Source organism: Symsagittifera roscoffensis, chromosome 4 (genome assembly GCF_963678635.1).
Source record: "Symsagittifera roscoffensis chromosome 4, txSymRosc1.1, whole genome shotgun sequence".
In the NCBI taxonomy this organism is placed as follows: domain Eukaryota; kingdom Metazoa; phylum Xenacoelomorpha; order Acoela; family Convolutidae; genus Symsagittifera; species Symsagittifera roscoffensis.
In genome coordinates, this window is record NC_087065.1 from 42,050,886 (window position 1) to 42,339,243 (window position 288,358).

Sequence of the window (288,358 nt, forward strand, 5' to 3'; positions counted from 1 at the left end):
TTAAGCTTTAGCAGAGCCAGTAGCAGATTTAAGGATGGAGGATGAGAGCGTATTTTGAGACAACCAGTTTTGGCGGACTAGTCCTAAAATTTTTCTAGAGGCGCATTGGCGTCAATATATGATAATTTTGAGGGGAGCGCAAGTAGAAAAAACGCATTTTTTTGTCTAAAAACACTTGTTATGCCGGTTTTTTTAAACAATTTGCTTGCGTCGCAGAAATTTTGGTGGAAATAGGCTCTTAATAGAGATTTAGGGGAGCTTAAAAAATCAAAGTGGTCAACCTAAAAAATATATCGACAAAATTTTTGACTTTTTTGAAAATCCCTCCCTAGATTTACCCCTAAGAAGAGCTGCTGTGGTCAGAGCTTTTTGTGATGCTCGAGCTGTTGCCAATCAACCCTGCTTTGTTTTTCGATGTCTGATTTTTTTTCTATTTTGGTTGTTCTTATTTAAAAAGTTTTCCAGGCCATGGCTTTCATCCAAGTGGTGGCACCCAGTTCGACCTCCTTTCTGATAGTGAGCATGGCTCTGGACAGGTATCGTGCAGTGATCAATGCTTCGAGGAGTAACAAGCAGATCTACCTGATGATAGGGGGCTCCTGGTTCTTCGCCCTCCTCCTCGCCCTTCCCCAGGTGCACGGGTGGGGCACATATCCGAGTGAAGATGGCTCAGAGGAGTACTGTGGCGCGAAGGCCGAGTGGCTCGCCAGTCCTGCTTTCAAGGTTCCCTCTTTTATAGTCACAACTAAAATCACATTTAAAATCATATTTGTAATCACATTTATTTTCTTTCATAATCACAAAAAGAAGGAAAAAATAAGCATACACAGTTTTAGCAAAAACTTGCAGAAAAAACTTTTTTGACGAAGTTCAAATTATTTGAATTTACAAGATTAGTTGTATGAAAAAATGTCACAAATAGTCTTAAAAAGAAACTTTTAAGATTTTTCTTTAGAAAATGGCTGCCCGAGAGTCGATTTTAATTGAAGACAAAAATCTCTGTAACAACTTTTTTTCTGTCTGAAAACCCGGGTGGCCGTGATCACTAATTGATTCCTTGAACGGGTCCTCTGAATATCCGTTTGTGACCCCAGTTATACATTCTGCTAAAATTTTGGTCGAGTCAAAGTGATACAGAGCCTTGTGATTAAAATTGTTTCAACTTTTTCTTTTCTTAAAATTCACCAATTCTACAATTCCATTATTTGATGCCCGCTTTTTAGGCTTACATGGTTCTTGTGTTCATTCTCATTCTTATCATTCCGACATTCACGAACTGTTTCTGCTACGGAAAAATCATCAAGCGGCTTTTCTACGATCCCAAAACCGAACCCAACACCACCGACGGCACCGAACTGGTCGAAAACAGACGGGAGACAATGACTACGAATAACCCGACTGAAAAAACGCCGGCGAAGATCACCCCGAGCTCTCACCCGCAGTTCACAGTAACGGAACGCATTCGCGCCGCTCGAATTCGCACGACCAAATTAGCGCTGTTAATTGTCGTGTTTTACACTGTGTGTTGGCTGCCGTATTTTGTGGTTCTTTTTATCATGATTTTCTCCCCATACAATATATCAAACAGGTATTAATTTCCTTTTTTCTTACTCATTTGCCTTTCAAACTTTGAATTTCTTCAGACAATCGTTAAGAAACTAAAAAATCAAAAGCTTAACCATATGCTATGCTAAGCATTTTATGATTTGCCTGCCAGAATTTTCGTTGCAAAACTAAAAAACACGGTCTCACTAATTTATTAATTTTTACGTTGAAAAGTTTCTTTCAAAATCAAAACGGGAAAGGAAGGAGGCTATCAGATAAAATCTCACCATCTGCTAAATAGCTCTCTGGTTTTAATAGTAAGAATTACACCCGAATTCAAAGATCTTTCCCAAATAAAAAGGGAGAAAAAACCGTCTGGAATTTTAGCCTCTTCTTTTCAGGAAGATTTTTACTGGTCTACTTTTACTGGTGTCGTTTTTACATTTCGTTAGTTTCTCATACTTTCTTTTTAGGCTGCTCGCAGATTTTTGAATGCATGCACGGCAATCTAAAATAGCAACTTTTGTCAATGGTATCTTTAACAGACTTTTTGTGTTATTAGGACCCTGGATGTCGTCGAGGGATTGGCCATGGTTAACTCGTGCATCAATCCACTGGTATACGGCAAGTACACGTTCAAACAATCGGACGTTGAACAGGCATTCAAGTGTTTCAAACCGGAGATGGCTCGCAACATCATCAAGTACCTGGGAATAGCCGGAAACTCAAACTCGGAGTCCAGAAACCAGACATACGACCAGCACTTCGCACTCAAGCTTCAAATATACAGACAACAGAGGCAGAACCTGCAAAATGGATACCACAAAGCCACAAGTACTTGAACTGTGAGGTGAAACTTAAGCAAAGCAACTCGACACGACTGTATTTTTATAAAACCGTAGATGTTTTTTGTGTGAAATTTGTAAACCTGTAAATTATCATAAAATATGTTTTTCTTAACTTTTTTTTTCATTAATAAGATTTTTAATTATTACGACGCAATTTTTAGAAAAGCTCTCAATAATGCATGTTTTTGGTTTTAAAAATTTTGGTTTGATTTTTTCAGGAAAACTATTCTCTACTCTTTTTTTGTTCACATTTGTCATTTGATTTAAATTGAGTTAAGAAAAACAGGTAAGATGTGCGGCCAGAAGGCAGACAACCTCTGCTTCACAATGGACAAGGAGCAGATAAGTTAGCAATACTCAAACCTAGCTGGTAGAAAAATAACAAAAGATATTATTTGAAAGAACTATTCAAACTTGGTTTGGAAGTTTTGTTATTGTTCCGACTTTCGAAGAAAGTGACGAAGTAATTGTGCTCGGGGACTATTTGATTTCTCCAGACAAATTTCGACGTTTTTTCCAGAATACCTCTGGAAAAAAGTCGAAATTTGTCTGGAGAAACCAAATAGTCCCCGAGCACAATTACTTCGTCACTTTCTTCGAAAGTCGGAACAAAAACAGAACTTCCAAACCAAGTTTGAATAATTCTTCTGGCATTAAGTTTTTTTCTATCATCGGAAATTCTTGTCTTGATCTCAATTTTTTAAAAAAATCTCACTTTTGATTTTTTTTGTAATGATGTTTTAAAGATTGAAAATATGGCCGATTTGGGAAAAATTAACGCGCGATATCTTTCGCTCAATTAACGCGTAAGCGGAGGTTTAATCCCTCCAACAAATCGTTCCGAATTGGTTGAAGGAAGTTTATTTGACATATTTGCTAAGTTACTAGGAGGTAAATCTATCAAATTACACTTTATATGGCATGTGGGAGGACGATTTATAAAAAAAATCTCAAAATTAAAAAAAAGAACTTTTTTTTGGAAAATTCAGGATTTTTGTTAGAGCGATAACTAAAACAAAAAATAGCTTTTCAAATGGAAAAGGAAAATTGCTTCTGCTTACTGGTCTTATTGTTTGTTGAGTTGCCTAACTACTATGTAATTTACGGTTTGCTAGCTTTAATTCTTAATTTTTCTTTTTGCTTTAAGTTTTCAGGAGCTGTTCCTATATCAAACACATCAAAGAAAAAATAGCCGCTCAAAATTGCTCGTTCAGAACACAATTGTTTCATTCATTCCCTGAAGTTCTTAAAAAAAACTTTTCTTAAAATAATTTTTTCAGGCTAATTTGTGGAAATTAAATGCTTAGCTCATAATTAGTTTGTTGCTTCTCACAAAGCAGTATTAAAAATCAAATTCTGCTCAACTCAACAGCCAATTTTTAAAAAACATCAGTTTGTGGTTCTCAAAATTCCCTTTTTATTTCTAAATCAGAAAGACAATAGAAAGATACAAAACTGCTATTGTTTTAGATCAAAGTCAAAACCTTGAACTTTCCAACGGCCCCTTTGTGGGCATCGAATAGTTTTTGTTAAAAGATCAAGAAAGAAAAACAAACAGCGTTTATTTTGCCTCAATGTTTTGCCTCAATGTTTTGGCCTCAAGATTTGTGCTCGGGTGTTTTTTTTTTCAAAAAAAAATCAATTTTTCAACTGGCAAACTTTGACAGAAATTTTTATAAGATAGAAGTTGTTGCCTTGATCACATATTTACAAAACTACTTCGCCAGTAATCATTTTTTGTTCCTTTTATCGAAGAAGACGGAATATTTTGGCTTGGCGTGTTTTTTTTGTCAATTTCGGAGATAGAAATAGTAATTTTCAACAAAAATGTTTATGCCCATTGAAAGTATCAACTCATTGAAATCAAAATTTAAACGAGCAGTCTTGTTTCAAGTTGAATTCGTCAAAGAAATTAAAAAAAAATAAATCGAGGTAAAATAACTTTATTCATTTGAGTACTGTGAAATGATATCGTTTATGAGGTATCAACACTTTTCGTTAAAAGTTATTGTTATCATCATCGAAATTTGGCTGAACAAAAAGCACACCAAGCAAAAACTATCCGCACTTTATTCAACAGATAAAACAAGGCTGCTAAAATCAAGGCGATACCTGAAATTTTCCAAATTTTTATTCAGATCTAAGCAAAAATTCATCGGTCTAAGAACTTTCATAAACTATTTTTTTTTTAAAATTCTACTAAAAACGCTTAGCAACAAACTCATTTTTAATTTCGTTTTGCCTAAAATCAAATTGGATTGATTTTTGAGCTGCGTCAACTAGCCGCCAGCGCGTCAACAGAACTAAAACACACTCATTGTAAAAACTAGCCATTTTTGAGTAGTTCTTTTTTAATACCATTCAAAAGGTATCGATGTTCTAAGCTCAAGTTTGAAAAATATTTCACCTGTGATCATTTTTCGTAAAAACCACATCGAGCACAATTATTAAACATTTTCTTTAACATTTGAATGAAATTCTTGAAAAATTGTTTGATAATTCCGAAATTTTAAACAACTGCAAATTTTAAATCATTAAGATTTTATGACACACTGGTGAAATTTTGTACGTTATTTTGGTGCGTGCCAACATAAATAATCATCTGTATTTGTATCTACTTGTGAGGTTCCATGGAAACTAGATTGGAAGTACATGTGGAATAAGAAGGCAAAAAAATAGGAAGCATTTGAAAACTTTTCAATAACGAACGAATTAATATTGCACTAATTGAGCTTCTTTTCACTTTTTCCTTTATTTTTGCTCAATTTACTAGCTCAAAATTGGACGGAAAACATAAATTTTAAGTTTTGTTGGATTTTGAATTTTTTTTCACATTTTTAGTACACAAATCTGCAGTTGAGCGGTTGTATGCTGCTAGCATTTGAACTACTAGCACTACAAGCTCTGCTTGCTACTGGGCGCTGAAGGAAGCTGCTAGTTGAAAAAAATTTATTTTGAAATCACATTTTTTGAAATCACTGAAATCTATATATTCAAAAATCACGACGTATTTTACAAATTCAGAAGTAAATGAGGAATCACCAACCATTGGTCCAGACAAAATCATCACGTTTGAAAAAAACCACAACTGTTTATCGAAACGTCACTAAAATCGTTGTAGTCAAAATCTTGACGTATTTTCCATATTCAGAAGTAAGGGCGTAATCATAAATCATTGGTCCAGACAAAATCATCACACTTGATAAAATCACAATTATTTACCGAAAACTCACTGAAATCTATATCATAAAAAGTCACAACGCATTTTACATTTTCAGAGGTATTTGAAGGATCATAAATCATTGGACAGGACAGGACAAAATCATCATATCTGAAACAATGACAACTGAAAAAATCACATCTCACAACAATAGCCATTGGTGTATTTCAAAAGATAATTGAACAGTTCATTTGAAAATCTTTTTTGAGTTTTGAGCAGCAACGACAGTTCATTTTTAAAGTATTCATACTAAAATTTTGTTCCGAAGAAAGTGACGGAAAATGTGTACTTGGGGTGGTTTTTTCTCCTGGAAAAACTTCAATTTTTCAACAAGCAAATTGTGGCAGTTTTTTATTAACAACAAAATTGTTTTCTTGATCGCATATTTACAAAACTAATTCACCAGTGATCATTTTTGTTCCGTTTTTTGAAGAAACGGAATATTTAGGTTTGGTGTGGTTTTTTGTCAATAGAAGTAATAGCTTTTAACAAAAAAATGCCTTATATGCCTTATTGAAGATAGCAATCTACTGAAATCAAACTTAAAATGTTATTTTATCTCTGACCATTTTTTTGCAAAGTTTTGGGAGTTTGAAAATTGTCAATTCGGCCATGCTCTGGAGTAGTGTATGCGCAGTTTGAAGATTTTATCAATAATCCTGAAAACGTAACGCGAAATATTCATGCGCTGCGACTTATCCCGCACAACAAAATTGTTCCAAATTGAACTGAGGCTAGCTAATTGTTCCTATTAATTTCGTACGACTCAAATTTTCACACTTGATGTTTGGTCTTGTCCAAACTTTAGTTTTTCAATATTTTCTTTTCCAAAAAATCTATTCGATATAGATCAAGGGGCAGTCGCAACATTCGGGGCTCTGCCCTGATATATGAGCAGTCTTGCTGGCTAAAGCTCCGAGGGTTTAAAGATAGCCATTTTGGCCAATTTGGGATCATTAACGCGCGATGTATTTCGTGGTAATAACGCGTAAACGGAGAATTAATTTGACCTAGAAATTGTTGTAAATTGATTTGAGGTATGCTATTTACTCTATTTAACGTTTTGCTAGATGCGAAGTATATAACTTAGAAATTTTCATAGCGTGCGAGGGAATGATTTTCAAAAAAATCTGAAAAAAACTTCATTTTTTTTCTCTTTTTATTGGAAAATTCATCCATTTTTTTGAAAAGCGAACACTACTCCATAGACCTCAGACAGCAGTCGGATCAATCAGTGATTTACCGTGATACAAGCAGTCTCGTCGATCTTACAACAATTTTACAATTTCTGCTCTTGTTGTGTTATTGTAACAGAGCATTTTACAAAAATTGGCCAATTATGGCATCAGCATAAAATTGGTGAATATATTTGGCCGGGTAAATGGTACAGACGTAAATCCTATTTTTCATAGCTTGCATTTCAATTGCACTTCAGTAATTTCCACAATTGCGCGATGAAGAACCTCGTGAACGGGAACGGTATGGGATATTTTGAGAACGGTTGTCCTATGCTAATGGTAGTGATTTCACATTCAAGCCTTTCCCTAATGCAGTAAATCACGTTTCGAAACAATTAACATTTTCAAGATAGAGGGGAAAATAGACCCCGTAATTATCAGTATGTATGGAAAGGCTCAGCATTTTCATCAAAGTTAACTGATGTTGAAAAATATAATTAAGAATTTAGATGATTGTTGTAGCTGCGCAGCGAAACAAGGTGTCAATCAGGGTTAAGTTAGAGAAGGTAAAATGGTAGTGTTTCAGCTAAAATAGATCTTTGATATTGTCCAAAAGTGATTGAATTGTACTATTCAATTTGGATTAAGGGGCAGTAGGAACATTCAAAGCTTTGCCCTGATATACGAGCAGTCGTTTGGTTTTCTGAAACTGTTATGATAACTAAAATGATGCTAGCAATGAAAAACGTAACATTTTTAAATTCAATCTCAAAAACGTACGATAACTTTTTAAAAATTAGTATAAGTGGTGGTCAATTTTTAGTACAACTTTCAAATTTAAAGTTTTTTTCTAAATCAATTGCATATTTTAACCAATAATGTTTGAAGAATTTTTGATTATATTTTGATCCTATATTTTAGATTTTATTTTTATCGAAAAGGTGACCAAAATTCATCCAATCATTAATCAGTGACTCAATCAGAAAAAAAACTGCAAAAAACTCGTTCCTCAATTAGAGTATCATCAGCCAAACAAAAATAAAAAACTCGAAACAAAAAAAAATAGTTTTTCAAACAAATTTGTTTGTCCAAATTGAATAGCTTTTCGTTTAATCAAGAGGTAACGCACGCTTGTTATAACTAACTACGTGATAATTATCAATAAATGTCCCTGAAGGACGAACACAAGCCGCTGTTGTCTTATCTTTTACGAGGGAACTTTAAAGTTAGTTTAGCAGAGCAATGAGTAGGTACCAATGCGGAAGAGTTACTTTTACTTTTGAACAAGAGTTACCTTTACTTTTGTGCAAATTGAATAGCTTTTCATTTAATCAAGAGGTAACGCACGCTTAATATAACTAAATACGGTAGAATTATCATTAAAAGCTTCTAAAGGAAGAAAAGAAGCTGATATTGTCTTATCTTTTACGAGGCAACTTTAAAGTTAGTTTAGCAGAATTATGAGTAGGTACCAATTAGAAAAAATTACCTTTACTTTTGAAAAATGAGGAAAAAGTGTTGATTATGTTTGAGCCATTATTATAAGTATATGTCTTTTTATATCAATTTTTGAATTTGATTTTAACCCAATTGTCATTATTATGAGTAGCGTAAGAAAACATTGAGGGCATACTAAAAGTTGGGGATACTAAACATACAACTGGTTTGGATGTGATCCCAATAGTGTATAATGACTTGGTTTTTCAAAAAAATGTTTGACAAACCAAAAACTGTTTAATAAAAAATCAATAACCAGGATCTTAGTAAAACCACATTTTTTTGAATAATTTTGTCCTCGGATTTAGTTTTTTTCTCTTTTTATATCTGCTTCCAATGAAAACCATTGCAACAACCATGTAGTGTGAAATCAGAGCAGTTTTTTTTTCAACGTAAAAGACAACCAGGTTGGCACAATGTCTAAAAGACAAAATAAATAATTAATAGACAATCATTATTTAATATCAAGTCAGTTAAAATTTTCTGCGCCGCTGGCAAATTAAAAAAAAAAACAGACCTAAAGAGCCATATTTGGGCAATTTTGCAAAGTTTTCACAAAAAAATGCGTTTTTTGGCGTGCGCTCCCCCAAATAAATCTTTATTATTGGCGCCCAAGGCGCCTTTAGAAAATTTCTAGTGTCGGTCGGCCAAAAATGGGTTTCTTAAAAAGTACTAAATGGGGGACTTTTTGGGTCGACAGGGGGTCGAATCCCTGAAAGGAAGGCGAATACCTGAGGGTTTTTATTTAGTCGTTTTTGATGGAGCTTTTTTATATAATTCAAAGATATTGCTGACTTGATCTTCAATTCGAAAAGTTATTGGGGTTTAAAAACCAACATTTTGGCCAATTTGAGTCAATTAACGCGATATATTTCGCGCTATTAATTAACGCATAAGCGGAGATTTAATCTGTCTTAGAAATCGTTCCAAATTGGTGGAAAGGAGATTATTTGCCATAACTGATTTGTTACCAGGAGTGAATTCTATCACTTTTTACTTTATATGGCGCGTGTGTGTGTGTGGGGGAGGGGGGTGATTTTCACATAAATTCTCAAAATAAAAAAAAGCATATCTTATTTTGCTCCATGGATAATAATCGATTATAATGGAAAATGTTGTCATTACAATCCATTACTGTTGCAAATTTAGACCACGAAATTGATAATATTGTCAATATAATCGATTCTTTTTGTCAATTATAATGGACTATAATCGGTTTAAAATCCATTATAATGCATTTTAATCCATTTAAAATCCATTATAATGGATTTTAATCCATTTAAAATCCATTATAATTGATTATAATGGATTATAATCAATACATTTTTTACAAAATCATTTCCAAAATTTTTCTTCGTTTTTCACGGCCTACTCGCAATCTAAACATACTCGAGATAACCCCCCCCCCCCCATTTTGCACCATCCGTCCGCATTTGCCCAAACCCCCTCCCCGACTAAACGGGGGATGGGTGTTAAACTAAGATGGGGGTAAATTGAGGAGGGGTAAACTGTATGGGGGGGGGGGGGGGGTGATTAAACTGGGGAGTGGGGGGAGGGTGGTGTCAACTGGTTGCGGAATCTGCAACAAAAGTAAAGTGCCGACGAAATTCACGTTACAATATATTTGTACGCTTAGTCCACGGAAATTTTGTAAGTAGAAAACACTGACATTATTGAAATTGTTAAAATATTTGTCTCTGGGTTTCAATGACTTAAAATATCATAGTGTGCGCCTATTCAGTGCACAATTCTGTCAAGGTTGTAAAGCATCTCAAAGTTAACATTGTGTTTGCTTTCTTCATTTCAAAAATGGTTTGTATCTTTCTCAACCTCTTGTTTACTTTGAAAACATTTTTTCTTTCACTTTCATTTTTGAAACCTGAATGAAGAATGGGAAAAATTTGAGAAACTTTACAATTTGGATTTAATGAGAAAACCAGCCTTCTAAAAGTTCAATAAACGTTTTCTCAGAATGTTTTATAACGGTACGCAAAGATGTATGTCGTGTGACGATCCCATAAAGGGAAACAATGATTAAAGAATTTTAACAGCAGCCAAAAGATAACATCATGCTCTCATATCCTTGACACTAATGACTGGTTTACAGAAAAAAATAAATTATAGAACAAAGGAGACGGCAAAATGCATGGAGAACATGACGATTTTTTGAATTTTTGATTTCATTTTCAAAATGTTTTATGCGGAGCTTATAGCTGCGATTGCACTTTTGTGACCATGCTAGCAAGCAAAATCATTCAAAATTGCAGCAAAAAAAACGGAGAGAATACTTTTCATAGGCTTAACTAATGAGTGAGTAGCGTCAGAGAAATTTTTGCTGAAGAACACAAACTGGAGTTCAAAAATTCTACTAGCTACCAAACTTCCAAAAAAATTAAACAAAACGGTTGACTTGACCAAAAAAAACTTATGATAATTTCGCTTTGAAAACACGTCATATTGACATTTTGAGGACTATCGCGTTGTTGCTCCGAATTTCGATACGAAAGTAACGGAATATTTGTGCTCGGGGTGGGTTTTTTTTTTCTTCAGACAAATTTCGACTTTTTAACTAGCCATTTTTGACGGAATTTTTTATATCATTCGAAAGCTATTGTTGTCCTAAGCTTAAATTTGAAAAGATATTTTACCTGTGATTATTTTTCGTAAAGTTATGAGGGTTTAAAGATTGCCATTTTGACCAATTTGGGACAATTAACACGCGATATAATTCGCGCTATTAACGCGTAAGCGGAGATTTAATCCGTCTCAGAAATCGTTCCAAATTGGTCAAAAGAAGCTTATTCGGCATAATTGGTTTGTTACAAGGAGCAAAATCTATCCTTTTGTACTTTGTATGGCGTGTGGGACGATGATTTTCATAAAAAATTTCAAATTAAAAAAAAAAGAAGTTTTTCATTTTATTTTTTCATTTGTTTAATTTTTTAATGTTATTACTGCTCCATAAACCTTAAAAGGCAGTCGGAACATTCAGGGCTTCGCCCTGATACGAGCAGTCTTGTTTTTACTTTTAAATTAGAGGCTTGCGTAATTCTTGGGAATTAATCAAAAATCAGTCACAAAATTTATGCAGAAATCTCGTACTTACTAACAAAAATGACACGGTCGGTACAATTTCAGTAGTTTTCTATTTTCTAATTTCGTACCCACTAACAAAAAATGACACGGTCGGTACATTTTCAGTAGATTTTTGCATAGATTTTCTGAAATTGACTTATAATCAATTACAAATAGTTATGCACGCCACTGAGGCCAACACAAGGCTCTACGGTTGGATAAGGTGCTTTCACTAAGTTATTTCCCTAGTTTTTTAATGCTTCTAGTTCCCACAACTAATATTTCAGCAACCATTTACTTCACAGCCACACCAATTTTTGTTCCATCCGACTTTCGAAGAATACGAAACATTTGTTCCGACTTTCGAAGAAAGTTCGGAATGTATATGCTTAGGCTGGTTTTTTGTTCAGTCAATTTTTGACTGTTAAGCTGAATATTTTTTGACAAAATTTTCTAACCATCTGATAGATTTTGTTGTCCTGAGTTCAAATTCATACAGATAATTCACTTGTTACAATGATATATGAAAAAAAGCAAATTGAAAATGAAAATGAGAAAAAAAATGGAGTTTCTTAATACTGAAAATGGAACGCGATTTATTTATGCGTCGCTTATTATCTCGCACAAGAAAACCGAGCCAATTTGAATTGCGGCTAGCTAAATGGTCATATTAATTTCGTACGACCCAAGTTTTCACATTTCATTTGATCTTTGATATTGTCCAAAAGTGATTGAATTGTACTATTCAATTTGGATTAAGGGGCAGTAGGAACATTCAAAGCTTTGCCCTGATATACGAGCAGTCGTTTGGTTTTCTGAAACTGTTATAATAACTAAAATGATGCTAGCAATGAAAAACGTAACATTTTTAAATTCAATCTCAAAAACGTACGATAACTTTTTAAAAATTAGTATAAGTGGTGGTCAATTTTTAGTACAACTTTCAAATTTAAAGTTTTTTTCTAAATCAATTGCATATTTTAACCAATAACGTTTGAAGAATTTTTGATTATATTTTGATCCTATATTTTAGATTTTATTTTTATCGAAAAGGTGACCAAAATTCATCCAATCATTAATCAGTGACTCAATCAGAAAAAAAACTGCAAAAAACTCGTTCCTCAATTAGAGTATCATCAGCCAAACAAAAATAAAAAACTCGAAAAAAAAAATAGTTTTTCAAACAAATTTGTTTGTCCAAATTGAATAACTTTTCATTTAATCAAGAGGTAACGCACGCTTGTTATAACTAACTACGTGATAATTATCAATAAATGTCCCTGAAGGACGAACACAAGCCGCTGTTGTCTTATCTTTTACGAGGGAACTTTAAAGTTAGTTTAGCAGAGCAATGAGTAGGTACCAATGCGGAAGAGTTACTTTTACTTTTGAACAAGAGTTACCTTTACTTTTGTGCAAGTTGAATAGCTTTTCATTTAATCAAGAGGTAACGCACGCTTAATATAACTAAATACGGTAGAATTATCATTAAAAGCTTCTAAAGGAAGAAAAGAAGCTGATATTGTCTTATCTTTTACGAGGCAACTTTAAAGTTAGTTTAGCAGAACTATGAGTAGGTACCAATTAGAAAAAATTACCTTTACTTTTGAAAAATGAGGAAAAAGTGTTGATTATGTTTGAGCCATTATTATAAGTATATGTCTTTTTATATCAATTTTTGAATTTGATTTTAACCCAATTGTCATTATTATGAGTAGCGTAAGAAAACATTGAGGGCATACTAAAAGTTGGGCATACTAAACATACAACTGGTTTGGATTTGATCCGAATAGTGTATAATGACTTGGTTTTTCAAAAAAATGTTTGACAAACCAAAAACTGTTTAATAAAAAATCAATAACCAGGATCTTAGTAAAACCACATTTTTTTGAATAATTTTGTCCTCGGATTTAGTTTTTTTCTCTTTTTATATCAGCTTCCAATGAAAACCATTGCAACAACCATGTAGTGTGTGAAATCAGAGCAGTTTTTTTTTTCAACGTAAAAGACAACCAGGTTGGCACAATGTCTAAAAGACAATATAAATAATTAATAGACAATCATTATTTAATATCAAGTCAGTTAAAATTTTCTGCGCCGCTGGCAAATTAAAAAAAAACAGACCAAAAGAGCCATATTTGGACAATTTTGCAAAGTTTTCACAAAAAAATGCGTTTTTTGGCGTGCGCTCCCCCAAATAAATCTTTATTATTGGCGCCCAAGGCGCCTTTAGAAAATTTTTAGTGTCGGTCGGCCAAAAATGGGTTTCTTAAAAAGTACTAAATGGGGGACTTTTTGGGTCGACAGGGGGTCGAATCCCTGAAAGGAAGGCGAATACCTGAGGGTTTTTATTTAGTCGTTTTTGATAGAGCTTTTTCATATAATTCAAAGATATTGCTGACTTGATCTTCAATTCGAAAAGTTATTGGGGCTTAAAAACCAACCTTTTGGCCAATTTGAGTCAATTAACGCGATATATTTCGCGCTATTAATTAACGCATAAGCGGAGATTTAATCTGTCTTAGAAATCGTTCCAAATTGGTGGAAAGGAGATTATTTGCCATAACTGATTTGTTACCAGGAGTGAATTCTATCACTTTTTACTTTATATGGCGCGTGTGTATGTGTGGGGGAGGGGGGTGATTTTCACATAAATTCTCAAAATAAAAAAAAGCATATCTTATTTTGCTCCATGGATAATAATCGATTATAATGGAAAATGTTGTCATTACAATCCATTACTGTTGCAAATTTAGACAACGAAATTGATAATATTGTCAATATAATCGATTCTTTTTGTCAATTATCATGGACTATAATCGGTTTAAAATCCATTATAATGCATTTTAATCCATTTAAAATCCATTATAATGGATTTTAATCCATTTAAAATCCATTATAATTGATTATAATGGATTATAATCAATACATTTTTTACAAAATCATTTCCAAAATTTTTCTTCGTTTTTCACGGCCTACTCGCAATCTAAACATACTCGAGATAACCCCCCCCCCCCATTTTGCACCATCCGTCCGCATTTGCCCAAACCCCCTCCCCGACTAAACGGGGGATGGGTGTTAAACTAAGATGGGGGTAAATTGAGGAGGGGTAAACTGTATGGGGGGGGGGGTGATTAAACTGGGGAGTGGGGGGAGGGTGGTGTCAACTGGTTGCGGAATCTGCAACAAAAGTAAAGTGCCGACGAAATTCACGTTACAATATATTTGTACGCTTAGTCCACGGAAATTTTGTAAGTAGAAAACACTGACATTATTGAAATTGTTAAAATATTTGTCTCTGGGTTTCAATGACTTAAAATATCATAGTGTGCGCCTATTCAGTGCACAATTCTGTCAAGGTTGTAAAGCATCTCAAAGTTAACATTGTGTTTGCTTTCTTCATTTCAAAAATGGTTTGTATCTTTCTCAACCTCTTGTTTACTTTGAAAACATTTTTTCTTTCACTTTCATTTTTGAAACCTGAATGAAGAATGGGAAAAATTTGAGAAACTTTACAATTTGGATTTAATGAGAAAACCAGCCTTCTAAAAGTTCAATAAACGTTTTCTCAGAATGTTTTATAACGGTACGCAAAGATGTATGTCGTGTGACGATCCCATAAAGGGAAACAATGATTAAAGAATTTTAACAGCAGCCAAAAGATAACATCATGCTCTCATATCCTTGACACTAATGACTGGTTTACAGAAAAAAATAAATTATAGAACAAAGGAGACGGCAAAATGCATGGAGAACATGACGATTTTTTGAATTTTTGATTTCATTTTCAAAATGTTTTATGCGGAGCTTATAGCTGCGATTGCACTTTTGTGACCATGCTAGCAAGCAAAATCATTCAAAATTGCAGCAAAAAAAACGGAGAGAATACTTTTCATAGGCTTAACTAATGAGTGAGTAGCGTCAGAGAAATTTTTGCTGAAGAACACAAACTGGAGTTCAAAAATTCTACTAGCTACCAAACTTCCAAAAAAATTAAACAAAACGGTTGACTTGACCAAAAAAAACTTATGATAATTTCGCTTTGAAAACACGTCATATTGACATTTTGAGGACTATCGCGTTGTTGCTCCGAATTTCGATACGAAAGTAACGGAATATTTGTGCTCGGGGTGGGTTTTTTTTTCTTCAGACAAATTTCGACTTTTTAACTAGCCATTTTTGACGGAATTTTTTATATCATTCGAAAGCTATTGTTGTCCTAAGCTTAAATTTGAAAAGATATTTTACCTGTGATTATTTTTCGTAAAGTTATGAGGGTTTAAAGATTGCCATTTTGACCAATTTGGGACAATTAACACGCGATATAATTCGCGCTATTAACGCGTAAGCGGAGATTTAATCCGTCTCAGAAATCGTTCCAAATTGGTCAAAAGAAGCTTATTCGTCATAATTGGTTTGTTACAAGGAGCAAAATCTATCCTTTTGTACTTTGTATGGCGTGTGGGACGATGAGTCGAGCAGTCTTGTTTTTACTTTTAAATTAGAGGCTTGCGTAATTCTTGGGAATTAATCAAAAATCAGTTACAAAATTTATGCAGAAATCTCGTACTTACTAACAAAAATGACACGGTCGGTACAATTTCAGTAGTTTTCTATTTTCTAATTTCGTACCCACTAACAAAAAATGACACGGTCGGTACATTTTCAGTAGATTTTTGCATAGATTTTCTGAAATTGACTTATAATCAATTACAAATAGTTATGCACGCCACTGAGGCCAACACAAGGCTCTACGGTTGGATAAGGTGCTTTCACTAAGTTATTTCCCTAGTTTTTTAATGCTTCTAGTTCCCACAACTAATATTTCAGCAACCATTTACTTCACAGCCACACCAATTATTGTTCCATCCGACTTTCGAAGAATACGAAACATTTGTTCCGACTTTCGAAGAAAGTTCGGAATGTATATGCTTAGGCTGGTTTTTTGTTCAGTCAATTTTTGACTGTTAAGCTGAATATTTTTTGACAAAATTTTACAACCATCTGATAGATTTTGTTGTCCTGAGTTCAAATTCACACAGATAATTCACTTGTTACAATGATATATGAAAAAAAGCAAATTGAAAATGAAAATGAGAAAAAAAATGGAGTTTCATAATACTGAAAATGGAACGCGATTTATTTATGCGTCGCTAATTATCTCGCACAAGAAAACCGAGCCAATTTGAATTGCGGCTAGCTAATCGGTCATATTAATTTCGTACGACCCAAGTTTTCACATTTCATTTGATTTTTGATATTGTCCAAAAGTGATTGAATTGTACTATTCAATTTGGATTAAGGGGCAGTAGGAACATTCAAAGCTTTGCCCTGATATACGAGCAGTCGTTTGGTTTTCTGAAACTGTTATGATAACTAAAATGATGCTAGCAATGAAAAACGTAACATTTTTAAATTCAATCTCAAAAACGTACGATAACTTTTTAAAAATTAGTATAAGTGGTGGTCAATTTTTAGTACAACTTTCAAATTTAAAGTTTTTTTTCTAAATCAATTGCATATTTTAACCAATAATGTTTGAAGAATTTTTGATTATGTTTTGATCCTATATTTTAGATTTTATTTTTATCGAAAAGGTGACCAAAATTCATCCAATCATTAATCAGTGACTCAATCAGAAAAAAAACTGCAAAAAACTCGTTCCTCAATTAGAGTATCATCAGCCAAACAAAAATAAAAAACTCGAAACAAAAAAAATTAGTTTTTCAAGCAAATTTGTTCGTCCAAGTTGAATAGCTTTTCATTTAATCAAGAGGTAACGCACGCTTATTATAACTAACTACGTGATAATTATCAATAAATGTCCCTGAAGGACGAACACAAGCCGCTATTGTCTTATCTTTTACGAGGGAACTTTAAAGTTAGTTTAGCAGAGCAATGAGTAGGTACCAATACGGAAGAGTTACTTTTACTTTTGAACAACAGTTACCTTTACTTTTGTGCAAGTTGAATAGCTTTTCATTTAATCAAGAGGTAACGCACGCTTAATATAACTAAATACGGTAGAATTATCATTAAAAGCTTCTAAAGGAAGAAAAGAAGCTGATATTGTCTTATCTTTTACGAGGCAACTTTAAAGTTAGTTTAGCAGAACTATGAGTAGGTACCAATTAGAAAGAATTACCTTTACTTTTGAAAAATGAGGAAAAAGTGTTGATTATGTTTGAGCCATTATTATAAGTGTATGTCTTTTTATATCGATTTTTGAGTTTGATTTTAACCCAATTGTCATTATTATGAGTAGCGTAAGAAAACATTGAGGGCATACTAAAAGTTGGGGATACTAAACATACAACTGGTTTGGATGTGATCCCAATAGTGTATAATGACTTGGTTTTTCAAAAAAATGTTTGACAAACCAAAAACTGTTTAATAAAAAATCAATAACCAGGATCTTAGTAAAACCACATTTTTTTGAATAATTTTGTCCTCGGATTTAGTTTTTTTCTCTTTTTATATCTGCTTCCAATGAAAGCCATTGCAACAACCATGTAGTGTGAAATCAGAGCAATTTTTTTTTTTCAACGTAAAAGACAACCAGGTTGGCACAATGTCTAAAAGACAATATAAATAATTAATAGACAGTCATTATTTAATATCAAGTCAGTTAAAATCTTTACTCGATTTTTTTTTAGTCAAATACATCTGAAAGCATTTGTACGTGGTGATAACTAATTTTGATTTTTATCTTTTAAGAACAGAGACTCACTCAGAGAGAAAACTATCTTTTGTTCCACAATTGCAGTATTTTCCGTAAATGAAAAATAAGCTAACATTAGTTTTCTGAGCAAAGTGCTTCCTGTAAGTTGAAGAGTTGTCCACTAATTCCAGAGGTAATCTGCGCACAATATAACGCTTCAGTTTCATGAACTGTTTTTAAAGTTCCAGGAGCTATTTTTGATTAAATAGCACAGGCCGCTCTGGTTTTATGAACTGTTGTTAAAGTTTCAAGAACTATTTTTGAATAAATAACACAATTGCAGTATTTTCTGTAAACGAAAAATAAACTAAAGCTAGTTTTTTGAGCAGAGTGCTTTCTGTAAGTTGAATAGTTGTCCACTAATTCAAGAGGTAATCTGCGCACAATATAACGCTCCGGTTTCATGAACTGTTGTTAAAGCTCCAAGAGCCACCTTTGATTAAGTAACACAGGCTGCAGTCGTCTTAGATTTCCCGAGGGAACCGTGAAGTCAATTTAGGAGAATTAAGAGAAGACATCAACGAGAAACAATCACCCTTAAGTTTAGAATAAGGGTTTGCGCAACTCTTAACGACTTATTATATATCTATCTAAAAATCTATGCGGAGAGCATTGAATTTGTATCGACTGGAGCAGTATGGCTCAATGTTGAATGTAAACAAACCATTGTTATGATTGCACAATTTTCTAAATGTATTGCCGAGTTTTAATTAATCTTTTTGTCACTATCAGTAGTGGAAAACTACTCAATAATCGATTTGGTCGGTACAGTCACGGGACCAAGAAGTTCCAATTTTTCATTTCAACATGCTAATTAACGAAACTTTTTAAATGATTTTTTCCGGCTCAACGATTGTCTGCTCAAAAACGTTCGGCGTTGTTATCACTTTTGTTTTTTTATTTCAAATTAACATTTTATTGTCTCACTTGATGTTTTTTGTGACAAAATCAAGATATGAAAATGTCAAAAAATGAAAAATTTGGATTTTGTTTTTTCTCGACATTTAAAATTTTTGACTTAGAGGTGCTCGCGTATTTTTCGGTCCGATTATTGTTTGTCATTTATGTTTGTGTTGTTACGATTCGCCGTTGTGATGTACCCTTTTTTACCCAAAACTGCGTTGTATATGCGAATTATTAAAAGAGTTGGATGAACAACTATTGAAAACCAGAAACCTAAATTGATTGAATCTTGTCTAACGCTTCGGATTCTCAGAAATCCCTCAACAGTTGGTCATTTATTATTTGTAGTACAGGTAGTTGGTAAGTTTAAGCTCCAAAGTGCAACTATTTTTTTGCTTTAAATGTTTGACACTGCTTGATCGTGATAGTCAAAACCGATTCATTTGCTTTTGTAACTGTAAAAACTGTAACTTACCACATTTAGTGTAGTACATAAACTAAAAAGTTTGATTTATTTTGCGGTATCATGACATAAATGTTTCTACCAAGATACTTTTTTCATTGTTTTAAAAAAAGATGTGGCTGATTTGAGGCAATCTGATTTCTAAACTTGGTAAAAATTAATTTGATAATGCGGTTTCTGATATACATCGTGTGGGAGATTAAATAAGGAAAAAGTAAAAAAAAAAGAATAGATTTCCTTCAGTGGCGGATTTAGGGGGGGGGGGAGGGGGGTCGGACGCTTTTTTTAGGGATTCGACCCCCTGCCGACCCAAAGGGTCCCCCTTTGTACAATTTTGAGATATCCATTTTTGGTGACGGACCCAAAAATTTTTCGCCTATATATACAAATTTTGAGGGGGGAGTGCGCACCAAAAAAATGCAATTTTTTTGGTCATAAGTGCTTAAAAACGCCTTTTTTTTGGTCAATTTTTTTTAACAAATTTTTGCCTGCGGCGCAGAAAATTTGGCCAAAACAGGGACTTTTTAGTGCTTTGGGTTCGAAAAACAATTTGGTCAACCTAAAAAAAAAGGTCGACACAATTTTCCGCCCCGCACCCCTCTAGAAAATCCGCCCCGCACCCCTCTAGAAAATAGAAAATCCTAGAATCGCCCCTGATTTCATGATTTCTTCAACAAACATTAAATCAAGTTTTTATTTAGAAGTGTTTACCATAAACATTAAAGAGCGGTTCGCCCCGAGTCGAGGTTTTTCCAGCTTGTGTATAGGGACAAATACCCATGCGGTGTGCCAGACCTGTTCTAAAATATTTATGAAATTGGTCAAATACTTAAGTTATGCAGAAAAAGTGAATGAAGAATTTGTAAGCCTGTGTTGATTATAATTAAACCCGCGCATCTCTTATCATCTATTAACACCCCCACCCTCATTACACCTCCTCGTCCTTTCACCTTACACATCTGCCCATGTTTAGATTTTTCTCAAGCTGTCAGTTTACCCCATGGTAGAAGTGAGAAGGGTGGATATGGCAAGGATAAAATTGGTTTTGGCGTGGAGGCTATTCAAATAGCCAGTAAAAATTAGGCTACTAAAAACTGTAAAAACAACAAACTGTAGAAAGGATTTTACGAAGTTCTGAATCGTTCGACTGCTTTTTAAGGTTTATAGAGCAGTAGAACATAAAAAAATTAATTGTAATAAAATAAATGCATTTTTTTTCTAAAATTGAATTTTTAAAATGAAAATCATCCCCCTCAATCACCCCCCCCCTCCCGCACACACACACACACAAACACAAAAGAATAGATTTTGCTCCTTGTAACAAATCAACCACGGCAAACAAGCTTCTTTCAACCAAATTGGAACGATTTCTAAGACGGATTAAATCTCCACTTAAGCCTTAATAGCGCGAAAAATATCGTGCGTTAATTGTCCCGAATAGGTCATAATGGCGATCTTTAAACCCTCATAATTAAAACGGTTGCAGGTGAAATAATTTTTCAAATTCAAGCTCAGGACAGAAATACTATTTGAATGATATGAAGAAACTTGGTCAAAACTGGCCAGTTAAAAAGTCGAAATTTGTCTGAGGAAAGAAAACCCACCCCAAGCACAAATAATCCGTTACTTTCGTATCGAAAGTCGGAACAATAAAGCCTGCTGTTTCGTTTAATAAATACATTGACATATACAAATATGATATATACAAATGATTTTTTTGTTTGAGGAGATTATCTTTGAAAAAAAATCCAGTTACGAGCCCTGATACGAGCAGTCTTGTATAACTTTGTTCCGACTTGCAAAAAAACGGAATATTTTTCGCTTGATGTGATGTTTTTATTCAGTTAACTTTCGGTCAGCGAAGTTATTTTTTTAACTATTATAACCCATTGAAGATATCGACTCCTTTAATCAAAATGTAGAAAGACTTTTTTTACCTCCAATCATTTTTTGCAAATTTCTGGGATATTCAAAATAACCCATTTGGCCATGCTCTGGACTATTTTATTCGCGCTTTCAAGGTCTTATTCATAATGTTGAAAGCGTAACGCAAATTTTTATGCGTGCCGAAATATTCCGCACAACAAAATTGTTCCAAATTGAATTAAGGCTAGCTCTCAATTGGTTGCATTAATTTTGTACGATAAATATTTTTACACTTAATCTTCGATGTTGTCCAACGTTTATAGTTTTCAAATATTTTCTTTTACCACAAACTATTTGAGACCAGTTAAAGGGCAGTCGAACCCAGTCAGTGCTTTGCCCTGATATATGAGCAGTCTAGTTTATTTCCTAAGTTTGCTTTCTGTTCTCGATTTTGATTGCTTAATATAGCATTTGTCCACTTTTTGTCTACTTTTTTGAAATAAAGATTGTCTTTTTTGTGCGAATTCCGGGCATGGTGATTCAGCTTTCTATAGCCTATGAGTCAAATCGCAGTTCAAATCCGGGCATAAGTCAGCTGTAGTTTTTATGACTATGAAATAAATCCGGCTGCATAGTTTTTTAATTCATAAAAATTTTGCTTTGTATTTAATTGTGGTTTTGCTCATCCGGTTTGAGTACTGTTCACTCAAGCTAGACTGTAATTTATTGAATGATTGAATAGACTAAATTGGGAACTGAGTTGACTGTTAATATAGTTCCAAATGGTTCTAACGGTTTTTGCTTTGTTTGCTTTGTTTGCTTTGCTGATTCTTAAGTCAGTGGTTAAGACTCCGTCTCTTTATCATTTACGATTCATTTCCGGTGGAGTTCAAAAATTCAATATCGCTGATACTTGAAAAAACTTACAGCAAAAAACTCCGTTGTTTGAGGAAGCAACATGGATGGATCATTTCTAGAAAATGAGCGCTAGTTTTAATTTCAATATACACTTCCGTAATTAAGGAGCAAGACACTTAATTTAAGGAAATATAAAAAGAAAGTTATTTCAATAAGAGATCACTTATTCTAATTGACTATTTTCATAAGAGATCATTGTGCAAGATAGTTTTAATTATTTTAAGATGCTTTTTCAAATTATTCTACCCTCGCTCAAGTCATTCAGTGAGATCTAGTTCCAAAAATAGAATAAACCCACCGTTTTTCGGAAGCGAACCCGGTAACGTGTTATACGGAAGCTACAAACGTTTAATTGGAACCAAGTCCATAAAAATGATTTACTGTCAAGTAAGGAAAGTTTAATGGCGCAATGACCCAACTTACAAGGCTATGTGTATGACTAGGATAATGTAATTTTAACAATAAATACTTCAATGCTAAATCGAAAGAGTTTATCCACGGAAACGTCAAACAAGTCGAAACCTCATGAAATAGTCTCTTGGTACCCAATTACTCTGAAACATGCCTGGTTGATATGTAGGGGGCGGCTCTAGGAATTCCTCGAGGGGGGACAGATTTTCAAATTTTTGTCTAATTTTTTTTTAAGTCGAATTGATTTTCTGAACTCTCTCCCAAATCACTATGAAGACTTTATTTTGACCAAATTTTTTTGCCGCAGGTGATTTTTTATTTAAAAAAAAACAAGCAAAAAAGCTTTTCAAGATTTTTTGGAAGGTTTTGTGAAATAATTTTGAGGTACGTCAGCCGAAAACAGATGCTTGAAATAATGCTAACGGTCAGGTGGGATCGAATCCTTACGGAGGTCGAAAGCCTGAAAGGGGTTGGGGAATTCAGTGTGATTCTCCTTCCCCTAAATCCTCTTGCCTAAATTCCTCTGCTGTTGAATTTACTTTGCAGTTTTAGGAGGGGAGTGGAAAACTGACAAAAATGGTCCTGTTTTTTCATACCGACAGATTTACTTATTTTAAGTTGTAAAAGATTTTTATTTTATTTTGGGCTTCCAAAAAAGCCCAAAGTTTATACAACCATATTCACGCTTTTAGTAGAAATCTGCAGAAATTCTCTTGTTGATGGTCGAACGGGAAATTTATGACGCATGTAAAAAATCGAATACTATTACAATTGGTGGTTTATTTAAGTCAAGTTTGTTTCAACGTTTTTTTTGCTTGAACAAAGTAGCTTAAACGTTTATTACTCTGAATTGACTGCGCCGAATAAAAGTGGACATCATCAAATTTTTTATGCAATTTTTATCAAATAACACGTGACGTAAACAGTTGATTGATTAGTTATGACCAATTTTCACTTTATTAGGAATCAGAGTTATTGTTAATTGAAATTTTGTCTCGCTTCTCTAATCTGTGTTCGCCAGTCTCTTATTGTCTCTTATTATTGCTCTGAGGGGTTAAAAAGTAGACAAATCGTCCAGACTGGCGGCTCCTGATACAGTCAAGTCCTCTGTTTCCGCCCCTCCCTCTCCGCCCATCAACTCATTTTCACCCTCCATTTCCTCCGTCAGAAGCAACACTGTATACAAACACACATTCACGGAAACATTAAAGCGGGCTAGACACAGAACAAATCAGGTCACACGCTCTGTTGAACAAGATGTTCTGAAGACGTTCTTGAGTTTTAACATTTCCTATTGATATATTTTCATTTTGAGGGAAATAACAATGCTCGTATCAGCGCAAATCATTGAACTTTCAGGCTGTCCCTCAAGGTGCCTGGAACAATTTGTGGTATGAATTTTTCAAAAAATATATATTGAAAGAAACAAACACTGTTCTTACAAATCCAATGTAGACAAGAAAAGCGGGTTGCTGTGAAAGTAGCACAGAATATTCCGAACGTATTCATGAAAACTACGATTAAAAGTTAATCAAATTAGTGTCGTTTCTTGTACGTGGTGCGATGAGAAAACTATGCACACGCGTTGAAAGTTAGTAAATTAGGCATAATCGACAACAGTTGCTTTCAAAAAAAGAATAACTAAAAAGGTAACAATTTGAAAAAAAATTTCAAGTTCGAAAATTTCTGCTTTTTTGCACATTATTTTAAAAGAATAAAATTCAAATTAATTGCCAGAGAAATGCCAAATAAAGCTTCCAAAACTCGTTTACCCGATGAAAATTTTTTAAAAAGCCTAAATGACCAATTAATCAAGTTATCATCACTTTAATTGTTTGCTTTAACCGCTCTAAATTTGTGTAAAACTCACAAAATTAAAAAAACTAGGTTTTATTGATAACATAATATATTACTTGATCTATTCTGACGATTATTTGTGGTACCTGGTTTTGCGTGAAAAACCAAAAAAGCAGAACCTTAAGCACACCCGAATAAAAAGCTCATCCACTTTTTTCAAATGATGGGAACATCAAGAATGCTTGTATCAGAACGAAGCCCGAAATGTCCGGACGGCACATAAAAGTATGCGAAAAGGTTCTTGATAGATGTGTTTAACAATCTAGAAAATTACTGAAAAAATTAGGAATTGTTAAACTGTTTTTTTTTGGATGTAAGAAACAAACAGTTTAGTGATCTACTCATGAACCAAATAGCTTAGTTCATTTTAACTTGGAATGTGTTCAGACCGTTTTCTGATTAAACAGCTGATTAGCACAAAATATATTGCGCGTTGATTGACCCAAATTTGCAATAGGCAAACCCAAAAAATTTTCGAAGACATCATTTTAAATTTGAGCTCAAAAGATCAATATTTTATTTCATAGAAAAACTTAGTTTCAAAGTTGATTGGTTAAAAACCCTAATTTGTCTGAAAAAATGCACCAAAACAAAAAGTTTTTGTCGCATTCCTTACTAGTCGAAGTAATTAAATTTGATATGTTTCGCATCTACTTACTCTTTATTTGAGTAAAATAACGAGCTCTCAATCAATTTGTGATGATGTTTGAGTCAGATTCATTCGTTGCTTGCAAAATTTAAGCTAAGTAATTATTAATAAGCTCTCGCAAATTTTAGAAAAAATGGTCACAAAAAAAACTTTTTTTTTGAGCTAAGGCAATTTGATCGGACAAACTGAAGACCAAGCTCAAGGAATACTCTTTAGTTGCAAAAAAGTTTTTCGGTCCAGGTGATTATCATTTTGGCTTGTTCGGTAATTAATCTTCGGTTGTAACTCACGCAAGTTTGTTATTAGGGATGCGTTCTGTAAACCAAAGTGTCAGTAAATTACCGGATCAGTTAATCGAATATTACTGATAATCGAATCAGGTAATAATTACTGATACAACAATTTACTGACGACCACCAAATTTTTTTAAGATTGTATTTTAGTATTTGCCATTCGTGCTTAAGGATTTTTTAAACAACTGTAATTGTAAAGACCTTGACTTGAACAAGGATTCATTTTGAAAGTGAACGATCAATTTCTTAAATTTCCTTCTCCTTTTGTACTTGATTTGATTTTTAAACACATGAGTCAAAACCTTCGAGGTGCAAAATTGCAATATGGCAATGATTTTTGAAAGTGTTTCAAGAAAACTTATCAGCTAGTTTTTCAGGGTTTTTTAAGAGTTCTTGCAATCAAACCCGCCTTTAGTTCGCCAAGCCAATAACTTGACTTTTAGCCACGGTAGTATTTGGTTGGTCCTGTATAAAATAGCATATGCATAAACTTTACTGCTAGCTTAATCTAGGAGGTTTTATCGCGTGCTTTTTGTAACCTAATTTGCAATTCTGTTAAAACAATACATATCGTCGTTCTGAAAAAAATGGATGAAAATTTTGGCAAGGCCATTTAGTGGCAGAAGCATGACTATTTATTTATTTTCACTGTTTTTTCAAACAAAAAAACTGAACAAAAAGCTAAATCAATTTTTTTGTTCAACTCATTTACAAGCAGAGTTTTATATAAAACAATGAGATCGATAGCCAGAATGTTTCAGATTATTAGTATCATGAAATGTGATCGGCTATCATGTAATTGAACATTTTTTCGATAAAATTTCAAAATTTTGTGCTATTTTATCTTTTTTCTAAAGTTACGGTCCCCATTTGAGTAGATAAAGGTAACTTTTCTTTAAGATCCACCCTGATTTCTTTATTGAAAAAGCTCTTCAAAGCTAGAAAGCTTTCGTAGAAACTTCTTGCTTCAGCTTATTTCATCATTTTAAAAAGATTACGCAAGGTAATGTGAGCGCTTTAACGATTGTGGCATAGTTTTTGATGCATGAGCTTCTTCTTATTCTGTAGTATGTTCACTTTTCCCACATTTTTGAAGAAACTTGGTCGAAATTTATTTTTCCTTCTGGGATTATCAATTGAATAGAGAAATATCTGGTTACGATTTTTCGCCAATAATTATGCTAGTGATTTGAATGTGTTTTGGCAATACTCTCTTTGCTGTCTTCAAGTTTTCGTCGCCCAATTGTTTCGCCGCCAGAATTTTTGGTACGCCTACGCTCCTCAGAAATTTCAGCCTTCAACACGTGCAGCTGCACTTCTAAATTTCAAACCGAATTAACTTCTATGATAATGTATAATTTATCTAGCTTCCTCAGGTATAAGTGTCTTCAAGGCTTCGATTTAGCGAGAGCATGATTTATTTGTTTTTCAATAGATTGGTTAATGGTCTTGGTCTCAACTAGATTTTTGATCTTTGATCCTTGATGGTCTCCGACTAATATCGGACTCAGTGCTGAATTTACTGTTTTTTTTTATTAAGTGAAACAGTAGTTTCTTCTTTGTAATTCAGTTTTGGATTCTCGACATAATCTTCTGGGCTCTTAGCTTCAATGCATGACCGTCTCCGTTCTTCGGATGGTTCATTCCACGTTCCATTTCTGCTTTTGAAACGCTGGGTTAAGCTTATCGCAAAAATTAGGCTATCATTTAGTCTAAAACTACCTCGTCTTTAAAACTTAAGCTAGGCACTTCGTGTTTTCTGGCGTCTTTGAAACCCAATTAGAGGAATCATTTTTACTTTTATCTTATATGTGTAGATATAATGTGGCAAAACTATAAAAATTGCACAAACAACGTCAGAAAAACAAAGTATACGCCTCTCAAAAGTTTTTAAATGAAGAAGGGAGGAAAATTGGATGTTACCATTAGGAAAAAAGCCGGAACTCGAGTTAAATCTCTTCAAACCTAGTTAAGATTACAACTTCACAGGAGCACCGAAGGCTACTCGCCAGAGTATCAGATTCAACTACTACCAAATTAAATCCTCATTTTTAATTTAATATTTGAAAAACTTGAGGAGACACTCTTATTTCAATTAATATTTCAATGGTCGCATCATTTGAATGAGCTTCAATGGGCTTCAGATTTCCCCTGCAAGTCTACTGAGAGAAAAAAGTATCATATGAAGGCTAGCCAATTCGAGACCGAAATTAAACTCGAGACCGAATTTAAATGAGACCGAAAATTAAACATAGTCAAATAAAAAGAATCAAATTGCCAAACAAACCCATCACAACAAAATCAAAAAAATAAGAAATCAAAAAAGTGTTTTCTATTTTCCATGAAGAAGTTTTCACAAACTTCATGGCAATCACTCTTTTTCTGAAGTTATTGATTATGAAAACTTTCTAGCCTAAAAGAAGGACTTTTGTGGTTCTATCAAAGTACAAAATGATAGATTTCGCTCCTATTATTATACCAATTATGGCATATAAGCTTTCTTGAACCAATTTGGAACGATTTCTAGGGCGGATTAAATCTCCGCTTACGCGTAAATAGCGCGAAATATATCGCGCGTTTATTGTTCCAAATTGGCCAAAATGGCAATCTTTAAACCCCCATAATTTTACGAAAAATGGTCACAGGTGAAATATCTTTTCAAATTTAAGCTCAGGACAACAATATCTTTTGAATGATATAAAAAATTCCGTAAAAATGGCTAGTTAAAAAGTCGAAATTTGTCTGAAGAAAAAAAAAACCCACCCCGAGCACAAAGATTCCGTTACTTTCGAATCGAAAGTCGGAACAACAACCCATTTTATACATTCAATTATCCCGCTCTGCAAATTTGTTCCGAAATGAATTGAGGCAAGCTAAATGATCCGAATAATTTCAAGCACGACTCAAAGTTTAACACTTAGAGTTTAACATTATCAGCCTAAATTTAATATTTTGTCATACGAATTTCATTTAACAAAAATTATTCGAGATCATCTAAGAGGCAGTCAAAACATTCAAAGTTTTGCCCTGATATGAGCAGTCTTGTTTTGAATCAGAGCAATTTCACAGAAAATATTTCTAAATCATGGGGATCACTTCTGGACTCTTTGTATTCCCAAGGCCAGTGTGCTTGCACTTGTCTATATGAGTTGAAAAAAAGTGTGCTCGCACTAGTATTGTTTTTAATATTGACTAGTTTTAAAAAGCTAACTTTTTTTATGTGCGGCGTTCCAAAATAAGTTGAGGCAAAATAAGTTCATAATATAATTTCCGTATACGGCTCAAATTTAGCCTTTGGTATTTGATAGAGTCAGTCCAAAATTTGTTGTTAAAATTTGTTTTATTTGTTAAAAGCTATTCGAGAGCAGTGAAGTTGCAGTCGGAAAACCCAGAGCTTGGCTTTAGTAATTTAGCAAATTTGTTCGTTTTTGTTCCGACTTTCGATACGAAAGTAACGGAATATTTGTGCTCGGGGTGGGTTTTTTTTCTTCAGACCATTTTCGACTTTTTAACTAGCCACTTTTGACGGACTTTTTTTTAATATCATTCGAAAGCTATTGGTGTTTTGAGCTTAAATTTGAAAAGATATTTCACCTGTGATCCTTTTTCGTAAAGTTATGAGGGTTTAAAGATTGCCATTTTGACCAATTTGGGACAATTAACGCGCGATATAATTCGCGCTATTAACGCGTAAGCGGAGATTTAATGCGTCTTAGAAATCGTTCCAAATTGGTTAAAAGAAGCTTATTTGCCATAATTGATTTGTTACAAGGAGCGAAATCTATTGTTTTGAATTTAAATGGCGTGTGGGGGGATGATTTTCAAAAAAAAATTTCAAATTTTAGAAAAAAAATTTTTCATTTTATTTTATTTCATTTAATTTTTTAATGTTGTTTATCTTATTACTGCTCCATAAACGTTAAAAGGCAGTCGGAACTTTCAAGGCTTCGCCCTGATACGAGCAGTCTTGTTCAATTTGATAAATTATATGATCCTTTGGTATTGTGAGTGCAACTGTTTTTGAGCAATTGATTCAATTACGCGGCTTCAAGTACATGTTGGCAGGCCAGGGATGGAGCAAAATGGAAGTAACGACGGATTAAGAGTTCGAACAAAAATCAGAGAAAAATATGGCAAATTGAGTGATCAAGCAAAAAAAAGGAAGGTTTTATTTTAGAAGCAGTATAATTATAATTGTAGGCTTATTTATAAAATATTTGCGAAGAAATTGCGGAAGATTATCGTTTGGGGTGGTTTTTTTCCTTCAGTCAAACTTCGGCATTTTATATAATAAAATTGAAAACAAAATTTTCCAATACATTGAAAATGTCGTCTCCCTGATTTCAAACTTGAAAAGATATGATGTTCTCTCCAATAATCTTTTGTGAAGTTTCGGAAGTTTGAAACTCTTGGTCATGCTCTGAAATAACTTACGTGCATTTTTGTGGTTTCATTTACTTAAATGCTAACAACTTAACAGAATTTTGTTAGGCTCGGTGAATTATTTCGCACTACAAAACTAATCCAACTTGAGTTGAAGCAAGTTACTCTGTCGTAATAATTTTGTACGTTCCAATTTTTGATCTGATTTTAATTTGATTTTCAAAGGAAGGATGGAATATTTGTGCTCTGAGTATTTCTTCATTTCTTCAGATAAATTTCGACTTTTTAACCGGCCACTCAAGTTTTTTATACCATCTAAAAAAATTTATGTTCTGAGCTCAAATTTGAAAATAAAAAAGATTTTTCTCGTTTTTTTTGCCAGAATTTATAGCAGTTTGAATTAGAGACTTAAGCCTAAGAAAAATTCATTTAAAAGTCCATCTAATTTGAAAATTCATCTAAATTAATTTTATTATTATTTTTTGTTTAACTAAAACTTAAATTACCCAAAATCTGAGTTGTTCCTTCGTCTTCGAGGATTTTTCAAAAGCGCTGTTTTAATCAAGTTTTTTTTTCAATTTTCTTTTGTAATTTTGTAACTTTCGCTCTAAAATCGGAAGTAAAAATCTCAAAATTATTTCCTCCGACAGACATCTTATCAGCATAATAGACAGACATCTTATCGGCTTTTTCTTGTTCGATAATGGAATTCTTGTCCACTAATTGGGAACGCTTCTTTTGGGCACTGGTGATAAACAATGAGCAATCGCATTTTTTGCAAAGTAATACTAGTCGTAATTTGCTAAGTCTTATGGATTTGCATCAACGCTTTTTGAATAATATAAAAAAGGGACGTTTAAAAGATTTACGGGTTTCAGTTATTGTTTCAGTAACTTTGAAAAAGTGAAACATGCAAAAAATTTCTGATAACCTGCTGCATATTGCAATAGGCTTACTTCAACTGCATTTCAACCGTGAAATTTCAAACGCCTCTTGGGTATAGAGAAAAGAAACGTATTGAAATTTTTAACTGCTCGGATTGCTCTATTCGTTTTCCTCCGAATAAAGTTCACAAAGTAAAGACTTTTTTGGCCAACTGTTGCTTGCCTGGAAGGCCGAAAACCGAATCGAGAAAAATAAGAAACATAAAAAACAATTGACAAAAATTCCAGCCCGAAGATCTGTGTGTAATTACCACAGTACGTTCATTATTTGCTTCGAAACAAAAGAAATATTTTCTTACGGTCTTCCGCGGAGCCCAGTCCGCTGACTCGGCTGGTTGAACTCTGTCGGCCTCTGTTGACACTCATTTCTGTCCCCTCCTCCCGCCCCGCTGAGTGAAGTGGGAACATATACTTAGAGGACATTAGGTCAAGGTCAACATCCTCGGTCAAGGGCAGTTTGGACCATCTGAAACGATACAATGAGATAATCAACCAAAATATCCACACCAACATTGATTACACCAACATTTCCTCAAGCTACAATCACTAATTTATTTTTACTTTTGATTCGTTTTCACTCAGGAAACCAGACATTTCAAGAAGAAATAAGACGGATACGTGTTAGATATCATACAGAAGGCTCTTTAAGCAGTAATTTTGTCATTCAAACCGCAAAAAAAAACAAATGGAAAATTTTAACAAAAAAATAGGTTTTGGGAAAGTGTTAATTAATCCCCATTCATGCAATAGAGACTGATTATTTTGATTGACTTTTCAGACGACCCTAAAATTAGCTGAATTCATTTTTTTTCCAAAAATCTGGTCCCATGTTCTTGAAGTGTATGTTTCTGAGTGAAATCGATTGCTACCCTGGTAAAAATTCTATAGTCTGCTCTGCATGTAATGGTAGAAAAATCTTTAAACTTTGTCGTATAATAACGAAGAACCGAGGAAAAGAAAGGGCGCAAAAATTTGAGTCACTTTACTTCCTTTGCGGTTTGCTTGCATTAGATGGTAGAGTTAACCAATGCATCTCCATTGACGAAATTAATTTTCTGTCATTTTGAACTTAGGCCACTAAGAACCGTTGAAGAACTGAAATTGAGTTGTAACGTTGCTAAATTTAAATTTGTACCAAATTATGCTAAGGATAATTTGGACTAATTCATGGCAGTGATTCGTTGTTCATCTCTAAACAGCAAATTGACAAATTTGACTGAAAAAAAGTTAAGAGAAACGGCTATCTCGAATCATAGTCACTCGACTCGGATTAAAAAAAACTTTTTGTAGACTTTGGGGACCCGAAGAGTTTTGCGAACCAGAGCCGACAATAGTTGTTTGAATAACGATCGAAGGTCCAAAAAAATTGAAATAAATTTTGTGGTGCAAATAAGGGTGAAATCCAACAGCTAGCTAAAGTTATTTGTTTAGTCTTCTATAGCTTATGCAAAATTAAAAATTGCTTAAAAAACCAACTTATGGTTTCAATTTGAAAAAAAGGTAATCAAGGTAGTCAAGGAACGCTTTGGTGAGTTCAAAAGCGCAAGCACACAAAGCCACTTAGTACTCTTGTAGTACATTAGTCTACAGAAAACTAAAATGAAATGGTTTTAACGCCAACGCATCTAAAAAACTTCAAAAAAAATAAATAATCAAAGATCTCAGTAAAGAAGCGGTACTTCCCGAGAATACGATGCTGAAATCTTAAGGACACCTCATAAATAATGGAGACGACCCGATACCTATCAGAAGTCTTGAAAGTTTTCAATTTGAACAGACAAGAGACAAAAGCTGTCCAGACAAAAGCTGTTCTTTTTCAACTGACCATCATGGTGATTGAAAAAAAACCGAAAAAAGAAACACAATTTGCAGGACCAGAAGCTGACTTTGAAGGAACAAACCAAGAAAATAAATTTAGTCTATTCCAATGTACGCAAACTATAAGACTCCATGTCATAATGATTCAGTACTATCTAATTTGTATAAATAAAACTTGGCTCGTCCCGGAAAAAAAACAGACATTATTTTTTATTCCTGACTACACAATCTTGAGAAATGACCTTCGAGCAACAAAAATTGAAGGAAAAAACATGTGTATTTATCGCTATGAAACACGGCATCTTTTTTGTCAAACTAAACTATGAGCTGTCGGATTGCTGGATAGCTCAAACTCAATTTCCCATTCCATGCAATTTTTGCTGTCTTTCTAGCGCACCAATGCATAGCATTTAATCAAAAAAGTTTTCTCTAATGACGCCTTCCATCGTAGATAACAGCAACAACATCAAATTTGATAAGAAGATTAAACCCAAAAGGAAAGACTAAGAAAAACTACAAAATTAGAAAAAAGAAAAAAGAAATTTAACTCATTCAAGAGAAACTTCAAGCTGAGAAAAAGGAAGCTGGCCAAAAAGAATGAACTTATAGAACTCGAGAAGAACAAGAGTGTTTTGAGGCCATCTTTTCCTAAAAAAAGAGCGCAAATGCAAAGATATCTGGAAAGTACTCGAAAAACGGAGTTGGCTTTGGAACGATAAACTTGACAATAACAGCCGAGGCAGAGCAATTTTTTTTCAGTGAATACTTTCAAATGCGTTCCTCAATATGGATAAAACTACCGGCCTACATCAGCACCATATTGCTTTTCTTAACAAAAGATCGAATTGTTTGGAAGACGATATCAAAAACATTAATGATAAAATTAATAAAGAGTTAAGATGTACCACTGGTAACTATTGTATCTAACTAAGGTTAAAAGAGAATAAACGTATTGTTTGAATTAAAACTGACTGTAGTCTAAAAAGAGCAACTAGTGAGTCGAAGTCCACTGGACTTCGTAGAGTTAACATTGACTGGTACGTAATTAGATAATAGAGGTCAAGGTTATAACATACTAAAAATACTGAATCACAACATTCCCCAGTGCACAAAAATTAATATCTGCCCGCTCAACGATGTGGCCAATATCACACATATACTCCATCTCCCCTCGCTCCACCAGGGCCAAAGAAGAAACAAAACGTAACCGCATTTAGCACCAATGGATTTTACAGAGAGTACAAATTACAATGGAGGTAATTATATGGTAATATATACAGGCTACTTACAGGTTTACACAGATATCAACACTGAATGTACAAAATGATATGTACAATTGGGGTTATGTAGCATTTGTACAATTAAAGCAAACTAACTAACTCACTAACTAAGTAAATAAAAAAAAAATTCTGGGTATCCAATGGATAAAAGTTAAATCAAATACGTAACATGTCGTGTTACCACCGCTTAAAAGTTTTCAGAGTTTGGGACCGTAGAGTTGTATCTAGTATGGAAATTATCTGCCTCTATTCTTACATCGGTATCGATGCCCGAGGATATGTCGCTATCGATGTCATCCTGAGTATTACTGGTCACTTCTACCAATGGTGGCGATACCCATGCGGTCCTTGTCGCCTGAGAGGAAGTTGTTGAGAGATCGTCTTGTGTGGTTTCAGTAACCAAAATCGTGTGACGTGGGATCTCATCAATGGGTGTAAGATAATCCGAGGGGGACGTCGTACAGAATGAAGGATTTTGTTTTGAACTCTTTGCACCGGAAAACGTAATAAGCGGTTCGTCATCGGAGTCTACTGCACTAATTGTCTCCGTACCGAGCGTCACTTGGACGATAAACCGTCTATCGCCATGGAATTTCGGGGGGCCTGGATTTCTTCTTACACGAAGTTTTGCGGGTATCGGGCTCTTTGATGTTTCCACTGACTTCTCCGGAGAACTATCCACTCGAATTGGGTCGTCAACTCTTCCCGTTGGTAAAATGACTGTTGTCTGCGTATTTGTCTGGCTTGTTACGGTACTCCTTGGTTGATCTAAATCACTATGAAGGTTAGCAGTCGGTGTATTATATACAGTTTCCGCTTCCGTACCCAAGTAGTCGTCAATGACTTTATCCCAAAGGTCTTACGCTGACGACGAATCTAGATTATTAAAGTCGAATTTTGAACCTTTCGAGGTCGTGATGAATGTTCTCCTCTTTTTGCTTGAATTTCCACCCGTTGGTGTATTAGTCATCGAAGGGCCTCCTGTATTTGAGTCTCGTCTCTTGGAAGGGGAGTTTCTTTTTCGTTTGCCTGCTCCTTGGCTGAAAGGATTTGACAGTGGGGCTCGCTGAAGATTTCTATCTACTTTGTCAGCAGGGTCGCTCTCATAGCCTCTCTCCTCAATTGTTCTGTCTTCCAGGTAGCCATCTTCAAACGCGTCATCGGCCCCCCAGTCCTGTGCTCTGTCCTTCGTTAAGATTGATTTCCCCTTATCTAAACTAATTGCGTGAGAGACCAAAGATTTCCAGAACGTATTGGGAGATCTATTAAAATGTTTTGAGAAAGGAGAGCATCCAATGGATGATTGTTTCGTCGAGCGTATGTTCCAAATAATTTTATCAATAGCCGTATTTAAAGATGGTTTTGGATCGTTGAACGACATTGCCAGAAGCTTAGCTTTGACCGTGTAAATGAGTCTTTCTACTACTCCGCTGGATCTATGATCGTCAACCGTACATAGAATTAAATTAATGTTGTTCTTCTCACAGAAGTTTCTAAAATCAAACGAAGTAAAACATGACCCATGGTCGGCTCTAATGGACTTTGGAAATCCGTGAAGATGGCAGTAATCTGTCATGAAGGTTAAAATTGAAGAAGTCGAGGTGTTGTTTACTACCTTCGCAGACGGAAACTTTGAAAAGCGATCAATGCATAACAAAAGGTATTTTGCGTTACCCCAACTCCTGTCCAATGGGCCAGCAAAGTCTAAATCTACTTCTTTATTTGGTTCGGTCAGATTCGGTAATTTCTCAGTCTTGTTCGTCCCTAGTAACACTTTTAGGTTCTTACCGGCCATTATACACTGAGTGCAATTCTTTCCATGATGGTATATCTCTCTGTATAGGTGTGGCCACCAAATGCTTTCTGCCAAGGCTTTCATCCCAAACTGCCCTGGATGAGTCTCGTGAAGGAGTGACAAGAAAGGTGATCGTAATGCAGCCGGCACTATCAGTTTGTTATCATTGAATAACAGCCCTTCTTTCACATGTATATCCCTCTGGAAGTTCTTTAAGTAGGCTCCGAATTTGTCCAATGGTTTGCCTTCGTGTACCGCCTTCTTTACTTCCTTGAGGATTTTGTCTTCGTCCGTCATGAGTTTAATCAGCTTTTTCGAACAATGATCTGAGAGTGATAACGGGTTGTCTGGCAATCTGAGATCTCCCTTGTATTTGGCCAACAGTGTCTTGTGTAGGTCTGACATTATGTCGTTATTAAAATTCCAGAAGATTCCTTTCTTTTCTGCCCTGAGGGAAATTTTTAACAAGTTGACCGATGTAATAAATTCTTGTAACTGTTTTTTTCTGATCTGAATTTAATGACTGATTGATTAATAATACTGATTGGGCAAGAAAGAATAAAAAAGTTTTGTCTGATAAGTAAAAATAATTGAAATCAAATTTTGATAAATTTAAAGGAACACAACCGCTTGTGCAAGACTCTGAACGCGAGTGATTGGAATTACAAATTCTGATAGTGTCGTTTACGTAATTCAGAATATTCGAGAAGAACGACCGTTGGATGCTTTGCGATAAATCTTTCTTTCCACCCATTGGATTATTACAATCCAAGTTACTAATCGTATTTACATCCAATGGATTATACACTTCGTTCTTTTTACAATTGTTCTTTTTACAATCGTTATTTACAGAGAGGTTTTCTACAATCTTTTGTTCTGTCGCCACTACAAATTCGCTATCGTAGTGTGATGTAGGGAGTGCTTTACCTGAAGGTAGTCTCGACAATAAATCTGTAAATCCCATTTCTTTTCCCGGAATGTGTTTGATCTTAAAATTAAATGGTAACAGTCGATTTACCCAACGGGTTAATCTGCTATGCATAGTTTTGTTGCTCTGGTTTGCATTTAATGCTGATAATAATGCCTTATGGTCCGTCACAATTTCAAATTCGGCACCATACAAGTAATTTTTAAAATGTTCTGTAGCCCAGACTACCCCCAACAATTCAAGTTCGTTTGTAGAATATTTACTTTCGTGGTTGTTTAAAAATCGGGAGGCGAATGCTATTGTTACCCAATTTTCTCCATTCCATTGTTCTAGGGTAGCTCCTAAGCCGTTATGGGAAGCGTCTGTCTTTAGTCTTGACATCCTTTTTATGTCGAAGTGGTTGTTCTCTGTTATCTTCACTATCTGTTGTTTTAGTTCTTCAAATGCTTTAGTATGTTCGTCATTCCATTGGTAGACTGATTTCTTCACAAGAAGTGGTCGTAGGGGGAACTTAGAGCGGACAAATTCGGGACGAATTTCATATACTGATTGATCGATCCAAAGAAAGACCTAAGTTCAGATATGTTTTTGGGGTTTGGTAGGTTTTTCATCGAATCTGACTTTCCCACCAATGGTTTCACGCCCGATTTTGATATCTTGAAACCTAGCCACTCTATTTCTTTTTGGAAGAATGCACATTTCTCCCATTTTACCGCCATATTCTTGTTGTCCAAAATGTTTAAAATGTTTGTTAGTATCGCTTTGTGTTCATTCAATGAACCTTTTGAAGCTATTAAAATGTCGTCGATATAACAATTGGTAAAAGGAATGTCTTTCAATAAGGAATCCATTACCCTCTGGAATTCGTTTGGCATATCGCCCAATCCGTAAAATCCAGTTAAAAACCTATAGGTTCCAGTGGTTTCGCCCCCCACGATACTAAAATTACACTGTTTGCTAGTGTCTGTGCATAATTGTAGTTGGCTATATGCGTTCTTTAGATCTAGATTACTAAACCAAACTTCCCCTGACTCTTTGCTTGACAGTTGAAGAGCAATATTATCGATCAGTTCATGTATGTTTGGCATCTGGTACTTGTTCTTGAATATCTGATTATTTAATAGTTTCGAATCTAATGCCAACTTGATGCTACCGTCTTTTTTTCTTGTAATCACAATTGGGCTTATAAAACAATCTTCATCGCATTTGTTCAATTTTATGATATGCCCCTCTTTTTCCATTCTATTTAGTTCCGTTTTTACGTTATCGAGTAGATGTAAGGGAACTCTTCTACCTTTGGTTTGGATAGGTTTGAATGGGGAATGGAAATGAGTAACTTTTCTGTCCGATGGTATTTTCCCCACTCTGTTAAATAGCCCTTTGTACCTATGATACAGATTAAGGGTCGTGTCTGAATAATTATTTAACTTACACAACTCTGGGCGTGATATGTTGTTGACAGGTAGTAGAGGCTGTCGTTGGGCTATCTCTATTCCAATTCTCGGGAGATTGTCGTTACCCAGGATGTTCCTCTCATGTCCAGAAGTGATAAAAAATGGGGTTTCGTCCGCGGTCCATCCATTGGATTGTAACCTCACTACCACTTTCCCGATGATGTTGATTGTGTCGTTAGTGAATCCGCAGTATAGTTCCCTCGTTTTCTTCTCAACTGGCTGAATCTTCAACTGTGGATTTCTCAGTTTCAATTCGTGAAGTACATTTTGTTTCAGGAAGCTTACTGGGCTTGCCGAATCCACTGGAATGTTCAAGTTGACTATCGCGTCGTCTCCCAAACCGATGTTGACAAGTTTCTTTGTTTCCAAACCATTGGTATCGTTGATTGTTCTAATGTTGAGAACGGAATAGTCATCGTTATCACTTATCCCCTCTTCGGTCCAAGCGTTAATCACTCCGCAAAAATTTTCTTCGCTTCTCATCTGAAGATCTTCTGGGGAATATGAACAATTCTGACTATTTACAGCTTCATCTACAATATTTACAGCGGGTTTTCTTCCTTTCGACTTACAAAGTCTTCCAAAATGTCCTTTATATTTACAAATATTACACACGATTTCTTTCGCCGGACACACATTCAGATGACCCTTGGTAAACGCATTCCCGCATTTCATACAAGTATTTGATCTTTCTATGTTCAAGCTTGGTTCCTTTTTTACGTTGTTGAAGTTTTCATACCCTCTCCCACTATTTCCTGTCGTATTGAAAGATCTAGTCATACTGGTCAGTTTGAGGTGGTTATAGTAGCCTTTTTCGTCAATTATTGCTTGGTTTAGTGCATCCAATGGATTGAGAGTTTCCGAAAGTAGTCTACGTTGTAAGTCGCAGTTTTTCATGTTAAAAATAATTACGTCTCTGATCCACTCCTGTTCTGCGTTAATTCCAATTTCACATGATCTCGCCAAATCTGATAACGCGCCCCAAAATTGTTCATAGGATTCTCTATCCTTTTGTTTCCTGCTCAATAGTTTGTATCCTTCAAATGTTATGTTGGTTGGTTTGATAAAAGCCAATTCTAGCATTTCGTAAAATTCCTTGAATGAGATTCCTAGGATTTTTACCCTTGGATGTTTCTGGGCGAAAACTCTTTTGCCTTCCGCTCCTAAGGCCAAGTATAGGATTGACCTTACTTTTTTATTGGCCTCATATCTCCTCATTCCTCCGAATTTCCTTTTTTCTTCTGCTAGTCTTTTCTCTTCAGCGTGTTCGTAAACTCGCATTGTTTCTTTATTCCTGGCCTCCCTGGCTTTCCTCTGTTGGTCAGTTTCTGACTCCTGGGCACCTTCTAGGATCGGTAACGTCGTCTCCCCTTCCATTGGTTCTTTGAGGTTATCTAAGTCTAGATTTTCCTTCGCGATAATGGCCAAATGGAATTGGTCTATCCAATTGTTCCATTGGGTGGGGGGTTCTACCGTGTGGTTCGGCCAAAAGGCGGGTATTCCCCTCAGGTTCGAATCAGTTGTTGACTGCGCCATAATAAAGAGTTAAGATGTACCACTGGTAACTATTGTATCTAACTAAGGTTAAAAGAGAATAAACGTATTGTTTGAATTAAAACTGACTGTAGTCTAAAAAGAGCAACTAATGAGTCGAAGTCCACTGGACTTCGTAGAGTTAACATTGACTGGTACGTAATTAGATAATAGAGGTCAAGGTTATAACATACTAAAAATACTGAATCACAACAAAAATGAAGGGGCTCTTTTCCAGTTTCCCCACCCCCTTTCATTTTTTCTGAAATTCATTACATGAAAGTCTTTTTAAAAAAATTTTTAATGTTATAAACTGCATTAAAACGTGTCAGCGTGAACAGCTGAACAAATTTTCACAACATTTCTAACATGAAAATTGCCGTGTGAACAATTTTTGAACATCTCTTTGTATAACTTCACAAAGGGGGGGGGGGGGACCGGAAAAGAGCCAATGAAGGCTAACGAAGATATGGGATCCAACAATCTAGGATATACGGTTTTGATTAGTCTAGGAAACCGTCTCAAAAAATCTTCTTACCTTCTGTTCAACATAATCACAAACAAAAGCACATGGTCAGAAATCTGGAAAAAGGTGGAATATGCCCTATAAACTAGAGCGATGACAAAAATTCAAGGACTAACTATCGACCAACAAATCTAATTGGCTGAGAAGCTGAAAAGATTTATAATTGACCAATTGTCAGCTCAAATGCTCACAAATTTCTATGAAACTTAATTTCGAATTTGACCCAACGTATCTATAATTCAAATGATAAGGTTTCATTACAAGATCTACAAATTAACGCATATTGATAAAACTAATCACTTCTTGGCTGTTTATACGCACTTTGAGAAACTTTATGACAAGGGGAATCTGATTTACCATTCAAGAAGGTATCATCATTTGGTCTTGGCGGAAACGGCGAAAAATTGGTCGAGCGAAATTGGTTCGAGCGGAACGTCGAAAAGATTCGAGCGAAATTGGACGCATCGGGTTAAAAGCTATTAGTGTAGCTCTTCGAGGATCTATTATTATATCTCCGCATAATCAACGTTCAACCAGCTGGCTTGAAGTTCCAAGGTTTTGCTAATGCGGATGATTACCAGCTCCAACAAAAAAACTCATCAGAATTATAAATGGTTACGAGTTTCTTCAGTAATTGATACGAAACAACCCAGATGAGTCTGAACGTTACAAATTATCTAGTTATGGTTGTCAAACTCTCGTTAGATTCACAAAAATCCACCTAAGCCATAGCGCACGTTTGGAACTTGATACTAAAAAAGATCTTGGATTTCCGGCATGTAAAAATTCACTTGAAGTGACAACTTTGAGCAGTGAGTATTATCAGCAATCGAAGCAATCTATTAGTTAAAACTTTTTACATCAAAGTTGGCATCTATCTCACAAACACCAAATACTTATTGTGGCTAAATTTTACCATTGATATCACTTAGATCTTCAATCTGAAAACCAAACAACAAGACTGCTCGTATCGGGGCAAAGCCCTGAAAGTTTCGACTGCATTTTAACGTTTATGGAGCAGTAATAACATAAACAACATAAAAAAATTAAATGAAATAAAATGAAATGAAAAAAAAAATTCTAAAATTTGAAAATTTTTCTATGAAAATCATCCCCCCACACGCCATATAAAAAACAAAACAATAGATTTCGCTCCTTGTAACAAATCAATTGTGGCAAATAAGCTTCTTACAACCAATTTGGAACGATTTCTAGGACGGATTAATTCTCCGCTTACGCGTTAATAGCGCGAATTATATCGCGCGTTAATTGTCCCAAATTGGTCAAAATGGCCAAAACGGCAATCTTTAAACCCTCATAACTTTACGAAAAATGATCACAAGTGAAATATCTTTTCAAATCTAAACTCACGACAACAATAGCTTTCGAATGATATAAAAAGTTTCCGTCAAAAATGGCTAGTTAAAAAGTCGAAATTTGTCTGAAGAAAAAAAAACCCACCCCAAGCACAAATATTCCGTTACTTTCGTATCGAAAGTCGGAACAACAAGACTGCTCGTATCAGGGCGAAGCCCTGAAAGTTCCGACTGCCTTTTAACGTTTATGGAGCAGTAATAACAAAAAAAAATTAAATGTAATAAAACAAAATGAACATTTTTTTTCTCTAAAATTTGAGTTTCTTGAGTTTTTTCTATGAAAATCATCCCCCCAGACGCCATATAAAGTAAAAACCAGTAGATTTCGCTCCTTGTAACAAATCATTTAAGGCAAATAAGCTTCCTTCAACCAATTTGGAACAATTTTTAACGCGTATTAAATCTCCGCTTATGCGTTATTAGTGCGAAATATATCGCGCGTTAATTGTCCCAAATTGGCCAAAATGGAAATCTTTAAGCCCCAATAACTTTACGAAAAATAATCACAGGTAGAATATCTTTTCAAATATAAGCTCAGGACAACAATACTTTTTGAATGATATAAAAAAATTCTGTCAAAAATGGCTAGTTGAAAAGTCGAAATTTGTCTGAAGAAAAAAAACCCACCCCGAGCACAAATATTCCGTCACTTTCGTATCGAAAGTCGGAACAACAAAACAGAGCTCAAAATAGTTGCAAATGGAAAAAAGCAAAAGGATGAAAACTCTATTATTCATCAATCTCTTACAAAGAAAGACTCAAAAAATTTCGATTACTTCCGCTCTTGTTGCTTCACGAGATGCTGTTTTCTTTCAAAGTTTTGCCACTGAAAAGAAAACAATTACAAAACAGTTAATTTTTTTAAATTACAATTGCAACATTTTCAACACTATGACTTCAAGCCCTGATATCTCAGTTATAACTCGACAAAATCATAAGAACCGTTCCTCGTTGCCAAATTAAAACAAAAACAAAAACCAAAACCAGTTTTGATTAAGATTGCTTTTTCTGCTCGAAAAACTCTCAACGTGTCTTGGATTTGACCTGGTACTATTGGAATACAAAAATGTTCAAGAAAAACTCACGGCTATATACTGGAAATTTCACTGAGAACGATTCAAGTACTTGGCGTATCATTTGTGCTTGCAACTGCTGCGCAAACTCACAAGACTAAGTAGAAATGCAAAAACTGAAGCCCCTGGACTTTGTGTAAAATACTTTAATAGCATGATCATCATTACTTTTGTGAATGAGAATGTGTTCTAATGAGAAACTTGATTTTTTCCGCAAACAAACTTTCTTACAAGTCTTGAACTTTCTGGCACTGCCCGCACTGGAGTTTTAAAGGATACAAATCAATTCTATTGGGTTTTCATTGTCAGTATCTATGAAAATCAAAATAAATTACTATAATCGACTTAAATTGATTTTAATCGATTATATTCGATTATAATCCAAATTTTGTGTTTTTTTTTCTAAAAATTTCAAATGCAGTGTTGTATATTCAAAACGCAACAGTTGCCTTAAGCTTAAATCACACGTTACATCAGTTGAAACGAGAATCTCGTTAAGTTTTTAATTTTTCAATTTTTTTGCTTATCTGTAAGTAATGTCCCTAATCCAATTTACATCCCATGCCGACCCTCTATATCACCCTCAATATTTACATAACCTTGTACACTTCCTCGCTGACATCTCACCCGTTTAATCCCCCACCCTAAACTTTTCCCAGGTTTACACGCCCAACTCTTTGTTTTATTCACCCCATTTCATGCTCTTAATTTCCCGCATTCAGTTCCAAGCACTAATAATCGATTAAAAAGTTGAGAAATTATATCAAAAAAGAAAAGTTTGATTTGAATCAAATCATAATTGAATATAATCTTTCTTATTAAAATCAAATTTGTGACAATTATAATAAATTTTAATTGATTAAAGTCGATTATTAATCCAACGATTATAATGGATTATAATTGATTTAAAGAACTTTTGTATGAACTATAGTCAATAGAATTCGATTATATTAGATTATAATTTCTTGGAAAGTATCACGCTTATAATCTATTATAAATCTTTTAAACACCTAATATTGGTAATTATAATCAGTTAAAATTGTCAAAAAATGAGCATAAAAAACCGTTCTAATCGATTACTTACGCCTAAATTTGGATGCGGGTTGCAATAATAATGGATTATAATGACATTTTAGCCTACCATTTTCCATTATAATCAATTTTTATACATTGAGCCCCACTGGATGTGCTTTATTATTGCCTTAACTCTTTCCAGGTTCCTTCCCGGATTATGATAATTATTAATATATTAATATTATGATTATCATAGCGGGTGAACTATGGATATTCTGACTAGCAAAACAGGTTACATTAAAAACTAAGTGAATCAGAATATGTAGATCAATTTGGAGGAACCATTAGGGCGCGGATCATTCGCCGTGCACATATAAGTTACACGTTCGTCTTATAGTTAAAACAATATAAGCACGCACAATTCTGCTCCTCATTGTTCCGACTTTCGATACGAAAGTAACGGAATATTTGTGCTCGGGGTGGGTTTTTTTTTCTTCAAACAAATTTCGACTTTTTAACTAGCCATTTTTGGCTGATTTTTTTTATATCATTCGAAAGCCATTGTTGTCATGAGCTTAAATTTGAAAAATTACTTCACCTGTGATCATTTTTCGTAAACTTATGAGGGTTTAAAGATTGCCTTTTTGGCCATTTTGACCAATTTGGGACAATTAACGCGCGATATAATTCGCGCTATTAACGCGTAAGTGGAGATTTAATCCGTCTTATAAATCGTTCCAAATTGGTTGAACGAAGCTTATTTGCCATAATTGATTTGTTACAAGGAACAAAATCTATCTTTTTGTACTTTATATGGCGTGTGGGGGGATGATTTTCATTAAAAAAATTTCAAATTTAAAAAAAAAAATTTCATTTTATTTTATTTCATTTCATTTTTTATGTTATTACTGCTGCTCCATAAACGTTAAAAGGCAGTCGGAACATTCAGGGCTTCGCCCTGATACGAGCAGTCTTGTTCTTTTTGAATTTGATAATTTTTGAATTCGCGCAGTTTCTTGAGGAAAATAGATTGCAAGAAAAAACTACATTGAATGAAAATATTCCGTTTTTTTCTTAAATATTCTGACAAGGAGGTTTGTTATAAAATGTATCCTCATGCAATCCAGTTTTTAAAAATGAATGATTCTGTCCACCAGCGGATTTAGGAGAAGGGGGGATTGGACGCTTCTCTCTCAGAGATTCGACCCCCTGCCGACCCAAAGGGTCACCCTTTGTACTATTTTGAGATATCCATTTTTGGCTGACCAACCCTAAGTTTTTTCGTAGTTTGTATACTAATTTTGAGGGGGGAGTAATTTTTTGGTCAACGTTTTCCAAAAAAAGCCTAAAAACGCGTTTTTGGCATGTTTTTTCAAAAACTTGCCTGCGGCGCAGAAAATTTGGTCAAAATGGGTCTTCATAGTATTTGGCAGAGCTCAGAAAATCAATTTTGTCGACCTAAAAAGAAAAGGTCGACAAAATTTTTGATTTTTTTTTATAAATCCGAACCCCCCACACTCTTCGAGAAAATCCTAGATCCGCTCTTGGTTCTGTCCAGTGGCGTGCGCAGAAAAAATTCTAGGGTGGCGGTTTTTTGAAAAAAGGCAAATTTTGTCGACATTTTTTCGTTTAGGTCGATCAATTTAATGTTTCGCGCTCTCCGAAAAAACTATAAGGACCCTATTGTGCCGAAAATTTTCTGCGCCGCAGGCAATTTTTAAAAAAAAACAGCGTTTTGAGCACTTTAGAAATTTGGCGCGCGCTCCCCCTCAAACATAGTTGTATCGATTGGTGCCGAAGTCGCCTATAGAACAATTTTGATGTTGGCAAGTCAAAAATGGATCAAGTAGAAATGTATCAACGGGGGGACTTTGGCAATCAGAATTGAAGGGGAAGGGTCGTTCCCCCAACCTACACGCTGCTGGTTTTGTCCTACATAAAAGCTTAATGGACAATTTTCAGGAAAGAGGTCATGTTATTACTAAAAATCAAAGGGGAACGAAATCGAGTTGAATGTTTCATTTTAATAGCGTTACGTTTCCCGCTGGCAAGCAGGAAAACGTTTACTCAAATTTCCTGTCCAGGTCGACTATCCTACTCAATAGTAATTTTTGGGCACAGAATAAGTAGTCAATTCTATGACATTTATTTAAAACACAATTTTAAGTATTCAAAAAGTGAAATAATCATGAAACACCCGCACTGGAATTTCATGGATAATAACCAATTATATTGGATTTTCATTGTCAGTATTAAAAAAAATCAAGTATAATCAATTTTGATCAATTAAAAATGAATAACAATCCCAATTTTTTTCATATCAATATAATTTATTATATTAGATTGTAATGGATTTTTTTCCAAAAATTATTGATGAAATTTGAAAAAAAAAATTTTCAAACAAGAATAAAATAGCCAGAAAACAAACAAGATATGGTGATTTGATTTTGCGTTTTTTGTTTCATGTTATGTAAGATTTAGTTCAAATTTATCTTTGATTCGACATAGTTTTGCAGAAAAAGTGCAGCAAGCTCTGAGTAAACAATTTTTTGCAAAATCAATCAATTATAATGTTTTTTTTTGTGGCTAAAAAAATTGATTTTCAGAGATTTATGTTGATAAAAAAAAATTATTTAAATAAAAGGAGAATTCGAATTTAATGAGTTATGTTATTTCGAAGAAAAAAAAACGGTTATAACCCATTAAAAATGGATTTAAGTTTTAAAAATGGATTTAAGATTTAAAAAGGCATCTATAATCGATTATATTGTTCAGGATTTTTGTCATTTTTGAAAATTGCAGTAGATACAGAGTTCTCTTTGAAAATGTAATTCAAATAATTAGAAGCATACGTTTTGCCTCCTAAATTTTGGGCCAATTTATTTGAGAAAAGTTTTGCCAACGGACTCAAAACTGAGATTTGGATTGGCAACAGCAGCCATTTATTCTGCAACAACAATTCTTCGGAGATAAGAGCCCTCGTTGACAAAAATGCCAGTCATACAATTTCACAAAAGGGATACAAGCATTTCACACGTCTTGTAATTTGCCGGATAAGTCTACGACTAGCATTTTTTTGCTGCATGACCCGCACCGAAGTTTCATGGATACATTTTTATTATAATGAATTTTCATTGAGATAAATGTAGTCTAGATAATCGATTATTGTGACAAATTTAACCCTGTTAATTGAACCAAAAATTGATTATAATTGAGTTTCATAGTCAGAGTCGTGTCCACAAAAATGAAAAAAAAAATCAATTGTAATCAATTAAAAATGAATTATAAGATTGCTATTTATTTGGAGGCAACAAATACCTTTTTAATCCGTTATAATTGAGCTTTTTTTAAACTTTTGTGGACACTGGCAATATAACTCAATTATAATAGATTTTTTTTCACTTTTTTGAGATATAAAATTTGACGCATATAAAGTCTTTTTTTACGTTTTAACCTGAAATCGGTTTCTTGTTGTTCAATTTTTTTCTGTGCAACTTTGATTTTTTGTTAGTTTCTTATGTTGATTAATGACTAAATTTCGTTCTTTTCAATAATTTTCTCAATTTATCAGAAACATGGGGGGAGGGCAAAACATGAGATGGACTAATCCCCTCTTCCAATACATCCCTTAGCGTTTGCCCCCTTAGTACCCTTACTCACGCCATCCCCCACCTGAACCAACCCCCTCCCCCATATGAACCCCAATTGAACCCCAATTGAACCAATCTTCTCCCCCACATGAACCCCAATTGAACCAATCCCCCAGGTGCGGGCGTTTGGGGGGGGTTGTAAGGGGGCAAAGGGGCAGACTTTAGGATGGGGAGTTGTAAGCGCGCAAAGGGGCAAACGTTAGGGGGGGGGGGAGAGGTTATTGGAATCCTTTTGCAATTTGAGTTTAGTTTTAGAAATTGAGTAGGTTGTGCACTAGCAAAATTTCCGCAATACTCATTTGATATATGCAGAAACTTTTGCAAACTTTTGCACGAGGCGAAACAAAAATAAAGTAGAAAAAAAAATTTTTATTGTGATTTTCTACTTATTATATTATCCATTATAATGGATTTCAAATAAATTATAATGCTTTTTGTTTTGCGAGAAAAATGGATTTAAATCCAGTTTTGGTCCAATTTAGTTTTCTGAGCGTAATATGGGAATAGATTATATTGTCAATATTTTAGACCACAAAAACTCATTATAAATGATTTTTGTTCTCACTTTTTTTCAATGCGGGTACAAAGATCGATCATAATACGGTTTAGTTTTCAATATAAGCGAGTATTTTCCGTAAAAATTCCATGACACCTCCACATCAGAACTACCACTTGCCCATCCCCAGTAGCGGATTTGGGGGGGAAAGGGGGGGTATAATGCCTTTTCCCTCAGGGATTCGACCCCTGCCGACCCAAAGGGTCCCCCTTTTGTTCTATTTTGGGATATCCATGTTTGGTTGACTGACCTCAAAATTTTTCTACTGGCGCCTTTGGGGCCAATCTATACTAATTTTGAGGGGGAGCGCGCGCCAAAAAAACGCGATTTTTAGTCGACATTTTCCGATAAGTGCCTAAAAACGCTTTTTTGGCCCTTTTCAAAAATTTGATTCCGGCGCAGAAAAATTGGTCAAATTAGGGTTTTTATATTGGTTTGGGATATCTCAGAAATTCAATTTGGTCGACTTAAAAAAGAGGTTGACAGAATTTTCAATTTTTAAAAAAAAATTACGCCCCCCCCCTGAGAAAATCCTAGATCCGCGCCTGCCCATCCCACAAACCTGATTTTGCCCAGTATATTGTACCTCTTCCCTCATTTACCAACCACCCCCATCATAATGGATAGAGGAAGAGGGTAAGCGTGGGGGAGGGGGAAGCTTAAATTTGTGGCAGTGGATAAAGTTGGGGTTGGAGTGGGAGGCTGGGGTACATTGAAGGACTGGCGAGTAAAACTGAAGCCATTAAATAGCAAATAAAAAACAAAACTTGTCATAAAAACGCGATTGATATTAAGAGGTGAAACTTGAAGAAACAACAAAATAATTAACCTTAACTCAATAAAAAGATTGAAAAGCTTAAGTGATCAGAAATTTAAGACAATGAGGAAATAATCCACAAAATTAGATTAAAAAATGAATTATACTCGTTAAAATGAATTAATAGTGGTTAAACTGGCAATATTACTCAATTATAATAGATTTTTTTTCATTTTTTTGAGATAAAAAATTTTACGCACATAAAGTTTTTTTTTTTTACGTTTTAACCTGAAATCGGTTTCTTGTTGTTCAATTTTTTTCTGTGCAACTTTGATTTTTGTTAGTTTCTTATGTTGATTAATGACTAAATTTCGTTCTTTTCAACAATTTTCTCAATTTATCAGAAACTTGGGGGGAGGGCAAAACATGAGATGGACTAGTCCCATCTTCCAATACATCCCTTAGCGTTTGCCCCCTTAGTACCCTTACTCACGCCATCCCCCACCTGAACCAACCCCCTCTCTCATATGAAACCCAATTGCAGCCCAATTGAACCAATCTTCTCCCTCACATGAACCCCAATTGAACCAATCCCCCAGATGCGGGCGTTTGGGGGGGTTGTAAGGGGGCCAGGGGGCAAACTTTAGGATGGAGAGTTGTAAGGGCGCAAAGGGGCAAACGTTAAGGGGGGAGAGGTTAATGGAATCCTTTTGCAATTTGAGTTTAGTTTTAGAAATTGAGTAGGTTGTGCACTAGCAAAATTTCCGCAAAACTCATTTGATATATGGAGAAACTTTTGCAAAATTTTGCACGAGGCGAAACAAAAATAAAGTAGAGAAAAAAAAATTTTATTGTGATTTTCTACTTAAAATATTATCCATTATAATGGATTTCAAATGAATTATAATGCTTTTTGTTTTGCGAGAAAATTGGATTTAAATCCAACTTTGGTCTAATTTAGTTTTCTGAGCGTAATGTGGGAATAGATTAAATTGTCAATATTTTAGATCACAAAAACTCATTAAAATTGATTTTTGTTTTCACTTTTCTTCAATGCGGGTACAAGGATCGACCATAATACGGTTTAGTTTTCAATATAAGCGAGTATTTTCCGCAAAAAATCTATGACACCTCCACATCAGAACTACCACTTGCCCGTCCCCAGTAGCAGATTTGGGGGGAAAGGGGGGGCTAATGCCTTTTCCCTCAGGGATTCGACCCCTGCCGACCCAAAGGGTCCCCCTTTTGTTCTATTTTGGGATATCCATGTTTGGCTGACTGACCTCAAAATTTTTCTACTGGCGCTTTTGGCGCCAATCTACACTAATTTTGAGGGGGAGCGCGCGCCAAAAAACGCGATTTTTAGTCGACATTTTCCGATAAGTGCCGTAAAACGCTTTTTTGGCCTTTTCAAAAATTTGATTCCGGCGCAGAAAAATTGGTCAAATCAGGGTCTGTATTTGGTTTGGGATATCTCAGAAAATCAATTTGATCGATTTAAAAAAAAGTTGACAGAATTTTCATTTTTTTTTTAAAATACGCCCCCCACTGAGAAATTCCTAAATCCGCGCCTGCCCATCCCACAAACCTAATTTTCCCCAGTATATTGTACCTGTTCTCGCGTTTACCAACCACCCCCATCATTATGAATAGAGGAAGAGGAGAAACTTAGGGGAGGGGGAAACTTAAATTTGTTTCAGTGGGTAAACTTGGGGGTGGAGTGGGAGGCTGGGGTACCTTGAAGGACTGGCGAGTAAAACTGAAGCCATTAAATAGCAAATAAAAAAACAAAACTTGTCATAAAAACGCGATTGATATTTAGAGGTGAAACTTGAAGAAACAACAAAATAATTAACCTTAACTCAATAAAGAGATTGAAAAACTTAATTGATCAAAAATTTAAGACAATGAGGAAATAATCCACAAAATTAGATTAAAAAATAAATTATACTTGTTAAAATGAATTAATACTGAGTAAAATGGAGTATACTTGTTTCAAAAAAATAAAGAAAATAAACTGAAAATCAAACCATTTCAGTCAATTACGAATGAACAACTAATACTAGTTACATTAACATTATTATAAATTTTTATTCAATTGTAGTTGATTTGTTTTCAAATTTTACAGCGACAACTATTAAAAATCAACATTTTTGCTTTTTCTTGACGTTTAATCTCCTTTTATGTATAAAGCATAATTATTTTTGCGTTTTGCTTCATGATTTTGCGTGGAGTCCTGAAACAGAATAATCAAGGTTTTCTGGTTTGAGAAATGCATTGAGAGAATCGTCGTGTAAAATATTGTTTCGAATTCTCCACATAGTTTTATCAAAAAAATGTGTTTATTCCTGTACTGCCGAAAAACAGTTTGGTTCAACAGCTTAAGTGTTGGTAAGTTGCGGGCTGTTTTGTTTAGAGACTTTAAGTTTATCGAACTATTTTGAAAATAGAATTCGGCATCAAGCAAAAAAAATTGATTTTAGTTCTTTTAATTGTGAAAACGCACGATTAGCCTTTTGTGATTTTCTACTTATTATATTATCCATTATAATGGATTTCAAATGAATTATAATACTTCTTGTTTTGCGAGAAAATTGGATTTAAATGCAGTTTTGGTCCAATTTAGTTTTCTGAGCGTAATATGGAAATAGATTAAATTGTCAATATTTTAGATCACAAAAACTCATTAAAATTGATTTTTGTTCTCACTTTTCTTCAATGCGGGTACAAGGATCGACCATAATACGGTTTAGTTTTCAATATAAGCGAGTATTTTCCGCAAAAAATCCATGACACGTCCACATCAGAACTACCACTTGCCCATCCCCAGTAGCGGATTTAGTGGGAATCGGGGGGGGGGGGGGGCTAATGCCTTTTCCCTCAGGGATTCGACCCCTGCCGACCCAAAGGGTCCCCCTTTTGTTCTATTTTGGGATATCCATGTTTGGTTGACTGACCTCAAAATTTTTCTACTGGCGCCTTTGGGGCCAATCTATACTAATTTTGAGGGGGAGCGCGCGCCAAAAAAACGCGATTTTTAGTCGACATTTTCCGATAAGTGCCTAAAAACGCTTTTTTGGCCTTTTTCAAAAATTTGATTCCGGCGCAGAAAAATTGGTCAAATTAGGGTCTTTATATTGGTTTGGGAGATCTCAGGAAATTAATTTGGTCGACTTAAAAAAAGGTTGACAGTGTTTTCAATTTTTTGTTTAAAAATACGCCCCCCCCCCTGAGAAATTCCTAGATCCGCGCCTGCTCATCCCACAAACCTAATTTTCCCCAGTATATTGTACCTGTTCCCGCGTTTACCGACCAACCCAATCATAATGAATAGAGGAAGAGGGTAAGCGTGGGGGAGGGGGAAACTTAAATTTGTGGCAGTGGGTAAACTTGGGGGTGGAGTGGGAGGCTGGGGTAAATTGAAAAATTGAAAGACTGGCGAGTAAAACTGAAGCCATTAAATAGCAAATAAAAAAACAAAACTTGTCATAAAAACGCGATTGATATAAAGAAGTGAAACTTGAAGAAACAAAAAAGTAATTAACCTTAACTCAATAAAAAGATTGAAAAACTTAATTGATCAGAAATTTAAAACAATGAGGAAATAATCCACAAAATTAGATTAAAAAATGAATTATACTCGTTAAAATGAATTAATACTGATTACAATGGAGTATACTTGTTTCAAAAAAATAAAGAAAATAAACTGAAAATCAAACCATTCTAATCAATTACGAATGAATAACTAATAATAGTAACATTATCATTATTATAAATTTTTGTTGAATTGTAGTTGATTGTTTTCAAATTTTAGAGCGACAACTATTAAAAATCAACATTTTTGCATTTTCTTGACGTATAATCTCTTTTTATGTATAAAGAATAATTATTTTTGTGTTTCGCTTCATGATTTTGTGTGGAGTCCTGAAACAGAATAATCAAGGTTTTCTCGTTTGAGAAATGCATTGAGTATTGAGAGAAACGTCGTGTAAACTTTTGTTTCAAATTCTCCACATAATTTTTTTATCAAAAAATTGTAACTATTCGTGTACTGTCGAAAAACAATTTGATTCAACAGCTTAAGTGTTACGAAGTCGCGGCCTGTTTTTTACAGACTTTAAGTTTATCTTACTATTTTGAAAAATATTTCGGCATCAAGCAAAAAAGTTTTGATTTTTAGTTCTTTTGTGTGAAAATGCACGATAAGCATTTTTTCAAAGAACCCATTTCTGAAAGTAGAAGACTAGGTTTTTTGTATAGAACTCGACCCGCGAATGTTTCGGCATAGTTGCTATTTTTGAAAAAATGCTAGCCATCACTTTTCATGAAATTATATGAATAGCATTTTTTTGAATGTCAACCCGTGAATGTTTCTTTTGACACAATATTTTTTCTTTTTTTTGGGATTAAAAGGAGGTTTAGCTGGGTAATGCGGGAAGAGCTTTAGGCTTGATGGCACGGGTACCTATTGTCAAACGTAGACACCCTGCCGCCCCTTTCTTCCCCTGTCTCGCTACTTTCATCAGTGACCGAAAACTTCCCCCGGTCCCCAGAATCGCTTTCATCATCCCTTATTCTCGTCTCTCGCGTGCTATTTGAGCCCATTGTGAACCCGTGTTCTTTTCCTGCCATCAGACGACCTTCCTCTGGGATGTCTCGGAAATGTCCACTCGTTTGATGATATGACTCTAAAATGATATGGAACAATTTTGCATGCCTGGTCAGGAAAAGATAAATCTAAACAAGACTGCTACTAGTTTATCAGGGCGAAACCCTGAATGTTCCGACTGCACTTAAGGCCAATTAAAAAGTTTTTTTTGGTTGAATAAATGACAAAATAAAAAATTGTTTTTTCATTTTTTCTTCATTTTCTCTATTTTAACCCGCGTTTTATAAGTACGCAAAAAATTTGTATTTCAATTATCCCAAGTTGACCAAATTAGCTATTTTCTAACCTCCGTAACTATACAAAAAATAATCGCAGGAGAAAGATCTTTTGAAAATTGAGCTGAAGACAACAATGTCTTTTAGATGGCTTTAAGAAATCCAAAAAAGCTCGTATATCAAGAAGAAGCCCTGAATGCTCCGACTGCACGTAAGGCTTATTAAAAAGTTTTTTTTTCTGACTGAATAATTGAAAAAAAAATAATTGAGAAAAAAGTTTAATTTTTTTCTTCACTTTATCCCCTGCACGCTATGTAAAACACTGAGGGGGTGTTTAGCGTCTCGTATTGTGATAAAAAAAAGGTTAAGTTGCTGTTTTCAATTCAAGTTGAAACGCATTAATTTGCTTCTTCCGCGTGCTATAAACACGCAATATATCGCAATTTACTTATCCCATATTGGCCAAATAAGCAATTTTTTAACGCGCGTAACTTTACAAAAAATGATCACAGGTGAAATATCTTTTCAAATTGGAGCTCATGAGATCAATACCTTTCGAATGATATAAACATTGTTGTCAAAAATGGCTAGTTAAAAAGTCGAAATTTGTCTGAAGAAAAAACAACCAGCCCGAGCACAAATATTCCGTTACTTTCGTATCGAAAGTCGGAACAACAATAATTCACTATCAACACGCGAGCTTTGAAACTAAAATATAGAGCTTAAAAGCTTTTAAATTTTGTTTGCTCTTGGATTAGTCGGAAATGCCATTCAAACCTTTTTTTAACCGCAGAAGTTTGACAGGTAATCTTCATTTTTGAAAGATTTGTCGGAAAACCCATTCAAACATCAATTTGACAAGAGATTGAACGTTAATAAAATTGGCAATGGACTTCGTGTAGTTCGTCTGACTTATTATTTTCAGTATTTGATGTGGAAGCATTTAAGAAAACTTAGGTCGTAAAGTACCTTTCAAAGTGAGCTCTGCACTTTAAATTAAGTACATTTTAAAGCGCGGATTCGTCAAGTATAATTTTAGTTTTTCAAAGTAAGTACATGAGCTTTTCTGAAAAGCTATTTTTGGCAACAATTTTTGCTCCGCAGGCAAATTTTTAAAAACAATCGAATTTTTTTTCGGTCTAAGCTCCTCCTTCAAAATTAGTACATGCTCGCATCCAAGTTGTAATTTGTCAGGCTAAAATTGAATGCTGTAAAAAAGTAACAGAATGAGAACTGAATACTTCTAGATGGCGAGAGTTTCGAGCCGCCGACAGAAAGGAAAAGTCGCTAGTCCCTTAAAACTGCTGCTGTGCATCACATTAGTTAAATTGTCAACCTTGCTACCAGTTGACGTCTTTGTACGACATCCATATTTAGGCTAAGATACTAAAAGTTTTTCCTTGATTAATAAAACCGAACCAAGGGTAGTCAAGTGTTTCCATTGAAAACATTAATTATGTAAACGTAACTGCAGATTATTTTTCTCAATATCAAGAACACTTATACAACGTTTCTACAGTAAAGAGTTTGATCTACCAATTGACGTCAATGGCAAATTTTGGGGCAGATAATTTTGCGTGAAAAAATAGCACAATTCTCATTACTACCACTTTTCGGTTTAGGGCATTGTTTCGATCGACTAAAATAGTCTACATATAATTAGCTTTGTTGTTGTGACTTTCAAAGAAATGCGGACTATAATTTTCCATTTTTAGCCTGGACTGCTAATTAGTCTTAGTTTAGATCCTCGTTGGAGTTCATTTGCGCTAATAGTGTTAGATTTTGCTCAACAGCTTCAGGTCATCGGCAGATGAGATGTGAATTGATTTCACGCCTTACGGTTGATTAAGTTCCTAATTGAGTTTGTAATTACTTTTGGGCTTAAGGCTGTCCATGTTGACATTATGGCAAACTCTTAGGCAAATTTGATCTAATAAGGGGCTTTACTGCTGCTCTTGTATCATTACCACGCCAGGAAGCGAGAAAAGTAAAAATTAGAAAATATCCAAAAAAAATTGCATGCTTCAGTCTTACTAGTCGATTCCATGTGCAGTATTCTATTGTCCAAGTTAGACAATGCTTGTTTAAGCTCGTTTATTTCAAAGTTCGATGCTCCAGACACGTTTGGGTCCTGTCCCCGCGGTACTGAAGTACTGAACTTGTTCCCGCCGCCTTCATCGCCACCCCCAGCCAAAGACTCGCGCATTAATCGGCTGTTCTTTTGGGTCACATCTTCGCATTTCTAAAAAAAACAAAGAAAGGCAGTGAAACTGAAATCCTTCTCTATCGTTTAAAACACCAGCAAAATTAATGCATAAATCAGTTTTCAAGTCGTTCAACAATAATAAAAGATTGCTCTAAAGCTTTAAGCGTTGATTTGGAAGACAGTACCCTAGTCGATAGCTAATGGTTATCTTGTAAGATCTTGCAAGATTCTTGCAAGATTCTTGGCAAGATGTATGTATATTTCGTCAAGACTCTTGCAAGATAACCATTGGCTATCGACAACGGTTTGGACTAATTTCGCGAGCTGTTTTTTTTTCGCGGACAATTCGAAAATCGGACTCTTTTTCATTTTTCCCTCAAATTTTAATTTTTATTTTGAAAACTTATTTAAAGTTGTCATAATGCAAGGCAATTTGGCGTGATTAACATATAAACTGTTTTGAACAAAGCAGTTCTTAATGCTCTTCCTCGTCCCTAGTTGATGATCAAGGGAGGTTATCTTGCAGGATCTTGTTAGAATTTAGCAAGATTCTTTAAAAGAGGATGCATCGCTTGAAACGATATTGCAAGATTTTTGCAAGATCTTGCAAGATAACCTACTTTTAAAATAACAATTTTAAAAAAATATCCTTGAAGATAAGGTTTTTTTGGGGAAAAACACACATGCAACGACAACCCAGTGCTATAAAGAAACAATACCAGTAACAAGTGGTAAAGTTTAAATAATAAAAGAAGTCAACAAAAAAGTTTTGATAACTACATAATAAAATGAAGATAATTACAACATATGAACGAATTACGTAAACGCAACATACAAAGTAACTAACTATATTGATAAAAGATTCAAAATAGTTAACTAAAAATTAAATTTTAACCAGTAGAATCGCAAAACGAGACGAATTGTTCCAATAAAATTTAAAAATGCACAAATTAAAATAAAAACCTAAAATTTTTTAAAGCACGACAATTGAAAAGGCAGCATATATATGGACATTTTAAAATTAAATCAGCCAAAATTTTTCATCGGAATTTAAATTTGTGTGCTCAATTTCCATACTAGGTTATCTTCCAAGATTTTGCAAGAATCGTGCAAGGTTGTTGCAAGATATCCTTACTCTAACAAGATCTTGCAAGTTAACCTCGATCGTGCAAGGTCTTGCGAGATAAACCTAACTTCAGGAATCTTGCACGACCTTGGAGTCTAAAAGAGCCTGGGAGGATGATCTGGGAGTATAAAAGAGCCAATAGTCGAAGAGATTGTTTTTGATGAAGTTTTTCTCAACACAACGTGCGCTGTATCTGCAATTGTTTTCCGCGCGTAGGCAGCAAAACCAAAAAAAAAACAGCCCAATCTTCAAGAAAAAAAATTTTGAATCATGACTTTGACTCTTTTGAATGTCCTAAAAATTTTCTTGGCTGTTTTAAATTATAAACTTAAAACTTATAAAGCTCCAAGACTTAAAAATTACCTACGGTAAAAATAAAGAACGAACTAAAAGATTGTAGGATCATTGTTGAAATCTAAAGCACACATAAAAAGTCTAACATTTAAGCCAAAACGACAAAATGTAAAACTCTATAACTTCACCAAAAATCATCAAAAATAAAAGATTTTTCATCAATTAAATTCGAACAATTTCAGCTGGATTATTAGTTTGATTACCAAAATTGGTTTGAATAAAAAATACCTAGAGCAGTGGTTTAGCAATAAGTATCTGTGCCTACTAGCATGCGCTAATTGTTTTAATTAGGTGTTCATTCATTCAAAAATTTAATAATGGTTGGCCTAATTTTTCATTGGATGTCAAAAAAAACTTGATTTTTTTTGGGGAATTGAATTTTAATCTTGGCAAACCAAATATTTGGCAAAACGCACAATATTTGAACAAAACTGCTCGTATCGAGGCAATGTCTTTAATGTTTCGACTGTCCATAAACTGGTCTTGGATAATTTCGTTATATTTATATGTTTTAAGCTGATTATTAAGGGTCGTGCATGGAATTAATCAGACCAATTATTGCCTCAATTTAATTCGAAACGATTTTTGTGGTGCGGGATAATTAACGTTAAATTTTAAGCATCAAAGTATCAAAGCGTTATTTAAACATTTTAGTCTGTTAGTGATCATTTCTCAGTATTATTTAAACCAGGATAATTTAGTGTTGAGTGCACCCCATCTGAGACCAAAAAGATCCATTGATCGAGCCCCAACAGAACTAATTTTAGAGTTGAGCTAAATACAAAAAACACCCCAAGCATAGATATTCCTTAATGGTCCAACTACTGTTTTTATTCCATTATTACAAATTTCAAAAAGTTGGCAAAACTTTTGCTTTTGTCCCAATATGAGAGAAACAATGATAGCTAAAATAATCTGTCTTCTTTAGGCAATTTGTTGGTGTCTTTTATTTGATAATAAACAAAAAAAAAACATGTCTGGGTTGGGTTACTTGTGGAAATTGTTTCAAAACCAAAAACGTTGTTTATCTTTGGGGTTCCGATTGTTTGTTCCAAGGATAGAACCAATCAGCAATACCAGCAAAACCAGCAATATCAGCAATACCAGCATTATCATCCATACCAGCAATAGAACCAACCAGCAAGTTTTAAGTGTTTGAATCTGGGTCTCATGAATTAAAGCTGCCAAAGAGATCTGTTACGGGGTGAGTTTCAATGTGTACCAACGTTCATTTTCACCAAAATATACAAATGGTCGCGGTTGTATCAAAAGTTTTAAATTTGAACTCTGATTGGCCAAATTTGGAGCCAATAAATGGTTGAAGTAATCGGTCATTGTTCAAACAGCATAAAGTTAAACAGCCTAATCCTCAAAATAAAGAACGCCGCATTCGCAACAACGTGTTGCAAGCATGCCAGCAGAGGATGGGAATCTAAAAGAAGTTAGAGCCGGTTAGATACCGGCGACCTTAAGCCAAGTAAGTGGGATTGGTGGTTTCGCAACAGTTTTTCATTTTGGTACAAACGGGATTAATTTTGTTGGTACTTGGTGAATACCCAACCTGTTAAGGCAACAAAATATATTTTTGAGGCTGTTAAAATGTTATCTGTAAAATAACTTCAAATATGCATAAATTTTAAGTTTATTAATTTTATGCGAGTTTAAATTGCGTTTCAACTCAACAAAAAAAAATGAGTTAAATTGTAGCCTTTGCCTGCTCATTTTTAATAAACACAGTAACGGTTCATGAGTTTTTTTATTTGCAAGGTTTTTGTCAAATTGCTTTCAGGCAAAAACGGTTTAATGATTTTACCAGTTTTAGCTTAAAGTAATTATAATATTGTTTCGAAAAAACAATTTTTGTATCATTGGCTTTTTGTGTTGTTCACATAGAACCTTACAGTTTTTAATGGGTTAACGGCGTTTATTGAGAAAAGCCATTCAATCGTACAATCTTCCAGTAAGTGCCCGTACCGAAAAAGTTCTTTATTTCTGACCTGGAACAATTAATACCTAATCTATTTTTCTGGTCAAAAATTCTTTGTGAAATGCTTAAATAAAGCAGGGATGTTCTTAAAGTTTTTTTATTTCCATCTTATTTCTGATCAGAAATTAGCTAAATCTAGGTTATTCTTAGCTAGAAACAAATCACCGGTTGAGATTAGAACTCTCGCCATACACTGTGCTAACCACTAGGCCACATGACATCATACGGTACGATAGTTTTAGCAACATAATGCAAAGAAACATTTGTTATAAGAAGTGTCAATTTGCATTGAATTGCTACAATTGTTGTGTACACTCGAAGTACGTTTATCTCGTCGCGGTTGAGCAGTGAACTGATTTCTCGTTGTGTCTTTCCAAAAATTGTTTTTTCTTCTAAACTAAGAAAGAAATATATCATTTCTGTACATGAAAAAAAAAGTTTGGCTGGGTAATCTATGTAACATTTCTGTCGAGAAAAGCAGCTTTCGCTGGGTACGGTTGACCTACCGTACATATTTCTCCAGGCACGCATCAGTTTTGAAAATTGGTTACGCATAAACTATTCATTCCAAACTAGTGCCTAGAATATAATGCGTCAAATAAATTTCACCTGGACTAGATACTTAAAACCGGGGTACAAGCAGTGGCGGGTTAAGAGGGTATCGGGGGTCGCCCCCTTGAGGGATTTGGCCATATTGACCCAACATTTCCCTCAGCACTATCATAAAATATCAGTTTTTGGCTCACTATACCTAAACTTTTTCTAAAGGCGCCTTTGACGCCAATATATACTAATTTTAGGAGGAGAACACGCGACGAAATAATCAAAATTTCAAAAAGTTCCTAATCAAAAAGTTCTTAAAAACGCTTTTAAGCCTTTTTGGCCGATTTTATCAAAAGTTTGCCTATGGTGCAGAAAATTTGGTGAAAATACGGTCTTTATAGTGAGGGGGAGAGCTCAGATAATCAATTTGGTCGACCTAAATATTAGGTCGACAAAATGTTCGATTTTTTCGAAATTCCGTTCCCCTTCGAAAAAATTCTAGATTCGTCCCTGGGTGCAAGTATGATAGTTAGGTCCTTTGAAAAATATGAAAGATGGGTCCCACTTTTTTATAAAAAACTCAAGTCGCATGAAAAAACTATTACAGAATTATTGTCAAAGGGTCGCAAGTTCAAGTCACAATTTTTTCACTATTGAAAACGTGTAAGTTTTTTTGACCCAATTATCATACTCTGATTCATAAATCTGTTTCGTGTTCGCTTATTTGAGCAATCTTTCATTATTTTGTTTCGAATAATTTATTTAATTAATTAGATAAAGTTATTTAAGCCTCAATGTTAGTTGCTGATAAACCAGTATTTTATCCCCCTTAAACCAATTTGAGGAGAGGGAGGATTGTACGGTTGATCCTTTTTGCGTTAGATCATTATTTCAGATCAATGGTTGCGAAGGAAAAGTAGAACATAAGCTCTGTTCAAATCTAAACGAAGAACAAATCTTTTGATTGTGACCTAAATATCCTTTTTGTTCCGACTTTCGATACGAATGTAACGGAATATTTGTGATGGGGGTGGGTTTTTTTTTCTTCAGAGAAATTTCGACTTTTTAACTAGCCATTTTTGACGGAATTTTTTCATATCATTCGAAAGTTATTGTTGTCTTGAGCTCAAATTTGAAAAGATATTTTTACCTGTGATCATGTTTCGTAAAGTTACGGGGGTTTAAAGTTTGCAACTTTGGCCAATTTTGGACAATTAACGCGCGATATATTTCGCGCTATTAACGCGTAAGCGGAGAGTTAATCCGTCTTAGAAATTGTTCCAAATTGGTTGAAGGAAGCTTATTTACCATAAATGATTTGTTAATTGAAGCAAAATTTATCACTTTGTACTTTAGATGGCGTGTGGGGGGTTGATTTTCACAAAAAAAATTACATTTAATTTTTTCATGCTATTACTGCTTCATATACCTTAAAAGGCAGTCGGAACATTCAGGGCTTCGCCCTGATACGAGCAGCCTTGTTAGTTTTGTTCTGGCCTTGGAAATATTGCCTCACTCTCAAACAAACTTAACACTGCATAATGTAAAATAGTATTCAAGAGCCCCTCGGACATTAATATTGTCAACTTTTCGGCTGAGGGCATAAATTAGTACCCACGGGGGCTATTAAGTGTTGGAAAAGTAGACTTTGTTGGCTTCTTATTCTCATTTGACACGTTAATATGCGTTAATGATAGTGCAATTTTCGATACGTGCTTTTTATGCACATTTAGAGAGGAGAAAAATTGAATGCCAATCAAATTTTACAAAATTTTTGTATCAGAGGCGAAGAATATTTAATTGCTGATAGTTTGTGTATTATTCGTGTATTCAATGTTACGTCAAAAAAACTTCACTAGAAAACAAACTTCTCGTATCCGCATTGTATTCGTTTGAACGCAAATGATCGCAAATTGTTTGTATGTTTCAGGGTTTTTACAAGGAGCACTTAGCATATTGGTAAGAGGTTAAAAATGAGATGGCCAGATCGTGTGTTCGATCATATACCATGGTAATGATAGTGTGTGAGGACGAGCTCTTACTTGACCATTAGCTTCAAGTTTACTATAGACAGACAAATTTCGGCTGCAATAACATCAATTATTGTTCAGAAAAACAATAATTGATATCAGAAAAAAAGAAAAAAATAGAGCTTTGATCAACAAAATAACTCAATCTGAAATGTATGGAAATAAAAAAAAATAACTATGCTTCGAAAGTCGGAACAATAATTGATGTTTCTGCGATTCGCAGAAGATATATGAAAAGCTATCAAATCTTTCATATATTTTCTGCGAATGACAGTAGCATCAAATATTGTTCGGAGAATTTCGAAGAATATGGAATATTTATGCTTGGGCCTGTGTTTTCTATTCAGTCCATTTTTCGAATTTTCAGCAAAAATTTGTAAGGAATATTTTTACACAAAAAAATGTATTATGCGAGGCTCAATTTTAGAAATCGAGATCTTTTTACCCTTCTCATTGTTTTTTGTAAAATTATGGGGGGCTGAAAATTACAAATTTGGCCAATTTGAGATATTATAGGCGCGACATTTTGCGTTCTTCCAGCGACGGATTAAGGCGCTCCAATTTGACCAAAGTTAATTGTATCGAGAAGATGCTCTGAATGTACCGACTGCATGTTAACATCCTTGGAGTAGTGTTAATTTCTTAAAAACGAAAGAAAATTTCAAACAAGACTGCTCGTATCAAGGCGAAACCCTGAATGTTCCGACTGTCTTTTAAGGTTTATGGAGCAGTAATAACATTAAAAAAATCAATGAAATAAAAAAAAATTAAAAAAAAAATCTTAAATTTGATTTTTTTTAAAAGAAAAATCATCCCCCACACGCTATATAAAGTACGAAAGGATAGATTTCGCTCCTTCTAACAAACCAATAATGGCAAATAGGCTTCTTTTAACCAATTTGGGACAATTTCTAAGATGGATTAACTCTCCGCTTACGCGTTAATAACGCGAAATATACCGCGCGTTAATTGTCCCGAATTGGCCAAAATGGCAATCTTTAAACCCCCGTAACTTTACGAAAAAAGATCACAGGTGAAATATCTTTTAAAATTTGAGCTCAAGTCAACAATACCTTTCGAATGATATAAAAAAATTCCGTCAAAAATGGCTAGTTAAAAAGTCGAAATTTGTCTGAAGAAAAAAAACCCACCCCGAGCTCAAATATTCCGTTACTTTCGTATCGAAAGTCGGAACAAAAAGGGAAAAAATCAAAAGTTTGCATAGATGCTTTATAAAAATTATCTCTTCACACGCTGCTTAACACAAAGTAAATGATTTAGCATATGGCAAAGTACTGATCAGACTAAAAAGAGACTCAATTCAATTTGGAACGATTTCAAAACTCGGGCTTAATGGTTATTAGCACGAACTATATCGCGTGTTCAATGTCCAAATTTGTCAAAAATGGCAAATTTCTACCCCCACAACTCTACGAAAATGATCTTCTGAAGCATCTTTTCAAATTTGAGCTCAATACAGCCTTACCTATCGGATTATAGAAAAATCCTTCAAAAATTGTTAGTTCGAAAGACAAAACTTGTCTGGAGAAAAAGAAGCTCACCGAGCCTATTATTCCGTCAAAAATTCCGAGCCTAAATATTCCGTCAGGACAAGCCTTAAATACATACCTTTGTAGTTCACATTAGCGTGTGTGGGAGAAAATTGAAAAAAAAAGAAAAAAAACTTTTTTGCAATTTATTTGTCAATTTTCAATCGAAAAAAAAAAACATTTTAATTGACTTTAAGATGCAGTCGGAACACTTAAGGTTTCGCCCTGATATACGAGCAGCCTGGTCATTACTGGTATTATAGTACCTGGAATTTGCCTGCAATTTAACACAAAAAAATGGTATTCGATTTTAACACAGTAGTATTTGTTTTGTATGGGGGTTGTAAACATAAACTTGCATCGATTGAATTGTACCTTTGCAGCATGAGGCGGGATGTGATTCACAAATCCCATGTAACACCCAATCAAAAACAAAAACCGTGTGTAAAATTTTCACCCAAGCCCCCCATCTACGCTTCGCTCCAAGCCCTCCTCCCCCTGAGGTGACTAGTATCGAATATCAGCCCCAATATGATGCCAGAAAATGTCACAATATTGGCAGAATAATCATATTTCTATTGCCTTTATCATTATGGGCAGGGGCGGATCCAAGATTTTCTCGAGGGTGGTGGGTGGATTTTCAAAAAATATATATATATTTTTTAGGCTGTTCATAGTGATTTTCCTATCAAATCTCAAGAAAGTCCTTGTTCTTAACAAATTTTTGAAAAAAAAACTGGCCAAAAAGGCGTTTTCAGGCATTCGTTAAAAAATGTTGACCAAGAAGTCCGCCTCAAAATTAGTATATTTTGGCGCCAAAAGGGTCAGTCATCCAAAAACAGTACAAAGGGTCGAATCTTTGATAAAGGGTGGTACAAAGGGTCGCAGAGGGTCGAATCTTTGAAAGGTTAGCCCCCCCCTCTCTATTGATTATAGTGGTGGGTTTGAGTGGTGATTTCAAATTGCCCGGGAGTCAACTGGTTCTTCTCACTTTGTCCACTTGGTGCAGTTTTCTTTGCATGTCCCTCATCTGGTTCGAACTACTCTCGAATGCTGACGTCATTCTCTTGTTCTGACTCTTTATGTCTTCCATGTCCATTCTAAGTGTGGAGATCTCCTCGCGGAACAGTTTCTTGCTGCAGCAAAAGTTCATTTTCAAAAAAGACACGTCAAAAAACACGCGCGATTTTTTTTCTATTGAGTTCCACAATGTTGGAATATATAGCTTTCATTAATGAGGGCAATAAGCTCAATCTAAGATTGCACCAAAATTTGAAGATTCAGGAGAAATTGAGTCTGAAAACAGTTTATTGGCTCTGAGAGCTTTTTTCCACAACCCTCAACCTTTGAATTGTAATTTTGAAACACTAGCTTAACAGTTGTGAACAGTTTCGTTCTTTTGAATAGGGGAGCCACTCTGAGAAGAAAAAGGAATTCAGTAAATCAGTCTATAAGAATATTTTCGTTTTTTTTATAGGTGGAGGAACGAAAACATGATGGACAGTCAAATAACTGTATTTGCGTTGCCAAATATGTTGCCATCAAACGCAATCCAACATTTATGAGCAGTTTTTGGAGGTATGCAAACATTTCCATAGCTCTGCACTTAATGGCATCAAATTGATTGCTCAAAAAACAAAGTACATTTTTTTTGTTTCACAAAAACATGCCGGTGAAATTCATAATTTACAGTTAAAACCGAGATAAAACGCGCTAAAATCTAGTTTTGACATTTTTACCTGTGAGGCAATAGTTCGTAGCATGCGAAAATTCGAAGTGGGCAACAATTGGTGACAATAGGTTGAGCGTCAAACACACTAACTTACACCCACTATTCTTCTTGTGCCGAATGTAAACGGAGCGAAGCGGAGCACGCGTTTGCTACATGCTAATGGTTTATTACGAATTGTCGCTTGTTACGAGTTGTCGCCTGTAAAGAATTGCCGTTTGTTACAAATTGTAGTCTATAACGAATTGTCAACCAACCTTTCGACCGACACTTCCAACTTAGCTTAGTTCTCGTGACAAAAACTAATAGCAGCACTGATAGCGCAGATGATAATGAGCCAACCACCGAAAAAGAAACAAGCTCGAAACTGTATCCATAGAATTTTTGTTCGCTACTTTTCAAAAGATTAAGTTTTTTTGACATTTTTTTTGGAGTGTTATCAACCGTTATAACAAGGGTTCAATAGACGATAGCAACTCAACAACATATGACCCATAATTGTAGTTCTTCATCGAATTCAATCTCGTTTTTTTTGGGCCTAAATTAGTTGCCGTAAATTTTTCTAATCCCCTAGAAAATTATGCAATTTGCGAGAACTTAGCACATCTAAAACTGTTTGCTTCATCTAACAAAATTAATTACCAAAATTGAAAGCCAGCGCTATTTTCAACTCTGAGCTTTATAAGTTTGGTATTTCTTTCGGGAAAAATCAACCGAGGCTTAGATAAACTCTCAACACCTACATGATTTTGTGGGTTTTTAGGAAATTAGTTGACAAGCAAGTCAGACGTCAAAACAAAAATGAAATTATAAAAAAAATTGGACGTATTGCAGCTGCAATTCTGTCTGAATTTTGTCTACCGATTACAATAATATTTTCGATCGAGCTTTTTTAAATGCAAATCAAAATTTCTCATTTTCAACAGTATAATTTATGCATTTCATTTTTTTATGGATCATTTTTTAAAATCATTTATTTTAAATAATTTGATCACGGAGGTAAGAAATTCAATTTGATCAATTTGATCGACCATTAAAAAAAACGATAATTCCTAGAGACTACAATTTGACATGTGTAATTTTAGATAGAGTTTAATTTCGAGTAACCAAAGAAATTTCGAGAAAATATGAAATTTTGCTGTAAAAAACAGTATTAGATCATATTTTTTGTCCTTACCCGTTCAAACAATTTTTTTAAATTGACGATAAAGAATTAGCTTCTAATCTGAGTATCTGGCTAGAAAATTTTTCTAAATAGATTTTTTAATTTTCAGAAAATGTTAAAATAAAGCCGGAAATGTCTTAAATTTTTCTTTTCTCATCTTATTCTGATCAGAAATTAGCTTAATCTAGACTGTTTCTAGCTATATAAAGTCTCCTCAGGGAGCTCGATCCCCCAAACTAAGTTTCAATAGACGGTTATGTTAAACGCTGCGCCACTTCACCTAATACATTAGAATGGTTTCAGCAATCTACTGCAAAGTAACCTTTGTTCTAAAAAGTGTTAATTTGTATTGTCATTTTTTATATGGGATATAGTACGATTGATCCGATTTTCTCGTTGCGCTGAATATGAATATCCTTTCTGGCGGATTAACAAAAATTTTTACCACGCCACTAAGCCGAGCATACAATTTTTTTCTTCAAAAAGATTTTTGTCTTTGTGGGACATCGTTTTTTAAAATAAAAAAGCCATTTTTGAATTTGTTTTAAAAAATGAGGGTTTTTGAATTGTAAGCGGATTGAGCAACAGGCTGAAACCATCTTTTTTTGCAAAATCTGCAACATTGTTTTTTTTTTCGTTGTTGGGGTTCCACAATAATAATCCACGAAGAATTAGCCTAAATACAATGATGCCTAAAATTGCTTCAAATACAGCCAAAATCGCGGAGTCCACCACAAAAATAGCTGAATCTGAAACAGTTTGCGGAACGCACAAATGAAAAATTATCTAATACATTATATTTTAATTTCTAGCGGAATCCACTAACTTAACCGTAAACTGCTTACAGTTTGCGAAAACCACTAAGATCATTACAATTTTGCAAATCTGTTCACTTTTGCGGAATTCGCTTACAATTGCGGGTCACAAATCCGGAATCCGGAACAGCTATCTTTATTTGCTTTGTGTGGAACTCGTGCAAAACTAATGTGCCGGCAAAATTAACATTACAGCTTAGTCAAATTTTGCTAAAGGAGTTTGTGTCCTGACACTTCTTCAGATTTGTACCAAAACGTTTTTGGTTGAAAAGTTTTTAAAATAGTTTGTGGTGACTTCAGATTAAACTTTGAGCAAGGAGCTGACTGAAACACTTTTTTTTGTATCTTTTACGAAAAAATAACTTTAGGCATAATCTTTGTATTTACTAAACCAATATTTCGCATTCGGGCTAAAAATCTTCGAATTGCTAACTAGCTATTTCTGACGTTTTTTTAGATCATCTAAATCTACTGACCTCATTAGCTCAAAAATGAACAGGTCTTTAACCTGCGACCTGAGATTGTTTTTTGCGAAGTTATTGGGGATTGAATATTGCCAATTAGGCAAATTTGGTATTGTTCACAAGCAATACGTTTCGTACTATTGTAAAAGGCAAATTAAATCTTTTAAAGTTTGGAGACAAAGCGGAAAATTTTTTTGTTGGTATGTATTTTTATTCAATCAATATTCGAGTTTTTAAAAAAGCGTTTTTGAAGGGAAAATTTTTATTCCAATTAAAGAGACATTTTTGTCTGGAGCTCAAATAAAATTAATTCAGCTATGATGTTTTTCCCTTCATCATATTGGTTTGATTTAATTTGGACAGTTTTGACCCAGCGAAATATTTTTTTTTCAAATAACACGCATAAGCGGCAAAATATCGCGTTCCAAATTGATTTGAAGCAAGTCATTTGCTCTGATTACTAAAACACGAGAAGCTTACTGCAACTCTTTGTAGTTTACATCTGAAACCCTCTGATATTATTAGCTTAGTATTAAACATTTTTGAGCTACAACCTGTGATCGTTTTTGTGAAGTTGTTGGGGATTGAAAATAGCCAATTAGGCGATTTTGGGATAATTAACGAGCAATATAATTCGTGCTATTAAAAGCGGCAAACTAAATAGTTTAGATTTTGAGGACAAAGCGGAACATTTATTGCCGGGATGGTTAATTTTTATTCAGTCATTGTTTGAGTTTTAAAAAAACGTTTGTGGTGGAAAGCTTTCATACCATCTAAAGAGATATTGTTATCTGGAGCTCAAGTAAAATTAATCTAGCTATGATATTTTTCATAACATTATGTCGGTATGGACATGGCTACTTTGGTCAATCTTGGGTAACCAGCTAAATGTTTCTTTCGTATAACATGCATAAACGGCACTCTTTTGCGTTCCAATTTGATTTGAGGCAAGTCAATTACTCTTATTACTAAAACACGAGACGCTTTATACAATCTTCGTAGTGTACATTAGCGTGTGCGGGGATAAAATAATTAAGAAAACTTCAATTTTTGAACCATTGTATTTTTCTGGTCTAAAGGTGTAGTCGGTATAATCAGGGCTTCGCCTTGATATACTCCTAGTCTTGCTAATGAGTCTTGTCATTGCTAATAGATTTTTGTGGTAAAAATCGAATTTAAGGATTATAATTACACTTTTTGAAATGAATTTTAAATACATCATAATCGAATTTCTTCGAAAATTTAAGTAGAGAGTAATTCGTTTGAAAATCTTTATCATGATTTATAATGCATTATAATCTGTATTCTTTTTTTTCATACTAATTGTAATGTTTGCAATATTTTCTGCAAGTACCTACTTGATTTCTAAACCTACTCATGTTTCTGCTTTTTCGCAAAAAAATTTCCTCCTACCGAGGCCTTCTAATCCCCGCTAATTCATCTCCGAATTTTCAAAACAGTTTTTGACGTTGATTAATCATTCGCAGAAAACAACATATTTACGTTTGGATCGGTTTTTTGATTCAGTTATTTTTCGATTTGTTTAAATAAATTTCAATAAACTTCGATTTGTGTAAACTTGAAAGATAATCTTCTCCAGAGTTCAAACGTAAAAAAATTCACCTGCAATTAGTTGGGGGTTTGCAACTTAATATGCTGGTCAACTTGGTACACTTAATTCGCAATGTATTGCGTTTTTAAAACACGCGCGAAATAAACGCGGGTTAAAGCGTTCCAAATTAATTTGAGGCAACAACTTTGTCCTATTATTAGGAACGACGTTAAATGCATTCCTTTGTAGTTTTTTTTCAAAAATTTTGTCAATTTTTAAATGAAAAAACAATTCAATTGAACTTAAGGTGCAAATAAAACCTTCCCTGATTTACCCTGAAATAAAGATCAGTCTCGGTTTCTCTGGGTGATTTTTTTTCTCCTGGCAAACTCCGCCATTTTACAAGCCAGTTTTGACGAAACATTTGTATCGCTCATAATTTATTTTAGTCCTGAGCTCAAATTTTAAAACTAATTCACCAATGATTGTTTTGATTCCGACTTCGTAACGAAAGTTACGGAAAATTCGTGCTAGGAGTGGTTTTTTTTCTTCAGACAAATTTCGCGATTTTAATTAGCCAATTTTGACGGAATTTTTTATATCATTCAAAAGGTATTGTTGTCTTGAGCTTGAATTTGCAAATTATTTCAACTGTGGTCATTTTTTGTTAAATTATGGCGGATTGAAGTGTGCATTTTTGGCCAATTTGGGACAATTAACTTTTTTTTATTCAGTCATTGTTTGAGTTTTAAAAAAACGTTTGTGGTGGAAAGCTTTCATACCATCTAAAGAGATATTGTTATCTGGAGCTCAAGTAAAATTAATCTAGCTATGATATTTTTCATAACATTATGTCGGTATGGACATGGCTACTTTGGTCAATCTTGGGTAACCAGCTAAATGTTTCTTTCGTATAACATGCATAAACGGCACTCTTTTGCGTTCCAATTTGATTTGAGGCAAGTCAATTACTCTTATTATTAGGAACGACGTTAAATGCATTCCTTTGTAGTTTTTTTTCAAAAATTTTGTCAATTTTTAAATGAAAAAACAATTCAATTGAACTTAAGGTGCAAATAAAACCTTCCCTGATTTACCCTGAAATAAAGATCAGTCTCGGTTTCTCTGGGTGATTTTTTTTCTCCTGGCAAACTCCGCCATTTTACAAGCCAGTTTTGACGAAACATTTGTATCGCTCATAATTTATTTTAGTCCTGAGCTCAAATTTTAAAACTAATTCACCAATGATTGTTTTGATTCCGACTTCGTAACGAAAGTTACGGAAAATTCGTGCTAGGAGTGGTTTTTTTTCTTCAGACAAATTTCGCGATTTTAATTAGCCAATTTTGACGGAATTTTTTATATCATTCAAAAGGTATTGTTGTCTTGAGCTTGAATTTGCAAATTATTTCAACTGTGGTCATTTTTTGTTAAATTATGGCGGATTGAAGTGTGCATTTTTGGCCAATTTGGGACAATTAACGCGCGATATATTTCGCGCTATTAACGCAAAAACGGATATTTAAGCCGTTTTAGAAATCGTCCAATTTGGCTGAAAGAAGCTTATTTGCCATAACTGAATTGTTACAAGGAACGAAATCTAATGTTTTGTATTTTATATGGCGTGTGGGGGGATGATTTTATTTAAAAAATTTCAGATTTTAGAAAACAAATTTTTTGTTTTTTCTTACGTTACTACTGCTCCATAAACCTTAAAAGTTAAAAGGCAGTCGGAACAATCAGGGCCTCGCCCTACTATGGAGCAATCTCGTTTGAAAATTTATGGGGATTTACATATTGCCAATACGGTCAATTTAGGACCACGCACTCGCAACAAATTTCCCGCTATCAACGCGTGAGCGGAAAAGTAATTAGTTTTAGAGAGTGTTCCTGTTTGATTGAAGTAGTTGAATTAGACTATTTGTCATAATTGCTACATTACTACCAAAAACTATCACTGGACTTAATATGGCGTGCGGAGTGATCATTTTAAACTAAGCTTCTCATGTTTTTTCTTCTCTTTTTTGATGTATCTTTTTTTTCCGATTTTGTAACGAAAGCAACAGAATATTTGTGCTCGGGATAGTTTTTTTTCTTCCGACAAATTTCGATTTTTTATCTAGCCATTTTTGACAGAATTTTTTCATATCATTCAAAAACTATTGTTGTCCTCACCTTAAATTTGAAAAGATATTTCATCTGTGACCGTTTTTTAAAAGTTATTGGGGATTAAAATTTCCTTAAAACTTTTTTATAATCTAATTTTTCTGAAAATTAAAAAAAAACATGTCAAAAAATTTGTGAGCAGTCATATTTAGAGGCAAGATTCGCAATATTTGAGAGTACTTTGACAGGAACTTTGGGGGAATTTTGACAGCATTTCAATTTTGTGTTGCTAACTTTTAACTCAGTGGATTTAATCTGGAAAATCGAAAAAAAGCTCTTAAGCATTGCTATAGACGATATAGATTAACGACGCATAGATACGTTATGCCCTTAGCTGTTGCAAAAAGAACGCTTAAGCATGGCAGGATAGGTGTCAAAAGCATTTAAATATAGTATAGGTTTTAATATGTATATTTGAGTCACAATTCCCAATACATTTGAAAAATTTCAACAAATTAACCATATTTAATTACAATTCAGTTTTTGTACTCAGTATTCTGCCTATGGTACTCACTCTGATTCTTTCAATTCCAAGCCTCGAATGATTAGAAGCACAAATCTTTTGACGTCTTGTGAAAGGATACAATTTTTTTAGGAGACGAAATCTTATCAAAAACTCAGTAAAATCAAAAAGTAGTCACGGAAAACTTAATTTTATCTTATTGGAAAATTTCTGCTTCGTTTGTTTTCTTGTTGTTCCGACCTTCGAGGAATACGTAATGTTTATGCTCGTAATCGGTTTTTACTCAGTCTATTTTGGCCGATCGAAATAATAGTTTTCAACAAAGTTTTTGATACCTCATTGAAGATATCGACTTTTGAGTCATTTAAAAGGTTAAAAGGTTATTTTATCTCTGAGGGTTTTTGAAAAATTCTGGGGTATCAAAATTGCCACCTTCGCCATGTTGTGGACTAAATATTGCGCGCTTTGAAGAATTTATTCAAATTTCTGAAAGCGTAACGCGAAATATTTATGCTTGGCGGTTTATCCCGCACAACAAAATTGTACTATATTGAATTGAGGCTAGCTAATTGATCGTTTCAATTCGTACAACTTAAAACCGCCAACAACCTCAGTTTTTTTAAATTTAATTTTTTGTAACATTTAACATTCAATAAACTTCACACTTTGATATTGACTAAATTGTATAAGTTTTCAAATTTTATTCTCCCAAAAAGTATTCAATGTGAATTAGGGGACAGTCGGAACATTCAGGGCTTCGCTCTGATATACGAGCAGTCTTTTTAGCACTTTAACACAGGATGCTTCAGACCAACACAGCAAAACAAATTTTATCAATTTGAAACCTGCAAACACCAATTTAGAAGTAAGTGACTGTCTTTTTTTGAAAACTTCCTGGCTCATAAACAGACCCCGGATTTTAGTTGAGCAACTATTTTTTTAGTTACCTAATTATTTCTAAGAAAAAGGAGGAAATAAACTAATCAGAGAGATGCGCTTTGTTTTGAGTAAATATGTTGATATTCTCCAGAAACCGTCAATATTTAAATATTTTTACGCCAAAAATGACATCTTCGCGAAGGCCCGTGATCACATGGCGAGGAGTTGATTAGATGCCTTTTAGATTATTTTTCCCTGTAAATGTTACCACAAATGAAATACTCTTTCAGACTCGGTACATTTTTAAACAAAAAGTTAGCTGGAATAATTTTTTTTGTGCGGTTACTGTAGAAAATTTGAAAAACACTCAAGTGCTAATTTGATGGTTTTTAAGGAATTATTTAGTTAAATAAAATGGTTTTTAATTGACTAAAATCCGGGCTTGCTCATAAATAACTGTACAAGATATACGAGCTGTGCAACTTTTTGCCCTTATATACGAGCAGTCTTCTTTGTTACTAGGAGCGAAATCTATCATTTTGTATTTTATATGGTGCGTGGGGGCTGATTTCCGCAAAAAGGTCAAAATAAAATTTATATATATATTTTTTTACTTTCAATCTTTCATGATATTACTGCTCCATAGACTTTGAAAGGCAGCCGGAAAAAGCAGGGGGATGATTTTCTTGGAAAAAATTTCAGATTTTAGAAATTAATTTTTTCGTTTTATTTTTTTTTATTTAACTTTTTTTCTGTTGTTTATGTTATTACTACTCGATAAACCTTAAAAGGCAGTCGAAACATTCAGCGATTCGCCTTGATACGAGCAGTCTTGGTGTACTTAATATGACGTGCGGGGATGTTTTTTACGAAAAACCTAAAATTTTCACAAACAATCCCAGTTTTTTTTTTAATTTAATTTTTTGTAACATTTAAATTTTTTTCATGTTATTACTGCTCCATAGACCTTAAGAGCAGTCAGATTTTTCAAGGTTTCACCCTGATACAAGCAGTCTTGTTCTGAACTGTTTGGATCTCCTTGCAGGCAGACTAAAACTATATAATTTTGTACTTTACATAGCTAGTGTATGCGTGTGTGTGTTTGTGGGGGTAAAATAAAGATAAAATGATAATTTTTTTTTCGTATATTTCATCAGTTTTTATTACAAAAAGTGTTTTTTCAACGTTTTAACGGCAATCGGTTCAAACAAAGCTACGCTCTGATAAGAGCACTCTTGTACTTTTTTTCTTACTGTTGAAGGAAAACCCATTGTATTTTCAATCATATGTGCAGGTTTGACATTATTAATAAACCGGTTAATAGATGACTACTTAATATGACACTCTCGTTAGCCTCACAATATAAAAGTAAGCCTCTTCAATATAGCAGATTTCAGCTTTGAGCGAAATTCTCCGTCCGGGGAAATATTAATAGGATGAGAGGCGTGATCGACCAGGAAGCGTGCTAGTTTTAATTGATATAACGAGTGCGAGAAAAAGAGGAAGCCATAAAATCGTTGGATGATAGACAACAGGCGCTAGTTCAAATCCGGTGGCTGTGATTCCCCTTCGTTTTTTAAGTTAAATGGCAGTAGAGGTGTTTAAAACAATGGGAAAAAGGTAAATAAATATGAATTCTTACATGTCTCCGATGTCAGAAACCAAAGAGGAAATGAGGTCTTCGTTTTTCATGCTCTTGCTCTGATGGCTGCTCAATCTGAAACGAAATGAAAAACAATTTTTTTTCAACATTTTTTTAAAAGAAGAAGAAACGGAAATATCAAAAAGTACAAACCTGTGCACTGACCGTCGCATGACGGAAGGGCCCATTTTAATTGACAATTTTTTTAAGTATCAAAAATGGAAATTTGGATATCGATTAGCTTAGTAATTTAGGTAAGTGTAAAATGTTTCCTCATGAATTTTGAGATTTCGGATTTAAACGCTTTTCCCAAAAATCAGACTGCAAAGCTTGGCCATGTTTCGTTTTGACCTTAACAAAACCCCCGATGCACAAAATCTCTTAGATTAAAGATTAAAGGATAACGCCATAGATTGCGTAATCCGTCTAGATAGAACCTTAATAGCAAAGTAATTGTGGGACTACAAAGTGGGAGCATGACTGTGATCAGTATGACGTACTTCTCTTCTAACCTACAGGAAATTTTTGACAGCTAATTTGTGTTCCGCCAAATTTATGTTGATTGACAAACAATTACGTGCTGTTGACTAAAAATAAATCTAATCCGGTTCGAATATTTTTTTGATGAATGATAAGTGCACGGAAAAGGCTTTCAATCAGAAAAATTTGCCGCAAAAAGGGTTTTTGGTTCTCAGAAAGTATGAAACATTAACTCGTAAAGCTGCTTCGATAATCATGTCAGCTTCATAATTATCTCTCAATTTAATGTGAATGAGAGTGAAACTTCAACAAAAACGCACTAAAAGCTGCATGTACCTGCAAAAATCTATCCAAATTATTGATCGTCTATCAAAAGAAGTCAAATCACGACTGCTGGTATCAGGGTGAAGCAGCCGTGAATATTCCGAATGCTCTTTCAAGCTCAGGATATTGTCTTTGGATGCAACAAACATTGATAAAAAATTAGATAAAGTATCATTTTTTTTTTTCGTTTTTTTCCTCAAAGAAAATGACAGAATCTTTGAGCTCATGATGGTTTTTTGTCCGGACAAACTTTGACTTATAAACTAACTGTTTTAGCAGAATTTATAAACAGTCGAATATAGAGTTCGGGCACAAAATCACATAAGACTGCTCGTATCAGGGCGAAGCCCTGAATGTTCCGACTGCCTTTTAAGGTTTATAGAGCAGTAATAACATTTAAAAAATAAATTTATTAAAATGAAATTTTTTTTCTAAAATTTGAAAAGTTTTTGAAAATCATTCCCCCACACGCCATATCAAGTACAAAAGGATAGATTTCGCTCCTTGTAACAAATCAATTATGGCAAATCAGCTTCTTTCAACCAATATGGAACGATATCTATGACGGATTAAATCTCCGCTTACGCATTAATAGAGCGAAATATATCGCGCGTTAATTGTCCCAAATTGGCCAAACTGGCAAAAATGGCAATCTTTAAACCCCCGTAACTTTACGAAAAATGATTGCAGCTGAAATATCTTTTCAATATTAAGCTCAGGACAACAATAGCTTCCGAATGATATAAAAAACCGTCAAAAATGGCTTGTTAAAAATTCGAAAATTGTCTGAAGAAAAAAAACCCCACCCCGAGCACAATTATTCCGTTACTTTCGTATCGAAAGTCGGAACAAAAACATTTCACTTGTGATCGCTTTTCGCAAAGTAAAAATGGTTTGAATTTGAAACCACTTGGACAAATTTTGAATCATAAAAGCGCGCCGCATTTAGCAGTTTTCTACAGAGCAGAAAGTTTGTAAAAAAGACTTTGGGGTTTTATTCCATCAAAACTGCAGCAAAAACAAATAGTCAACTTGCAGTCGGATCATTGAAGGCTGCACCTTGATTTAAGCAGTCTTGTTTTTCATTTTGTCCACCACACAATGGTTTATGTATACAAGACTGCTCGTATCACTGAAAAATCCTGAATGTTTCAACTGCATTTTAAATGGTCTCGAATATTTTTTAGTTAACTAAGTATTGGCAAGCGTCTAAGATTTCAGATGTTACAATTTGAGTCATGTAGGGAATTTTCAAAACCTATTAGTTGCTTCAATTCATTTTGGAATGTTTTTGCAGTGCGGAATAATTCGCCACGCGTGTAAATTTTAAAACGATCTGCTTAGACAAAATCCGGATGAGTTACTATAGTGATGTGCACAACCGGCGAGGCCCATACAGATCACGAGATCTATTCCTCGAAGGACCATAGTTTTGTAAAATTTGTCTAGGCAAGAAACCATCCCGAGCATATATATTCCTCATTTTCTTCGAAAGTCGGAACAGAACTAATATGCGTCAGGTAAGGCACAAATAAGAGCAACTTTCTTGCCTCAGTTCAGTTTGAGTTGATTTATTTCACGCGTAAAAATTTAACCGGACGGAATACAGCTCGCATTAATATATCAATTTGGCTAATTTGGCAACTTTGAAAACCCATGCAGTTGCAATAGTTGAATATGAACTTTAGTTTTAGCTTGGTTATTGACGACAAAAAATTCACACCCAGAAAACATATTCCGTCATTTTATTCGAAAGAGAGAACAAACAACAAACAAATTTTCAATTGCACTTCATCTTAAAAAAAGTCAAAGTTTTTGAAAAGGTATTGGATTTAAACAAAAAATTTAGTCAAACTGGGGTCAGAAATTGCAAGCTTAGCAACCCAACGGCCCTCATGGAAAGATTGGGTTCATTTGTTGTTTTTGATTATTTTGACTTTGATTTGTTGACTTTTATTAGTTTTTCATGAAAAAACTCAAAAATACCGAAATTCCTAAATCCTATTGAAATAAACTGAAATTAGTCTCAATAAATGCCAAAAGACTTTCTGGGGAGTTCAAAAATGGATTTTGGAATTTTGTGCTGTGTTACTAGCACTGTTCTTTGAGATACAAAATATCGTGACAAATACACTTTTAAATAATGTTTCACAGAGCGTCAAATTTCAAAAAAATATACAGAGCTAGAGTGAGGAAAATACTATAAATAATAATCAGGTTTTTTTTTCTTAGATTGTTATACAGTTGGCTTACATGAGTTTTTTTAGCCTATTTGAAATATTATAGACTTAAGAATTTAGATGAGAAAATTTTTGATACTCAGAATTGACCGTATTTTACGCGTTTTGAGTGTTTTTTTTTTTTCAAAAAAAAAACTGGTGACACTTACGAATGGTCAAAAACCTAAGAGAAAATCTGTGGTTTTGAAAAAATTTTACGTCATCCTCATAAACTGTTTCTTATTTGTTGGCAAATTTTCCAATTTGTATGGCGAACGCCGCAAATCTGTTATTAATAAGCCGACTGCGATAATGCAAATGAAATTTCAACAAAAACGAATATGAACTTAAAACTGTAAATTTTTATCTGAGAAAATGTATGCAATGACATCTTATTTAGTGCAATGATCACAGCTAAATGCCTAAAAGCCCAAAAAATCAAAACCAAAGATTAGGTTGAAGATGACCTTAAACTAAGATATGAAAAAACTGTGTTTCAGTTAGAAAATAAGAGCAGGAGTTGGAGAAAGTCAAATGGAGGTGAAAGATAAAATACCAATTACCTGAAAAAGATATCAACTGAATTAGTTTTTCTATCTTGATCAAAATTGAAGCCCAGTAATATTTTTGAGATTCATCGGCAAACGCTTCTGTAGTAAATAGTCAAAAATGTTCTACCGAAAAAACTTTTCGCCAATTTCGAATTTGGTCACTGACAAATTCTAGAATTTCAAAGACTAAAAGTGTAAATATAATTAAACAAGACTGCTCGTATCAGGGCGAAGCCCTGAATGTTCCGACTGCCTTTTAAAGTTTATGGAGCAGTAGTAACAAAAAAAATTAAATGTAATAAAATAAAATGAATTTTTTTTTTTTAAATTTGAAATCTTTTTTATATGAAACCATTCCCCCACACGCCATATAAAACACAAAAGAATAAATTTCGCTCATTTTATCAATTCAGTTATGGCAAATAAGCTTCTTTCAACCGTTTTGGAACGATTTCTAAGACGGATTAAATCTCCGCTAACGCGTTAAAAGCGCGAAATATATCGCGCGTTAATTGTCCCAAACTGCCAATCTTTAAACCCTCATAACTTTACGAAAAAAGATCACAGGTGAAATATCTTTTCAAATTTAAGCTCGGGACAACAATACCTTTTGAATGATTTAAAAAATTTCCATTAAAAATGGCTAGTTAAAAAGTCGAAATTTGTCTGAAAAAAAGCCCACCCCGAGCACAATTATTCCGCACAAATATTCCATAGGTACAAACAAGTTCTCGACAACGATAACTGCTATTTTCTCGGTTATTGATCCTATCTCCAACTTCTTGAACGTCCAGCCATGAATGACAGCACCATCATGCCTTGGACCGTAGTAGTTCTTGAGTTGCTTCCTCGGATGCATCATTCTAAAATCGACGTAGTTGATCCAATTCGAAAAACCCACACTCACTAGTTTGCTTCCCAGCAGAAATACATCGTTAACTCTCGCTTTGAATAACACTTCGCTCGCACCTTGATTGTCTCGATCCATTTTCTTCTTCGTTGTTCGGTCTATTCGTCCAACACTCGTTGTTGCCGAATCCAAAGATCGTTATTCGCTCGATAAAGAAAGCCCACCCAGGAGCGCCAATGTAGATTCTTTTCCGGTGAGTCGTCTCATCTAAGCACGCTTTCACTCTACTCAACTGCCGCAGAGTTTCTCCCCTTTATACCGTGTAATAGCGGGGGACACTAAGACACGATATGATCCACAATCCCGAAAGGGTTATGTTGGTAGTCAGACTAAATCGGCCGATCAAAGGATTACGCAACTTAGGGGTCAACCGGGGTCAAACTTCCATATTCAAGTTTAGAATCCCATGGGGGTCCTACCTACCAAGTTTCATCCATATCCTGTTAATACTTCCAAAGTAATCCCATGTCTAGGGTCCATTATCACTTTTGCCGGGGAAAGGATATTAACACCGGAAGGAGTCACCGGAGGGGTTTCAATCATAGGGGGTCTTTTTCCGGGGGTGAGTTGTAGTATCTGATGCGATGCCAATAAAAAACCGATATGCCCTCGCTCATTATTTTGCGTAAATTGCCTACTTCTGGTCTAAGGGGGTGTTTTTCCAAGTGCTAATAGCTTCCGGACCAACAGCCGGAATTGGTTCAAATTATAACACAAGATGTATCTTGCCACTACCTATCATCCCTCCAATATTCAGCTCCATCATCGGAGGCCGAGAATCGACTTCCGGAAGTTAGGGGTGGGTTTGTTTACATAGGGCATAAAACCGGAATTGGGGGTCTGGGGGGTTTGTGTTTCCAAACTTAAGCTCCCCTTAACTATGCCTACAACAAACTAAATTTTGAGCCCACTACCGCCGCTAGTTTCCGAGTTCTGATAAGGCCAATTACACTTCCGGGAACCGTTATCACTTGGTGCCGGGGATCCGAGGGTTATGGATTTTTGCATGTCCGGGTCAAATCATCTCTAGTATCCATCCTATGAGTTTCATAAACCTAGCCACTGTAGTTCCCATTTGGGGGGGGGGGGGGGGGGTTTGCGGTTTTTACTCCCTCCGCTTTCTCTGCCATAGGAGGGACTATATCTTCTAAGATTGAACTATTTTGAACTTTACCCTCTGTTTGCTGTACTATTTAACTTGATGACGAACCAATCTTACGCTCAGGTTACTATAGCATGTAATACAGTAGAATCACCAATTCTACAGTCTTCCCTTCTAGTTTAGTATTCACCCAAATAATACTAATAACAATGATTAAGTCACCGTTTTTCTATGAAGACAAATAACCAATCTAACACCTCAACCTCGACTCTTTGTCTAATGTCTAATCCCTCTTTTAACACCATTTTTTTCTTTTTTTGCTTAACTAGACTTTCGCTTTTTCTGCTATACTATACCGCCTTGCAGTATTCTCTAATTATATATTCCCTATAGACCCGGTACTTGCACCATTGTATACGTGTTGCGACGCAGCGAACCACGGGCTTCAGTTTCCGTAGGCTCCTACATAATCAATTCATCTATGCTAGCACCAAGGGTTGCTTCCTTGAGTGAAGCAACTAAGAGTTTAAGAAAAATTTTAAACGCGTTGTGAAATATCTCCACCATTCTATCGAAACAATAGTTTATACTACCAAGATTTTCACTGAGTTTTATCCGTCTTACTTGTATTCGGCTTCCCTGATTCTTTCGCATTCTGCATCGATATCTTCTTTTTCATCTCAATCGTTTCCTCGTCCAGCATGATCGTCGATGTCTTCGGTAGTTTCTCAAAAACTACTGGTGTCGGCTCAATTAGATTGCTCTCGTGACACAGCGCTCTTTTTCCGTGGCTCACGAATAGTTTGTGACACTCCGCAAATCCCTGAGCACTCAGGACTACATCCGAATCGAGAACTCGGTTACTGACAACGATCAACATGAAGGTTCCCTCAAAGCTACCGAAACAGACTCTTGTTCTGATGTATTCGAGGGCCTCGACCTTTCTTTATTTTCCATTGAATGTTCCTTTCAACTTTCCATTGAATCTCCGGACAGTGTCTTCGCACCCGAGGGGTTCAAGCAAACCTTCGGATATCAAGTTGCAATCTGTCATATTGTCAATCTCAATGTCCACTATTTCATCACAGACTCTGCCCCAAGCGAAAGTTCGTCGGTTGTCAGCCCATTCAGTTCTGGGTGCACCTAATTCTCGTGCCGAGACTCTCGGACCGGCAGGGTGGGCTATACTCTTCTGCAACCTGCTTTTGTCCAAGGGCCCATCTCTTCCAGCAATGGCATCGAAGTACCGCCTGCATGAATACAGCGCCGCTGATAGTCCACCCTGATTTCTGATTTTCTCTATAGCGTGCTGAGACTGATCAACATAGGTACGAACAAGTTCTCGACAACGATAACTGCTGTTTTCTCGGTTATTGATCTTATCTCCAACTTCCTGAACGTCTAGCCATGAATGACATCACCGTCATGCCTTGGACCGTAGTAGTTTTTATGTTGCTTCCTCGGATGCATCATTCTAAAATCGACGTAGTTGATCCAATTCGAAAAACCCACACTCACTTGTTTGGTTCGCAGCAGAAATGCATCGTCAACTCTCGCTTTGAATAACACTTCGCTTGAATCTTGACTGTCTCGATCCATTTTCTTCTTCGTTGTTTGGTCTATTTGTCCAACACTCGTTGTTGCCAATCCAAAAATCGTTTTTCGCTCGATAAAGAAAGCCCACCCAGGAGCGCCAATGTAGATTCTTTTCCGGGGAGTCGTCTCCTCTAAGCACGCTATCACCCTACTCAACTGCCGCAGAGTTTCTCCCCTTTATACCGTGTAATAGCGGGAGACACTAAGACACGATATGATCCACAATCCCGAAAGGGTTATGTTGGTCGTCAGACTAAATCGGCCGATCAAAGGATTACGCAATTTCCCCCTTAATTTAAGCTCTTTTCGGCTCTCCTCTCGTGCTTCTAACTATCTCAGCAAATCGTGGGCACAAGGATTAAATTCTCAATCGCAAAGGAAATAAATCAATTTACAAAGCCCTGAATGAGCTAAATACTATTTAGCAACTTCTATATTGAAGCCCGCGTCCCGTTCCGTTCAATCGCTTGTCAGTTTTCGGTTGACTCGATTCCAACTCGCCTACTCTAGCAGAGCAGCGCCACAACTAGTTCAACCCGGTACTAAACTCGGGTTCCAGCGCAACTCGCTCGCACAACTGTCTCAACTGGGTACTAAACACGGCTTCCAGCGCAAGACGCTCACTAGCGATAATTGTTCTCTTCTCTGACGAGAACCAACTACCCTTAGTAGTAGCTGACACTAATCTGACTCTTAAAGTATCTCCGGTACCCTCCAATTCCTTATCTTTCTTTACACATAGTTTTACTTAAGTCACGCGATTCCCTATCAGTCCTGACATCCGCCTAAATCACCCCTCCGCACATGTTTTAAGACTATATCCCTCCTCCTGTCAACTCTGCCACGTGCCAACTTCGGTTTCTTTCTATCAATCTTTTCACACTTATTGGATATCCAGTATGCGGTAGCTGTCACAATTTGACCATGCAAACAAATGTCATACGATTCTAATCAACCAATTCCCGAACTCTGTTTACTTCAGCTCTCGAGTTCAACTAACCTCTAAACCATGCTATGTTTACCCAGTGATCCTCCCAAGGTCTTTTTTAATTATCCCAATAACGTTCCGACCTCCCAAGGGTAGGGGGAGGCCCTTTTCATGGGTAGCTAACGAATTTCAGGCATCTAAATTTTCTATCTTAACTCTATTCCAATCCCAACCTTCTAGCTATCAGGGTAAGGTATTTCGTCTATTAGGTGTTAAATTAAACCAAAAAGTCACCTCCGGAGAGCCAAGTAAATTTCCCGTCCATTTAGGAAATTTAACTCTCATACCGCGGTCTCGTTACAATCAATTTCCTCTGGGACTACTTTTCTTTTACCCTGATTGATATTCTATTAATAGCGCATTCGCCAAGCTAATTTGAACCCAATGCTTGCCAAGTTCACTCTAAATTAAATCCTCTATTCCGAGGTTGCAATGTAAAAACTATATCTCTATCAGCTTCTGCTGTAGTTCCCAATATATAAGTTTGCCTCCCAATTTTTAGCAAGGTGACCCATTCTCATTTCCAGGGGTTGGGCTGGGAAATGCGCCACTTTGCGGTGTTATTATTGGGGCTTTCCAGGCAAGTTTGGGGTCAAAACGCCCAAAGGTCAACTTAAGGTCAGCCAGGGGTCAACCGGGGTCAAACTTCCATATTCAGGTTTAGAATCCCACAGGGGTCCTACCTACCAAGTTTCATCCATATCCCGTTAATACTTCCAAAGTTATCCCATTTCTAGGGTCCATTATCACTTTTCCCGGGGAAAAGCTATTAACACCGGAAGGAGTCACCGGAGGGGTTTCAATCACAAGCGGTCTTTTTCCGGGGGTGAGTTGTAGTATCTGATGCCACCATGAAATCGATATGCCCTCGCCCATTATTTTGCGTAAATTGCCTACTTCCGATCTAAGGGGGTGTTTTTCTAAGTGCTAATAGCTTCCACACCAACCGCCGGAATTGATTCAAATTATAATACACGATGTATCTTGCCACTACCTATCATCCCTCCAAGATTCAGCTCCCTGCAATCATTAGAGGCCGAGAATCGACTTCCGGAAGTTAGGGGTGGGTTTGTTTACATAGGGCATAAAACCGGAAGTGGGGGTCTGGGGGTCTGGGTTTCCAAACTTAAACTCCCCTTAACTAGGCCTACAACATACTTAAATTTGAGCCCACTACCGCCGCTAGTTTCCGAGTTCTGATAGAGCCATTTACACTTCCAGGAACCGTTATCACTTGGGGCCGGGGGATCCGAGGGTTGTTGATTTTTGCATGTCCGAATCAAATCATCTCTAGTATCCGTCTTATGAGTTTCATAAACCTAGCCACTGTAGTTCCCATTTGGGGGGTGTTGCAATTTTTACTCCCTCCGCATTTTCTGCCATAGGAGGGACTATATCTCCGAAGATTGAACTATTTTGAAGTTTACCCTCTGTTTGCTGTACTATTTAACTTGATGACGAACCAATCTTACGCTCAGGTTACTATAGCATGTAAAACAGTAGAATCACCAATTCTACAAACTCAGTAAAATCTTAGTGTCAAAGTAGGGTAGGAGAAATTTAGTGTCAAAGTAGGATAGGAGCTACAAAAATGTTTTGACTCATTAGAAATAGCAATCAGTTTGGCATATACTGTTAGGGTTAAACAATAGTTTTACCTCGAACTTTAACTTTTAGCAATAGGTCTGTTTGACTTTTAGCACTAGATAATGCATGATATTTCCCTAAAAAAACAGAATTTTGATTAAAAATTAGTCAAATAGAAATCAAGCATTTTCAAATAAGTTTTGAGTTTTTCTAGCTACTTGAATGGAGTGCTCCTCAGCTTGATTGATTGCCGGCGTGTATTCTCTTTCTCGGACTGTCTTTGATTGCGTAAGTCTCTGCTGAAACCTTCTCAGAAAGTCTTATCGGCTCCCCGTAAACTTCCGTCAGTTTGGTGGCTCTTTAGGATGACTTGATCAATTTTTTCGACTTATGTGACCATGTGTTGACGTCTACTTTATGGCTTTTGTTCAGCATAGACGTTTCTCCTGATGTCGCTCTACATGGTCCCGCTCTTGGCGGAGATGAATACGAAAATACGACTTCCGGAGGTGGTGGCGATAGAAAAATAGTTAATGCTTTGTTTGAACTGATACCAACAACTTTAACCTGTTGCGAGGCGCCGATACTTTTGTTGGGAGGCCACTGATTTCAATCGTCATCCTCTGACAGTTTCTGAGATGTTCTCTCCCTTCAATGCCTTTTCAACTGTGGTTTTCTGCTCGCATTAGGGTAGCATTTCTTGAGGTAGATAATTTGAGGAAATCTTGGTTTTTCTGTTCCAGCTGTTTTTTTTTTAAATTGGCCCAATCTCTAGTAGTCGCCAGCCTCTCCAAAACTTTGTACGGCACTGATGCAGCTTATAACTTGTCAATATTTGCAGCTCTCGCGTACTTGAGGCTACAGTCTCTGAGACAACTGAAACTTTGTGAGAAAACCAAACACTGAGTTTTGTTGCTTCTGGCGAAGTGATTGGGGAGCTCAAGTTCAGAGAAACTCAAAAAGTCTCTGCTAACACCAGAGAACATGCGATACATTTGCTGCAGCAGACACAACGAAATGGTAAGACCATATGATAATGTGTCTGGTCTCGGCATTTTGACGTTGCGTCTGCTGTAGCAAATACATACCATGTCCTCTGGTGTCAGTCAAGACCTTTTGAATTTTTCTGAACTTGAATGTGCAATTAGTTTGTCAGAAGCTAAAAAAACTCAGTGATAAGTTTTCTCACTAATTTTGGGTTTTCTATCAAATCTCACAAATTACTAAAGACTGTTTAGAAATAGTTTGTGTTCTCAACTGAATGTCGGTGAAGATAATCCATAGTGTAATGTTTGTTTCAAAATTCAAAAATTGAGTCTAGCATAATTTTTTTTCGAATTTTTTATGCTTGTTTTGATCTTTTGACCAATTAAGTGGCTTTGTGATCTTCCATCTATGGAAAAATCTAGAATATTCTATGTTCCCTAAAAACTTATCTCACAAAAGCTAACTTTAAAGCTGCCTCTTGATCAGTTTTCTTATCCTTGATCAATTTTGTTATCTGGTAACTTATGAAAACGAATTTTCAACATAATCGTGGCAGTTGCAGATTTAGTGATCATCACCGATGGGTACTTAGAAATCCAATCGTTAGCCACTAAACAGCCACTATCTTCTAATAAAAGGCCAAAAAAACGAGTTAAACTTCTTCATTCGGTTTCGACTGATAAATGAACAGTTTTGAAGTTCAATTTTGAATTCAGACGGCATCGCTTCTTGCCATCTGTGACTCCTATTAAATCTTGCTGTCCCAACTTTTCCCAATATTCGTAATATGACTAGCTTCTGTTTGACCACCACCTATCTCTCGATTAGTGATGCGACCTCTAGAACAGTGCCGAAGAAGGTATCATTTTCGAGAATGCATTCCAATCCTTTAGCACGATTGAGGTGCACGCATTTTTCTGACTTATTTTTGCGAATAAGTCAACGTCAAATTAGGTTAGTAGTTCTGTTATAAACCATTGTCACCAGAGGCTTTGGTCAGTTTGAGCAAACGTTTGACGTTTCAGCTGTCACCAAAGTTTTCCTGTTTTTTTTTGAAAAGGTCTTTTCGAGTCTCCGATTTACCCAGTAGTGTTCTTCTGTCATCTTTCGCAGTCTTTACTAGCATTTTTTCTCTAGCAACGCTTATGGCGAATTTTTTTCCAACCTTTTGTTTTCCTGATTTGCCTTGATCTTCTTAATGTTTTTGTGACTGTGATGTCTCTTTTTGTTTTAGTTGTTCATTTTCAAATAACAGAAAAAGTTTTTTGATAAATTAGATACAATTTTCTAGTTGCGACTGTCTTTAGCATCCGGGTTTCCAACTGAAAATAGATAGATTATTTCAACGCAAGCTCATTCATTTCAAACTTGCTTTTGGTTTGCTCAGATTGTCATTGCATCTAGTAGCGCTCTTTGTATTCACTTGTTTCAACATCAATTTATAAAAAATATATTTAAAAAAATATAATCAAACTTGACCAGAAATAGTTGATCGTTCAATGAAGGTTCTCGGGCTTCAAAAACTGAATGAGGAGATAAGTAATCAACTATTTCTAATATCAACCCTGGAACAAGTAAAGCGTGTTTTAATCATATTGTATCTCTTTGTCTGCTCAGCGATTACTCCAGATTAAAAATTTTTTTTCGTTTAGTTTCTTGTTCAGCGCTGAAAAATTGCTTTATGATAAGATAGATTATCACATCTGATCCCAAATAAAGGATTTCTATAATTTCCAACAAAATTTTTTTTTGTAGTTCAAGTTCGTTAGTGCTATATTTGGATCATTGACACTTCAAAAATTGCAATGCCAATGCAATTGGTACCCATAATCTTTCCCTTTGTAGTTTTTCTAAGCAAGATTTTGAGCTTTGTGATTAGCGTTGCGTTTTTTATTAGTTTTTCTTGAGACATTTTTCGATAAAATTTTGATAAGATTTTGACAAACATTAACGTATCAGCGAAGGTATTTTCGATATTAATTTTAAATCCTTGAGTTCCTACGCTTTTGTTGTGTTGTTGAGCCTTATGATGAAATAAAATGTCGTCGAAATAGCAGATGACTTTGATCAATTTGTCTAGCGTAGAGTTCATTGCTTTTTGAACTTTTAAAGGCATTTCTGTCAATCAAAACCAGATTTGAATCTGTACGTCCTAATTTGCTTTCGGCATATAGAAACAATGATCTAGTGGTTAACTATTCCGACTTTCGATACGAAAGTAACGGAATATTTGTGCTCGAGGTGGGTTTTTTTTTCTTCAGACAAATTTCGACTTTTTAACTAGCCATTTTTGACGGAATTTTTTTATATCATTCAAAAAGTATCGTTGTTCTGAGCTCAAATTTGAAAGGATATTTCACCTGTGATCACTTTTCGTAAAGTTATGGGGGTTTAAATATTGCCATTTTGGCCAATTTGGTACAATTAACGCGCGATATGTTTCGCGCTATTAATGTGTAAGCAGAGATTTAATCCGTCTCAGAAATTGTTCCGAATTGGTTGAAAGAAGCTTATTTGCTTTATTTGATTTGTTACAAGGAGCAAAATCTATCCTTTTATTCTTTAGTTGGCGTGCGGAGGGATGATTTTCCAAAAAAAAATCAAATTTCAGAAGAAAAAAAAATCATTTTATTTTATTACATTCAATTTTTTAAGGTTATTACTGCTCCATAAACCTTAAAAGGCAGTCGGAACATTCAGGGCTTCGCCTCGATACGAGCAGTCTTGTTGTCCTTTCTGGCAGTTCGTATAGGCTTAAAGCGTTTTTAGATCTAAAAGTGACAAGACTGCTCGTATCAGGACGAAGCCCTGAATGATCCGACTGATTTTGAAGGTTTATGGAGCAGCAGTTATAACATTAAAACATTATATGAAATAAAATAAAATGAAAAAATTTTTTCCTAAAATTTGAAATTTTTTATGAAAATTATCCCCCCACACGCCATATAAAGTACACAAGGATAGATTTCGTTCCTTGTAACGAATCACTTACGGCCAATAAGCTTCTTCCAACCAATTAAAAACTTGAGGAAGACTTTATCAGATGATTCTATCGCTCAATTATATCAGTTGTCTATCGCTCAATTATATCGCGCGTTAATTGTCCCAAAATGGCCAAAATGGCAATATTTAAACTCTCATAATGTTACAAAAAATGATCACAGGTGAAATATCTTTTCAAATTTAGGCTCAGGACAACAATACCTTTTGAATGATATTAAAAAACTCTGTCAAAAATGGCTAATTAAAAAGTCGAAATTTGTCTGAAGAAAAAAACCCACCCCGAGCACAAATATTCCGTTACTTTCGTATCGAAAGCCGGAACAATAACCAAATTTCTTTACATAATTCGAAAGCTATTGTTGTCCTAAGCTTAAACTTGAAAAGATATTTCACCTGTATTCTTTTTTCGTAAAGTTACGGGGGTTTAAAGATTGCCATTTTGGCCAATTTGGGACAATTAATTTGGGACAATTATTATAATAACTTTACAAGACTGCTCGTATCAGGGCGAAGCCCTGTAAGTTCCGACTGCCTTTTAATGTTTATGGAGCAGTAAAAACCAATAAAAAAACTAAATGTAATAAAATAAAATGAAAAAATTTTTTCCTAAAATTTGAAATTTTTAATAAAAATCATCTCCCTACACGCCATACAAAGTACAAAAAGATAGATTTTGCATCTTGTAACAAATTACTTATGGCCAAAAAGCTTCTTCCAACCAATTTGGAACGATTTCTAAGACGGATTAAATCTCCGCTTACGCGTTAATAGCGCGAAATATATCGCGCGTTAATTGTCCCAAATTGGCCAAAATGGCAATCTTTAAACCCCATAACTTTACGAAAAATGATCACAAATCACTGTTGAAATATCTTTTCAAATTTAAGCTCAAGACAACAAATATTTTTGAATGATGTAAAAAAAATTCCGTCAAAAATGGCTAGTTAAAAAGTCGAGATTTGTCTGAAGAAAAAAAAACCCACCACGAGCACAAATATTCCTTTACTTTCGTATCGAAAGTCGGAACAACAAGATTGATCGTATGAGGGCTAAACCCTGAATGTTCCAACTGCGTTTTAAAGTTTTTTTGGAGCCGTAATAACATTAAAAAAATAAATGTAATGAAACAAAATGGAATTTTTCGTCTAAAATTTGAATTTTTTAAATAAAATCATCCCCCACGCGCCATATAAAGTACAAAAAGATAGATTTCGCTCCTTCTGACAAATCAATTATGGCAAAAACGCTTCTTTCAAACAATTTGGAACGATTTCTAAGACGGATTAAATCTCCGCTTACGCGTTAATAGCGCGAAATATATCGCGCGTTAATTGTCCCATATTGGCCAAAATGGCAATCATTAAACCCCCTTAACTTCACGATAATCACAGGTAAATTATCTTTTCAAACTTGAGCTCAGGACAACAATACCTTTCGAATGATAAAAAAACTCTGTCAAAATGGCTGGTTAAAAAGTCGAGATTTGTCTGAAGAAAAAAAAACCCACCCTGAGCACAAATATTCCGTTACTTTCGTATCGAAAGTCGGAAAAATAACCAAATTTCTTTACATAATTCGAAAGCTATTGTTGTCCTAAGCTTAAACTTGAAAAGATATTTCACCTGTATTCTTTTTTCGTAAAGTTACGGGGGTTTAAAGATTGCCATTTTGGCCAATTTGGGACAATTAATTTGGGACAATTATTATAATAACTTTACAAGACTGCTCGTATCAGGGCGAAGCCCTGAAAGTTCCGACTGCCTTTTAATGTTTATGGAGCAGTAAAAACCAATAAAAAAACTAAATGTAATAAAATAAAATGAAAAAATTTTTTCCTAAAATTTGAAATTTTTAATAAAAATCATCTCCCTACACGCCATACAAAGTACAAAAAGATAGATTTTGCATCTTGTAACAAATCACTTATGGCCAAAAAGCTTCTTCCAACCAATTTGGAACGATTTCTACGACGGATTAAATCTCCGCTTAAGCGTTAATAGCGCGAAATATATCGCGCGTTAATTGTCCCAAATTGGCCAAAATGGCAATCTTTAAACCCCATAACTTTACGAAAAATGATCACAAATCACTGTTGAAATATCTTTTCAAATTTAAGCTCAAGACAACAAATATTTTTGAATGATGTAAAAAAAATTCCGTCAAAAATGGCTAGTTAAAAAGTCGAGATTTGTCTGAAGAAAAAAAAACCCACCACGAGCACAAATATTCCTTTACTTTCGTATCGAAAGTCGGAACAACAAGATTGCTCGTATGAGGGCTAAACCCTGAATGTTCCAACTGCGTTTTAAAGTTTTTTTGGAGCCGTAATAACATTAAGAAAATAAATGTAATGAAACAAAATGGAATTTTTCGTCTAAAATTTGAATTTTTTAAATAAAATCATCCCCCACGCGCCATATAAAGTACAAAAAGATAGATTTCGCTCCTTCTGACAAATCAATTATGGCAAAAACGCTTCTTTCAAACAATTTGGAACGATTTCTAAGACGGATTAAATCTCCGCTTACGCGTTAATAGCGCGAAATATATCGCGCGTTAATTGTCCCATATTGGCCAAAATGGCAATCATTAAACCCCCTTAACTTCACGATAATCACAGGTAAATTATCTTTTCAAACTTGAGCTCAGGACAACAATACCTTTCGAATGATAAAAAAACTCTGTCAAAATGGCTGGTTAAAAAGTCGAGATTTGTCTGAAGAAAAAAAAACCCACCCTGAGCACAAATATTCCGTTACTTTCGTATCGAAAGTCGGAACAACAAGACTGCTCGTATCAGGGCGAAGCTCTAAATGTTCCATCTGCGTTTTATGGTTTATGGAGCCGCAATAACGTTGAAAAATTAAATGTAATGAATTAAAATGAATTTTTTTTCTAAATTTTGAATTTTTTAAATAAAAATCATCCCCCACGCGCCATATAAAGTACAGAAAGACGGATTTCGCTCCTTGTAAGAAATCAATTGTTGCAAAAAGCTTCTTTCACCCAACTTGGAACGATTTCTACGACGGATTAACTCTCCGCTTACGTGTTAATAGCGCGAAATATATCGCGCGTTAATTGTCTTAATCTGGTCAAAATGGCAATCATTAAACCCCCTTAACTTCACGATAATCACAGGTGAATTATCTTTTCAAGTTTGAGCTCATGACATTAATACCTTTCGAATGATATAAAAAAATTCCGTCAAAAATGGCTGATTAAAAAGTCGAAATTTGTTTGAAGAAAAAAAACCCACCCCGAGCACAAATATTCCGCTATTTTCGTATCAAAAGTCGGAACAAAAAGTACTTTTATGATATTTGAAAAAATTTAGTACGAACAAAAACAAGTTGGAGTTTCACTGAAATTAATTTTTTTTTTAAATTTCCGCGTAAAAAAAGTTCCGTTAAACCACTCTGCAAAAAGCAAAAAAAATTCTTCCTTGGCTTTAGGCTCCTTAAGTTTAATGATTCCAAAACTCAGCTTGATACTTCAACAAAAAACGCCTTCCTCAAAAGTTTTTTTCAAGCTCTTTTTGTATCATCAACTTGTTCTATCTGAAATTCACTTCAGTTTGCTGAAAAAAAACATGTAGCGCCAAAAAAACAATGAGAAGGTTGTATAAAAGTTCAAATAAAAATTAATTGGAAGTTTTTGATTAAGAGCGCAGTCGCATGAACGACGGTGGCATGATTTTTTGATTTCTTTCAAAATTCTTAAGAGTTCACTTCACAAAAATCATATTTTACCGCAGTTATAACTTTGACAAAAAAAGCCGAAATGCCGTTTTTGGATACATGCATGTACCGATTTTACAGGCGATTGTGATAATCGCTAAGCCACATGACCTGATACTTTAGGATAGTTTTAGCAATCTAATCCAAAGCAACACTTGTTATAAGAAGTGTCAATTTGCATTGACTTGCTACGGCTATTGTGAGCAATGAACTTGCGGTTGAGCAGTGAACTGAATTGATGTCTGGTAATTTCTTTCCAGAAATTGTTTATTTCCAAACTAAGAAAGAAGTAGATCGTTTCTGTATAAAAAATACAACAAATTTGGCTAAGCAATCTATATAACATTTATATCTAGAAAAACAGCTTAGGCTGGGTACGGGTGTAAAAAGTTTTGACCAAAATTTGCGTTTTTCGGCGTGCGCTCCCCCTCAAAATTGAAAATAAGTTTTGCCGAATCAGTTGAACTACATCTTTCCCTCTCACAATGACTAATTCAGCTATCTCCTCCCAAGCATAAACATCAAATGACCTTATCAAATCTGAGCAGATAATTGATGCGTAAATAGCACGCAATCAATTGACCGACTTAAGTGTATCGAGAAAAAGACAAAACAGGAACTAATAGAAAAAAAATGTTTTTTTTTTCCAAATTTTATTTGGGCGATCATTGATCCGGGGAAAGCAAGGTACCAAGTTTGGTGCTCTCGCATTGTATCCAAGTTTTCACTGCAGCACCTTATTAACGACGTACGTAATAGCACGTTTTGCTTCGTTCAGAGCAGAAAAAATGTCCGCCTTCATATGTAACTGTTTTGGCGTTTTTCTTAATTCTGAAACTAGTTTCGAGTTTTTGGTAAGTATTGGTGTTCCAAATTCGTTTTGAGAATCTGGCGCATGACTTCACATAAATCAAACTATTTCAAGTGGTTTAACAGACGTGCCTGAAGTATTTTTGGGTTAGAAGTCTACTTTTTGAGGTCTTCGGGACGCTACTGACGAGTGGCTAGCTCTCACAAGTATAAATTGAGATGCCTTCAGGCTCGTGATGATGAATAAAACTTTTGTTCTGATTTCATTGAAATTTCATTTCTTTTTAAAATGAGTGTTACACATTCACTTTTGTAAGATGAGAAAATGCTTTTTTGTTGAAAGTAAGAAACATTTTGTTAACAGGATAAAAACCTTATACCGAATTGTAGGATAGAACTCGTTAAAAAAGGTAAATAAAGGGCTAGTTTGTCATGCTCGGTTTCAACCGGTCTAGTCTATTTTTTTAATCATCCAATTACTGAACGAGACGGAACTCGCTCAATCGAAAAACTATGCGCATATCGATTGCTGTTCTTTGATGTTAAAAAAGTTCTTTGATGTTAGAACATTGAAAGTATGCTTTGCTGTTTTTTTTTTCAAGGGCTATGTTAACTTTCAAGAACGTTTTCCCTTTTAAGATTATTATTGACAGAATTTTTGTCTAAGCTAAAAGAAGCCGGAAAAAGATGCGAGTAACTTGAAAGGGTAAATTTGTCTCTGTTATTTCCTTACAAAATTCAATTAAAAAAGATCAGCTCGAATTTAATGAAAAGAGTGTGGTTATGACGTAGGTTTTAGTTAATATGCTAGCCATGAAGCGGTCAATCACTGCCGCTTTTCTATATTTTCATGTATTTTCTAGATCTAATAAATCATAAGTCTGTCTGTCACAATCAATTTACATGTGGCCATCGCCAAATTGGCGGCCATTTTGGTGAACTTTAAACCCCTAACCATGAATTTAGAGAATTTTCGAGAAATTCTTTTGAGAATTTTCGAGCAATTATGTGTGCTCAAACTCGTCAAACTTTGCATGCTTTTCTGAATTTTTGTGGTACAAAAGAGACAAAGAAAAAATGTTGCCTCTAAACCTAACTTGTTTCAACCCGCGTCCAGACAATTCGGCCAAAGACAATTCAGCCGATTTGAAATTCAGACAATTCAGCCAAAAGTATGCAGACAATTTAGCCAAAGACAATTCAGCCAATAATAGTGACCGCCGCAGTCGCGCCAACGTGTTGCGAGCTTGCCAACAGAGGGTAGGACTCTATACGAAATTTAGAGCCGGTTATCTCCGGCGACCTTAAACCGAGAAAAAAGTCCAATTCCGATATTTTTTCTTTCGAATCTAGCGTTATGTAAAACTGGCTGAATTGTCTCATGCTGAATTGTCTGTATACTTTTGGCTGAATTGTCTGAATTTTAAATTGGCTAAATTGTCTTTGGCCGAATTGTCTGTGCGCTGTTTCAACCATTGGATTCACTTTTTTTTGAATGCCAAAAAAAATCAATTACTCTTATCAATTTCCATTTTCCGGATTTCACTAGGCTCTGTAAATTTCTGTTGCGTGACCAAAGTCAAAATTGAAGTCTCAATAAATACAGGGTAAAATCGTGTCTCGTCAAGTCTCGGCTTCGCTTCTACCTTGCCTCGCCAACGTTTAACTGAAAGTTTCGAAAGATAAAGCAAGTAATATTAGCCTTTTTTCAGCCTTTTTAAACAAAGCAAGTAAAATTGTTCTCCTGGTAGTCTTGAGTTCAATGAGGTGCTTGCTAGGCGATGGGTTTTCCTCTTTGCTTCCCGCCTTTGTTTTTCTGCAGATTCTCAATACCTCTGCTCTAACTTTCATCTAATTGTTGTTCGGACTTTCGATACGAATGTAACAAAATGTTTGTGCTCGGGGTGGGTTTTTTCTTCAGACAAGTTTCGATTTTTTAACTAGCCGTTTTTGACGGACTTTTTTAATATCATTCAAAAGGTATTGTAATCATGAGCTTAAATTTGAAAAATATCTAACCTTTGCTCATTTATCTTAAAGTAATGGGGGTTAAAAGATTGCCATTTTGGCCAATTAATTAAAATTTTGGGACAATTAACGCGCCATATATTTCGCGCTATTAGCGCGCAAGCGGAGAGTTAATCCGTCTTAGAAATCGTTCCAAATTGGTTGAAAGAAGCTTTTTTGCCATAATTGATTTGTTACAAGGAGCGAAATCTATCTTTTTGTTCTTTATATGGCGCGTGGGGGTGATGATTTTTATTTAAAAAACTCAAATTTTAGAGAAAAAAAAATTCATTTTGTTTTATTACATTTAATTTTTTAATGTTTTTACTGCTCCATAAACCTTAAAAGGCAGTCGGAACATTCAGGGCTTCGCCCTGATACGAGCAGTCTTGTCTGGATTTAGAGTTACAAAGAAATTTAATTCGTAAGGATTTAGGGCAAACATCCGATATATCAAACATTGAACTTATATAAAGATTATGTAAGAATCTGTCGTTAAAAATTCAAAAACAAGCCAGCTCAACTATCCGATTCCCAATCTAGCCGACGTTTGGTTCAAGCAGGTCTCCGTTGGCTTTTATTTTATGCAGAGTCTGACCCTCTATTGGCAAGCTCGCAACACAAAGGAGCGACTGCTGCGGTCTTTATTAATTGGATCAAAACAGCATTTTTTAAGCGAACGTTAAAAAATCGGATCTTCGCCCTAAATTTTGGAAGCAGTTGGAAAAAAGCTGTTTTTCGGATGTTTGCTACATCTTTTGGTTTTTCGGATGTTTGACACATCTTTACACGATACCCAATTTGTACAACCAGTTTTACCAAATCAAATCAATTGAAATTAACGTGAAAACTTGGACCTATAATCAACGTGCAAAAATGGATTTTTTCGAACATTTGATCATTTATAAAATCAAATTGCGCAAATTCAGCTCATATGTTTTTTGTATTATATGCATCGACAAAAATTTTTACTCCCTCTTACCGTTTTTAACAAGAGTTTTTTCATGAGAAGGAGCAATTGAGTTTTTTTTTCAATTGCAGAAAAAAACTGCTTTTCATTGCATAAAACAGTGTGGCTAGGTGCTTATTTTTCAATTGTTTTTTAAAAAACCATTTCCATACTTTTAAGCCCAAACCAAAATGTTGCAGGTGATGATAAATTCAAATCAAATGATTAAGGCTTGTTTTATTTTATACTAGTAAAATTTCCATCGGGGAGCAATTAACGCTGCAATGAAACTCTTTTTTTTCGATGTTGTCTTTCTGTACGGATTATTGTTGCAACTTTTGAAAAAAACTGCTAAAATTTGCACGCTGTGGATTTGTTTTCCAGGCAATTTCTAAAATTAATGAAATATAACAAAAATTGTTGATTGATCTAAAACATATTGATGTTTTGAGCCGCAAATAAAGCAAAACAAGACTGCTCGTATCAGGGCGAAGCCCTGAATGTTCCGACTGCCTTTTAAGGTTTTATGGAGCAGTAATAACATTGAAAAATTAAACGTAATAAAATAAAATGAATTTTTTTTTCTAAAATTTGAAATTTTTTAATGAAATTTTTAATACGCCATTTAAAGTACAAAAAGATAGAATTAGCTCCTTCTACAATCAATTATGGCAAATAAGCTTCTTTTAAGATGGATTAACTCTCTCCGCTTACGCGTTAATATCGCGAAATATATCGCGTTAATTGTCCCAAATTGGCCAAAATGGCACTCTTTAAACCCCCATAATTTTACAAAAAATAGTCACAGGTGAAATATCTTTTCAAATTTGAGCTCAAGACAACAATACCTTTGGAATGATAAAAAAGAAAAATGGCTAGTTAAAAAGTCGAAATTTGTCTGAAGAAAAAAAACCCACCCGAGCAGAAATATTCCATTACTTTTCAAATTTGAGCTCAAGACAACAATACCTTTGGAATGAAAAAAAAAGAAAAATGGCTAGTTAAAAAGTCGAAATTTGTCTGAAGAAAAAAAACCCACCCGAGCAGAAATATTCCATTACTTTCGTGTCGAAAGTCGGAACAATAACATTATAATATTAAATGTAATAAGATAAAATGAAAAAAAAAATTCTAAAATTTGAATTTTTTTAAATGAAATCATCTCCCCACACGCCATATAAAGTACAAAAAAATAGATTTCGCTCCTTGTAACAAATCAATTCAGGCAAATAAGCTTTTTTTAACCAATTTGGAACGGTTTTTAAGATGGATTAAATCTCCGCCTATGTGTTAATAGCGCGAAATATACCGCGCGTTAATTGTCCCAAATTGGCCAAAATGGCAATATTTAAACCCCCAAAACTTTACAAAAAATGATCACAGGTGAAATATCTTTTCAAATTTAAGCTCAGAACAACAACACTCTTTGAATGATGTGAAAAATTTCCGTCAAAAAGGGCTAGTTAAAAAGTCGAAATTTGTCTGTAGAAAAAAAAACGCACCCCGAGCGCAAATATTCCGTTACTTTCGTATCGAAAGTCGGAACAATAGTTGTTTTTGACAAACACTTTTTGCTGACTTTTCTTATTTGAGCTCAAGACAACAATACCTTTGGAATGATAAAAAAGAAAAATGGCTAGTTAAAAAGTCGATATTTGTCTGAGGAAAAAAAAACCCACCCGAGCAGAAATATTCCATTACTTTCGTGTCGAAAGTCGGAACAATAACATTATAATATTAAATGTAATAAAATAAAATGAAAAAATATTTTTCTAAAATTTGAATTTTTTTTTTATGAAATCATCCCCCCACACGCCATATAAAGTACAAAAAAATAGATTTCGCTCATTGTAACAAATCACTTATGGCAAATGAGCTTCTTTTAACCACCGACTTGAAACGGTTTTTAAGATGGATTAAATCTCTGCCTATGCGTTAATAGCGCGAAATATATCGCGCGCTAATTGTCCCAAATTGGCCAAAATGGCAATCTTTTAACCCCCAAACCTTTACGAAAAATGATCACAGGTGAAATATCTTTTCAAATTTAAGCTCAGAACAACAACACTCTTTGAATGATGTGAAAAAATTCCGTCAAAAAGGGCTAGTTAAAAAGTCGAAATTTGTCTGAAGAAAAAAAAACCCACCCCGAAAACAAATATTCCGTTACTTTCGTATCGAAAGTCGGAACAATAGTTTTTTTCGACGAACACTTTTTGCTGACTTTTCTTATTTGCAGTTTTCAATTTGAAATTTATAAGGGGCACAAAGTTTCCATTGCTCAATTTGAGCAAATTGTAGTTGGAAAACAATTTTGGCTGCAAAATTACTTCAATTTCATTGAGGCCCAACTTCATGATTTAAAGATTGTGTCAAATTAAGGAATTTGCCTATGTGGTCCGTCTGCTGCTCAGTTTGTCTTCTCTACTTAACTTGATTTCTAGCATTTGCGATGTGAGTCAATTTATTGTTCCGGCTTTCGATACGAAAGTAACGGAAAATTTGTGCTCGAGGCGGTTTTTTTTTCTTCAGACAAATTTCGACTTTTTAACTAGCCAATTTTGACGGATTTTTATAATATCATTCGTAAGGTATTGTTGTCCTGAATTCAAATTTGAAAAAATGTTTCACCTGTGATCATTTTTCGCAAAGTTACGGGGGCTTAAAGATTTCCATTTTGGCAAATTTGAAACAATTAACGCGCGATATATTCCGCGCTATTAAGGCGTAAGCGGAGAGTTAATCCGTCATAGAAATTGGAGAAATTGTTCCAAATTGGTTGAAAGAAGCTTATTTGCCATAGTTGATTTGTTACAAGGAGCGAAATCTATCCTTTTGTACTTTATATGGCGTGTGGGGGATTAACGCGTAAGCGGAGAGTTAATCCGTCTTAGAAATCGTTCCAAATTGGTTGAACGAACCTTTTTGCCATAATTGATTTGTTAAAAGGAACAAAATCTCTCATTTTGTACTTTATATGGCGTGTGGGGGGATGATTTTCGTTAAGAAAATTCAAATTTTAGAATTTTTTTTTCATTTTGTTCTATTTCATTTAATTTTTGAATGCTATTACTGCTCCAGAAACCTGAAAAGACAGCGGAACATTCAGGTCTTCACCCTGATACGAGCAGTCTTGTTTCTTTGCAGGTTCCTTGAGCGATCTATCCAATTCCGAAATTTTTTTGTCTTTTGGTTTCATACACTTTGAAGCCTTTTTTTAGCTTCAAGCTTTAAAAAAGGAATAATTAGACTGTCTTTTCTTCCTGTCGCTGTTGCTCGGTTAGCCGTAACTGTTCGGAAAACTTGCTCTAGCTAATTGATAAAGCTATAATTTACTCAGCTGATGTTTTTAGATGTAAATCAATGTACTATAATGCTCCGAGAGTTTACGATCAGGAGGTTGCCGAATGAACAAGAGAAAGTTTGTGGTTTAGAGTTTTTGGTTAACTTATTTTCTAATTTTCCAATTTTTTTCACCAAACTTGAAAAAAGGTTGTACCAGGACAAAACTATAAAAATCGGAAAAACTTCCCTATCAGAATTTGCTTGCCATAAATTTTGTTTATGAAGCCTTTCTAAAACTGCTGCTCAAACCATTCATGCGACCACCATTTTTTCAAAAAATTTGATTTCCTCTACAACAACAAGCGATTTTCAGTTTAAACATGAGGTGTTTTTAACGAGTTGTACTAATTTCAAAAATAAGTTAGAAACAGCAGCAAAGTTGATTGTACTTTTTGCATGAGAAATGCTGGTTATTCAATTCATACTGAAAAAAATAACTCCAAATTTTGTTGAAATTTTTTTCGTCGCAAAAAATAATTTCTTTGCAAAATCAATTATTTACCCAACAAAAATTTTGCTTCCAGAATTGTGATTACTTGCTGTAAGGTGTTCCATTCAGTCTTTATGTACGAAAAAAATAAATGCCGGACTTTTTTATGTGGTTAAATAAGGTAATCGTATGTTGATTTTAGATACACCTGAAGTTGGTTAGATACTCTTAAAATCAGTCCACAAAAAGACCAGACTTACACGCACTCAATTTTTTTGAAAAAGAAGTTTTTTAGTCGTTCGCGAAAAAAATTTATGTAAAATTTTTGATATAACTACAGATGAAATTCCAGAAAATAATTTGGCGAAACGCCCATAGCAGTTTATCTGTGTGGAGTTCTTGTCACCTAACCAGTTGGTTTTCTCATCAGAGAAAATGTGTCTTAGGAGTAAACACAAAACATAAAGTCAAGCACAACCAGTCAATAAATTTTACTAAGGGAGAAGATACAGGTCTCGTTAGTTTCATTTTAAGAAAATGCTAGTTGTGCACTTCCATGGGTAATACATCCTTTAATTTTCGTGCGAAATTGTCTCAAAGTTCTTGTCTCAAGTGGGTTGTTCTCAGCCCGTTAGTAAACGCTAGTTCCGTCGCGCACCCAGTGCCCATGGATTCTAATCGGTTATAATGGATTCTCGAGACAAAAATCAATCCATTATAATCTATAACAGATGTAAAATTCAGACCACGAAATCGATTATATTGCATTATAATCGATTGTTTTTGAAAAAAAAATCCATTATCATCCATTAAAATTGATTAAAATCTAAAAATTTTTTGGCACTGAAATCGATTATGTTTGCCAAGACACTCCATTAAAATCGATTATTTTTGAAATGCAAATCCAATATAATCCATTATGATCGATTCGATTTTCAGCACTAAATTCGATTATTTTTGCAGAAATTTTTAATATTTTGCAGAAAGTTTGCAAAATGTACGCTAAGCCTTTTAGTAAACGCCATGTCTCAACATCACCTCTCAGGTTTTTTTACATCCCCCTAACTCAAGAGGGGGCGGTAAACTGGGGGTGTAAATCAGTAACCCACTCCCCAAAATCAACAAATAAATAACCCACACTGTGTTCAACTATAAGGGGGATGGGGTGGGCAAATGGCAGTTGTGATAAACTGGCAGGGGGGGGGGGGTTGGGTAAACGGGGGAGGGGATTTAGTAAACTGGGAGAGAGGGTTAAACTAAACTACGGGGGAGGGTGAGGTAAATATAGGGGGGTTCAATCAGAATAGATAAGACAAAAAAACATACAAATTTTAATGTGAAATGTAACATTTTATGAATTTTATGAAACGTACGTAGCAACTGCACTAAACAGGAGATGAGATAAGTTTGAAAAAAGTTGTAAATTTTATCAATAACGTCTCGAAAAAATCCATTATAATTAATTATAATCGATTATAATGGATTATATTGGCACAAAAATATAAAGATTATAATCCATCTTTAATGGGTTGTAATTGATTTTAATGGATTATATTGACACAAAAAATTTTATGATTATAATCCATTTTTAATGGATTATAATCGATTAGTTTGTAAATTTATAGATACTGACCATATTATGACAATATAATCGATTATGATCCATTAGCGCTCGGTGCGGGGTAATATTTCACAGGAAGTTAATTTTTACTGTTTTTTGAGGTATATCTCAAGGAAAATAGTATAGCTAAATATTGAACATCTCAGCATTTTTTCATGGATCATTTAGAAGAAATCAGAGCTAAATTTCAAGTCTATCTCAGAATTTATTCTAAGACTTTCAGCAGCGTTGTTTTTTTTAGCCTCATCCGAATGAGAGAGTTAGCTTAAGTACTTTCTAAAATTTGGATAGTTAAGATTTGACAGAAGCGCCCAGACTGAGAGGTAACAGACACGCATAGACTCCTCTAGGTCGACCGCAACTTCCGGACAGATTCCTTTATTTTTGCTAAATTTGAAAGGTCGAATTTTTTTCAGGACGTCCAATTTGATAAACTTTGAAGCCATTTTTAGCTGGAATCTTTACCAGTGCTAATGTTTTGCGGGATCATCCGGGTTTTTTACCACTCAGTTCATGGTAAATTATGATTCGTCCCATTCAGGTTAAGTTATCAATACTTAACCAAAAAGAAAAAAAGGCGCTTTTACACCTTAGACAAATAAATTTATCCTCACCGTTTCATTTAATTATTCAAACTACCAGAAAAACACTTGAAAACTAGAAATTAATCAGAAAATTGAGACCAAATTATTGGAATGGGTTAATTTTGCTCTCATGATTGAAGAAGTTTACTAAAAATTAACATATTATTTGAAATAGGTCTTTGAAACTTGTTAATGCTTTCTGAGTTAGGACCGAGTTGGTTAACTCATAGAGTAATTTCGGATAGGGTACACCGTCTGCTCGTCACGCTATCTTATTTTCGGCCGGATAGATTCGTGCAACTTCTTAGTCTAATACCGATCCTAATCTTACTCTTATACTATCTAGTCTCAGGTTGTTTAACTAGTCTCTGCTAGGCTCAATAGATCTAGGGTATACTGGTTTATTGCGGCTGCTGAAGTGCTCGGGAGAGTCCAACTAATTTCTAAGTTAAATTCAAATCTCTCTGGTGCTGAAATTACAAGTAACTTCAGCACTTACAAATAAGTGGGTTGTTAGTTAGATGGATCATGATTGGTTAATATTAAATACTTTACATTGGTAAAATATCTAATTTATCCAATCATAAAATGTAGTTTAGATCAGGTTCCACCCATCCGGGTTTTACAGAGTTTTTTAGAATGGTTCTTCTGCAATTCGAAGGATGGATGATGGACGTTGGTGTTTGGCGAACATCATATTTCTTCTGTTTCCTTTTTGTTAAAGAAGTTCCAGGAAGCTGGAGTTAGAGACATAAGACGTTGTGTCTTCTAGTGACAACGACTAAGTCTTCGCAACAAACTCAAATCTGATTTCAGAATGGTTTGCTATGTCAGGTTTTTCTGTTCTGCGTGGAGAACTTCTTTTGTGTCTGATCTAGTTTGGGAATGGCGTGGAGATTGTGCGTGGAGGGGATGCCTGGTTACTCGGATCTGTACGTATACTTGAACATCGAGGTGGTCATTGGTCTAGTTCAATGAAGTCCTTTTCTGCGAAGTCAAGTCGTACTATAAATCCTTTGAGTTGTGATTGTGAGTGGCATATCGATTGTGGTTGGCCATTCTCTCTCGAGTGTAGTGGGGTCGTTTTGTCTTTAGATGTTCGTCCTTGGTGTTGTGTTCTGATCTATGTATTGCATAATGTAATTTACATTTTATAAAACATTTATTAGTTTAATATTTTTTTAATTATGATTTTAGTTAGTTGTTTTCACAAAAGCTTTTTGTTTTAGTTCGGTTATTTTGAGGAGTTACTCACACTTGAGTAGCTCTTATTAAAAATAGAGGTGTGGTCACAAAGCGTGGATGTAGCGCGGTGGGTTAGGCCGGCTATAGAGCATGCTCAGGACGTCCTTCCTGGTGGGTTAGGCCAGGAGTGGGAGTATGATTTCATGCGGTTTTTGTGAGGGGTCCTGTTATGTGACAACGTTTTATGTTGGGTTTGTTGTGGTTTTTCTTATGTCTTGTTGGTTATGTCCTTTTTCCAAAAAGCAAATTGTTCGTGGTATGGGTTTGTCTTTCGACTTTTTTGTGTTTTATTATTTCTTTCTTAGACTTTATAATAGTCTTCAAAAGAATAAATTATCCAGTTTTAAACTGGGTTAATCCGGTTTGGGTACCGTTGGTTTCCTTTTCTTAGTCATGCTGTTATTCTATGATTTGTGGTATTTAGTAAGCTGCGTTGGTTAGTTTTGTTTAGTATATGATTCCTTTCCAACCGGGTTAAAGGAAAGTTTGAAACATGTTATTATATGTTAGAGTTGTTGAGTGTGAAAACTTGAAACTGAGATTCATTATTTTAAACAATTCTTCGTGGGCGAGCTGTGCGAGTGTGGATAGAATTTCTGTGCGAATAAATGAGAATATCAAAAGGTTAGTACTGCATTTGCATTTTATTAATTTACTGCATAGAATTTGGAAATTTACTGCTAGTTATGGGGGAATTTTAAGTTACAAATTTTCATCATAATTAGATTTACTGCTTGTGGGGAAAATTTTTAGAAATGAATTTACTGCAATGGTATTAAATTTATAAATTTATAAGTGTAAGAGATTAATAGAATTGTTGAAATCTGTTTGATGAAATTTGCGGTCTTTATTTGTTTTTTGTGGTTTTTGTAGGTGATCGTCGGATGAAGGCTAAAAATCTAAAGAAAACATGGATAAAGTATGGTGAGTTTTTTAATATTTTAATTAGTTAGTAATATTCATTTAATACTTACCTGTTAGTCGTCGGGGAAAAAACCGTGGGGGAAGATGTCGTGAATTAGTTCTGAAGTTGTTAGTAGTTTAGCTAAGATGCGGATGATATTTTTAGTCTGAAGCAGTGGCCAAAGCAATTGAAGTGCCTTAATAGTGGTTAGTTCTTCAGTGCCAACTGCAAACTCATAAGGTGTGTTTTGGATTAGATTATATAATTTGTGATTGAATTTAGTGTTGTGGATGAATTCTAAAATTGGGATTTCTATAGGTTGTACAAACTCGTGCGGGATAAGGAAGGGTCGGGATTCTTCGGCGTTGAAGGTCTTGGTGATGGGACAGAAGATGTACATTTGGGTTATGGGATCATAATTGCGAAGAATACCATGAAGGTTAGTGTCTTTAATACAATATGTGAAATTTAGGAAAAATGGTGAAGTGTATTTGGAATTAATGAATTGAAAACGATGGTGTGGTTGTCTAGAGGGTGTGTGTAGGTCAAAGTGATTTTGGATGAAGCGATAATAACTATATGTGTGGGTTTGTTTAGTGCGCAACATAATATCGTGTGAGCAGTGTAAATCTCGTTCGTGTGGTGCAAGGAAATGAAAGGTTAGTGAAAATATTTGGAAGCGTTCTTTAAAACTTTCGTATGCTTGTGTGTCTGTTAGTGCTTCTGAAATAATGTGATCAAACTTTCGGTCGAAGATGTTTAGTGTAAATATATATGGTGTCTTGATGAAAAATTTCTCGGTAATTTGTGGATTAGCGAAGCGATCGTCGTCTAAGAATTGATCTTGGTTAGCTCTGATGATGTTGTGATCATAGTATTCGAGTGTATATTCGTTAGCTCTAGGTGCAGTGTGTGTTTTTAGTGATTTTTTATATCCAACGTAAGTAATTTGTCTAGCGGTTAGTGGTGTAGTGGGTCGATATAGCATGTCCGTATTTCGCTCTATATCGATGTGAGTGTTAGATAAAGGTAAGCAAAGAGGGTTAGTAAAATGATAATATGAGGTCCAAGAGAGAGTGGGCATTAAAACGTATTCATCTACAAAGTTGCGTGTTTCGTTAGTGTCGTGGGGGGTGTTTAAGGTGTATTGTGGGAATGAGGGTAAGGTGATAGCTAAAAATTCTTTTGTGTTAGTATGCTTGGGGTGGTTGATGTATTCACGGGCTGTTCCTGGTTTTGCTGGGAAAGGATGGTTGGGGAACTTTCTTTTAAAAGTGCGGTAAGCTCTATTAGTATTGTGTGAAGATTCAGTTGATGTGGATGATGGTGCTAATGATTCAGTATAATTTGAAGAGGGTGTAGGGGTAGGGGGGTTGGATGAATTGATTGTGGAGGAGATTTGGTTTATTGTTGGGGTATGGAGGTGGTAGGGTTGTTGTTGAAGGGTAATAAAATTATCTAGCTCTGGGGAGATTCGGGGGGTGTCTGGAGAATGAGATGATTGGTCAGAATGGTATGAGGAGTAGGTTGGGGTAACTTGGGAAGCATAAGAGGGTGTGGGAGTGATTGGGTCAGGGTTATTGGGTAATATGGGTTGAAAAGGGGGTTGAGAAAATTTAGAAGAGTTATGAAAATTATTGGATGGGGATGGTTCTGAGTCGGCAAATTCATCGGGGGTTTCAATATTCGGGTTATTGAGTTGTGAGATGGAATATAAAACTGAGATGTGTGAATTAGTGTCGGAATTCATGCCTGATGTTACATTACTAGATGGAAAATCGGGTGGCGGAAAAGCAAAAAGTGGTATTATTGGGATTGGAGAGGTAAGATTGGTTGGGTGGGAATGTGATCGGTGTAGTGATCCAAGTTGGCGGCTCATCGTGGGCTAAAAAAATGATTATTTTGAGACTGAAAAGCGGTGGTATGGGGTTGTTCAATAATTTGTTCATAAGTATTATCATCTTGTGACTGGTGTGTCATTATATGTTGGATGGGACTTTGTGATGTGGTGAGTCGAAAATTTGGATTATGTGTGATGGCTAAATTTCGAAAATTTCGTGGGACTAGGGATAGTGGATGGTTATTTGGTAGGGGTGGTAATTGTGGTGCCGTTGGCGTTATGTCTACATTGTTATGTTCTTCGTCGTATGTATTTTGTCGTGTTGCTATTTTTGTGTTATATTCTTTTATTTGTGCGTCTAAAAGAATTTTGTTTATAGATGTAGAAAAGATTCCAAAAAATCCTGCAAAGAGTATGCGTGCTACGCTTGCTTGTCTGTTTACTTGTGTGTGTATAGCACATGTGTTGTAGATTCCTTTTAAAAGTGAGAAAAGAAATCCAATAAAGTTAAACATTGCGTATAAAATAGTCAATTTTTCTAAGATGTAGTAGGGCCATCCTAGAAAATCGAGGATCTCATTTTTGAGTGTAACAAAGCTAAAAATGTTAATTGGTGATATATCTTGGGGACGGTATTTTTCACCGTTTAGATATATATAATCTTTAATGTCTTTAAAATATCCGCTATAGTCTTGCGTGTAGATATCGGCAAATCCTGCGGTTTCTGCAAGTTTGCGTAAATTTTGGTCTATTGATTGTCTTTGTATAGTGTCCATTTGTGTTAATAATTCTTGGAATTGTTGTGTTCTAATGTGATGTTGAATATCTGATTTTGAATAGATTCCTATTGATTGTAAGTCTATATTTGGGTTTCGAGCAATAGCGCGAATGCTTTCTGGTGAAAATTTTTTGAGTGATTGCATTAATGTGGGATATGGAGTGAGAAGATAATATTTATTTTCATCAGGGTTTAGTTGTACTACATTGTGGCTGTTTTCTGATCCACATGGGACTGCGGTATCCCAGAAATAGGTTCTTCGTGAAAGTGTATCCACGAAATGTACTTTATTCTTATAAAAGATAGGGATTCTTTTATAACATCGTTTATCTTCAAAAACGTATAGTGGTGATACTTTTTTAGTACAAGTATAAAACCATAAGATGTTTCCTTCATAGTCTAAAAAATTTGATCTATTTCCAGATAATAAGTATCCTGCATAGGGTATTTTTAATACTGCTAGTGCAAGTGATTGTAATATTTGTGTTCGTTCTAATTCGCATAGTTGGTGTAGTGTTTCTAATTCGGAGAGTGACATTTCTTGAAAAATTCGGCTAATTGTATAATCTAGTTTCATATCTAAGTGAATATCATAGTGGATATTACCGAAATATGTAGTATTCATTAGTGATAATTCTTGTAAGCGTGTGCTTCTGGTGTCATGGGGTTTTAGATGTCCACCAGGTTGTCCGTTGCTTTTTTCAAAATTAACTGGTATATAGGATGTTCCTTCGTTTGGAGGATGACCTGTGGCATATGGGTCGATTTTTACTTTTCCAGTGGTCATGTCGAATCCTTTTTCGTATTCAACTAATATTTCAGAGTATTGTGTTCTGTGAAGTGGATTCCTGTATTTACATGCAAGTTCTGTTTCTTGATATATTTGAAAACGTGTCAATTTATTTTCTATATTGTCTATGTTTCTAAAATTAGAACTTAGTTTTCGTGATGGATGGACTTGTTCATATGGAATTGATTGTATAAAATATTTTTCGTGAAATTTTATCATACGAGCGTGTATTTTTGCTACTTGAAATGTTGTACATGTATCTTCGGGGAACCAAACAATTGTTGCTTGTGTTCTCGTTGTAGGGTCGCAATAACCTTGATCATTTTTACAAGGTAATCGGATTCCTTGATAGATCATTGTATTATCTGATAAATCTCGTGTTAGTTGTATTTTTTCGAGTTGTATTTTCCAATCGAAAAACATTATTTCTTGGTATCCTTTATTTTTTGTGTCTGCTTTGCAGTTGGATGGGTCATTTATACCAATGTGTGGTATCCAATGTTTATCGTGTAGGTCATAGGTTAATCGTCCGTGTGCGCCGTTATACGGGTATTTTTCGTCTAGTTTTATATGTCCTTGGTGTCTTTCAAGTTGTGATTGATGTACAGAGTCTGAAAAAACTTGAAAATTAACTAACTTTCTTGCGGAGTTTTTATTTTGTGTGATGTTTAGTCTAAGTAATTCATTTTTACAATAGTCGGGATTGAGATGTAAAAGACGTTCTATATTACTTTGATAGAATGATTCATGGTCAAGTCGGTTTTTGTTTCCGTTCGAGACTTGTGAACAATGTACTTTCTTTTCGGAAAATGTTGCTGTGAATTTATAACCTGTAACTGTTGTTGCTCGGGCTTTTGAATAGAGTGTTGCTATTACATCTGTGGTTTCTATAGCTTGTGGTTCTGTTTCACATTGTGATACTTGATTTATTGCATATTTATGTAGTGTTTTTTGTTCATTTTCTTCACAATCGTAATGTGTTACTAATAAATCTTGTGGTCCTGTACGAGGGGAAGGGTTTATGTTTTGATTTGAGATTACTAGAAAAAGGAGTTGGAGAAAAATTAATAATTTTAGAATATACATGTGTATGATAATCCTGAGTATGGATTATAAAATGTAATGTAGCCAATTGTGTTTTTGGTATATCTGTCGTATTTGTATATTACTTCAGTAGTTATAAACGGTGGTGGTAGTGATTGAGCTGTTATGTTAGGTGGATTTAATGGGTAGGGATGTTGGGTAATATTATTTAACTTAACTGTGATTTCAAACTTTAATTGTAAACTGTTTTGTTGGAGTATTTGAATATTGTGATCACGGATATCGTTGTGAATATCTTGGCGATATTGTAATCTATTAAGTGCCCAGTTATGAAGGCGGTTACTTTCTTGATGTTGTCCAAATAATGGTGGAGGTGCTGTAAATGTATTCCAATCTAGTCTTAAAGGAATATTTATTGATGATTGTTCTCGATATCTGGCGTCGAGATTATTTGGAAAATTTAAGTTAAAAGGTGGTGGTGAAATCTGGCTTATTGATGGTGTTGATGGTAGTGATAATGTTTCTGGTAGTGATGAGGATGTTGTTGTATCCGTAGAAATATCTATTGGATTATTGACTAAATTTAATTCACCTTGTGTAAATGAATGTGTTGTCCAATATGGTAGTCGTGATGCCTGGTTTGGGGGGTTAAAGGGATTTTCACGTATTTGTTCAGATGTTGGTGTTGAACCTAAGTAATCTGATGGTAGGCTTGAGGTGCTACGTTGTGAAAGAAGCGTAGGGGTTTCTGGTAATATACCAATGGGGTTTTCTGGAGTGTTTTGTGATGGGGATTGAGGTATATCAAAATGAACTCGGGGAGTTTGAAAATTTCTGTTTCGTCGAGGATGTATAATTTGTCTATTTATTTCGACTGTATTTTGGTTTTGACTAGGATTTCTTATTCTACTTAGTTCTTGTGGTAGTGTTGGGTATAGGTTATATGTTGGTTCGCTTAGAGGTGCTTGTCGTTGAACTGGTTCTAGTGGTTCTGATAAACGAGCATGTCGTTCTTCAAAAGTGTATGGATTGTCTTGAAAAGAAATTCGTGTAGATGTTTGAGGATTTTGAGTAATTGAAGGTGGTGTTTGGTTATCTTGGGATGATGTCGGTGAAGACTGACTTTGTGACTGTTGGGTAGCAATTTTTGATGGATTTTTGAATTGTTACTTTAGTGGGAAGGTTTATGTGTTTTATAATATTCTTCCAAAAAAAGAATTAGAAGGATTGTTGCTAGGGCAAATGTGAAGATTGCTTTCTTTATACATTTACATATTGTCAAAATGAGGGATGATAAGAATGCTATGAAAATTACAAACAATAAAAAAATATCAGTTCTACTGAAAATTTTTTGTATCATTTAGACAAGTTATATGAATCGTACCTGTGGATGTAATCAAGGGTTTTGGAAAGTTGGAGGAATAGTTCGAGTATAGTGTAGAAAATTAAAAAAATGTTACAAAAAATGATTAGGATTATTAGAAAAGATTCAAGTATATCAAAAAGAAATATTATAAAGGTTTCAAGTATTGTAAAAAAATGTTTAAAATTTATGAGTATTTGAGTAACTGATTGAGAGAAGAGCATTTAAGAAATGATCTCTTGGTCGAATATTTTTTGCTGTTCGAGGCGATTTTCTAGTGTGGTCGGATTATTTATTAGTTTTTTGACAAGTGGGTTGAGTTTTGTAAAAAATTGTTGGGGGCAATTTGCATGGTGATTGGGAGGTCGTCTTTTTCTTTATTTTTGTTTGTCAAATGATCCGGGGTATGGTGAGATTTTTATGCTTTAGGCTAATTAAAATGTTCATTTTGTTACTTTAGGCTAAGTTAACAAATTTGTTTTGGGGGTATTCGTGGTCTGAGTTGGGGAAATATTGTTGATCTTTGGGTTATTAGATAAGGGAGGGGTACGGTATTATGGTGGTATTTATTTTAGTTGTCAAGTTGGAGTGGTTTGCTTATTTTTGACCTGGAGGTCGTAAAGTTATAGTTATAGATGTGCCTGGAGTTCTATATGATTCGTCTAATTGGTCTTAGTTTGAGTTAGAGAAAGTGACGGATTGGATGAATCCTATTGGTTTATTTTGAACTAGAATTATTACGTACTTGTCAGCATGTTATTTTGAAAAATGTAAATGAAAAATGTTTCGAAGGTTTCAAGATAGTGAAGTATAATGTTAAAATTACTTTTGAAATTCCACTTTCTTTAAAATTTTAGATTGGGGGATGAATATTTTATAGTTTTTACGTGGTTGATTTCGGAGTCTTGTTGTTTTTCTATTTTCTGATTTGTCGATTTGTTCTTGGGGTATTATTTGTTCGGTCATTTTTCTATTTTTTCTTTGTTTTGGGGATTCTTTATGGTTTTGTGTATTGTTTTTGGTGGCGTTATCATTTTGTTCTGTGTTTTTCAGATGTGGTTCATTTTGAATGATTTTTAATCCTGTGAAAGAATATAATTGAGTTAATTCGCGGAGTGCGTATTCTTTTGGGTAATAAGGTAATAGGTTGTTTCGATGTTGAACGATTTCTTTTTTGTTTGAGTCGGTAATTTTATATGTGACATCAGTGGGTCTTGCAATTATTTGGTATGGTCCTTTTCGAAGGGGTTGTAATTTTTTAGAAATTCCTTTTTGAGTATTAAAATTAGGTATTAAAACAAATGTTCCAATTTTTAATTCGGAGGCTGGTGTAAAACGTGAATTGATTTGTTCATTAATGTTTTGTCTTTGTAATAACTTTTTTGTTATTTTTTGATAAATTTCATTGTGTTTTTTATCTCTATTTAGAATCCATTCGGTGTGTGTACCGGAGGCTAGTTTAAGAATTTGTGGGTGATGAAAATGATCTTCATCGTGTGTATGTAAAGGTAGGTTATAACAAATTGAATCTTTATTTGGTTGACAATAACCTTGTGCGTTTTTATGAGAATTTGCTGTAAACATTATTGGTTTGCGTGGCTTTTGGTTAAAAACCATTTCGTATGGTGACATTCCTAAAGTTGTCGTAATTTGTGAATTATATGCTAAGGGAAATAATTTTACATCTGCTGACCATTCGGTATATTTTGTATCATTTCCGTTGATGATACATCTGAGATATTCTTGTAATGAACGGTTCATACCTTCGACTAAGCCGTTTGTCCAAGGTGCATGAGATGTACGTGGTTTGTGTTTAATGTTATATAAATGACATATTGTGATAATTTCATTATTTATGAATTCTGTACCGTTGTCTGTAACTAAAATTTCTGGTAGTCCGAATTTTGCTATCCAGTGTTCATAGAGTGTTGTGTAAGCGTAATAAGCGTTACAATGTGGTACTGGGTTAAGTGCTACATAATGTGTAAATGCGTCAACAATTACCATAATGTAGGAGTTTCCTTCGGATGAGGGTGAAATTGGTCCTTTGGTATCAAATGAGATACGATGGTTAAAGTACAAGCTTTGTCCTTTAAAATCTTGTTTTTGTGCTATTTGTTTTTGATTTGGGTAAGGTTCATTTAGTTGACATACTATACAATCGTTGCATAGTACTTTTATCCAAATTGGTGCATTTGGGAAGTAAAAATTTTGTATAAAATTTGAATATGTTTTTTCTGATCCAGAGTGTCCTTTAATATTTTGTGTATGTGAAATATTAAAAGCTATAAGAATCATACTTAAAGGGAGACATGGAACTGTAGATTCATTCAGGTTATACTCTAAAAGGTCTGTATTTTCGTTAATTGTTGTGTTGTTAAATTTGCGAAAGTATCGGAGGAGTGTTTTGTTTCCTAGAATGGTTGAATCTGCTTTGATAGGTTTAGTTTTATATTTGTGCCATGATTTCAGTTGTCGAATTACTGGGTCAAGGTTTTGATATTGTTTCAGTGTTGAAATTGTAATTGTTTCTGTTGGAGGGAGAAAAATGTTTTCAATTTCGAATTTAGATAAGGGTATTGTATCAAGTGGGTCGTGAAGGTCAAAAACTTGATTTATTGTGTATTTTGAATCATTTGTTTGTGGTCCTGATAAATTTATTTTATCAGTTAAATCTTCTTTTTCAATTAGTGGAAAATGGTCTTTTTTAGGTGGGTGTTGTTTTGTTCGTTTTTGTTGGGTGTTATTTTTTATCCATTGAGAATATGGGATTGGTTTGAAAGTTGATGTTCCAAGTAGATCAACTTCATAATGATTATTTTGACAATCTAAATAAAGTGGGAAATGTTGTAAATTATTTATTTGTGATTGTTCAATATCAGTTTTTACTGCATATTTGCATTCCAATCGGGGTGATGTTTCGTTTTCTGCAAGGTAGAATTTTATGTTTTTGGGTATTTCAACTGTGGTTTTTCGTGTAAGTAATTCAGGTGGTGTATTTCGACTTAAGGTGTCTGGTAATGCAAGATTTTTTCCTGCAGTCCAAACTATATGTAAGTTTGGAAATTTCATTAGAATTAGTTGAAATCTGTAAACTCGGTGGTTTGGGTTAGATTTTTGTGTAAAGAGAAAGATGATTGGTTTATGGTCTGTGAATAGAACTGTGGGATGTTTTGATCCAAGTATCAGAAATTCATATTCTGTCAGTGTATATATTATGGCTGTACATTCTCTCATTAGAGTTGAGAGTCGTAGCTCTGCTTGAGTGAATAATCGAGAATTTGCTGATATGAGGTTCATTTTATTTGTACCATTATGTGATTGTAATAGTGCTGCGCCGATGCCAAAGTTCGAAGCATCGCACATTGCATAAAATGGTTGATTTGAATCTGGAATTGTGTTTGAAATTTGTTCAGTTAAAAGTTTCTTTATTTCTTCAAATCGTGTTTGATGTTCTGTGTTCCATTCAAAATTATTTTGTTGTCTAAGGATGTTATAAAATGGTCGTAGATATAATTGCATTTTATAAACATATTTACTTAAAAAGTTTAACATTCCAAGAAATTCTTGGATTTTCTTTTTATTTGTTGGTGGTTGAAGTTTTTGAATTGCGTCAATGCGTGATTTCAATGGAGTGATTGTTTTTCTTTCTATATTATGTCCTAAGAATTTAACTCTTGTCAAAAAGAAGTGTGATTTATCGGGGGCGGCCTTCAGATTTTCGTTCTGAAGTATTTGGTGATATTTTTCTAAAACATTGAACATCTCGTCTTTTGTTTGTGATTGCATAAAAACATCGTCTAAATAGGTGATTGCGTTTTTGTTGAGTATTAGTGGTCTAAAAATTTTGCTCATAAAAGCTGAAAATGCTGCTGGTCCTATGGATATTCCATAGAATAAGCGGTTGAATTCATATTGTTGGTTTCCGATAACAAATTGTGTTAAACGTCGTGATTGTTCATCTAGTGGCATTTGATTGTATGCACTATTCATATCGGCGGTTGTAAAGTATTTGCCGTTTATTTTTGTTAAAATAACTTGTATTGGTTCAATGGGCCAATTACATTTTGATTTATCTATAAGTGAATTGAGGTATCTAGCATCGAGATCGATTTTTAATGATTCTCCTTTAGCTAGAATGATAACGGGGTTGATAAATGTGTTGCCTTTTGGTTGTTCTTCTTTGTTTACTGGTGATATAATGTTGTATTGTTCTAAAATGTCGAGTAATCTGTTCACTTTATCATGTAAGTGAATTGGTACTTTACTTGCTCTCTGTTTTTTGAAAACTGCGTCTGGTTTTAACGGGAGATGTAGTGATGAACTGATTTTTCCAACATCGAATTTTGATGTTGCATAGACTGATGAATATTTAATTAGCTGTTTGGCTAATTTTTCGAATTCGTCTTGTGTTATTTGTGAATGTTGGAAATTAAACATTGTTAAAAATTTTTGTTGGTCCTCTGTGTAGTTACTTATGTTGAATGTAGGTTTGAAATATGGAGTTTTTGTGAAATAATCCGTATTTCTGTTTTCGTTACTTATTATATTATTTATAGATAATTCTTCATTAAGAATTGTAGATTGGCAAATATCTAGTAATTGGAGTATATTATTTACGCGATAGGCTTTTTCGTGTATTGGTGATATTGTAGCGTTGGTTTCACAATATCCTAAAAGTCCTAAAGGTAATGTTACTTGGTAAGGTGTGTTGTTATAGACATGTAAGGAAATGATATCGGAATTCGAATTTTTCAAATATTTTATGGATGAGATTGTGATTTTGAAAAATTTGTGAATAGGTTTGAATTCAAATTCTGACATATAAAATTTTTGTTTGTTTTGTTCTTTATCATATTGGTGAACTTGTTTGATTGAAAAATTATAGATATTTCCTGATAGTGGTTTTAGGTGTTTTCTTTGTTGGTTAAATATCGGGTAGAATTTTGAAAAGAATGGTGGTTGTTTATTTAATCTTTGAAAAAATGTTAAGGATGTTTCTTTTGTTTTTGTATATTTATCTTTGATTAATATTTTACTATTTAGTATGTTAATTGTTGGTATATACTTCGAAATAAATGGTATTCCAATGATATTATATTTAATGTCAGTGATATGGAATATTTGTTTAAATGGCTTATTTAAAATTTTGCTTTGTTCCATTGTTCTGGTGGGGAGGAGAAATAATTGGATTTTTCCGTAGTTTATCAATGTTGATCCTTGTGCTGTTGCTAACTTACTGGAGGTTTCAAGAGGTGTTAGCTTTGGGTGTAAAGTTTTTATTTCATTCCATGTGGGGATGTTTATTATGTTTGATTCTGCTCCTGAATCAATTAAAAAATCTATTTCAAGGTCTGGTGGTTGAAATTCTTTATTTCTTGGGCTTTCTAAGAGAAATGGTATTGTCCAAATTTTTTCTTTGGGTTGTTCTTTTTGTATATTTTGATAAATGTGGTTTGTATTCAAGCATTTTGTTTTGGTATTTTTATTGGTTTGATTTGTAGTGTTAATCTCATTTGTTTCTTGCGTCGTTGGTGTGGAATTTATGGGTGTAGTGTAATAATTTTGAAGAAATTCTGATTGATTTTCATATATGTGTGATGAAAAGGGTTGTTCATATATGACAGATTCATAGTCATTTTCGACTTTTATCATATTGATAGAAAGAGTGTTTTCAGTATCACTTTCTGAATCTGATGATGTACAGTTTATTTGATTGAGTTGTAACGTATCAGTTACTGTGTCATCAATACCTGGAGGGTCTGATGTTGTTTCTGGATTAGATTGTACTTGATTGATTTGTCTTTGATGTTTAGGTGTACTACTTCTGTGGCGATTATTAGAATTATTATAGTTATTATTATTCCGGTGTGGTGATTGGGAATAATTTCTATAACGGTTATTATAACTTGAGTGTCGATTTTGTGAATTATTTCGCGATCTGTTTTGGTAATTATTGTTTGGTCTGTTATAGTTCGATCTATTATATGAGTTATTCCTTGATTGATTGTTCGGGTAATTCTGGTTTCGGTTGTTTGAATAACTTCTATTTCGATTATAGGAGTAGTTTCTATTCCTATTGTATGATGAATTTCGTGATTGGTTGTTTGGATAGTAGTTATTTCTTGATTGGGAATTAGATCTAGAAACAAATCGTTGTGTAATTGAATTTGATCTGGAGTAGTTATTTCGACTATTTGGTCTATTGTAGTGATTTTGTGATGAATTATTCGTGTTTCTTCGTTCTGGTGATCTTCCTCTATAACTTGAGTTATATGGTGATTGATTTCTTGTATAATTTGTATTGTTCGGGAGTGGTTTTCCTGAACTGTTGTTGCTGTAGACTGTTTTGTTCGGTAGATTTTGATCTTTTTTCATGTATTGATAGAATGATTTATTTGGTTCTTTATATTTTTGAGGTTTATTTTGATTGTCTTGCTGTTTTTGTCTACATTCGGAAATACTATGTCCGTATCGTCGGCAATAATTACACCATTTTTTGAAAGATGGTTTGCCTTTAAAGTTTGGGTTCTTTTCGTAAATATTGAGTATTTCAGTGATTTTTTCAACGAGGTCTGTCTCTGATTCCTGTATATTATTAATATTAGTGGGAGTCGTTTCAATTCTGTTAACGTATTGTAATTTCAGATTTTCCGTTTCTTCTAGTTTCATCGTGATTTCTGCTTGTTCTAATTTGTCTACTAGTTTTCGAAAATCTAAATCGGGTTCTCGAATTGAAGAAGGATGGGATGCTCTCTTTTTTATTGCTATTTTCCTTAATTGTGGTGTTAAGGTCATCATTAAGATTTCTGTCATCTTTGTGTTTTTATAGTCGTGTGTATTTAATGAATATGCTTTTCGAACTAGTGTTTCGATTCGTACTGCTATTTGCTTGATGGTTTCGTTTGGTAATCTGCGAATTTCATTACATAAAACTCTTTGTTGTTGTTTGTTTCTTTCGGAGTCAAACATTTTTGAAAAATCCTGTGTAAACCTTTTCCAGTTTGATTTTATTTCTAGAGGTAGTACCGAAAACCATTTTTGGGCTGCGCCATCTAAGGTTGTTTGTATTAACGCTGTGCGTCGATGTATCCAATTTTGATGTAGTGGCGTATTAATTGGTTCAGGTCCAATATTTAAAATCAGGTTTGCTGTTACTGCATTTAAATAATCTTCTACAGAGTATTCAGGGTCTGTTCCTGTGAAAACCATTAAAGGTTTGTTTGATGTTATTGATGATCCACCCATAAGGTATGGATTCATTGTCATTTGTAATGATTCTGCTGCATTTGGCATTTGAGAAAAATTTGAAAGTTGGTTTCTTGTTATTTCATGTTGTTGGAGATAATATGGGAGTGGTATTTCATTTTGCATTTGTGATGCTTGATACGAGTGTGCAGTCATTTGATTTTGTTGTTGAATTGGTTGAAAAGATTGTGTATTAATTAGATTTTGTTGTTGAATTGGTTGTTGATGTTGTGCATCTATTGGTTGTGGAGAAAAATTTCTATGATTTGTACGTGTTCTCTGTATTCCTTGTCTACGATATTCTTGAGTATTTGGTGCAAATATATCTGGTTGTAAGAAATCATCATCTGAGGATAAATAATCCATTTGATAAGATGTCTGTTTTTTATTTTTATTTTGTTGAAAAAATGGGTAATTTTCACTGTGATCCTGTGGAGGATTTGTTTGGAAATTTATTGAATTAGGTTGGGTCATTGGGTTATCCCAATTTCGAGATCTTGTATATTGGTTAAAATTTCTTTGTGGTTGGTTATATGTTTTTGATGGATGTGTATAATTATAATTATGGTCTGCAAAGTTGTTTCTAGTGAATGTTTTGCGTGTTTTTGATGGTATTGTCATGGGTCTGTATGTTTGGTAATCCATATGTGAATATTTAGGAGCAACCGAAGGTTTAACGGTTGATTGTAAGGTTACCTGTGTTTGTGAAGGATTTGTATTTCTTGGTGTTGTTAAATTTGGGCGTATTGGTGAAATACTTTGTTGTGTAGTTGTTGTGTGTACAATTTCTTCATTTATGAAGTGTGATGGTGTCTGGATATCTTGTTGAGTAAGATTCCTAGTTCCATTGAGGTTTTCATTGTGTATGACTGTAGAGTTTAAACTATTATTTTGTAAAATCGGGCAAAAATGTATTATAGTTTAATGGTGTTGCATCAATGGTTAATGGTATTACTTTTACATAATCTCTTATGTAAGATATCGTACTTATTGCTTGACTTGAGATTGATTGTGGGAAGCTTATAAATGCGGGATGAGACCATTCGGGGTCCCAAACATAATCTGATTGTTCTGTGATAGCGGTATCATCGTTCGAGTTTTGGGGTCTAAAATTTTTTCTTGCTTGTGCAATTAAATCAATATTGTGTGTGAAATAATCTATTATGAACCATGCCAAAATTTTTTGTAGATCGTGTTTTGTATGTTGTGAAACGTCGTCTTTCGTGAAATTTTCTTTAATGATGTTTAAATAACTAGAGAGTAGTGTGATTTCATGTCGTACTCTTAAATGTTTAGATGTTTCTGTCGGTGAGACATTTGTTATTGGGATTTCGTTTTCTAATATCGAAATATAACTATATATTATTGCGAAAACTTCATTGGTGAATATGGAGTTTGCTCTTTGTGAGTTATGATATTGGATGCTTTTTATATATTCTGAAAAAACTTTTGAAAATTCTAAATCAAGATCGTCTGTTTGGATTGTATATTTTCTATTATTATGGTTTGGTGAGGTGAATTCTATGGAGTAGATTCCATACTGTTGTGTTATGTTGCATATATCTTTTAAGTAGTGGTCTATGATTTGTCTTTTGATTTTTACATCTGGGAACTCTGTTTTACATGGACTGATTCCGGGTTCAAATAAATTTAATAGTAAATTTTTGCAAAATATATGCTGTCCTCTATCAGTGGGTGCATCTACTATAAAGGGGAAAATATCATCATCATCTGGACTTTCTTCACCTGGGGTGTGCGTTGAGCTCATTTTTTCGTTCGATGACTGTTAATATGTAATTATTAATGTGTCGAATTGGTTGATTCCAATTGTATAAATGTACTGGTTTGTGTTTATACTGCTTTTTTATTCTTCTTTTTCCTCTTTTTGATGAATTTGAAGTTGTTTCTGAGTCAGAAAAATATAATTGATCGTAAAGTGGGCAATTTTTATCTATTGATTCTTTAAGTTTGTAAAGTTCGTCTAAACTGTTGGTTTCTGATTCTGAAAATGCGTTTCGATTTTTTGAAAATCTTTTTCGTGTTATTTGTCTTTGTTTCGTTATTATTTTTCTTTTTAGTGTTTGTCGTTTTGTTCGAATGTATCCAACTGTTTGTGTATGAGGTGTGATTACAAGGTCGTATTTTTTGTTATCTATTTCACAATTGTGTAAAACGATTGTTTGTTTATTTCCTAGGTTTTTAAATGACATAAGGTTTAGGATGACGGATGCAAAAGGTTGTTAAATGATTTCTATTTTCTTAAACTGTTAGTTCTTACGATTTTTTGGTTAGCTTAACCTGGGTCTATTTGTTCAGGGTTGGAGAGAAAAGTATATCGATTCCGAAGAATGATTTTTTACTTTCTCGTGGCTAGTATAAGTTAAGGTGTTAACTTACTTAATCTTACTTAGGGGTAGTGATTGTGTTCAAGGGTTGGAGAATAGTAAATCGATCCACAAGGTTCAGGTATAATTAGAACGCGAGTAGTTCGTTAGATACTATTTTAAACTTACTAAGTCTAAGATTTATCCTGGTTCTGGTAAGAGGGGGGGTCAAGTGAAGGATGAATAACCGAAGTTCTTCACTGTTTATCCTAATTTGAATGATTAGTTTTGTTTAAAAATTTCTATTAGTCTTAGGTCTTTAGAAAGGGTTGGGTAGTGAATCGACGTTTGAGGTCGTTAGACACTAATTAAGTGGGTGGGGGAGAACAAAGTTGTTCTGTTTGATCCAAGGATAAGCCTTGATGATCAAATTTGAAATTTAATTAAGTAGAAAATGATTTAAGATCCAAGGATAAGCCTTGATGATCTGATTTTAAAATTAAGTGAATTTAAGTTTAAAATGATTTAAATTTGTGTAAAGAAAAGATTTATTATTTTTATGATATTAGTGAGCTTATGAATGCTGTTATGTTTAGGCGATGAAGCTGGAACAACAGGATGATTTATAATTACTAATCATTTATTGTCATGCTACTAATTTTTATTTTTATTTTTCAATAAATATTTTTCAAACATGTTTTGTATATTACTGCAGAATTTTAGGAAAACGATCTTAGATCTTTTTATCAATCGTTATTGTATATTAATAATTTTGTTTAGCGCCTGAAATGATTTTGAAGATTGACTTCAAAATTTTATGTTTGCAAATGAAAATCTAAATTCATTGCTAGTAGTATTCTAAATATAAAAGTTTGTTCTGGTTTTTGCCTAACTATCATATAGCTATATGGCAAGTTTCTACTTTGTCGTATGTCGTCTCTGGTTCGAGGTCTTCTTCCAATTCCGGGTAGTTCTGTTATGGTTCGGAATATTGGCTCTGATCTATTGAGTCGTAGAGACATTTCGATTAAATTATTGTCGTATAACATTTTTTAAATGTTTTTGTCTAATTTCTAGTCTATTTTGGTTAATTCTAAGCTATTAAGGTCTTGTTCGAGACTTATGGTCGCACCAGATGAGTTAGGACCGAGTTGGTTAACTCATAGAGTAATTTCGGATAGGGTACACCGTCTGCTCGTCACGCTATCTTATTTTCGGCCGGATAGATTCGTGCAACTTCTTAGTCTAATACCGATCCTAATCTTACTCTTATACTATCTAGTCTCAGGTTGTTTAACTAGTCTCTGCTAGGCTCAATAGATCTAGGGTATACTGGTTTATTGCGGCTGCTGAAGTGCTCGGGAGAGTCCAACTAATTTCTAAGTTAAATTCAAATCTCTCTGGTGCTGAAATTACAAGTAACTTCAGCACTTACAAATAAGTGGGTTGTTAGTTAGATGGATCATGATTGGTTAATATTAAATACTTTACATTGGTAAAATATCTAATTTATCCAATCATAAAATGTAGTTTAGATCAGGTTCCATTTCGTAAAACAATGATGAAAAATCATGTGCAGGATGATTTTAATGCTATTCATTTGCCTTTTTCACGGAACCATTTTATATATTAAGACAGTTTTTGAAAAAAAAATCGAAATCCAGGATTTGGTACATTTAGAGCAAATCGACCAGTGGACAAAGTTCTGGATTAGCTTGCCAATAATTAATGTCGTCGAAAAAGTGCCTATGAGATACTGTGTACAGGGTTATGCGTGTAAGGGTCAAAATCCTGGGAAAGGGGTAGATCATCCAAAATTATGAATGACCAAAATCATTCATGGCTAACCCGTTAATTTGCTGTTGCATTTTGGCAAACTGCTCCATGAACTCATTTTTAAACATGTCGAGCTGTCTGTTAGCCATTTGGGCGGCAGCTCCTTCCGAGCTGTTCTGCCGTCCTGCTCCTGTAGATGAGAACTCCATTTGGTCACGGATTGAGCGCATGTCTTCACGCATGTCTTTCAGAGCTGACTCTTGAGTTAATTTTTCACGCTCTAGGGATCTTATCGTGTCGTATAAATTGTCCATTTTCTAAAAAGATTAAATTAGGTTGTCCATTTTATTTCTCAGAACTTTAAAGAAACCTTAATGACTGTTTTTGCGTTTTTGAGAATTTTTTGTAGGTTTAAATTAGCGAATTGCATTTTTCTAGTCGCCTGAACACCCCCTTTAAAAAATTCTACATTGGCGTGAAAAGATGCTTTTCCAAGGTTAAGACTTGACTAAAAAAGGATAGATTGATCCTAAATGGAATTGATCATTTCAAACTTCAAATGGATATCGTAAAATAGTACAAAACGGTAAAATAGAACCCTTTGAAAAACTTAACCCCCTCGTCCCTGGCTAGCTACTTCTAAAGTCTTATCCAAAAAATAATTAAGAAAACTGCACATTAAATTTTCCAATCATTTAAAATCAATGCTAACTCTTTGTTGTGAGTCCACCTTCTGTTTGAGCATGGTGCTCTGTCCAAAGTTCTCTCTGTCTTCGTACCTACAAAACAAACAATACTGCTCGTATCAGGGCGAAGCCCTGAATGTTCCGACTGCTTTTGAAGGTTTATGGAGCAATGTAAATTAAATGTAAGAAAAAAAACTAAACTATTTTTTTCTAAAATTTGAAATTTTTTAAATGAAAATCATCCCCCCACACGCCATACAAAGTGCAAAAGGATAGATTTTGCTCCTTGTAACAAACCAATTATGGCGAAAAAGCTGTTTTTAGCCAATTTGGAACGATTTCTAAGACGGATTACCTCTCAGCTTACGCGTGAATAGCGCAAAATATATCTTTAATGGCAATCTTTAAACCCCCATAACTAAACAAAAAATGATCACAGGTGAAATATCTTTTCAAATTTGAGCTCAGGACAACAATACTTTTCGAATGGTTTTGAAAATTCCGTCAAAAATGGCTAGTTAAAAACTCGAAACTTGTCTGAAGAAATAAAAACCCACCCCGAGCACAAATATTCCTTTACTTTTGTATCGTAAAACGGAACAAAAACAAGCTGTTTTTTTGTTAGAGTTCCAATTGTATGAACTGCTGAAAATATTGTCTGAATTTCTCAGATGCAAAAGCCAATAACAAATTTTGAACGAGCTTATAAGTGATAACAAGACTGCTCGTATCAGGGCGAAGCCCCGAATGTTCCGACTGCCTTTTGAGGTTTATGGAGCAATAAAAGTATAAAAAATTAAATGTAATAAATTAAAAAGAAACTTTTTTTTCTAAAATTTTTTATGGAAATCATCTCCCCACACGCCATACAAAGTACAAAAGGATAGATTTTGCTCCTTGTAACAAACCAATTATGGCGAATAAGCTTCTTTTAACCAATTTGGAACGATTTTTAAGACGGATTAACTCTCCGCTTACGCGTTAATAGCGCGAAAGATATCGCGCGTTAATTGTCCCAAATTGGCCAAAATGGCAATCTTTAAACCCCCGAAACTTTACGAAAAATGATCACAGGTGATATATCTTTTCAAATTTGAGCTCAAGACAACAATACCTTTCGAATGATATAAAAAAAATCCGTCAAAAAATGGCTAGTTAAAAAATCGAAATTTGTCTGAAGAAACAAAAACCCCACCCCGAGCACAAATATTCCGTTATTTTCGTATCGAAAGTCGGAACAATAAAGTAAACAAAATTTTAGAATTACGCAGTGTGTCAGTTTTTGTTCAGCTAAAAAAAATGTTAATCATTGTTCTAAATTAAAATCCTGTTTTTCTTGAGAATGTAAGCCAGACTGCTCGTATAACAGGGCAAAGCCCTGAATGTTCCAACTTTTCCTTAATTCATATCGAATAGTTTTTGGGAAAAGAAAATATTGAAAATCAATACATTTTGTACAATATCAAAGTGCAAAATTTTGAGTCGTATGAAATTAATACGACCACCAATTAGTTCGCCTCAACTCACCTTGAAACGAGTTTGTTGTGTGGGATAATTATCCGCGCATAAACAATTCGCGTTACGCTCTTGACATTATGAATAAATTCTTCAAAGCGCGCATAATTTAGTCCATAACATGGCAAATTTGGCATTTTTCAAACCCCCAGAACTTTACAAAAAAATAATCAGAGATGAATTATCTTTTTTTATTTGAACTCAGGAAGTCAATATCTTTATTGGGGCATAAAAAGTTTTTTGTTGAAATTCATTATTTCGATCGGTGAAAATTGACTGAATAAAAAAAAACACACCGAGCATAAAAATTCCGTTTTCTTCGAAAGTCGGATCAAAAATTCTGGATATCAGCAAGTTAAAATTTTCAATCATAATTTTTAGAATGCTTAAGAGCTTTTATGGACAATTTCCAATATTTAAGTTTAATTAATTTAAATTTTCTACTTTGTTCTGGCAAAGAGTCCTTTGCTTGTTTTCAGGCTAAAATCCATTTAAAGTTTCAGTTTCAGATTAGTTTCAAGATCTAACATTGAAAATTTTGTTTCTCACCCAGAATTTAAGAATAAAACTAAACTGCCGCTCTGAGACACCTGTGAACGGACCTGTAGGTCCAATGGTGCTCTCCCGCGCAGTATAATTGTTGAAGCGGTTAGTATTTTTTTGTTTAAAATAACTACCCAAAATTTAACTGTCTGAAAACAGTTTAGCCATTGCTTAATCAACCTTCGATTATTGTCCTACTGTTAATATGCATCTGGCTAGTCAGCTCAGAAAACTACGAGCAAAATTTTTGGGCGCTGAAGCAAATAGTTTGAGCCCAGTTTTTAATAAATCGCAAATTTTGTAATAGAAAATAGTTTGCTACCTACTAAAGCGTTATGTAATTATCTTAGCCTTACTCGTCAATGTTGGGCACATCGAAGGGCCGTTGACTGGGAGCTAAGCTCCTCTGCTCTGTAGCTGGTCTCTGTGACGTCACGCGCGTGAGATCGAGTCCCGTACCTGTCGAATATTTTGTGATATTCTTGTTCACTTCAGTCTCGTTGGCTTTTGTGCTTGGATGTATCGACGTGTTGGCAGTTCGTCCAGGTTCGGAGATGATAGTTCGGACTAGTTGTTGTGAGTTGGGGTTGTGAATTGGAGTCGTGTAGCGCATAGTCGTCTCTCGTGAGTCGTGCACCAGCCGAGGAGCTCCTAGTTCCATCTCGTGATCTTCGTATCCCAAAACTAGGAAAAACTTCTTGTTATAATTTTTGATTTGAAATGGATAGTCAAACTTTTTTAGGTTTGATGATTGAGGGCATAAATATCACAAACAACATCAACAAAGATGCGCAAAAATTTTCAGTTATCGTAAATATGGTTAACAGCGCCTACAACTGAAGCTCATATGAAGGTTCTTTTTCATGCAGACAAAATATTAGATGAACATTGATTTTAGGAGCACTTAAGATTACTGCTCTCTTCCGTAATAAGCGTTTAAAACTAAACGCTCAGCGTGTAAGAAACATTGTTTCATAGAAAGTGAGTAAATCAAAATGATTCGCAAAAACAAATAGAGTTGCAGTTTGAGGGCGCGAGTATTCGTTTCTCTGAGGTTTCCCTTGTGGGACCTTTAAACGAAACCTTTTTTGTTCAACCACCATTTTACCTAAATTTGTTGGGGGCAGCGCGCGTCAAAAAGAAGGTTTTTAGTCAAAATATTCACAAAACCCCCTCAAAATGGCTGTTTTTTTTTCACATATTTTCTTACGTAATTTAATTAAGCTCAGAAAATCAGTTTGGTTGATCGGGAAGTCACCTAGAATAAAAAAAACGACAATTTATCTGAGAAAAATTTACCATGCTTTAGCTGTTTATCGCGCTCCTTTAAGTTTTCTCGCTCCTGCCAGATTCGGTACAGCACATCCCTTCCACTTCTGTAGTAATCATCGGCTCCAAACAGATCCTTGTGCGAGTGGGTTGTCCTCCTCGCCTCCGCCCTCTCTCGCTCGTCGCTCATTCGTTTCGCTCCCAGTTCAACTATTCTCCTCTCGTTCGGACTCGGGTTCGCTTCGGCTTTGGAGTCGTATCGTCGGAAGTTAGTCCAGTATGTCTCGGGCGCCTCGTTCATTATCCTGCTCTTAGATTTCTTGTCCTTTAAATATACCTTAACTTAATCATATTGCAAAAATGCCACAGCTAGATTTATTGATTTCAGAATTTGAGTAATTTGGGTAATTTTTGTCACAAACAATTATCATTTTTGCATGTTGCGGCAAAATTATTTTGTCTATTGGCTATTAGTTATTAAATTTGGAAAATTTTTGGAAAAAGTACTTTTTGTTAAAATGGAAGAAGGAAAGCACTTATTTTGGATCTACTTAACAATCTCCACTTTTAAGAAAAGGGGGAGATTATTAAGTAGATTAAAACTGTCGAATTTTCGACCAATCAGAATGCAGCAAAACTAGAAGTCGCTATAGAAACTTCTGTGCTAATTTACTGTATTAATTTATAGGGGGGAATTGATAAGTAAATCACTATAGGGGAGGGGGGGGCGGGGGAGATTGTTAAGTAGATCCTTATTTTTTAAGGACAAATTTGTTTGGTCGTATCTCTTTGCAGTTTAAATTTAAAAAAGCTTTAAAACACCTGTTGTTTTTCATAGTATGTTTTCCGTTTCAATTTATCAGCTGCCGATGTAGCCCTTCCCCAATTGATTACGTCATCGTCGTCGCCACTCTCATCGTCCAATGAAACTCGAGCTCCCTTGAAAAACAATCAGGGTTTACAAATGTCGAAGGATTTTAAAGTGCGGTTGCAGTTTATATTCACAATCTTAAGATAACTCTGTATATTCACCAGGGGCGGATCTATGATTTTCAAAAATGTTTTGAAAACTTTGTCGACCTTTTTTGGGTACTTTTTGGACAATTTTGACAAAAATTGCGTTTTTTTTTCGGTGCGCGCTCCCCTTCAAAACTTTTATATAGTGGAGCCAAAGGATCCTTTATAAAAATTATAAGTTTGGTTCGCCTAAAAGAGATGTCAAAAAATAATACCAAAGGGAGGACCCTTTGGTTGGAGAAAGGGGCGATAACTGGGAAAAAAAAGCCATCCGCCCCTCCCGTCCCCCTAAATCCACCCCTTTATTCACCACTGGTTCGCGATTAAGCGCCTCTCATTGAATAAATATCCGATTTTTGAAGGAATATTTTTGCTTGGGATGGTATTTGTTTTCAGTCATTTTCGACTTTTAACAAAGTATATTTGTCAAAAAAAATTTTTACACCAGCAGAAAAATATCGTCATCCTGAGCTCTAATTTGATAATATTGCTCTTATATCAGGGCAAAACTCTGAATGTTCCGTTTGAAATCTATAACGCCAATTTAAAAAAAAAAACATTTGTTTTAATAAATGAGAAATAATTGGAGAAAAAAAAATGGTTATATATTTTCGCGTCGCGATTTGTTTTTAAAAGACTAAAATTCATTTTGAAACGCTCTAATCCTCTTGTGCGTATTTTAAAAAGTGACTGAATAAGAAAAGCCACACCAAGCGAAAAAATTCCGCACTTTCTTCGAGTTGAAACAAAAAGATTGTGATTGTGCTTTCTCACCTGTGGCTGTTAAGATATGGGGTATCGAAAATAGCAAATTTGGCCAATTACGGATCATTGACGGGCGATATATTGCGTGTTTATTACACGACGCGGCAAATCAAATCATTCCCATTTGAGTAGAGGCCAGCGATTTGGTCTTAATTACACGGCGGTACAATACAATAAAGTACAATGAAAATATATACTTTTTCTTTTTTTTAATCGTTTTAACAATTTTTCAACATCTTTTTCATCGGCTTTTTTCATGGGACCTTCAGGGCTGTCTCTGATAAATGAGCATCATTGTCAAATCAAAATTATACTCGAATTGTATCTTATGGGTTAATTTTTAGAAAAGAGATCTCTTGAACACTTTGGTTCATCTGATTACCAAGTGTTACCACGAAACAAAAGTTTCATAGAGATCCTTTCATATTAGTGAAAAGGTTTCCACGATAGATGTAAAATAAATCTTCCGAGTCAATCATGAAACTAAATCAATTTGCTGATGTTTGGTGATTAAAAATCTTAAAATATTTATCACAAAAAACTCTAATGGGGAAGAAATGAAAAAAAAAACCTTAAAAATCTGAATTGATTGGAAAACTTTAAAAACATTTTTCTCATTTTTCATAAGAATCAACGTCTACAAAAAGCATAAAAAATAAGCAGTTGTGTTGCAATTTTGAAGACAAAATAGACAAAAAAAAGGTTTATAATCAATTATAATCGATTTAAGGGATTTTTGTGCAAAATTAATTGAATAGAAATTTGAATAGAACTGATTATAATTGTATCGAAAGATAGACGAACAAATAATCAATTATAATTGATTATTATGGATTAAGATTAATTGTAATTTGATTTTAAAAAGAGAGATTATAATCGATTATTAATTGATTAAGCTCGAATGTTTCTCCATTTTAGTAAAACTGGTACTAAAATCGCAGTAAAATCTATTATTACCGCTTGAACCTAGATGCCGGCTGTTTTTTTCCTTAAAGAAGCAGCGGAAGCATTTATCCTGGTCGTAGTTTAAGTTATGATACTTTCTAAGTTGAAGGTTCTAACGTGAGGCAAAGCGATATAAAGGAAACTGCTCCTATCAGGGCAGAGCCATAAACTTTCCGAATGTCCTTGATTGTCGATAAAAAACGTTTTTTTTTTAATCAAGCAAATCTGTAAAAATGTGCCAAAATAAGGAATTTTACCATATAACGTATTAATAAGTGGAAAATGTTGTTCTCGATTCAATTTAGAATGATTAAGTTTGCCACTAACCTTTTATTAGGGCAAAAGATTTTGCGCGTAATTTTTCCTTTTTTGATTAAAATTGGAGTTTAGACATGAACATCTTTCAGATGACCGAATTTTGCTTTTTAGGCAATGAAATAGCTCAGTCAAATCAAAACTAGTCGTATCAGAGCGATGTATCGAATGATCCAAGTGGCCTTGAATACCTGTAATTATTGCTTTTTTATATGAAAAAAAAAGATGCAGGTTGATTTTTTCCTTCGCCCCTGCAAGGAAGAGCAAGTAAAAAGCAGTATAATTAGTCTTTCAAATCTAACTATCTCTAAAAAATTGCGATAAGAATGACTCAGTGCAATTTAGAGGGAGAATGGTGGCAACCACAGTGCGAATTGACTGGAAAAAATTCAGACTCGATCGTGTGAACACAGTTTCTAATGTAAAAAGCACAATACCAGGTTTAAACACCCTTGCTTTTCGCAACGGCGAAAAAAAGTTTTCGCTGGTTTTTGTCAAAAAAATAAGACGATTAACCTTCAGAGTCTTCCTCCTTCGTTTTCTCAGATGTGATATGTATGAGTTGAACCAGTCCGTATCCTTCCGGAAGTCAGTTTCCATGTCTGGATCTGAGAAGTATCCAGGGTGCGTTTTTGTATTGGGCACAGTGGCCATGTAATGAGTGCTTGACGCTCCTGGTTTTGATAAGACCCCTGAAAATAGAGAAAATTTTCTATTAAGCGAAAAAAATATCTAGGCCTTAAACTAAGAAAAGCCATTTAAGGTTAATTTGAGATGCTGGAAAAAAAACGTTTTTTTTTTAAATCAAAGATGCAATAAAAAAATTGCCGTAGAACAATTTAAAATAATTAATAAATTTTTCTTCAAAAAATCTGATGAACCTTGTGTTAATTCCATCCTTCAAATTTGCCAGAAAAAAATAACTAGAAAAAGGTTGGCATCAAAACACAGTGTGCAAATTTGCTTCTAAAAGCACCTGTTAGAAGGAAAAGAATTCGGATTTATTTTAAATTGTCAAAAAATATTCTTTGAACATCTTGGAAAATCCTAGTTTCCTCAAGTTCACTTGGCTTAAATGATTTGAGTTAGGACCAGCAAAATAGGCGAGAATGTTGCAAAAGATAAGCGGAAATCTATTTGGCTAAAATTTAAATTTTTGAGGAGTTGCGGTGAAGTGGTTGCGTCTCCGCTACTCCATCGAAAAGTCATTCGAGGGATATTCGAGGCCTAGCATGATCTGTGCTCGTTGCTGGAAGGTGAGGCAATATTTACAACCAAGAAAAATAACCAAAAAATTTCCTATACATCTTAAACAGAGGAGCAACAGCGGTTTCCCATGAACAGCTGAACAACGCGTATGTTGCTTCCTTTACCTTGTGCATAATTTTTTTTCAGTGGGTAATCTTTCGTTTTAATTATATAAAATTAAGCCGTGCTCAAGGCCAGCTGACGAAAATACATTGCAAACCAAACACAAAACGTCAGTTCATACTGTGCATAAGCCATTGAAAATATTAAAGCGAAAGCAACAAAAGTTTACTTAAGAAAAAAACAAATGAGTTATACTTCAAAAGGCTCAATTTTAAACCTATCTGACCTTGCAATCACCAACGTATCTTGATTATGACAGAATTAGTGGCCAGCTAAAAATCAATCCCGAAATTTTTCAAGTCAGAAACTTGTAAACTTGAGCATTTATTAACCAATGAAATCTTTTCACTCTGCCCGTTCGCACGCAAAAAATGGAATTAAAAAACATTTGGGCGCTGCAGAACCTCTAAAAGCTGTGTGCTTTATGACGTTCCGAAATATTTTATCTTTTAAATTTAGCTGTTAGTACTTCATATTTCATCTCAATAGTTTGCTTACAGTTTACAGAATTTCCGATTTTGACCTCGAAGCAATCTGGTAAATTTTACTGGATACATCCGGCAACAAATTGCGAATACGTACTTTTTTGCAATTATAAAAGAACACATAAATCCGTATTTTTGATTTAAGACTTTACAGTTGCAGATGATTTTATCGATTCCGGTACAGCTTCAAAAATTACCTTTTTTCTATTTCGAGAGCTTAGCCGTAACTGTACCATGTTGTGCTGATCACACTTTTCTAAATTTTTATACGATCTTGCTGCTTTCATTAGACACAAAGCTGTGCTTCCCAAAAACTCGCGAAAAAAAACAACTGATCCTTATAAAAGAAGCCAATTAATGTAGAAAAAAAAACATTTTTTGATTTTAGAGTTAAGAATAAATTGCATAATCTTGAAGCTCTTCTGAAATCCAATTCTTCACAGACAAAAGTACTCAATCTCATTCATTCAACAGACTAATAGCTTTTTTTACAGGGCTTAGGATCTTTGGAAAATGTCACAAATAATTTCATTACTTAAAGCGAAAATTCACTCCGCAAATAATAGCTACAGAAATGGTAAAATTGAGCTCAAAAACTCAATAAAATCAGCAAATAAATCTTTAAAGAAATTGTTTCTTGGAAAGACAAAACAATTAAAGCGGAAAGATTTATACCGAAAATCTGCATATGAAGAGTCTAAGCGAGTCTAACCTCAAATATAAGCAGCTTTAATTGCGTTTCTTTCAGTCGGGTATATCTAAATCCTATTCAAAATTGCTAGAAAAAAAACAGAAACTTAACAATATGTCAAAATTTAAGACGGAAAATAGCAGGAAAACGAGTTACACAGGCAGTCTTTTCCAAAATAGGCGCCTTCCTTGGAGAGAAAACAGCCTAAAAGGGGCGTGATAAGGTTGAAAAGGTGCAAAACAAAATATCATGATATTATTTGCATTTTTTGTTCCGACTTTTGAAGAAAGTTCGGAACATTTATGCTTGGTGTGGTTTTTTCCACTTGTTAACTAAGCATTTTTGATGGATTTTTTTACACCATCTGAGAACTATTGTTATCCTAAGCTCAAATATAGAAAGATATTTTACCTGCGATCATTTCTTGTAAAAATACGGGCGTTTGAAAATAGCTAATTCTGCTAATTTGAGATAATTAAAGTGCGATATATTGCGTACTTATAACAAGCGTAAGAACCAAATTAAGGCAATCCAAATTAAATTGAGGGCAGCAATTTAATCTTTTTATACAATAAGAGACGCTAAACACACCCCTAATATTTTACATAGCCTGTTGGGGTCAAAATGAAGAAAAGTTGAAGGAAAAATTCTTCTATTTTCTCAATTATTTTGACAATTACTAAACCAAAAAAAAATTCAATTGGCCTTAAGTGCAGACGGAACAATCAGGGCTTTGCCTTGTTATACAGACAGTTTTGTTTATACAAGGCCTATTTAAATTATCCAGTCGAAAAATGAGCAAAGTTTGCATTTTAAAAGGCATTTTTGTCATGTTGAGTTGTTGAGAACCAAAGTCGCTTAGGTTTTTACAATAATTATTATGATGCAATCTATTTTGCGGTTTTTGAGACCAAATTTTTGCCCCAACAATGGGTCAAACAGGGCTTCTTTTGGTCAATCAAAAATTGCGCTAAATCCAGTGAATCAATATACAAAATGAGCCTCTCATACAGCCCAACCACGTTTCACATTGATGAAACTTCCATAAAAATGCGCAAAACGTATAAAAATTGTTTTCAAACAAAAATTGAAGTTTTTTATTGAAGATGACATTTTCGGCTATCAAACAAAAATTATATTCATTTATGCATATTTTCGGAGGTTACATTTTTCTAAGACTTTGTTGGGTTATATGAGAGGCTCACTTTGATTTATCACTTAGTTTTTGATTGACTAAAAGAAGCCAGAAGCACACATTTTTGTTGAAACATTTTGGCCCAGATTTTCGCAAAAAATATAGCATCATAATATTTCTGAAAAATTCTAAGCATGTTTAGTTTTCAACCTTTTTGTCTAATCTCAACCCAATTTGTGAGAGACGCGTTTGAATTTTCAAGTGTTGTTCATTTTGTCTGAGACAAGCGCTGTATCTAGCTTACATTTTTTTTCAATATCTATGTAATAAACTAAACTAAATAACAAAAACAGAACATTTTGAATTATCCGGAAAAATAAGAAAAAATGAAGTTTAAAACAAGTGTTTTGAGGGGAGGGTCCAGATTGGGAAAAAAATGACAGAACAAAAATTTTTCTTAAAATTCCACCAAAAATATTATGATATAATTCATTTTGCGAAATTCGGAACTAAAATGTTGCCCCAAAAAATGGTCATTTGGCTTTTTTCTTAGTTCTCAGCGCAATTAGGAAACTAAAATTAACACCAAAAATGGGTAATTTGGTCTCCTATTTTGTTGAAAGCTTTTGAAAATGGGTAATTTGGTTTCTTATTTTGTTGAAAGTTTTTGTAAAGAACTATGGTTTTTCTTTAATTTTCAGCGTAATCAAGAGTTATGCTGAAACTTCCATAATAATTGACAAAAAAGTTATATCAAAAGGAGTTTTTACACAGCGAGCGCAAAAAAAAATCTCTAAAAGTCTGTAAAACAAAATATTATTTTGCTTGATAGCCAAAAAATGTTATTTTCAATATACAAAACTCAACGTTTTTGCTTAAAAGAGTCTGTGAACGTTTCGCGCATGCTCTTATAGGGTTAATGTCTTGTTACTTTATGCCACGCTGTGTAAGAACCTCCTATTGAAATATTTTTCCAATCCAATAGTTTTGTAGTTTCAGCGCATTCTTGATTAACTAAGAATCAAAATGACCCACTTTTAAGGTAAAATTATAGTTCTGTTTGCAATAAAAAATGAATTATATTAAGTCTTCTAAAAATCGGAGCACTTTTTCTTTACAATTGCTGTCAAACCTTGCGACCCAAGTTGAGAAAACTTGTTTCATTTTTCAGCGTAACTGCTATATTCGGATTAACTGCTACGCTCGGAGCACTGCACACATAACTTTTAAACACAAATCACAAAGTCTGGTTTTTGGTTTGAAAACCTATATGACTTATGATTGTAGTCATCCAGAATAGGCAAAATAGTTTCTAAAATTTGAAGACTAAGAGTATTTATCATGAATTTAATTTTTCATAAAAGTTCATAAGTTTTTATTCATATCAAAACTGTAGACTATGGGGATAAATTATTCAAAACTAAAAACTTTTTTCCAAGAAAAACTTGTCAAAAGTTTTATATAAATGTTGATAAACATTCTCCATTGCGTGGCCTCTGATTAATTCGCAAGTTTGGGTGAATTATCGTTTATTCGCAAGATGAACACAATATCTCTAGAAAATTAGCCCCAAAACATCACTTTTTTCGAAACTTTGGCGTTGGAGTGATATAACTGCAAAGTCAAGCAAATTTAGTGGTCCATCCTCTTACAATTTGGTTCTGAAAAATAATTCAACGATGATTCAAACAAAAAATCACACTTCCTGAAAATTTTGTGTTTTTTTAGAGAACTTTGGCACTTTTTTTTGCAAAATTTACTGTTTATGTCTGAAGTTAGGGATTTTGTGGCCTTGTTTTAGTGCTCTTAGCCGTTTTTTGACCAGAACTGATAAAAAATTGATAGCTAATGAATGTAAAACAGGTTCAGTTTTTCGAAGCTCTTGAATTGTTGCAAACAAATTTGTTTTGCAATCAAAATAAAAAAATTTCTCACCTTCCGGTAATTAACTTTTTTTGGTCCGAAAATTGTCAAAGATTTGTCTTTTTTTCGTACATATGGTTAATGTGCAAGGAGTCTGTCAAAACCGTTAAGTTTGACTAAGGAAATAAGTTTCACAATTTCATTTAAGTTTCAAGAATTTTAACGATTAATTTATATAGATATTATGGAGAGAGAGAGAGAGAGAGAGATGTAGAAAGTAAGTCGTTAAAATTCTTGAAACATAGTTGGAACTTTGAAAATTATTTCCTTTAAAGAAATATATAATAGCTTCAGCACGGCGTTAGAACTGGAATTTAATCCCAACTTTATTCACGGTAGAAGAGTTTCAGTGCTGATTTAATCCAAACTTTACACTAGAAAAGTCATGTTTTGGCCTTTTTTTGTTCAATCAAGAGACTTAAAAAACTAAACTAAATTCAGAATTTTTTCGTAGCTCAGCACAACTTAAAGAGAAGTGCATTTTCCAAAAAATTAACAGAAAGTTACAAAAATATATATCAATAAATTTGATGTTTTTATTATTGAAAACCACAGTCGCTGACCATCAAATCAAAATATATTCAATCATAATAAATTTTTTCCTCTCTTGAAAGTGGTTGTACTAGAGTTGAATCCTACCTCAAAATCATTTGCTCATTCAGGCACCTGGTACGTTGGCGTAAAATTCGGTTGAATAAAAAGAACCAAATTTGAAGTCAAGAAAAAAAAGGCTGATATCTTGGGTCCAAATTTTATGAAATAAACATTACCTAATTGGAGTTTTCATCACGTTTTTTACTTGATATCAACTCTTTTCGATAAACATGCGTTTAAAACGCCATTTTCGTTCGTTTTTGTTTCCGGCTAAAATAAATTAGCACTATTTTGCCTCATCCGGTTCTCGCAGAAAATGAAAGAAAGTTTACTGAAATATTACGGAAACTTTACTTTCTTACAACACTCTAAGCGGCAATCTAAATCTATAACCTTTGTGTCATTCATCAAAATTTCCATTGAAGGTCTGATTATCCATAATGTTGTTTTTTATGAACTCATGCTGAAGAAAATTATCAATGTAAACGTTTTTAATGTTCTTCATTGTAATTATTAGGTTTTTATCGATGTCTTTCAATTATACATACTTATTACAGATTATTTTATGATTTTTGTCAGCGTTGACTTTGCTTTTGTATTGTTTTACGTTCTAAAACTGTATTTTTTATGGTCGTTTGAGACTAATAGGTGTCCAAGATTAATATGTTTTCCTAAACTCAGCATTTCGTAATTTTTGGAAGCCTCTTCACTACTTTTTATATGCTCGTGATAGATTTTGGCATCTTCTTAAACATTTTGTTCACTCAATTATTGAATTAGTAGATCGTTAATATGGAAAAAAAAACAAATAAGGGACCAAGAGCTGATGGTTGTGGTACTCCCCACGTTAATCCTTGGGCCGTTGATTTACTTTCACCTAGGCACGCGTACTTAACTCTATAACTTAAAGAAGAATCGAGTAAGAGATGAGTTGGACCTTTGATGATGATGTAATAAAAATCGGTTTATATTTAGAAACGAAAATATCCTGCTATTGACTTTTTAATTTTTTTTGTCAAATTCGCAGAAGAGGTATTGCAAAGGAGCTAATTTTGCAATTTTGAAACTATGATGAAATTAATTTAAATTTCTACATCTGTTTACTAAAAGGGATAAAGTTTCACAAATTGATGGGTCTTCATGATCGTTTGAAACTTTCGCTGGCAATTGGTTGATTGTTTTGTATATTTCAAGCTATTCGTTTCTTCTAAAACCATAGTTTGTTCAATTTGAAAATTGTAAGCAAAATGGTGGGCCTTGTATTTTTTCGGGCACCTATATTGACAAACGCTTCTTTGTTTACTTCAAAGGGCGTCGGTTTTTTTGTTTTGGCCTTTTATGTTGCTTATTAATTTCTTAGATGACTTCAATTTTTCAACCGATTGTTTATGGTTTTTGTTTTCAAAGAATTTTTTTTTGCTGAAACACAATTTTTTAAACCGTTTTCTTAGCTCATGACAGTTTTCGTTGTCTTCTTTTGTGCCAGTTCTTTTGTACTTAGAAAACGCTGTTTTTTGAGCTCAGACAAAAATATAATTAAGTGTTTTTTGTGCGTCTAAAATTCGATCTATTGTGTCGTTTCCATTTTTTTTTTTCGTTTTTATTGATACCACTTAGACCAAAATTAAAGGTGATCCCGTGATAATTACTGTTGAGTAAGAAAAAATATTTCGGAAAATGATTTTTTTTCAAGGATCTAGAAGAATAAAATCCAACCATGTTAACTTGAACATCTGCGTATATAATCATAAATTTTTTATTTTTTACTTTGAACTTCGCCCAGTTTATGAAGTGTTTAAGTCTTGTTTTTTGTCATACTGGATAAATATAGAAATTGCAGCTATTTCAATGTACAAAATAGGCGTGCGTCGGTGGTGAAGCTTTATGAGGAATAGTCGTCAGCTCCGCTTTCAAAGCCTAATTAAATGTAACCACGTGGGACAATCGTTGAAAGTTCACTCAGATTTCATCATCATTATCAATCATTTGAACACTAAAAATGTCGCTTTCTCCTGCGCTTTTATATCCCATTTAGGAATAGGAAGAGTTCAATTTAAAATCGAAAATCGAATTGATCTTCAAAATGAACTCTAACGGTTAAAAAAATTTTCATCACAATCATGCTTGAGATGTAGTGCTGATTTAAATGAGCAGGACACAATGAACAACATTGAAAAGTTCAAATGCGTTTTTTCAATTTAAGTTCAAATTATATCAAAAACGAAGATAACAAATTAGCGTGGTGCAATTTTTTTTCCGAAATTTTTAACCAGATTTCACTTCAAAAATTGGTATTTTTGACATTTTTATTAATCAAAAATTACGCTGAAACTACCGACCTAATTCATGAGAAAGTAATATCAGTAGAAGCCGACTTATACAGCCGACTTATCAGTAGAAGCCGACTTACACAGCTCAACAAAATCTACAAGGGTCAAATCTCCAAAAATTTGTATAAGATAGTATAAAAAACTGTCATTTTTGCACGGTCCCTAGATAGACTATGTTAAGATCTTCCACCCCAGCCTTTAATTCGCATTAAATTTGCTAAGTGATGCATGCAAAATGCTCGGTTCTGATTGACCAAAAAAACTTAAAACCAAATCAACAACCCCCCTCTACGGCTTTCGGAGGAGCATGATAACTTGGCCCATTTTTACATTATAAAAGCAAAAAACCTTTGCTTGAAAACAAATTTCAAACGTTTTGCACAATCTTTGATAAATTTTCCTTCTCGATTTTTGTTGAATAAAATTTGATTGCAAACTCCGGAAAACAATGCACCATAATAAATCTGGTGGAATTATAAGCAAATTTTGCTCTCATCGCATTTTGTATAAGCTCAACTCTATTTTAGAGAAACGAGTTTAAAGTTTCAAATTTTGTTTGTTCATAACAACAGGATCTTACAGGAAATGAAACAGGATCTTACAGGTAAATCAACAGGTAATGAAAAACCAAAAGTTGTAAATGTGTCAATGAACTCAAGAAAACCGGAAAAACGACCAATTTTATTTTTGACGCATATAGCCGTAAAAGTTTTCGAACTTTTGCATCTCTTCGACACGATACGAAATCGTCGCATGATTGACATTTTTGATATAACTTACCAAATTCGAAAACCATTTGATCAAAATAGATAAAGATTTTATTCACCAGATTTTGTGTCCTGGATTAAGATTAAGATTTTATTTACTTCGTTCAGCTCCACTGGGAAACTTTCCTAGCTCGAATCGATCAACCAATACTTTTTCGAAATTTAGGTATTTGCTGTTTTCAGAAATATTTTTATTTATTTGATAGCGGATGTCCGAGGGGAAAAATACTTATAATAGTTTAAACGATGGAATCACTTGATTGGCCCCTTAGACTATGAAAACCCCTAGCAGACCTTAAAGATTAAGCACTTAAATGGTCTGTGAACTTTCTTAAGCAAATGGGCCGCAGCATTTGAGGACCCTAATGACTCAACTAGTATCAATTTCCTTTGCAACTGTTACATTGAGTTCGCACAATTCTCTCTTGCAAGGGCTGGAAGTTAAAACTGCTTTTCATAATTCAGTATTCGAAAATCTTTCGGACAGGCAAAAGGACGCTGATTGATTGAAATTTATCGGGCATTCGTTTATTTTATCATGTGACAACCCTGATTGAAATATAAAAAACTAAATTTGACTTACCATTAGTTATTGTCTTCGCCATGCTTGTACAGCTGAATTTTACCGCCAGTAATTTAAAAGCTTCATATATTTTATTCGCAGATAATGGCTGGCTTTATGTTTCTTCGGTACTCATACGCGAACTCTTTTATAAAAACACGTATAATGCATCGTGCTATTTTGCATCACTTGATAACTTTTCTTTGTTCACTACAAATTAAGCTGTTTTGGTTAATGAAGATAAAAAGAGCAGACCATATAGACTTGTCAATTATTTTTTTTTCTACTATGCATTAAAATATAAACCAGGTTAAGTTCTAAGTCTAGTTCAGTTCAATTTATTCAAAGTTCCTTTGCGGTTTTTGTGTTATGGCATCCCAAGTATAGTGACTTCACAATGTCACTATCAGATGATGTCATCATATACTACTGGGATGACCTCACACACCTCAGTAGTGGTCCTCGAGGTGGTAGTGGTCTGTGACGTATCGCTTCTCTGGTTCGAACATCCACTTGTAGTCTTGGTAGAGATCAGGGTTCTCTTTCTTCCACTGTTCAAAGTATGAGTCATACTCTTTCATTTTCCCCTTGGCCCACTCGCGCTGTTCCTGTCATTAAAATAACCATAGAAAGTTCAAAAAATTTACGTGTTATCATACATTGAGATTCGAGCTTCGCGCCAGCCCCACCTTAATGAAAATATGCAACTCTAACAGTCAGTTCTAAATCATATTTTGAAAGCAAAGAAAAACCCAGGGCGCTGCCATTTCCTCGCCATCCATAATCACTTGGAAAAAATGCTGTTCATTTCGTTTAGCTGTTATGAAACTTGGATCCAGGGTTATTAATCTTGTCGTTGTTGTAAGCTCAGATCTTGTGATTATTTGGCCCACTTAGACCAGTGTTGTTTGCTAGTTTTATTGTACTGTGTGCGTTGCTACTTGGTTGGTATCATTTTATGTATCATGTTTATTTTCGGCACTCTGACTCAGCAAAAGAACGAAAACAAGGAGACGCCCACATTTGATCTTCACACAACACTGCAACCCCATGATTCACCATCGAAATTCCTTCAGCGCATGGAGGGGCATTAAAAAGACGCATTTCAAAAAAATATGCCAGCAAACGGAAATCGTTTGTCAAATGACGATCTCTCAGGCTGGGCTCTTTTGAAATAAATGATTAATTATATAAGTAAGAGTGCTTTGGTATGAGAACATTTTTTTATCATTCCAGGGTAATCGATTATGTGTTATTTGTATTTTCTCCAGTCTTACAATGAGTCTCTGCTGGCGTTTGGCAAAGTAGTCAGGGAACTGAGCCTTCTCCATGTCACTCCACCCCTCCAAGTGTTCCTCCCTGGGGTAGTGGTCGTACCTGTCCCAACACACTCCTCCGGGCGAGTCGGGGAACTTGTACACAAAGTCCACGTGCAGACGTTTCAGCTCCTACAACCCACATCAAGTCACTCCATGATCAATATTTCTTTGAAATTTTTGTTTACAAATTCCAGCAATACAAAAAATCGAGACAAACGCATGATAGAAAGATGAGGAAACATAGATGATTTCATATAGAACAATGCTCAGACTTCGAAATTTTGAACATCCGATTGGATCGAACATTTCTCTTGTATTTGCTACTTCATACTTAGGCATGACACTGAGCTACTTTTTCATGTCTATTTACGGTGTCAGGACAAAAGATACCATACCAAAAGCTCCCTATTTACATATACTTAACAGAACTTTTGGCACAACTAACCAGTGTTCTTTAAGGACTCAATTTTATTGGTAGTACAAGCAATGACCTGGCCTTTTTATTTTTTGCACAATTTTTCTCAAACGCATCAAAACACATTTAAAAAATTGAATGCGTTGCTCAAACTATGAATGGCGGACGCATCCCATTTCAACCATCAGCTTCGAACATTTTCATTTTACATTTCATATAGAGATTTACGAGTACGCACAGAAAAACTAGAAGACCCAAAACCACGCACAAAATCATCTGCGATTGCAATTGCATTAATGAATAAAAGCGCTCAGAAAATTGAACATCTATTTTGATGCTTTGAGAATTCAGCGTTTTTTAAAAGAAGCGTTTACTCATAAACAATACCTTCTGAGGTATTAATTACTCATTAAAAAACTAGCTAAATAGCCATTTATGGCCCCGTGCTTAAACTCGTAAATCAATTTCACTTAACTTTACTAAAAAAAGATTTTGAGCCTTGAGAGAACACGACTGCTCGTATCAGAGCAAACCCCTGAATATTTCGACTGCCTTTTAAGCTCTATGGAGCTGTGCTTGCTTTAAAAAGCTTGATTAAATTTTCAAACAAAAAAACCTACTCTGAGCACAAATACTCCGTCACTGTCGGCGAAAGTCGGAACAAAAAGTACAAATTTAACTACTCTTGCATAGTATTAGTTTTTGATTGGAGGGTGATCTGAAAAATCGGAATATGTCGCGTTGCACCGTGACTGATTTTCCGCTAAGCGATGACGAAAAATGGGATACTCAAAAAGTGAAGAATACATGTACCAGTTATACAAGTAAAAGATGGCTGGAGTAAGATGTTACACAATCGAAAATGATTAATTGTTCATGAAAAAAGGTCTTAACATTAACCTCAATTTATATGTTCCAGAAACTTTCAGTAACATCGATTATGGGGAGACTTAACTGAAAATGAACCAAATTATTCAAAAAATGCACGTGCTCCATTCTAACATAATAGAAATGAGCTGCAAAATGAAAAAATTGAAGTAGCGTACATCCATTTTCCACCCCTTTTTTGCCATTTCTAAAAAAATTTGAACGAACTTTTAAAAACCAAATGGCCCGTATTCAAGTGCACGTGTAAGTGTAATTTACGGTTTTGCGACTACAATTTCAAGCAGACAACCATATACACAACTCTATGGAATCGGAAACGTTTTCAAGGAAAAGCCAGGGTTAAAAACATGAACTGATTCGAGAACGAGAATTTATGGTCTGAGAACTGATATCAACAATTCACGATAATGACATTAAGTCAAACGCCTTCTCAGGCGGGAGAAATTCGTTGTATACAGTTGTCACTGTTATATGACAAGCATATATAAACGGAGCTGAGAAGATCCATAATCTTGCTCAGCTAAAATTAGCGCTATTTAAAAGGAAAACAGGGAAATCAGGGACAATCATAAAAAACTTCGAACCTTCCAAAATCAGTTAGTGACCACTACATAATAAAAGAAGCTAACTTTAATTATTTTGTAAACCGAATTGAACCTCTATAAAAGTAACAAAATAAATACTTCAAAACGTATTAAATTTCAGAAGTAATTTCAATATTGAAACTGCTTACTTCCGACTTAGTCGATGAACTTTGATGCCTGAGTCATACAACACAACCATTTTGCTTCTGTTAGATGCATAGAATTGCCGACAAAATCACCTACGCCGATTCATTACAAACCTATTGATCTGCTCCAATTTTGGAATATTGATTTGCTAAATAACTATGAATTGGTTTTCAGCAATTCTAAATGAATCGCATGGCATTGGGACAACAGATCTAATGGTTTCACCCTTCCCACGCACCTGTTCGGCAAACTCCACCAATCGGCTAACTTCTCTTTCGTCTTTGATGTCCTTATTGACATCGAACTGATGCCTGAGGAGAGTCCTCCAAATAAGGAAGTTGGGTCTGGTGGTAAGACTCTGCTGTGCTTCCTTCATTCTATACAGGCGCTTATATAGTCTGCAGATTCTCTCCCTGTGGCTCACTGCCTGTACTGGATAGGAGGGAGCGTGTGCTATCGTTGGCACTGCAAACTTCTTCGCATAGTGACTCAGTGCCATCACAACATGCTAATATAAAATAACACATAATTAAAGAAGAGAATTAAAAAACTAAATCGATTTCAAGAAAAAAAAATGCACATCAATTAAATATTTTACACAGAGGCAACCACTTGCGAGCCAATACAAGAAAGCCCCCTCGTCTAAAAATAATCGAAAAGGTAAAAAAAAACTAGATCTATCAAAATGAATTACTCTAATTATGAAAAAAAAACATGCCAAGAAAATAGAATGTGAAATCAACATCTGATGAAAATGACCAGCGGTAACAAAGCTGAAAACAAACACCAGAGTAGAAGCCTTTTAAGCCGAAATAATTCAAAAAGACCTAAAAAATTATGAAACGTTTTTCAGTCCCTCTCATCTCAAAACACACACGGGACGCACACTCAACTTTTTTCGCTAATCAAACGACCCAATATGAGGCCACTAAAAAGATATAAGTAAACAATATCGGAAAATTGTAGTAACAAGATAAATGTTAAATAAGCCGACGGAATTAAAGGCGGCAGCCAATACTGAAACTCAACCGAAAAACTTCGGCCAAACAAAATTGATAAAAAACCATGTACTGCCCATATAGTATCCACGATTGTCAAATATGAACTGTCAAAGTGGTTTATACATTTCGGAAACTAAACCGAGAGGTTAATCGACAACAATAAACTCGAAAAACTATCAGCCAAAAAATACACATATCGAAGTTCTATAATTATACATGCAACTAGATCTCTCAAAATGTCAAAGATAGATGAAAAAAAAGCCCGAACAAAAGAATGCAAAATTAGCATCGAAAAAAACTTACCAAGCAGTAACAATGTCGAAAATATTGTTGAATTCATTTTTATACTGTTCTCTTTCGTTTGCTTAATCGTCATGACCAGTTTGTGCAATGTATATTGTTTGGTTTATATTTCAGACAGTGTTGTGCCTTTTGTATGTTGAGTCAGATATACAATTAATTTTTACATGGTAGCAGAATGTCTAAAACGATCTTTCCTCCTCCTGAATTTTCTGGTAAAAGTTATGAAGCTTGGTGTCGTGAACTCAAGCTTTGGCGAATTTTGACTGATCTGGACAAGAAAAAACAGGCGCCAGCTATCGCATTGTCCCTGAAAGGGAAGTATCGCGAAGTGGCGATGTCCTTGACAGATGATGAAATGACTGCAGAATCGGGGTTCGACAATTTATTGTCAAAACTTGACCAGAAATTCAAAAAAGACAAGGTTGATCTGGCGTATGAAGCCTACAACAACTTTGAACGCTACCGTAGATCTCAGAGTACAAGTATTGTGGAATTCGTCAACGAGTTCGAATCAAGGTACGATGAAATGGCGAAGTATGATATGAAGTACCCCGAAAAGGTTAAGGGGTGTAAGCTTTTAGATATGGCATCACTTGAACTGCGCGAAAAGCAGATGGTGCTCACCGCTGCCAGAGATCTTACTTTTGAAGAAATTGAAAAAGCTCTTCGACGTATTTTTGGCTCCAATCAGAGTATAAGTGATTCAAATTTTGACGAACTTGTCCCTTCGCAACCTTCGAGCTCTACTGAAGCTTTCATGAGTAATCGCTACTCCAAGTTCCAGAAGCGCAAAACAACCGATTCAAAACCATATAAAAAGAATCCAATTGACCGAAGTGGTAATATAACGAAGTGTCGTAATTGTGAATCTGTTTATCATTATGTAGCAGATTGTCCGGTACCCTTTGAGAACAAGCGCCAGAAGGCAACTGAGTCGCACTTTGTTTCGAGTGAAAAAAGTGGACCTAAAAGTTGTGAAGATTCTGATGTCCAGGAATCACTAATTTCTATTGCATTAATAGCAGGAGGGGTATTGCTGCAACAATCTCGGAATTGCGCTATTCTGGACACCGCGTGCACGGGAACAGTTTGTGGGCAACTCTGGTGGGAAGTGTTTTACGACAGCATTCCCGAAAATCTCAAAAAAATGGTTAAGTATGAGACAAAAATTATGTTCGGCAATATGGAGAGTCAAAAAGCAATTATGCAAATTACTTTCCCAGCCCGAATTGGGTCTAAACTTTGTACCATCACATCTGACGTAGTTTTGAGCGAATTGCCATTATTACTGAGTAAACAGGCCATGAAAAAAGCTGGAATGAAGTTGAATTTATCCGAGGATAAAGTTATTGTGTTCGGTGAAACAATACCACTCTCCTGCACATCATCCGGTCATTATTTACTGCAGCTGTCAGATAATAAAGTCAATGAAGTTTTCTTGGCAAGACCGAATGGTGATCTCGATAAGAAGTCTTTGTGGAAGCTTCATATTCAGTTTGGACACTGTTCGAAGTTGAACTTGGAAAAGCTGCTGAAAAATGGAAATTACAAATTCGCTAAAGAAAATTAGATGAGATCTACACTCACTGTGAAACTTGCATTACGAACTCCAAACCTGTTATCAAGCCGATAACTTGTGTACCTATTTCTTGTTCTCCGAATGAAGTTGTTGCAATTGATCTTCATCAACTCGGTCCCAAAAGCTGGTATGTTCATCTCATCTGCACATTCAGTCGGTTTAGCGTTGCTTCTAAAGTTTCGTCAAAAAAACCACAAGAAATTATCGGCGTTGTCATGAAAAAGTGGTTTTCTGTTTTTGGAGCACCATCGCGTGGATTTATAACTGACAACGGAGGCGAGTTTTTCAACTCACACTTCAGCAGTCTCGCTGAAAAATTAGGCATCGAGTTGATAACAACTCCCGCATATTCACCCCAGAGTAACGGAATCGTTGAGCGACACAATCGCACACTCACTGAGATGTTCTGTAAGTTTTGTCACTCATTCCCCGATCTTGACCAAGAAACCATGTTAGCTTTTGCTTGCCATGCTAAAAACAATCTATACAGTAACAATGGTTTCACGCCGTCTCAGATAATGATTGGTCGAACAACCATTTCTCCGTCAGTGCTGGACTGCAAACCACCGTTCCTAAATGAAGAGGTTATGTCCGATTTTGTCGCGAGAAACTTACTCTCGTTAGCAGCGATTCGGAAATCTTTCATAGAATCAGAGAACTCCGAACGTATTCGACGAGCATTAAGGCACAACATTAGAGAGAGGAATACCTTTGAAGTGGGAGAGTCAGTTTACTATTTGAGACGCGGAAAACTTGGTTGGCATGGGCCGGCAAAAATTATTGGGCGAGATGGTAAACTAGTCGTTCTACGCAATGGTTCTTATGTTAATCGCGTTCATGAAACCGATTTAAAGTTATCACCGTTGGATGACTGGTTGAAATGTGGTTGCATCGATGAAACGACAGAAAGTGCAGTTTGTAACGAAAAAGTTGATTCCGGGGTCGAAAACAGTGAAACTTTGCCCGCTGAAGAAGTTGATGACGTTTCATGGGCTTTGCGAGAAGTTGAAAGCGCGGTAGATGACGCCGTTACCAGTGAAAATTGCGCTAACGAAGTAATCAGCTCACATGAAGTGATCAAACCAATTCACGAGCAAGTTCACTCCAAAAAAGCGTTATTACCAAAAGTTGGTCAGACAATACGCTTGAGCAACTCTCATGCTGATATTTGCGATAAAACCTTCATTGGCGAAGTTTTATCTAGAGCTGGTAAAGCCAACGGGAAAAATAAAGGTTTTTTCAATGTTAAATGGAGTTATCCGGATGATGTTGCTGGTCAGTCAGGATGCATAGATTTGTTATCGGAAGAAAATGATTGGAATATTGTCTCAGAACCCGAAGTGTCTGCTTTTCTGAGTAGTACTGACGATTTTGTGGTTGCTAAATTGAATGAGTTGCAGTCATGGAAGGATAACAATGTCTTCGAAGTTGTTTCCGCGAGTGGCCAGGATGTGATGGGCACAAGATGGGTCCTCACGATGAAAAAAGATGCCTCTGGAAAACAAGTTCCGAAAACCAGGCTTGTAGTCAAAGGTTTTTGTGAAACTCTAGATACTTTCGAAAAAGACTCACCTGTAGTTTCTAGAGAGGCTATGAAAATGTGCCTGGCGCTAGCCGCAATGTTGGGTTGGCCAGTCCTTGCCATGGATGTCAAGACAGCTTTTTTGCAGGGAAAGCATCTTACGAGAGAGATATGCGTTAAACCTCCTTCTGAAAGTGGTACCCCTAATGGTACTGTTTGGCGCTTAAAAAAACTAGTTTATGGGTTGCAGGACGCATCTAGACACTGGTATTTGAGAGTTTCTGAGGAATTAGTTTCCCTTGGTGCTACCAAGTGCAAACTGGAACCCTCTATTTTTATTTGGAACACTAACGAGATGCGTGGTCTGGTATGCGTTTATGTTGATGATTTTCTCTACTCAGGTACTGATGGCTTTGTTGAATTCATCACCTGTGCTTTGAAGTCCAAATTCATTATTGGTTCAGAGAACAAAATGCCGATGACTTTCACTGGTATTGAGCTGAAAGATAGCGGAAATTCTCTTGAGATGAGTCAAACAGATTACGCACATAGCATAAATGAATTACCCATGGAAGGTGCCTCAGATGCCTGCTTGAACGCACATGATGCGACTCTTTTTCGTGGAGCTATGAGGAAACTCCAATGGCTAGCAGGTCAGACGAGACCTGATCTAGCGTTTTCTGCAAATTCTATATCTATATCTTCCGTGTCGCCCACTTACCATGATGTTCATATAGCGAACAAAGCGATAAGACAGGCTAAAAGTTGCTCGAATCACTCGCTTAAGTTCCCTAAAAATGCTGTTTATGATAAAATTCTGGTTTATTCTGATGCCAGTTTCCAAAATCTACCCAACGGCGGCTGACAAGGAGGCTACGTTATCTTGCTTTTCGATTCTGCGAGTAAGAAGGCAGTTTGTTTGTACTGGTCGTCGCGCAAAGTTCGTCGTGTTGCCCGGAGTACCCTTGGAGCAGAAACACTGGCTTTACAAGATGGTCTCGACTGTGCAGTATTCTTCCAAAAGCTCGGGAAGCAAATTACAGACCAGTATTTGAAGATTATTGCTATAACGAACAATTATTCCCTCTACTCTGCCTTACTTTCGGGAAAATCTAAAGAAGAAAAGCGACTCAGAATTGAAATAAGCGCTATCAAAGAACTATGCGATTCAGGGGATTTGGAGAAAATATTTTGGGTTTCGACAAATGAGCAAATTGCTGACTGCCTGACGAAAAAAACTGGAAATTCGGAGTCCCTTTGGAGAGTTTTGCGATCGAATTATGTTGATTTATCAAAAAAATCCATGAAAAATGGTGAATTCGCGAATGTGTGAATAACTGCTTTGATCTTAACAGTTCTACTTAAATAACTTTCAATCAATGTGTTACGTTTTGATGTGCACACTTAATGTAAACACTCATCTGTCAATCAGTTATTCAGCCACGTGCATTTCGTTACATGACGCTTTTTAGTACATTGCCTCAACTTGCGCTTGTTTGCTCAAGCAGCGTTTGCATAACACGCCCACTCAGCTTTACGCATAAACGCGTACTCGCTATCATCAATCCTCCAACAAAGAATTCATGGGAGATTGTTGAATTCATTTTTATACTGTTCTCTTTCGTTTGCTTAATCGTCATGACCAGTTTGTGCAATGTATATTGTTTGGTTTATGTTTCAGACAGTGTTGTGCCTTTTGTATGTTGAGTCAGATATACAATTAATTTTTACAAATATCTGAGCAGAAACCCTTCAAGCTGAAAAAAAAAGTTTCCAGAAAGTTCGAAACTAATAAAAAATTTTAAGTTCCCCTCTCCCTCAAAACCCACGCACGCACACAGAAAACTTTTTGCTCATCAAACAGCGCAAAAAGAGGTCACTACGGCGATTAAAAACTAGGCCGAAACCTACTAAGCCGAAAAAGAAAAACTGAAATCCAAAAAATTTGAAAGTGATTAAAAATTTCAAGTTCACCTCTCTCTCAAAACACACACACACATAGAAAACTTCAAACGGCGCAATATGAGTCCACTTAAGCAATATAAAGTACGTCCAAAAACAAAGCCGAAAAAAGGACGAAAACAAAAATCCAAAAAAAAATTCAAAACAAAAATAAGCCAGTTTGAAACAAATAAAAAATTTTGTTTAGCATTCCCTAAAAACACACACACGCACGCAAAAAACATTTTACTAATTAAACGACTCAATAAAGATCACTTAGCCTATATATCATAGACCGAAACTTATTAAGCGGGAAAAAAGGACAAAAAATACAAAAAGCAAATTTCGTTTCGAAAAGCTGAGATATTTAAAACACTAAGAAACTCAACATGCTTATTATTCGGAACACATAGTAAGAGGATTTGATTTGCAATGAGGACAAAGAGGTGAAGGATTCCAAGAGTGAGTCGTACGCCTTAAGTTATGTATTTACGGGAAAAGTCCAGTACACGATTACATTACCCTTGCTTATCGCAAGGGTAAAAAAAAAACCGAAAATACCAAGTCGCTGCCTTTCGTGTCTTCATTATTGTTGTTGTTTTTGTTCAAGGCTATGGTCTTTGTATCTCTTCAACCGTTTCTCTGAAGAACAGGATGACGAAAAACTAAAATATCCAACAGACAGTTGAAAGAGTAAGCGAATTATAGAAAACCGAAAAAAAAGGACTTTTTGTACAAATACAACAGGACTAAAAAAAACTACTCACCCACTTAAACTTAACTCAGACACTTGCGAAAACCGGATCAATGAGTATTTTTATACTGAGCTGGGAAATCGTTTTTTTCGGGGAAGTCAAAAACTAAGCGCAACCCCGAATTATCGTTCTGTCCGATTAATCGATTATAATTGAAGAAATTCGCAATCAATGTAAAGCACCAAAATAAAAATTTATTTGAATTGAAGTTTAAATTTCATTTGATTGGCACAAGTTAAAATAAAGCAACAACCATTTTTACTGCAAAACTCAATCAGAAAATATCAAAGCTTTGGGATTTGCAAGGTGTTCCATGCACATCTTAGAGTGCTCGTCGAATCTGGGATAGTCTTGCGTGAACAGTTTTTTCAAAACTGGAAAAGATTCATACAATTGTTCTAGCGCCTCAATGTGACTTGCAAACACAGCGTCCACTTCTGTTATTTTAGACCCGAATAGAAATCCGACTCCATTTTTCTCGTTTTGCTCCAATTTAGATGAAACGGCTATACACAGGGTAGTCAATTCGCTCAAAATTCGTTCTTTGCCCAAATCATTAGCAGGATAGCCCAGTACTTTCAGATTACTTTTTATTTCCCATCTTTTCATAAAGGGAAGCACAAAACTAAGAGGTTTCCAGTGGAATGAAAAATGTCCTGGTTTCGTTCGGGATTCGAACTCATTTTCTAAGCACCAGCAGAAGAATTTTTCGGCGGAGTGAAAAGTCGAATCGATATACACTAAGAATGTAATAATTTCAGCCTGTTCAAGCTGGGCTAATTTTGAACTAGGCAAATAGCCCATTAACCTCACGTACTGCAGAATTGTTTCAAACCCAGTAGCCATTTTGTCTCCGCTTCTAACAACTGGCCACAGTTTATCCGGTCCTAAAAATTCTGCATTTATAGCTCTCTCTATTTTGAAGTTCAAATTGCACAGCTTGAATATTGAAATCACTGATAGACTTCTGGCTAGGTAATCGGCAGTTAATTGGCTGTTTGTCGGTAAGTAGAGAACTATATCGTCTGGCCATGGCAGTGGATCTTCTGGACTCGAATCTCCATCAACACTTTTAGTTCTGGAGGTCAGAGCTGCAATTCTAGCTAACTGGAACGAACTGCACAGCGTCATTACCAACTGGAAAATGATAGCATAATCAACTTGAGGTTTCGAACACAGAGGCGAAGCTGCACTTCGCAAACCTAAGCGGGAAAACGGCAAAGACATTGACGTCCGCGCATCCGAGCCATAGTCGCTTGAAAACAAGCAAACACAAGTCACCACTAATGCCGATAGAACAGAGGCTTGGAGCAGCCTCACTTCGTGTAGAAGGACGGTTTTTTTGTCCGGGAGTCAGGGTGAGCCAAGGCACTTTTATTTGCGAAATTTGTTGGGAAAAGTGAAATGTTATATAACACTAGGCTCATTTGTGTTTAAACTACTAATTATCAATTTCTCAATACTTAATTCAGTAAATTGAGGCGTTTTTGAAACAATCGCTATGTCCAGTTTTGAAAATTAGAGTGCTGAGTGTAAAAATTAGTCTGCTTTTGTTTACAAAGTTGTAGAACGGGCCGAACTGTAGCAAGCTTTTGCGAAAAATTTTGCCATTCGAACAAAGAAAAAGTAAGTTTCAGAACAATCTAATAGGCTACATAAGCAATCTTTTTACCACAAAAACGCCCCGCTGTGTCTACCACAGCCAAAATTTGTTCATATAAGGCAAATATTTGATGCTAGTTTTGACGCTAACAATTTAGTTGAACGAAACCATAACACAATTGCGTTCGGTAAAACTACTTCAATAAACAATACTAGCGTGCAACGCACCTCCGGTGCTTCGAATTTTTGAGAACTCATAAAAAAGCCGTATGTATTGAAAAAATATCTGCAGCCTTTGATTGTACTCTGACAGCACCGAATCAGAGGGTTCGTAATTTCACATATTGCTAAGGTTTTTTAATTCAAATTTTGAAAAAACCAATTAATTTGGTGAAGTTTTTTATAACTAAGTTTTTTAAAAAAACTTCAAAGTGACATAAGAAAACGTCATATCTCGAAAAATAAAAAGATTTGATGAGTCATAATTAGAGGCGAGATTCTCAACCCCCGAGTGTCTGCTGATAGCTTCCAAGTTAAGGGTTGGGAATTTCAAAATTTGAAGAAAAAAAATTGAGATTACGTTTTCTGAAATTTAAAAAAAAATCACAAAAAACGTCATATCTTGTAAACTAGAATGATTTGAACAGTCATAATTGGATTCGCAACGCCCGATAGCATTCTGACAGCCCCAAATAGAATGTTGGGAATTTCGAAATTTGAAAAAAAAATGTACTTTCTGTAAATTTTTTGAAAAATCACAAAAACATCATATTTCGAGAACTAAGAGCATTTTAGAAGTCGCACTTCGTAGTAACCAATTTAACAATTTATTCATAATGCTGAGAGCGTAACGCAAATTATTTATGCGTGGCGAGTTATCCGCACAAGAAAATCGTTCCAAATTTAATTGAGGCTAGCTCATCGGTCGTATTAATTTCGTACGACTCAAATTTTCACACTTTGTTATTGTCCAAAATTTATAGGTTCTCAATAACTTATTTTGGAACATTCAATAACAGTCGGAACATTCAGGGATTTGCCCTGATATACGAGCAGTCTTGTTAGCACTTTAACACAGGATGCTTCAGACCCATACAGCCAATAAATTTTATTAATTTGAAACCTGCAAACACCCAAAATAGGAGTAAGTGACTGTCCCCTTTTGAAATCCTCCTGGCTCATAAACACGCCCTGGATTTTAATTAATTAACTATTTTTCTTAGTTAACAAACTATTTCTACGAAAATGGAGGAAATAAACTAATCAGAGAGATGCGCTTTATTTTGAGTAAATATGTTGATAGTCTCCAGAAACCGACAATAATTTAAAAATTTTACGCCAACATTGACATCTTCGCCATGGCCCGTGATCACATGGCGAGGAGTTGATTAGATGCTGTAAATTACAAAAGTAAAAACGTAAAATTTTCCCGGTAAATGTTACCACAAATGAAATACTCGGGTTTTCTTTCAGACTCGGTACATTTTTAAACAAAAAATTCGCTGAAAGGAATATTTTTTTGCGGTTACAGCAGCGAATTTGTGTAAACACACGTGTTCTAATTTGATGGTTTTTAAGGAATTATTTAGTTAAATAAAACGTTTTTTTATTTGACTAAAATCCGGGGCTTGCATATAAATAACTGTAAATATTTATTAATTATGGGAAGAATTGAGCACACCGTAAGTTATACAACAGCGAACCTGTAATTTGCAGACAGGAGAAATACAGCAAATAGCTGTACAAAGCAAGAAAACACAAAAATAAATCTATAATAAGAATTAGCTTTCCAAAACTAAGCTTTTATAAATTTATCTACGATATTAAACCGGATTGGGCTAACACGACGTTTACCAGGACATATAAAAAATGTTTCATGTGAAATGAAACTTAAACGAGCCTGAAATATTTTGTTTTCTTTTGCAATATAGCCGGCATGCAGTTCAAAAAATGTCACTGAACACTAAAACAAACAGAAAGTGAGTTTTTTGAAATTACTTTTCTCCTTCCAGATTCCGTAAAAACATCAAATTGAAACTCTTTGAATCTGAAGCTCTTTTTGTGATTGACACCCTTTAAAATAAATCTAGTCCAATTAGATAACACTGAGTCAATAGGTAATTTATCATTCCGCTGAAAATTAAAATCCAATTTCGAAACAAATGTCATTCAATTTTTGCACTATTTCCAATCTTTGTTCTAAAAGACCATAACTACAAATAAATTTGAGCTGACCTAAAAAATAAATTTAAAGCCAAACAAAGCCTGACAAACTAACAGACATAAACTGCGACGAGAGCCTCTAAGTTAAAAAAAGTTTTAGATGTCAAGAAAACCTAGATCAAGAAAAAATATTTGTCTCAATTTATCTTGAAAAGGAAAACTGATAGTTAAATTTGTATCGAAACAAAACTTAAGAAGCGCTAACAAAGCAGACAATTTTGAGCAGACACCCGTTTTGAGCCCAGGCCATTTTCAGTGGACACCCACGCCAGAAGAAAAATTTCAACGCGCAGGCGAAGCTAGCTTTGCGATACAAAAATGAATGACTGTGATTAAAATCAGATGAAAAGAAAAATCAAGAACTGAAAATGCTTCAAAAATTCTTTAACCACAAAAAGTTTTAAAATTGCAAAAAAGCCAAAAAGATACCGAACAAAACTATCTGCACCATTAAAAACTCTGAATGGAGCTTTCGGAAAACTAAAAAGAAGCAGTACTTTCAAAAAAGCCCGTTCTGCATAAGCTGGCAAAAATAAGCTGACAGATAAAAAATCTTAAATAACGGAAAACTTTTAGTTTGCAAAAAAAAACGGATCCCGACTGGAATCGAACTCTCGGGCTTTGTCGTCGAGCATGGGTGTTAGAGCATCTTAGAAGAAAGCTGAACCTTCAAAAAAAATCGGGCTAGAATTGAGCCGATAAAAATAAGCAGACGGCTGATAGTCCGAGAAAGAACAAGAGAAGCAAAAAATTTGCAAAAATGGATCCCGGTCGGATTCGAACCAGAAGCCTTTGCCGTCTCAAGCACGTGCATAACCTCTACGCCAGATGCAACAGGCGCTTGAGTGAATATGATTTTATACACAGAAGCGAAGCTTTGCTTCGCAAACACTAGCGAGTACACGACAAAAATCAGGTATATAAATTGCAATAAGAGAAATTAGAAATAAGCCTCGAATAAGTCAGATTTCATCTTCCTCTGAGATTCAAGCCTCCGACCTAGAATTTATGAGTCTCACCCACTAACCACTCAGATATGGACGCTTAATAGATACCAAACACTATCCACAAATAAAGCGGAGAACAGATGCTGCGCAATTTCCAATGCTACAGTGAAAATTCCAAATAAGTGAACACTTTCAATAAACACTTTTTTTGTTACGAGTTAGGTTAGAAGAAAATAAGGTTCGTTAAAATACACAACGCTGATGGCTAGTGTAAAATAAGGAAGTATTTGAGTGAGTCCAGGAGGTGAGTCTTGGGCACAAGGTTATTTACGGGAAAAAGTCAAGTACCTGAAAGCAATACCCTCGCTTATCGCAATATGGGGCAACTAAGCCGATCAGGTATAAGTTGAAAAACTTTTGAAGTCAAACAAAAAAAACAGAACAACGGAAATAATTCCGAGCTGAAGTTGATAAATTAAAAATTCAAACCAAAAAAAAAGAAAAAAATTGAATAGAACGGGTAACTGAGAAGCAGACATGTCTGTTGGTTGAAGAAAAAGCAGATTTAAAAAAATGATTCAGTGATTTTGTTGGACAATTTAATTGCAAGAAAAAGTATGTTCCGAATTGATGATGCTTGCTAATAGCGAGCATAAAAAGGCATGCATAGAAATTCCGTGCAAATTAATCGATAAAATTAAAAAGACTGGAAAAACTTACCATTTCATTTTATGCTTTTTCTTTCAATTCTTGTTTTTAATTTTTCTAGTTTCATTGCTTTTTTATCTCAAGTAAAATGATATATACCTTTGTGTATTAATACTTAAAAATCTATTTTACCAACTTGTCAACTAGTCTTAGCAACGTGTCGAGGTATTATGCTTAAGGTAAAAATGCATGAAGACTTTAAAAAATCGAAAATCAAAAATTTACAAAAAAGGAAGACTCGCAAAAAGCATTTCATTTGAAAAATTCTGCATAAACTTGAAGTAATCGAAAAATCTTGTAGATTAATTACCTCCATCAATGGGCTATCAGTATTACCTCGATCAATGTTCATAGATATGGCATTCAGTATAAAAAACGAAAGCTAAACCATCAAAAAGAATCGAGCTATAGGATCCACGCCAGATGCGCAAGGTGCTTGATTGAATTTATAATAAAAGAAGTATGTTAACAAGTCCAGATCCAGGAGGTGAGTCTTTTTTTGCGGGTTAAGTTATTTAAGTTAATTACGGGAAAAACAGTCCAGTACCCGATAGCAAAACACTTAGTTATCGCAACGATGAAAAAACAATAAAGCACGCATAAGAAATTTGTTTTGCTCATCCAACGGTGCAATATGAGGCCACTAAGCAGAAAACCTTTATAGCCATTACATTACAAAACAGAAAGGAAATTACTCCGAGCCGATCTGCTAAATTAAAAATTGAAACCATCGAAAAAAAAATTGATTAAAACGGGTATCTGATAATATAGTCAAAATATGTCTGTTGGTTGACGAAAAAGCAGATTTCAAAAAATGATTCGGTAATTGTGTTGGACAACTTCTTTTAAAAAAATTTTGCGATAAAATTAAAACTTAAACTCCTCGAAAAATCCTGTAAACCAATTACCTCCATCAATGGATTAAAGAAACGGCATTCAAAAAGTTAGACAAAAGCTGAACCTTCAAAAAAAATTGGGCTATGGGATTTAAGCCGACAAAATTCACCAAAGACGATAGTCCGAAAAAGCCTTCAATATCTTGTTAGCAAAAAAAAACAGTTCGCGGCCGGATTCAAACCCTAAGCCTTTTTCGTCTCAAGCAGGTGTGTTACCTTTACGTCAGATGCACTGGATGGTTCATTGAATTTCTTATGAAGCAACATTAAACAAGTGTAACATTAACATTTTCACGTGCAAAATATTGCCAACGAAGTTGTTAACGGGAAAAGAAGTCTAGTACTCGGCTGCAACACCCAAAGGTGAAAACGGAAAGAAGTTATACGAACCTGAAGGTAGCAAAATTCCAAACTGCAAAATCAATTTTAAAATTATCGATTGGAAAAAGCAAACTTCGAAGATTTGTCACTATTTGAAACTGTGCACTAACTGATAGTTGCAAAAAATCTGTTCTATTATTAATAAGTAATTTGTTGTCTTTTTTTGGTAATTACAGTGTCTCTGAACAGAGCCTATAATTAAAGTGTTTTAGTAACTCGAAGCCCAGCTAAAGCTGAAGGTACCTGTTTGATAATTTTCGATTTTATTGTACTGATGCGGGATGAAAAAGGTAATTTCAAAAACTTAGAAATTGGGCTTCATCCAAAACCTTAGTTGTTGCTCTATTAAAATATGAAAGAAAATTTGTGATTTTGGAACTTTCTCAATGACATATTTTTGTTCAAATTTTAAGGCGTAGCATCTTTTGAACGAAGGCTTCCCACAATATGTTGCCTCGATTAAGACCTTGATATCAGATTGAGTTGTTTTCGAGAACAGTCTCAAAGTTTCAAAACGGTCAAAAATCTCATAATTTGCTTTTTTCTGAGAGCGTAACTTTTTCAGTTAAAAAGTTTGTGTGTAGCCGCTGAAGCAAAGGAACTTGCCACAACCCGATCTTTCCAGTGAACCCAAAATCTCTCAAAGATTTTGGAGAGTAGTTTGCGAGAAAACTGTCACGAACACTTGGCTTTTTTGAGGGCCATAACTAAAGTGTGTAAAACAATTTTGGCTTATCTGATTATGCACGGGAGCTTACCACAACCCGTTCTTCCTATTGAAACCAAAATCTCAGATTTTGGGAGCTTAGTTTTCGAGAAAAACCAAAAAGATTTTAAAAAAAGGTCAAACAAAAGAAAATTTGACTTTTGCCACGGTCAAAAATTTTAGCGTGGAAAAAACTTAGGAACCATTCATAAAATTGAGCTACCCGTAACCCGTGCTAACCATTGAACCAAAATGTCAGATTTGGGTAGGTAGTTTCTGAGAAAATGTGAAAAATCCAAATTTATGGGTCATAAATTCCCCACACACTTTTTCGAAAGCTGTAGAAAAAGGGGGAACGGTAAAAACAGACTAGGGAAACAGACTAATCTGTGGTTTAAACGGTTTTCCTGAATAACTCGATGCTAACAATTTGTGAATTCAATTCTAGTGTGTACTAAAGTTACTACGATAGAAAAAGTTAATTTGAAACATATACAGCACCAAGCTTTGATTAATAAACCAAAAGGATTCTTTCTATATCACCACTATGCTATTAAGCAATTCCTAATTGCGTGGTTTTTACATTAAGAAAATCGAAATCATAAAAGCGCTAATTCGTATTACATACGAAGGTTCGTTTGAAGCATACTTTTATGCTACAATAAAAACTCTAGCTGATTTTCAAATCTAATTTAGAATAACTTCTACTTTTAATGCCATATGAGGTTATTTCTGAGTTATATTTAGGCTAAAACTAATTGCGAGTCTTCGTTTGTGATCGCTATTCGCTTTTTCTTATCTGGAAGCCAAGAAGTGACTTCTATGCTGAATGAGTTATTCATTGCACATGCGTACAACATTAGACTTGAATTGCTGCCCGTGAATCCATCAAGCCATTCGACCTCTCCCGCTATGAACCTCGTGTAAGTTCGATCAAGTTTTCTCAGATTTGTGACTGACAGCGAATAGACGAGCATTCCCGATTCCGATCTTACCACATGAAGCCCAAACAGATCAACCATCAAGCCAAATACGGAACCCCAACCAAGCAGGTCTGAAGCAGAAACAAACGAATCTAACTTTTTATCAAATTAGATACGAGAAAAAAAAATTTGAAGCCGGCGCACTGAAACTTCAGCGAAGTACCTAGAACAGCATAATCAACTCGAAACTAAACGATCTGTTTACCTGGGATTAGCAAGTGTTCGCACGAGACCGTATGAGCCAGATCAAAAGTTTGCTTGCACCAGAGATGCACTTTTAGCCTCGTATTTAGTACCAGATATCTGCCATTGATGACCATTCCATTCTTGTATGTGTGCCCATCGATTGAACGAAGAGTTTTCAAAACAACCAGATTGTCAAACGGTTCTTCAAGACGCCCAACTTGGCACACATTTCGATCTTTAGAGAAAAGAACAAATGTACCTGAAGAAAACAAAATACCAATTTAGAAAGCCAGTTAAACTTTGATGACATGAGTGTGGAGAAGCAGACAGGTATACTTACCTTGAGATGCATATGCTCGATTGGTTTCAACAACTTCTTCTAGCTTCAATTCAACCACAGCTGCGGAATGGCTCGAAAAAACTTTGATGAGCTCCCCGTGTGCAAAACGCCACGTGATCAATTTCCAATCTGCTCCTCCACTGACCAGCAGATTTTTCCGCTCGGAAATATCGAAGCAGTTGACTGCTCCTGTATGGGCTCGGAAGACTAAATTTGCTCGGTTATCCCCAAACGCATGAAATCTGAGATCACCTGTCATAAAAACCTAATCAGTCATCAATCCGGTAGTCTGATAAAATTCTTGAAATTGACAAAATTTAATAGTCATACCATTAAACTGGGCAGAAATAAGGCCACTATCAATCGTTTTAATAGACGCACTTGGAGCGCATTCAATCAGCCGTTCGAACGATCCTCCACTTTTCAAGTTAGCAATGCGAGCTGTCCCGTCATAGCTGCATGAGCTAAGCATTCCATTTGCGTAATGAAGGGCACAAACTCTGTCCGCATGACCTTCGATACTTCTTTTCGAGATCCCGCAGCTACTTGCTAGACTAAAATGGGCTTCTATTACATCTTCGTATGCTGCTTTGACTGTTTGTAAATTGCGTGAATATTGCGACCATATCAAATTTGCACCTAAACCTTTCATTAAAACTATGTGCGCTGAAGGACTTTCGTGAACAGTTGAATTCCATGTTCTGCTGACTAGCTTGCATTTGTAGATAGATTTTGCGTCTAGGAAATCAAAAACTGTCTCACGCACCTCAAAAGGCAGCAGTGTAATGAAATCTACTCGAATTAGAGTTTGCAGAAGCCCATGAAGATAACTCAACTCTGGAAGCCCACAGTTCAATATTAAATTATCTAGAAACTCGCATCGAGTCCTGTAGTTTGAGTTAGAAAACTGACTCAACGCCGCCTCCATTTCCCTAACTAAAATTTCATGATATACAACTAACAAAAACAGTGCAACAACAGTCTGCAGCAGCAAAAATGAATGGTCGATGGGACTATTGATTTATAAAGAATGCCATTTTTCTCAAAAAACGATGTGCGGATTTAGCAGTGCTTAATGAAGAGTAAAACTAATTTAGGGTCAGTTTCGAAGTAAGATTATTTATTGGTTCACTCCTGACTAGAAGCTAATAAAAATAATCATGGTCACTTCGCCCTTCATCATTTCACCGATTCAAAAAACCTTGGGTTTTCAAAAATTAAGGAAGTATTAAAAAAAATTATGTGACTTTAAGTAAAGAAATTCGAAACAGCTGGGAATCAAGTCAACTAGATTAAGAAGATAGAATTTGGTCTGTATTTAGACAACCGCGTATTCATACTCGTCAGTCAGCAGGCAAATGCTATATTAACCAATCAGAATCGAGGTGAGAAAGCAAACTTCTGATTGATTAATATAGTATTTATCTGACTAGTAGGAATACGCGGTTGTCTAAATACTCCTGCATTACACATAAACGTGATTACCAGTAAACGCGCAGTGATCTCTTTCGGCCACACAAACAGCAATACGCGTACCAATTGTGACAGTATGTTAACTCTGTTGTTGTATTTCAGTGATATGTGTCCGGTGGGGTTTTAATTAAAGTTCTACAAACCAGTGTTTTACATGGTAGCAGGAGGTAGACGATGGCAAATACGAGTTATAAAACCCCGCCGCAATGGAAAGATGAAATGTCTTTTGAAGCATGGAAGACAGAAGTGGATGTTTGGAATGCTATCACAGATTTAGCTGACGGGAAGAAAGGCCCTTGTGTGGCTTTATCACTTGGTAGTTCGAAACGTGAGATTGCCATGTCTATTCCACTTGATGAACTGAAAGCTATTGATGGGCTCACTAAGGTTCTTGCGCAGTTGAAGTTATCATTTGGGAAGGATACTGCAGACCAGTTATTTTCGGATTATGAGAAGTTTGAGACTATTCAACGGAACAGTATGCCTATAAATGACTACATCACCGCTTTCGAGAGTGCGAATCAACGATTAGTGAAACATGGGTTGGAATTACCTGATGGTATCTTAGCTTGCAAGCTATTACATTGTGCTGGTTTGGATGATCGCGATAAAAAGTTGGTTTTGTCGGCGACAGGAGACATCCAGTTTGTTAACATGAAAAAGAGTTTGAAGCGTATTTTTTCCACTGAAGTTTCTCAGAGGAACTCGTGTGCTCCGGTTGTGAAAGATGAGCCGGTTTTTGCTGCAACAGGTGGTTTTCAACCAGGAGGATGGCAAAACCGTGGGGGACCACGGAGAGGAAGAGGAGTTCGTGGTTCTTTCAGGGGTGGAAGTTCTGGACGTCGAAATACAGCTGGGTCAAATCCCGTGGATAGAAGTACTGGAAAAATCAGTGTTTGTACCAACTGTGGTTCACGGTTCCACTGGGTTCGTGAGTGCCCTGATAAAGAGAAACAAGTTTTTGCTTCACAGGCAGAAACAGAAGAAGACGAAAAGGTAGATGAGACAGTTTTCTTGAATTTTGCGATGCTCACTGCTGCTCTTCTGAACGAAGCGTTTGGCAAGGCGGTTCTAGATTCAGCGTGTACTGCAACTGTGTCTGGACAAGTATGGATGGAAAACTATATTTCCCAGTTGCCGGATTATTTACAAGCTTTAGTTGAGCGTGAAAAAGTCGATACCCATGTTGTGTTCGGTGGTGGTGAGCGGATCAAAGTTGAACATAAGTGTTTCATACCTGTTAAAATCGGCAATGTTACTTGTTTTCTCGGAGTATTGGTTATTCCCGGTCAGTTGCCGTTATTGATTAGTGTTGCGTCGATGACTAAAGCAAGATTTAGTATTGATTTTCACACCAGTATGTTGAGTACATCAGATGGAGGAAAAATCCAGTTACAATGTTCGAAAACTGGACATTTGTTGCTGGATATCAGTTTTGGAAATGAAGAGTTCTGTTGCCTGAGTTCTGGTAATTTGAACTCTCAGCAAGTTATGAAGTTACATCGTCAGTTTGCTCATTGTGGTTCGACCAGACTAGAGAAGCTAATAGCTAAATCTGGTGCTAAAGTAGTGAATTGCACCGTTGCTGAAGTCGTACGTGACTGTGAAGTTTGCCAGAGGTTCGGACGAGCTACTCCGAAGCCAAGTGTGTCTTATCCTATCAGTATGGAATGGAATAATACTGTGGCTATGGATTTGCACGAGATGGCCCAGTCGGGACACACTTTGTGGTATTTACACGTGATTGACTTGTTTAGTCGTGTTAGTGCAGCTGTGTTCATTACAAACAAAAGACCGAGTACAATTATTGAAGGTTTTCTTCGTTGTTGGTGCTTGGTTTACGGATATCCGAAAGCTGTTTTAACTGATAATGGTGGTGAGTTTGACAATGCTGATTTTCAATCATTTGCTCAAAATAATGATATTATCGTGAAGACTACGGCAGCTTTTTCACCCTGGTCCAACGGCGTTGTTGAGCGGCACAACGCAGTTCTTACAGACATGCTGGAGAAATTACTGGCCGATGAATCAGTTTCTTTGAGTAAAGATATTGTTTTACAGCATGCCGTTTTTGCTAAAAATAGCTTGGCTAACAACGATGGCTTCTCACCGTTTCAAGTCGCGTTTGGTTTTGGACCGCATGTCCCATCTGTTCTTACCAATAAACTGCCAGCTTTGGAATGCGAGACCACTTGCGAAGTTGTAGCGCAAAACTTGAATGCGTTGCATAAGTCTAGAAAATTATTTATCGAAGCTGATTGCAGTAATCGCATCAGACGGGCTCTCAAAGCCAAAGTAGTGACTGACAAAGGGCCATTTGTTACTGGGAATAGCGTGTTTTATAAAAGGGACGGAGAACTGAAATGGCGAGGTCCTGCAAAAGTTATCGGTCAAGAAAGTAGTGTTGTTTTTGTGCGACATGGTGGCCGTGTTGTAAAAGTACACACTTCGCGATTGAAACGATGTGCAGATCAGTTTCAACAGATGTCAGAAGCAGAAGCTGGATTCGAGGAGAAAAAGGAAGTTTTTGGCGACAGTGGTTCAACAGACGCTGATCGCCAGGTTGTTGTTGATGAAATTGATGATGAAGGCGAAAATACAGCTACAATTGAACCTGGTATCGAAAAAGGACTCCGTATTGATGTACCAGGCGATACAGCAGTTAATTGTGTTCCAAACGACGTTGCTGAGACTATTTCTGAGGATTTATCACGAGAGTGCTTGAAACCTGCCGCTGGTCGACGGATTCGTTTTGTTTCACGCCAATCTGGGTTTGAAGGAGAAGAAATTGAAGCGATTGTCAAAAGCAGAGGAGGAAAGTCGACAGGTGTTCATAAAGACTGGTGGAATATTGTTTATGAATCTCCCAAAGAAATTAAAGGGAATTTGGATTGCGTTGACGTGTCAAAACTGGAGGATGTAGAAGTCAGTGCTCTGAACGCGACTGCAGATGTCTATTTTGAAGCGAAAATGGATGAAATGAAGAGTTGGAAGAAAAACGAAGTATTTGAGGAAGTTATCGACGAAGGGCAAGAATATCTGTCCTGCAAGTGGGTGCTCACTCAGAAGCCAGATAGAAAGAAAGCACGACTCGTAGTTAGGGGTTTTGAAGATCCAGATCTTCATAACGTCATAAAGGATTCTCCGACTTGCTCCAAAGATACTTTCAGGATAGTAGTATCACTCTGTGCCTCCAAGGCGTGGAAATGTAATTCGATGGATATAAGAACGGCGTTTTTACAAGGAAAACCTCTTACCCGTGATGTATATGTTATGCCACCGCCGGAAGTTGGATTATCGGGGAAACTCTGGAAATTACGAAAATGCGTTTACGGGCTTGTTGACGCGGCTCGACACTGGTATGATAAAGTTAAAGACGAAGTATTGGCCACAGGATGCTGTGTTTCAGAGTTTGATCCGTGTTTGTTTTACAAGAAAAATCAAGCGGGTGAAATAGTTGGACTGTTAACTACCCATGTTGACGATTTTTTGTGGGCTGGCACCGAACAGTTTGAATATTCTGTGATGAAGTCGCTTGACGTGGTTTTCGACATCAGATCGACAGAGACAGCTCCATTTCGTTATCTTGGGTTTGACTTATCGCAAACGGAAAGAGGAATTAAACTGGACTTATCCTCGTATGTAGAAGAATTGCGGGAGATTATTGTGCCAAAACATGATTTTGTGGTCAACAAGTTTGCTAGGCGTGATATGCGTGCTATTCTGGGGAAGTTACAATGGGTCGCATCACAGGTTCGTCCTGATGTGTCTTTTCAAGTATGTCAATTGCTTGGTTCGTCCAAAGATTGGCAGCGCTCACATTTCTTAGCTGTCAATAAAATTGTGAGAAAATTGAGGTATTCTGCATCTGATTCATATTTGATGTTCGAGAATCTTGGAAGTGCAGATGAGTGGAAACTGAACGTTTTTACCGATTCTTTTCTTGGAAATTTGCCTTGTGGTGGCACCCAGTCCGGTTATTTGGTCTTTTTACAGGCGTCTGACAAAAGACCTGCTCTTTTGAGCTGGAAGTCTCAGAAACTGAGACGTGTTGTCAGGAGCACTTTATGCGGAGAAACAATTTCTTGTGTAAATGCAGTTGATGCTGCATTTCTTTGTCAAAAGATTATTTCTGAGTTAACGGGGGAAAATGTCAATATTCGAACATATACGGATAATCTTTCTTTAGTGCAAAACGTTTTCTCAACGAAAGTTCAGAAAGACAAGAGACTGAGAGTGGATATAGCGTATTTGCGTTCTTTGATCAATGATGGAATTCTACACCAGTTAAAATGGGTTCCTACAGACGAGGAATTGGCAGATTGCCTAACAAAGTTATCTCCAAAGTCGTCGGAAAGTTTGCAACAATTTATGTTGGGCCAGAAAAGTATTTAGTTATATCGAGTGACTGCTCATGATAATATTTTTCTTGCCACCAGAAAGTCTCCGTATAGCACTTGTTATTCCTTTCTTGAGTTATTTTCATTACTCTCTTTTTGTTCACAGCTGGATAATTCGTTACTGGACAACTATTCCAATATTCAGTAATCCATTCGCCGATCATTGATGATCCATGCGAACTCAATAAGAAAGTCTGGGGAATATGTGACAGTATGTTAACTCTGTTGTTGTATTTCAGTGATATGTGTCCGGTGGGGTTTTAATTAAAGTTCTACAAACCAGTGTTTTACACCAATATCACTCTGGATTCCAGTATTCTTAAGACCGTGAATCAACAACCGGACCTCGGCTTGCTCGTCAGTTCCTCCATGAAATGGGACTCCCACATCGCACACAAAATGCCTGAACGCCTCCGCGAAGTGTAACATTCGCCCGGAAGTACATATCGACGGAAAATAAAGCTAGGTTCTAAAACGACTGGCTAGCGTCTAAACACAGCTCTACATGCTTTTCACCGTTGTTGTTGTCATTGCTCCGTGGACTACTCTGAAAATATCTCCGAGTTCTTCTACGACTAGTAGGGGATTTTTCCACAAATCTTCGATGGTAGCAGATATTGGGTTGGCCGGGCAGTTGAACAGATGATTGCAGTCTTCGATGATTTTCGCCGTCTCTGCCAAAGCCAGTTCTTTTGGTGGTTTTCCTAACATCGGGTCGACAAAACGTTACTGCTTTCCGGCTTCGACCAGAACGCTCAAATTAAGTTAATTAAATGCAAAAATAGTGACCTCATGGCTGGGTCTCAGTATCCCCAGACCACGAGCTCACTCCTAAAAACAGGGCTACTACTATTTATTAAATTACTATTTTGAGAATGCGTTAAAATTGTAAATTCAAACAAACGTTTCCGCACATTTTTGTGCATCTTCAGCTTTTAAAAATTCTTAACTATCTGTACAAAATGATCAAAGATCATAAAAAGTGTCATACACATCATTATTTCAAAATTTAAAAATTCTGCCAATCAAAACTTTACAAATATTACTGAAATTATGAAACAACTATTATGTAACAATTTTAAACTTTTTGTCATAAACTTCTGAGAGTTATCACCTTTTTTGTTTTTACAATTTCGTTTTGTCGCTAATTTTCATGTTTTACTATTGTTTCTGTTCAGTCGATAAAAATAATCATCTCCATCGAAGATGGATCAACCCTTTCCCTCACTCCTAGCTTCTCATTCTCTGAAAATGAATCGGGATGTTAATTAAATTCAACTCAGGACATGACCAGGAAGCTAAAAATTTATATATAACAGTTTGAGTTTTGGGCCCGAGACCCCTCCGGAATCTGGAATCCAGGGAAAAAGAACTCCTATTTCTTTTCGGAAGGCTGGACACGCCGTCCCAACACCCTTCCCTTTTCTCGGGTTCTACGTTGTAACGATTGTAGCAGCACAATCGTCACAGCTCGGAATGGTTCCTGACAATCTCCAATTACAATTTCAATCTTTTGTCGTTTTCTCGTAGTTGTTTCCACTGCGACTATTGTTGCTGTTTTTCGCCGTTTCAGTGTGGGCGAAATATAAAAAGGTTACCTGTTGTTCACGTCCAAATCGAAATTTTAAAAATTAGCATGTCAGTTAAAACTAACTTTTCCCGATTTGTCCAATCGTTCAAATAACGTCGCTAATCCATTAAAATCATCAATCTTAAAAATTCGATTGCAAAACTGCATTTTCGTACAATCTGGTCGAATGTCATATACTCCCCGGACAGCCCGGTTAATGTCCTCCTTGAGTTTTGTAGTCTTCATCGCAATGGCACAGTGCCATCGAACAGAATTTACAAAACGCATAAAGTCATTTTTATCCGCGTCATATCGACTCACTGCAGAATATAAATGGCATCATACTACACTACAAAAGTCTTCCAAGTTTTTTTTACCAATCTGCACTTTCGAGGATATACTTAAGATAAAACATTTTTTCAGACTTCTAATGTCTATGTCGCGATTTAAAACTTTTTCTCTTAGGTTTAAAAAGTGTTGGGACGCAGGACAGTCTTGCTAACCCACAAACTAAAATTATCCTACTATGCTTCTTCCCTTCGGAAATTTAGTTGTACCTGGCCCTGAATATTAAAATTAAGGAACTCGATGGTTAGAAGGAACAATGAAATAATCTCCTGCTTCAAGAGGTTACCCAGGCCTTTCATGTCACCACCACAAAGTGATCAGTCGTCCTATTTGATTAGAAATAATCATGCAGGCTGGAATTTTTAATTTATTCTCCACTCAAGCCTCTCTAAATAAAATGTAAGTGTTTCTAAAGCCTCTAACTAAAATCATAATGCAAATTTATAAATCACTAATTTCTCTTATGCTCAAAACTCAACTAAAAAGTTTTCTTTCAGTTTTCAATTACAACCTGGTTGCTTAGTTTCTCACTTGAGTTTTTTTCACACACATAAAACAATTCCGAGTTTAAACTTCTTTTCTTTCGTCACTTCTTTGTTTCCTCTTTTTTTTTCGTCGTTTAGAAGTTCTAAAACTTCTAAATTCGCCTAATTTTTTTTCTTTTCGCATCTTGTTTTTCGACCATTTGTCAATGCTCCATCTCCGCCTCCTGCGACATTGACTCCGCACTTTCAGTCTCTGTGTCTTGCAACACGTCGGTAGCTATTTTGACGCTGTTGGAAGCAATCCTCCAACACTTCTGCTCTTCTACTCTTTGTTCACAACAAGGTAGAGGATCAACGTTAGATTCTTTGTTTCGGCAGAAGCTGTTATGGAGGCACAACGTCACGTTTCTCTCCAAGTCTTCCTTCAACATTTCTTTTTTTTCCCTTCGGTCACATTCACTTGTTCTAGAAGTTCTCTTCACGGTGATGGTCACTGCATTCCGATGAATTACAAAAGCTCGCTTAAAAGCTCCTGCTGTTATGTCCAGCTGATGCACACTGTACACTCTGCTGTGCTTCGACATATGCTTTTTGGCAGACTCGTACAACCATGCAGTCATGTTGGCTCTAAACCATGGCATCATTCGTCTTCTGGCCCATATCTTTTTCACTTCCATCGCAATATTCAAGATTTTGCACATTGTCTCAAAAAGATATAAATCTTTTAGACAATCCAATTCCTGTAACTGTTCTTTCGTCGGCGCCTCCTGTCTAATGTTTTCTTTTACATGAGCTTCCAGCCATTGTTTCGCCATCATAATTCCTACTATCACAATCGTTATGGGCTGTGATGAATCTGGTAAACCCATGGAGAGCAGCTCTCCACATCCCAGATCAACACCAGATTACTACGCCCTGGGTACCACCATGTTTATAGCAAGCAATGGCAGGGGAACTCATCATGTGTTGACATGATGTTCCTCCAATTACGTTTTCCCGAAGCTTCCAGTAGTGGTTCTACTTCCATCATCACTCGGTGGACTTCATCATTCTCATCTACTGCATCGTAATCCGTGACTGTTGATCCCTTTCTGCTTTTGTCTTTCAAAGTCACTGAAGTTCCCACTGGCGTATCCCATGAACTTCTTTCCCAGTATCAATTCTAATTCCTCTTTGGTTCTCTCCGGAACTGCTGAGAACATTTTGCACAGTAACTCGTAAGATTTTTCTGACATTCTTGCTAGTCTTACGCATTTTGGCACTGAAAAGGCTTGATCCACGATCGTTCTCGTACTTTTCCCATCCACCGCTACGAAATGCACTGGGTATCTGCTCTTGCACATTGGAGCTAGAGTTGATCCCACTAAATATTTCGCTCCCGTTGGTCTACGATAAGTTTCACTATGTCGGCTGTTCATTTCCGCCTCAATCGCTTCTCTCCACTTTCCAATATACTTCTGCTCGGTTTGTAACACTCTCGGAAACACTTCTACACTGATGGTCGTAACCATCTCATATTTTTGTTCTAGATTCATTAGTGACTCCAAAGAAACAAACATGCTGTAGAATCCTAGTTCAGTCACTAGATTCACCTCGGTTTCTCCATGGCAATCTGCAATCAATTCCGTTTCCGTTTTCGCCTTCATCACAATGTTTCCAAACAATATCGTCAATTGCTTGTGTTGTTTCTCCAGGGCCTTTACGCAATCCAGACCTCCACAGATGTGACCTTCCAGTCCACAGACTTCTGCCAGACAGCTACCAGGTTTGACCCAGTCCTCTGGTCCCCAGCCAGGCAACTCTACTTTGTCTTCTCCGTTGCTCTTAGAGGCTGTCGTCATCAAAATATAGATGATGTTCAGGTCACGCAAGTTACAGTCTGAGTTCAGTTCCCTCTGCACGTCTTGTATCGCAGGCAGTACCAAATTGCCCTTAGGACTCGGACACCATGATGGTTTCATTAGTTCCCACACTACCATCAAACTCGTTCTCAGCAATTCGTCCGAGAACCCCAATTCAAACTCCACTCGGTTGTCAGATTTTGGCACTGAAGGTGCAGTCACCTTTTCCTCCAAGACTAGTCCCAGCTTGTTCTGCTGAATAGCAGCGCTTCTTATCGTTGCAATTCTTGACGTCCAGAATCTTAGCAACACTGCTTGCTCGTAATCAAAGAAGCAATCGCGTATGTCTTCATTTAGGAAAGGGTTGTACGCCATCCATATGATTCCGAATACGTAACTGTATGATTTCTTCCTGAACGGTCCACAGTATTCACTGGATCTCGGCAGTGCTCCCGTAGATTTTTTCGAGAGCCTCATCTCCTTGTTAGAGAATCTCCTTATGTCGTCAATCGTTTTCGTAGATTCCAGCTCCACGGGCTCCTCATGTTTACTCGCATCGGCTTGCTCTGATGGATTTCCAAAACTGCTAGCAAGAGCAAGGCTTTCGCTCGTTCATCGCCTTCTCTTAGCATCTTGATGCAAGTGTTCAATGCTGGCACTGAAACTTGTTCTATCATAAATCGAATGAAACAGAGAGCGTATCTCCGCTTCGCGCACGCTACTGCTGCTCCTTCTTGGGTCATCAGATCTCTCACACTTGTCATTAAGAACAACTTTTCTCCCTTCGATCTTTTTCTTTCTTCCGAATCATTTTCCCCGCGTGTCATTCCAATCATGCACCAAGCGAACCTCAGTTGTAACTCTGTTCTCACATAGGGTATTGCTATCAGAGCGTGTATCTTCGGCGTGGTTCTCATCTCTTCTTCGAAGAATCGTAACACTACTGCTCTCCATGGAAGACTCACCAAGTGCTCAATCGTTTCCGCGTGCATTTCAGACAATACCAGAGTCCCGTATGCTTTCAGTCAAGGTGGTGCCTTGCGCCATCGTCTCCAAATAACCTTCCTTGGCACTTTTGTCTTCCAGAGCAATTAAGTGTCCTCTGGCCGAATTTCTGTACTCTAATATCTCAATGTAACCTCGGCGGGCTCATCAATCGATACAGTTTCCGATACTGTCAGTCGGTTATATTCCACTGGGACTAGCTGTTCTACGACGCTTCCCTTTCCGTGATTCATGGGAGACGGTTTGAAGTCTTTAAGGGTACTCTTCACATTGGCTGAGTATCTTCATTTCTAACGTCACTCAGTTAGAGTGCGGTCACTCTTCTTGGTTTTGTAACTGGCTGATTTTATTCCTGCCATGAGAATGGGTTGCACCATCACTATGTCAGTCAACATCCTGTCTCTGCCAGGCAATCAATCATCACCCTGCCCTAAGTCCATAGCTTCTTCGACGCGTTTTCTTTTAGCTGAAATTTTAGCTTTCATCGAGATTTCGGAATCCACCTTTGTCTTTCCCGCTTTCCTCAATGTCACTCTGCTGCCCAGTTTCATCTTCATTTCGTTGATCCTGTCAATCGCCACTTTTGATCGCATCGTTCCCTTTTGGGCTCTTGACAGGTATACCACTTCTCCTTTGTCTTCTTGCGGCGTCATCTTGATAGGAGAGTTTGCCTCACTTTCGTCAGTGGCCGAGTCGATCAACATCTCGCTCAATCTCCCTTCACACTCGTCGAGTTTGTCAAGGACTTCCCGCATTAGTGGTCGGTTGAGACCCAGTTTCAAAATAGACTGGATTCCGTAGCTCTGAACTACTCTCCAGACCTCTTCCATGAAGGCCACTATGTCCATTCTGCATCCCGTCCTATTTTCACGGTCTCTATGATGCACCTCACACTCTTCTTCGGGCAACGTTCCCGAAAAAAGTACTCTGGCAGTCGCTGTATTGCTTATTCGTCTCCTCGTTGCTTCATCCGTGTAAGCAAACTGCGTATACTGCAGCACTGCGGCATTTCTGCCCACAAAACACGGGTCCCTCGTCTCAGAGAACTTCGCTACCCTCCTTTCATTGGTCTCAAAGGCTCTCAATCTAGGGGTTTGTACTACGGAGTCTGCTCCGAGCAACAACCTTCTAATCAAAGGGAATTCCGGGTTCTCTTCTGGCAGTTTCTTGTAGTCATCCCAGCCCTTCGTTTCTTCTCTCAATTTATGGTACGCTGCAGTCAGTCGAGGAATTCTTGTGACTTCGCCGTTTGTTTTGTCGTGGGTCTTAGATTCCAGAGCTTAGGGAAAACTTCAATGTGCCCTCTGTCCACTTCCCGCATCCTGTCTCGAAAATGATCATCAAAGTTTATGACGGTCATCTCCGGCTCTGATATCTTCGCGAATAACAAGTCCTCACTCATCAATTCTCGTAGCCCGTTTTGTTCACACCTTCTCGCCTTCCTCCCTCTGAATAGTTTCATCCTCTCCTGTTCCAAAGCGATTCTGCTGCAAGAGGCACTGGACGAGAGTAGGTCGCAAATCTCTTATCTTGTTCCAGGAATCCGTGGATCGCTTCATGCCGAATTTCCTCACGTTCTCCCTCATCTGCTCCGGATAGCGTGTCAAATTCATCAACCCTCCAAAATTTCCATGCGTTATCGCGATCAACGTTAGAAGTCCATCTAGTCGCAAACTCTGCACTCCTTCGGTGAGCAGTATCGCTGGTCCTCTCACGAAGTTCTCCGCTCCAAACGTCACGAACAGGGCTAGTAATTCAACGATAGATACTTCTACGACTGCTTGGAGAAAATCTTTTATCAGATATCGAGAAAGCGAGGGGTAAATTTTCGCCAAGAAGGACGCGGTCCATCCGGCTCCTAAACCTTCCAGCATGCTGTCAGTCCGGTCAAAGCCTTCTTCTCCCTTTACATTCTGTGTCCAGAAAGCTTCCAGGGTAACTTAGCACACTCTGTTCACGAACTCGGCTGAGTTCTCTTCAGCATTTTTGGCCAGGTTCACCTCTTTCACTAGTTAGGCATAGATTTTCCTGATCATCACTGGGCCTCGCTCGAAAGCATCCGCAACCAATGCTGCAACTCGAGGGGTCAAGTGCAGCCACTGGTTAGCCTCTGGTTTCGTTCTCAAAACCATCGCTTCCAAGTGAGCTCTCGACTCCATGGAATTCTTTCTTCTCTCTCCTTCCTCCTTTACTTCCATCCCTCGAAACCATAAATCATTTGACATCGCTACGATTAATCGATGGTCATCGTCAAGTCTGGCTTCAGTTTGAGTTGTCGGCTGAAGTTGGACAGTTCCAACCCCAGTACTTCGTCTAACACTAACAAGATGCATCGCATTCAAGATGTCAGGCCACACCGCAGGCATTTCCTCCCTAAGTGGTCTTAGGTTCTCCATCTCTGTTCCACGAATTGCGGCAGATATGATTACATCATATTTCCCTTCCGAGAGCAACGCCACCATCGCGTATGCAAACTTCAGTCCATCCGGGAGGTGTGCATATTCCGGAGACAGTGCAAACACGGCTCTCGGTGTTATCCTTTATAGCTGGCCATACAGCGTCTTCGGCTGTCGTAGGCTCACTGAGTCTGCTCAGGAAACCCCTACTGTGCAGATGGTCGTTCATGCCAGCAAATACGATTGTGATTGGGTTCATTTCTGTCTGTCGTTGTACCCATTCATTGACACCGACTGCATTAGATCCAGGTCGACCGCTGCCAACATTATAACATCAGGCCAAAACAGAGACTTGGAGGTATATACGAAGTCTGAGCTCGCGACTATCATAATCTTTGCCTTCCTCATTTCTGCTTTGTCATACGCAGCAAAGATGGTCTCGTCTTTCCTAATCGCCCCCAATCCACCGTATCTCTGAACATCACCTTCTTGATTCACTTGTTTCGGGCATGCTCTTTCTTTTAAGTAACTTGGGGGTGCTTTTATCTGTCTGAATATTTTTACATGTTGTCCTATTGGTGCCCTCGTCGTCAAGAATCTTCCGGGTCTTTCTTCTCGATTTCCTTCATCGTGATTCAGTTTCACATCTTGCAATGGTCTTGCATCTACTGGAACCATTGTATTGTTTGAGGGCACTCCCTCTAAGTCGGCAAACCTCAAGGCGGTCGTGGAGCTGAAGTTAATGCCAGCTGCTATCAACCAGTCCACGCCTGTTATTGAATACAGTCCGTTGACAGACAATCTCGCTTCATTTAACATGCTCATGGCATCTGCTGCAAATCTCACTGTCTGAAGAACCAAATTCATCAGGTCCTATTTGTACACGTGCCAGGGAGAAGGTATGGGCCTCGACCACATCAAAGAGCTCCTGTCTGGACGTCGCTCCTCTCAGCTGGTACCCATTGTCTGTGATCTTGTCTCTGATCTCGAGGTGCTGGTCGTCTCCACGGTCGGATTGACAGGTCCTAATCTTCGTCTTGGATGGACGGTTCTTCTCATTGGCGCTTCTCCCAATCGATCTTGTACATCTCTCCTTTGCCCTGGCTCGCTAGAGCTTTGCGGCCTGTAGGTCACGGCTGGGACCGTTCCCAAACGTGTTTCTAAGTTAGGGGGCACATCGGTTGAAATTTCCGGCTCATTCGTGGTTTCTTCCTTCTTCAGCACTCCCGTGTCAAAGAGCTCGACTTCCATTTCATCCAGTCGCTCCTAGAAGACTCGGTTCAACCAGGCTTGTCTTCACCTTCAATGCTATCAAAATGGATCCCATCGGTGGTTAGTCTGGCCTGATCCATAGCTCTCGGCTCGTGTTTAATGTCCATAACGATCATCCGTACAGCATTCCGACTCGCCAGGTTACTCATTACATTGTTCCACCTGATGACTCCTTCATTATGTCTTCTTCCTGTCGCTGTCAAAGTTTTCGTGCTCATGCGTACGGTGCAGACGATCAGTATCGCGCACTTGAATTTTTGCCAGAAAGTAGTAAATAGGCACACCATCATTGACTCCCATTTTGCCTCTTCCTCATCTGAGCCTCTTGATACATTGTTTGTTCCTTTTAGGATCATTATGTTAGGGATCCTCCCTGGGTTTATCAGCTCCACCATCCGAAATAGCTGGGCTATCGTTGCACCTCCAAAGGCCATCACCGTAGTGATCCAGAAGGTCCTTAAATTCTGGAATACTCTCACCAAGCTGTCACCCAGTATCTGATGTGATTTCCCAACTGGCCGTTGCTGCAGGTTTACTGCTGGGCTCCAAGTGGATCGATTGAAGCAGACTCGCAAATCCGTGTCCAAAACTCCTGTGAAGCTATACTTCAACTGGTTGTTCTTCTGCACGTCAATCACTCGGGACACTTTCTTCATCGGCATTTCTCGTATGTTCCTGTCTAGAACCTTAGAGCTCTTTGTTGGTATTGTTATATCAGTAACTCCCGTTCTCGTCATCGTCTCTTGGGAGAGTTGTACTCTGCCCGTGTCATCAATTGTTCCATAGGGTGCAGTCACCCCAGAACCTGGCGTATTCCTATTGGCAACCAATCGTCCAGCTGTTTCTATCAGCTTTCTCACCGTTTGCTCCACGACTGGTTCACCTAAGGTATCACTCGGGTCCGGGATTGTCACTCGACCAGTTGTAGCCGGGAGTCGCGTATCTGTCGTCTGACTCAACTCGCGAGGCCTCAAAAGTTCCATCGGGGACTGCCCACGAGGAATACTCCTATAGGTACCACTCTTTCTACGGCTGTCGCCTCAAGCGCTCTATTTCTTTACCCTGTTTCTTGTTACAGTCTTCAAAAAGTCTCTTCCAGATGTCTCTGTCTTCTTCCGTACTGAGCATGGTTTTGGTCATTTCGTCCAGCTCCCGTCTGGTCATCTCCATTTCTTCTATCGTTCCGTTAAGATCTTGCATGGTTTTGTTCGTCTGAACCTCTTCTTCTACTCTCGCCCTCTTTGGTGGCACAGCTGCTCTCAGTTGTGAACTAGACGAGGCAGCCTATTTGTTCATCTCCTGATGCATCCTTCTCAGACCAGGCCTAGGCCTGATGCATCTGTTCATCTCCTGATGCATCCTTCTCTGGTAAGTCCATTACTGAGAGAGCCCCGTTTCTCCACCTCATTACCCTCATTTTCGGGCGGTCTAGTACTCCTCTTTCACCATATGCTGCCATCAATAAGACTTCCGGTCCCACGGTTATCATGCCCCAAGATGTTTATTAAGGCGCCCAGCAACATGACTACCTCTGGGTCCTCCAGAGCGAAGTCTCAATCCATCAGCCGACGATATATCGCATCTATCATCGGTCCTACGTACGCCTCTGCCAGGTCCATGTACTCGTTCAAATCAAAATTGTCCATCTTCTTCTAGATTCGATTCTTATTATCAGTTTGATAAATAGAAATCAGGTAAATAATTAAACGATCAATCAGGATCTAGAAAAGAGGTCACGAATATCACATTTGTCAGCTTTACTCCAATTTTATAATAATTTTATTTAAAACAGTCGGATAAAAAGATTTTGATCCTAAAATTTATAAAAATCAGTTTGTGGCTAAAATTTTGGAGTTCGACCTAAGAATGGACAGTCCAAACTTTGGATCTATTCCTAGGATCGTCATTCGGTTATTCATGGTCACTAATTCCTTCTTACTCAGAGTCTTAATAACATAACACATAACATAACATAACACACATAACACACGTTTAGTATGACGCCTTCCTGCATTCAACCTAACCTCAGCCTATACTTAAATAAAATTTCTTATGTAAGTATACTTGTATATTACTATCAGAGAAGATTACGTGTATCAGTGCATACAGCTCCCATGGATGCAGATCTCCTCTGTTTGGATCGTACACTGGAAGAGAAAGTTCCTTTACCTTCCTTTCCACAAGGAAGTCTCTCAATCTCGTCAAGAACAAGACTAGGTTTTCCGGGTCCACGTCCACTTCGCCCTCATCACCAAAAAGCATAAGTACTTTTCTCATATCTGTGACGCCGCGAGAAGCAAAGCTGCTACGCCTCCTATTCCTGGTCTTTGCTTCCAAAAGAATTTTATGTTTTTATATTCTCTCTTAAGATCTGCTGCTAACGCTGTCTTGAAACTCATGTCTGCCGTGATCGCTATCGCACATGTTCTATTTGTGAGTATAAAATCGCTATCTGTCAATATTATGCTACTTGAGTATTCATTTGGCAAGTTAAAATATGACTCAACTACTCTCCCTATATCCGTTTTTTTACGGTCCTTGCCTGTTTCTGCTTCTAATTCAACTGTATCTCTTGCTATTTGTATTTTTTCTATTAATTATGTTTCAGTGTGGGTAAGTCGTACCCCCACTCCCCGGACAAAAATATCCATCAACGTTCCTGTCGATCATCTACTGGATATTAAATCGAGGTTGAAAGCAGGAATGAGTAACTGCCCTTCCTGGGCAGCCCAGGAAGGATCATCCTTTTCGATTTTTATGTATTTCATGCTTTCACGATCCACATCTTGAATCTTGACACTGGTCTCCATTGGGTCCGACGTCATTTCTTTCAGCCATTCCAAGACAAACAGATTCTTCAAGTCTTTTTCATAGGATTGCTGTTGCTCGTCGTCGAATTCTACCTCGGGCTTGGACCGGTCATCGACCCATTCCTCGTCGTGATCGTCGACTATGTCGATGTCCTGTGACACAGTTAATTCTTCTAGACCCACTACTTCTTCCACTTCAGATCTATCCTGTCCACTATGAAGTCATCTTCGTAAGGTTTATATTTCTTCGTGAGTCTTATCCTGTCACTCTGTCGAGTCTGTATCGTAAACGGAAGGTCTGGTTCCAAATTCTTGGGGACCTCCATTTGTTCGGGGTGCTGCCAGTCCTCCTCCGCGTATGGTAAGGTTTCTTCATCTGCTTCAAACACCTCGTTGTGATCTTGTTCCAGTGATGGACTTTATCCTTCTTCTACGACCGTATTTCTATCGTTCGTTCCCCTGGTGCCTTTCTCATTGACCTCACAGGCAGGGTCCATCATCAGATAAATCCCCTCTTCTATGTCTGCAGGTGTACACCAGTCTTCTGTCGATGGGTTGTGTGGCCTAATGTTCTCGTAGTGAGCGGCTCGGCTGGTACTTAGTCTATAAAAACGTACCTCCTGATGCACCTCCGTTGTCATGAACGGTCCCCGCCTCTTCTTTATGAGTTTCTTTGTTCCTTTCGGTGGTATAACGTTCTGAAAAACGTACTGAGTAAGCTTTTGCACAAGCTGCCTTCTTATCAAACCTTTTCCTCTGCCCCGCCTGGGCTTGTTGCGTATTGCGTCTACACAAGTCGTTCAGCTCTTGCTGACGTCTTATCACGTCCAATACGCAAACTGGTGGCGATGTTTTCTCTCCTTCATACTCCGGATAAAAGAAAGTCAAAAGCAAAACTTTTCATGTCCAGTCAACATCACGTGCGGACTTATTCCTGTGGTGGAATGTTGCGTGCTGTTATAAGCTCCCATCCTAACGTGGAGTGAGCTTGAGCTTCCTGTGAACGTCTCATGAGCTCTTTTGTAAATTCTCCCACGAAAGCTGTTCCGTTATCTGATTGAAGCGTCATCGGATAACCATGTCTCGCTATTCACGTTTTGATTGTAACCACAGTCTGTCATACATATCTTTTGGTGATCAATCTGCACAAGCTGGTTGATTTCAGATGACTCGATCGACTGCGAGGGAACCGCAATTTCCTTGGATCCTTGACCTGTTGGTATGACAGACATGCTTTTACCCACTTCCTGCCTTTTTCATTCCAGGCCACTCAAAGCGTTTCAGGATCCTCTAGTATACTTTGTCGATTCCCTGATGGCCTATCTAATCATGTGACCTGAATAAAAGTTCTGTCTGATAGAGTTGCGGCAACACTATCTCGTTATGTTTGTACAGGACCTTGTCTTCTTCTCTTCTCTTACAAGCGACAATTCCGTCCTTGTTCAGATATAACCTTCCCTCTTTCTGCTCAAAGAACTGTCTCAGAATGCGGTAACTGTCTTCCTCCAGGTCACCTTTGTCCGGAGCTCCATTTTCGATCCAGTTTTCAGGTTGCCGTCATGTGGTCATTTCTCTGCGCTCTTAGTAGGTCCGAGAGTCTGTATCTCGACTTCAAGTTCGTCTTCATGACCCTTATCTGACTTTTCAGTTTATCTGGCTGAGCGTGTCATCTTCCATCTTAACGCACCAAATCTTTGCAAACAGTTGTGTTTCTTGTTGGAACGGTTGAAGATCCCAATATTGTTTCCAGATCATCTGCTGCGTTGTCAAAGACTCTTTCACCTGGTATGAGGTAGCGATCACTGTCAGGGTCTTGATATACCTCCCTGTCCAGATCCCTTGCTCGAGTCTCCACTAGTAGTGTGTGGATCGCTAGCTCTGACAGTTCCGATCCTGAGCTCGAGTTCCTGTCTGAGTAGGTGTCGATTCCTGAATTCCGGGAATTGTCATCAATTGAAGGGTCTGCGATGGAGCACGTTCCCTCCTCCGGATCAGTTATATGCGTTCTGTTCATCCATCTGAACTCCCCGGACAAAATTTTATCCTCCAGGTCCTGTTCCTCATCAGGAAATTTTTCTTCCATATCAGACTCCCCGGACAAACGTTTTTGTCCCGGGTCTTGATCCTGAACTCGCCTGCTCTCTTCACCGTTCGTCTCCCCGGACCAATTTTCTAGCCCTAGGTTCTGTTCAACGTCTTCGCCCATTTGATCCTGATCCTCAAAGCTGACGACGGTTTTCTTTTGTGTCGCATTCCCCTGTTCTTTCCGTTTGTATGAAGTACTTGTTATAACAATTTGGGGTATCGAGGACACCTACAATCCCTTTCATTTTCTTTGTGCTGTCGTCTTGATGCCATGGCTGCTGCCCACTCGGGGTCATCTCTGGTCACTTCTCTTTCCAACAATCCACCCAGCATCCAAATCACTTGTGGTGTGACCTGCACCGTTTTATCCAATAATGAGAGGCTGTTTATGTTCATGCGAGAGAGTTCCTGCTGGACCAGGTTCGAGCGCAGCAACAGATCCAAGGGCACCGGGTCCTTGTTGGATAGGATCCTTATCTCGGCAGCTTTCTCTACAGGTAGCTCAGGATGTCCTGGAAATGGATGTCCAGACTTGTCTAACCATCTCGTCAAGGGAAGCGCTTCATAAATTTCTTTGTCGAGAAACGAGAACCCCTCCTTAATTTCTGCTTGATTGGCTTGCTTCTGTTCCAATCTTTCATAGAACTCGGTCTTCTTGCTGAGGCTGTCACCATTCTGGTGTTTATTACGCATCCTGTGCTCGATTATCACGTGGTAGCCATCTAATCTTACTATCCATCTACCAATATAACTCTAATCCATCGAGTGTGTCTTCAACCAGGATAACGCTCTGTTGTCCGCGCGTAACTTAAAGGGAGCGCAACCCAAGTATGCGCGGTACTTTTCCACGAATGTGACTTCTGCAAATTTTTCTGCTTTTGGTGCACCATATTTCATCTCAGTTTCATCTCACTTAACACCTTGCTGCCATATGCAATGGAACGGAGAACTGTTCTTCCCTTCCATTCCTGCTCCTGATGCAGATTTCCTGAGATGGCTACTACTGATGCGTCTGTGTCAAGAACATACATGCCCTTCTCTGTAGGCATGCCTAGCACTGGCGCTTCGCACAGTTCCCGCTTTATGTTCTCGAAGGCAGCTTGTGCTTCTTCGTTCCATTCGAACTTCTTTCCTTTGTTGCGCATCAGCTTGTGCATGGGACACACCTTGTCTGCATATCCTTTTATGAGCGCACGGTAATAATTGGCAAACCCTAGGAAGCTCATGAGTTGTGTTTCCGTTCTGGGAGCCTTCCATGTCAACACAGCCTCTACTGCTTCCGGGTCCGGCCTCACGCCATGCCTGTCCACCATTCTTCCTAGATACTTGTTGAATCCCTGAGGATCTCACATTTCGATATTTTGCATTTCAAGTCAGGTGTATTTCAAGAAACGCTGTCAGGTTCCCATGCGTGAAGAGTACCAATGTCAAGTATCCGTCGATCCTGAGGGTCTCCACACTTCTGCCTAACATGTATGCCGGACCCATGTTGAATAATTACCTGGGGTATACCAGATACAAGGCTAGTAGGAGGTTGATGGGCATGCTCAAGAGGTCCTGCACCAATGCCCCGAAGATGTTATTCCCCGCGTAAAACACTTTATCCATGTATTCTTGAACTCAAGTATGCATGAACTCAAGAATCTCAAGATTTCGTATGTCTTCCTGGTTGGCTGATTTCGTATTGGCTGACATGACAAATCTCCCCACTGTCATTTCTCACTCTGCGATCTCAAGCTGCTCCTCCAGAAACTCCCAGATCTGCTTAACCAGAGGCGGTGCGTTCTCTCTCATCTTTTCCGTCACATTATCCAATCTCGTTGTTAGGAACGGCCACCTTCCTCTTTCAAATGGGTTATCACGGGATGATCATCCCCTACCTAGGGGTTTAATTTCAACTGCCGGGAAAGATCCGACTTCTCAAGACAAAGGACCTCGTTCAACACAATCAAGATGTGCGCGAGCTCAAAAAAGCCCCTCAGACTTGGGACACATCCACCCATGCTGCTGCCACTTGTGACTTCAGAAGCCTCTAAATTACCGGCTCTAACTCACAATTCGGGCGGGGTTGCCATTAGCATTCGCCATCGGTTGTCTTCTGCTATCAGGATCAATATTGCATACACGAAGTGCAGAGCTGTTGGCATGCCTGCGTAGCCTGCTGGTGATGATGCAAACACCACCTTCGTTTTTAATCCCAATCAGGAAGCTACCAACACCAGCTTTTCGTTCATTGCTGCAAACAGCGTCTGGATCGCCTCCCAGATCTTCTTTGGCGTCGGCTCCCCACTCCTCAAGTGCTCAAGTAGTCCCGCTGCGTGTGAGTGGTCGTTCATCCCCGCAAATAACAACAGCTCTGGCTCACATGGCGTCTCCGATTTTATTGGCTCACCCGGCTTCTCCCGTCCCGCCATAATGATGGCTCTCGCCGCTCCAGGATCTGATCAATCATAAACTGCCAACGTCTTGGCCAGCTGCGAGGCTCCATAGGATCTCCCGTACCTTGGGTCTTCGGCCAGCTTCGGACCCGTATATGCAGTGTCAGGAAGCCCCATACTTTTCCGCTCAAGAAGCTTCGCCACTGCCCTCAGCTGCGCGGGAATCGCCACTCTGATTCTGGCTATGCTGGTCCGATGCTTCGGAGGCTCTACTATGAGGCCTGGGCTCCCCGGCTCCTTGAGGGGCCTGTAGTTGACTGGCCCCATTATAGACTTCTTGGGAATCCCCGTTCAGTCGGCAGTCTCCAGTATCTTGGCTCGAGAAAAGTGCGCCTCGTGTACCTTCAGCCAATCCACACAATAATGATTGCTCAAGTCCTCATGTGACAGACTCTTGAGTCCCAGGACCTCCACTAGTTCTTGTCTACAGGTCAGATCCTCGAGATCCAGATCTTTCACTCGCTCCAGGTACCGGGCTCTGCTCCCTTCTCCAGGACCTTCTGCCTTCTTCTTGTTGTCAACCACCACTACCGAGCTCTGGGGCGTAGAAGACTCCGCCGCGTCTCTCTCCATGGGTGTTGAACCCAGTTGTCTACTTCTGCTGCTCCTTGAGCTTCCTCTAGAATCGACCCTTCCTCCCAAGCGATCACCCACGGGCCTAGCCGGGAAGAAGGAAGGTCGGGGGTGGACCAAATGTGAACTGACCAGTTTCCACCAGATCCGACTCAAGAATGTTTATGTTCTTCTGGAAGAAACCGTTCAGCCACTTCGGGCCCCTGGGCTTGTCGAAGTGAGCGCCGTCCGAGGATGTGTTTTCCGGAAGGGAATCCTCCATCATTCTTGCTACGTCAAGCAATCTCACGGGCAGTACACTTCTCTGTTGATTTTTTCCGAATGATTTCGTTGATATGGCGTACTCTTTCATTCATGTTACTAGTGTTCTGGTCGTACATCATAATGTATGGGACGGTGCAAATAGTGAGTATTGCTAGGTCCAGATAGATTCTCAGCTCCTCAAGAATGCAACTCACTTTGTCCTGCAGCCTCATCATCTTCCTTGATTCAGCTCTGGAAACATCGTTGGTCCCCACCATTAAGGTGACCGTGTACATTTTCCACATCTCAAGCATCTCTAGCGACGCTAACATCTGGGGCATTGCTGCACCAGAGAAACTCAAGATCCCCACTTGCCAATGCGCCTGGATTCTTGTCAGGACTGCACCTTCCGGTATTCTAGGCTGCGTGAAGTACTTAGCTCAAGCTGCATCGTGGTAGGCATCTCTTCTCTCACGTTGCGCCGCCGTCCAATCCTCTCGGTTCTCGGTTGTGCCTGTGATAAGCGGCGTCGGTGTTCTTGCTATAATTTGCTATGATGACACTCCTCACTGGATATTACCTCCTGTCGGCCGGCTGCTCCTCACGCGCTGGACTCTCGAGAGCTCTTGACTGCAACCACTCCTGCAACTCCTTGAGGCGTGATGTCCCCGTTCCAGTTTGACTGCCACTGGTCGAACTGGGCGTCAATCCTGGCATCGCAATGTCCATTAATGGTCTGATTCGACCTGCCTCCAGATTTCTAACAGAAGGGACGGGTTCGGATAGTGTCCATGTTTCCAGGCCTTCATTCATATGCTCCTGGGCCAGGCAACCCAGATGGAAGCGACCGCTCGACCTGGGGGCTTCATCCATTTCCATCCTCGACTCTGGTCTCGATCTTGTCGCCACGGGTTCAGTCATCGTCTTCTTCGTTCTCTCATTGCTGTTTACGAACTCTTGCTGTCTCCTTTGTGGTCGTTCAATTTCTGATTTTATCTGCTCGCAATTCGCCGCACTTTCTTGCAATTTCTGGGCTTGGTCCCCTTTAGCCCTCACTAAATTCAGATTGAGAACCGCTTGTTTTTGCTCGAGAATTGCTTGGTCCCGCTCGAGGTTCGCCTGATCTCGCTCAAGATTCGCTTCGTCCCTGTCCAGGTTGGCTTTGTCCCGTTCCCTCTGGGCCCTCTCGAGCACCCTTTTCAGGTTGCTGAGATCCCGAATCGCCTCCTCCGTTTGTTGGGACCGTGTCATCGATAATGGCTTGCTGGTAGACTGGGTCCATATCCCTGCTAGTGGTCTGGTCGGAAGAGGAAATTCTCCCGCGCCATACTTCGTCATGTTACCCAAGCCGGGGTTCCTAGCAAGCTCAAATCCCCTCACGCATCCGTCAACAATCCAGGATAGCCATCTGATTTGCTCTTGATTCGAGATCCCATCCGAAGTGTAACCCACCATTAACACAGCTTCGGTCGCTGATTCCCAGCACTCTCCTTGCGACTCCAGTCGCAGGATGGCATTAAGCATTATCGCGAGCCTCTCATCCACTTGCGGGTAGTCAAGGTCCCTCAAACGATTGTAGAGCTTGTCCAGTGTGGGTTTATTGAATGCCGCTGGCACAGACTTCCAGAAAAGATCTGCCATTACCGTTTTTTTTCTTGCTCAAAAAATAATAAACTTCTGAACCTTGCTCAAGAAATACCTCATCAATTAAACTCGAGAAATACCCTTCCCAGATTAACACTCAAGAGATACCTTTCTTCAGTAAGATTGTGAAGATCTGCTTGAAGTTTCTTTTCTGTCGTTACTCGTGCAATTCCAATCCAGATCTCGTTTTAGTTTTTTGATGATTCAAATCAATCTGAAAATGAAATTTATTTTATAACAAAATCTTTCTCGCTCGTATGTAACCTAAACCTCCCCCCTTACTACCTCTAAATCATTTTCCTAACTAATTCAAAATAAAATGATTCAATTAAATATTAAAAACATGCAGTTTTATCTTATGTTTTAGCACCATAACATTTGAATTTAAAACTCTGATATAACTGTCATGCAATCATACTAAAACCTATTTTCCTGACGCGTGCCTCCCTTAATACCGAGCTCAAGACCCTCGCGCCCCCTAACTCGAGAGCCTCGTGTCCTCCCGAAGCTCAGGCGATGCTCGAGTATTATTTCTTGTGTAGATATACCATTATTTCCGTTTCTGCAAAGATCACGTGCGATATCACGTGATTATAGACCGGCATACTTGCCAGGAACTTGAGACACTGAGGATAGAAACGCAGCCATTCTCTCCAATTCTGATCTCTGTCTGAAAAGAAACTCCACATTCTGGTATTCTTTCTTGAAATCAGCTTCTATTTTAGTGTTGAAGCTAATGTCGCTGTTATGCAGACCGCGCTGGTCCTATCTGACAAGATGAAGTCGGTGATCAGGATGATTTACGAATACTCATTTGGTATCTCGAATTTGGTCTTGAAATTTCTTCCAATGGCAGGCTCGGCTTCCTCCTGATCTAGTTCCAGTCGATTACTCTCTCTCACTTTCCTGAGCTTCTTTATCATTAAACTTTCGATGTGGGTAAGTCCTACCCCCACTCCCCGGACAAAATTATTTATCGACGTCCCCGTCATGATATCAAGTGGTATATCCAGTGGCTAGTCAGTCGTCGTCCAACCAAACAACGGGTTCCCCGCCTTTACATGCTTCGCTGCAGACATTTCGACCTGTTGGATACTTCGCGCCTCCTTCTCATCAGCTTCCAGATTGTGTATCCAGATTTGTGTTCACCCTTATTTCTATATCGCTCTGTTCTGTGTCCATTTTTTTCTCTAGCCTGTTGTAATCCTCCTGCAAGTAGTGCTCACTGTCGTCGATGATCTGCAACTCCTCATCGGCTGTCTTCAAGCCGTATCTTGTCCATCAAGAAGTCATCGCCATACCTGTTGTACCTCATGCCTGTCCTCTTGCGCCCGCCTTTTCTCGTTTCCGTCGTCATGGTCATATCTGGTTCTGTCCACTTCGGCACCTCATCTTGCTCTGGATCATTCCAATCCTCTTGTGCGAAAGACCCTCCGTCCGAGTCTGCTTCTATCTTTTCGTTGTCCTCATGTTCTCGTTGCCATCATTCTTCTCTCTGGTGCCGTTCTCATTTACCTCGCATGCTGGCTCCACCAGCAGGTACTCGAGTCCTTCCATGTTCTGTGGTACGCACCAGTCTTCCGGTGATGGGACGTGAGGTTTCAGATTTTCGTAGTGCGCCGCACGCCTTGTCCTCAAGCGATAGATCCGACCCTGCTGGTGCACTTCCGTTATCATGAACGGTCCTCTCCATTTCTTTAGTCGCTTTTTTGTCTCTTTTGGAAGTGTGACATTCTGGAACACCCAGACATATTGTCCCACGGCATATGATTTCGCCCGAAGTATTTTTCCATCATACTTCCTGCGCTGTCTCATCTGTGCTTGTGCTGTATTCTTTCTGCACAGCTCGTTCAATTCCTGTTGTCTTCTGACTGCTTCCTTCACATAGGCGTGAGGCGATGTCTTTTGCCCTTCATATTCCGGATAGAAGAAAGTCAGGGGCATCGCTCTCTTCCTGCCTGTTAACATCATGAAGGGACTGATCCCAGTTGTTGAATGTTGCGTGCTATTATACGCCCCTACCACTTGTGGCAGATATTTGTTCCAGTCTGTCAAATACCTCGAGCAATTTACCCTGAGCATATTCACTAGCATTTTGTTCTGCTCTTCCACTAGTCTATTCGTTTGTAGATGGTAGGTCGTCGAATGTGCCAGTGCAATGTGGGATCTTCTCATGAGTTCTTTCGTCAGGTCTCCCACAAAGGCTTTCCCATTATCCGATTGAAAGGTCATCGGACAGCCATACCGTGATATTCAGTGCGTTATCAAGTGATCACAAGTTTCTTCCGCCGAAATTGTCTGTCATGGTACCGCTTCTGCCAGCTTCGTAAAATGATAAATAATTACCAGTATCTGGTTATTCCCCGAGTCCGTCATGCAGATCTTTCCACAGATTTGAGAGGGAATTTCATTTTCCTGGGATCTTTCTACTACAAACACGACAGACAAGCGTTCACCCATCTTTCACAAGCCTTCCTCACCCTGGCCAGTCAAACCTGTGTAGTATTTTTGTTGCACCTGATCTATTCCCTGATGTCCCATCTGGTCGTGCGATCTGAACACACTTCCGTTTGATGTAGCTGTGGTAGTATGATGAGGTTATGCTTGTGTATTATCTTCTCTTCGTCCTTTCTCCTACTGGCTACCATGCCATCAGCTGTGTGGTAGACTAAGTCCCTCCTTTCTTTGTAGAACTGGCTCAAGATTTTGTAGCTATCCCCCTCCAGCTCTCCCTTCTCTTTCTCGCCCATCCGTATCAATTTGGAGAGATTACTCGTCATTTTGTCGTTCTTCTGGACTCCTATCAGATCCGATAGCCGGTACATCGCCTTGACATGCTCCTTCAGTACCATCATTTGTCCATGCAGTTTCCCTGGATTTGAATGGCGTTCTTAAGCTTAACGCATACTATCCTTCTCAAGACCTCACTGTCGCTCTCTGGTTCCAGGTTTGTCCGCATGTTTGAATTGCATGATAGTTCCCTAAAAGGTTTCCTTGACAATGCTATCATCTCCAGCTCCTCCCCTCTATTCACGTCATGATACTCAAAGTTGTATGTCCCTGACAAAGGATCAAATTGCAATTCCCTGTCGTGATACCTCCTTTTTTCTTCAGCTAGTATCTTGCAGAGACTATCTTGTTTATCCTCACTCTTATCTGAACCTTCGTCCCATTCTTTTGACTCCCCGGACAAATTTTCCTCTTCACCATCCCTCTCTGGTGTTGGCCATCCCCCGGACTCTTGATGTAGTCCGAGATGTTCAACTTCCTCATTAAAGGACACTCTCTTCCTTCGAAGCGTTTTTCGCCTGAGTATGTCTTCCGAGATTCTCTCAACTAGTGACCGCACCACTTCCATGTTCTCTGGTTCCCTGGTTTTCATCGAGTCCCCACCATGTGTTACTTCCTCTTTTCGAGACTACGGGTTTGTCGTCAGCTAGTTCCTCATGCAGACCCCTTACATCCTCTCCTACCGCCACCTTTCCTGTTTCCACTTCGTCGAGGTCGTAGCTTTTGCCTTCATTGTTTCGCCTTCAGCAAAAAGCTCAAAAAATGTTCCTTACTCAATCTTTCTCAGATTCCTCAACAAGTGATGAGTGGGGAAAAAATTTCGAAGAATGCAGATCGTAGAAAAATATCACTCGTAAAATTGTATCACTTCGCCTTTTGCTTTCAGCTTACTATCTTTGACTTGAGCATTATTTCCATCGGCATCCCTGAATTTCTTTTGAGAATTTCTTTTCCTTCATTCTCAGTGGGTAATTCGGGATGGTCCTCTATCGATTTTCGTGATTTGTCGAGCCATCTCGTGAACGGTAGGCTATCATACGTTTCCTTGTCCATGAACGAAAAGCCATTTGATCGCTGGTCTATCAGTCTCCCTCTGCTCCTGTCCCTCGTGAAACTCCCTCTTCTTGCTCAAGCTGTCGGCATTCTGATGCTTGTCTCTTGTTCTATGTTCAATGATCATGTTGAAAGCAACCAACCGAACTATCCATCTCCCGATCTTGCTCTGATTCATTGCCCTGTTGTCGACCCGTAGATTGAAGGGTTCGCTAGCCAGATACATTCTGTATTTTTTAACAAATGTGGCAACCGCGATTATTTCCGCTTTGGGTGCCCCGTACTTCATCTCCGTGTCACTCAAGACTTTACTCCCGTAGGATTTTGGTCATAAGACTGTGCTCCCGCTCCACTACTGTTCTTGATGGAGTATGCCCGATATCACTACCATCTATGCATCCGTGTCCAGTACGTTCATTCCTTTCTCTGTTGGCATGCCTAGCACAGGTGCTCCACACAGTTCTTTCTTTATTCTTTGAAATGACTCCTCTGCCGCATTATTCCACGTGATTTTCTTGCCCTTGTGCCTCATGAGTTGTTGCATTTGATATACTTTATCAGCATAGCCCTTGATAAACTCCCTGTAGTAATTTGCAAAACCCAAAAAAACTCATCAACTGGTGCTCCGTTTTTGGCGATTTCCAAGTCAGTACTGTTTCTCATGCAAACATGCATGCAAACAGCTCATCTGGTCGTTCGATGTGGTCCTCCAGGGTAGTTGTTGCAATAACCACGTCATCTACGTAGCACATTACCAAATTGCCATATTTCTTCGTCACTTGTCCACTTGTGCCATTTGTCCCTGTCTTGTTTCCTTAGTGGTACCTGCCAAAAAGCTGACCCTAGATCAAGAGTTGTAAAAAATTTTGCATCTTCTAATTTTGAAAGACTCTCATCTATCCTAGGTATGGGATAGGCATCCTTCACCGTGATGGAGTTCAGATATTGAAAGTCACAACAAAACCTAAGTTGGTCTCCTTTCTTTTTAGCCATCACCACTCCACACGCCCACTTGATTTGGATGGTTCTATCATATCATACTCTGGTAGGGTCTCTATCTCTTTTCTACATGCATCAGAGCTGTTTGGGGTCATACGCCTCGCCCCCTCACTATGCGGTAACGCCGGCTCCTCTAGCTCTTTTTCATGTTCAACGAAATTACAGCACTCGATGTCTGCCTTATGTCTCGAAAAAACATCCTGATTCCTATCTAGAACGTCCTTGATGGCTTCGAGCTGTTGGTCTGTTGCCTTTCCCCTTAAGTGTTCAGTTTCTGGTAATACTTGTTTATCTAATTCCAACTCCTCTGGTGTGCGTCTTTCTAGAAAATTCGAACAGCTCGAAAGTCCATCGTCAATTCCATCGGATTCGGTACTATACAAATTTTTTAATTTTCACTTAGTTCATTATAATTCTTTGTCCTCAAATTTACTACTGCAGCCTCGTTCGCTTTCAACCTTACTCTTCCCTTCAGGAACACTGGAACCTTATTTCCATTCGCCATTATCAAATTTACCGGTTTAATACGTACTTCCTTTCCGGGTTTCGAATCCTGAACATCGCATTGTTAAGTTTAATTGTTACATCGAAAATCTTGATGAAATCTCTGCCTAAAATGAATTGGTCAGTTTCATCTAAATTCTCCACCAACAGTAAGCTCATTCACAAACTGCGCTCGCCCAGATTTAGGGCTATTATTGGTGTTCTGCCTAGAACCCGCAGCGCCCCTTGTTTACTGCTGACAGCCGTATTCTGGAATCTATCAAGTCATCTTTGTCAAATCCCATCTTTCTCCATGTTTCAATTGGTATTACACTCAAGACGGCCCCTGTGTCCAATAACCCTCGCAGTTGGGTCTTCTTCCCGCTTGTGTCCAGTACATGTGCAGATAAGTCCGCTTCCGTTCCCAGGTGCATAGCATCTTCTTCCAGCATGGCGCAGTGCCCAATTGATCTCACATTGAGTTCTTCTCGACCATCATAGATTTTACCGGCTAGATCTTCGTCGCATGTTATCATCGTCTTTGTGTAGATGTTAATTCCATCTATGTTCAACATGACCTCATGTGGACATAGGCTTCCGTGTATCTGCTGTCTATCCTGATTGATTTACCACCACCTCTCGGGAGTAATGCCCTGAGTGCTCTAGAAGGGGTTTGCGGGCTTATTGTACTTAAGTAATCCGCATACATGTCAATGTGCATTAATATTTGGTCGCTCGGTTCACTCAGGTTCCTCGTTACTTCATGACCGCCCACAGTGATTATTGACATAATTCTCGCTCTAATCTTCGTGATACCAAAAGGTTTCCCGGTCACCATCTTCATGGTGTTGCAATTACTCCTGCACGCCAGGTTCTCTCCGGTCTCTGGTTCTGGCCTCATTATCTAGAGTGTCTCGTTCGTCGTTTGTCTTTCCATTTCCTGTTTTAACCGTTTCTCAATTTCTTTGGTTGCTAAGTCTTGCTTTACTCTGTTGATAGCCTCAGCAGCTGCTTTCTCATAGTTTATTCCTACTTTTTTTGTCTCGGTCCCCGCTGCATCTCGGACTTGTGTCACGGCCTTTACAGGTCTTTGTTGATAATTCACCACTAGCTGCTTCTTTGTTCTGCAAGTCGATATCCTGATGTTTTGCACCGCAGCTAGTGCCAACTTGTGTTTTGAGTGACTCTGATTTTTCACTGCTTCCCAAAACAGGAGACAGACCATCCTGAAGTGGCACTCTTGAGCGCAGTAAAAACACCTCGCGCCTTATTTGATGATTAATCCACTGTAATACTCTTTTTCTTCAGTTTGACTCATGTCTTCTTCGTCAGGCGCATACCCCAAGCTTTTCATGCCCTGCTTGTATGTTGTGCAATCCGCTACATGGTGATCCGCCGATCCACATTTCGCACATGACCTTTGTTTATCCATGTCATCTCTGGGCTTATACACTTTTTACCTTTGTTGTTAGCCTCCTCTTGCATGTTTCTGCTTTCCGAAAACGAGTACTTCGTTGGCTTCATTAACACATACTCTCTTGACTTCTGTCTCATCTCCTCTGGGGTTGGCGCATTATCTTTCGATATTGTATGATATGTTGCCAACATCGTTCTCAAGCCGTCACTTTTCACCTCGTCGGTAAAGTTTGAAGCGATGCTAAAATTTCTCGTGTTAGTCGATTCCTCTGGATCGCTTCTTCTCCTCAAACTCTCAAGATCATCCAGAAATCGGTCAATCGATTCGTCATCTCTTTGTCTGCTTTTTTCAAAACTGATCCTTGCCTTGTGACCCTTCATGTTTGATCCAAATCGATTCAACAGTATTTCAAAGACTTTATCTGCAGTATCACGTTCTTCTTCCTTCTTGGCTACCACGCACTTTAGTGATGTGCCCTCTAGATTGCTTAAAATTGCTGTGCAGGCTTGCCTCTCATCATTCAGGTTGTCTTGTTCTAGATGTAGTCTCATTACCTCAACCCAGGTGTCAATACAACCATCTGAATCGTCTTTGAATTCCTTCGCTTTCTTGAAGGTTTTTCTGGATTTACCATTTCCTCTGTCACTTGAGTCTGTCTGTGTTTCTTGTGGCGAATGCTTCAAGTGTCCTGTTCATCATTTCACAGGTCCTCGCCTATTTCATGGCATCTGGTGTTACACCCGTGCGTGCACTTGAATCCCCAGGTGTCCTCGTGGAGTTTGAGTCTCCCCCTTTCATAGCAGTCCTGGTCACTCCTGACCCTATGCTGTCGTAAACCCGTGGTAATGGTGTAGACTCCCGTTTCTTGCGTTGCGGTTCTACATAGTCGACTCTAGTTACAGGTTGCTTGTCTGTCACTGACTTATCTTGGGCTATAGAGTTTCTCAAGAGTGCATAAAATTTGGTTTGTATGGCACAAGAACTTTCTGCTGGGTCCTTGCTCATTGTATTCATTCTGGTCTCTAGATAGCACAACTTTTAATTCACAGTATCATCTCGCTTATCATTTCCTCCATGTCTCTTTTGACATTTTTTCTCGTTCCCTGTCGGTCCTCTCCACTTTGTCCGCCATCTCTGTTGTAGCTTTTCTTCAGTGGCCCTTGCCATGACATAGTAGTTATCTAGGTTCTCATTCATATTGAGAGTTCCTTTTCCAACTCCTGGTATTCCTCATCGCTGCACTTTCGCTTTTGTCTATCTGTTCCAACTTTGTTATCAAGTCTCCCAGCTCAACCGAAGGTGCTCTTGACTCTGTCGCCCGTTTCTCTTGGTTACCCGCTGTTTTCTGTGTGACTTACTCCTTATCATGGTTAGTTTCCTTCATTATCGTGGAAACCGTACCAAAAGTTTAGCCTTTTTCAGTCGCTGCTACCACTTCTTCTTTTTCTCTCGGTTTCATTCCGACCATCGCCGTGAACCTCTCTGTGAACTACTTTCTCTTAGTTTGTGAATTGTCCTTTGTCGTTTCCGGTGTGTTGTTAGTGATCTCATCTTCATTTCCTATAGTTGAGAACTCAATCATCTTCGTTTCTTGTTCTTCTAAATTCGGCAGAGGTGTTGATTCCGTCATCTTTTCTCCGCTCCATCTATGCTTTGATCTGGCGTCTTGAGATCTTTTTCCTTGACCGGTACATCTGGTTCTTCCGGCAGTTTCTCTTTGGTCTTCTGTTCCTTGGTGCTTCTTGTGTTGACCATATTCACTGAAATATTTTCCTCATCACTCTCTGGTTTTTTGGTGTTAGCTTCCGCTGCGTTGAGGATTGGTTTTGCTTAAGTCCTATTCCTTTTCTTCTCCATTAGCGATACTCTAATTTTCTTCATGATTTATATACATTTTTTTTACTTACAATTCTATAATGTACAAGTCGCTATGGTAAAATGTTATCTAAATATAATAAAACAACCTTAAAATGTTCTTGAAAACTGGTCAAAACTGTCGCGCTAGGAATTTGGAAACTTTAAGTCAATTGTTGGGACTCTTCGCTTTAGTGTTGGGGTACTTTACTAAAGTGTTGTGGCCCTTCAGTAAAGTCTTGGGACCCTTCGAGAAAGTCTTCGGATCTTCGAGAAAGTTTTGCGACCCTTCGAGAAAGTCTTGGCACCCTTCGCTCAAGTGTTCGGACCCTTCGCTCAAGTGTTAGGACCCTTCGCGCAAGTATTGGGAACCTTCGCTCTAGTGTGGGGACGGGACCCTCCGGTGAAGTCTGGGACCCTTCGAGAAAGTCTTGGGAGCCTTTGCTCAAGTGTTGGTACCCTTGGCGAAAGTGTTGGGATCCTTCGCTCGAGTGTTGGGACCCTTCGCTCAAGGGTTGGGACCCTTCGGTGAAGTCTTGGGAACCTTCGAAAAAGTCATGTGACCCTCGAGAAAGTCTTGGGATCCTTCGCTCAAGTGTTGGGTCCTTCGCTCAAGTGTTGGGACCCTTAATCACTATCTCACGACTGAAGTGATGAAACCCTTAGATCACTATCCCAGGGCTGCCACAAAGACTCTTGTACAGTTTCCACTGCTGCAGGTCAAGTGTTTGGTCACTTAGTTCACTCTCCCGGTACCACTTCCGGAGCTTCGTGTGAAGAACTTCCCCGCCCCTTAGCTCGAGTGTTGGGATGTCCAATCCACTATCCCAGTACCACCTCTAGTACTCTTGTGAAAATGTCCCAAATCCCAATCCTGTTAACCAAATTTTTCTGAATCCCTTTAAAATTACCATTGCTTCCTAGATCCAATGCAAGTCGAAATACGACTTGTTTTCAACCTTGTTTTATGATTGCTGTTTCACTAAAATTCAGTAATAGTCAAATTAGAAAAGTAATGAAAACATGAAAAATGAGTATAACTAAAATGCAATGGCGAAAATGGTCGTCATTCGTTAAAAAATGTCTGCTACCTGACTGTCTCGGGAACCTTCGAAAAAGTCATGGGACCCTTCGAGAAAGTCTTGGGACCGTTCGCTCAAGGGTTGGGATCCTTCGCTCAAGGGTTGGGATCCTTCGCTCAAGTGTTGGGACCCTTCGCTCAAGTGTTGGGACCCTTCGTTGAAGTCTTGGGACCCTTCGCTCAAGTGTTGGGACCCTTCTCTCAAGTTTTGAGACCCTTCGCTCAGGTGTTGGGACCCTTCGGTGAAGTCTTGGGACCCTTCGAGAAAGTCTTGAGACCCTTCGAAAAAGTGTTGGGACCCTTTGGTGAAGTCTTGGGACCCTTCGAGAAAGTCTTTGGACCCTTCGGTGAAGTCTTGAGACCCTTCACTCAAATGTTGGGACCCTGCGCTCATGTGTTGGGACCCCTCGGTGAAGTCTTGCGACCCTTCCAGAAAGTCTTGGGACCATTCGAGGAAGTCTTGGGACCATTCGAGGAAGTCTTGGGACCCTTCGATAAAGGATTGGGACCCTTCGGTGAAGTCTTCGGAACCTTCGAGAAAGTCTTGGGACCCTTCGGTGAAGTCTTGGGACCCTTCGAGAAAGTCTTGGGACCCTTCGGTGAAGTCTTGGGACCCTTCGCTCAAGTGTTGGGACCCTTCTCTCAAGTTTTGAGACCCTTCGCTCAGGTGTTGGGACCCTTCGGTGAAGTCTTGGGACCCTTCGAGAAAGTCTTGGGACCATTCGAGGAAGTCTTGGGACCCTTCGATAAAGGATTGGGACCCTTCGGTGAAGTCTTCGGAACCTTCGAGAAAGTCTTGGGACCCTTCGGTGAAGTCCTGGGACCCTTCGAGAAAGTCTTGGGACCCTTCGAGAAAGTCGTGGGACTATTCGAGGAAGTCTTGGGACCCTTCGATAAAGTGTTGGGACTCTTCGCTCAAGTGTTGGAACCCTTAGATCACTATCCCAGGACTGAAGTGTTGGGACCATTAGATCACTATCCCAGGACTGCCACAAAGAGTCTTGTACCGTTTCCACTGCTGTAGCTCAAGTGTTTGGTCACTTCGTTCTGTCTCCCGGTACCACTTCCGGAGCTTCGTGTGAAGAACTTCTCGGCCCCTTAGCTCGAGTGTTGGGATTTCCAATCCACTATCCCAGTACCACCTCTAGTATTTCTAAAAATAATGTCTGCTACCTGACTGTCACCAGTTTTTCCTCCCCCTTTTTAGGGGTTTTGTGGGGCTTACATCTTTTCGGTTCAAAAAACTGTCTAATTCCGATCCCCTCACCCAATCCGGCCAGGTTACCTACCGTAATTCGAGTTTGCTATCGAGTATCTTTGCGTTCCTACTCTGGTTGCGAATTTGTAACTAGGTTGTTCTAATTTAACTAAATCGACAATATCGAATGTTTAGTTGCTGTAGGAAAGCCCCCATTTTTTACAATTTTCAACCACCAATCTCTATCTTAACCAGCCCCCCTGCTAACCTCCCCCTATCTAGCCCCCTCCCCAGTTAAGCCGAAAATAACCCTATGCGCGATGGGTGCTAAACCTCTCGAGTGAAAGTCCATAGAACATGTATCCAGGCTCTGCTCAAGCAAAAACCTTTGCTAAAAACGTCGGGGACCATTTATTCACATTTACGCTTTTCTCCTAAAGTATAAAATGGATTTTAACGATACCCGTTTGAACACTCTTTTAATCCTTTCTCACTGCTGTGCTGCTTTGATCACGCTACTGGTGGCCCGTTCCTAGTCGCGTGTCCTCTTTCTCTCAGGTCTCAGTCCTGAGAACCACTTTCTCCCCTGCCTGGTCACCTGTTCCAGTCAAGTCTCTCAGTGGTTTGCTGAGTTTGCAAGGCTATCTGAAGACCCATTCGACGCCCCAAACCCGGCACCTGTTCAAACACCCTTGCTGATTTGATCGAGACGATTGGTCTTATTTGAAAACATTATGGGTATACTATTTTAGGTGATATGAAGCTTTGATCGACCTAATCAGGAAATCAAAGCCACTGTCCTTTTTTTTAAATATTTTTACCGTTTTTTGATCCTATTTCTAATCTTTTTCGTTTTTGTTTCACTTTTTGTCTTTTACCCGTTTTTGTCCCCCTAGTGTCCCCCCTACTCGGTTAGCTAGGCTTTGTTTCGGAAAGCGCACTGGGAAATTTTCTCGAGTTTTCTTATAAAGCTATCACGGTACAACCAGAGGGTGGACACATTCCATTCATTTCGGTGTATTTAAACTTACCAGGAGAGCTGCTCTCCGGCAGGTCACGGCTTGGATTTATAAAGGCTGAGGTAGGGTTCCACTCAAGAAACTTAAATTGGGCACTTACATACCGACAGGACCTCTAGAATTGGGTAACTAAATTGTTGAGGAATTCTAGAATTGATTTAGGGTAATTAAGAATAACTCAAGAAATTTGAAAGGAATAAGGTTTAATTCAAGCAATAAGTTTTCTGTCTGGACCATTTGGCAGCTTCAGCTGTCCACCTATCCACTCAAGGTTTGCTCTGGTCCACTCGAAGGCTCCTTTTATCTGTTTTCCGTCACTCCTGATTCTCTGCCAGGAACAAGATAGCTCTACTCTCGTTTGATTTTTAGAAAAACTGCGAATAGCAAATTTTCTCTACTAATTTTCAGCTACTTTTCCGCAATTTTTACTCAATTCTTCTGTTTGATTTCTTTTTGAGTTTTTAGGTGTCGCGAGAAACTTGAGCATGACAAGTTCAACTCAAATTTATGAAAATTATTTTTTGCCCCAAAATCAAAATCAATATTACACGTTCAGCTCAAGATCAAACTTCCAAATATGACCGACTGGCACAATAGGCGACAAGGCGTACGACGAATCCCTGCGCGAGGTGATCCTGCTACCAGTATCATTATATCTATAACTGGTTGACCTTCTTTTCCTCTCTAACATCTTCGACGGCCGTACGATATTGATGTGACACGTTTCCTTCAGATGAGCGTAAACGCATGGCATACACGTGCTTCCGAAAGTCCGAGCTTTCAGCTCGACAGCCCAGGAAGAAGCTTTTAGAGCGTAACTTTTGGTTTAGGGAACCCTCCCTGGCGAACCGCCTTCATCAGCGCATACACTTCTTCAAGCCTGTTGGACTCAAGTCTCGGCTGCTTAAGTACTTCTGGTCCCACTTCCAATCCGACTACCTATGGATGGACTCAACTACCTGGAGACTATAGGAGGAAACTCTTTTACGTTTTATAACGTAAATTTTTTTAATAATCATAATAAGAAGAACCGAGTAAACTAAACCCTGCAAAGAAAAAACTTTTCAAACTAAACTCAAAAAGATGGACTTAAAATGAGGCTAAGAGTCTATCAGATTTTTGAAGAAAGCTACGAATACAGCAATTTTGAGAAAGCAGTTTTAATGTAAGAGAAAGCAGAATTTGCACCCAGTATTGCAAGGGAGTCTCAATATTTAGAAAACTGCCTGCTCTGGGTTCCTTTATTTTGTGTGCTCATATTCTTATTGAGTATACTTAGAAAAATCTGTGCTAAGCATGCCGCACCGCGGGCTTCAAGGCTAGTTTTTCAAAAAATAAAATTATCGCAAGGAAATACTCAGTTCATCACTTCAATTAGTTTGGCTTAGGTCAATGCTAAAAAAGGTAAATGGTAAATTAAACATCCGATACAAAAGGACAAAGGTTGTGTATTATAAAGCAGAAAGCGTTCCACCGTACAGGCAGTAGTTCATAGTCAATGGAAGTGACTGACAACGGTTACCCAGCCTTGTCGTGAGTGGTCTTCTGCTTCCACCAGCGGTTACCCGATGACTTAGTCAAATCGTGAGCGGTTAATGCCAAATATGTCGGTTTTATTTTAAAAAATAATCGGTTCGGATCGAAATTTCCAAATTTTCGTTATGGCTCTTTGGTGCTCATTTTTCTCGCATTAACTGAAAACCAGATGTCAAAAAGCTGCTTGAAACATTAACAACCTTGTCATATTACTAATGGTCCAAACTGATTACTTGCTTGAGAAGAGTCTTCTTTGTTCTGCACAGAGGTTATCGGAAATACATACAGACGGAAATTAAAGCTAGGTTATGAAACGCCTGGCTAGCGTCTAAACACAGCTTCACATGCTTTCAACCGTCTCTACCGAAGCCACTTCTATGTGTGGTCCATTAAAATCGGGTCGCCAAAGTCATTACTACTCAAAAGTTTGGCCAGATCACGCAAATTACCTTAGTTATATGCAAAAATAGTAAGCTCATGGCTGGGTCTCAGTATCCTCAGACCACGAGGTCACTCCCAAAACAGGGCTTCTACCTAATTATCATATTACTTTTGTTTTTGCTCAGTAGAAAAAAATCATCATATCAATCGAAGATGGATCAACCCTTTCCCTCAATTGCTAGCTTCTCATACTCTGAAAATTAATTCGGTGTTCATTAAATTCAACTCAGGACATGCCAAGAAGCTAAAATTAGTTAAAAAAATAGTTTCAGTCCCTTCCCAAGAACCTTCCGGATTCTTGAATCCGGACGAAGAGCAGACTTATCGTCACTCGGGAAGGAGAGTAAAATCCTTCCGATGCCCCTCCGAATTCTCGGGAATTGCTCCGTAACGATTGTAGCTGCACAATCGTTACAATTCGAAATTTTCCTCCAACAAAATAAAATTGGTCGTGTTTCCAATTCGTGTCGTAGATCGGTTTTCTAATAGCAAAAATTGTTGTTTTGATGATTTTCACGCTTTTGCTGTATTCGCAAGTAAAAATGGTTTCGTAACTTCACAATCGAATTTTTAAAATTTCACATGTTAGTTAAAATTGACCTCTCCAAATTTGATCCATTTATCAAATAAGACCGTTAAACACTGAAACAGCCAATCCTCCCACTAAACTACTCCAATATAATTTCGATTTCGACTTGCATTTTGACCGCCATTCTGTTTGAATTTCACATACTCCTCGAACAGCCCGGTCAATGTCCTCAATGTGTCTCGTGAAAGTCATTACAATGGTACAGTACCGTCAAACAGAATTTACAAAATGCATGAACTTTTATCCACATCATATCGACTCATTGCAAACTACCAATGGCATCAAACTACCTCGCCATTGCCCTCTAAAACTTTTCATTTATCTGCACTTTGAGGATTTTACTGAAGGTAAAAAGTCTTTTCTGACTTCAAGTGCCATTGTTTCAAATTAAAACGTTTTCTCCTAGGTTTAAAAGGCGTTGGGACAAAGCGCCCTACTAAAAACAACCATGCAGGCTGGAATATTTATTATACTCTTCACTCAAGCCTCTCTAAATAAATAGTAAGTGTCTCTAAAAACACTATTTAAAAATACAATGCAAACTTACAAGTGCATTAAATATAGAAACATAAAACTCAACTTAAAGTTTTCTTTCATTCAGCTCCAATTCAAAATTTAGCTGCTTGGTTTCTCATTTGAGTTTTTCTCACACAAAATTAATTCTTTCTTTTAATTATCTTCTTCTTGGTAACTCCTTCGTTCTTTTTTTTCTTTGATTTTCATCGTTTAGATGTTCTAAAAATTCTAAATTCTTCTAATCTTTCTATTTTTTGCATCGTTTGGCTCGGCTTTTTATCACTGCTCCATCTCCTCCTTCTGTGACATCAACCCCGCACTCTCGGTTTCAGTGTTTTGCAACACATCGGTGGCGATTTTGAGGCTGTTGGAGGCAGTTCTCCATTACGTCTGCTCTTTTACCATTTGTTTGCAACAAGGTAGAGGGTCTATACTAGTTTCCCTATTCCTGCAGAAGCTGATGTGGAGGCACAACGTCACATTTATCTCCAGGTCTGCCTTCAACATTTCTTCTCTTTCTCTCCCGTCACAACCATTCGTTCTCGACGATCTCTTCACTGCGGTTGTTACTGCATTCCGATGCCTTACAAAAGCTTGTTTGAAAACTCTCGATCGTATTTCCATCAGATACGAATTGTACATTATGCTGTGCTTCGACATATGCTTCTTGGCATACTCTTACAACCATGCAGTCAAGTTGGCTCTGAACCAGGGCATCAGTTGTCTAAATATTTAAAGATCTAAATATTTTATACAAGCAAGTTCCTCCAACTGTTCTTTGGTCGGTGCTTCTTGTCGATTGTTTTCCTCATCATGAGCTTCCAGCCATCAAATTGCCATAGTAACTCCAAATATTACTATCGTTATGGACTGTGATGAGTCTGGTAAACCCATGGAGAGCAGCTCTCAAGAGTCCCAGATCAACACCAGATTACTTCGCCTGGGATACCACCATGTTTGTAGCAAACAAGGGCACGGGAATTCATCATAAATCAACATCATGCTTCTCCAGTTTCGTTTCCCCGACGCTTCCAGTAGTGGCTCCAATTCCATCATCAATCGGTGGATTTCATCATTGTCGTCTACTACATTATAATCCGTCGCTGTTGATCCTCTCTGTTTGTGTCTTTCAAAATCACTGAAGTTTCCACTAGCATATCTCATGAATTTCTTTCCCAGTATCAGTTCTAACTCATCCTTGGTTCTTCCTGACACTACGGTAAGCATCTTACATAGCAACTCGTAAAATTTCTCCGACATCCTCGCAAGTCTTACACATTTTGGCACTGAGAAGGCTTGATCCACGATCGTCCTTGTACTCATTACATCCACTGCTACAATGTTTACTGGATATCGACCTTTGCACATTGACGCCAAAGTCAATCCTTCTAGGTATCGCGCTCCACATGGTCTGCGGTAAGTTTCACTCTGCCTGATGTTCGTTTCCACTTTTAAGGCTTCTCTCCATTTTCCAAAATGCTTCTGTTCTGTTTGTAACACTCTCAGAAAACTTCTACATTGATGGCTGTGACCATCTCATGCTTTTGTTCTAGTTTCAATAGCGACTCTAAAGAACCAAACATGATGTAGAAACCTAGTGCAGTCACTAGATTCACTTCAGTTCCTCCATGGCAATCAGCAATTAGCTCAGTTTCCGTTTTCGCTTTCATCACTTAGTTTTTGAACACTATCTTCAATTGCTTGTGCTGTTTCACAAGTGTCTTTACGCAGCCAAGACCTCGACACATTTGACCTTCGAGTCCACAAATTTTCGCCAGACAGTTATCAGGTTCAACACAATCTTCTGGTCCCCAGCCAGGCAACTCCAAATTGTTCTCTTGGTTGCTCCTAGAGGCTGTTGGCATCAAATTGTAGATAATGTTGAGGTCAGCAAATTACAATCTGTATTTAATTCCCTTGTATATCCTGCGTCGCTCGTAGTTTCGAATAAGCATTTGGTCTCGGGCACCATGATGGTTTATTTAATTCCCACACCACCATCAGGTTCGTTCTCAGAAACGCGTCTGAGAAACCCAATTCAAATTTATCGAAATACGGTTATCAGATTTCGGTATGGAAGATGCAGTCACTTTTTCTTCCAATACAAGTCCCAATTTAACTTATTGACTGGCAATGCTTCTTATCGTTGAAGTTCTTGACGACCAAAATCTCAACAACACCTCTTAATGGTAATCGAAGTAACAACCATGTATGTCCTCATTGATGAAAGGATTATATACCATTCCAACAATTCCCAACCCATAACGGTGTGAATTATTTCCGATCGGTCCACATTATTCACTGGACTTCAGCAGTGTCCCTATCGAGTCTTTCGTGAGCCTAAGCTCCTTTTTCGAGAATCTTCGGATTTCATCGATCTTCTGCAATAGTTCTAGTTCTACGGTTTTTTTTCATGTTCACCCTGAAATGATTAATGTCCATTAGCACTTGTGAGAGCAAGGTATTTACTAGCTCACTGCCCTCTCTCAGCGTTTTTGCACAAGTAATCAGCGCTGGTACCGATAATTGTTCCAATATGAACCGAACGAAACAGAGAGCATCTCTCCGTTTTGCACACGCTACTGCCGCTCCTTCATTGATCATAAGGTCTCTCAGACTCGTCATTAAGAGCACCATCTCTTCTTTCGATCTCCTCCTCTCTTCCGAGTCATACTCTCCCATCGTAAATCCCGTTATACACCAAGCAAATCTGAGTTGCAGATCAGTATCTTCGGAGTAATTTGCATTTGATCCACTGTTTCCGCGTGCTGTAGGGAAAAGATTAACGTTCCATACGCCTTTTGCTCCGTCGCTGTGCCCCCTGAAATTTTTTCCAAGCAACACTCCATGGCACTTTTATTTTCTGGAGCGATCAGGTGTCCTCTAGCTGAATTCCTGTACCCCATCATTTCCATGTATCCATCGGCGGGTTCGTCGATCGAGACGGTATTCGATACTGTCAATCGGTTCTTTTCTACTGGGGTCAGCTGTCCTATGAGAGCTCCCTTTCCGTGATTCATGCAAGATGGTCTAAAATCTCGTAGGGTACCTTGTCCACATTAGCTAAGTATTTCCATCTCTAATGTCGCTCCAGTCAGAGTGCTGTCCCTCCTCTTGGTTTTGTAACTGGCTGAGCTTAATCCTGCCATGAGGATGGGTCGCACAATCGTTACATCGATCAGTGTTCTATCTTTACCAGGCAATCGGTCGTCACCTTGCACCATATCCGCGACTTCCTCGACACGCTTTCGTTTGGCTGAGTTCATAGCTTTTACTGAGATCTCAGAATCTACCTTTGTTTTTACAGTTTTCCTTATTGTCACTTTGTTGCCCAGTTTCATCTTCATGCATTGATTTTGTCAATCATCATTTTGGTTCGCATCGTTCCTTTTCGAGTTCTGGACATATATACGGATTCATTGCTGCCTTCTTGCTGCGTTGCCTTGATTGGAGAGTTAACTTCACTTTCATCAGTGGCTAAATCAATCAGCAATTTGCTCAATCTCCCTTCGCACCCATCCAATTTATCGAGGATCTCTCGCATCAGCGGTCTGTTGAGACCAGTTTTCAACATCGATTGGGTCCCGTAGCGCTGCACTAGTGTCCAGACCTCCTCCATGAAAACAACTCTGTCCATGTTACAGCCTGTTTTGTTTTCATGATCCCTGTGGTAGACTTCCCACTCTTCTTCTGGCAAGGTTCCCAGGAACTGTACTCGAGCTGCGCCTTCTATTCTTCTTCTACGCGGAGACCGCATTAAATATTTCATTTCGGTGTATTTAAACTTACCAGGAGAGCTGCTCTCCGGCAGGTCACGGCTTGGATTTATAAAGGCTGAGGTAGGGTTCCACTCAAGAAACTTAAATTGGGCACTTACATACCGACAGGACCTCTAGAATTGGGTAACTAAATTGTTGAGGAATTCTAGAATTGATTTAGGGTAATTAAGAATAACTCAAGAAATTTGAAAGGAATAAGGTTTAATTCAAGCAATAAGTTTTCTGTCTGGACCATTTGGCAGCTTCAGCTGTCCACCTATCCACTCAAGGTTTGCTCTGGTTCACTCGAAGGCTCCTTTTATCTGTTTTTCGTCACTCCTGATTCTCTGCCAGGAACAAGACAGCTCTACTCTCGTTTGATTTTTAGAAAAACTGCGAATAGCAATTTTTCTCTACTAATTTTCAGCTACTTTCCCGCAATTTTTACTCGATTCTTCTGTTTGATTTCTTTTTGAACTTTTAGGCGTCGCGAGAAACTTGAAAATTTCAAATCTGAAACTTAAAGTTCAAAATCAAAATCAATATTTCACGTTCAGCTCAAGATCAAACTTCCAAATATGACCGACTGGCACAATAGGCGACAAGGCGTACGACGAATCCCTGCGCGAGGTGATCCTGCTACCAGTATCATTATATCTATAACTGGTTGACCTTCTTTTCCTCTCTAACATCTTCGACGGCCGTACGATATTGATGTGACACGTTTCCTTCAGATTAGCGTAAACGCACGGCATACACGTGCTACCGACAGTCCGAGCTTTCAGCTCGACATATCCAGGAAGAAGCTTTTAGAGCGTAACTGTTGGTTTAGGGCACCCTCCCTGGCGAACGGCCTTCATCGGCGCATACACTTCTTCAAGCCTGTTGGACTCAAGTCTCGGCTGCTTAAGTACTTCTGGTCCCACTTCCAATCCGACTACCTATGGATGGACTCAACTACCTGGAGACTATAGGAGGAAACTCCTTTACGTTTTATAACGTAAGAATTTTTAATAATCATAATAAGAAGAACCGAGTAAACTAAACCCTGCAAAGAAAAAACAGTTCAAACTAAACTCAAAAAGATGAATTTAAAATGAGGCTAAGGGTCTATCAGATTTTTGAGGGAAGCTACGAATACAGCAATTTTGAGAAAGCAGAATTTGGACCCAGTATTGCAAGGGAGTCTCAATATTTAGAAAGCTGCCTGCTCTGGGTTCCTTTATTTTTTGTGCTCATATTCGTATTGAGTTTACTTAGAAAAATCTGTGCTAAGCATGCCGCACCGTGGGCTTCAAGGCTAGTTTTTCAAAACTAAGGAAATACTCAGTTAAGGAAATACTCAGTTCATCACTTCAATTAGTTTGGCTTAGGTCAATGCTAAATAAGGTAAATGGTAAATTAAACATCCAATACAAAAGGACAAAGGTTATGTATTATAAAGCAGAAAGCGTTCCACCGTACAGGCAGTAGTTCATAGTCATTGGAAGTGACTGACAACGGTTACCCAGCCTTGTCGTGAGTGGTCTTCTGCTTCCACCAGCGGTTACCCAATGACTTAGTCAAATCGTGAGCGGTTAATGCCAAATATGTCGGTTTTATTTTAAAAAATAATCGGTTCGGATTGAAATTTCCAACTTTTCGATATGGCTCTTTGGTGCTCATTTTTCTCGCAGTAACTGAAAACCAGATGTCAAAAAGCTGCTTGAAACATTAACAACCTTGTCATATTGCTGATGGTCCAAACTGATAACTTGCTTCAGAAGAGTCTTCTTTGTTCTGCACAGAGGTTATCGGAAATACATACAGACGGAAATTAAAGCTAGGGTATGAAACGCCTGGCTAGCGTCTAAATACATCCTCACATGCTTTTAACCGTCTCTACCGAAGCCAGTTCTATGTGTGGTCCATTAAAATCGGGTCGACAAAGTCATTACTACTCAAAATTTTGGCGAGATCACGCAAATTACCTTAGTTATATGCAAAAATAATGAGCTCATGGCTGGGTCTCAGTATCCTCAGACCACGAGGTCACTCCCAAAACAGGGTTTCTACCTAATTATAATGCTCTTTTGTTTTTTACTCAGTAGAAAAAAATCATCATATCAATCGAAGATGGATCAACCCTTTCCCTCAATTCCTAGCTTCTCATACTCTGAAAATTAATTCGGTGTTAATCAAATTCAACTCAGGACATGCCAGGAAGCTAAAATTAGTTTAAAAAACAGTTTCAGTCCCTTCCCAAGAACCTTCCGGATTCTTGAATCCGGACGAAGAGCAGACTTATCGTCACTCGGGAAGGAGAGTAAAATCCTCCCTATGCCCCTCCGAATTCTTGGGAATTGCTCCGTAACGATTGTAGCTGCACAATCATTACAATTCGAAATTTTCCTCCACGAAATGTTGCTGTATTCGCGAGTAAAAATGGTTACGTAACTTTACAATTGAATTTTTAAAATTTCACATGTTAGTTAAAATTGACCTCTCCAAATTTGATCCGTTTATCAAATAAGACCGTTAATCCACTGAAACAGCCAATCGTCCCACTAAACTACTCCAATAGAATTTCGATTTCGACATGCATTTTGACCGCCATTCTGTTTGAATTTCACGTACTCCTCGAACAGCCCGGTCAATGCCCTCAATGTGTCTCGTGAAAGTCATTAAAATGGTACAGTGCCGTCAAACAGAACTTACAAAATGCATGAACTTTTATCCACATCATATCGACTCATTGCAAACTACCAATGGCATCAAACTACCTCGCCATTGCCCTCTAAAATTTTTCTTTTATCTGCACTTTGAGCTTTTGACTGAAGATAAAAAGTCTTTTCTGACTTCAAGTGCCATTGTTTCAAATTAAAACGTTTTCTCCTAGGTTTAAAAGGCGTTGGGACAAAGCGCCCTACTAAAAACCACCATGCAGGCTGGAATATTTATTATACTCTTCACTCAAGCCTCTCTAAATAAATAGTAAGTGTCTCTAAAAACACTATTTAAAATTACAATGCAAACTTACAAGTGCATTAAATATAGAAACATAAAACTCAACTAAAAGTTTTCTTTCATTCAGCTCCAATTCAAAACTTAGCTGCTTGGTTTCTCATATGAGTTTTTCTCACAGAAAAATTAATTCTTTCTTTTAATTATCTTCTTCTTGGTAACTCCTTCATTCTTTTTTTTCTTTGATTTTCATCGTTTAGATGTTCTAAAAATTCTAAATTCTTCTAATCTTTCTCTTTTTTGCATCTTTTCGCTCGGCTTTTTGTCACTGCTCCATCTCCTCCTACTGTGACATCGACCCCGCACTCTCGGTTTCAGTGTTTTGCAACACATCGGTTGCCATTTTGAGGCTGTTGGAGGCAGTTCTCCATTACGTCTGCTCTTTTACCAATTGTTTGCAACAAGGTAGAGGGTCTAGTTTTCCTATTCCTGCAGAAGCTGTTGTGGAGGCACAACGTCACATTTATCTCCAGGTCTGCCTTCAACATTTCTTCTCTTTCTCTCCCGTCACAACCATTCGTTCTCGACGATCTCTTCACTGCGGTTGTTACTGCATTCCGATGCCTTACAAAAGCTTGTTTGAAAACTCTCGATCCTATTTCCATCAGATACGAATTGTACATTATGCTGTGCTTCGACATATGCTTCTTGGCATACTCTTACAACCATGCAGTCAAGTTGGCTCTGAACCAGGACATCAGTTGTCTTCTGGCCCCGATTTTTTTCACTTCCATCGGAATATTCAAGATTTTGCACATTGTCTCAAAAAGATCTAAATATTTTATACAAGCAAGTTCCTCCAACTGTTCTTTGGTCGGTGCTTCTTGTCGATTGTTTTCCTCATCATGAGCTTCCAGCCATCAAATTGCCATCGTAACTCCAAATATTACTATCGTTATGGACTGTGATGAGTCTGGTAAACCCATGGAGAGCAGCTCTCAAGAGTCCCAGATCAACACCAGATTACTTCGCCTGGGATACCACCATGTTTGTAGCAAACAATGGCACGGGAATTCATCAGCTATCAACATCATGCTTCTCCAGTTTCGTTTCCCCGACGCTTCCAGTAGTGGCTCCACTTCCATCATCAATCGGTGGATTTCATCATTGTCGTCTACTACATTATAATCCGTCGCTGTTGATCCTCTCTCTTTGTGTCTTTCAAAATCACTGAACTTCCACTAGCATATCTCATGAATTTCTTTCCCAGTATCAGTTTTAACTCATCGTTGGTTCTTCCTGACACTGCGGTAAACATCTTACATAGCAACTCGTAAAATTTCTCCGACATCCTCGCAAGTCTTACACATTTTGGCACTGAGAAGGCTTGATCCACGATCGTCCTTGTACTCATTACATCCACTGCTAGAATGTTTACTGGATATCGACCTTTGCACATTGACGCCAAAGGCAATCCTACTAGGCATCGCGCTCCACATGGTCTGCGGTAAGTTTCACTCTGTCTGATGGTCGTTTCCACTTTTAAGGCTTCTCTTCATTTTCCAAAAAGCTTCTGTTGGGTTTGTAACACTCTCGGAAACACTTCTACAATGATGGCTGTGACCATCTCATGCTTTTGTTCTAGTTTCATTAGTGACTCTAAAGAACCAAACATGATGTAGAAACCTAGTGCAGTCACTAGATTTACTTCAGTTCCTCCATGGCAATCAGCAATTAGCCCCAGTTTCTGTTTTCGCTTTCATCACTTAGTTTTTGAACACTATCTTCAATTGCTTGTGATGTTTCAAAAGTGTCTTCACGCAGCCAAGACCTCCACACATATGACCTTCGAGGCCACAAATTTTCGCCAGACAGTTATCAGGTTCAACACAGTCTTCTGGTCCCCAGCCAGGCAACTCCACAATGTTCTCTTGGTTGCTCCTAAAGGCTGTTGTCATCAAATTGTAGATAATGTTGAGGTCACGCAAATAAAAATCTCTATTTAATTCCCTTGTATATCCTGCGTCGCTCGTAGTTTCGAATAAGCATTTGGTCTCGGGCACCATGATGGTTTCTTTAATTCCCACACCACCATCAGGTTCGTTCTCAGAAACGCGTCTGAGAAACCCAATTCAAATTTATCGAAATACGGTTATCAGATTTCGGTATGGAAGGTGCAGTCACCTTTTCTTCCAATACAAGTCCCAATTTAACTTATTGACTGGCAATGCTTCTTATCGTTGAAGTTCTTGACGACGAAAATCTCAACAACACCTCTTAATGGTAATCGAAGTAACAACCACGTATGTCCTCATTGATGAAAGGATTATATACCATTCCAACAATTCCCGACACATAACGGTATGACTTCTTTCCGATCGGTCCACATTATTCACTGGACTTCAGCAGTGTCCCTATCGAGTCTTTGTGAGCCTAAGCTCCTTGCTCGAGAATCTTCGGATTTCATTGATCTTCTGCAATAGTTCTAGTTCTACGGTTTTTTTTTCATGTTCACCCGCATTGGCCTGCCTTGATTAATGTCCATTAGCACTTGTGAGAGCAAGGTATTTACTAGCTCACTGCCCTCTCTCAGCGTTTTTGCACAAGTAATCAGCGCTGGTTCCGATAATTGTTCCAATATGAACCGAACGAAACAGAGAGCATCTCTCCGTTTTGCACACGCTACTGCCGCTCCTTCATTGATCACAAGGTCTCTCAGACTCGTCATTAAGAGCACCATCTGTTCTTTCGATCTCCTCCTCTCTGCCGAGTCTTACTCTCCCATCGTAAATCCCGTCATACACCAAGCAAATCTGAGTTGCAGATCAGTATCTTCGGAGTAATTTGCATTTGATCCACTGTTTCCGCGTGCTGTAGGGAAGAGATTAACGTTGCATACGCCTTTTGCTCCGTCGTTGTGCCCCCTAAAATTTCTTCCAGGTATCACTCAATGGCACCTTTATTTTCTAGAGCGATCAGGTGTCCTCTAGCTGAATTCCTGTACTCCATCATTTCCATGTATCCATCGGCGAGTTCGTCGATCGAGACGGTATTCGATACTGTCAACCGGTTTTATTCTACTGGGGTCAACTGTCCTATGAGAGGTCCCTTTCCGTGATTCATGCAAGATGGTCTTAAATCTCGTAGGGCACCTTGTCCACATTAGCTACGTTTTTCCATCTCTAATGTCGCTCCAGTCAGAGTGCGGTCACTCCTCTTGGTTTTGTAACTGGCTGATCTTAGTCCTGCCATGAGGATGGGTCGCACCATCGTTACATCGATCAGTGTTCTATCTTTACCAGGCAATCGGTCATTACCTTACACCATATCCGCGACTTCCTCGACACGCTTTCGTTTGGCTGAGTTCATAGCTTTTACTGAGATCTCAGAATCTTCCTTTGTTTTCACAGTTTTTCTTATTGTCACTTTGTTGCCCAGTTTCATCTTCATGTCATTGGTTTTGTCTATCACCATTTTGGTTCGCATCGTTCCTTTTCGAGTTCTGGACATATATACGGGTTCATTGCTGTCTTCTTACTGCGTTGCCTTGATTGGAGAGTTAACTTCACGTTCATCAGTGGCTAAATCAATCAGCAATTTGCTCAATCTCCCTTCGCACCCATCCAATTTATCGAGGATCTCTCGCATCAGCGGTCTGTTGAGACCAGTTTTCAACATCAATTGGGTCCCGTAGCGCTGCACTACTGTCCAGACCTCCTCCATGAAAACAACTCTGTCCATGTTACAGCCTGTTCTGTTTTCATGATCCCTGTGGTAAACTTCCCACTCTTCTTCTGGTAAGGTTCCCGGGAACTGTGCTCGAGCTGCGCCTTCTATTCTTCTTCTACGCGGAGACCGCATTAAATGTTTCATTTCGGTGGTTTTAAACTTACCAGGAGAGCTGCTCTCCGGCAGGTCACGGCTTGGATTTATAAAGGCTGAGGTAGGGTTCCATCGTGGTAGTTCCTTCCTCCGCTGGTTCAGTTGTCCCTTCCAATGTTGCTGTTTCAACTTCGTAACTGTCCAAGAAATTAAAGTCCAGGCTTGACACAGAAAGTTCTTGCTCGTCATTTGTTGTTTCGTCTGGAAACCTGGGCCAGACTACCTTACCAGACCAGCTGGTTGTCTTCGTTTTCTCCGTGTTTTTTCTCTACAGCCGAAGGGCGCAAGAGCAGTCATAGTCATTAGTTTCCCACCTATCGCTAATTCTGGTTTCACACTCATCGCGATTAATGCGGCTTCTTGCAACTCCGCCGTGCCTCTCATGAAAGTTGGCGCCAGGTTCAACTTGTCCTACTCTTCCTCAAATATTCTAGGTTTTGGAGTGGCCGCATTGCTCACCCTTCTCCTCGTCGACTAATCCGCATATGCAATCTGCGTGTATTGCAGCGCGGCAGCATTTCGGCCCACAAAACACGAGTCCATCAATTCAGAGAACTTTGCCATTCTTCTTTCATTTGTTTCGAAGGCTCTCAACCTAGGAGTGTGCACTACGGAGTCTGCTCCGAGCAATATCCTGCGCATTAAAGGAAAATCAGGTTTTTCTTCTGGTAGCCTTTTATAGTCACTCCAATCTTCAGTTTCTTTTCTCACTTTTTGGTATGGAACTATTAGAGGAGGAATTCTAGTTGTTCCGCCATTCGTTTTGTCATAGGGTCTCTAATTGTAGACTTTTGGGAATACTTCGATATGTCCTCTATCGGCTTCTCACATTCGGTCACGGAAGTGATCATTGAAGTTGACTGCTGTCATACCTGGCTCTGCTATTTTCGCAAACATTAAGTCTTCACTCATCAACTCGCGGAGCACGTTTTACTCACACCAAGTGAGTATGCTCCCGTCCACAGCTTAAATGAGGTTCATGTGCCACACCGACATTCTATAGGCTTCTAATTTTACATCAGGGAACGCGAACGTCACTACTAGACCGTATATCGTCGTCACAAACTCGCTAACTCCCCTGACCTCTTTTTTTAAATCAACTTCTTCTCCTGTTCCGAAGCGATTCTGTTGTAGGAGCTATTGGATCAGAGTGCGTCTTAGATCTCGTATTTTAGTCCAAGAGTTCGTGGACCGTTTCTTGTCGAACTTATTCACATTCTCTCTCATCTGCTCGAGGTAGCGGGTTAGACTTATCAATCCTCCCGACTTTCCATGCTTGATCGCAATTAATGTCAGGAGTCCATCCAGTCGGAGATTCTGTATTCTTTCAGTGAGCAGCACTGCTGGTCTTTTCACAAAATTTTCTGCCCAAAGGTCACAAACAGTCCTAGGATCACGACGATAGATAACTCCGTGACTGCCTTGTGGAATTTCTTTATTAGATAGCGAGAGAGTCCCGGGTAGACTTTCGCCAGGAAGGACGCGGTCCATCCTGCTCGCAACCTTTCTAGCATGCTATCCGTCCTCTCGAAACGTTCTTCTGGTCGATTCCTGGATTCCTGACAGTGGTAAGGGATCTGTCCTCATAGCTACATAACATCGCACGTCTTCTTTTTTTCTATCAATTTATTCTCCTGTTCCGAAGCGATTCTGTTGTAGGAGCTATTGGATCAGAGTGCGTCTTAGATCTCGTATTTTAGTCCAAGAGTTCGTGGACCGTTTCTTGTCGAAGTTATTCACATTCTCTCTCATCTGCTCGAGGTAGCGGGTTAGACTTATCAATCCTCCCGACTTTCCATGCTTGATCGCAATTAATGTCAGGAGTCCATCCAGTCGGAGATTCTGTATTCTTTCAGTGAGCAGCACTGCTGGTCTTTTCACAAAATTTTCTGCCCAAAGGTCACAAACAGTCCTAGGATCACGACGATAGATAACTCCGTGACTGCCTTGTGGAATTTCTTTATTAGATAGCGAGAGAGTCCCGGGTAGACTTTCGCCAGGAAGGACGCGGTCCATCCTGCTCGCAACCTTTCTAGCATGCTATCCGTCCTCTCGAAATGTTCTTCTGGTCGATTCCTGGATTCCTGACAGTGGTAAGGGATCTGTCCTCATAGCTACATAACATCGCACGTCTTCTTTTCTTCTATCAACTTATTCTCCTGTTCCGAAGCGATTCTGTTGTAGGAGCTATTGGATCAGAGTGCATCTTAGATCTCGTATTTTAGTCCAAGAGTTCGTGGACCGTTTCATGTCTAACTTCTTCACATTCTCTCTCATCTGCTCGAGGTAGCGGGTTAGACTTATCAATCCTCCCGACTTTCCATGCTTGATCGCAACTAATGTCAGGAGCCGGAGATTCTGTATTCTTTCAGTGAGCAGCACCGCTGGTCCTTTCACAAAATTTTCTGCCCAACGGTCACAGACAGTCCTAGGATCACGACGATAGATAATTCCGTGACTGCCTTGTGGAATTTCTTTATTAGATAGCGAGAGAGTCCCGGGTAGACTTTCGCCAGGAAGGACGCGGTCCATCCTGCTCGCAACCCTTCTAGCATGCTAACCGTCCTCTCGAAACGTTCTTTTCGTCGATTCCTGGATTCCTGACAGTGGTAAGGGATCTGTCCTCATAGCTACATAACATCGCACGTCTTCTTTTTTTCTATCAATTTATTCTCCTGTTCCGAAGCGATTCTGTTGTAGGAGCTATTGGATCAGAGTGCGTCTTAGATCTCGTATTTTAGTCCAAGAGTTCGTGGACCGTTTCTTGTCGAACTTCTTCACATTCTCTCTCATCTGCTCGAGGTAGCGGGTTAGACTTATCAATCCTCCCGACTTTCCATGCTTCATCGCATTTAATGTCAGGAGTCCATTCAGTCGGAGATTTTGTATTCTTTCAGTGAGCAGCACCGCTGGTCCTTTCACAAAATTTTCTTCCCAAAGTCACAGGCAGTCCTAGGATCACGACGATAGATATTTCCGTGACTGCCTTGTGGAATTTCTTTATTAGATAGCGAGAGAGTCCCGGGTAGACTTTCGCCAGGAAGGACGCGGTCCATCCTGCTCGCAACCCTTCTAGCATGCTAACCGTCCTCTCAAAACGTTCTTATCCTCTCACGCTCTGTGTCCAGAATGCTTCAAGTGATATCTGGCAAATCCTGTCTATGAATTTTGCCGACTTTTCTTCTCCATTCTCCGCTAAATTCAATTCTTTCACTAGGTAGTCATGAATTTTGTGATCATCGCTAGGCCTCGCTCGAAAGCGCCCATGACCAATGCTGCTGTTCGAGGAGTCAAGTGCAGCCACTTGTTAGCTACTGGCTTTGTTCTCAAAGCCATAGCTTCCAAGTGAGCTTTCGTTTTCTTCGGCGTTCTGCCTTTTTTCTCCTTCATCCTTGATCTCCATTCCTCCAAACCACAGATCATTAGACATTCCCACTTTTACTCGGTGATCATCATCGATTCCTGGCTTCATTTTGAGCTACCTGCTGAAATTGGAGAGCTCCAATCCCAACACTTCATCCAACACCAGCATGTGTAGCGAATGATCCTTGAATCCTCTCATAGCATTTGAGATATCCGACCATACTTCAGGCAATTCTGACCGAAGTGGCCTCAGATTCCTCGCCTCCAATTCGCAATTCGGGGCAGGTATGATCACATCATATTTCTCTTGTGAGAGTAGTGCTATCATTGCAGTTACAAAATTTAGTCCATCCAGAAGGTGTGCTTTTCCACGTGGCAACACGAAAACTGGTTTTGGCGATATCTTCTGGAATCCGCCTTCCTTTAACACGTCCATGAATTCTCCCATGGACTCCAAAATATCTTTTATTACTGGCCACAATGCATCTTCCGCCGTTGTAGGCTCTCTGAGTCTGTTCAGGAGGCCTCTACTATGCCGGTGATCATTAATGCCAGCAATTACGATTGTGATCGGACTCATCTCGGTTTTTCGTTGAACCCCGATTGCCATTGATAGGGATTTCATTCAATCTAGGTCGGCTCCAGCCCACATTATTACGTCGGGCCAAAACAGATACTTAGAGGTATGCACGAAGTCCGAGCTCGCAATCACCAATATCTTTGTTCTCCCCATTTCCGCTTTGTCATACGCTGCAAAGATGGTATCGTCTATTCGAAATTTGAATTCACCGTATCTTTCAGCATCACCTCCTTGGGTTACTGTCTTCGGATAGGCTCTTTCTTTCACATGAGCCGGATGTGCTCGCACTTGCTTAAACATCTTCTGATGTTGCCCCGTCGGTGCTCTGGTGGTCAAAAATCTGCCTGGTCTCACTTCACTGATCACCTCACTATGGTTTTTTTCTCATATATTGCAAAAGGACCCATGATGTTATTTGACGGCAGTTCCTCAAGGTCAGAAAACCGTTATGCTGTCGTAGAGCTGAAGTTAATTTTGGCTGCTGTCAACCAGTCCACTCCGACGATCGAGTACAGTCGATTTACTGATAGCTTCGCTCCATTCAGCTTTCTCATCGAACGGCTGCAAATCTTACTGTCTGAAGGTTCAGGTTCATCAGATTTTGTTTGTACACATGTCAAGGGGACGGTACCGGTCTTGACCACATCAAGAAACTTCTATCAGGACGTTGCTCCTCCCTGCTTGTACTCGACGTCGTCTCTGATCTGGAGGCGCATGAGGTCGTTTCCACCGCTTGATTAACTGGTCCCAACCTTCGTCGGGGTCGAAGGACCCTCCTCACTGGTGCCTCGCCTATTCGATCCAATACATCTGACCTCTGTTCTCGCTCGCTCGAGCTCTGCAGCACTTGAAATTAGGAGGCACAAATGTCGAAAATGCCGGTACGTTCGTCGCTTCCTCTGTTCTGAGTACTCCCGTGTCGAAAAGTTCAACTTCCAACTAGTCTGATCGATCCCGGAAGACACGGTTCATTCAGCCTTGTCCTTCTATACTGTCAAAGTGTATACCATCATTAGTACGTCTGGCCTGGTCCAGAGCCCACAGTTCATGTTCCAAATCCATCAGGATCATTCATCCAGCATTGCGACTTGCCATATTTCGCACGATGTTGTTCCGTCTAACGACTCTTTCATTGTGTCTTCTTCCTGTGAACGAGTGTGTTCTTGTGCTCATCGGCATGGTGCAAACGGTCAGTAAAGCGCACCGAAAATTTTGCCACTCTGTGGTAAAAAGGCACACCAGCATTGACTCCCATTGAGCTTCTTCTGCATCCGAGCTCATGAATCATAATGTCCACGATTTTTCCCGGGTTCATCAGTTCTACCATCGACACAATTGGGCTACTGTGGCGCCTCCAAACGCCATCACCGTAAGGATCCACGAGGTCCTCAGGTTTAGCAAAACTGTCACTAGACTATCGCCCAACATCAAATGCGACGTTCCAAGAGGCAATTGTTGCATGTTTTTTGCTGGACTCCACGTCGATCGGTTGAAACAGGCTCGCATACCCGTCGCCTGGACTCCTGTGAAGCTATTTCTACTATGATTGTTTTTCTGTATATCAAATACACGCGACACTTTCTTCAAGAGCATTTCTCTTATCTTTCTGTCGGAGGTTCTTGAGGTTTTCACCGATTTCTACGACTGGATCACCCAGGGTGTCACTTGGATCCGGGATCGTCACTCTACCGGAAGCTGCTGGGTTTTGCACTACTATTGTTGGAGTTCGCGAGGCGTCAGAAGCTTCATCGGGGATTGTCCACAAGGAACACTCCCTTCGGTTAATGATCGTTCTACTGCGGTCGCTAATTCCAGTCATTCCGATCGCTACTTATATTTCTGCCTCAAACGTTCTATCTCCTCTCCCTGTTTTGTGTTGAAAGCCTCGAACAGTCTCCTCCACAGGTCCCCATCTTCTTTCTCATCCGATCCAGCTCGTCTTTCGTCTCATTCAGATCTTTCATTGTTTCATCCGTTAAGACTTCTTCTTCTACTCTCGCCCGTTTTTGAGGCACCGCTGCTCTCAGTTGTGAGCGTGACGAGTATGCCTCGGTAGTCATTTCTTGATGCATTCTCCGCAACCCAGGCCTACGCTTGGTCGGAAGAGGCGTTTCACCTGGTTGGTAGGTCCTTGAACTTCCCAATCCAGGCTCGTTCGCCAAGTCACTCCCTGAGAGTGCCCCGCTTATCCTCCTCATTACCCTCATATTTGGGCGGTCTATCACTCCTTGTTGTCCATAAACGGCCATCAATAAGACTTCCGTGGGCGGTTCCCACGGTTGTCATGCCCCAAGATATTCGTTAAGGCGACCAGAGCGAAGTCTCGTTCCATCAAACGACGATAGATGGCATCTACCACCGTTCCTACATAGGCCTCTGTACGGTCCATTAATTCATTCAGATCGAAGTTATCCATTTCTTATGATTCGATTTTGATTGTCTGTATGCGCAATCGAATTTTGATGAGTAATTAAACGATCAATAAGGATCTGGAAAAAAGGTCATGACTATCACAACTGTCAACATTATTCCAAGTTTATATTAAAATTTAAAGTTTATATTAAAAAACAGTCAGATAAAAAGATTTTGATCTTAAAATGAACTAAAAATCAATTTAGTTTTAAAATCTTGGAAGTTGATCTAAGATTGGACAGTCCACACTTTCGACCTATTCCTAAAAATATTATTTAAGCATTTGTCGTCACTATCCCTTCCAAACCCGAGATCCTAATAACCTAACAACATAATACATTACACTTAACACATAACACACTCGACCTACACTCAGCTTATACTCAAATAGTATTTCTTATGTAGATACACTTCTATGTTGGTATCAGAAAAGATCACATGTATCAGCGCATACAGCTCCCGAGGATCCAGTCGTCCTCGGTTAGGGTCATACACTGGAAGAGATAGCTTTTCATCTCCCTCTCCACTAAGAAGTCTCTCAGTCTCGTTGGGGACAGAAAGAAATCTTCAGGGACCACATGCTGCTTTTCCGTCGCCCTCATCACCAAGAAACATAAGTACTTTCCTGGTATTTCCGAAGCCGCCGGAAGCAAAGCTGCTACACCTTCTATTCCTGGTCTTTGCTTCCACAAAAATTCTATGTTTTTGTATTTTCTCTTAAAGTCTGCTGCTAGCGCTGTTCTAAAACTCATGTTCGCGGTGATCACTATCGCACATTTCCTTTTTGTAAGTGTCAAATCGCTATCTGTTTGTATAATGCAGCTTGAGTACACATTTGGCAAGTTAAAATAGGACTCTACTACTCTACCTATGTCTGGTTTCCTAGGGCCTTCATTTGTTTCTGCCCTTAGGTCACTTGTTTCTCTCGCTATTTTTGATTTTTTATATTAATAATTTTTCAGTGTTGGTAATTCCTACCACCACTCCCCGGACGAAAATATCCATCGACGTCCCCGTCGATCGCACAACGGATATTACGTTAAGATTGGACGCAGAAATGAGCAATTGCCCTTGCTGGGCTGCCCAGGAAGGATCCTCTTTGTCATTCTTTACGTATTTCTTCCTCTCGCGGTCTACGTCCTGAATCGTGATACTGGTTTCTTTTGGGGTCTGATGTCATTTCGTTCAAACAATCTAAGACTCGCAGGTTCATTAGTTCTTGTTCGATTGACTGCTGCTGCTCGTCGTCAAATTCCACTTCAGGTTTAGACCGATCGTCGATCTACTCCTTGTCTTGATCATCAGCGATGTCTATGTCTTGTGAGGCTGGTATCTCTTCTAGACCCAACAATTTCTCCACTATCTTTTTTTAGGTCTATCCTGTCCACTACGAAGTCGTCTCCGTAGGTTTATATTTTTTTGCAAGTTTGTCTGGTCACTTTGTCTTGTTTGCATTGTGAAGTATAGATCCGATCCCATGTTCTTGAGTACCTCTATCTGCTCGGGATTTTCCAGTCCTCTTCTGCGTTTGGTAAAGTTTCCTCATCTGTGTCAATTATTTTGTTGGAATTCAGGTCCAGCGGTGGACTTGTTACTTCTTCTAGAGCCTCATTCCCATCGTTCTTTTCCCTGGTACTTTTCTCATTGACCTCGCAAGCAGGGTCCATCGTCAGATCATCGCCCTCCTCTATGTCTTCAAGTATACACCAGTCGTCTGTGGATGGGTTGTGTGGCCTAATGTTCTCAAAGTACTTAGTCTGTAAAAACGTCCCTCCTGATGCAAGTCCGTTGTCATGAATGGTCCCCTCCTCTTCTTTAAGAGTTTCTTCGTTGCTTTCGGTGGTATAACGTTCTGAAAAACCCACACGTAGTCGCCTAATGAGTAAGCATTTGCACAAGCTGCCTTCTTATCAAACCCTTTCCTCTGCCTAGCCTGGGTTTGTTGCGTATTGCGTCTACACAAGTCGTTCAGCTCTTGCTGACGTCTGATCACGTCCCATACACAGACTTGTGGCAATGTTTTCTCTCCTTCATACTCCGGATGAAAGAAAGTCAAAGGCAAAGACTATTCATGTCCAGCCAACATCTTGTGCGGACTTATTCATGTGGTGGAAAGTTGCGTGCTGTTATAAGCTCCCATCACTTGTGGAAGATATCTACCCCAATCAGACATGCATCGGGAACAGTACACCCTCAACATACAAACCGGAGTCTGATTTTGTCTTTCTACCAAGCCGTTCGTTTGTGGATGACACGTCGTAGAATGAGCCTGTGCAACTTGAGAACTTCTCATGAGCTGCTTGATAAGTTCTCCTACAAAAGCTGTACCATTGTCCGATTGGAATGTCATTGGACATCCATGACTTGCTATCCACGTATTGAACAGATGCTCGCATGTCTCTTTGGCTGAGGCATTTATGCAGGGCAAGGCCTCTGCATACTTTGTGAAGCAATCGATCATCACCAGGACCTGATTGTAGCCACTGTATATCATGCATATCTTCTGATGATCGATCTGTATACCACTTCATTGAGATGTGTTCTTTGAGATCTCATAACAAAGATCTGTTTACCACTTCTGTATACCACTCGGATGACTCTATTGATTGCAATGGAAATAGCAATTTCCTGAGATCCTTCACCTGTTGGTATGACAAACAAGCTGTTGGAAGTGTTAAGTGCCTTCTTTATTCGCCTGCCCCATTGGAAGCGTTACAAGATCCTCTGTTATACTTTATCGATTCCTTGGTGGCCCATCTGATCATGCGACTTGAATAAAAGTCATGTCTGATAAAGTTGCGGCAAGACTATCGCGTTGTATTTATACAGGACCTTGTCCTCCTGTCTCTTTTTGCAAGCCACGATCCCACTTTTGTTCAGATATAACCTCCCCTCTTTCTGCATATAGTTTTGTCTCAAGATTCGGTTACTATCCTCATCCATATCTCCTTAGTCTGGTGACCCATTTTCTATCCACCTTTTCAAGTTACTTGTCATGCGGTCATTTCTCTGCGCTCTTAATAAGTTCGAGAGTCTGTATCTTGCTTTCAAGTGACAGTTTAGCTCATTGGACTGATACCTTTCACCTCCCATCTTGACGCACAAAATTTTTGCCAATGGCTCCGTCTCTTGTTTAAACTGTTTCCTTCTGTGGTAATAGGTTCATCGAACGTCTCGATACCGCTATCATTTCCAGCTCATCTGCTGCGCTATCTAAGACTTTTTCGCTCGAGATCAGGTAGCGATCACTATCAGGGTCTTGGTACACTTCCTTGTCCGAGTCTCTTGCTCGAGTCTCCCCCAGCAATGTGTGGATCGCTAACTCTGATAGGTCTGATCCTGTGCTCGAGTTCCTGTCTGAGTAGGTATTCATTTCTGATATCTTCGAGGGGTTATAATCAGATGAGTCTGACGTGCAACACGTTTCCAGGGAATATTCTAATGTGCACGATCTACACGTCCATCTAAACTCTCCGGACTAAACCTTGTCCCTCTGGTCTTGTTCATTTACATGACCAATTTCTTCGACATCCGACTCCCCGGACAAATTCTCTTGTTCCGGGTTTTTCGTTTCAATTTCTATTCATTCTTGATCGGGCTCCTTGAAGGTGACAGTCTTACGTTGAGTTCCGATTTCTTGTCCTTTTTCTTTGTATAATGTTCTCATCTAAACGCTTTGAGGAATCGAGGACACTAGTTGCTGAACTGCCGTCCTACAATCCCTTTCGTTTTCTTGGTGTTGGCGTCTTGGTAAATTTATCCGTATCTTCTCACTGATCGTCAGGGATGACATGGCTGCTGCCCATTCGGAGTCATCTTCAGTGACTTCTCTCTCCAACAATCCACCCAGCATTCGCATCGCTTGTGATGTGACCTGCCGCGTTTTATCTAGCAATGAGAGGCTGTTTTGTTCATATGAGAGAGTTCCTTTTGGAGCAGGTTCGAACGTAGCAACAAATCCAAGGGCACCGGGTCCCTTTTGGATAAGATCTTTTTTTTTCTGCTGCGGGTGTCCCGGAATTGAATGTCTTGACTTGTCTAACCATCTCGTCAAGGGAAGTGCGTCATAAGTCTCTTTGTTCAGAAACGAGAATCCTTCCTCGATTTACGCCTGATTGGCCTGGTTTTGCTCCAGTTTCTCATAAAACTCAGGCTTCTCACTGAGGCTGTCAGCATTTTCGTGCTTTTCACGCATCCTGTGCTCGATTATCATGTGGTAACCATCCAACCTGACTTTCCAACGACCAATATAACTCTGGTTCATCGAGTACGTCTTCAACCAGGATAGGGCTCTGTTATCCACACGCAACTTAAATGGCGCGCTCCCCAAGTATGTGACTACCGCAAACATTTCTGCTTTATATGCACCATACAATTTTCATTTCAGTGTCACTCAACACTTCACTGCCATATGCAAGGGGACGGAGAACTGTTGTCCCATTCCATTCTTGCTCTTGATGCAGTATTCCTGAAGTGGCTACCTCTGAAGCATCAAAGTCGAGAACGTACATGCCTTTCTCCGTGGGCATGCCTAGCACTGGCGCTTTGCACAGTTCCCGCTTTATATTTGTAACATTCACCCGGAAGTACATATCGACGGAAATAAAATCTAGGTTCTAAGACGACTGGCCAACGTCTAAACAGAGCTCTACATGCTTTTCACCGTCTCTACCAAAGCCAGTTCTTTTGGTGGTCTTTCTAACATCGGGTCGACAAAAACGTTACTGTTCTCCGGCTTCGACCAGAACGCTCCAGTTAACTTACTTACATGCAAATTTATTGAGCTCATGGCTGGGTCTCAGTATCCCCAGACCACGAGGAAACTCCTAAAAACAGGGCTGCTACTATTTATTATATTACGATTGTTTTTCTTCAGTAGATAAAAATCATCATCTCCATCGAAGATGGATCAACTCTTTCTCCCAACTCCTTGCTTCTCATCTTCGTAAAATGAATTCAGATATTAAATAAATTCAATTCAGGACATAATAGGGAAGCTAAAAGTTTATATAAAACAATTTTAGTTCAAATCCCGAGACCCCTCCGGATTCCTGAATCCGGGGAAATAACAACCTTATCTTCCTTCCGGAAGGCAGTTTTTCTACCTTCACCGTTGTTGTGAACAACCTTGCAACGGTTGTAACGACACAATCGTTGCAACTCGGAACTCTCTCTGCTAAATCTGCTATTCTTCGAGTCTGATCTTCAATTTTTTTGTAGTTATCTTCGTCGCAACTATTGTTGTTCTGATTTTCTTCTGGTTTTCTTCCAAAATGGCGGTTTTTGCCGTTTCTCAGAAGTGCGACTTCTCAGTTCGATTTTGTTAAATTTCAACATACCAGAACATCTTGACCTTCACCGTTTGACTAATCGTCCCAATAACGTCACTAATCTCTCAAAACTGTCAATTCGGAAGGTTAGCTGCTAACTATTCGAAATCGTCAAATCTGCATTTTGTCCATTCTGGTCGAATGTCACAATTCTCGAAAGCTTCCTGAGCTCTTTCATTCCATTCGAACTTCTACCCTTTGTTGCGCATTAATCGCTGCATTGGGTACACCTTGTTTGCGCATCCATTTATGAACTCGCGTTAATAATTGGCAAATCCCAGGAAACTCTTGAGCTGTGTGGCAATTCTGGGGCCTTCCATATTAACACGGCCTCCACCGCATCCGGATCCGGCCTCACGTCATGCCTGTCTACCATTCTTCCCAGGTACTTGATTAAGTCCCTAAAATGTCAAAATACCAGAATATCTTGACCTTCATTGTTTGACTAATCGTCCCAATAACGTCACTAATCTCTCAAAACTGTCAACTCGGAAGGTTTGCTGCTAACTATTCGAAATCGTCAAATCTGCATTTTGTTCACTCTGGTCGAATGTCACATACTCCCCGGACAGCCCGGTCAATGTCCCCATTGAATCTCGTAATGTTCGTAAAATTGGTACAGTGTCATCGAACAGAATTTACAAAATTCACGAAATTACTTTTATCCGCGACATATCGACTCACTGCAGAATATAAATGGAGTAAGAATATAAATTTTTTCATTAATCTGCACTTTCGAGGATATGACTTAAGATAAAACTTTTTTTCTGACTTCCGATGCCAACGCCCCGATTTAAAAATTTTTTCCTAGGTTTTAAAAGGTGTTAGTTTGCAGGTCAGTCCTGCCAACCAACAAGCTAAAATTATCCTACTATGCTCCTTCTCTTCGGAAGTTTTAGTTGTTATTGGTCCTTAATATTAAAACTAAGGAACTCTGTGGTTAGAAAAAACAATGAAACAATCTTCCTCTTCAAGAGATTACCCAAGCCTCTCATGTCACCACAAAGTGATCAGTTGTCCTAGTTGATTAAAAACCATCATGCAGGCTAGAATTTTTAAATATACTCTTTGCTCAAGCCTTTCTAAATAAAAAGTAAGTGTCCCTAAAGCCACTAACTAAATCAAAATACAAAGTTATAAATGCAACAAATTCTTTAATGCTCAAAACTCAAGTAAAATGTTTTCTTTTAGGTTTCAATTACAACTTGGTTGCTTAGTTTCTCACACACATAAAACAATTCTGAGTTTTAACTTCTTCTCTTTCGTCAATTCTTTGTTTCTTTTTTATTTTCGCCGTTTAGAAGTTCTAAGACTTCTAAATTCTTCTAATTTTCTTTCTTTTTGCATCTTGTTTTTCGGCCATTTGTCAATTCTCCATCTCCTCCTCCTGCGACATTGACTATGCATTTTCAGTTTCTGTGCCTTGCAACACATCGTTAGCTATTCTGACGCTGTTGGAAGCAGTCCTCCAACACTTCTGCTCTTTTACCCTCTGTTTACAACAAGGTAGGGGATCCACGTTAGATTCTCTGTTCCTGCAGAAGCTGTTGTGGAGACACAACGTCACATTTCTCTCCAAATCTTCCTTCAACATCTCTTCCTTCTCTCTACCATTGCGTTCACTTGTCCTTGAAATTCTCTTTACAGTGGTGGTCACTGCATTGCGATGAGTCACGAAAGCTTGCTTGAAAGCTCCTGCCCCAATGTCCAGCTGATATACACTGTACACTCTGCCGTGCTTCGACATATGCTTTTTGGCTTATTCGTACAACCATGCAGTCATGTTAGCTCTGAACCATGGCATCAATCGTCTTCTCGCCCATATATTTTTCACTTCCATCGGAATGTTTAGAATTTTGCACATTGTCTCAAAAAGATCTAAATCTTTTAGACAATCCAATTTCTGCAACTGTTCTCCCGTCGGTGCCTCCTGTCTATTGTTTTCTCTCACATGAGCCTCCAGCCATCGTATCGCCATCATAAGTGCCACTATCACTATCGTTATGGCCCGTGATGAGTCTGGTAAACCCATGGAGAGTAGCTCTCCAGAGTCCCAGATCAACACCAGATTACTACGCCCGGGATACCACCATGTTTGCAGCAAGCAATGGCAGGGAAACTCATCATGCGTTAACATGATGCTCCTCCAGTTACGCTTTCCCGAAGTTTCCAGTAGTGGTTCCACTTCCATCATCAGTCGGTGGGCTTCATCATTCTCATCTACTGTATTGTAATTCGTAACGGTTGATCCTCTCTGTTTTTGTCTCTCAAAGTCACTGAGTTTCCCACTGACGTATCCCATGAACTTCTTTCCCAGTATCAATTCTAACTCCTCCTTAGTTCTCTCTGGAACTGCTGAGAAGATTTTGCACAGTAGCTCATAAGACTTTTCCGACATTCTTGCTAGTCTTACACACTTTCGCACTGAGAAGGCTTGATCCACGATCGTTCTCGTACTTTTACATCCATAGCGACGAAATGCACTGGGTATCTGCTCTTGCACATTGGAGCTAATGTCGATCCCACCATTTATCGCGCTCCCGATGGTCTGCGATAAGTTTCACTGTGTCTGATGTTCATTTCAGTCTCGATCGCTTCCCTCCGTTTTCCTATGTGTTTTTGCTCAGTCTGCAAAACTCCTGGGAACACTTCTACACTGATGGCCGTGACCATCTCATGTTTCTGTTCTAGATTCAATAGTGACTCTATAATTATAATCCGTCGCTGTTGATCCTCTCTGTTTGTGTCTCAGCATGTCTCATGAATTTTTTCCCAGTAACAGTTCTAAATCCTTGGTTCTTCCTGACACTGCGGTAAACATCTTACACAGCAACTCGTTAAATTTCTCCGACATCCTCGCAAGTCTTACACATTTTTGCACTGAGAAGGCTCGATCCAGGATTGTCCTTGTACTCATTGCATCCACTGCTACAATGTTTACTGGATATCGACCTTTGCACATTGACACCAACGTCAATCCTACTAGGTATCGCGCTCCACATGGTCTGCGGTAAGTTTCACTCTGCCTGATGTTCGTTTCCTGTTTTAAGGCTTCTCTCCATTTTCCAATATGCTTCTGTTCGGTTTGTAACACTCTCGGAAACACTTCTACATTGATGGCTGTGACCATCTCATGCTTTTATGCTAGTTTCAATAGTGACTCTAAAGAACCAAACATACTGTAGAATCCTAGTGCAGTCACTAGATTCACCTCGGTTTCTCCATGACAATCTGCGATCAATTCCGTTTCACACTGTTTCACACTGTTCAAAATCAGGGAGGCCTCAGGTAATTCGGCTCTGCCCCTCATCCTCATAGGTGGAAGGCTTAATTCCGTCCATTCCATGTTAAACGCTCCAGGCTTCGGAGTCGCGGCATTGCCTATGCGCCTCCTCGTGGCTTGATCCGTATAAGCAAATCGCGTGTACTGTAACATATATAAAGTGTATAAACATAAACATAAATCGCGTGTATAAGCAAATTGCGTATTCCTGCCCACAAAACACGGATCCATCGTTTCCGAGAATTTCGCTGCCCGACTTTCATTGATTTCGAACACTCCCAGCCTGGGAGTTTGCACAACGGAGACTGCTCCGAGCAACATTCTTCTTCTGGCAGCTTCTCGTAATCACCCCAGTCTTTGGTCTCTTCTCTCATCTTGTGGTATGCTGTAGTGAGACGAGGAACTCCTGTTATCTCACCATTAGTTTTGTCATAAGGCCTTAGATTCCAGAGCTTCGGAAATACTTCAATGTGTCCTCTCTCTACTTCTCCCATACGATCGCGGAAGTGATCGTCAAAGTTGATGACCATCCTTTCTGGCTCAGCTATCTTCCCAAACAACAGATCTTCGCTCATGAGTTCCCGCAATACGTGCTGCTCACACCAGTTCAGCACACTCCCGTCCACTGCTGATATGAGGTTCAGGTGCAGCACCGACCTCCTGTACGTTTCCACCTTAACATCAGGGAACACAAACGTGACTGCTGGTCCATAGATCACTGTCACAAACTCCGTGGCTCCTCTGATCAACGCTAAGGGATCGGTCCTCATAGCTAAGCTTAGATCAGTTAGCAGGGGCTTGCCCCCGACATGTCGTCTCACGTCTTCCTCCCTCTCAATCGTCTCATCCTCTCCTGTTCCAAAGCGATTCTGATGCAGGAGGTACTGACCAAGAGTATGTCTCAGATCTCTTATATTATTCCACGAATCCGTGGCTTTCTTTACATCGAATCTCCTCACATTCTCTCTCATCTGCTCTGGGTAGCGTGTCAGGTTCATCAGTCCTCCCAAGTTTCCATGCGTTATTTCAATCAATGTTGGAAGTCCATCTAACCGAAAGTTCTGAACTCTTTCGGTGAGCAGTACTACCGGTCCTTTCACGAAGTTCTCTGCTCCAATTGTCACGAACAAGGCTAGTAGTTCAACGATTGATACTTCCACTACTGATTGGATGAATTATTTTATCAAGTATCGAGAGAGTTTTGAATAGACTTTTGCCAAGAAGGACGCGGTCCATCCGGCTCTCAGCCCTTCCAGCATGCTGTCAGTCATTCCAAAGTTCTTCTCCCTTCACCTTCTTAGTCCAGAAAGTTTCCAGGGTAACTTGTCACACTCTGTTTACAAACTCGGCTGCCTTCTCTTCGGCATTTTCGGCCAGGTTCACCTCCTTTACAAGGTAGGCATGGGTTTTCCTGATCATCACTGCTCCTTGCTCAAAAGCATCCGCACCCAATGCCGCTACTCGAGGAGTTAGGTGTAGCCACTGGTTAGCTTCTTGCTTGGTTCTCAAAACCATCGCCTCCAAGTGAGCTCTGGTATCCTTGGAGTTTGTCGTGAGGCGACCTTCGGTACCTCGTCAGTTATTTGTTTTTTTTTTGCAAAGTGATGCTAAATATGGTAACCAATGTCATTGTTGTAACCTCTATTCAGTACCACGGTGAGCGTGTTCATTCTTTATCTGTTATCACTATTTTTTGCTAGCAAATCTGATTCTACTTAATCTAATGATCTTTCGGGACAAACTTCATAAGCCAAAATTATATTCGAAACTAAGCATCAAAATAATACAAACTAACAAAGTATCTAACACTAAAACAATTTACTTATTGTTCAGCAACGAAGTTTTCATTCTAAAACCTCGGCCAATCTCATGGCGCAGCCAGCAGTTCCTGTGAACGAAGACAGGACTGACCTGTTAGGCATTCCCCCCTTTTGGGCGAAAGCCTATATTGACCCACCATTCCTGTGGTAATCTTGGATCGGTCGATTTTTTTGGCCGCTGGTCTGAAGGATAATATCAATCCTCATGATCTGTTAGTTGAACCCACTGAGGTCATCGATGAACCTCCTTCAAGACCGGAGTTAATTGCTGAGGGCGAAGACGCTGGAGCAGCTAATGCCCGCAGACAGAAAGAACAAGCGGCGATCCGGAGGATTACCGAACTAAACGTGGAGAGAAGGAGAAAAGGCCCTCGGATCAGTCAGAATTGGTTCTATCATGAAGCCGAAGCTCGTATGAAATCTCGCTTGTTCTTTGCTCTGGGAAATGAAGGGATGAGACGATTCGCTGACTCATTTCCTCATACGGACATTAGTAATATTCCTTTTCGAGAATTTCACACTGGGTGTGAAACGGTATTCAAGGTTGAGAGAAAGTTTACGGTGGAGCGTATCAAATTGTATAACACGGTTTTCATGCTTGAAAATGACACTTTCTCGTCATTTACGCTCGCTTGAGCGCCCAACTGGCTTTGTGTAATTGGCCTAATGATCAGAAAAAGGAGACTTTGAAAGACCTCTTTATTGGGCGGATTCGAGACGTTGATGTTCAACAACAACTCATCAAGGCAAAAGCTGATCTAGATGGCACTTTTAAGCTCGCGCTCGAGTGCGAGAAGGGAGCAAGTACGTCGGCTCAGTATCAAAAACTACTCCCTCATAATCAACATTCAACCTGTATTAAGGTTAAACAAGAATCTACTTGCTCTATTCAGTCGTCGAGAGGGAAACGGAAGTATCCTCAAAATCAAAATAATCGACAGACGTCACAAAACGATCAAACAAATAAATCATGTTACTTCTGTGGTAATCCTTGAAGCTCGGAGCACCGAAAATCTTGTCCAGCTCGTGACGTAACCTGTAATCTCTGTCGGAAACGAGGTCACTTTGCGTGTCAATCTGGTGCAGGAAAATGAAGACGTGGCAGGTCCCTCTGTGGATTGCAATTTCATAGATGTAGACCAGGATAGTGAGCCCGAATATGGGGTGTTACAGCTGGAATCCGCTATCATGATCAATAGCGTAGAAACCCTTAAGTCAAGTTGAGGACAACCTCGGAGCCTCAGTATCCAGTTGCGTTCTGGTTACAGTTTTTTCTATTCGACAGTAGACACAGGAAGCCCAGTTTCGTTCCTGAATAAACGCACCTGTGAATTACTCTTGCAAAGAAGTCCATCAATTGAGTTTCGCGATATCACACGTTACCCTATCAATACCTTGTATGTTGACTATAACAAGAAGCCCATTCGCCTCCTGAGGTCAATTCAAATTCCGATTTACTCTAGTGGCTGGAGGGTGGCAAACGCTCAGTTCCTCATCTCGGAGAATAGAACTCGTAATCTTCTCGGTTTGGACTTGCAGGAGAAACTGGGTATTTTAACTACACAATTGAAGGCCGAAACAATCCAGTCGGTGGAATATAGCTCCTCGGATCCGATTTCAGAATACTGGTGTTCTTTTTTCGCAAAGAAGTAAGCCCATGTGTTCAATCGTTTGAGTCGTTCAAAAAGTCATAAAGTATACACCAAATTCAGGTTCCCATTGGTGCCACGTCAAATCAAAGGAAGAAAAGTTCCTATTCATATTCAGGATAGGGTCGCGAGTGAGATAAAACTTTTGGTGGAGCAAGGACATATTGAAAACTTAGATAAGTGTACGACTGATTTCTTTATAGCACCGATTGTGCTAACTGCAAAAAAGGATGGATCAATCAAACTGGCCCTCAATGCTAAACCGATGAATGCTCAGATCTGGAAAAATAAGTACAAGATGCCGAATATTCATGAGCTTATTGATTCCGCGGCACACATCATAACTCGAAATGTTCCTGGTAAGGTTTGGTTCTCGTCCTTGGATCTAAAGTATGCGTTTAGTCAGTTACCACAGTCATCACTCACTAGCAGCCACTTACAAGGGCTGGAAGGAGTTATCTGTTACCTCGACGACATTTTGAATATCACTAAAGGAGATATCCAAGAGCATAACGATTTGGTCGAGAGAGTTTTGCAAAGGCTTGATGCGGAAGGATGGGCCCTCAAACTGAGTAAGTGCGAATTCTCTGTTAACCAATTAACTTGGCTAGGGTTTGACATTAATGAGAATGGGTACTCTCCAAAATTTTCAAAGATCGAGGCAATTCAATCGCTTAAACCACCTCGAACTCTAAAACAACTTCGGTCATTCATGTGAACGCTAAACCATTTACAAAGGTTTATCCCTAATTTGCATACCCAAACTGTCCATTTCCGGGCCTCATTGAAGGCTTGTAATAAACAATCGTTCCTGTGGGGTGAGGATCAAATTAAAGCCTTTCACGATATAATCAAGATGATTGCGAAAATTCCGAGCTTGTATCACTTCGATTTATCGAAGGGATCGAGAGTAAAATGCGACGCGAGCCATAATGGCTTAGGTGCTTGCCTCGAACAGGATGTTGAACCGGGAATTTGGGCCCCAACTGCTTTTGCTTCGCGTTTCCTTACTAATGCGGAGGTTAAGTATAGCACTAACGAACTGGAGTTATTGGCTATTGTCTGAGCTTGCGAACAGTTTCGTACTTAATTATTAGGTACGCGCTTTCAAGTGTTAACCGATCATACGGCTATCATATCGGCATTAAGCAAAAATTATAATAATAAGTCATATCAGTCTCGCCTTGCTCGTTGGGCTGATCGTCTGCTACCTTTCGATTTTGAGGTTATTCACGTCCCAGGGGTCACGCTGGGGATTGTCGATTACTTATCACGTTATTCTACATTTCCAGCTCCTGAACCCTCTAAATACGACGAACTTTTTGTCGTTAAGTCAATTGAGGCCTTCCATCAGACCCTCTCGTTTATTAATTCTTATAATTCCTCTCTGGGAAATCAAAATTGTGTAACGCCGCAAGAGGGCGTCCAATTTGTGTCTCAATTTAATAACGCTTGTTATTTACGTTACTCGCCGGTTGAGGGCGATGTTAATGTCCCTCATTGTTTTAACCAATCATATTGCGGTATGCAAATGGATTGCTTGCGTTCTTTGTCACAAGAGGGCGTCGATTTATGCGATCACGAATTCAACCAATCAGGGACCGGTATGCTATTTGATTGTTGCAAACCAGATGACGTTTCAAAAAATCACTGTCTCCGACCTGAATCTTTAGCAAACATTCAATTTATTCCAACTATTTTCTTAAACAATCCGATCAACTTGACAACACCGCAAAACAAAAACCAAACTCCTACTGACTCGAACACTACCATCACTCAACCGGACCCTATGACCATACTACAATCAACTGCTGAGCAGGCAGAGTTACAAACGTTTGTGGAAACTTTTCCAGTCAGTTCTCCCAACTTTCGTCGACCTAGTCCAAGGCCGCAAATACGATCTCGTCAACTCAACCGCATGTCCCGACTGGATCAGATTCGCCAACGAAACAGACAGAACACGGGAACGGGCCGCTAAAGCCCGCTTTGTCGCCACAAGAACTACTACTAGAAAGGACGGTCACACGCAACTGTTAGAGGCAATTAGACGATGTCGCCTGTCAAAGCCAGGAAAAGTCAACATGGCCGCGAAGATTGGGGTCTTAGCGGTGAATGGGGGTAAACCTCTCCTCTCCTCATCCAAAAAAGAAATTGTGGGCTTGCCTGGGCTCTTTGATGCAGACCTGTTGGCGGATTTGACGGCGGAGGATCGTTTTCTTGGCCCCATGAAGCGAGCCACCATAAACCAGGACATCACCTCCTTCAACAAGCTTGGTGCGTATATGGCCCAGTTTTGGCCTAAATCAGCGGTGGTTAATAACTGTGTAGTTATTGACAATAAATTAGCTATTCCTGAACCTCTCCGACAAGCCATGCTCACTCGTCTTCGCAGATCTCACCCGGGACAAGAGGCCATGATGACAGCCTCCGAATACCTCTGGTAGCCGTTTATGAACCGTCAAATTATCGAGACGTGTGAGAAGTGTCGTGAATGCACCCTGTTTGGTAAGAATCTTAAGCCCGCGTCAACTTTTAATACTGCGAAATCTCTGCCTGTACTATCTGGACCTAATCAGGAGCTACAATTAGATTTTGCTGGCCCGATACTTGAAGAAAAGGGGTCTAAGATCTTTCTTTTGGTAGCGATTGATCGGTTCTCTAAGTTTCCTTAGTTCTGATTTCTAAAACCACTGGGGCTAAGAAGGTTACTAAATTCCTTGATTCCTATATTCTTATTCACGGTTTTCCTCATTCTATCAGAACGGATCACGGCTCAGGTTTTAAGAATAATTTGGTGCAAAAGTTCTGCTCTAATAGAGGTATTAAACATATCCTCTCACTGGTCGGAGATCATCGCGGCAGTGGGTTGGTCGAACGATCGATTCAAACAAGCAAGAGAAAATTGGGTGTGGCGAAACTCGATCCTAATTTAAAAAATCTTAAGGATACGATCCATCAAATACTTGAAGATATTCGCTAGAGTAACCATTCGGTGCTTAAGAAATCCCCTTTTGAATTTTATTTTGGTCGTAAAGCTAATACTGTATGGTCTCAGGCACGTAATATTTTTGTTCAATCTGATACTTCAGCCAAAGGATTGGAGCGAAACCTCCATACACCAGACCAGATTGCCAGCAACGATTATAGTAGGGACAGGGCAAAAGTTGTTCCTCGCGGCAGTTCCAGTCCAACACTTCCTACCCGCTTCAAACCCTTGTTTTCGTTGGACGGAAATGTTGCAGACACTGAACCTTACAAGGCGCTGGCGGATCCCGCTCGGGCGGCGAATAAATAGCCGCAGTTCAAGCGTAATCTTCCCCCAGATGGAGGGAAATTGGTCCTCAAGGAGCTCGCAACCCGGCATTCGGACCTCGCCCATTCTCTCAAGTCCGGTCTAAACACCAATAATCTTCGCTTCTCGGCAATTGCCTCACCTCCGGGGGCGCAAGTCAGCTCCAGGCGTGCACCAGTTGTGCAACCTCGTCGTCTCTCGAGAACAATTGCTCCAAACACTATAGGTGATCGCATCCAAGCTTCGAATTCAACTTCTAAAGGAGCGGTTAAACTACTTATCACGCGGTCGCAGCCTGTGTTACTGGAACAACGGCCAAACAATTCCGCTCTCTCTACTCCGATGGTGGATCTCACTGTTGACTCTTCCAGTGAAAGTTCAATTGGATCAAACAACGGTCGTCAGGTGGCTCGAGATTCAATAACTACCGGAAAACGCCAGAGGTTTCAGTGTGACTCACCTCCGGTTCGATTTGCTTATCAGTTTGCCTCGACGTCGACGCCCCATACCTCCACTCGTGCTACTTACTCGCGCAATATCGATTCTACTCAACAACCGGATGGGTCGTTTGCTTTGCCTCAACCGAGGTCCTCACATCACGCTGTTTCTTCCTCGACTACTCATCCTGCGGGGCCTCCTGAAGTTAGTACCTCTCGTCCTCAAATTATGGTCTCGTCGCCGGAAAAGGAGGTATCAAAAGATATGAATCTCCCCTCTCATTCAGCGTCCTCAGAGCTGCCTTCCTCCTACCCTTCACTTTCACTACCTGCACAACCGGTGGTTGACGATGCCGAGTCAGTCAGGACGTCTCACCGTAGCAAAAAGCCAACTCATTTTTTTTGGCAATCCGTTGCGTCATTCGGTGAAATCAGTAGAGGAGGATCAAAATTTGCCCTCTGAAACGACATTAGCTTCACCTCTTATACCAGTCACGGAGGAACAAAATATGCCCTCAGATGCGCCGGTTGTGTCCACATCATCACCACGGAAACAACTTATTCGCAATCGTTTTCCGCTTCAACCTTCAACTCCGACGTCGTCTTCTCTCGCTCAAAGGAAGGAAACCACTGGCACAGATTGACCATATCGCCAGGAAAAACTATTAAGAACTTGTTAAAACTATTCAAACTTTAGCTAAAACTTTTTCACGATATCATTTTGTTTTACTGTATGCAATTGTGTGGGATAGGGGGCTATCAATCATTTGCTCGTCCGGGTGCAGTTTATTTCTCTCTAATTTTGAAGTTTCTCAAAAATTTCCCCCCGCGGGGAAGGTCGTAAGGCGACCTTCGGTACCTCGTCAGTTACTTGTTCTTTTGCAGTCATACTGCAAAGTGATGCTAATTATATTAACTAAGGTCATTGTTCTAATCTCTATTCAATACCATGCTGAGCGTGTTCAATCTTTATCTATTATCACTATTGTTTGCTAGCAAATCTGATTCTACTTAATCTAATGATCTTTCGGGACAAACTTCCTACACCAAGATTATATTCGAAACTAAGCATCAAAGTAATACAAACTAACAAAGTATCTAACTCTAAAACAATTTACTTATTGTTCAGCAACGAAGTTTTCATTCTAAAACCTCGGCAAGTCTCAGAGTTATCTTTTCTCTCTCCTTCCTCTTTTATGTCCATTCCTTGGAACCATAAGTCATTCGACATCGCCACAATTACTCGATGGTCGTCATCTATTCCTGGCTTCAATTTGAGCTGTCGACTGAAGTTGGTCACTTCCAACCCCAGCACCTCGTCCAACACTAGCATGTGTAGTGAGTGGTCCTTGAATCCTCTCATTGCGTTCGAGATATCCGACGACACCGCCGGTAGTTCAGCCCTGAGTGGTTTCAGATTCTCCATCTCTATCTCGCGATTTGGGGCCGATATGATTACATCATATTTCCCTTCCGAGAGCAAAGCCACTATCGCATACACGAACTTTAGTCCCTCCGGGAGACGTGCATTTCGGTGTCATCTTGCTGAAGGAACCTTCTTTCAGGGTTTCCTTTACTTCACCCATCGACTCGAGTATATCTTTTATCGCTGGCCATACAGCGGCTTCGGCTGTCGTAGGCTCTCTGAGTCTGCTCACGAAACCCCTACTGTGTAAATGGTCATTGATGCCAGCAAACCCAATTGTGATTGGGTCCATTTCTGTCTGTCTTTGTACCCCGATCGCCATTGACACGGATTGCATTAGGTCCAGATCGACCGCTGCCAACATTATAACATCCGGCCAAAACAGAGACTTGGAAGTGTGTACGAAGTCTGAATTCGCTACTATCATAATCTTGGCCTTCCTCACTTCCGCCTTGTCATACGGGGAAAAGATGGTCTCATCTTTCTTTATCGCTTTCAACCCGTCGTATCTTTGGACATCTCCTCCCTGACTCACTTGTTTCGGGTATACTCTTTCTTTCACATGACCTGGGGGTGTTTTCAGCTGCCTGAACATCTTCACATGTTAACCAATCGGTGCCCTCGTTATCAGAAATCTTCCAGGTCTCTCTTCTCGATTTCCTTCATCGTGATTCAGTCTTACGTCTTGTAACGGTCTTGCATTCACTGGGCCCATTGTGTTGTTAGAGGGCAGTCCCTCTAGAACAGCAAACCTCAAGGCCGTCGTGGAGTTGAAGTTTATGCACGCAGCTATCAACCAATCCATGCCTGTTATCTAGTACAGTCCATTGACCGATAACCTTGCTTCGTTCAGCATCCTCATTGCATCCGCTGCGAAGCTCACCATCTGAAGGATCAGTTTCATCAGGTCATCCTTGTATATGTATATGTGCCAGGGAGAAGGTATTGGCCTCGACCACATTAGAGAGCTCCTGCTTGGACGTCGCTCCTCTCGACTGGTGCTCGTCGTTTCAGATCTCGTATCCGATCTGGAGGTGCTGGTCGTTTCCGCTATCGAGTTGACAGGCCCTAGTCTTTGTCTAGGATTGATCGTTCTTCTCAAAGGCGCTTCCCCCAATCGATCTCGTACATCCGTTCTGTGCCCGGGTTCGCTGGAGCTTTGCGGCTTATAGATGGTCAACGCTGGGACCGCTCCCAAGCGTGTTTCCAGGTTAGGAGGCACAAAGGTGGTAATTGTCGATTCGTTTGATGCTTCCTCTTCCTTCAGCACTCCCGTGTCAAAGAGTTATACTTCCAATTCATCCAATCGCTCTTGGAAGACTGTGTTTAACCAAGCCTGTCCTTCTATGCTATCAAAGTGGATGCCGTCAGTAGTCATTCTCGCCTGATCCATAGCTCTCAGCTCATGTTCGATATCCATAAGGATCATCTTTCCGGCATTCCGACTTGCAAGATTCCTTAGGATGTTATTCCACCTGATTACTCCTTCGTTGTGCCTTCTCCTTGCTGCAGTCAATGTCCTCGTGTTCATTGGCACAGTGCAAACGGTCAGTACCGCGCAGTTGAACTTCTGCCAGAGGGTAGTAAACATGCACACCATCATTGATTCCCATAGTGCTTTCTCCTCATCTGAGCTTCTCGAGATATTATTTGTCCCAACTACGATCATTACATTAGGGATTCTCCCTGGGTTTATCAACTCCACCATCCGAAATAACTGGGCTGGCGTCGCGCCTCCGAAAGCCATCACCGTGGTGATCCAGGAGGTCCTCAAATTTGAGAGCACTCTGACCAAGCTGTCTCCCAGTATCAGATGTGATGTCCCCAGTGGTGGTTGCTGCAGGTTTACTGCCGGGTTCCAGGTCGCTCAATTGAAGCAAGCTATCGGATCCGCCTCCGGAACTCCTGTGAATTTATACTTCAACTGATTATTCTTTTGTACATCCATTACCGGTGACACTTTTTTCGCCGTCATCTTTCGTATCTTCCTGTCTGGGACTTTTGGGCTTCCCATTGGTAGCGTTGCATCTTTAACTCCCCCTTTTGTCATTATGTCTTGTTCCATATTCGTCGATTGTTCCATAGGGTGCAGTCACCCCGGAACCTGGCGCATTCCTATTGGCGACTAGTCGTCCAGCTGTCTCTATCAGCTTCCTCACCGTTTGCTCCACGACTGGGTCACCCAAGGTATCACTCGGGTTCGGGGTTGTCACTCAAACTGTTGTAGCTGGGAGTTGCGTCTCCGTCGTTTGACTCATTTCTCGAGGCGTTAAGAGCTCCATCGGGGACTGCCCACGAGGAATACTCCTTGTAGGTATCCATTTTCCCACGGCTGTTGTCAATGCCACCCGCTCCGATCGCTCCTTATAGTCCCGCCTCAAGCGTTCAATTTCTTCACCCTGCTTCTTGTTGCAGTCTTCAAACAATCTCTTCCACATGTCTCTAACGTCCTCCGTAATGAACATGGTCTTAGTCTCTTCATCCAGCTCCTTTCTGGTCCTCTCCAGCTCATCTTTCATCCCATCTAGACCTTGCATGGTTTGGTTCGTTTGAACCCCCTGTTCTACTCTCGCCCTCTTTAGTGGCACAGCTATTCTCAGTGGTGAACTAGACAAGGCAGCCTCGCTGTTCATCTCTTGATGCATTCTCCTCAGCCCAGGCTTGGGCTTGGAGGGCAAAGGCATCTCACCTGGTTGATAAGTCCTAGAACTTCCCAATCCAGGCTCGTTCGCCAAGTCACTCCCTGAGAGAGCCCCATTTCTCCACCTAGTCACTCTCATGTTCGGGCGGTCTTGTACTCCCATCTCTCCGTATGCTTCCATCAATAGGACTTCCGTGGGGCGGTCCCCACGGTTGTCGTGCCCCAAGATGTTTATCAGGGCAGTCAGCAACATGACTACCTCTCAGTCCTCCAGAGCGAAGTCTCGATCCATTAGCCGACGATAGATCGCATCTACCATCGGTCCTACATATGCCTCTGCCAGGTCCATCAATTCATCCAAGTTGAAGTTATCCATTCTCTTTTCAGGTTCGATTCGATATGATTTGATGATTTGACTCAAGTGAGTAATTAAACGATCAATCAGGATCTAGAAAAGAGGTCACGAATATCGCACTTGTCCGTTTCACCTCAACTTCTCTTTAAATTTTATTTGAAACAGTCAGATAAAAAGATTTTGACCCTAAAATTTAATAAAATCAATCGGTCTCTAAAATTTTGGAATTCGTCCTAAGATTGGACAGTCCAAACTTTGGATCTATTCCTAAGATCGTTATTCAGTTATTCGTGGTCGCTAACTCTTTCTTACACTTATGTCTTAATAACATAACACAAAATATAACATAACACACATAACATAACATAACACATATTTCACACACTACACATACTTTAGTCTGACACCCTCTTGCACGTTACCTTAACTCAGCCTATACTAAAGTAATATTTCTTATGTAAGCATGCTTGTATATTAGTATCAGAGAAGATTACGTGTATGAGCGCGTACAGTTCCCGATGATGCAGTCGTCCTCTGTTCGGATCGTACACTGGAAGCGAAAGTTCCTTCACTTCCCTTTCCACGAGGAAGTCTCTCAATCTCGTCAAGGACAAGACTAGGTTTTCTGGGTCCACGTGCCGCTTCTCCGTCGCCCGTGTCACTAAGAAGCATAGGTATTTTCCCGGTATCTGTGACGCCCCCGGAGGCAAGGCTGTTACGCCCCCTATTCCTGGTCTTTGCTTCCAAAGGAATTCTATGTTTTTATATTCTCTCTTAAAATCCGCTGCTAATGCTGTCCTAAAACTCATGTCTGCTGTGATTGCTATCGCACATGTTCTATTTGTGAGTATGAAATCGCTGTTTGTTAGTAGTATGCTACTTGAATATTCATTTGATAAGTTAAAATATGACTCAACTACCCTCTCTATGTCCGGTTTCTTAGGGTCTTCGCCTGTTTCTGCTTCTAAACCTCCTGTTTCTCTTGCTATTCTCAATTTTTTTTTATAATAAATTTTCAGTGTGGGTAAGTCCTACCCCCACTCCCCGGACAAAAATATCCATCGACGTCCCCGTCGATCGCATACCGGATATCAAGTCGAGGTTGGAAGCCGGAATGAGTAGTCGCCCTTCTTGGGCAGCCCAGGAAGGATCCTCTCGTTCGGTTTTCATGTATTGCATGCTTCCACGATCTACATCTTGAATCGTGACACTGGTCTCTTTTGGATCCGACGTCATTTCGTTCAGCCATTCCAAGACACGTAAATTCGTCAAGTCTTTTTCGTATGACTGCTGTTGCTCGTCGTCGAATTCTACCTCGGGCTTGGACCGGTCATCGACCCACTCCTCGTCGTGATCATCGATTATGTCAATTTCCTGTGACACATTTATTTCTTCTAGACCCACTACTTCTTCCCCTATCTTCTTTAGGTCTATCCTGCCCACTACCAAATCGTCACCGTAAGGGTTATATCTTTTTCCCGGTCTTGTTCTGTCATTCTGTCGAGTCTGTATCGTGAACGGAAGATCCGGTTCCAAGTTCTTGTGAACCTCCCTTTGTTCAGAGTCTTGCCAGTCCTCTTCTGCATAGGGTAAAGTTTCATCGTCTGCTTCAATCACCTCATTTGGATCCAGGTCAAGTGGTGTACTTGTTCCTTCCTCTATGACTTCATTTCCATCGTTTTTTTCCCTGGTGCCCTTCTCGTTGACCTCACAGGCAGGGTCCATCATCAAGTAATCCCCCTCTTCCATGTCTGCAGGTATACACCAATCTTCTGTCGATGGGTTGTGTGGGTTAAGGTTTTCGTAATGAGCGGCTCGGCCAGTACTCAGTCTATAGAAGCGTCCCTCCTGGTGCACCTCCGTAATCATGAAGGGTCCCCTCCACTTTTTTTGTTCCTTTCGGTGGTATGACGTTCTGAATTACCCATACGTAGTCCCCTACCGAATAAGCTTTTGCACCAGCTGCTTTCTTGTCAAATCTTTTCCTCTACCTCGCCTGTGCCTGCTGAGTATTTCGTCTACATAAGTCGTTTAACTCCTGCTGACGTCTTATTACATCCCTTACATAGACCTGTGGTGACGTCTTCTTACCCTCATACTCTGGGTAGAAGAAAATCAAGGGCAAAGACTTCTCGTGCCCGGTTAGCATCATATGTGGACTAACTCCGGTGGTGGAATGTTGCGTGCTATTGTGAGCTCCCATCACCTGTGGAAGATATCTGTTCCAATCAGTCATGTACCTGGAACAATATACCCTCAGCATCGACACTAACGTTCTATTTTGCCTTTCCACTAAGCCATTCGTCTGAGGATGGTATGTCGTGGAGTGAGCCTGAGCCACCTGCGAACGTTGCATTTCCATGGCTGTTGTCAATGCCACCCGCTCCAATTGCTCCTTATAGTCCCGCCTCAAGCGTTCAATTTCTTCACCCTGCTTCTTGTTGCAGTCTTCAAACAATCTCTTCCACATGTCTCTAACGTCCTCCGTAATGAACATGGTCTTAGTCTCTTCATCCAGCTCCTTTCTGGTCCTCTCCAGCTCATCTTTCATCCCATCTAGACCTTGCATGGTTTGGTTCGTTTGAACCCCCTGTTCTACTCTCGCCCTCTTTAGTGGCACAGCTATTCTCAGTGGTGAACTAGACAAGGCAGCCTCGCTGTTCATCTCTTGATGCATTCTCCTCAGCCCAGGCTTGGGCTTGGAGGGCAAAGGCATCTCACCTGGTTGATAAGTCCTAGAACTTCCCAATCCAGGCTCGTTCGCCAAGTCACTCCCTGAGAGAGCCCCATTTCTCCACCTAGTCACTCTCATGTTCGGGCGGTCTTGTACTCCCATCTCTCCGTATGCTTCCATCAATAGGACTTCCGTGGGGCGGTCCCCACGGTTGTCGTGCCCCAAGATGTTTATCAGGGCAGTCAGCAACATGACTACCTCTCAGTCCTCCAGAGCGAAGTCTCGATCCATTAGCCGACGATAGATCGCATCTACCATCGGTCCTACATATGCCTCTGCCAGGTCCATCAATTCATCCAAGTTGAAGTTATCCATTCTCTTTTCAGGTTCGACTCGATATGATTTGATGATTTGACTCAAGTGAGTAATTAAACGATCAATCAGGATCTAGAAAAGAATTCACGAATATCGCACTTGTCCGTTTCACCTCAACTTCTCTTTAAATTTTATTTGAAACAGTCAGATAAAAAGATTTTGACCCTAAAATTTAATAAAATCAATCGGTCTCTAAAATTTTGGAATTCGTCCTAAGATTGGACAGTCCAAACTTTGGATCTATTCCTAAGATCGTTATTCAGTTATTCGTGGTCGCTAACTCTTTCTTACACTTATGTCTTAATAACATAACACAAAATATAACATAACACACATAACATAACATAACACATATTTCACACACTACACATACTTTAGTCTGACACCCTCTTGCACGTTACCTTAACTCAGCCTATACTAAAGTAATATTTCTTATGTAAGCATACTTGTATATTAGTATCAGAGAAGATTACGTGTATGAGCGCGTACAGTTCCCGAGGATGCAGTCGTCCTCTGTTCGGATCGTACACTGGAAGCGAAAGTTCCTTCACTTCCCTTTCCACGAGGAAGTCTCTCAATCTCGTCAAGGACAAGACTAGGTTTTCTGGGTCCACGTGCCGCTTCTCCGTCGCCCGTGTCACTAAGAAGCATAGGTATTTTCCCGGTATCTGTGACGCCGCCGGAGGCAAGGCTGTTACGCCCCCTATTCCTGGTCTTTGCTTCCAAAGGAATTCTATGTTTTTATATTCTCTCTTAAAATCCGCTGCTAATGCTGTCCTAAAACTCATGTCTGCTGTGATTGCTATCGCACATGTTCTATTTGTGAGTATGAAATCGCTGTTTGTTAGTAGTATGCTACTTGAATATTCATTTGATAAGTTAAAATTTGACTCAACTACCCTCTCTATGTCCGGTTTCTTAGGGTCTTCGCCTGTTTCTGCTTCTAAACCTCCTGTTTCTCTTGCTATTCTCATTTTTTTTTATAATAAATTTTCAGTGTGGGTAAGTCCTACCCCCACTCCCCGGACAAAAATATCCATCGACGTCCCCGTCGATCGCATACCGGATATCAAGTCGAGGTTGGAAGCCGGAATGAGTAGTCGCCCTTCTTGGGCAGCCCAGGAAGGATCCTCTCGTTCGGTTTTCATGTATTGCATGCTTCCACGATCTACATCTTGAATCGTGACACTGGTCTCTTTTGGATCCGACGTCATTTCGTTCAGCCATTCCAAGACACGTAAATTCGTCAAGTCTTTTTCGTATGACTGCTGTTGCTCGTCGTCGAATTCTACCTCGGGCTTGGACCGGTCATCGACCCACTCCTCGTCGTGATCATCGATTATGTCAATTTCCTGTGACACATTTATTTCTTCTAGACCCACTACTTCTTCCCCTATCTTCTTTAGGTCTATCCTGCCCACTACCAAATCGTCACCGTAAGGGTTATATCTTTTTCCCGGTCTTGTTCTGTCATTCTGTCGAGTCTGTATCGTGAACGTTGCATTAGCTCTTTTGTAAGTTCTCCCACAAAAGCTCTTCCGTTGTCCGATTGAAACGTCATCGGACAACCATGTCTCGCTATCCACGTATTGATCAGTTGGTCGCACGTCTCTTCCGCTGAGACAGTTATGCAGGGCACGGCCTCTGCATACTTCGTGAAGTGATCTATCATGACCAAGACTTGATTATAACCACTGTCTGTCATGCATTTCCTTTGGTGATCTATCTGCACCACCTCGTTGAAGTCAGACGACTCGATCGATTGTAAAGGAAGTCGCAATTTCCTTAGATCCGTGACCTGTTGGCACGATAGACACGCAGTTACCCACTTCTCACATGCCTTTTTCATTCCAGGCCACTCAAAGCGCTTCAAGGTCCTCTGATATAATTTGTCGATCCCCTGATGGTCCATCTGATCATGCGACCTGAATAAGAGTTCTGTCTGATAGAGTTGCAGCAACACTATTGCGTTGTACTTGTATAGGACTTTGTCTTCATCTCTTCTCTTGCAAGCCACAATCCCGTCCTTTTTCAAGTACAACCTTCCCTCTTTCTGCATAAAATACTGTGGCAGAATGCGGTAACTATCTTCCTAGATGTCTCCTTTGTCCGGGGAACCCTTTTCGATCCACCTTTTCAGGTTGCTTGTCATGCGGTCATTTCTCTGCGCTCTTAGTAGATCCGAGAGTCTGTATCTTGCCTTCAATTACGTCTTTATGACCCTCATCTGACTATTCAGCTCATTGGGCTGATGGGTATCTTCTCTATCTTAACGCACCAAATCTTTGCTAATGGCTGTGTTTCCTGTTCGAATGGCTGAAGATCAGTCCTGACTACCTCTTTTTGTGGCAGCAGACTCATCGAATGTTTCGATACCGCTATTGTTTCCAGATCATCCGCTGCGTTATCAAAGACTCTTTCACCTGGTATGAGGTAGCGATCACTGTCAGGGTCCTGGTATATCTCTCTATTCAGATCCCTTGCTCGAGTCTCCACTAGTAGTGTGTGGATCGCTAGTCCTGGCAGTTCCGATCCGGAGCTCGAGTTCCTGTCTGAGTAGGTGTCAATTCCTGAGTTTTGGGAATTGTCATCTGTTGAAGAGTCTGTGATGGAGTCTGCACCATCTCCTGGGTCAGTTCTGTGCTTTCTTCGCATCCATCTGAACTCCCCGGACAAAACCTTGTTCTCCAGGTCCTGCTTCTCATCAGGAACTTTTTCATCTTCATCAAACTCCCCGGACAGACTTCCTTGTCCCGGGTGTTGATCTTGAACTCTCCGGCTCTTCTCACCTTTCGTCTCCCCGGACAAACAATCTTGCACCAGGTTTCGTTCAGCCTTCTCACTTTCTTTATCTTGGTCCACAAAGGTGACGGTTTTCTTCTTTAGTGTATCGTTCCCCCGTTCTTTCCGACCGTATGAAGTACTGGTTAAAACCTCGTGTGGTATTGAGGATACTAGTTGCTGAACTATTGTCCTACAATCCCTCTCGTTTTCTTTGTGTTGTCGTCTGGACGGCATGATCTTCACCTTCTCACTGACTGTCAGTGATGCCACTGCTGCTGCCCATTCGAGGTCATCTCTGGTCACTTCTCTCTCTAACAATCCACCCAGCATCCGCATCACTTGCGATGTGACCTGCACCGTTTTATCCAATAATGAGAGGCTGTTAAGGTTCATGCGAGAGAGTTCCTGCTGGACCAGGTTCGAGCGCAGCAACAGATCCAAGGGCACCGGGTCCTTGTTGGATAGGATCCTTATCTCGGCAGCTTTCTCTACAGGTAGCTCAGGATGTCCTGGAATTGGATGTCCAGACTTGTCCAACCATCTCGTTAAGGAAAGCGCTTCATAAGTTTCTCTGTCCAGAAACGAGAATCTTTTCTTTTATTTCTGCCTGATTTTCTTGCTTCTATTCCAATCTTTCATAGAACTCGGTTTTCTTGCTGAGGCTGTCAGCATTCTGGTGTTTGTCACGCATCCTGTGCTCGATTATCATGTGATATCCATCTAATCTCACTAACCATCTTCCTATATAACTCTGATCCATCGAGTATGTCTTCAACCAGGATAACGCCCTGTTGACCACGCGTAACTTAAAGGGAGCGCTTCCCAAGTATGCGCGGAACTTTTCCACAAATGTGATCACTGCAAACATTTTTTGCTTTTGGTGCACCATATTTCATCTCAGTGTCACTTAACACCTTACTGCCATATGCAATTGGACGGAGAACGGTTCTTCCATTCCATTCCTGCTCCTGATGCAGTATTCCCGAGATGGCTACTACTGATGCTTCTGTGTCAAGAACATACATGCCCTTTTCAGTAGGCATGCCTAGCACTGGCGGCTCGCACAGTTCCCGCTTTATGTTCTCAAAGGCCGTTTGAGCTTCATCGCTCCATTCGAACTTCTTCCCTTTGTTGCGCATCAGCTTCTGCATTGGATACACCTTATCTGCATATCCTTTTATGAACTCACGGTAATAATTGGCAAACCCTAGGAAGCTCATGAGCTGTGTGTCCGTTCTGGGAGCCTTCCATGTCAACACAGCTTCTACTGCTTCCGGGTCCGGCCTCACACCATGCCTGTCCACCATTCTTCCTAGGTACTTGATTGAATCACTACGGATTTCACATTTCGATGGTTTGCATTTCAAGCCTGCTTTTTTCATGGATCCAAAGACCTCATCGAGCCGATCAATGTGGTCTTCCAGGGTCGGTGTTGCTATGACTACGTCATCCACGTAACACATCACAAGATTCCCGTAATTCTTTGTCACTCTGGTCAAAGCCTGAGCCATCAGTCTTTGAAAAGTGGCCGTTGCGTTTCACAAGCCGAAGGGCATCCTCTTCCACTGGTACAACCCCATTTCACACGCGAATCCAGTCTTTTCTCTATCCTTCTTACGCAAAGGGACCTGCCAGAAGGCAGAACCCAAGTCCAATGAGGGGCGTTAAGCTCGATAAGCCGTCGTCCGTGTCGGACTTCATTGAAAACAATTTATGAATAGATTTTAATTCATTAATCTTTTTTAAAATTTTATCGTTATTGCCATGATAAGGACAGTATTTCACACTATGTTTCTTCAAGTTTTGTGTCTCCTCATAGTCGGTCCTCATCGGCAAAGCGTAACCAAGTTTCTTTCCACGCTGGATTGAAACCGTGGTGTCCAGTGTGTTCAATAACACACTGACACACAGTCCGTTTCGAGTTACCGAGAAGCTCCGGCCTAAAATTACTGAACTTCGACTATGTGGATTCAGTACCAAACAAACCTGTTTACTATCACTTAACGAATTTAAATTTCTCATTCTAAAATTTGCCACCACTGCTTGTCCCAGCTGTAGTTTTACTTTTCTGTCTAAAAAAATTGGTACCTTGTTTTCGTCTGTTATTATTCTATTAATTGGTTTCTTAACATACTTCCGATCCGGCTTCCTAATCCTTATTAGACCGTTGTTCAAGTCAATCATCGTGTCAAATTTCCTGACAAAATCTCTGCCCAAGATGAATTGGTCGGCGTCGTCCAAATTCTCTACGACCAGGAAGTTCATCCAAAGATCCCGTCCTCCCATGTGGAGGACCGTTATTGGTGTTCTTCCGGCTACGTAAATCGCTCTTCGATTGGCTGCCGTTAGTTGGAGATTCGTCGGATTTAGATCTTGCCTCGTGAAGCCCATTCTTTCCCAAGTCTTTATCGGCACCACACTCACTACCGCTCCCGTGTCCAGAAGCCCTGTGACTCCGATTTTCTTTCCGTTGGTGTCGAGCAGATGTGCAGTCACATCTACTTCGTATCCAATGTGTACTGCGTCTTGCTCCATCATGGCGTCATGGCCTATCCTGCGGACTTTGAGTTCCTCCTCACCCAAATGGATCTGTCCTATCTGGTCACTGTCTGTTGTTACATATGTCCTAGTGTAGATACTGATTCCATCTACGTTCAGCATCACTCGATACGGTCCATATACTTCCACGTAGCGCCCGTGAAGCTTCTTTATGCGAGGGCCACCTGTTGTTAGTAGTGCTCGCATCGCTCTCGACTCAGTGCGTGGCTCCACCTGCCTCAGTTAATCTGCTGATGTATCCAAATGCATCAAAGTGAACTCTGATGGTTCACTCAGATTTCTGATTACCTGGTGTCCCGCTACCGAGATTATTGACTGTATTTTGCTTCCTTGGGGCACCATACCGAACCTCTGCCCGGAGATCATATAAGTTTCATGCTCAAACTACTTGGTGCCTTTGTTTCTTCGACTTCTGTTGCCTCGAAGGTATTCAGCTTCTCTTTTAGTTTCTCATTTTCCACTCCTTTAGTTTCTCATTTTCCAATTCGAGTTTCAGTTTTTGCTCGATCTCTTTCGTTACCAGTTCCTGCTGCACTCTATTTAGAGCAACTCTCGTGGCTGCCTTATAATCAATCTTGAAGTCGTCCGCCGCAGTCACCGGTTCCGGTTCACATGTCTCTTCTGTTACCGCTCGCATTTTCTTCGTTGCCAGCTCTTGCGGTTTTTCTTTTCTGCGCGCCTCCGCCTCATTCAATAGGCGAGCCTTGCTGGCTTTCACACCCGATAAAGTTTCCTCATGCCTGGGATGCTTGATGTCTGCCACAGCATCCCAGAATTGCAGGCATTACGATTTAAAATGACCTTCCAAGTTACAAAAGAAAAACCTCGGGCCGAATTTTGCAATTACTCCTCTCATGAAATCTTCATGATCGACTTCTGACGCATCTTCGTCCTCGAGGCTAAAGCCTATAGCTTTCATGCCCGGTTTGTAAGTTGGGCATGCTGACACATGATGGTCCGTCGAACTGCAATTTGCACAAGAGCGCCTGTTGTCCATATCATCCCTTGGTTTGTACCAGTTGTTCCCTTGGTTTGCTGGTCCGTTGTTAAAATTGTCGTAATTGTTCTTGTAATATTCAGATCTCGATGGAGGTTTTAGTAAAACATACTCTTTTGACTTGAGCCTCAACTCCTCTGGTGTTGGCGCATTGGTTGATAGTGGTATGTAATGTGTTGCTAAAATTGTACGAAGTTCATCATTCTTCACACCATCGACGAATTGTGAGGCTACCGACAGGTTCATCCTCCTGTTCGACTCGTCCGGTTGGCTACGCCTTCTAAGCATCACCAAATCGTCTAGAAACTTGTCTATCGTCTCATCTTCTCGTTGCCTCTTTTTCTCGAAGCGCATCTTTGCTTGGTGTCCCTGCACCCCTGAGCCAAACGATTTAACAAGATTTCAAAGATTTTCTCAGCAGTATCCCGCTGATATTGCTTTTTGGCCATCACACAGTTTAGGGCTCTCCCTTCCAAGTTACTGGTGAGCGCACTGCACTCTTGCCTTTCTGACAGGTCTTCTTCCTCAAAATGCAGTTTCATCACCGCTATCTGGGTGTCAATGCAGCCATCAGGTTCGTCCTTGTAGCATCTTGGTTTCTTAAAGACTCTTCTGGGCTTTTCACTGCGTTCATTGGTTCTGGATAACCTCGTCAGGATTGTCTCCAAAGACCTGTTTAGGGGTTCAAAGGCTGTGAACATTGCTGTAGCATCTCTTGAATGCCCAGCCTGAGTATCTTCGCCCCCTGATAAGGGTTCTGTATTTGGTATATCCCTTCTATCCGAATCGCCGGGATTGTTTCTTCCTTGGCTCGCATGACTCATCCCTGGGCTTGCATGACTCCTGTTCCTGGAATCGACTCTGCCAGTCGCATGTGTGCCTTGCGTCGGTCGCTCGTTTGAAGTCTGTCTATTGCCAGTTGAACTTCCTCTGAAGTGTGGGCCCCATGTTCTATTATCCCCTGTGGCATAGCCTGCTGAACTGCCCCTACCTCTATTGGATCCATATGAACTTCTCCTATTCTGTTGGTCATTGAAAATCACCCTCGGCTCCCTGCTGGGACCTCCCGAGTTCGGTTCCCCTTCTCTTGGTCCGCTCTTGCTGCCTAGTAGCCGTCCAACCGAACCATGATAGCCTGAGTTCGCCTCTCCATCATCGCATCTATCTTTGTGTCAGGTGTCCCATGAGTCTGCTCTTGTTGAGTTCTCAACTTCTCCATGTCGTCTTTTAAGCGTCACTATCTCTGCTCCACAAGTTCTTCGCTATGTGTTAATCTGTTCTTTCCTTGAAGCGTTTCTCGCTTTTACCAACTTCTTGATATTGAGGTTTATTTCTTCCCGCAGACTTTCTCTTTCACCGTGGACTGCTCTTTCTAGTTCACTCATTCTTATGGACATCTGTTCATTTTGTTCTCCTATACTGCCCACTATGTTGTTCAAGGCTTCTTCAAATGATGCTCTACTAGTGGCGTAACAAGTGGCGGTGTCACCCTGTCGATCCCAGGTAGCTTGGTACTGTTCGAGATTCGGGCTTTGATTCTCTGCCTCGACGTCATTTCCTTATCCACCTCTGGATCCGACGATGCGTTGCTTAGCCCTATGTTTATATTCTCCCCAGTTCGCGTTTACAAATTTGTCATACTCACAAAGTCTCTTGACTGGCCTGATGTGTTTGTGTTTTTGCTAATCGTCCTCACCACACCAAATTTGTTCATGGTTCCAGTCTCTCTGTCGGTGTATGCCTCATTCTCCTGGGTTGAACTATTGAGGCTGACTCGAGATCCAAAGTCAACTTGCTCATCATCGTCCTCTTCTTCCTCCTGCGATTCACCTTTATTTCCTGTACCCACTCCCATGGTGAATGGAAAGATGTTTCCAAAATGTTCTTCACTCTTTCTGAAAACGATGAGGACGTCGCTTGTTTCTCCGTCACGCCTGTCATCATAGTGTTGTCTGTGGGAGATCTTCTAGTTGCCACAATTTCAGTAGAGATGTCGGACAGTTCCGACATCTCCTCTCGGTCCAGTGTCTCGGTGGAAGTGGCAAAGTCTTGGTCTTGTTCTACCAGAGTAGATTCACTCACCAGCCTTCCGTTTCCTCTCCCCTCCGGTCCATGTGTTTTCCGGTTCTCATTCATGGCCTGGTCCGGATGAACTTCCACTTCTAGCGTAGTTTTTCGCTCATCTGAGGACTTTTGACTCCTGGTTTCAACCATTCTGCCTAAAACCGTCTCCCCTTTGTCGGTCCGGGCTCGTGTGATCCGTTCCACAAAAGGGTCGGTCATTGCTTTTCTTTGCTTTTCAGGTATTAAATTCCTGGATATATCACCTAGTTTAGGTATCCTTGACTTGTCTAGACTCATTTTCAATTTATCACTTCTTTCTGCCTATGCACTCAATTCGATTGCTAGTGTCCTTCTAGTTTGACTATTGATAATAATAACACAACACAATAAATTTCAAAAATTTTTACCAATTAGTGACCACGAATTCTTGTGTGTTATCAGTGTACAGCGTGTATACAATTTATTTACAATAATCGATTATTTGTTGTAAGATTTGAGAACTAGCACAGTATGATGATATCAGTCAATTAAAAATATAGTGTATTCACTACCCAATCAAGCCTAAATTGCTGATTTAAAACCAGAAATAACAAATAAGGAAAATTTCTATCAAAAACGCATGTGTATTGTACTCTTAGTCGGTCGCAGTACAATAGTTGAACTTGTATTTTAAAGAAAGAGCTTTCCCTGCTTGGTGCTGCACCAAACAGACAAAACTTGAAGGCAGTAATTTTCTCAAGTAGGCGTCTATTGCACCCACCGAGTCTCCTGTTACCTATCTGCCTTCGGACTGCCCGAGCTGGACCTACTAAATTCCTCAGCGCAGTCACTTTTCTCAAAAAGTTTTGGGTTTCAATCCACACCAATGAGTTATACACTCTTTTCTAATTTAGACTTAGTGTCGCGAATCTCCCAGTTTGGACCTGTTTTGGTCTGGTCTTTTTTTTGAAAAGCAAGTCATCAGTGCAGTCACTGGTTCCTAGACTGTCTCTTAAAAACCTAACACCCCTCACTATCATCTTTTCTTCTGTTTACCTAAGCCCTTTAACAAAAATAATACCCATCCGGGTTGACAAAAAACAGTACCCCCAGGATTGGCAAAAATAGTACCCCTCCGGATTGGCAAAATTGAGACCCCTCCGGATTAGGACCCCTCCGGTTTTGTAAAAACAGGATCCCTCCGGATTGGGACCCCTCCGAATTAGGAAAAATTTGGACCCCTCCGGATTGGGACCCCTCCGGTTTTGTAAAAATAGCTTTTCGGAGACTTCCTTGATTTTCAACCTATACCCCTCCGGATACGTTCTCCAATGCTATTATGCTGTTTGTATCAACTAGAAAGGGTATGTGGTCCTTCCCGTGGCCCTTCCGGATTGAAGTTAATCCTCTTATTTGACAATTCACGCCAACGGTGAAGGGTCTTATCGCCAGCCTAATTTCGGCTCGATCAAGGTTTTTCTGGTGCCTTTAGCCTTTCCTATTCTTCTAGAACAGCATAAAAATGCCGTATTTAACCGTTTCTACCCTTTGGTAGGGGTGTAAGAGCTTTCCAAAAATTTTTTTATAAAACGTGAAGGGTCTACATTCCCGTATTGGTGAAGTTGCTGAAAACAATCTCAAAAAATTTTCACGCTTATTTTTTCGAATAATGTTTGTTCCTATTAGTAAGCTTAGCTAATTTCTGATCTAATGGTACCAAGATCAACTCGATTTGTCCAACCGTTACAAAATTATTAACCAAAACGTCTTTTATCTAAATTCAAAATTTTCTCACTTATAGGTTCCGCCTAACTTTTTCCGCAATTCTGTTCTTTTCGACCTAAAAATTATTGATCCGAGCTCAGAAGGCCTATACTCTTCTAGTTCAAGGCAAAAGACCCGATCTGAAACGCTTTAATTGAAAAAATTTGCGAAAAACTATGCTATTTAGACCGCTCCGGATTGATGAATCCACTGAATCAAACACGTTAAGTTCGATTTCTCTGTAATCCGGAAGGCTTTCGGGAAACGGGTTTTAAAACCTGTCGATTCACTAATGGAAGTTGTCCGAACAACAATTTTTACTGTCATAATTGAAAAATTTTCTTATTTTATAGCGTTTCGTTTTTCAAAAATCACGAAAATTCGGTTTTTGGTACCAAAATATTTCCAAAAATATCGATATCTCAAAATCGCGATTTGTGGGGGGTATCGCAATTTGTGGGGGTTCAAAATATCGATATTTTGATCCTAAAAACCGGTCCGCCTACTGTGTTTTTCACTGAAAAACAATATAGGACTATTATTATAGGCTATATAAGTAATAATATTAAAAATACGATACCCCTCCGGGTTTCTTCAATATCCGAATTAAGGTGCTTAACTCGGATTTTCGCAGTTCGGTGAAGGGTCACTACAGTGCAGCACTGTCGAGCCCCCCACAGATTACTATCTTAATTTTTGTACCAAAAGGGATACAAAATTCGTAAACGATACCCAACAGTCGATTTTTTTGTCGTTGAGCCCCTTCTTGTTGCTCATTGTACTGCTTGTCGGATCAGTCTTCTCCCAAGACCCCTCCAGATTGAGCGCAAATCGGCAGACCCCTCCGGATTGAGCGCAAATTAGCATTAACGTGTTTAAATACTCAAACAACCTTACAGTACTAGCCGCACAAACGGGCTACAAAAATGATCGTAACGATCCTGATTGATATAAAGGCCTGTATAACAGTATATCTATCAACAACAAACGGCGGGGGGGTCGGATCACATCTTGTCTGGGGGGATAATTTCTACTGATTTTTTACTTTTTTTTTTTAACTGTTTTTGGTTTTTTTGGTTATTTTTTATATTTTTTGTTTTTCTTGGGTACTATACTACTTTTTGTTTGGTTTTATATATATCTTTAAGTGTTTATGGTCAAAAACCTCTCAGGGAACGAGGGGACGGCCGATCCCCCAGCCTTCCTGGAACGTGAATTTTTGGTCTTAACTAGGTTAAAAAGCTATTCACGGTAATCCTGAAGGCTTCCGCGTTCCGAACTAACCTTCCGCCTCGGCGGTTAGGGCCTATTAAGGGCGTTATTATGAGCATCCGCTCAGCGCAGAGTGCTCAATAACAGTTCTGCCGGTCATGATGTTAAAAAGAATAACACCCAGGAGCGCCATAAAACATCTATGTAACATTCGCCCGGAAGTACAGATCAACGGAAAATAAAGCTAAGCTATAAAACGACTGGCCAGCGTCTAAATTAAGCTCTACATGCTTTTCACTGTCTCTACCAAAGCCAGTGCTTTTGGTGGTCTTTCTAACACCGGGTCGACAAAAACGTTTTTGTTCTCCGGCTTCGACCAGAACGCTCAAATTAACTTACTTACATGCAAAATTAGTGAGCTCATGGCTGGGTCTCAGTATCCCCAGACCACGAGGAAACTCCTAAAAACAGGGCTACTACTATTTTTTATATTATTATTGTTTTTCTTCAGTAGATAAAAATCATCATCTCCATCGAAGATGGATCAACTCTTTCCCCCAACTCCTTGCTTCTCATCTTCGTAAAATGAATTCAGATATTAAATAAATTCAATTCAGGACATAATGGGGAAGCTAAAATTTTATATAAAGTTCAAATCCCGAGACCCCTCGGGAATCCTGAATCCGGGGAAATAAAAACCTTTCTTACTTCCGGAAGGCTGTTTTTCTACCCTTCACCGTTGTTGTGAACGGCCTTGCAACGATTGTAGCGACACAATCGTTGCAAATCGGAACGATCTCTGCTAACTCTGCTATTCTTTGATTCTGATCTTCGATTTTTTTTAGTTATCTTCGTCGCAACTATTGTTGTTCTGATTTTCTTCTGGTTTTCTTCCAAAATGGCGGTTTTTGCCGTTTCTCAGAAGTGCGACTTCTCAGTTCGATTTTTTTAAATTTCAACATACCAGAACATCTTGACCTTCACCGTTTGACTAATCGTCCCAATAACGTCACTAATCTCTCAAAACTGTCAATTCGGAAGGTTAGCTGCTAAATATTCGAAATCGTCAAATCTGCATTTTGTCCATTCTGGTCGAATGTCACAATTCTCGAAAGCTTCCTGAGCTCTTTCATTCCATTCGAACTTCTACCCTTTGTTGCGCATTAATCGCTGCATTGGGTACACCTTGTTTGCGCATCCATTTATGAACTCGCGTTAATAATTGGCAAATCCCAGGAAACTCATTAACACGGCCTCCACCGCATCCGGATCCGGCCTCACGTCATGCCTGTCTACCATTCTTCCCAGGTACTTGATTGAGTCCCTAAGGATCTCAATTTCGGCGGTTTGCATTTCAAGCCGGCTCTCTTCATGCAATGGAAGACCTCATCGAGTCTGTCGATGTGATCTGCCAAGGTGGGTGTCGCTATGACCACGTCATCCACGTAGCACATCACGAGATTACCGTACTTCTTCGTTATCTTGGTCAAGGCCTGAGCCATCAGTCTTTGAAAGGGCGCCGTTGCATTGCACAAGCCGAAAGGCATCCTCTTCCACTGGTAAAAGCCCAATTCATATGCAAGTCCAGTCTTTTCTCTGTCCTTCTTTCGCAGTGGAACCTGCCGGAAGGCTGAACCCAGATCCAGTGTAGTGAAAAAATTGGCATCGCCAAGCTTCGAGAGGCTCTCGTCTATGCGTGGTATTGGGTAAGCGTCCTTTATGGTCACCGCGTTCAGGTAGCAAAAGTCGCAACAGAATCTTAGCTACCCCTTTCTTTTTAGCCATGACAACTCCACAAGCCCAAGGTGACTTTGAGGGTTTTATCATGTCGTATTCGAGCAATTTTTCTATTTACGCCCGGCATGCGTCCGATTTATGAGGTATCATCCGCCTTGCGCCCTCCCTGTGGGGAACGGCGCTTTCTTTTAGTTCGATTTTGTGCTCGAAGAAATTACAACAATCAATATCCACCTTATGTTTTGAAAAAACGTCCTTGTTCCGATTTAATTATCACATCTCAAATGCTCTATCTCAGGCAAAAATGGTTTGTCAGACTCTAATTCTCATGACGAGGGGTCTTCTGGAAAATTCAAGCAACTCGACAAGCCGTCATCCGTTTCGGATCTCATTAAAACATTTTATTTAAAGATTTCAAAGCATTAATCCTTTTTAAGACCAATTCTCTATCCGCATGAAAAGGACAGTCCTTTACATGATGCTTCTGCAAGTTTGGTGTTTCTTCATAGGCCGTTCTCATCGCCAAAGTGTGAACAAGTTTCCTTCCACGCTGGATTGAAATCGTTGTGTCCAGTGTATTCAACAATACACTCACACACAGCCCGTTTCGTGTTACAGAAAAGCTCCGGCCCTAAACCACTGAACTTTTACTTTTTGGGTTGGGTACCAGGCAAAACTGCTTACTATCACTCAATGAGTTTAAATTTCTCATCCTAAAAACTGCTACTACTGCTTGCCCGGGCTGTATTTTTCCTTTTCTGTCTACAAAAATGGTATCCTGTTTTCATCAGTTTTTATTCTGTTTACTGGTCTCTTAACATACTTCCTGTCTGGGTTCCTAATCTTTAGCAGTTTAGTATTAAGGTCAATCATCACGTCAAAACTCCTGGCAAAGTCGCGCCTCAACTTGAACTGATTCGAATCGTCCATGTTCTCCACCACGAGGATACTCATTCAGAGGTTCTGTCGCCCCATGTGGAGGACTGCTATTGCTGTTTTCCCGGCGGCCACGTAGATCGATCCGCGGTAAGCGGCTGCCAATCTTAAATTCGTTGGTATTAGGTCCTCAATTTTGCAGCCCATTCTTTCCCATGTCTTCATCGGCATTACACTAACCACTGCTCCCGTTTCTAGAAGTCCTGTTACTTCGATCTTTTTTCCATCGGTGTCTAGCAGATGTGCAGTCACATCTGCTTCGTACCCAGTGTGTACCGCATCTTGTTCCATCATGGCGCCATGGCCAACCCTACAAACCTTCAGTTCTTCCTGACCCAAATATGTCTGTCCTATTTGGACACTGTCTGTTGTGACGTAAGTCTTGGTATAAATACTAATCCCTTCCACGCTTAATTTCACTTGATATGGTCCGTAGACTTCCACATAGCGCCCGTGAAGTTTCTTTATTTGAGTGCCACCCGTTGTTAACAACGCCCGCACAGCTCTCAATTCAGTGCGTGGCTCTGCTTGTCTCAGATAATCCGCATGTATATCCAAATGCATCAAGGTGAACTCCGAAGGTTCACTTAGGTTTCTTATTATCTGATGTCCCGTCACTGAGATTATTGACAATATCTTGCTTCCTTGCAGCACCATCCCAAATGTCTTTCCTGAGATCGAATTCAGCTTCATGCTCAAATTACTCGGTGCTTTCGTTTCTTCCACCTCATACGCTTCAAAGGCATTGAGCTGTTCTTGAGATCTCTCATGCTCGAGTTCGAGCTTGGCTTTCTGTTCTATCTTTCTTGTCGCCAACTCCTGTGTGACTCTATTTAGGGCATCTCTTGCCGCTGTTTTATAGTCAATCTTAAAGTCGTTTGCTGCGGTTCTAGCTTCTGGTTCACTCGTTTCTTCTAGCACGGCTTGCAATTTCTTCGTTGCCAGCTCTTGCGGTTTCTCTTTCCTCCGCGCTTCCGCCTCCTTCATCAAGCGTGCCTTAATGGCTGTGATAAAGCTTCTTCATGCCTTGTGTTGCTTGATGTATGCCGCAGCATCCCTAAATTGTGCACAATTTGATTTTAAATGGCCCTCCAAGTTGCAAGAGAAACACCTGGGTCCGAATTTTGCAATTCCTCCTCACATGAAATCTCCAGGATTGATTTCAGATGAATTTTCATCCTCGAGACCAAAACCGATCGCCTTCATGCCTTGGTAGTAAGTTGGGCACGCTGATACATGATGGTCTGTCCAACTGCAATTTGCCCCAGAGCGTCTCTTGTCCATGTCGCCCTAGGTTTGTACCAGTTGTTACCCTGGTTAGCAAGTCCTTGTTAAAATTGCCATAATTAATTTTGTAATAAACTGATCTCATACGAGGCTTAGGCAAAAGATAGTCCTTGGATTTCACTCGCAGTTCCTCAGTCGCAGTTCCTTCTTAGTTTGTGGCGTTTCGTTTTTCAAAAATCACCAAATTTCGGATTTCGTCTCCCAATTAGTTTAAATCACGCCCGAACTATAATTAACCGGTTTTACAAGTTATATTAGTGCAGTTACGATGTAACTGCACTATAACAGCTCTTTTTTTTCGTTTCAAAAATATCGATATCTCATAAATCGCGATTTGTGGGGGGATTAAAATGTCACTATTTTGGCCCTAAAAACCAGTCAGTTTACGGTCTGTTTCACTGATAAACGATATGAGAGTATTAATACAAGCAGTATAAATAGTAATGCTAGTAATGTTATACCCCTCCGGGTCCGTTCAATATCCGAATTAAGGTGCTTAAATCGGAAATTCGCAACTGGGTGGAGGGTCACTTCAGTGCAGTCAATGTCGAGCCCCCCACAGGTTGATATCTTAATTTCTGTACCAAAAGGGATACAATACTTGTTAACGATACCCAACAGTCGATTGTTGTTGTCCTTGAGACCCTTTCCGCTGCTCCTTGCACTGCTTACTGGATCAGTCTCCCGCTCTCTTCACAAGACCCTTCCCGATTGAGCACAAATTAGCCTTAACGTGCTTTATTGCTCAAACAGCCCTACAGTACAGGCCCCAGAAACGGGCGACAAATTTGATCGTAACGATCCTATTTGATATAAATGCCCGAAACAACAATATATCTAACAACAACAAACGGAAGGATCGGATCACATCTCGTCTGGGGTGATGATTTCTACTGAGTTTATCTTTTCTTAACTGTTCTTGGTTTCTTGTATGTTTTTGGTCATATACCACTCAGGGGACAACGGGAGCGCGAAAACCCCCACCCTCCACGATACTTGAATTTTCGGTCTTAATTAGGTTAAAAAACTAAAACCGGGAAACCGGAAGGCTTCCGCGTTCCGAATCACCCTTCCGGCCTGTGTTAAAGGCCTAATTTAGAGCATCCGCTCGGCGTGGAGTGCTTTATAATGGATCTGCCGGTCATGATTTTCAAAGAATAACACCCAGGATCGCCATAAAAACATAAATGTAACACTCGCCCTGAAAATAAAGCAAGGTTCTGAAACGACTGGCTAGCGTCTAAACACAGCTTCACATGCTTTTAACTTTCTCTACCAAAACCAGTTCAATGTGTGGTTCCTTATCATTGGGTCGACAAATTCATAACTATTTTGGGCTATCGGCCAGATCGAGTAAATTAACTTAGTCATATGCAAAAATAGTGAGCTCATGGCTGGGTCTCAGTATCCCCAGACCACAAAGTCACTCCTAAAAACAGGGCTACTACTGAATTATCATAAACCTATTGTTTTTGTTCAGAAGATAAAAATCATCATAACCATCGGAGATGGATCAACCCTTTCCCTCAACTCCTAGCTTCTCATACTCTGAAAAAGAATTCGGTGTTATTTAAATTCAACTCAGGACATGCCAGGAAGCTAAAAATTGAGATAAGTTCAGTTTCAGTTTCTTCCCAAGACCTTTTCGGCTTCTTGAATCCGGAAAAAAGAGCAGTCTTTTCGTCACTCGGGAAGGGTAGTAAAATCCTCCAGAACTCTCGAGAATTGCTGCGTAACGATTGTAGCTGCACAATCGTTACAATTCGGAAGGATTTTCCAACAATAATAATGATCGTGATCCAATTCGTGTCGTAGGATTGTTTTCTATTTGCAAAAACTGTTTCACGCTTTTTTCACGCGTGAAAAAATTTTCACGCTTTTTTCTGTATTCGCGAAAACAAAAATGGTCTTTACAATCGAATTTTTAAAATTTCACTTGTCAGTTAAAACCGACCTCTCCCAATTCGATCAGTTCATTAAAAAAGACCGTTAATCATCTGAAACAGCCAATCCTCAATTAAACTATTCCAATAAACTTTCGATTTCGTCTTCCGTTTTTACCGCCGTTCTGGTCGAATGTCACACGTGGGTACGCCGATCAAAAGAAAAGAGCTTGAAGACTTTTTCCAATCAAATGACCTGACGGTCCAAAATCTTCTTGATTATTGCGAAAACTCTTTGAGTGTAATACAACTCCTTGAAAGTTCGATTACGTTAAAAATTTAATTAGAACAAATGTTTTGGCACATTTTTATTGCACCTTCAGGTTTAACAATCTGAGTAACTTTACAGAATTGTGCCAGTGGACCAGAATGCCGCCAAAAAGCGTTCAACGAAACGAATTTTATTTGAAGAATTTTGATCGTACCAAATTGCGATTCAGACGATTAATGTTCTTTATTAAAGAAGTGGACAATCTAGGAAGGGTGTTTAGACTGACATGATTATTTTCAAAAATTCGTTCAAAATGAAAGGCACGTGACAATATTGTTTTTGTCGACCACTGAATAAGAGCGCTACAAGCGAAACAAGAGCGCTCTGGAGTGGGTTTTTCAGCACGTGATCAGACTGGGTTGAGATCTTCTCAAAAAAACAAGCATCTCTTTCTTGGAGAATGGTCATCATCGTTTTGAAATCCTCCGAGATACCCAAATGCACAGCTTTTCTCTGAACACTGTCCAACTTCTTCAGTTGTGCTTGACTGATGCCACCCCAAACGCTCCAGCAATAAGTCCAAACAGACAGAACCAGAGACTTGTAAAGTATTTTGAGTTCTTTTTGCTCAATACCTAGACATTAATGCTTATACAACAGATAAAGGTTCTGTGAGGCGCGGTTTCGAACTGACTCAATGTGACTAGCAAAGTTGAAATGAAGATCAATCTTCACTCCTGAGATTTTCAAGCTAGATTCCATCTGTTTTCCAATATCGATATCATCTGGTCTCCCATGGTAAATCATCATAAACTTAGTTTTATTTACGTTCAGGAAAAAATTGTTTCTGTCACACCAATCGTTTATGTGTTGTACTATCTCTTCGATTAATTTTTTTTACATGTTCAACTACAGGTATGAGAGCATTTCCGTCGTCGGCATATTTTGACAGGCTTCCGTTAATAGTTCTAGGTAGCTGCAAAGCATTGTAGACAATGTTGAAGAGCATCGGTCACAAAACAGTTCCATGTGCCACTCCGCAGTTGGTACTCATAATTCTCGATCTGAGGCGCCGATGTTCTACAAAATATTAGTGATTATAAAGAAAGCTGGCTCCAAAGTTGAGAATATACGCGTCGTAGCCCAAACCATGCCTTGCCTTGACTATTCGATCTTGAGGCACTCTGTCTAAAGCTTTACTAAGGTCCCTTGACGTTAGCACAGTCGATTTTGATTTCATCCCGTCGTTGTCTCTCTAGAAGTATTGAGCATTTGATTGAGAGCGCACTCTGTCGTCGAGTTTTCTCGAAAACCGAAATGATTTATTCCAAGTTGGTAGTTATACTTTCTTGATATGAACGAATCATAAACGAGACTCTCAAAAACTCTACTGAGAACAGATGAGAACAACATATCAAAAACTCGAGACGACGAACATAGCGAAAACGATCGCCATCGGGTTCACGATGTTTCAGGAAGAGTTGCTTCGAATTGTAACGATTGGTGCAGTTATAGTCGTTCTCGAGAAAATCGATCGAACCATGAAGGCTGACGGGAGAAGTTGTTTCCCTTCCCGATCGTAGAGAAGACGCTTCTTCACGCGGATTAGAGGAGCCGGAAGGGTCTCGTAGAGTGATTGTGAACGTTAGTTTTAAATAATGTTTAGCTTCCTGGAATGTCTTGATTTGATTTTCTTAACATCATAAAAATTTACAAACAATTCCAGCTAGGAAATCCAGCAAGGAAATGTGGGAAAAATTTGATCCATCTCCAATAACTTTTCTAGCAGATGACTTTCTCGGCTAGATAATTTTCTCTATGGAACAAAAACAACAGTATTAAACAATTTCAAAAGTAATCGTGTAGCAGCCTTGATTTTAGGAGTGAATTCGTGGTCTGGGGACACAGCCGTGAGCTCACTAAGTTTGCATATAAATATAGTTAATTTGCGATGTTCGGTCAAAAATTAAGTAGCAATGATTTTGTCGACCCGACGATACGAAAACCACAATGAACTGGCTATCGGAGAGACGGTTAAGAGTACGTAAGGCTCTATTTAGATGCTAGCCAGTCGTTTTAAGATCTGGCTTCACTGTACGTCGGTATGTACTTCCGAGCGAATGTTACACTTGTGCTTTTATGGAGCTCCTGGGTGTTATTCTTTTAACATCATGATCGGCAGACCCATTAACGAAGAACTCTGCTCCGAGCAAATGCTCTAATCCAGCTTTTTAAATAGTAAAGACCGAAAATTTAAATTCACTTTGTGAAGGGTGGAGGGATCGGCCGTCCTGTCGTTTCCTGAGCAGTGTATGACCAAAAACACTTCATGATATACAAGAAACCAAACAAAAATTAGTATAGTACCTAAGAAAAAACAAAACCAAAAAAATAACCAAAAAAAACCGAAAGAAAACCTTAGTAGGAAACATCCCCCAGATTAGATGCCATCCGACTTTCTCGTTTGTTGTTGCTATATATATATATATTATTATTAGAGACATTTGCATCAAACCCGATCATTACGATCAAACCTGTAGTTTTTCCCTTGTGCCTGTAGTGTAGGGTTATTTGATTTTTTTACGCAGGTTAATGCCAATCCGGAAGGGTCAAGTGATTGAAGTAGATGAAGAATCCAGCAGTGCAGGAAGCAGCAGAAAAAACCACAAAGACAAAAACAAAAACTGTTTGATATATTTAAATAAGTTTATATCCTTTTTGGTACAAAAGGTGCGATATCAACCTTTGGGGTGCACGACCGTAACTGCACTGTTGTGACCCTCCACCGAGTTGCGAATTTCCGCGTTAAGCTTCATATTTCGTCTATTGAAAGGACCCGGAGGGGTACAGAGTTGTCGATACAACTAATATTTTTTCCCTCATTAAAATTCCCACTCAGTTTTTCAATCAATGACCGAAAGCAGACCAGTTTTTGAGGTCAAAATATTGATTTTATGATCCTACGACAAACTTCAATTTTTGAGATATCGATGATGTTCGAAACGGATAAAAGCGTAATTCATTGTATTTCCTTTAATGCAGCTAGAAGAATCGGTTTAACGCAGTCCGGACATAGTTTAAAAAATTAAGGGTCGAGATCCAATTTTTTGCTAATTTTGAAAGACAAAAAAATGCCGCAAAATAAGAAAAAACTTTGAGTTGGTGCAAAAACAAATTGTTGTTCGGATAACACGTGCTAGTGGTTTGACAGGTTTTAGAATCCGTTTACCGGTAAATTCTCTGGCCCAGTGAAATCGGACTTAACGAGGTTGATTTATTGGATTCACCAATCTGGAGGGGTCCAATTTGCATTCTTTTGTGTAAACCTTTACACCTCAATTGTTTTTTATCGTTTTGTTTTGCGTTGAACTCAGAAATTGTTAGCTTTTTGTGTTCGGATCCATAATTTTTAGGTCAAAAGGACAAGAATTGCGAAAAAGTTAGGCGGAATCTATACACTTGAAATTTTTTTGAGTTTGGACGAAAGACTATCCGTTTTTTAAACTAAAAACACTAAAGGGACTCAGTTTATTTTGTTACCCTGAAATCAGAAAAAAGAGTTGATTAGTTTTTGGAAGAATTAACCATAGAAAACTTTGCAAACAGTTTTTAGTAAAAGGAACGGTTTTGACGGTAGACCCTACCCGGTTCGTCAAGCAACGGTTAGATCAGGAAATCCTACGTTGTTTTTCGACGAAATGGAAAAGTTAAGCAACCTTGAAATCAGCATGCAAGTCGAAAATGAGCTTGATAACAGGCCCCTCCCAGTTAAGTGAAATTGTAGAAAAAGTAGCTTAGCTTCATACCGGATGGGTATAAATTCAAATAGAACCCGTCCCATTTGTTTTGTTTTCAATGACAGAGCTCTAAGTTTCTATCTGGAAAAGTCTGATTTTTGTCAATCCGGAAGGGTCCCATTTATGCCAATGTGGAAGGGTCCTACTTTTGCCAACTCGGAAGGATCCCAATTTGGCCAATCCGAAAAGGTGATATTTCTAAGTTCAAAGAATCCTAACTAAGCCAATCCGGAAACGTCCCTGAACGTAAATCCTGAAGGGTCTGATTTTTATGAACGTGACCACAGGAATTCTAATACGCCACCTATATGAAGACATGACATTTAATGAAAATTAGCTGGATATATTTTAGGAAAATGGGACAAATAGGCAACCGAGGAAGGCAAGAACCAAAAATTGCCTGTAAATAAAAACAAAAAAACAAGACTAAAACAAAACCAAACCCGTACTATTGCGATTCTAGATCACATCGATATTAGAAGTACATTAATGAATTACTTCTGATAGGAATCCGAAAACTGATTTGATTTGGAGGAGTGGTCGCCTAGCGAGTTTTGGTAGGTCTAGCTTGGGCATTCCGAAGGCAGATAGGTAATATGAAACTCGAAGGGTGCAATAGATGCGCAATTCAGAGAAAGATAACTGTCTTTAAGCTTTGTCAGTTAAGTGTTGAACTAGTTAGGGAAAACTTTTTCTTTAAAAACCAGTTCCACTACCGGTTGCAATACTTATATTTTTTCTTCTTTTTTCATATTGAAGAGTTTTTTCTATCAACTGGATAGTGAGTACACTATCTTTTAGAGAAATTGTTATCATCCGACTGTGCAAATTTTTTTCTGAGAATTCCTAATTACTTGCTGTGCATAAATTGAGGATAAGTTGTACTGTAACTAACCAATCAGACCCGTGGTGACTTCTTAGTTTAAGCCTTAGAACATTACTGTGTTGTGTTATTATAACTTGTTGGTAGACAACAAAACTGTTGCAAGCGAATCAAGTGAGTGAGAAAGGAGAAGTAATAGGTTAAGAGAGTCTAAACAGGTCCAGGATACCTAAACAGATTGATGGTTCTAGAAAACTTAAACTGAAAAAAAAAGACGAAAATGATCAACGAAACTTTCGTGGCGAGAAGCTTAGAGGCATGCAAGAAGAGGGGGAAGAAAATTTCAGGAGAAATGATCAAAGCGAGGAGTCCGAAAGTCTCGGAAGGCAGCGAGCGACACTGGATGTAGAGATACGCGGGAGTTCCGCTCACGAAGAGGATCCAGCGGAACGTAGAACCGATGAGAGCGGGACGAGGCGACTAGCGAGTAAATCTGCTTCAGTAGAACAGAGACAGGACTCTGCGACTTCAACCCGGTCTCTTGATCGAAAAGAAAAGTCCGAATTGTCCAATTTTTTGATTGAAAAACCAGCCGCTGAGGCTTCACTTACTGGCCACACGATGATGCAAGGAAAATCTGGAAAGGCAGCCACTTCTTCTTCTTTCTCTGAACGACTGAAAAATACTCTTGTATTTCTTACTTACCATGGGAGCCGGACCGAGTGACGAGATTGACACTCAGGAAGAGGGTGATAATAACGAAGAAGATGTTGTTTCGATAGTTCCACCCAAGCAGACGAGATGTCTGTGAAGACAAAGAGTGGCTTCTCCTATTAGTTTGGTACTGTCAGAGCGATTGACAAGGCTTCAAATGAAACGCAAGATTCTAGTGACTTTCTGATAACAGCCAATCCTGGCAGCAATGCTGAATCGCCTAAGGCCACTGTAACCTGGCCAGAGATTACACTGAGAGAGCGCTGGAAGCGGAGTACGACAGAGAGAATCGGCGCGAGTTGCAACTAGCACCAAAATGCCTGTCAAAGATAAGGTGACGTCACCACTGCCGACGCCCTTGGTGGAAGATGGGCATGGATAGGATGGATAAGCCCCATGAACTTGTTTCCAACATTATGAGTGAACTAGAGAGAGCGGTTCATATCGAAAGAGAAAACTTGCAAGAGGAGATATTTCGCAACAAACAGGAGGCCAGTCCAAGCAAGAAGCGCTTGAAAGAGAGAGCGGATGATCAATTGGTCAGAAACTTGTTACAAACGCGCGAGTGACACGAGAGGCCGAGCAAAGAGAGCAAAGGTTGATAGATGACATGGAGCAACTTCGAAGCCAACAAGAGCATGCTCTTGGAACTCTCGATACTAGGATAGATGCAATCATGTAGAGACGCACTCGGGCCATAATGAACAGATTAGATTGTCTGTGGGGGACTAGAAAGGCATCAGGGAAAAAGAGGAGCACACTCGAGAGAGGCGAGCAGGGAGCCAAGAGTAGAGCTCAATTAGCCCTCAAATAGAAGAAGAACAAATGAATTCACAAGAGGAAGGGGTAATCCATCAAACAACGCCACTGGGAGTCACAGGCTAGGGAAAATAACGAAACTCCACAGAGGAGGCTAAATTGGCAGCAAGTCAGCCTCGAACGATTGACTCACGCACGACACCCACGCGAGTGAGTTCCTCAGGGTAGAATCACTCGAACCAAGGAAGAGCTAATTCTACCGATTCTGGCAGAAGGGATGTTCCAGATACTCAAACGGCTGATTTTCACAATCAGACAGGAAGTTCTCAGGATACGACAGCAAAAGCGACAGCGTTTGAAACTCAAAACAGATCCCTAGAGACGTTCTTGACGAGAATATCTGTGATCAATGAGCGCAGCGAAAAGTCTAAGAGGGTGATAAAAAACCAAGATGCTATAAAGACGAATCTGACGGTTCAATAGACACTTGGACAGAATTCATGAAGCTGCATGTTGAGGAAGAGGGCCTAGCCCAAGTGCAATCGAGCGTTACTCAAAAGGGCAATGTTTTTAATTGGTTTCAACCAATTTTAATCAAACTTTTCCTTTCAGACATTTAGTCTTCACCAATCAGAACACAATATTCACCGATATGATTTAGAAATACTTCTCTGACCAGAATATAGTCTATTCGTATAAAATTTATAAGGATATCAATCATAATGTTTTTTCTAAATTTTTAAAAACAATGACAAATACTTTTCTTAATTTTTACCGGAGAGATCCGAATAAAAATTTTTTTTTTTAGAAAACAAACATTTTGCACCTTCACTACCTAAACAAGTTTTGAATTTTCAATCGATTTGTTTCAATTTAAACCAATGAAAAAAAAAATTGCAAGTATACGCAAAGCTGTCATTTTACTTTTGATTCACTGAAGCTTATACCACGAAAAATCTTATAATTTTTCAATAATTGATTGAATGATATTTTTACAAATCGATATCTGTAAGAGAGTCCGTTGCAAACGAGTAATCGAAAAAAATTTCACCCTGATGTTTTTTAACTGATCGACCACCCAATATGAGTCAGTTCTTGTAATTAAAAATATTGTTCATAAATATATCAGCACTCTTCTTCTTTGGAACCTTCTCTCAATCTTAATCAAATTACTGAAAGAGTTTTGTTCTTCAACAACAAAAAACTAGATCAATGTCCATCATTGTTATTTTTAGCCCTTGTTGTCCTTTTTCGCAATTATAAAGACATAAAAAAATTGTATCGAAAAATTTTCAAAAAATTAACCTTTTTCTTTAGTTTCCAATTTGGAATTACAACCAATTGCGCTAATATCTCTCCCTAGCGATTCACTCCGTTTTAGAAATTTAAAGTAACCAATATAACTTTCAGGCAATGGAAAAATTTTTCTTATTGATATGAAAATTGCAAATTCCTTAAAAAGCTAAGGAATAACTCAGCAAAGTCAATTATTCAGTTGATAGCTAGATTCAAAATAAGGTCACGAATTTTATTCTAACCGCTTCTTTTGTCACAAATTTCCTTTGAACTCCAATGTTGTCGACCTTAATGTACGCTTCATCGAGAAAATGATTTTGAGAGAGCAAGGTTCTGATTCATTGTTTTGTCTTCAATAGAAATGTCTTACGATATAGGAACAAGTCCAAGGTTTTCAGCATCGTGAATAACAGTATTTTTGGATTTTTAACAGCTGAGGTTACCTCTCTTTCTTTTTAACCAAAATTTACATGATGTTGCTTCTTGGTTTGTCCTATTTCATTTGTCTTGAACAATTTAAAACACATTTTAACTAAAATTTTCTCGTAATAGAGTTTTCGGGGCCAAAAAAATTCCCAATTTCGTTCAGTGTTTTTAAAACTCTAAGTAGAGTTTTAGGTAGAGTTTTTTCAAGAATACATTTTCGAAAACGAGGTAAAACTGAAGGGATGACATAATATAAACATCCCAATTTAACTATTAAAAGAAAGTTGAGGAAAACAGTATAACTCATCATTATATCCATTTTAGGGCAGTAGGTTCGAAAATGGATTACTTTTAACTGAAATTTTGTAATATAAAAATGGTGTCGGTTTGACTTCTCCTGTTTTAAATCATATTTCAAGTATATATAGGTATTTAGGATACCAGCAGCTATGTGTTAGGCTCAACCACAACTTAATACGAATAGAATTGAAAAACTCCTATTTGATTTTGATTACGAAAAAAAAGTAACTCAATTTCATTGCGTGTCTACTCACAACTATATATACTCCTTGGAGATTCGCACAGTCCATGCGGTTTTAAATTTAGATAAAAATCTTTACGTTTTGTAACAATTCAAAAATTTTTGTGTGTTTAATCCAGCGGGGAAGTATTCGATCAGCTTAGTTTTGCAATTCAACTTAGTTTACGACGCGAAAGAATAAAAAAAGTGCCTTGCACTGCAAATAGCATCCATTCAAACTGTTAATTCAGAGTTTCCAGCTATTTTTTGGAAAACTATCAACAATAAAAATTATTCAAAGGCTAATCAAAACTTGCACCACTATAACTGGTTATATAATTTTCGTGATAAATATTGAAATTTTTGTTTTGAAATAGCGGTATGCTTTTAAGAATGTTTAGAAAACAAGATTTTGTCTCAGACATATTTTCAATTTAGTGTGAAAAAATTGCAAGTTGAAATTTCGCAAATTGCAAATGAAAGTGCATAAAAAGAAAAAACTTTTCACTAAAAAAAATTGAGTTTTTTTTAATGTTTTATCAGTTTTGTCTTAACCACCGCACCATGTTTTCTTCTTCATGAATATTTAAAGAACTTCTTGAACTAATTTTATTCATTCTCGTACACAAGTTTTTTCAATTTTTTGTCAATCATGTAAAAATTTTCAATCAATTTTTAGTCAATCATTTTTCGTCAATTATCTTGATTTCTTGATCGTTTCTGTTTGCTGAGCCCAGATTGGGAGTGGTAAAAAACTTCGCGTCATCTATTTTCGAAACGCTCTCATCTAATCTTAGAATTGGACTCTTCAAATATCGAACATCGCAACATAAAGAAAATTAATCCCCTTATATCCTATTCTAGTGAAATTTCTTTTTTTCATGGAAGCATCAGATTTCTATGGGGCCAATTGCCTCAGTTCCTCACTGTGTTGAACCGCAACGTCCTCTGGTTCTATCTCATGTTAGACGAAATTCCACCAGCCGATATCAGCTAAAATACGTTCTGGTTCCAATTTAGTATGTCTTTGATCAGTACGCTCGAAATTCTACCCCTTAGATGATCTACCTCTGGTAACACTGGTTTATTCATGTCTATCTCCTCGTGTTTAGGTCTTTAAAGAAAACTCGAACATCTCGAAAGTCCATCATCAGTTTCTGATGCATGTGAGTAATTTTTTTCTTGATAAAGTTTTGATTTGCTTATGACGTTGCATAATAGAAATTTTGTCCTTGTGGTGAAGACGATCAAGAACTTTATGCTGTTTAATGTTTTCTAGCAGTTCGTTTTTAGTTTTCACTTGCAAAGTCGTTTTCAAGTGTCCTTCCCTCGTTCAAAGTGATCGGTTTTATCAAAGGTATTCAACAATACCACCCTTGAGGATTGAGAAAGACCTCCTAAAACGGCAACATTTTAGCTATGAGGGTCCTGCACCACACATACTTGCTCATTTTCACTTGGTGCGTTGAAGCTTTGATTCTCAAGCTTTTTCATTCTTGTTTCGAGTTTTTTCGCTCTTGTATCGTTCACTGAATTTGTTACATATTCTTTTCTGGATTTTGGTTTTAAACATCGCGTCGCTGAAGTCGATAGTCGCGTCGAAGTTGCTGATGAATTATTTTCCTAGAATGAACTGATCTGACAAATCGAGTTTTTCTACCACCAGAAAGCTCATCCACAGAAAAATACCTCCATATTGAATGCTCGTATGGGTTTTCTGCCCTACCCAAAACCCATAGCGACATCTGTCTTGCGGCTGCGAGACGTACGCTAGGGTCAGTCAATTCATTTTTTTTTCAACTCACATTTCTGATTAGTTTTTTTTGTTGGTATCAAACTGAAGGTTGTGTCTGTGTACAAAGCGAAACCGCTTAAAAAATTCTTTAAAAAAATTATCTACTCTTTGCAGAACTTGGTTAAACGATGTTCTGATAAAATCAAACCAATTCTTATGGATCATTTCCAGGCACAGCAAATGAATTTCATTTATTCTGTTTTTTTTTCTACAAAAATGTGGATTTGTCAAAATACTTATTACTACTTTAAATTGTTTGATTCAAAAAATTTTGACCTCTATAGATCAGTTTCAGAATCTCATAATAAAATGCTCTGTTTGTGTTTAACTTTATTTCCCATCTCTCCTACATTTTTTTGAGACGCTGTCTCTTTATGATAAAAAAATAAAAGCAAGCATTGAGTTTGGCAGAGATTAGACAGGCAGCAAAACTTCGCATTTTCTGCGGAGTTTCAAAGTAACCCAATTTTGTTTTTTTTTTGTAAATAGCAGCTAAAAAATTAGTTTTGAAATCAAAAAGAAGCGTTTCAACCCTTTTAAATCTTTTTGCCCATTTTGACAAAATTAGAAGAATTCATATTGTACATGCAAAAAATATCTGAAAAAAGTATTATTTACCTTTGATAAGTTTTCAAATAGTTTTCTTAAAGGTTTGAACTAGAGCAAATCAATTTAAATTGATAGAAATTTCAAACTTTTTCGATTATTGAAGGTGTAAACAGATTGATTTTTAACCAAAGTCTACCTTATCTAGATTCCTTTGGGGTCATAAATTAAATCATTCATCAATTTTGTTTAAAAATTGAAAAATGCAAAATGTTTGATTGGTTCTGAAATTCTATACAGATAGTCTTCATTTTGATCTGAAAATTTTTGAAAAATTTAATCTGAAAAGGCATAATTCATTTTGATTGGTAAACTTCCGAAGTGATAAAGTTCTTCTGAAAAAAAAACACTTGACTCTGTAGATATCAAATGGAGTAAAGATTTCATTACGAGTATCATAAAAGTTAATATTTTTTTAAATAAGTGTATGTACACCGAATGGTCGTTTTTAGGTCGTTTTTAGGTACACCGAATGAATGACATTCATTTGAATGGATTTTTTTTACAATAAACTGAGTTGGTCGAGTCACTTGTATACATGTAATTTCAACTATCTTCAACAAATTTTCGAACTTATAAAAATAATTGTAAATCTCAAAAGGTTACATGTAATGAGTATGGCAGGGATTAAATACGTCAACAAGCATCAAAACATTGCTAAAGTTTTGAAGTGGTAATTATAAAGTTCATGTGAATTACAGTAAAAACTGATTTCCCATCAAGCAGAAGCATTTCATTCGTTATGCCGAGTTTATGTTTTTGTGATATTTCATTTTTTTTGAAACTCTTTGTAAAAATCAGTGGGTAAATTAACATTCGTAAAACGTTTTTAGAATTATTGGTTTACGCGAAACAACAGTTTTTTAAGAAAAATAACAAGTTTGACTTCGTTAAAAAACTGAGCGAACATGATGTAATAATGTATTTCACAGTTGAGTTTTGATAATTGATCATTTGTTTTTGTTCAAAAGATTTAAATGATGAAATTACCAACGCAAACACCAATCAATAGCAAGTTGTCGATCATTCTCAAGAAACTCTCAATGATAAAGGATTGACAAATTTTAAACCTACATATTTGGCTGCAAAGATAGTAGACCTATGAGGACGTTTTTAAGTTTTTTCAAATTGCGTAGCTTACTTTACTCAGTGAAAAGGCATTCACAAATTTGTTGAAATTGCTTAATATTTATAGAGAATCGACTAACTGAAACGTCATGCAAGGTTATTGTTTTCATATTTTTAACAGTTCAGTAGTTTGACCATATTCATGGTATTTTCATGCAAAAAATTCAGCATATGTTTTTGGCTACATTAAATTTTCTACTGTTTTGTCAATATTTTCTGATAAACATATGCAAAATGATGTGGAAAAGCTGAAAACTCTGATGTTTCACATGACTTTGAACAATTCAGGATAAAATTATACATATTTCTGGTCTAAAGATTGCTTTAAAATAAAAATTTTTCTCAAATTTGAATGAGTTGAATAATGGGAGGTTGAGGAGAAACCATTTAAAACCAAACTTGGAGTGAATGGGAAAAACTGTGGTGGAGTTTATTAAAAATACTTTGGCAATTTGAGCCCAAAAAAAACTTGCTCGAAAGATCGAATTTTGGTTACAAAACATAAACTGAAACAAACCAAAAAGCTTTGGGTTGAGGCAAATTAAAAATACTGATGAATTTTTTGATCACCTGATGAAACAAAAGAAAATCTAAACATTTCAGAAGTTTCAAGGAGCTTTTTTCTATGCTGATACTGCCTCATATTTTAAAATGATCAGTTAATTGAGACAATTTTTCCACTAAATTATCCCTTGACTGACGATTTTTGTACAAAAAGATTCCCTATGGAAGAAATTATTTGGAACAGTTTTATATTTCTACTGTTTACCGAAAAAATTGAAGTATATAAAATTATAGGCACACAATTCTTTAAAATGAAAAGAAACATATAATTTTTTGTTGCAAAAAGAATTCAAAAAGTTTCAGAGAAAAAAATAAGAATTTGGAGTTTTTCCGAGAAATTGATATTTTCAGCAGGATGCTGTAGTCCTATCAACGATATGAACTTTGTCCCAAATGGATTCAAAGAGAGACACACCACAAAATCAGTGTTTTGCTCATGTTGGTCTTAATATTTTTCTTTTAAGATAAAAAGTAGGTTGATTTATAGTTTGCTTAACTTAGTTTGCTTAAGATCTACAAGTCATTCAAATGATACAGTTTCTAAATCAAGTTTTCGTTCTGAGTGAAAACTTATGAGGAAAGTGTTCTCTTGGAAGCTCTCAGATAGAGCCGAATTAAGTAACTGCGTTTCACTGCATACTTTTGCTTGTAACCCAAAATAAATCACCCATAAAAAAACGTAGCCAAAATTGAGGGGAATTTTATTAAAAGTTTTAGATAAGAGTTACTAATTTCGATCTCATTTTAATCACTAAATGTTACATAAAATTACGTTCTATAAGTTTTTACTAGTGGTATATGCTTGAATACTCTTTTTTGAATGCTTTACCAAGCACCAGTTTCCTCTTATTCAAAGACAGTACTGACAAAGATTCAGGATAAAAAGTGACGTCAGGACTTTCTCTGAAGAAAATTGTAATTTTGTGATGAAATTCACAATTGCTACAGAATTAGAAAAGTTTGTCTGACAATTGAATAATTGGCAGTACTAAATTCACCTTTCCATTAAAATGTTTTAATCAACTGATACGTATTTACCCTACGTTTTTATAGTTCTAACTAAGTTTTGCATGCTTGGCGGGTCCAATTGCGATATATTGGATATGCAGTAAGAGTTCATTCGAAATACAATAATTCTCTGAGATTTTCAAAATAAATTATGTTGTAGTTTTTGTTTTAACTAGATCCATTCAGTAACAGTGTAGAAGAAATCAGCAGACTAAGAGTTAGGTTTACAAATAAAAGTAATAAAATGAAAAATTTGTACAGATACTGAGTATAATTTGAATTATTTTTACTTCACTCTCTCAAAATTTGTTTTTTTCCCCCACAATCTCTTGAGTATTGAAAGTTTCGACATAGTTTTAGCTAATTTGAGCTTGTTTTTTTTTGGTTTTTAATTTTCATAACACTATGTTACCTACTGCCCAAATTAGATCCAGCCATAACCAATTTCAAAAATTTGTGGAGAAAAACGACTAGACAAAACATTTTTTTATTCGAAACTTTTCCTTGTCTTAACTTCTTACCAATTATTAAAGAATCTGGGCTCCGTTTCACACTCTACATGTATTATAACAATTATAATCTACACATCAGATAAGGAGTGATAAGCAAATTAGACAAAAAATTCAGCCTCTTGAATTTTTTTCCAAAAATTTTTCTAAATTACCATCTGAAATTGAACATGTGAAACCTATAACTAATCCTGATACAATGAAAAAAATTTTTCTTATTATAATAAATATGATCTTTGAGTTCTGGATAATTCCTCATGTAAAACGTTTTTTGTGGGGATCCGATAGTCTTTACCTAGTCGCATGGGGTGTCAATTCCCCCGGGCTGAACTGCTTCAACATAAACCACTCCAATGGTGCATTTGCATGCCATTGAACATTCAAATCTAAATATAGGCTGGCCTAATGACATTTTCCTTCTTTCTTGTGATACATATTGCATTCTATTGTTTGCTTTGACTTACACCTTATTACAGAGGGCAAGCTTTTGATCCATTGTTGTGTCTTCAATAGAAATGTTTTACGATATAGAGTTTTCGGGGCCAAAAAAAGTTCAAAATTTCGTCCAAATTTTTCAAAATTCAGTTCAAACCAAACTGAATGGATGACGAAAAATCAACAACCCAATTTTACAATTAAAAGAAAATATAAGAAAAAAGTATGACTCATCTTGATTCCCATTTCAGGAAGTAGGTTCAAAACTGGAATGTTTTTCCCGAAAACTTAAAGGTATGGAAATGGTGTCGGTGAGATTTTTCCTGTTTTAAATCACATTTCAAGTATATATCAGGTATTTAGGATAGCAGCAGCTATGTGTTAGGGTCAACCACAACTTTATACAAATCGAATTGAAAAACTCCTATTTGATTTTGATTAAAAAAAAAAGTATGTCAAATTCATTGCGTGTCTACTCACAACTATATATACTCCTTGGAGATTCGCAAAGTCCATGCGGTTTTAACAGAAACATCTTTAACGGAATTCTGCTAAATTAAGATAAAAGTATTTACGTTTTGTAACAACTCAAAAATTTTCGTGTGTTAATCCTGCGGGGAAGTATTCGATCAGCTTAGTTTTGCAATTCAACTTAGCTTACGGCACGAAATAATAAGAAAAGTGCCTTGCACTGCAGATAGCATCCATTCAAACTGTTAATTGAGAGTTTCCAGCTATTTTTTGGAAAACCATTAAAAATAAGTCGAAAATCTCAAAATCAAATTATGAATAAAAGTTAATGAAAACTTTTAAAGGTTTTTTTGATGTCCAAGTTTTCATACGAATTGACGAATTGGTTATGTAATTCTTGCGATACATATTGAAGGTTGTCGTTTTGAAATTGCGCTATGCTTTTAGGAATGTTTAAAAAACAAGATTTGATTTCAGATATTTTTCCAGTGTAAGCATTTTTCCACTTTACGCAAAAAGAAAAAATTGAGAACTTTTTTGAATGTTTTATCGATTTTGTTTTAACCACCATATTTCCTTCTTCATAGAATTCTTTCAATTTTCTTGAACTAATTTTATTCATTCTCGTACATTCTATCACAAATAATTTCACTTTTTTGTCATTCATGTAAAAAAAAGTTCATCTTGATTTCTTGATCATACTTGCCAAGATGCTGATTGGGAGTGCATCCTCTTGTTTCGAAACGTTCTCATCTAATCTTGGAGTTGGATAGTTCAAATAGAATGAAAATTGATCCCATTTCTTTTTCGCCATCACCACTTGGCAGGCCCACTGTAGCTTGGATGGTTCTATCAGATCATACTCTAGTGAAATTTCTTTTTCTTTCATGCATGCGTTTCTTCCGTAGAGGGTCATTCGCCTCCCTTTCTCTCTGTGTGGTACCGCAAAGCCCTCTAGTTCGTTATCTCAGGTTTTAAAAAATTCCAAAAGCCGATGACGTCTAATTGCTCTGAAAATACGTTCTGGCTCCATTTTAGTATGTCCTTGATGGCCTCGAGCTGTACGTTCGAAATTCTCCCCCTTAGATGATCTACCTCTGGTAACACTGGTTTGTCTATAACTAATTCCTCGGGTTTGGGTCTTCAAGGAAAATTCGCACTACTCAAAAATCCATCATCAGTTTGTGATTCAAGTGAGTATATTTTTCTTGGCGAAATTTTGATTTGTCGTGATCGGTTTATCAAGAGTATTCAACAAAACACTCACTAAATGCCACCCTTGAGGATTGAGAAGGAACTCCTAACTTTTTAGGCATTTTAGCTATGATGGTTGTGCACCACGCATACCTGCTCATTTTCACTTGGTGCGTTAAAAGTTTTCATTCTCCAGCTTAAAATTGCAGCCCTATTTGCTTTCAATCATACCAACCTCTTCTAGAAGAAAAAGCGTTTTTACGCTAATGTGTCTTTATCAAATTCACTGGTTTTGTTACATACTTCTGTCTGGATTTCGGTTACAAAACATCCCGTCGTTGAGGTCGATCGTCGCGTCGATCGTTGCGTCACGTCATGACGAATTCTTTTCCTAGAAAGAATAAATCTAACAAATATAGGTTTTCTACCACAAGAAAGCTCATCCACAGATTTGTACCCACATATTGAGTGCTAGTGTGGGTTCTCTACCCTGCCCAAAAACCCATAGCGCAAATCTGTTTGCGGCTGCGAGACGTACGCTAAGGTCATCAACTAAAGATTTGACAACTAAAGATCAGTTTAAATCTCAAAAAAAACTACACTGATGGTTTTAAATCTTATTTTCCAGCTCCCATAATTTTTTTGAGATGCTGTCTCTGGATGTTAAGAAAAAAGTAGCAAGCATTGAGTTTGGCAGAGGTTACAGAAGCAGCAAAACTTCGCAATTTCTGCGGAGTTTCGAAGTTACCCAATTGTGTTTTTTTTTTAATAGCAGCAAAAAAATTAGTTTTCAGAAGTTGCCAAAAAGAAGCGTTTAATCCCTATTTAACATTCTTGCCCAATTTACTTTATGAAAGATGATTGAAAAGCTCTCAAAAGAGACGGATGTTTTCTGATTCTGATACCCCACTTTTTTTCTGCATCAAAATTATTTAGAAATTATTCTGTTGGAAATTTTTAATAGAACCGAGTTTTGTAACTGGGCTTCACTGCATACTTCTTCTTAGACTTCAGTGAAAACGCTTGCTTTCATTTTTTTTGTAAAAAAAACAGATTGAAGACAAGATTGGGAGCAAAATTGAAGGTAAGACTGGAAAACAAATTGAAAGTATTTTTTTTTTATAAGAATTGATTGTTTCGCTCTCATTTCGATCATCATATTTTTACTTAAATTTCACTGATATAATATCCTTTTTTTAGAAGTGGTAAAGCTTAGTTTTTTCGGTTCTGATTGCTTCGTTTAGCTGCAATTCTTGCTCAGACAAAACAGGTTTAGTGAATTTTCTGACGAAGGTGTAAGATAAAATTAGTCTTCAACACTTTTTTTTGCAAAAAAGATAAGTTTTGCTGATGCAATTTATAACGGCTACTGAATTATAGAATTTTTTCTTAAAAGAAAAAAAGGCAGTTAAAAATTCATCTTCCTCTAAAATGTTTGTTCTATTGATACATTTTAACAACGAGTTCCTTAATTCTAAATAAAAAGTAGACATGGTGTGTTCAGTTGCGAGGTTTTGGTTTTGCCAAAAGCAAGGACGAACACACTGCCAAAATTATCTGTAATGTTTTTAAATTTAAATTTCTAGAAACGACACAGAATCTGGTTGCGTGATCATTAAAAACCAATAATGCAAAAGCTTATAAAACAAAATATCAGAATAAAAAAATATTTCGATTGCTGTTTTGAAGTGCATTCTGTTACAGATTCTCGGGAAACTTTTTTTGTATCGATTATCCAAAATTAGAAGAATTCATATTGTACATGCAAAATAATATCTGAAAAAAGTATTATTTACCTTTGATAAGTTTTCAAATAGTTTTCTTAAAGGTTTGAACTAGAGCAAATCATAAAAAAATTGATAAAAATTTCAAACTTGGTTCGATTATTGAAGGTGTAAACAAATTGATTTTTAACCAAAGTCTCCCTTAACTAGATTCCTGTGGAGTCAAATATTAAATCATTCATCAATTTTGTTTAAAAATTGAACAATGCAAAATGTTTGATTGGTTCTGAAATTCTATACAGATAGTCTTCATTTTTGAAAAATTTAATCTGAAAAGGCATAATTCATTTTGATTGGTAAACTTCCGAAGTGATAAAGTTCGTCTGAAAAAAACAACACTCGACTCTTAGATATCAAATGGAGTAAAGATTTCATTATGAGTAAAGCTCGATTATAATTGGTTGATATCATAAAAGTTAATATTTTTTTAAATAAGTGTGTTTTTGATTAGGTCGTTTTTAGGTACACCGAATGACATTCATTTGTATGGATTCTTTTTTACATTAAACTGAGTTTGTCTAGTCACTTGTATACTTGTAATTTCAACTATCTTCAACAAATTTCCGAACTTGTAAATCTCAAAAGGTTACATGTAATGAGTATGGCAGGGAATAAATACGTCAACAAGCATCAAAACATTGCTAAAGTTTTGAAGTGGTAATTATAAAGTTCATGTGAATTACAGTAAAAACTGATTTCCCATCAAGCAGAAGCATTTCACTCATTATGCCGATTTCATGTTATAGTGATATTTAATTTTTTTTGAAACTCTTTGTAAAAATCAGTGGGTAATTTAACATTCATAAAACGTTTTTAGATTTATTGGCTTGAAACAACATTTATTTTAGAAAAATAACATTTTTGTCTTCGTAAAAAAAAATGAGCGAACATGATGTAATAATGTACTTCACAGTTGAGTTTTGATAATTGATCTTTTGTTTTTGTTCAAAAGATTTAAATGATGAAATTACCAACGCAAACACCAATCAATAGCAAGTCGTCGATCATTCTCAAGAAACTCTCAATGATAAAGGATCGACAAATTTTAAACCTACATATTTGGCTGCAAAGATAGTAGACCTATGAGGACGTTTTTAAGTTTTTTCAAATTGCATAGCTTACTTTACTCAGTGAAAAGGCATTCAAAAATTTGTTGAAATTGCAAAATATTTATAGAACATCGACGAATTGAAACGTCGTGAAAAGTTATCGTTTTTGTATCTTGAATAGTTCAGTAGTTTGATCAAACTCAAAGCAATTCCATGCGAACAGTTTAGGCTTCATAAAATTTTTACTGTTTTGTCAGCAATTTTTCATAAATGATATAGAAAAGATGCAGACTGTGATGTTTTACATGACTTTGAACAATTCAATATAAAATTATACACATTTTTGGTCTCAAAGATTGCTTCAAAATGTGAAAATAAGGGTAAGAACAAAACTACATGGTTATCTACTTAGGTGACTGATTTTCTGATGATTCATAGCAAAGAAGGGTTTTTGCTGCTCCTTTTGTTTTGAATTATTAAGCAACTCTTAAAAAAGTTGTTATCTAAGCAAATTTCTTTTTTTGAATAAATTTTTCCTCAAGTTTTACTCAATTGAATAATTGGAGGTTGATCAGAAACCAAATAAAACCAACTTGGAGCGAATGGGAAAAACTGTGGTAGAATTTATTGAAAATTTTAGGTAATCTGAACCAACAAAAACTTGCACGAAATTTGGTTACAAAATATAATTTGAAACAAACCAAAAACTTCGGGTTCAGGTAACTTAGAAAAAACGGATGAAATTTTGTTTTTTTAATCATTTGATGAAACAAGTGAAAATCTAAAAATTTTAGAAGTTGCAGGAGGTTTTTTTTCTGAGCTGATATTGCCTTAGATTTTAAAAATGATCAGCTAACTGAGATAATTTTTCCAATAAATTATCCTTTTATTGATATATTTTGTGTAAAAAGAAGAGTTCTCATGAAAAAAAAATAATTGGAACATAAAATTACGTTCTGTACACCAATTTTTTACCAGTGGTATGTGCTTGAATACTCTATTTTTGAATGCCTTACCAAGCACCAGTTTTCTCTTATTCAAAGCTGGCAATGTGTCTGGCAATTGCATAATTCGCATTAAAAAATTCACCTTTCCACTAAAATTTTTTAATCAATCGATCCTTTTTTTGCACCAAGTTTCATACTTATATTTAAATTTTGCATGCTTGGTGGGTTCAATTGCGAGATATTGGATATGCAGAAAGAATTAATCCGAAAAAAAATCAATGAGAATTTCACAATAAACTATGTTTTAGCTTTTGTTTCAACTAGATCCATTCAGTAACAGTACAGAAGAACTCAACAGAAAAATAGTTAGGTTTTCATATAAATGTAGAAAAGGGAAAAATTTGTACAGATACTGATTATAATATGAACTTATTTTTTACTTCACTCTAAATTTTTTTTTTCACAATCTTTCGAGTATTTGAAAGTTTCGGCAAGGTTGTAGCTAATTTGAGCTTGGTTTTCTGGTTCTAACTTTCATAACATTATACAACCTACTGCTCAAATTAGATCCAGCCATATACAATTTCAAAATTTTGTGGGAAAAAGGAGAAGAAAAAACGTTTTCTTATTCAAAATCTTGTCTTTATTTCTTACCAATTTTTATAGAAAATGGGTTTCGTTTGACACTCTACATGTTTTATAATATTAATAGTTTATATATTAGACAAGGAGTGATAAAGAATTAAGCCAAAAACATCAGCCTCTTGAAATTTTTTTCCAAAAAGCCACGGTTTTTTTTTAAATTAACATGAAATTGAACATGTGAAACATATAACTAATCCTGATTCAATGGAAAACTTATTTCTTGTGTTATTATATATGATCTTTGAGTTTTGTACAATTCGTTATGAAAATTTTTTTTTGATGGAGACTCTATAGTCTTTACCTAGTCTTAATACATGGGGTATCCATTCCCCAGGGCTGAACTGCTTCAATATAAACCACTCCAGTGGTGAATTAACATACCAGAAAAAGTTTTAATTCAACTAAGTAAGAACTAATTAAGCAGTACTACCAAAGTTGAAATTAAAATTTCTCCAATGTAAAGAACACTTCAAAAGTTATGAATATGAATGAAAATATCTATTTAAACAAATTTAAGATTTTGGTTGCTGACATAGGTTTTTTATGAATCATCAGAAAGTACAAACCTTTTGAGGAGAGGGGGCCATCAACTGTTTTTATTAGCCACTGTTGTTCAGAAAGTACAAATCTTTTGAGGAGAGGGCCATCAACTGTTTTTACTAGCCACTGTTGTTCAGAAAGTACAAACTTTTTGAGGAGAGGGCCATTGACTGTTTTTACTAGCCACTGTTGTTCAGAAAGTACAAATCTTTTGAGGAGAGTGCCATCAACTGTTTTTAATAGCCACTGTTGTTCAGAAAGTACAAATCTTTTGAGGAGAGGGCCATCAACTGTTTTTACTAGCCACTGTTGTTCAGAAAGTACAAATCTTTTGAGGAGAGGGCCATCAACTGTTTTTACTAGCCACTGTTGTTCAGAAAGTACAAACTTTTTGAGGAGAGGGCCATTGACTGTTTTTACTAGCCACTGTTGTTCAGAAAGTACAAATCTTTTGAGGAGAGTGCCATCAACTGTTTTTACTAGCCACTGTTGTTCAGAAAGTACAAATCTTTTGAGGAGAGGGCCATCAACTGTTTTTACTAGCCACTGTTGTTCAGAAAGTACAAATCTTTTGAGGAGAGGGCCATTGACTGTTTTTACTAGCCACTGTTGTTCAGAAAGTACAAATCTTTTGAGGAGAGGGCCATCAACTGTTTTTACTAGCCACTGTTGTTCAGAAAGTACAAAGTTTTGAGGAGAGGGCCATCAACTGTTTTTTACTAGCCACTGTTGTTCAGAAAGTACAAATCTTTTGAGGAGAGGGCCATCAACTGTTTTTACTAGCCACTGTTGTTCAGAAAGTACAAATCTTTTGAGGAGAGGGCCATCAACTGTTTTTACTAGCCACTGTTGTTCAGAAAGTACAAACCTTTTGAGGAGAGGGCCATCAACTGTTTTTACTAGCCACTGTTGTTCAGAAAGTACAAATTTTTTGAGGAGAGGGCCATCAACTGTTTTTACTAGCCACTGTTGTTCAGAAAGTACAAACCTTTTGAGGAGAGGGCCATCAACTGTTTTTACTAGCCACTGTTGTTCAGAAAGTACAAACCTTTTGAGGAGAGGGCCATCAACTATTTTTACTAGCCACTGTTGTTCAGAAAGTACAAATCTTTTGAGGAGAGGTCCATCAAATGTTTTTACTAGCCACTGTTGTTCAGAAAGTACAAACCTTTTGAGGAGAGGGCCATCAACTGTCTTTACTAGCCACTGTTGTTCAGAAAGTACAAATCTTTTGAGGAGAGGGCCATCAACTGTTTTTACTAGCCACTGTTGTTCAGAAAGTACAAATCTTTTGAGGAGAGGGCCATCAACTGTTTTTACAAGCCACTGTTGTTCAGAAAGTACAAACCTTTTGAGGATAGGGCCATCAACTGTTTTTACTAGCCACTGTTGTTCAGAAAGTACAAATCTTTTGAGGAGAGGTCCATCAAAAGTTTTTACTAGCCACTGTTGTTCAGAAAGTACAAACCTTTTGAGAAGAGGGCCATCAACTGATTTTACTAGCCACTGTTGTTCAGAAAGTACAAAACTTTTGAGGAGAGGGCCATCAACTGTTTTTACTGGCCACTGTTGTTCAGAAAGTACAAATCTTTTGAGGAGAGGGCCATCAACTGTTTTTACTAGCCACGGTTGTTCAGAAAGTACAAACCTTTTGAGGAGAGGGCCATCAACTGTTTTTACTAGCCACTGTTGTTCAGAAAGTACAAACCTTTTGAGGAGAGGGGGCCATCAACTGTTTTTACTAGCCACTGTTGTTCAGAAAGTACAAATCTTTTGAGGAGAGGACCATCAACTGTTTTTGTTAGCCACTGTTGTTCAGAAAGTACAAACCTTCTGAAGAGAGGGCCATCAACTGTTTTTACTAGCCACTGTTGTTCAGAAAGTACCAATCTTTTGAGGAGAGTGCCATCAACTGTTTTTATTAGCCACTGTTGTTCAGAAAGTACAAAATTTTTGAGGAGAGGGCCATCAACTGTTTTTACTAGCCACTGTTGTTCAGAAAGTACAAATCTTTTGAGGAGAGGGCCATCAACTGTTTTTACTAGCCACTGTTGTTCAGAAAGTACAAATCTTTTGAGGAGAGGGCCATCAACTGTTTTTACTAGCCACTGTTGTTCAGAAAGTACAAACCTTTTGAGGAGAGGGCCATCAACTGTTTTTACTAGCCACTGTTGTTCAGAAAGTACAAACTTTTTGAGAGGGCCATCAACTGTTTTTACTAGCCACTGTTGTTCAGAAAGTACAAATTTTTTGAGGAGAGGGCCATCAACTGTTTTTACTAGCCACTGTTGTTCAGAAAGTACAAACCTTTTGAGGAGAGGGCCATCAACTGCTTTTACTAGCCACTGTTGTTCATAAATCACAAAATATTTGAGGAGAGGGCCATCAACTGTTTTTACTAGCCACTGTTGTTCAGAAAGTACAAATCTTTTGAGGAGAGGGCCATCAACTGTTTTTACTAGCCACTGTTGTTCAGAAAGTACAAACCTTTTGAGGAGAGGGCCATCAACTGTTTTTACTAGCCATTGTTGTTCAGAAAGTACAAATCTTTTGAGAAGAGGGCCATCAACTGTTTTTACTAGCCACTGTTGTTCAGAAATTACAAAACTTTTGAGGAGAGGGCCATCAACTGTTTTTACTGGCCACTGTTGTTCAGAAAGTACAAAAACTTTGAGGAGAGGGCCATCAACTGTTTTTACTAGCCACTGTTGTTCAGAAAGTACAAATCTTTTGAGGAGAGGGCCATCAACTGTTTTTACTAGCCACTGTTGTTCAGAAAGTACAAAAATTTTGAGGAGAGGGCCATCAACTGTTTTTACTGGCCACTGTTGTTCAGAAAGTACAAACATTTTGAGGAGAGGGCCATTTACTGTTTTTACTAGCCACTGTTGTTCAGAAAGTACAAATCTTTTGAGGAGAGGGCCATCAACTGTTTTTACTAGCCACTGTTGTTCAGAAAGTACAAACCTTTTGAGGAGAGGGCCATACACTGTTTTTAATAGCCACTGTTGTTCAGAAAGTACAAATCTTTTGAGGAGAGAGCCATCAACTGTTTTTACTAGCCACTGTTGTTCAGAAAGAACAAATCTTTTGAGGAGAGGGCCATCAACTGTTTTTACTAACCACTGTTGTTCAGAAAGTACAAAACTTTTGAGGAGAGGTTCATCAACTGTTTTTACTGGCCACTGTTGTTCAGAAAGTACAAACATTTTGAGGAGAGGGCCATCAACTGTTTTTACTAGCCACTGTTGTTCAGAAAGTACAAATCTTTTGAGGAGAGGGTCAACAACTGTTTTTACTAGCCACTGTTGTTCAGAAAGTACAAACCTTTTGAGGATAGGGCCATCAACTGTTTTTACTAGCCACTGTTGTTCAGAAAGTACAAATTTTTTGAGGAGAGGTCCATCAAATGTTTTTACTAGCCACTGTTGTTCAGAAAGTACAAACCTTTTGAGAAGAGGGCCATCAACTGTTTTTACTAGCCACTGTTGTTCAGAAAGTACAAATCTTTTGAGGAGAGGGCCATCAGCTGTTTTTACTAGCCACTGTTGTTCAGAAAGTACAAATCTTTTGAGGAGAGGGCCATCAACTGTTTTTACTAGCCACTGTTGTTCAGAAAGTACAAATCTTTTGAGGAGAGGGCCATCAACTGTTTTTACTAGCCACTGTTGTTCAGAAAGTACAAACCTTTTGAGGAGAGGGCCATCAACTGTTTTTACTAGCCACTGTTGTTCAGAAAGTACAAACTTTTTGAGCGGGCCATCAACTGTTTTTACTAGCCACTGTTGTTCAGAAAGTACAAATTTTTTGAGGAGAGGGCCATCAACTGTTTTTACTAGCCACTGTTGTTCAGAAAGTACAAACCTTTTGAGGAGAGGGCCATCAACTGTTTTTACTAGCCACTGTTGTTCAGAAATCACAAAACATTTGAGGAGAGGGCCATCAACTGTTTTTACTAGCCACTGTTGTTCAGAAAGTACAAATCTTTTGAGGAGAGGGCCATCAACTGTTTTTACTAGCCACTGTTGTTCAGAAAATACAAACCTTTTGAGGAGAGGGCCATCAACTGTTTTTACTAGCCATTGTTGTTCAGAAAGTACAAATCTTTTGAGAAGAGGGCCATCAACTGTTTTTACTAGCCACTGTTGTTCAGAAAGTACAAAACTTTTGAGGAGAGGGCCATCAACTGTTTTTACTGGCCACTGTTGTTCAGAAAGTACAAAAATTTTGAGGAGAGGGCCATCAACTGTTTTTACTAGCCACTTTTGTTCAGAAAGTACAAATCTTTTGAGGAGAGGGCCATCAACTGTTTTTACTAGCCACTGTTGTTCAGAAAGTACAAAAATTTTGAGGAGAGGGCCATCAACTGTTTTTACTGGCCACTGTTGTTCAGAAAGTACAAACATTTTGAGGAGAGGGCCATTTACTGTTTTTACTAGCCACTGTTGTTCAAAAAGTACAAATCTTTTGAGGAGAGGGCCATCAACTGTTTTACTAGCCACTGTTGTTCAGAAAGTACAAACCTTTTGAGGAGAGGGCCATACACTGTTTTTACTAGCCACTGTTGTTCAGAAAGTACAAATCTTTTGAGGAGAGGGCCATCAACTGTTTTTACTAGCCACTGTTGTTCAGAAAGAACAAATCTTTTGAGGAGAGGGCCATCAACTGTTTTTACTAGCCACTGTTGTTCAGAAAGTACAAAACTTTTGAGGAGAGGTTCATCAACTGTTTTTACTGGCCACTGTTGTTCAGAAAGTACATACATTTTGAGGAGAGGGCCATCAACTGTTTTTACTAGCCACTGTTGTTCAGAAAGTACAAATCTTTTGAGGAGAGGGTCAACAGCTGTTTTTACTAGCCATTGTTGTTCAGAAAGTACAAACCTTTTGAGGAGAGGGTCATACACTGTTTTTACTAGCCACTGTTGTTCAGAAAGTACAAATCTTTTGAGGAGAGGGCCATCAACTGTTTTACTAGCCACTGTTGTTCAGAAAGTACAAACCTTTTGAGGAGAGGCCCATCAACTGTTTTTACTAGCCACTGTTGTTCAGAAAGTACAAATCTTTTGAGGAGAGGGCCATACACTCTTTTTACTAGCCACTGTTGTTCAGAAAGTACAAATCTTTTGAGGAGAGGGCCATCAACTGTTTTACTAGCCACTGTTGTTCAGAAAGTACAAACCTTTTGAGGAGAGGGCCATCAACTGTTTTTACTAGCCACTGTTGTTCAGAAAGTACAAACCTTTTGAGGAGAGGGTCAACAGCTGTTTTTACTAGCCATTGTTGTTCAGAAAGTACAAACCTTTTGAGGAGAGGGCCATACACTGTTTTTACTAGCCACTGTTGTTCAGAAAGTACAAATCTTTTGAGGAGAGGGCCATCAACTGTTTTACTAGCCACTGTTGTTCAGAAAGTACAAACCTTTTGAGGAGAGGGCCATCAACTGTTTTTACTAGCCACTGTTGTTCAGAAAGTACAAACCTTTTGAGGAGAGGGCCATCAACTGTTTTTACTAGCCACTGTTGTTCAGAAAGTACAAACCTTTTGAGGAGAGGGCCATCAACTGTTTTTACTAGCCACTGTTGTTCAGAAAGTACAAACCTTTTGAGGAGAGGGCCATCAACTGTTTTTACTAGCCACTGTTGTTCAGAAAGTACAAGTCTTTTGAGGAGAGGGCCATCAACTGTTTTTACTAGCCACTGTTGTTCAGAAAGTACAAACCTTTTGAGGATAGGCCCATCAACTGTTTTTACTAGCCACTGTTGTTCAGAAAGTACAAATCTTTTGAGGAGAGGGCCATCAACTGTTTTTACTAGCCACTGTTGTTCAGAAAGTACAAACCTTTTGAGGAGAGGGCCATCAACTGTTTTTACTAGCCACTGTTGTTCAGAAAGTACAAACCTTTTGAGGAGAGGGCCATACACTGTTTTTACTAGCCACTGTTGTTCAGAAAGTGCAAATCTTTTGAGGAGAGGGCCATCAACTGTTTTTACTAGCCACTGTAGTTCAGAAAGAACAAATCTTTTGAGGAGAGGGCCATCAACTGTTTTTACTAGCCACTGTTGTTCAGAAAGTACAAAACTTTTGAGGAGAGGTTCATCAACTGGTTTTACTGGCCACTGTTGTTCAGAAAGTACATACATTTTGAGGAGAGGGCCATCAACTGTTTTTACTAGCCACTGTTGTTCAGAAAGTACAAATCTTTTGAGGAGAGGGCCATCAACTGTTTTTACTAGCCACTGTTGTTCAGAAAGTACAAATTTTTTGAGGAGAGGGCCATCAACTGTTTTTACTAGCCACTGTTGTTCAGAAAGTACAAATCTTTTGAGGAGAGGGCCATCAACTGTTTTTACTAGCCACTGTTGTTCAGAAAGTACAAACCTTTTGAGGAGAGGGTCAACAGCTGTTTTTACTAGCCATTGTTGTTCAGAAAGTACAAACCTTTTGAGGAGAGGGCCATACACTGTTTTTACTAGCCACTGTTGTTCAGAAAGTACAAATCTTTTGAGGAGAGGGCCATCAACTGTTTTACTAGCCACTGTTGTTCAGAAAGTACAAACCTTTTGAGGAGAGGGCCATCAACTGTTTTTACTAGCCACTGTTGTTCAGAAAGTACAAACCTTTTGAGGAGAGGGCCATCAACTGTTTTTACTAGCCACTGTTGTTCAGAAAGTACAAACCTTTTGAGGAGAGGGCCATCAACTGTTTTTACTAGCCACTGTTGTTCAGAAAGTACAAACCTTTTGAGGAGAGGGCCATCAACTGTTTTTACTAGCCACTGTTGTTCAGAAAGTACAAGTCTTTTGAGGAGAGGGCCATCAACTGTTTTTACTAGCCACTGTTGTTCAGAAAGTACAAACCTTTTGAGGATAGGCCCATCAACTGTTTTTACTAGCCACTGTTGTTCAGAAAGTACAAATCTTTTGAGGAGAGGGCCATCAACTGTTTTTACTAGCCACTGTTGTTCAGAAAGTACAAACCTTTTGAGGAGAGGGCCATCAACTGTTTTTACTAGCCACTGTTGTTCAGAAAGTACAAACCTTTTGAGGAGAGGGCCATACACTGTTTTTACTAGCCACTGTTGTTCAGAAAGTGCAAATCTTTTGAGGAGAGGGCCATCAACTGTTTTTACTAGCCACTGTAGTTCAGAAAGAACAAATCTTTTGAGGAGAGGGCCATCAACTGTTTTTACTAGCCACTGTTGTTCAGAAAGTACAAAACTTTTGAGGAGAGGTTCATCAACTGGTTTTACTGGCCACTGTTGTTCAGAAAGTACATACATTTTGAGGAGAGGGCCATCAACTGTTTTTACTAGCCACTGTTGTTCAGAAAGTACAAATCTTTTGAGGAGAGGGTCAACAGCTGTTTTTACTAGCCATTGTTGTTCAGAAAGTACAAACCTTTTGAGGAGAGGGCCATACACTGTTTTTACTAGCCACTGTTGTTCAGAAAGTACAAATCTTTTGAGGAGAGGGCCATCAACTGTTTTACTAGCCACTGTTGTTCAGAAAGTACAAACCTTTTGAGGAGAGGCCCATCAACTGTTTTTACTAGCCACTGTTGTTCAGAAAGTACAAATCTTTTGAGGAGAGGGCCATCAACTGTTTTTACTAGCCACTGTTGTTCAGAAAGTACAAATTTTTGAGGAGAGCGCCATCAACTGTTTTTACTAGCCACTGTTGTTCAGAAAGTACAAACCTTTTGAGGAGAGGGCCATCAACTGTTTTTACTAGCCACTGTTGTTCAGAAAGTACAAACCTTTTGAGGAGAGGGCCATCAACTGTTTTTACTAGCCACTGTTGTTCAGAAAGTACAAACCTTTTGAGGAGAGGGCCATCAACTGTTTTTACTAGCCACTGTTGTTCAGAAAGTACAAACCTTTTGAGGAGAGGGCCATCAACTGTTTTTACTAGCCACTGTTGTTCAGAAAGTACAAATCTTTTGAGGAGAGGGCCATCAACTGTTTTTACTAGCCACTGTTGTTCAGAAAGTACAAACCTTTTGAGGAGAGGGCCATCAACTGTTTTTACTAGCCACTGTTGTTCAAAAAATGCACAAACCTTTTGTGGAGAGGGCCATCAACTGTTTTTACTAGCCACTGTTGTTCAGAAAGTACAAATCAAATCTTTTGAGGAGAGGGCCATCAACTGTTTTTACTAGCCACTGTTGTTCAGAAAGTACAAACCTTTTGAGGAGAGGGCCATCAACTGTTTTTACTAGCCACTGTTGTTCAGAAAGTAAAAACCTTTTGAGGAGAGGGCCATCAACTGTTTTTACTAGCCACTGTTGTTCAGAAAGTACAAATCTTTTGAGGAGAGGGCCATCAACTGTTTTTACTAGCCACTGTTGTTCAGAAAGTACAAACCTTTTGAGGATAGGCCCATCAACTGTTTTTACTAGCCACTGTTGTTCAGAAAGTACAAATCTTTTGAGGAGAGGGCCATCAACTGTTTTTACTAGCCACTGTTGTTCAGAAAGTACAAACCTTTTGAGGAGAGGGCCATCAACTGTTTTTACTAGCCACTGTTGTTCAGAAAGTACAAACCTTTTGAGGAGAGGGCCATCAACTGTTTTTACTAGCCACTGTTGTTCAGAAAGTACAAACCTTTTGAGGAGAGGGCCATCAACTGTTTTTACTAGCCACTGTTGTTCAGAAAATACAAACCTTTTGAGGAGAGGGCCATCAACTGTTTTTACTAGCCACTGTTGTTCAGAAAGTACAAACCTTTTGAGGAGAGGGCCATCAACTGTTTTTACTAGCCACTGTTGTTCAGAAAGTACAAGTCTTTTGAGGAGAGGGCCATCAACTGTTTTTACTAGCCACTTTTCAAGAAGAAAGCCTTAGCAGACCAAAAATTTTAAAACGGCGAGTCTTCCTTGACTGCTATTATGAAGCGAAATCAAGCTGAACTATGAGTTGACTGGGTCTTGTACTACTCAATACAATCTCTCATCATAAAATCTATGCCAAAATCACCCGGCTCGAGGTTTTTGACTTTGAAAATCGAGAAGCCGCAATTTTTGTCGGAAAGTCAGCGGTCGAGATTCAGATTTTAGTCGAGCACAAGGGCAACACACTCGGTTTTGACCAAGAAAGGCGAGACAAAGTTCGAGTACAGTCAAATTTTACTCGTTTTTATTAGCACAAATCAAAACATAGGTGTTGCAGAGTCGAAACATAATTCTTATTAAACTTTATTTCCCGACGTTTATAAATAAATTGAAAGTGAAAAGCTGCTCAGAAAAAACCTTTGTCAGAAAAATGCAACCAGTGACAGTGGCAATATTTTGAGGAATTTTTTTGAGACCAAAGGATTATTAATTTTCAAACTTCAAGGAAAATGAAATAAACGTTTTTTTATTGATGCAATTAGTTTTTGTTGGCACAAAATTTTGTGAAATACGTGAGAATTAATGGTCAGTTTTTTTCTTGATTTTTTATAGCAATAAAATAACTAAATCTCAGATACTTTTACTACTGCTTCATAAAATTATCGGATTATGACTGTTCGACTGTTTAAAAATGAAAATAAAAACCAGAAAATGAAAAGGACGGGAGATACAGCGTAGTTTGACAAATTTCTGCATATTTTCATCAAATTTCAGATATCGTAGGTGGTCTTTGCATGTTTCATTGTTTCCTGGTGCCTTTGATTGAACAAGTGCCAAAAATCAACTTGGCTCTTTGCTTTTGAAAAAAGTATACAAGTTCAAGAAAACCCAGATACATCAAGCGACAAAACGAAACAGAGAGTCTTATTTTAAGGAGAAAAGATCTAGTCATACAATATTCATAAGTTTTTGAGCAATGAGTTCGATTGAATTCTCCAGGTATTTGTTTTGTATTGGTATCAAAATTGGTGTCCTCCCATCAGAAGAAGATAAAAAAAGTTATGAAAAAAAGCTAATGATAAATTTGCATATAGATAGTAATTACTTAGCATTTTTCTAAAAAATTTATAACAAATATTTCAATTACTGGCAAAGCCATTAAGCGTTATTTGGGTCGATATAACTGAAACTTGTGATTGATTTTTTTTGTTTCTAAAAAATGTAAGTCACACAGTTTCCATTTTCGAGAATTGCAACACTAGCTTTTTTTGAAAGAAAACAAAATATGGCAAAAAAGAAACCAAAAAATCCAATTCTTAAGTTTGTACTTCAGTTTGTATTTTTGAGGATTGTACCTTCAAGCAATTTTATCAGCCACTGTGGTCAATGCTCTTCTGAGTTTTTTGAAGTTAATCGCTGAGCAAAGATTGGAAAACGGAGAGTATTCCGTGACTGCTACGCAGCGAAGTCAAAGTGAAATATGGGTTTTTATCAGGGGCGGATCTAGGATTTTCTCGAGGGGGGTGGGTCGGCCAATTTTTCATGAGGTTTTTCATGAGGTGAAACATTTAAAAACACGGAAAGTGGAACCTAGTCAAAGAAGAAATTTCATCTTCCTCAATTGCCCGATAAAAGACGTTTTCAAAATAGCGCAAACAGAATACACCAGTAGTGGTGACAACCAAGTGAACTCATTTCATAGAACTCTATGCTTAGTAAGGCAGGCAGTTGTTGACTGTTATCAGGTATTCAGCAGACATCAGATTTCCCACGATCTGGATAGACGAAGTCATCTTTCGGGGCTAGCCAAATTGGAGAAAATTAGGTACTGTTTCTCCGACTAATTCAAGATACTTGAACAAATCTGTTGTTTTAATTTTTGGCCTTGAAATCAAACAATCTGCTGAATATTTGACGATGAATCTCCCGCCTTGCATCAGAGAAAACATGGAAAAAAACATTTCTCTCAACCGATAAAAGCTGCAGAGCCAGAGCGCCTAACGTTCTATCAGTTGCATCAACTCATTGTTTGAAAGGTACCCGGGTTGACCTCCATACACCGAAAATGCTTATCATACAATTAAATACAACAAAAATCGTTATCATACAACTCCATACATCAAGTGTATGGAGAAAATGCTTGTCATACAATTTTCATTCATTTTCGAAAAACAATAGAATCTAAAAACTACATATTTTCTGCGGCTTTTTGAGAACAGGCTGGTAACGGAAAAAACTGACTTGCCATCGAGAGCCTTACCATACATGAGAAATTGTATGGCAAGCATTTTTTTTTTAAATGCTTACCATACAATTTCCATAAATGAAAATTGTATGGCAAGCATTTATGCCATAAGGGACAATTTTTTCAAAACTTTTTGCAAACCAGTTTTTGGAAAATTCAAATGAATTGGTAGCAATTTTTTCAAAAGATGAGAACAAAATGCGAAAACAAATCGGTTCAAATCCAAGTAAAGGAGAAGCAATCAAGAACGAAAAAATAGAAATTTTTGCTTTAGTTTTAATTTCTTTGCAATCTGTTTATAGCTATCGTAAGAACAGTAATTATATTATTCATAATGTTCTTTTTTTGGAAGAAATATATTTGTTGATGTCAGAATTAGTGAATTCACGATGTGATTACCGAACTGCAGGAGGTTTGCCGGAGACAGTTTACACAGATATAAAGTTTTTTTAAAAAAAATAAAGGTTTTTTTAAAATTTTTATTGAGGTAACCCCCTCTCCAGTTTTGCCCCCTTAAGATCAGATTAAGACCCTGCTGCAACTTAAAGAATTGAGAAGATTTCCCGTAGAAAATTAAGAAACTGAGGTTACAACTTCTAAAAAAAACTTTTTTTCTCAGGTTTTCTCTAATCAGAGATTGCACGGCTTATTAGATGGGCTTTACTGTAATTTTTGCCTTGTTTGAAAAAACAATTTTCCGAAAACTGTTTGTCATACAATTTTCATAAATGACCAAATTTTAACCATGTAATTTCCATATATGGCAAAATGTTAGTCAAACAATGTCCTTTTATGGGAAAAAATTTATTATAGAGATTTCATACAAATTTCGGTACGTATGGAAATGTATGGAATTATATGACAAGAAATTTTCCATTTATGAGAATTGTATGACAAGCATTTTTAGTCAACCCAGGTATGTAGCAAGTTAGGATTTGTGATTATTTTCTTCCCACGCAAACTCAGGAATCACATATGATCGTGGGTGTCTGTGATGTAGCCTTGTAATGCAATAACACTTTTTCTCCACTGCAACGAAACATTCCAAAATCTTGAGATGATTTTTAAAAGCACATTCAATTTTTGGGCTTTTCTGTTTGGAAATTTTTGCAATCAGATCAATATCTGCGTTTCTGCAGCAACTGACTATTTATTTTTTTCTGAATACTAATAAAGTATGGATGGTAAATTTTGGTGCGATAGTCTAACAAATGCGGGCAGTTTCCTTGTTGTGCGTGTTTTTGAAGCTGAAAGTTTTTTAACTATTTAAATTTAAGATCAAGCAAGTTCTAGCATTTCAAAGCCAAACTAGGTAAGTGGATTCCACACGAAAATACTGTAAATTAAATTTCGTTGACTTATGATTTTGTCCGCGGATTCTGCAACAAGCAAATATATCTAGTTGTTCAGGACTCTGCAAATGTAAGCGGATTCCATAACCTGTGATCGGATTCCGCAAATGTGAGGGGATTTCAAAAGTTATAAGCGGCTTCTGCAAATGTACATCGATTCCGCAAAAGTATAATGCATATTTTAATGTAAGCGGACTCCACAAGTCTAAAAGTATTCCGCATATATGTAAACTATAATGTAATGAGATTTTATTTAATTTTATATCACGAAAACTGTTCTAGGTTCCGCAAACATTGCTCCGGATTCCGCAAATTTGCTTGTTTTTGGAGTAGTTTTGAGCAATTTAGTGTTTTATATAATTGCTCGTGGAATCCAAAACAGCAAAGAAGATTAAGAAAAATAGCAATGTTGCAGTTCAGCTACAAATCTGTTTTCAGCCTGTTAGAGCCTGTTACGGAATCTGCCAACCATTCACAAAAGACTCAGTCTAGAATAATTTAATTTAAAAAAACGGTCAAAACCGATCCAATTTTGGTTGAAAGAGGCAACTTTTTTTCTGATCGAGGCGTTCAAAATGAGTTTTCGAACCAGGATAGCTGACGGCAAATGAATGAGAAAGACAGTTTGCAGCAGTGAAATCTATCAATTTACCCCTTCTTACAAAAAACGCAGTTCGTGCATTTAAGGCAGTTTTTTT

The 288,358-nt window shown here is 38.0% G+C and overlaps 6 protein-coding genes across 6 annotated transcripts in view; 1 reads left to right on the forward strand and 5 right to left on the reverse strand.

Moving 5' to 3' along the window:
* The window catches only part of LOC134844358 (cardioacceleratory peptide receptor-like), an 18,585-nt gene extending 16,115 nt beyond the window's left edge, over nucleotides 1–2,470 (forward strand). Inside the window, exons 2-4 of the mRNA XM_063861005.1 lie at nucleotides 466–723; nucleotides 1,224–1,588; nucleotides 2,108–2,470. Coding sequence (XP_063717075.1) covers nucleotides 466–723; nucleotides 1,224–1,588; nucleotides 2,108–2,387 — 903 coding nt within the window. The 3' untranslated portion in view covers nucleotides 2,388–2,470. The remainder of the gene's footprint in view (nucleotides 1–465; nucleotides 724–1,223; nucleotides 1,589–2,107) is intronic.
* A 21,004-nt stretch (nucleotides 2,471–23,474) lies between these two features.
* On the reverse strand, nucleotides 23,475–137,708 carry LOC134844455 (uncharacterized). Its single transcript, XM_063861152.1, has 13 exons — nucleotides 137,566–137,708; nucleotides 128,203–128,378; nucleotides 125,467–125,583; nucleotides 124,675–124,969; nucleotides 123,732–124,059; nucleotides 121,344–121,410; nucleotides 120,704–120,948; nucleotides 74,087–74,161; nucleotides 64,203–64,347; nucleotides 55,450–55,657; nucleotides 52,997–53,219; nucleotides 31,071–31,237; nucleotides 23,475–23,821 (listed from the first exon to the last, which is right to left on the reverse strand). Exons 1-13 carry the CDS (start codon nucleotides 137,585–137,587, stop codon nucleotides 23,700–23,702), a joined length of 2,190 nt encoding a protein of 729 aa, XP_063717222.1. The 5' UTR covers nucleotides 137,588–137,708; the 3' UTR covers nucleotides 23,475–23,699.
* Nucleotides 137,709–137,798: 90 nt separating this feature from the next.
* LOC134844285 (NADH dehydrogenase [ubiquinone] 1 beta subcomplex subunit 9-like) lies at nucleotides 137,799–141,410 on the reverse strand. Its single transcript, XM_063860889.1, has 3 exons — nucleotides 141,136–141,410; nucleotides 138,822–138,992; nucleotides 137,799–138,152 (listed from the first exon to the last, which is right to left on the reverse strand). Exons 1-3 carry the CDS (start codon nucleotides 141,394–141,396, stop codon nucleotides 137,994–137,996), a joined length of 591 nt encoding a protein of 196 aa, XP_063716959.1. The 5' UTR covers nucleotides 141,397–141,410; the 3' UTR covers nucleotides 137,799–137,993.
* A 6,858-nt stretch (nucleotides 141,411–148,268) lies between these two features.
* LOC134844886 (metaxin-2-like) lies at nucleotides 148,269–149,129 on the reverse strand. Its single transcript, XM_063861707.1, has one exon. The coding sequence runs from the start codon at nucleotides 149,127–149,129 to the stop codon at nucleotides 148,269–148,271; it is 861 nt and encodes a 286-aa protein (XP_063717777.1).
* Nucleotides 149,130–155,887: 6,758 nt separating this feature from the next.
* On the reverse strand, nucleotides 155,888–157,945 carry LOC134844062 (F-box/WD repeat-containing protein 2-like). Its single transcript, XM_063860531.1, has 4 exons — nucleotides 157,301–157,945; nucleotides 156,971–157,222; nucleotides 156,650–156,889; nucleotides 155,888–156,515 (listed from the first exon to the last, which is right to left on the reverse strand). Exons 1-4 carry the CDS (start codon nucleotides 157,896–157,898, stop codon nucleotides 156,205–156,207), a joined length of 1,401 nt encoding a protein of 466 aa, XP_063716601.1. The 5' UTR covers nucleotides 157,899–157,945; the 3' UTR covers nucleotides 155,888–156,204.
* A 25,057-nt stretch (nucleotides 157,946–183,002) lies between these two features.
* LOC134844888 (uncharacterized) lies at nucleotides 183,003–183,785 on the reverse strand. The gene has a single exon (XM_063861715.1). It carries the CDS (start codon nucleotides 183,783–183,785, stop codon nucleotides 183,003–183,005), a length of 783 nt encoding a protein of 260 aa, XP_063717785.1.
* Between the last annotated feature and the right edge of the window lie 104,573 nt (nucleotides 183,786–288,358).

Coding starts and splice junctions, on each gene's coding strand:
- LOC134844455 (XM_063861152.1), bottom strand. CDS start 137,587: ATGGCGAAGACAATAACTAATG. Junction 121,411..123,731: donor GATGTGCCCAACATTGACGA/GTAAGGCTAAGA, acceptor TTTGTTTTGTAG/GTACGAAGACAGAGAGAACT. Junction 31,238..52,996: donor GTGTCTACGTTTGACAATAG/GTACCCGTGCCA, acceptor GTATCGTTTCAG/ATGGTCCAAACTGCCCTTGA.
- LOC134844285 (XM_063860889.1), bottom strand. CDS start 141,396: ATGGCACTGAGTCACTATGCGAAGAAGTTTGCAGTGCCAACGATAGCA. Junction 138,993..141,135: donor TGGTGGAGTTTGCCGAACAG/GTGCGTGGGAAG, acceptor TGTGGGTTGTAG/GAGCTGAAACGTCTGCACGT. Junction 138,153..138,821: donor AACGCCAGCAGAGACTCATT/GTAAGACTGGAG, acceptor TTTTAATGACAG/GAACAGCGCGAGTGGGCCAA.
- LOC134844886 (XM_063861707.1), bottom strand. CDS start 149,129: ATGACGCTGTGCAGTTCGTTCCAGTTAGCTAGAATTGCAGCTCTGACC.
- LOC134844062 (XM_063860531.1), bottom strand. CDS start 157,898: ATGGAGGCGGCGTTGAGTCAGTTTTCTAACTCAAACTACAGGACTCGA. Junction 157,223..157,300: donor TATTTCTGCCCAGTTTAATG/GTATGACTATTA, acceptor TTTTTATGACAG/GTGATCTCAGATTTCATGCG. Junction 156,890..156,970: donor TCGAGCATATGCATCTCAAG/GTAAGTATACCT, acceptor TGTTTTCTTCAG/GTACATTTGTTCTTTTCTCT.
- LOC134844888 (XM_063861715.1), bottom strand. CDS start 183,785: ATGACCTTTCAATCGGATAATGGGAAAGCCTTTGTGGGAGACCTGACG.